This window comes from Lepisosteus platostomus, chromosome 2 (assembly GCF_059453375.1).
Source record: "Lepisosteus platostomus isolate fLepPlt1 chromosome 2, fLepPlt1.hap1, whole genome shotgun sequence".
In the NCBI taxonomy this organism is placed as follows: Eukaryota; Metazoa; Chordata; class Actinopteri; order Semionotiformes; family Lepisosteidae; genus Lepisosteus; species Lepisosteus platostomus.
In genome coordinates, this window is record NC_142612.1 from 16,252,699 (window position 1) to 16,479,646 (window position 226,948).

At 40.7% G+C, this 226,948-nt stretch overlaps 3 protein-coding genes across 8 annotated transcripts in view; 2 read left to right on the forward strand and 1 right to left on the reverse strand.

Moving 5' to 3' along the window:
* Window positions 1–16,115, forward strand: part of LOC148676034 (gap junction alpha-5 protein-like) — a 19,004-nt gene extending 2,889 nt beyond the window's left edge. For 2 of the 5 annotated variants that reach the window (XM_088600757.1, XM_088600740.1), the window contains exons 2-3: window positions 5,843–5,925; window positions 10,706–16,115. In XM_088600757.1, the coding sequence (XP_088456883.1) occupies window positions 10,734–11,807 (1,074 nt within the window). In that variant the 5' untranslated portion in view covers window positions 5,843–5,925; window positions 10,706–10,733 and the 3' untranslated portion in view covers window positions 11,808–16,115. Of the gene's footprint in view, window positions 1–5,795; window positions 5,926–10,705 lie in introns of all 5 variants that reach the window. The other 3 variants (XM_088600728.1, XM_088600724.1, XM_088600748.1) reach the window with 2 other exon arrangements.
* Window positions 16,116–20,224: 4,109 nt separating this feature from the next.
* On the forward strand, window positions 20,225–39,419 carry acp6 (acid phosphatase 6, lysophosphatidic). The gene is made up of 10 exons (XM_088600837.1): window positions 20,225–21,125; window positions 22,700–22,828; window positions 26,062–26,192; window positions 27,371–27,450; window positions 30,856–30,943; window positions 33,080–33,212; window positions 34,125–34,225; window positions 35,352–35,447; window positions 36,919–37,084; window positions 37,726–39,419. Exons 1-10 carry the CDS (start codon window positions 20,931–20,933, stop codon window positions 37,855–37,857), a joined length of 1,251 nt encoding a protein of 416 aa, XP_088456963.1. The 5' UTR covers window positions 20,225–20,930; the 3' UTR covers window positions 37,858–39,419.
* A 10,984-nt stretch (window positions 39,420–50,403) lies between these two features.
* Window positions 50,404–221,795, reverse strand: bcl9 (BCL9 transcription coactivator). 2 transcript variants are annotated; one of them, XM_088600780.1, is made up of 11 exons: window positions 221,549–221,795; window positions 115,515–115,710; window positions 94,641–94,721; window positions 75,202–75,497; window positions 67,681–68,015; window positions 62,930–63,040; window positions 62,220–62,406; window positions 58,401–58,500; window positions 55,669–58,003; window positions 53,443–53,724; window positions 50,404–52,840 (listed from the first exon to the last, which is right to left on the reverse strand). In XM_088600780.1, the coding sequence occupies exons 4-11, from the start codon at window positions 75,441–75,443 to the stop codon at window positions 51,690–51,692; spliced, it is 4,743 nt and encodes a 1,580-aa protein (XP_088456906.1). In that variant the 5' UTR covers window positions 75,444–75,497; window positions 94,641–94,721; window positions 115,515–115,710; window positions 221,549–221,795; the 3' UTR covers window positions 50,404–51,689. The 2 variants fall into 2 exon arrangements, with proteins under 2 accessions (XP_088456906.1, XP_088456898.1); XM_088600772.1 differs by lacking the exon at window positions 221,549–221,795 and adding an exon at window positions 126,207–127,464.
* Window positions 221,796–226,948: the final 5,153 nt, after the last annotated feature.

Here is a 226,948-nt window from a genome sequence, read left to right on the forward strand (position 1 = left end):
GAAAAAATGAGTCAACTTTCTAAATATTTACAGTGGGACCTGTTAAAAGCTTCACAGGGAAGTAGTTAAGGTGCTGTCATAGATTTGGCAGAGCTGGAGCACAGAGGATACATATACAGTACAAGGTTTTCTGAGAAAACCCAGCAAAGGGCTGACACAGTGGGTTCTCCAGGTCCAGCCCTGAGTTTTAGCCATTCCAAACGTTTGGGACCAGTCATGACCCAGGAAATTGAACAGCTACAGCACTTGCCCACTCACTGCAGTCCCCTGCCATGCGCCTGACTGCTTCAGATCTTTCTGTGAATACACTGTGGCATACCGCATGTGTCACTTCTCCTTGCCAGTATTTGCCCTCCGTCACTGAATGTTCACAATCAGGACAATGAAGTATGATGATGTACTATTGCCAATTTAGGTAAATATTTTACAATTTACAGTTAACTTTACCGAAAAATGCACATACAAATATTTTATGAATCAAATTGGGCATTTGTGCTGAATTCTAACTCTCTGGAGTGTGAGAATGTTTACCATTTTTTAGGTTTCAGAAGAGAGAAATGCATAATTAGTTTTTTTTAATAGTGTTGATCTGTAGCCACTGAATCAAAGTGCTGACCGTACATTTGTAGCACGAAGAGAGCTGAAGTGAACCCTCAGAGTAAAGCTACTTTTAAACGCACAGAATTATCTTTTAGTTCAGGATTCTGTGCTGAGTCTGAATTTCTAAATCAATCATGCCCCCTGCTGATGCTTCCACTTATGCAGGCTGAGAAGACAGAGGTTCGGTAAAATAATTTTGGGTTGAGGGAAATTCAGGCATATTTTTGGAAATATACTAAAATAGCTTGCCTGACAAGTGGATCTCTGATCTGGATTTGTGACTTCTGATTTTTATCAATCCAGTCCCCTTTGTAACACCTCTGTAGTGCAGAGATACTGTATTTGGATTCATCTAAAAGCAGCCCAGATACAATACTTAAAGTTGTCAAACAAAATATTTTGTTCCACCCTCCTCAAAGTATTTTAAGAATACATTCTTCTTGGAACAAATGAATGAAGAGACAAAATCTGCGTTGCTAGCATTTGTTCTTATGACTAGTGAAATAGGCTGACACTTGTTTCCAAAATGACTTTAATTTGCACCTATTCTCACAGAAGGGCATTGTACAACAGCAGTGTTAGTGTAACATCTTGTAAATATAGAACAGTAGTATTCTACACTGGATATGAAACCACATTTACTTCCTTGTGCTGTTTCGAGAGTAGCCTTCCATTCTCCTTGGTAGTGTTTTACATCTTAAAAAAACTCCCTTTTTAAATAATTTTACAAAAAAAAACTTTCTTTATATCAGGAATACGTGAAATTATATGTTCTTAAACATTTTCTGCATCGTATTGCAGTCATGACCAAAGTACAGTATTTACCAAACTGCACATTGTCTCTCTATATATGCAGTATATAACTTTAGTTTCCATCCAAAATTGTTGACATTTGTCTTTGCCAATACCATACAAAACAACAAAAAACACACTCAAGATAAAATAAATACACATTAAAAACAAACAATGGTTTCCTCTAGTGGAAAGGCAGTCCATTTCAGTGAGAAGTTTGTTTCAAACCCTTTTTTGTTAATTCAAAACAAGCTTCTCAAAAAATATTGCTTCAAGCTTTATTATTTCAAGTAATGGGCCTTGAACTGAAACTTAGTTTCAAAATTTAAAAATGGCTCAGCTAGCCAAGCAACTGCTTCAGGGACAGGTCTCGTCATCTGGATATTGTGGGTATGAGTGAGTCTGGATTTGGGATTTCCTAAATGAGCCCCGGAAGGATTGGGTGGACTGGAGCTGGCAAGGATATCCTCAGCTAGCTGTGCCACAGAGATCCCTGCGTTGGCCAGAGACCTGGAATCTTGATATGTTGCCACTGGCTGTTGAATCTCCACTCCCTTGACTCTACAGTAATGTGTGTGGAAGTACTGTATCCTCACATGTCTCAGTGCAGCCCTAATTTGTGTAAGGGGGTGGGTCTTTATGTAAACTGAGTATGTAAGGACACATTCACAGTCTCTCTCAATTCACAATCCAATCTTAAAAGTCTAAAAATCTTTATCTACTATGATTGTTGCATAAAATTATATCACAAGAAGACAAATAAGATAAGGGGTGAATAAGATATCTGTGTATGATGGCCCACCAAGGTATTATTTACCCTTGACACAAAGTTACTTGCATTAATGGTCTTAGTATGACGTAAAACAATGTATTAGATAGCACTATACCTCTAATGCTGTTAGATCTTATTGTCCATTTAGCACTTAAAATATTCTGTAGCATTTTGTTGAAACGGTACTATAACAAATAAAGACGTGACGATTGATTGATTGATTGGATAATAACTTATTATAATATAAAATCGCTTGAGCTATATTATTTTGATGTAACTTAATACCAGGTTTCAAACAACTTAATTTGAATTACTTTGTAAACATGCGCAAACACCAAGAAACTTATAATATTAATCTCTTTTAGTAATTATTAGATCCCCCCTCTCTCCTTGTGGGGATGTGAGTTAACAAACACTGACTCAAAACTAAGCAACATAAGCAACATAAAAAATCATTTATGTTTAAAAAAAGTCGAGGAAGGTCTTTAATCAGATCCAAAGCATGAATAGAACTAATCGTTTAGCTTAATCTTTTTTAGTTACATCTTTTTTCTAAAATGCATGGTTGGTGTAAGCGTGTCACGGTCTCTATCTCCCCCACAGTCTCCCACCATGCTCCAGTCTTTCTCTTCTGACTTATCTCAGCTATTATCCCTGAACAAACAATTAAAGGAGATCTGATTGAAATCTGTTCTATTCAGCATTCAGTCAGGTGCATTGTATTGGAAGTCTGAATTATTGCTCATTGACTTTTCCTGTCCTTTTACATTTTGTAGAACTGGGCCCTCTTATGAGGGCGATTTCCTTTTTGGAGCTTGGTCACTAGGAAATCATATTGTTTAAAATTGCTTCCTTCAGAAAAAAAAAGAAAGACGCCAAATAAACCTTTCAGCTTTGAACAGATGGATATTTTCCTGTTCCCCTATAAAAAAACATAGGGTTCTGTTCCCACACTAGGCAACTGTCCATGCTAAGACAGACAGAAGGCAGCGTTTAGGTGATCTGCTAGGACTGATAATATGAGATATTCCAGAGAAAATAAGTTTACAAGCATAGGAATTTATTACAGTACAGTATATCCATTAAGTCCAAATAAAAAGTAAGAAGGGTGTAAAGGTGTACTAGTCCTATCAGAAAGTAATAGAAATGAATGTTTGAAAATCAAAGCCAACATATACCTGATGTGATATTTTTTGCCGCACTTACTGTATACAGGGAAATGTTACCAAAAATGACTCAACACTCCACTCCTCTTTCTGTAGTTCTGATCCTGTGAAGAATTTTGGTTTTATTTTTTGAGCTCCCATAGTAACATAACAGTTCTAGAGCCCTTTGTTTCCAAAGCTGGGGTCTTTGCTTTTCCATGCAGTATCTCAGGTGTGCTAAACACTTACACAATGGAAAGAAGAGAAAGCGGGAAGATGAATATTTTCCTAAGGCATCCTGAGCAGGTTCATGAAGTTGTAGTGACTTGAGTTTGTGTTGTTCCAATAAAAACGCAAAACTATAAATTAAGACCAAACAGAGACAGCTCTACCAGAAGTTCCAAGATAAGCCATATTTCAACAAGCTGTAACAAAATAATTTAAAGTTAATAATAAAGTTGCAAATGAAAGGAAGTCTTTTGGACCAGCTTGCTTGTTTGGTTGCTAGTAGCTCAAATGCCCTAACAGTTCCATCTGTGCCTGACCTGAAGGTAGTCAGATTCAAGCACTTGTCCTGGCACAGTCCTCTGGGTAGATAACTGGGTTGATATGGTCACCTGGGATTTAGAATACCAGAATCTAGTCTCCATGGTCTTAATCACAGGCTAGCTGAATTTCATTTTCTGTCTGAGGCATTGTCATAGAGCAACCCCATCTGGAGTGTGTAACATGAGCTAGGCCACCAGAGGATGGCATAAAGAAAATGAATCATATAAATGTCCATGAGGTTATTAGGAGATTTGTGTCACCTGTTTGGAAGCCAATGTCCCTGCATGAAGGTTCAGAAAGTAGATGGATGTTCTCTGCTCAGGGTTGGACTTGACACTTGTGACAGTGAGACACTCAGTCTCATGGTGTGACACCTTGTTGGTAAAGAAAGAGTAAGAACCTCAGTCTCACAGTGAGACGTCTTATTAGTAGAGGAAAAGTAATAAACAGACCTGCAGTGAGACATCTGGTTCATAGAGGAAGAGTAAGAAACTCAGTCTTGTGGTGAGACTTCTGGTTGTGAGTGGAAGGTTGAAGGTTTCAGGGAGTGTCGTCTAGGAGTATGGAGACACCTTTCCATTGACTGTAAAATTCCTATGTAGCTCCCATTTATAAGAAGGGTGATCAAACCGAACCAAAAAATACAAACAAATTAATCTTACTATGTAGTTCAGGTGGGTAGCTATGTCAGCATGCGTAGGCTGCAAAGGAACAAGTAATAGATTTATTCCATGCTAAAAACAGAGAGAAAAAAACACAACATTGTGATTTCTGTCTTCTCTTTTCAACATGGAATAAACGTATTACTTGAATCTTACTTTAATACATGTAAGGCAATGGAAATGATAATTAAAACTAAACTATGAGACTATAAGGAAAGAAGATTCTGGTTGATAGCTAGCATGGTTTCAGGACCAATGCTCTACCCAGTTTATATCATTCTAGATTCTGGAATAATTAGTAAACGAGTCAAATTTGCAGATGATACCAAAATAGAGATGGCAGACACTGTAGAAGATACAAACAAAATTAAATAATACTTAGGAATAATTAATAACTGGGCAAATATCTGATAGATTATAGTTATTGTAGACTATTGCAGAGTGTTAAGAGGAAGTAACAGAAACATTTTCCAAATATATTAGGTGGTAAACACTGAATGTTGAAATTTAAACAAATGTAAAGGAGATATCTATATTGAAACATTGTTTTCAAATTATTGTCAATATAGGGAAGTAATAAAAATGTAAAGCATGGAATTTAAATCAGGAAATGTTATGATAAAATTATGCAATGCACTAGTATGACTTGATTTGCATTGTTTTACAAAGTTTTGGTCACCACAAAGTACAAAATACAGTATATTCTTGCTCTGAAACCAGCACAGAGAAGAGGACTTAGATATATTCCCAGGTTAAAGAAATGCCCTACTTCAATAGGCTAAAACCACTGAAACTCTCAAACAAAATCTGCAAAGACGGGAAATGAAATGGTGATGTTACAAAGCCAAAGAATCGATTAAAAACAGGCTCAGAAAATGTATGCATGAAAAATAACTCTGTACTCAGGTCATATGTATAGGTGAACCCCTTTATTACTAACTCTAAGAGGAGCAGCCATGCCTCTCGAATACAAATGAAAGTCCAATTTAAGCTGTATCAAAGTTTAAGTTTGCAGTTCGTTTTTCAAAGACCTGTGGAAATGAAATAATGCATTCTAATTTGAAACCATCTGAGCCCAAAGCTTATTTGCTTGTTAAAGCTCTGAAATACATTTGATATGCATGTATGCAGCATACTATTAGCAAACACATTTAATTTTCAAAAGGAGGAACCTGAACTGATGGCAAAAGCTGCATAAACTGTATGTTGCCCCTCCCTCAATTTTAGTATAATTTTTTTCCCATGTGCTCTTACTCCCCTTTTAAAAAAATACAGTCTCCCATGGGAATAAGCTGGACTTTCCCATTATACATCCCTGTTAGAGAACAAGTTCAGAGAGCTTGGATATTGAATGCCACTATCTAATGATACATGGATTACAGGGCAATCGTGTCTATCGCATCTGGTAAGAAATACTTGTTTTATTCTTACTTTATTTGTGACTAAATTGATTAACTGCTAACTAATATGTGTAACAATCCCTTAAGCACAAGACTGAACAACTACACAGCTCAATGGATACTTTCAAAACCCTTTTCACAGTTTAACCACTTCGGTTTTAGATTGTATTTTACATACAGTACAAAATGCATTTTATCAACCTTTTCCTCTTGAGATATGTTTCTCCACTTAGTCCCCCTCAAGTCTTTGGTTCTTAGAATTGTTAACTTGGGGAGGCAGTCCAGAAAAAGTGTTTTGACAATAAAGACAGATGTCACATTTTTACACCTCTTAGGTCTTAAAGCCAGAATGAAATGCTAACAGTTCTGAAGAAAGAGAAGTATCCATGTGTGCATTTTTTGTTCTAGTCTGCAGTGTTGATTTCAAAGCCCTTGCTGGTACATTCAGTGATTCAAATGTCATTAACACAGTTTGCCACAATGTGGACACATTTGGGCATTATGTGACGTTTTAGGTTAGCATTATCTTTCTCTACTGTACATCCAAGTGTGCTCAAGGGCCACTGGACAATGTCAGAAATGTTCCAGTTCGCCATCTTCTTTAGCTGGTGTTAGGACAAGTCAGTCAGCCAAAAATGCTATACTTTATTTACTGAGAACTGCAAAGTTCAACAAATTGTACAATTAGTAAAATTGTGAATTGTAAAATTACCAAGAACAAACTTTTTGTTGTTTTGTTACTATTTGTTCATGTGTGTTTTTATTAGAACTAATTAATTAAATTCAATTTATTTTATATAGCACCTTTCGCAACAAGGTCGCCCCAAGGGGCTTAACAAAGCAAGTGACCATACAGTACATGTTGTGAATACAGAACAGAAAAGACCAGAAGACAACAGAGGAGAGGAATCAAAAACTCCTTAGTAAGGCGAAAAAAAACCTCTGGGGATCCAAGGTCAACCCCTTTGGGCATGCTAACATTATACAATTAAAAAAGGAATAAATGAATAAGGGTATTAATCCATGCATCATGTCTTCTGTATGTCAGTACTCCATGCAGATCTCTGTAGACCAGCAAAATCCTCCTAAACGATAGCTATATCCACGATGTCCCTCTTGGATCCACGGCAATGATGCAGCATCCAACTCAGATGGTGCCCAGCCCGGGCGCCATCTGGACATGTGGGGAGGAAAATAGGACAGTTTGGTCAGAACAGATGTATCTACCTGGTGTGCCAACACAGAGGCACACAATGACATGTACAGCAGCACCAGCAGCCATGGTTGCAGCAGGCTATGATGTAAGATGTGAGTAGGCTAAAGCTTTCAAGTAATAGGTCTTCAGTCTGGATTTGAATACTGAGATTGACTCAGCATCCCAAACATGGGGTGGGAGACTGTTCCATAAGCTAGGGGCCCTGTAACTTAAGGCTTTACTGCCAACTATTTTTTTACAGATCAGAAAAGGACATACCATGAAATACAAAAGGTATAGAGTTTGCCTTGAGAGAGATCACTGAGAAATGAGTTTTGAAAGCAAATCATGCTCGACATTCACAGTATTGTCAAACTTTTCCCTGAATCATGGATGCTTTTCAACACCTGAATTATTTTAATAAGGAAAAAACCTCTACTCAAAAAAAGCTGTTTTTGTCTTTGTTCAGAGAAAACTTAAATAATATGTCAAATGCAAAAAAGAATGTAAAAGTTCACATAAGAGAGAGAGGGCAAATTAAAGAACTATAAGAGATGATAAAGCATTTGCTCAAATTCCACAGATTTTGCACTAGTCTACTGTCTACTGTCTTACCTCTTTCCAGGCAACTAATTTCTGTGTAGAAATATAATCAAATAAGAGCTAAAGACATCTCTGTTCCTGTCCAAAATAGATTGTTTTATCGGAGGGTAGGCACATCAGAAAAGTTCATTGTGCCAGACTGGAGATCCTGGTTTTAGTTACTTCTCCTGACAGGATTTCACACAAATCGTAATTTGCAATAATATATATGCTTGTGAAGTCTTCCTCACCTAGGTTTATTTTAGATGAGTTACTTAAAAAAATAGAACACTGTCATCACAGGGACAACCAAAATCAAGAAGACTCTGAGAGATTAATTAAAATCCCATTAATTAATCTGAGTCTGAATCCCATTAAGGAATCTGAAAGTATTATCTAAAATGTTTCATGTAGCATTTGATATTTTTTAAATGTCATTTAATTTATACATTTTGCACATATTTTGCATTAATTAATTGATCATGCTAAATATTACGTTTTATTCTAAGTTTAAATAAATTAATTCACAAGGCTTTTTGCAGGATAGGTAATTTCTTATTAAATTGAATAGGACTTTTAGGTCTTTTTTTAGAAAATACTCTGAAACACCTTTATGCCGCAGCCAGTATAACATATTTCAGGAAAAATGAATTTCAGGAAAATTAGCATTTATCGTCTGCCCATTCTTTCATTGTATAATTGCAAAAAGATCAATTCAGAGTGAACAGTGCTGCACGTCGTTACAAAGCTGTCTGTGTGTGCTTCGCACGGTGTTCAAGTATATGTCACAACATCACACCTCATTCCTTCTCCTCAGTGTGAGCAGGAATCTTCTGATAAAACAAAAATATTTTTCAAAATGCACAAAACATAAGATAAAAAATGTCATCAACAATTTCATATATACGTATCTAAGATCATGTGGGAAGACAGAGCCTATCCCAGAAAGCAACAGAAGCAGGACAGGATACATCCTGGACAGGACACCAGTCCATCACAGGGCAGAAACACAGACATTCACACAATCATGCCCAAACACTGTGAGGAAACAATGTTAACCTCTGTACCAATGTGCTGTCCCATAGAAATCAATCAATATAGGGGGTTTTAAATGGGTTAAACCATACTCTCACAGCACCCACCAGCTGATGACTTATTCACACAGGCCTCTATATACAGTATAACAGGCAAAGAGTTTAAACAATAAGTTGGAGTTCTCAGACCCACAAATAACCCTTGTTGTGCTCCACCCAAATTTATAAAGATGTACAGTACTGCACTGTAAATAAATGTATATTGTTTTAAGATGGACATGTGATTCTTCCCAAGCCCCTCCTCTTCGCTGAGTGTGTTGTGGGAAAGCTGGCCATCAGAGGGCCCATGCTGTTGCTCTCTCAGGCTTTCACATAGCGAAATCGCTATTTATAAATCGCTATTTACATGCTGTCAAAATTCCTCTGTTGAGCTGCAGCTGAGCTTTTCCCACTCCCTGTGATGAGGAAGCTTTCCGGAAACATGTAAGAGATGTAGCAGCTGATATATAGAAAGAATTTACAGCGCTGCTTATTATTATTACACTCCATGATATATATAATAATAATAATGAACTGATAATGAACTGATAGCTTTCAAAGCAGTAGATTTTTGCCTTTGATTTCATTCAAGCAATCTGTTGTAGTTGCCATTAATGGGAATAAATGATATGGACAATTAGCTCCAAGGTGACTGTAATTGTTGAAAAGTAAGTGAAGAAAAACATAAGTAAAGTGTTACAAACAATAAATAGTGTTAGAAACCTAAGGAGACCATGTGACCCATCTTCACTGTCAGCACAGTAGATGATTATATTTTGAAGCTCCAGACAAGAAGCTGGTATTAAAAAGAAACATAAAGGGTGTGTCTGTCTAACCTGAGTTTTTTATAAATAGAATATTATAAAAAAGCTGTTGACGTTTTTTTTAACCTATTGTGTTCATGGGGTACGTGGGTTACTGACAAGTGGATGTGAATGATGTTCCCAGGTAAGGTCTTTGTTATAAAGCAGAACATCAAGCAGGTGATTCCCAGCAACTGTAATGCCTTACATTCAGAAGTAAGGCAAAGCTAGCTATGGTTTTGAGGACAGTCTACAGGGTCTCTTTTAAGAATAGAGAAATGTTCATTACTATCACTCTAGTTGTATTTTTGAGCTTGGGTCCTGAATTTTAACTAGAAAACAGGTACATTTTTCTGACATCAGTGACCTACAAGTATAGGCATTACTAGAAAGTTATACTAATAAAATGTCTAAATACTTTGCAATCTTTTTGTCACATCTGACTAAATACACTGAGTTATTTGTGCTGTGGTTGTCATGGATGGCGTTAGGAGCACCTGGTTGGACCCTATGTGGCGCTGAGACTGTAGGTAGCTTGTGATTGGTGTCCAAATCCCAAAGGCAAAAGGCAAAAGCCGTAGTCGAAGTAGAAGAGCAAGGTCGGGTATCACAAGAGTCAGCTCAAGAGTATCCAAATCCAAAACGAGAGGCGAGACGAAGTCGAAGCAGGTGGAAAACAAGGTCGGGGAGCCAGAAATCAGGTCGAGAGTAGTTTACGTGCACAAGAGAAAGCCAAGGGTTATTCTCACTAGTGAGTGGGGGACTGAGTGGAGTGAGAGGGTGTAAATAGGGAAGAGCGTGAGGGATGACAATTGATTAATTAGTGCATGGGTGTTGGCAGGGAGAGGTGCCCGTAGGAATATGGTTTGGTAGGCAAGGGTATGGAGAAAGTCAATACCATCTTATTTTCTGTACCCAAAGTAAGCTTACTGCTGGCGTACACGTGCACCCTGAAGAGTCTACAAAGCAGACTTTTGGTTTCAAGACATGAGGCAGCACTCTTTTCAGGTCTCGGCTATCAAGGCACTGTGCCTTAAGATCTATCCATAATGGAATGAAATATGAAATGAAGCCCCTCTGTCATGAGCAGAAAACATAACCATTCCCTCTCTCTCCTTACCACCTATGGCAGGTCCCATCTCAAGTAGGTGGAAGCAGTGATGGGCGATTGGAGTCTTCTGGGAAATATCCTTGAAGAAGTACAAGAACACTCGACATCAGTGGGAAAGGTTTGGCTCACTGTTCTCTTCATCTTCCGAATCTTGGTGCTGGGCACGGCAGCGGAGTCCTCGTGGGGAGATGAGCAATCCGACTTCGAGTGCGACACTCTGCAGCCTGGTTGCACCAATGTGTGTTATGACAAAGCTTTCCCCATCTCGCACATCCGCTACTGGGTGCTGCAGATTGTATTTGTTTCAACCCCCTCCCTCATCTACATGGGACACGCTTTGCACACCGTCCGGATGGAGGAGAAGAAGAGGCAGAGGGAGCAGGAGGACCAGGCCCCGAGCGGACAGAAGGACTACCTAGAAGAAAAGCTGGAGGTGTCCACCAGGGAGGAAGCGATGGGGAAGATCAAGCTGAAAGGGGCGTTGCTGAAGACGTACGTCTTCAGCATCCTCATCAGAACTGTCCTGGAAGTGTCCTTCATTGTGGGACAGTATCTCATATATGGTGTCCTCCTCAAGGCTCTCTACACCTGCGAAAACTGGCCTTGTCCCAACAAGGTCAACTGCTACATGTCGAGGCCGACGGAGAAGAACGTGTTTATTGTATTCATGCTGGCGGTGGCCGCGCTCTCGCTCTTACTCAGCTTGATAGAGCTCTACCACCTGGGCTGGAAGAAACTCAAGGCGATCATGAGAGCTTATGCAGCCTCCCACGCTCCTGTGCTGGACTCCAAGGAGACCGAACATCCAGCAAGGCCGTCCAGGGCTTGCACGCCCCCTCCAGATTTCAATCAGTGTGTCACGGCCCCCGAGACGGGGTGCAACCCCTTCAACAACAAGATGGCCAACCAGCAGAACTCCGTCAACCTGGCCACCGAGCGCCACCAGAGCCGGGACAACCTGGATGGTGAGGACTTCCTCCAGATGAGTTACATGCAGGGAAGTGACTCCTCCAACACGTCGGCCCCCCCTAACTTGCACAACGGCTTTTGTAAGGATAAGCGCAGGCTGAGCAAGAACAGTGGATCCAGCAACAAATTGAGAGTTGACGACTTAGCAGTTTAATACACAGTGCTGGGCTTTGCTGCTGTACAACACAAAGGCTGCGGAGAAGGGTTTTGCAGCACTGAAGTATTCTGGCTTAATGGGTGTTACTGGTTTAGGTTTACCCTTAATATGGAAGCTGTTGCTGATGCCTCAAAGTGTGAACTGTTCTGTACTGCTAAATACAGTACCATCCTGGTGGCATTTTTATACAGAAATAAATAATAATTAGTCCGTTACTGATTCTGAATTTGCAGAAGGTGTAGCTTGACTGCTGTTCACCAAACACTTGCTGGATAAAACCATGACAGGTTACAACAGAAATAAGGAATAATCGACCAGACATGGCTGCAGAGATGCAGAATGGAGTAGAATGGAACTTATCACATCACAAGCCCTTCAATGTCACTTTAATTCACTGTACAACTTAAGAAAAAACAAAAGATGAAGCCTGAATTTGTTTTTTATTGATTTCTGGGGAGCATCTAACTTAGGCACGTCTACATATATAGAGCCAAACAGAGATATTACATACCTGGGACAAAAATGTTTTATAACCCTCTGTATTTTATTTAACTAAATACTCCTTTTTAACACATTTCTTTTTATTTACTCCTTATTTACTTTAAAACATCAATTAAAAGAAAATAGCAGTTGCTATGTATTACATTCATTACATCTAATTGACCTTTTCTGCTTTTTAACCTCTGATGCTATGTGCTGATGTGATACAATCGACTTCAGTGTCTAGACAAGAGAAGCTTCTAGCAAATCAAGGGCAAAGCCAGAGAGATGAGATCATGTCTGCAATGCAGTCTTCTGTTTATGGTCAGGTGAGGCTTTGGAGTGGACAGGTGGTTGTTTCAGGTTGCTGGGAATTGTGGTTCTACAGAATGTGTGGAGTTAAAGGTATTCAGACCCAAATTACTACTTCCAAAAGTTACACATTCATCTGTACACAATACAAGCCACATTCTGGGTTTGCAGAGTCTGAATATACATTTACCCATAAAATAAGCAATGTTGCCTACTGCAATCCCAAATTACATCTGTTCTAGCTTCCATTTTTCATTATAGAAGTGATGTTATTGATTAAAAAGGCATATCTCTAAGTCTGCATTATTAAAATAAGATGCAACAATCCAATACATTTTAAAATGTCCCATCATAATCCTAAAGGATTCCAGTTAAACGAGCAAAATTTATTTAGCTTTGGAACTTCAAAAAACCTGTCAGAACTAAATTGACTAAAATATCCAATGATATTATCCAGACATATTCTATTCCTCCTTTATCATTAGAAACAGTGGATGCTTCTTTGCAGTATTTTGTAGCATTATTTTTACAGTAATAAGCAGTTGCTTATTACTCTCCTCACCTAAACAGTTCATTTATTTCCAATCAGTTTGAACAGTTGTAGCTGTCGTGGGTAAATGCTGATGACTTCCTTTCAAACCATCAAACCATCCACGATCAGAAAGCTACTGTACCTATTCCTGTTAAGGTTCTCAGCAACCTCCCAAAAGCTCATCCGAAAGGAGCAGAAGATGGGGCTACACAGACATGCGGACACTTCAGAGATACTGATTAACCTACAGTAGCTCGTAGGTCTCTGGAAGGTCAGAGGTAACTTGCACATGCCACGAAAGCCCATGAGATCAAGGAGAAAACATACAAACCACAAAGATGGTACATCAGTCTGGAACTGGACCAAGGAAACCAGCAGCATTCACTACCACACCAAGGTGCTATATTTTCAGTCTCTTTGTGAACTCTTTGGTCACAAACTGATGTGTAGGAAGGAATTACGGCTTTTGTGCTCAGTAAGCACTCAAAAGAACAGAAATTTCTTGTGTTCTGCTAAAATGTTTGTTAACGGGTTCACAGACAAGTGATCTCCACATTTGATCATTTACACAGTGGGTTTTCATCTATCCATTCTATAATATTTTCAAATGTTTGCTCTGGGTATTTTGGAAGATGGGTCCAAAAACCATAAAAAAGGTATTACCTATAACTGTCAAATGATTTGAAATCCATTGGCAAGGCATGATACAAATCCCAGAGAACAAAGGTAAAGACAAAGAAATGGCAGGATAAGCATAGAGAAACTATGAAAAGCTGTAGGCTTTTCAAAACTATGCAAAAAACATTTTTTCCTGCCACATTCTGGAGGTCTGCTTGTTAGGTTAAATGGTATTTCTAAATTGTCTTTCTTTGCTTGTGTGTGATGGACTGGTGTCTCGTCCAAGATGCTGTCCACGATATGTTTCTGGGTTACCATGAAATAATACATCTAAATTGATCTTATCAGGATGTTTTGCCTTTCAGAAAACAGTGGCAAGCTTTAGGAATTTTAATTTAAGTAAATAATTGTAATTATTTTAGGAACACGGCCATTTCATACCTTGTGACCTGTAGCAACTGTATTTTAAACCATCCAAAATAATGAGAATTGACATTTTCTATTGAAACCTGTATAACAGTATGAACTGTTACTGATAAAATGCCTCTTTATTTCATTCTTAATGTCTTTGTGATGAATTTGTACTGTGGTCATTCTAAGTGGAAAAACACAACGAGCAATGCACTTAATTAAAGGAAATCCACTCCATTCATTTATTCCTCCATCCAGTCATCCCAGCATTCACTTTAATCCACTTAGCTCGTCCTGGTGAGGACCATGGGGATGTTGCATGTGTGCTGAAAGTGACACGTACAGTAAGAGATTTCCTGTATGAAGTATTTGGCTGTATTTTATCAGGTAGACAGTAATAACCAGAGGGGATTAAGCAGTTAATTAAGGTGCATTCTGGTTCACCTTGATTGCATTAAGCACTAATGAATGAAGTTTCACTTGCAGCTTTCAGAAATGTTCTGTTGTGGTCCACTTTTGTTTTTATTACAGCACAGACTGAAGATGTTTTGTATAATTGTTATGATGTTTTTTAACTTTTTTAATGCTATACATACTGAATGTATGCAAGTCTTTTTATATTCAAGAACACTTTGCTTATTTATGTTTCGTCATGCAATACAAAACATGTTTTATGTGAAACATAAAAAGATATATTCCCAGTGTATTAGAAGCAAATGTTCCTTTTGAGCACGTTTTTATCATCTTCTGTGTTGTCTGATACATAAAAACATGCAGGCAGGTGTGTATTATTTTTTATTCTATTCCATATTGTTTGAATCTTGTTTTAGTTGTTATTCTTGTTTAAATTAGACCAGGAGTAAGCAATTTAAAATATACAAGGAAACTTTGCAAGAAAACTGAATTTTGCAAATTGGACACCAATTCCCTAAATCTAGAGTGACTGTAGAAATGACAAATACATGGCAATTATTTAGTAAAATCAATTTTTTGTTAATATTTATCATTTCAAATAAAATTTTAATTGAGCTTACTAGCTTTGGTACTCTAAAAACTTTCTGAACGTTTAAATTAGGCCTGCTTGTTCTTAAATGACACCATGAGAAAGTCTGCCTGGTCTTCTTCACGTTTAGCTGCTCATCATGCTGGATGATTTTAGCACGTTGCTAAAAATGACGACAAGTTTTCCTTTAGATTCCCTTCTCATGTTAAAACACAAATGAGCAGTTACCACTGAAGGAGAAACATAAAATCGCTATAAAAAAAAACATTTTTCACTGACCCTTATTATCACTAATTCTGGAACCTACTAAAGGTAATTTAAGCAAACGAGTCTTAGACGTCGGCTGATCTATGGCTAATCAGAGTCACGAACCCCCACAACATTTCTGCTTCTTTTTCTGGTGTTAAATGGGTAACACGGACAGCTTACTGTTGTCGCCTCTAGGTGGAGACATTTATCTTTGGCAAAAACTTACGTATTTTGGTCAATTTTTTTAATCAGAAACCTTAATTTAGAAAAAAAAGAATAAGAAAACGCTAAAAAAACAAGGAGTATCTTGTACATGCAGCAAATTATCTACGATACATTGGAGTGTATCATAATCACCAAACGTTATCTCTGTTTTAAAAACTTTTTAAAAGAGGATACATACAGTACGTGTAAATGTGAGGATCAGTCAGTATTGCACTGTTTTTTATCACCAATTGTGATTCATTCTTATGTAAAAAGTTCCTGTTTTTTGTTTTTACTTGGTTTGTAAGTCAGGTTTATAAGTCGTTAACATGAGAAACCTTTTTACAATACATTTGTTTAAAGATGTGTCTGAAGATTACGTTCAAAAACTTGCATTTTCTTCGAATATTTTGCTTTCTTTTGATGTGCTGTTTTTTTTCATTTGAAAATTGCCAAAAACTCAATGATATTCCAAATAAACCTGCGCACAAACTAAGCTTCTAGCCTCGATATTATTTCCTCTGCAACACTTGAAGCACTGCGAGAAGTGAAGCACCTAGAGATGACGAGGAGACGACCTAAAGACTTTAATACTTAGACAACACATGTGGCATTAAACGAACATTGTGTATGCTTCAGGGAGTGCAATATAGTTAGGACACCAGGATTCACACCCCTGCTCTCAATACGTGCAATAGGATCTGACAAATTAATCATTTATTTTATCTAATTTTAAAGTGCACCTCAATCGTGCTCGGACTGCAGGCAAATCTGTTAAAGGGGAAAGAGCGCCACCTAACGGCTGACTAACACCATGATAAGTAGCAAGCAACTTGATTCTCCTTACAGGTCGATCTCCATCGCAAACCTGACCAAACATAGCCTAGCTTCGCCTCTTGAGATCAGGCTACAGAGTAGCGAGGCTGCTGTAACCATTTGCTTTCACACTACACACAATCCACAAAACACGAAGAGTGGGCTCCAGTACGTAAAACGTTACTAGTGTTTACCTGAGTGTGGAAAGCAGTGGGTGAATATTTATACAGGGTTAGTCAAAATGTTGTCGACAAGTACAAACGCCACTTATTTTACTAAAGTTTTGTTTTCTCCTCCACAGATGGCGATGGATTGTAAGGTAACTGTTACCAACTTTGATATTTACTGTATGCTTCCGTTTGAAACCTTTTTTGTCACAGTAACCCATCTAATTAATTTGTAATCAACTGTCAAAGTTGTCGACAGCATTTTGACTAACCCTGTATTAGGACAGAGCTTGGTGTTTAGGAGGACAGAGCTTGGTGTTTAGGAGGACAGAAGAGGTTAGGAAGAGATACTGTTTATTGTAAATGTTACTTTATTTGAACTCTCCCGACACAGCATAGAACACAGAGGGGGAAAGCACTCACTCACTAATGAAACAAGGATAAGTGGGATAATAAAATTCATTCTCAAGACAAAAGATTGAATCAGATTACAACTCAGTTATTGCAGAAGCAAAATATAACTTTTTTCATTTGTATAATAAATTTTCTAATCTTTTTGGAAAACACGTCGTAACATATTAAATCAAAACATCCACAAGCTAAAGCAGTTAAAGGACTAAAATGCATGTGCAACAGAAGCAATGTGGCATATTCCAAAATTCCACATGTAAAAATGACATAGAGGAAAAAGCTTGTTTGTTTTGATCCAACATCCATTCAAATAGCGATCCATTCATATAGCTCTGGTTATATATCTATTCACAGAATCAAGTGGCCAAATAGAAGCTCATTAAGGCAGTGGTACCCAGGATCACAGGGCACAAGGGTGCCATGCTGGGCAAGGGGAGAACATCACAGGGCACAGGGGTGTCACGCTGGGCAAAGGGAGAACATCACAGGGCATACAAAGAGACCACACAGCTATGAGACAGCTGCACTAACTGCCACATTTGTCTCTTTCTTCTTTTTTGTAAAAAAGTGAAATAGAACGAGTAAAAGAAACATCTACGCCAAACATCAGAAGTCACAATTGTTTTTGTTCTTAAGATGTGTGCACGTTGGAAGGTGCTGCAGATTTTAGGATTACTGGATACAGTAGGGAGCTTACAGTGTGTGATGTCAGACATCCGTCTTGCCCTAATTACAGCCTGTATATGAAAATCACGCCATTATACATTTCAGTTGACAACAGCCTACAGCCCTCTACCATCATTCGCTTTATCAAGGGAGGTGCTGTGCATGGCATACTGATCCAAACACAATACCGGGAAACGTAATCAAGAAAGTGAATCCTCACAAACGTGCAGTTAAAAACAATACATTTCATTTCTTTGTTTCTTTAAATAATGTCACCACCATTTTAAGTTAGCATTGAAAAAAAATCCCATCTCATTCTTTTTCTAAGTGCTTACTCATGGTGGTAGCAAGGTGAACAGGGCAGGTCCGATGTGCCTTTCCCCAGCAACAGTCTGTGGGTGTTGGCCAGATTAGAGATATAATCCCTCCAGCATGTAGAACTGTATCTATGATAAGACATTTCCCATATCAATTTTTAAATATTTGTTACATTTACAAAAGAAGGCTTATGTACAACAACAACTAAAAAAACTTCTTATTACTTAAATTGAAAATGGATTTTTATCAGGACCTAAATACTCGAACACTATCTACATCTTCTATTCAAAAAGAACCTCTTTGCTCTTTTTTTTAAGTCTCTTTTCCTGGAGATTCCTGAGATTGGCTCTTCTGGATTTCTCTCTTACATTGAGATGTCTCAGCTCTGTGACTGCTAATTGTAATATGATGGCTGCTGAAGATATTTCTGTCTATAAATAGAGACCGAACAACTGAAAAATGTAGTGATTGACATGATTGCTTCCCTCAGACGAGGTCCTCTCTGTAAGCCTCAAGCCATAAAAAGCTCTCAAAATTCTATTAATAGCTTTGGTTGTCAAATATAGAAAAGAGTAGGACACAGGGCACGAGTTGGCAGCATTCACTGTTTACCAACTGTGACCTTCGGGTTCGACCTTGTACTCTCCAGGACGGAAATTCTCAGGGAGCACACATTCCGGTCAGAATTCGTGGGAACAGCAAAACGAGGAAGACTGATAGACTTTGATTTTTTATAAAGTAGCAAGGTCACCCACACAAAGTAATTCCTCAGGCAGAATAGGATTTTGAAGACGTTTAGGAAGGGCTTATAACAATAAAACAATCTTATAATTTAATCAGTCTGACAGAAGCAGTGCGAAGAGGGGGGCAGCTGGCCACAGGGACAGAAGGTTTTATGATAACTTTTTCAACTTGAACTTTCATTAGCTAGAACAGAGGAAATAACATTAGAGAGATCACAATTAAGAGGTTACAATCAATGCCTCTTGAAGGAAGGCAGGGTATCAGCTTCCACAACATGGCTGGATAGCTTGTTCCACACTCCCTCCTATTCTTAGTTTTAAAAAAAACTTCCCCTTAATTTCAGCTTGTGTCCCCTGGATGGTGTTTCACTGTACATCCTACAGATGCCCACTTTTTCAGTGCCTTCGAGGATTTTGAATTATTTTATCAGGTCCCCTTGTAGTCTCTCTGTTTAAGGTTAAAACAACCCCAGTATGTATCTGGTCACTGTTCTCTACATGGACTTGGTGGACTGAAGGGACTGCTCTCATTTGTTATTGTTTTTAGGAATTGGTTTGTTTACGTCATTGGTTCTATGGGGTTCTATGGAGCATATGTACAATATGCTCATTCCTGAGAGTGACATCTGTTGTCTTATTCATCCATGGCTGTTTGACCATGTTTGGAGAGCTATACTGGACCAGTGATAACTGGTGGTGGTTTTTGCTTGCATTCCAGTAACTGATTGATTGGAACCTACAAGCTGTCCAGCATATTGAGGTGACCTGAATTAAATAAGTCTCCTCAAATTTTTTTAGGGGTCAAGAATTCAAATGTGGTCAGAAAACGCACTGACGGGTTTGTACCCTGGTTACCTGGCCTTGTGGAAGGTTGGACTGCCTGATCTGTCACTGAGAAATTAGTTCTCCGTTTGTTGTTTTCTGTCATTGTCATGGATACAGACACTGTGACCAATGCTGTAGTTCCCTGGTTATACACAAGATCTTCTAATAGCCTGAAGCTAGTCTTGTTATGGGCTTCCGAGAGACTCAATGATAAACATTCTCACTTTCCCTAAAAGCTTCCTTTTGTTTCCAATCACAGCAGCCTTTCTCCTCCCAATGTTGTTACATTATCAACATTATCATCCCTACCATAAAATATCCCATTATCACAGCATAATTAGTATTTTAAGTATGACCAGTTCTAGTATTACTCCGGAAAATGTTAGGTTTTCACGCTTATCCAAAATATCCAAAAATCTTGTTTTTTTGGTTGTGTCTTTTATTGTTCTGCGTACCCGCATTAACCCACTAACCATTTTCAGGCTGTTTTCTCATTTTAAACATTAAAAGACTACATTTAGTGAACAGAGTCCATATATTTTGATCTGGTACAGTAGTTAAAAGCTTCAAAGTTTTTAAACTGCTGGGTTGTGTGCAAGAACCCAGTCCTATCAACACCTGGAGGGGCGGGGAGGGGGGGGCGGAGTTATGACACACAGGAAGTAGATTTGCCTCAAAGTGCATTGTGGGAATCTTAGTTTTTTTTGTCACGTTCGTCTTTTATTCCATTAAAAACTATTACGTAAGGACTACAAATCCCAAAACAAGATTAAAACTATATTTCTTACCGGTTTGGGTTTTTTTTTTTAGAAAGCTGAGTGTTGGGGAAGCGATTTCTACTTGCTTTTGAGGGCAGTATTTTTCCTAACAATCAGATGGCGGAACATTGCTGAAGCAATATGTGTAATAAGCATGCGTTAATGGATGTAACGACTCATTACGATAAGTCTAAGTGTAGCTAACTGTAAAAGTAACTGATATATTTTTTTAATTTAAATGTGTACTATTACTTTTTGCAATAAAGTATGATTCGTATTTACAGGGAATTGCATTATTCCAGGAAGGTAACGGTGGCTGTCGGTTTACTGTGTTTTTGGTATGCCAGTAGTCATGTATGACTATAATCGGATAATACTTTTAGGTTTTGAATTTTGCCGTTGACGGAGGCTGTTGCTGTTTCTTTTTAGCAATTAAACTGAGAATTCGACTGTAAATGCGGGGATTGATCGCTTCACATTTTAAAAAAGGTGTCATGATAGTTTAACTTAATTCAAGGTTTGTGTTCGAAGAGAGTTACTAAAGACCTAAAAGCAAGCCCCTGCCTATTTGGATAGTGGATTTATTTTCCCGTGCTTGTCGGGGACCATGAACGTTTGGGCGAGAGTGGGGATCGCGGGCGCTGTGACGGGCGCTGCGCTGTACTGGCACCAGAGCCGGGCCACCCCTGCTGCCGCTGCCCCGGAGACCCGCGACCCTGCTCAGTACGAGCTGAAGCTGGTTCAGGCCCTGTTCAGACACGGCGCCAGGACTCCGCTGAAGTCCATACCTGGAGTACCAGAGGTGAGAAACCAGAACCGCCTCCTGCGTTTAACACGCGTGCAACCCTGTGGCTCAGTTAGATTTGGGGGTCGTATCGAAAACAAGTCTGCTCACGTTAGTGTGTCTTAAGACGGCTTTTATATTTGAAAGAGCTTGTGGAAAATTATGTGTAAAAGTGATGTTGTCATTTAGGCTCTAGGTGTCCCTCTGTGTAGGCCAGGGTAGGTTGGGCAGCAGCAGTTTTTTTGTTACACTAGAATTGATCTTAACTGAGCTAATTATGTGGTGTAAAAGTCAAATATACAGTATTTATATGCTCAGGGAGGGACTGCTAGTATGCTGTATACGTCTTGTGGTCTGAGAAGCAGGAACAAACTCCCCAGCTATGTTGTGAAAACCTAAACGCACCAACCTTTATAAGCTAATACCTGAATTAAAAGACCAGATGTGTACTTCAAATATTTTCTTTCCACTTCCTTCAGTTAGACTGCATGTAGCCTACACCTGAGAGTTCAATCACTGAGAGAGGCTGGCTTCACTGAGTGAAGTTCTGCATTCCTATGCTTCATTACTCAATACTGGGCAGGGTCAGGCACTTTGGTCTCCTGGAAATGCCATCCTGCAGGTTTAACAGGTGACTTTTCAGTTGGCCTCCAATTTAGAACTGAAAACAGCAGGTGACATGATTTATTTACAAAACCGATAACTTCATTTAAATACATTGCACTTACGTAATGCATCTATGATCATGTTCGGTGCACGTGCTTAATTACGGAGGTGTATCTCGTGGCACAAGTCCCTTAGCCATTCTGACAGGTTCTTTCTACACTAAAGAAAAAGCAGTTCACTTCCCTAGTCTGTCTTTAGAGGACAGCAGAAAGTGGGCCAGGGCGGTAGTTTCAGCTTACCTGACACTATTGGTTTCTAGGACCTCTGTTGCTTGTAAATAGGTTCATGTGTGGTGTGTTAATTGATTAATTAGTTAATTGGTGAAGGGCTAAGAGCCACATGTTACCATGCAGTTCATTTAAACTAGTTTGGTGTATAAGGAGACTCAAAGGTGTAGTTGGTGTTGGGTTGATTGAGAGTGAGCTTTTGTTTTAGGTGTGTGAATGTTGTTTTTCATTTGTACGGTAAAAGTTCTTAGTACAATAATTTTTTCTGTCCATCGTGATTTCCATGTGCTCAGGCCTCATGAGCTTCCCCGTTGGGAGGTAGGCCTGTCACAATCAGTGTGCTGTGCTTCCTCAGAAGGCCACTGTGACTCAAGAGCAGATAAAACCACACAGCAGCTTGTGCTCTCTCCTCCACACAAGGCAAAACAAAAGTATTTTGAGGAACTCGCACTCTCGAATGTGGCATTAAAGGAGGAGGGAATCACAAAAGCTAGCTACATTTAGGCAGATCTGTTCATTTTTCAGTGTTTGTCATACAAATGTGGTGATAATTGATCTGGGTAGGGCTCAGAGTGTGTGTGTGGTATTGCTGTATTACGAATAGAGTACAACATTTATGAAACCGTTTAAAGTTTTTTGTTTATGCGTGACCTCACTGACGTTGAGCTCTAACGTCTGCCTCCCTTTGACGCTCCACAGGCAGAATGGCTCCCTGGCCTTCTGGCAGTGCCTCTGCACACACGCTTCGACTGCAGGGTCTGCGACCTCAGCGGCGGACCCACCCCTCCGTCTCCCGTGGAGGACAGCTACCGAGCGCGCACCCTCGCTGTAGGTTGGCATCTGTTTTGGTGGGGGGGGGAGGGTGTTTCAGGTTGCCACATTGCTATAACTGGGATGATTTCTAAAATAATGAAAATAGCTACTTGGGATAGAAAATGGACTGCACATCAGCAGGATAAAGTCCTACTGATCTTGCTCAGGGGGCCACTCTCTGGACCTGCGACCCCCAGAACCCGCTGAGCTCTCAGTTCTTAAGAGAGCTGTCACTGACTTATAATTTATAAGAGTTTTTTTAACTCCTTTTTTAATCCGTTTTCAGTTCCTTATTGTGCCAGGGGGTTGCGTTTCAGCTTGTAAATCAAGCCATGTGTTAGTTCAACTAAGGATTAAGTTGTTTTAAATGTCATTAATATCAGGGTTTAAAGCTTAAGGACCAAAGAGAAACAGGTTGTTGTTCTGTCAGATACGGTACATGTACCTGTGCAGCATACACAAGACATTTTCACAGTGGTTATCCATCTGGTGATTAAGGAGGGTCCGTAGTCCAGCACAGGACTGAAACAACACATGAAATTTCCACAGTGGAATTGCTTTCTTTTGCTCTTCGAGCCAGTAGCACAAACAGCCGGGTATCTGTGTGAACCAGCAGACGGACAGCCCTCACAGATATAACCTCAGATCCCTGAATATTCATCTGAATATTGAATAACTGTTATTTGTCAGTTTATCAGTTATTAATAAAGGATCTATAGATATTAGTTAATGCTTGGATTAGGGTTAGTGTATTAATTTAAGTAATTAGTAAGTTAGGTCCTACTTTATCTTTTATTAAAATCCCGCTAAACTACAGTTGATGATAACATGATCATGAGTAGAGTAGGTTTTAAACCGTTTTGTATGCAACCTAGCCTAATTTGTACACAAGGTTTTGGCACAGAAAGATTGCTTTGTTAATTGGTAGGGTCTTGTTTCTTGGATGATGTCTTAAATACCTTTTAATGAAATAACAAATATAGATTTATGGCCTTGATGAGACATTAACAGTGGAAACTTACAGTTTGGTTTGCCATGTAGTTGTAGTTCACATTTACTAAACATCCTTGTGGTTCTCTGAAGAGAGGTGTGCTACAGTGCATGAAAAGAGCTTGAATATAGCCTTGTGTACTCATGATGTGGATCACACAAGACATATTTTTACTGCTTTTCTTCAGAAAAGTAGAGCTAATAAATGAATATATCTACTGATTAAGTTGTGTGAGGTGGTGTCAGGACCACTTAGCTGAAAGAGTGTTCTTTCTTGTTATTTCTTTGGCTGTTAAACTGACAGTGAGACAATATCCTGTTCTTGCTTCCTTCCCAGTTTTAACTTAACTGCCCACCAATGTGTGTGGTCTAGTTTACTTCACAAAAATGAAATATTTTATTACATACCACAAGACTTTAGAAAGTTTCTTGCCATATTACAGTTAACTGCCATCTATATCTTTGGAACTGAAGTTGGACTGACAAGCACCCATCACATTTTTGCAATTCTGTAACCGGATATAGAATATATCATAGTTAGAAGATTATCAAAATTAAGCTTTGTTTTAAAATGATATTTCACAAGCAGCGTTGTAATAATAAGAGTTAAAGGGTAATGCAAATGAAAGTCTCTAAAGGTGAACTCAAGGTGTGAGCATTCTATTAAGAGGAAATAAAGAAGTGCCGGAAAATAACATATTTTGCTTAAGTGTGGTTGACAATCCTGTCATTTCATGTGTGTACTTTGATTTTGATTTTTGATGAAATAGTTGTACAGGTCTAATGTTTCTATATTTTACACAGGGGGTGCACAAACTAGACAAACACACACCCCAGTTATAGCAAGAACATTGCAATCAGCTGTTTCCAACAAGTAAAAGACATTGTAGTATAAAATCATTTACAACTGTTCAAACTGGGAACAGTTCTGGGTCTTTTAGCATTGCAATTTTGTGATTTTAATTAAATTAATCTCCTGTAAATTGACGCTTATGCAGCTTTTCAGTAGCATGCTGCAGGGCCCTATGTGGAAAATATAATGGAGAGCTGAAAGTTATTTTAGAAAGGGGATAGACTGTTAGCCCTTCGTTTGCTCCTCTATGGACAGCATGTTTGCTCCATTGTACTTTTTGGACAATCAGTCTGTATAAACCTATGCACATTTTGCACATATTTTATTGTTTTTACAGTGACTATGATCAGCACATTTTGCACACACCTATGTATTTATTTATTTGTATGTATTTTGTTATCTTTTGTTTTATAACTATTCTGATGTCTGTTTTGCTTGTCTTGGGCTGGACTGCTGTAACACATCAATTTCCCTACGGGATTAATAAAGTATTATCTATCTATCTAATGAATTAGAATGACCTTCCCATTCCAGTCAAAGCTTCCTTCAGAAGCGCAGAAAGACAGAGGAAAGTCTGTAGACTTCCCCTCCTCGAGGAATCCTTCAAGATGTTTGATTATGTAGTGATAAAGAGTAACTGCAGTCCCAATGTCTCAGAACGGTTATTCCATCTCGATAAGAAAATAAAGCAACTGATGGCATTGCAAACTTTTCCAGATTCAAATTAAGTGTAAAATCATGAACTTCGTGAAAGTACTGTATGGTTGCCATGTTGTCGCAGGCAGATAAGAAAGCACTTGTCAGAGAGCCACTGGTTAGAGGGAGAGCTTGTGCGAACTTTGGCGTGAAAGTGGCCCTTCCTGCTCGCTAGTTGCTGTAAGCAAATGGGAAACACGATCTCTTAAAAACATTAAGTGTGTTTGTGTATTTTAGTTGGTTGGCGAGTTTCTCTTTTCTTCGTAATATTTAAAAGTATCTAAAAACATATAATCTTGTAAGTTGGTTTTGTTAAAATATTTACTACTAATATAGTAGCAAAATGTCCTTGGTCTAAAGCGTATTTACTGTGTAATGAGGCCACTTTCACGTCATCAGAAGTTTTGTTGCCTTGCTCTGAATCACAGACAGTGACAGCAATTTGGCTCTACTCATATTGCTGAAACTTGGTCTCTTTTGTGATGTGAATTACAGGTTGTACACATTGCCATGTACTCGGTAGTTCCATTGTGGTTTGAAATCCACTCATCATTACCGATTCATTATAACACAGAAAAGTAAAACCAATGTTGCAGTTCCCCTTTAATATAAAGATTTTGTACGGGATTCTTAATTAGTATTGCAGATTTTTCCATTTCTGTATTAGATGTGATGATTACATTGTGCTCTTCCGTCTTTTGATCACCAGGGTGGGGTGTTTCCTGGGCAACTGACCACTCTGGGAATGCAGCAGCTATATGATCTGGGCAAACGGATGAGAGAAACATACATAGAGAAGCTACACTTTCTGTCACCAGCCTTCACCCCAGCAGAGGTCTAGTAAGTAGTGGGTAGGCATGGGTTCAGTGTTTACTGATAATGTGTCCAATTCACTGAAACATATAGAACAAAAACAAAAGATGGACTTGCAAAGTATTAATCAATATTGAGGTAATCTGGTATATGGTGAATAAACACAGAAAGATGATCATATGATCTTCATTGTTGCAGATTTTCTCTTAGAAAAGAGATTAAGAAGGACAAGTTAATAATCTATTAAACTTGGTATGGTTGGTCTTGCATAGATAGTCTAGTGCTAGAGTAAATGACTAACATTATTTCATCCATATTGGGAGAAAGAATTAAAGACACAGGCACCAGTTGTTCACTGCAGGTCAGTTTTGGGCAGTTCTAAAAACAAATGAATTGGAACAGAGCAATAGATCTGTAAAGCAGACTTGGGGAAGAGACTAGCAGTAACATTGAGAGTCTAAATGCTGTAGATGTTAAGAGAGATGCCACCACATTGAATAGATTTATCTGTTCCTCCTTGAGTTGCACATTTGTTTCAAATTTGAGGAACTGCACTTCATCCCTGACCCAGTATCTGGAAGAAGAAGGGGCAGCTTGCTTATAGTTGAACAGAATTTGTCGTCTGGCAAGATCCTAAAAGTGGGCAAGAGTCATCAAAAAGATGTGACGTAGCAAAAAAACATTCCTATTCAATCAGCTCACTTTGTTGTGGATGAAATTAGACACCACAGTTCCCACTATGTTCCCACATAAATCTGAATTTAAATTGAGGAACCCATGCCTTAAATTGTCAGCATAGCCTTGTTTTTTAAAATGTTGTCTTGGTCTTGGCTCCACAGAACCTTTGTACAAGTTCATAGTGAATTTATCCAGTGTTCCCACCCATTAAAACCCTGAACCTCTGTGTGTGGCACACGAGGTAGACTCAAGTCTTTTATCTGAACTGAACACAATGATCTCCAGTTTAACAACAATACAACTTGCCTGATTTTAATTGGCTTTCCACATCAAGTCAAATTAGACTGTTTACAACTCACTCTTGGTGCTACAGAAAGTGTCCCCTCAAATTCTATAAAAACAAACTTAAGGGTGATTTTTGACACTTTCCTACCTTTGAAGTCATATGTCTGCAAAATCTGCAGCGCATACTGTTTCTATCTAGGAAACAATATGCTGAGATCCTTGTTTTTGTTTTTGTCGTTTAGTGTGCGTTCAACCAACATCATACGAACAATTGAGTCTGCAAGATGTCTGTTGGCAGGATTGTTCCAACAGAAGCAAAGAGGTAAGCTACCTTGTGTGTTGACAAGCTTGAACCCATTGTTAGGCCATGTCCTAAAAGCTGCTCTTAGCCCTAAGCCCACAGCGCTTCTTCCAAGACTGCAATTCTGTGACATATAGCAGGTGTGAACTTAAGGTGCACAAGCATGTGAGGGTTCACCGTTATAAAAAGGGTCACTGTCAAAATGCTTTGTGTTGTCGCTGCTTTCGCCCTGCTTCTTTTCCAGGGGCTAAGTGCACGCTGGCAGAGAATTTTTAAAAGAATTTTTCATTCTCCGCTCGCAGTTTGATGAAATCAAAATGCCATCTTGTCTGTCCCTGCTCAAAAGTAGTGATATAATGTGTTCATTCACACTGAGCAGGCTCGTGTAAAAATGAGCGGAGTAAACTAAGGAAAACTTGGCAATGTCCTTTGTACTATTAAAGTCATTTCATCCCATCTGTCCCTGTACACAAATAACAGTACGGGGAGCATAATGTGTTCAATTAATTTAAAGTAGGATTGATTCAAAGTGGGCAAAGTAAACTAAGCTTAGCAATAGCTTTGTGCTATTCACAATAGCTCTGTGCTATTAAATACGTTCTTTCCAAAGGACACCGTAGTGAACGAATATTCATCAGCTGCAATGGGGTAATGACTTGTTGTCAACACTTCATACCTAGAATACCTAATGAATCAAAAGTAGCCTAATAAAATTTTGCTTGTAAATAAAATATTATGAGTTTTAAAACTGTAAAAAAGTTCATTTTTTAACACTAGAGTATTTGTTGCCATGGAGAAATTGCATTCTCCATGGCAACTTTACTTCGCTATGATAGGTTAGAACATGAAACATCACCATTTTGCATGAAATTTGGGGTAATTTCCTTGAAGTCTGCTCTGTTGCGGGCTGATGAGAAGAGACCATAAAGGGATCATTGGAGTCACTCGTGAGTACCCCTGTGAAACACAAATTTCACTCCAAGCCCTTTCAGACTGGAGTGGGATTGTGCATATGAAGGGCACGAGACAGCGAGTGTCGGTCCTGGGATATGTACTTAAGCTCTGAATTATAGTAGTGAATGCCTGGTCACAAAACCCCCTCCGAAGTTCCGGATATTATAGGAGGCATCTCGTCAGTGTAATTCCTTCCAGAGTAGGATTTACCAAATACTCCCCATCGGAGTGTGAATAAATGTGACCTTCATGTATTCTTAGTTTATGAAAAAGATGACTCTGTGCAATTCTATTTAGAGTATATTAAATTTAGACTTTTTTACAGCCAGATATACAGTGCCTTGCGAAAGTATTCGGCCCCCTTGAACTTTTCAACCTTTTGCCACATTTCAGGCTTCAAACATAAAGATATAAATTTTTTATTTTATGTGAAGAATCACCAACAAGTGGGACACAATTGTGAAGTGGAACGAAATCTATTGGATTTTTGAAGCTTTTTTAACTAATAAAAAAATGAAAAGTGGGGCGTGCAAAATTATTCGGCCCCCTTGCGTTAATACTTTGTAGAGCCACCTTTTGCTGCGATTTCAGCTGCAAGTCGCTTGGGGTATGTCTCTATCAGTTTTGCACATCGAGAGACTGAAATTCTTGCCCATTCTTCCTTGCAAAACAGCTCGAGCTCAGTGAGGTTGGATGGAGAGCGTTTGTGAACAGCAGTTTTCAGCTCTTTCCACAGATTCTCGATTGGATTCAGGTCTGGACTTTGACTTGGCCATTCAAACACCTGGATACGTTTATTTGTGAACCATTCCTTTGTAGATTTTGCTGTATGTTTGGGATCATTGTCTTGTTGGAAGATAAATCTCCGTCCCAGTTTCAGGTCTTTTGCAGACTCCAACAGGTTTTCATCCAGAATGGTCCTGTATTTGGCTGCATCCATCTTCCCCTCAATTTTAACCATCTTCCCTGTCCCTGCTGAAGAAAAGCAGGCCCAAACCATGATGCTGCCACCACCATGTTTGACAGTGGGGATGGTGTGTTGAGGGTGATGAGCTGTGTTGCTTTTACGCCAAACATATCGTTTTGCATTGTGGCCAAAAAGTTCGATTTTGGTTTCATCTGACCAGAGCACCTTCTTCCACATGTTTGGGGTGTCCTCCAGGTGGCTTGTGGCAAACTTTAGACGAGACTTTTTATGGATATCTTTGAGAAATGGCTTTCTTCTTGCCACTCTTCCATAAAGGCCAGATTTGTGCAGTGTAAGACTGATTGTTGTCCTATGGACAGACTCTCCCACCTCAGCTGTAGTTCTCTGCAGTTCATCCAGAGTGATCATGGGCCTCTTGGCTGCATCTCTGATCAGTCTTCTCCTTGTCTGAGCTGAAAGTTTAGAGGGACGGCCAGGTCTTGGTAGATTTGCAGTGGTCTGATACTCCTTCCATTTCAAGATGATCGCTTGCACAGTGCTCCTTGGGATGTTTGAAGCTTGGGAAATCTTTTTGTATCCAAATCCGGCTTTAAACTTCTCCACAACAGTATTACGGACCTGCCTGGTGTGTTCCTTGGTCTTCATGATGCTCTCTGCGCTTTCAACAGAACCTTGAGACTATCACAGAGCAGGTGCATTTATACAGAGACTTGATTACACACAGGTGGATTCTATTTATCACCATCAGTCATTTAGGACAACATTGGATCATTCAGAGATCCTCGCTGAACTTCTGGAGTGAGTTTGCTGCACTGAAAGTAAAGGGGCCGAATAATTTTGCACGCCCCACTTTTCATTTTTTTATTAGTTAAAAAAGTTTCAAAAATCCAATAGATTTCGTTCCACTTCACAATTGTGTCCCACTTGTTGGTGATTCTTCACATAAAATAAAAAATTTATATCTTTATGTTTGAAGCCTGAAATGTGGCAAAAGGTTGAAAAGTTCAAGGGGGCCGAATACTTTCGCAAGGCACTGTATTACACAGTCTGTAAATTATTGATATTTGATGTTTTATTCAAATGGGGGTATGAATAACTTGGAGGGCACTGTATAGAGGTTTAGCTCACTACCACTCTGAATTGTGTGTTTCAGTAACCAAAACTATGGACTTTGTTTATTTATTTATAGTTTTCTTGGTCTAAAACAATTGCACAATTTACAATTTCTTAGCTAGACATGATCCAGTCTATAAATCTGTTTGTTTTTTTCCTATTTCATCAAGGGTATGAAAAATCCAGAGGGTACTATATGTACTCTCCAGAAACTGATCACATTTCTTCCCAAAGGTTCCCCTTTCGGATGATGCAGCTAGTGAATAATGTACGGGCCATTGTACATAACATGGAAAACATACTGTTCCATCTCTTTTATTGGGTTTTGGGCCTATGATATACAGTATCACTTTTCTTAAGAGGTGCTGGCAAACCTATAAAGCTGTCCGTACAGGCAGTTTTGACTGACGCGCTGCAATGCCTTCACACAGGACCAGCCAATATCTTCACTTCTGAAGCAGAGGTCGAGATTTTGTATCCCAACATCCATGGATGCAAGCTGCTATATCTGCTGGGCAAGTATGTGGAACCATAAATTGTGATGATGCTTAGATTTGGTCAGTGTTCAGCGACTTCTGCCCAAGGGCTGCAGATTTGGTTTGGTCCTACTCTTTGCAGGTGTTTTTCTATAACCTTTTGGTTTGAAAGGGTTATCCGCTGTAGTTTGTTTTTAAAAAGGGACTGCTTTTTAAATTGTGCAAAGAAGTGTTAGTGATTTCCCAATCAAATGTGCTAGTCATTAGTTAAATAATAATCAAATAAGTTAAAATAGCTTCTCAGCATATGAGCTGATTGATGAAAAAGACTGGTTTTCTTATTATGTACTTGGCACTGACTAAACGTTTTTGGAACTTTGAACGCATATAACTGAATGATAAAAATGATTTTTTCAATATTCTTTCATTTTTTACAATTTATGTTTTTTTTTTCCTTGATCTATTGTATCTCATTTTAGTCTGGTGTTTTTGTGCTCATTTATTGGAGGAGAGAATAGAATGTTTAACATTTGCAATTTCAGTTCCACTAGCCCTATTTTTCCCCACAAATTCACCTGCCATCAGGGGCTTTTAGGAATGTAACCCTCGCAGTTGACAAGGGATTGTATGCAAAAACAATCACCTAATTTAAAAAAATATTAAGTGAGCTGGCGATTTGAAATGGAAACTCTTACTGAGGTATCTTCTAACTTTAATGGTTTTAAAAATTGAATACTTAGCCCACACAGCATTCTATTATTAAGAGTCTTATTTGACTGCTTGTTTTGATTTATACAGTATATGAAAAAACGGAATCATTTTGGATGTAGGAGTCATGGAATGTAAATGTAATTTAGATGTACATTTCTGCTTATTTCTAAGATTTTCATTTGTGATCAGGTTATGCATAAGAGGAACATAAACAGTAATTTGCCTCTACTTTGGCTTCATTGAGATTTCTGTTGTTTTTGTGTGCGTCTAATTGAGAGAGAGCAGAGCAGAGATGTTGAAGTATAAACATGAGGTGAATGCTTGCTTAGTTATAGGATGATTTGGACAGTCTTTCTGGTGCATTGCAGGAAGTAATACGACTCTTTTACAGCCCTACCTGGTGCTTTGCCAGACATGAAAAATCTGAAGAGTCACACTTGAAATCAACATAATCTGTCCAGCTCAGAAACTGAGATGATAACCCTGGCACAAAATGGAAGTTGAATAGGAATTCATGACAATAGAGATCAGTTAGAAATTTGAAACCTCCTCGTGTTCTTTAAAATTGCATGTGCTCCTGGGTGGCTTTATTTTTAAAAGGCATGATTTTTTCACTAAAAGAATCTTGTGATAAAGGCACTTATTATGCCTAACACAGTGATAATTCATCCCCTTTCCCCACTTAAAAACAGGTTTTTCCATTGAAATTTCCCTTCATGAATTTTAAAACAATTTCTGTATCTCAAACAACTGCAATCTGTCACTACATTTGTAGCTTCAGCCTTTTTACCAGTCACGTTCTTCAGCAGTGCAATTGTGAAATCTGCCTGTTTTCGTATGAAGTGGGGCTTAACTGTTTCCATATGGCTGCTCTTCAGGCAAGGTAGTTTCTGAAAGTGCCATTTCACTTACAATTACTGGCACTCAGCTCTAACATTTGTAGCAACAAAAGTTACTGAAAATAGAACTTCTTTGATGTAATTTGAATAGAATTAAGCCCTTCTTTACCTGTTGAGTGTTGAACAAGCTGAACAGCCATGTTGAAACCAATAACATGGCTTCTTTCAGGAAACAGCCAGACGAGATCCATGAATCAATTTCTATTTTCTATTTTTTTTAAAAAACTGATTATTCTAATTGATTTGATTGGATGAATGGTCCCTCATTCATAAATGCTCTAATTTAAAAAAGGGGAATCTCATAGTTCTTGGTGTTTTAAACAATCTATTAGAAAAAGATGCATTAGGTTGTTGGAAACCTGCCTAAAAAAGATATTATATTTTCAGGCTTGAATATGTTTTTCTAAAGACGAGCACAGCAAAGCAAAGGAAAAAAAGCTGTCCCAGGAGCAGAGGGTCAGCAATGAAGTTAATTCAGCTTAAATGTTTTATTCATTCATCTATGTGCGCTTATTTTATAAGACATGACGAAAATGCAGAAATGTTTGGTTTTTTTTGGGGCCATGTAGATCCAGATGGGAAGAGTCATTTCTCCTCCCCGAGATCGCTGCCGATTTGAAGAAGGTACAGAGCGCGCTGGGCATCGCGGGGCACAAGGGCGCGGATTTTGTCCTCATCCGGGATGACATGGTGGCTCGGGAGGTGAGAGGAATCCGAGGCCTTTTCTCCAGGGAGCTCTGAGTGGCAGTGGAGTGTGTTTCTCTTGTGCCACATCCAGAACCGAAACCTCTTTCAAAAAGCAGCAACACGCATTTCCAGTGCTCCCACAGGGATCTCAGAATCCTGGATAACTGGCAGACTTCATTTCCGGCTCCACAAACCGAACGGAAAATTATTTTCAAGTCTCGGGGAAAGTCCTCAAAAAAAGTCTCGGAGCATATTGAAGTTGGGGGATGATTACAATGGTTTGTGTATCACAGAAAACTGCTGAAATGACATTGAAAATGTTCCTTCAAATTCGACAGCTTTTGTGTTATATCCTTTTGATTGTAAAAGGCACAAAGTCCTTTTGTATCCTATCAGGACTGAATGTGAAATTACTCATCCTTATTACCATTTTGTAAGAAATGATGCAGTCTCTGGCATTTTTGGTTTTGTTTTAAAAACCAGAAATTCAGTGATGTTACTTGGTGTCTAATTTTGAAAGAGACAAGTAAATTTGGTTAAAGAACTTGCAAATAGTTTGTTAATTTTCTAACAGCCATAGTTTTCTTTTCTCTGAATTCAAGGAATTCCTTACCTAAGGAAGGTAAAATATCAGTAGTGTTGATATGTTTTTCATGACTGATGACCTCCAGAAATAAAAAGCCTTATTAAAGGAAAAGCATGTTAAACATTATGTCTTCATATTATTATAAAGAAAACATGACAGACTTCACACACAAGATATTACAAGATCTTTGAAGCTGAAAATGGCAAAACATTTCACAAAGGTTCCTTCTTTAGTTTTCTCTCTCTCCTACATTAGACATCCTGGAGCCTCTAGATGGTAATTGCATTGCTGAGACAGGACTGTACAGCCTGAGGTCACAGTGGCATGTGTGTTGCTTACAGACCCACGGTTTACCTGGTCCCGCAGAGCTGCAGAGCTGGAAGGACACTGTTGAACAGCGAGCTGTGGAAATGATTAATTTCGCTTACCAAGGAAGTGGAAGGTATGAAGGGCGGAAGGGAGTGTGTCAGGGGCAATGGGACCGACATGAGAAAGACTGGAAAAACAAACTGAAGGAACATTGTACATTTTTTGTTGATCAACTGCTACAGTATAAGCAATCACGAACCTCACACTGATAAAGTTGATCATTTTTTCTTTGTGTGTGCGTGTGGGGGGGGTGCTGACCAGGAAATGCTAGTTGACTAGTCTTAGTCAAGCCAGAAATTAAGAATATGTTTGACACAGGAGATCCCAGTTCTGATGTTGGGGTCCATCACCTTTTACTGGTTTCCTTAATTATCATGTCCTGCTAAAACACAACTACAGGCAGCAAAAACATAAACTAATAACACAAAATGGTAAACACTGAGCTAGAAGAGGTTACTTTTAGAAAAGGTTTAGGTGTTTATGGTGACAAATTTTTACACCTTCCAGACAATGTGAGGAAGCAATTTAGAAGACCAGCACAATGTTAGGATCCTGTACCTGAGTGAAGGGAGTGTAGCTACGTGAGCAGAACACTAGAGGGCAGCGTAGGGACAAATCAGTGACAGAGGGAAAGAGGGCTCATCTTCAACTGTCAATAAGATGATTTTGCACTTTAAGAGATGAGCAGATGCGATAAATGAACTGCTAACTACCAAGTAATCCAGATGGGCTGAATGGCCTAATCTCACTTGTAACATTTTTCTTATGGTCTTTTGTCCTTATGTCCTCTTGATATTTGTGTGGGCATTTACAATTGTTTGGGCTATTCTAAACAGCTGTGTTTGAAAATTGCACTGTGGTGGTATGTGTTTGATTTTTGTCTGGTACTGTCATTCTGTCCTGAAGTGCATTGCTTCATAGTGCACACAGTTTAAAATAAAAAGATTTGAAAAGGCTTTATGATTATTCTGTACTTTCAGTACACTTTCAAACTTTTTTTTCTGAAAAGTATGGTCATTGTTAATTTTCATTTGTATAGCAGACACCCTTATGCAGGATGACTTACAAAATAAGCAATAATACGTAAATGTGAGAAAAAAATGATCCAGTGGAAAAAAGATAATTTCATTACTCAGCTGCAAGAGAATGGAAAATGTATCTCTGGTGCTTTGGCTGAATTATTTTTATTGTCTTATTAGGGAAGTCCTTCAGGTGAGTGTTGGACCACTGCTTCACACTTTGGTGAATAATATCGAGGAAAAGCTTCGGGGAGAAGCGTCTTCAGGAGAATCCAGGTGGGTCTTCTCGCAGCTGAAATGTAGAGGGAGGCCTGTCTGCCAGCCTTGATGCGATCTGTGCCGTGTTTTGAGAATAAAATGATGCAGGGATGGCAGAGAGACGTGTGTAACACACACCCCTCGTATGACTGTGTGCTGCTCCAGAACAGACCCTGGTCCTGGAGAGCCCCAGTCCAGCAGGTTCTGTGAGCAGCCTTCAAATCCTCATTATCTAACGATCTAAACTATGATTAGATAGGCAGGCAGTGTTTTCAATTAGGTGATTTAGAGATATAATTTAGAGCGAAAATCGAACCATGCCTCAGCCCTTGCCTTAACTGAAACACTACTCGTTTAAACTAATTTAAATACCAGGTGATTTAGGGAGATCTGTAATGATCACTGGATTGAGACTCCCCAGGACCAGGGTTGATCCAGAGTGCACCAGAGCATTCAATCTGAACATCTTCAGTGGTACTGCTTCGTTAGTTGCTTTGTTTTTGTGTTCGCATTTAAAATAGTATGTGAAAAATAATCTCCCAGGCTTCCTTTGGAATAAGACTTTGTCGTTTCTTAAATTACGGTGGTCCGGTACTTTCAAAAGCAGCTTCATGAATTCACTTGAAACCTCTACGGCAGTTTGGGTCACACTGCACTTGGCAAATATTTGTAATTAATGAACCACTGGGACTGAAATTATTTAATGAATAACGTTGTTTCAAATCGCAGGTACTGACTATTTGGAGTGTGACTGGATTGCCTGTAGTGTAGTGTAGACAATCACGATGGTTTGGCTGAGTTGAGAAGCTCCATAATCCGTGTATCAGTCAGTTCTTCCGCATGGTATTTCTTTGTACTTTGGTTAAGAGAGTTGGGATGAGTTGTTATGGAATTGGCACACTCATGTACAAAATTCAGTGTCCAGTTCTCTGAGTGTGGCTTTTGATGTATATCTACTGTAAAAGGCTTCGTATCTTGAAGGGCACCCATTTTCTTTATTTCAGTACCAAGTGATTGATCGTTTTAAACTAATTTCAAAGAATATCTAAGAAAACTGCAAGATGGGCATATCCAGTGCAAATTTAAACTTGCAGGACTCGTTTGTATTTTATCAGGAGGTAAAGAGTCCTGCTGAAATACCTAAAGTCAGCATTACTTTCAGTAAAAGGTCTTGCATTGGACAGAAAAATGTCTCCACAAGTCAGGCATTAATGACACCTTTAAACTTTTCATGAAAGGTGTCATAACATACTATTTGAAATGAAACCTTTGGACTGCGTGACCTCTGTGTGTCTCTGCACAGCCAGCGCGCCTCAGGAGGGGCGTCTGTTCAGTGGGGTGTTGCTCATGGACGTGTCGCATAATGTTTGGAAAAAGTATCAGAGGTAAAGGAGCCAGATTTCAACTGGAGGTATCAAGCTGTCCTTTTTAAAGTTGTTTTTCATGACCTATAGCACTTTTCTATTTCTATTTTGTGTGTGTGTGTCAGGAAGATGTATCTGTATTCTGTCCATGATACAACTTTGATGCCTTGTCTGATCGCGTTGGGGATCTTCGACTGGAAGTGGCCACCTTACGGGGCGGATATTACTGTGGAGCTGTACGAACACCGGACCACAAAGGAGGACTTTGTCAAAGTGTCTTATATTGGCCAGGTAAGCAGGACCTTCAGATGGGTTTTTTTTCCCCCACCAACCCTTGGCCTCTGCCTTCTCCCACAGTCACAGGACTGACCTCGGCAGACAACACATATTGCAAAACCAACACAGAGGTAGAGTGATGTAAGGCCGTAAGTCAGCAGATTAGGTGGAAAAGCTAGAAAACTGATTCACCATTTGAATTTAGTTAGTTTGTGAAAACCCAGTGTAGAATTCACCCAGGGCATCTGGGTTTCTGACACTATTTTTCCAAAACGGTGCTCTCTAATGGATCTCTAATGATCACGTGGTCAGGACCTCATTTTAATGTCACTTGAGTTTTGAAGGATACGTTTCATTTTTACCCAGTTATAGTATTCAAATAATAAAGGCCTTTTACTTAATTCTAATTGGGTTTACAAAATGTTTCTACATGTTGGTAATCATTAGGTTTTAAACAGGATCCATTTTTTATCCATTATACTATTAAGGCTAAGTAATGTGTTTTTTCTAAAAAATGCTAAATAAGCACTTCTATATGTGAAAGTGTTCAGTACCACCAGGTAACTTCATACTAGTAGAGGACTTACAATATTACAATTTTCTTTCCTTAGCATGTGTTGTGTATTTAACCTTTGATTTTCATCTTTTTGTGTTAGGCACAGCTAATACGAGGCTGCAGTGACATCTATTGTCCATTGAAGGAGTTTAAGAAAGCACTTTCGTCCTACACCCTTGAACTTGTGGGCTACAGAGCACTCTGCAATAAGACTGAAAATGTTACAGAATAAAAGGGAATTTTTACTGCATTTGACACTTAGTTTTCCTGTTACACATATAAAGTTTACAGAATCAATGAAACTGTATTATATCTTGTATTCCTTTGAATAGAAGGTGTCAATTTAAATCTGTTGGAACCATCCTGAAGAACAAGGTGTTGTAGAGCTACATCAATCATGTCACTGGACTTTGAAATGCTTACTGTACAAATCCTTCAGAGGTTTAATTTTATATTATAATAATGTAACAAATGCTCTGTTCCCTTTAAGTTAAGATTTATGTCTATGTATAGGAAGTTCCCTTCCTCATCACCTTTGGGCTTTAACAGTTCTCTGCTGGACTATTTTCCACCTCGGCTGACATACGTTTCGAAATATGCACAATCTTTCCATGCTTCCTGCGGGTGCCTGTGATGTTTAGATTCAGGCTCCAGATGTCACAGCTCTACTGTGTACTCCTAGAAGGGCAGAAGGGGAAGCTGAGAACAGTACGTGTGCAGGGGGCAGATAGATGCCCTGAGCAATAGTGGCTGAAGATGTCTAGTCGACATTACAGTACATAAAACTTTCTGCAGCACCGCTGTGCAATTGGGTCTAGTTTAGAGAAGAGACATAGTTGATAGCTGTTTTTGTGTGCTACACATCTGTCTTTTACATAAGTATATTTTATAGAACAAAAAGGTTAATTCCCCTTGGAAAAATAGAAGAAACACAGTGTTTCAGTTGTTGGGCCTCCCAAAGAACCGTTTTTCTCCTGCGCTTTCTATAGAAGGATTTAAGTATAATGGTTTTTATTCTTATATTCCAGCCAGCTTTCTCTGTCTCTCACACTTGAAGAAGGCTCAACAGCTGAAATACTTTCTTCGTTTTCCTGTTTAGCATGGAATTAACCATAATTTGTTCCTTTGCAGACAATGCACACTAACCCAGTTCCCCACTCAAACCTCATATTTTATCATATTAGCATTTAGCATCAGGTGGATTACAAACCCACATCTTTATACAGACTGTTAAAAGGTATATATCCATAATGTGTTGCTTTGCGCACATCCCCTGAAATGACACAGGACTCTGGACTTGATTTGTGCAGACAGGCAGGGCATACTGCTTTTCATTGTTAACTTTTATCATGTTTTACTCAATGTGCTCTTCCAGGCAGAAAAATAATTTGTATTTTTCTAAAACATTTAACGATATAGTGGTTACCCAAGAGTGAAGAAAATCTGTTGAACACGTTTGGTAGCGTGTTCTCATGGCAGCACGGAGGTATTTCATCTCGCTCAGTCATCCAGGTTATAAAACCTTTATTTGTCCTCTCAGAGGGACCTGGGTGCTCTTACTGCTCAATACAAGAGGGATAAAGGGAAAAGCAATGACCTTTAATCTTACATTTGTGGCACGGCAACTGCAAGCTGAATAATTTAAGAGAAATCTTTTTCCAGAGTTTGAATCAGGTGGGAACATGTTACACAGATTCTGTGCGAGTCTTTTAGATGTGAACGTGAAAGATGTTAAGATACGGTGAATGGAGTGATATTTTTAAAATAAAAGGTTTTGAGTGTTTTGTTTCTGGACATGCCTGTCAGATGTGTCTGATTTCTAAACTGTCCAAAATTAGCTTACATCTATGTCCCTGTGCTGGTGGTTTCTGACAGTTGTTTAACACTGCCTTTGGTAGTGTTTTTTTTATTTTTGTAAGAAACCCACATTGACAGATTCAGATAGAAAGAAACTATATATAAAATATGAAAATTGTAATTATATTGTTTCAATTCAGATGGTGTCAGCAAAACAGAGCAGGAGAGAGCACCAATAATGAAAATAAATTGAAGCACTAGGTGTAAATTCAGGCATGTGAGCTCTTTATTATCTGGCAAGGCTTTGGAGAAAGAGTCATAACTGGGAAGCGAATGGTTCCAGGACTGATCCAAACAAGGTCCTCTCACCTGGCATGAACCATGAACCAGGAAATGAACTGTCTCTTGGTCTTCATTCCATTCCTTCTTCATTCTGTCTCTCTTCTACAGTAGTTTTTTTCTTTCTCCTCTATTCCTGGTTTTACTACGCTATGATCTAGGATTGATGAAGACTAATGATTTAGCAAGAACCTAAAAAAATTCCCTTTGATCCTCTGTTGCAGCCCAACTACGGTGAGGTAAACCTTTAATTCAGTTCAGTTTTCAGAACTGCAGATGTTTTTCTGAGTTGTGAACTTTCAAGGCGTGAATGGCAAATAATACGTTTTATGACCACTAACTTGTGTAACAGAACTGTATTGTGATTAGATTATTAATCTAAATTAAATGTGAGAGTGCCTGTATATGAAGGTGGAGCCATCTAGTGAGAATTACAGGACGCGCAAGACGGTGCTGAGTGCCTGATCTGTGGCTCAGCTGTGACATCTGGGGAGCTGTAGTACTGTCAAAGAACAGACCACAACTTCTCACAGGGCTACTGCAGAAAATATGCATCAGAAGCATGTGTGCTACTACTGGTCTTTCAGTAGCAACAAATAGATCCAAGGTACTATTTTCTCTTCATACAGTATAGATTGTGTTGTGTGTTTCATATCTTATAATGGAGGCAATTAAAAAAGCAAAAAAATCACTTTAACAATGTGAGTGAACTTCACAAAATGAAACAGGGATACTAGAAGGATGTCTGCTAAGGTAGGACTTCAGTGGGCAAACAGGATTTGAAGAGTACATAGCAGCACAGAATGCATTTCTCCTTGTAGATCAAAACAGTATTTTAAAGTAACTTAAAAGTGCAGAATAGTCCCACATGTAGTATATCACTTCATAGTGCACAGGCATCCTACTGTATTATATATTATCTAAACATTCCTTGTACAATAAACTTTTATATGAAGGTTATGAATACTGTCATTCCCTTATCTATAGCGTGTTAACCACAGAAAATAATATTCTTTAAAAAAGTACAGAATTTCTTTTACAAAATATCATAACCACTTGTTTAGTCTTCATGTTCCATCTTGGTGATTTTGACATTTCTTTTTAGTTCTGTCAGTTACATGTCTATGTGTTCTGAAAGCAATGTTTCCTTCCCTTTAAAAAGAGGTAAGTCTTTTAAAAAGCTACAGCTATTTCTGAAAGAAAAAGTGACATGCTGTATATTCTGGAGTAGTTGACAGTAGTTTATGCTGTTGAACCCTTTAGTGTTGAACTTCACCCAAATTATTCCAGCAAAATACTCAACTGTATAAACGGGTGCAGAGGTAACTTGCCTGGAATAAAGGCAGCAGTCAAATCGATAACCTGTGAAGGTTAACATTGAACCTGATAGTGTTTCCCATCCGATTCCTGAAGTGTGGTGGGAGCCGTGCACCACAGGGAGAGTGCTGGCTGTCTGGGCCTTCTCCCTGAGACACTGCTGGTCTGCTTGTCTGCGCTGGGGTTGCGTACAGAGCCACGGTCCTGCTCAGACTGCCGTTGCATGTGCTGCTGGCTGTTAAGAGGAAGTACTAGTCCATTGGTGTGCCATTTATCCCAGTTCTATATAACCTGTTAGAGTCATAGACCTGTGGTGGGATCATTTGTCTGGAGGGTTTCTCAGGGACCAGCTGAGCCCATGAAATGCTCACTGGGGTTCATGTGTGCTTTCTGTCTGGCTGTGACCTTTCAGCGACACCTCACCTCTATCTTGTCGGGGCAGATCACAAAAGGGATATGAGCTGAACAAAATACTGCTCTACAGCCCATACACCAACATCGACAGAGAACGTTTTATATAGCATAGACATAGTTAATTCTGGGTCTTTATCAAGTCCCCTCTCTTCAGTGCAGTCTAAGTATTCTGGGGTTCCACAAAAGACTGCACCAGAGTGACTCCCCTCCCAGTGTATTATATATTAGATCAGTGTTGGTGTACATATAGCCATTACACAAACCTCTTCATACACCAAATTATATCCAAACTGCATCGAACATAATTACACAATTTCATCATGAACGCCTGTCACTCTGTTTTCTGAGCTCTGGATTGTTAGTTAGCAGTTAAGCCTGCTGGGATCATGTGTCCTTCTGGAATGTGCTGAGTACATTTACTGCTGTTTTAACTTTCCTATACACTGGGCCAGATAGGAAAGTAGTAGGACTGCATAAATCCCCTCCCTTCCGTGTGACTACTTAAGTTATGTATCTAGGGAGTAATTGCCAGTTCATCTCTAATGGATTTACATTTCTAGTGCAGACTGATTGCTTACTGAACAGAATGGATATTTTATGTGCAGTGGGTTTGTTATGCAGTGTTATGCAGTGTTTTCTTCTTTTGCATGTTAAACATTGAAAAGTATTTGTGCTACAGTATGTATGTAATAAGCCAATTCACTCTTATTATCTATTGTAAACCAGGACTTGAGGAAGAATAGGTAAAAGTTTATTCCATGCTGAAAAGAGAAGAGAGAAAACGGTGTACCGGATACCCGAAGAAGGCTCCACAGCCAAAATGTTGCTTTTCCTTTCTTTTCTTTTCAGCATGGAATAAACCTTTACTTGTTCCTTTGCAGCCTAAACATGCTGACACAGCTACCTACTTGAACTACTTCTGTTAGAACAGGTGAAACAATTCTTAAGCCTTAACCGATTACACTCTCTCATGCAGTGTTTTACAGCATGGGAGAGATCAATTTTTCAGCTTTTTCCTTTTTTTATGCAGTAAGCATAACAATACTGTGGTTGCGTTCACTTCCCACCACAGTCCAATAAAACCAAATTTGGATTCATTTGATCTAACAGCCTTGAGACACATTCTGTCAGCAGGTGTCTGCTTCTGGAAGCAAAAGATCAAGGTGCTGTGTGCTGTTTTCACCACTAGATAGTGCTGTTCACCACAGTTTTCTCAGTGAGCCAAGTATAAAACGTTTGGAAAAGTTCTGGGCAGCAGATATTGAGAGTGTTATGGGGGCAACTAGTGAGGCTATTGCAGTAAAGAATACTATGGGATCAATATCTGATAATAAAAACTGACTAACCCTCCATGTGTTCTTGGTCAGGCTATAGGAGTCCATCATGTTGTTGAAATGTATGCTCTGGTGTCTTTAAGGAAACAGCTGGGTGAGCTTCTTTTATCAATTGTCTGCTAACCACCAAATGAGTTAAATGGATCAAATGCCCTTCTCTTGTTTGTAGCCCATCTTCTTAGGCATATGAAAGGTACGTCATGTAAGGTATGTAAGTCATCAATGAAGATCATAAGTTGTGTATGTATGCAAAGGAACATAATATCTGATGTATATCTAAAACGGTGAAAGTGGTACAGTAGGTCTTAGGAACAATGCTATATAAAGAATAAGTTGTATTCTTTGTGATGGAGCAGTATTGCCTGTAGAATTTCATAAAGCAGAACAGAGTTCAACATGTTGAGTAGGAGTAAAGACCACATCAGACCGCAGCATGCTACTTTTTGTCGATCCTGTTTTTGTTTCTGATGGCAGTGAAATAGCAGACGTAAAACATGCTGGTCAATGTGTGCACTGGGAGTTGGGCTGTGTCGAGCACACTGAGAACACCAGCAAACACTGCCGCCAGTGGTGGAATCCATCCGCATGGGTGGTGCCTATGAGTAAAAGTTTGAGAGCTCAGTGTTTTAAAACTGATCTTAGATGGTTCCAGGCGGACACAGCAGAGTGGAAAACCATTGTTTTGACTTTGGAAAATGAATGGTGCAGGAGGCATTATGGATGATCTTTCAAGGCAGACACTGCAGCACCGAGTGAAAAGTGTGAGTACGTACCTCAGTTCCAATTAAGTGGGAAAGTGTTTAAACAGGGAAAGACAGCCTAGTAGGCCCGAAATGCGTCAGAATGTGTTTGGTTCTTGTCAGGGCCACTGACAGGCTGTAAGAAATGAAGTGCTTTCCAGACTGTGATGACTGGTGGGTAATCTGTACAAGGTGGATTTAGGGATGAAACTGTGGCAGAATATAAAAACAACTTTCTGGTGTTTTCCAAACCGTATTAGACAGTTGTCCTAAATACCGAGAGATCATGAAGCAGGCAGTTAACGTTACTGCCTCACTACTCTTGGGTTTAAATATGCCCTGAAATGACGTCTGTGTGGAGTTTGCATGTTCTCCCTGGGACTGGATTTTTGCCAGATGCTTTCTGTGCTTTCTACCCACAGTCCAGAGATATGCTGGCTAAGAAGGAATTTAATTTATCAGGCTTCTGTTAACAAATGTGGTTTACATTTAAAGATGCATGTGTTCTTTCATACCTTGGCTGCAATTATGCTTTTTTTATTTTTATGAACAGAGGCCAAGTCTGGGTATTGTAAGAGTGAGAAACTGAGAATAAACTGGTTCAATTAATAGACTTTTTTATGGAGTCATGCAAAGTTATTGTGACTTTCCCTGTCATTTGAGTAATTAGGAATTTGCAAGTATTAAGGTTATTTAAGATGAGAAGGTGAATATACTTTAGTAGCGGGTTCTATTTGTTTAAACATGGAAGGAAGTGTAGATGAATGATTGTTCATTACTAACACACATGCATAGTAGCTGTGACGGAAAGTAAGTGACCTGAAACTGAAGAGCTGATAAATTGAAGGCAACGTGCACACATTCATACCCACTGGCTTGCATTGCCTGAAGTTAAAATATTGAAATGTAAAACATCTTGTTGCTCTGAGACGGCAAATTGCCTTGGAGGCAACACTTTTGCTTCATAGAGCTAGAGCCCAGGGTTCGATTCTGGTCTGTCTGTGTGGAGTTAGCATATCATCCTCATGTTCCTGTGTCCATCCATCACCCAAAGACATGGAGGCCTGGTTTGACTTTCGACTCAGAATTGCCCCTTTCTCTGGGGCAGTGACAGACTGCTGCCCCCTCCAGGACAACAGCAGTCTTGCACGCCTTGCCCCTCCTTAGCCTCCTGTTGATTGGAACGACTGTCATGTTCTTACAGCCATAAATCCATGGAGTTGGTCATGTCAATCAAAAACTGGGAGTCATGAGGAGGATTATCTGAAGTATCACAATATACACGGAGCAGCTAGTTTATTAGGTGCACCTGCCCTTCCTATGTAATTAACTGCTCGATCAGTTACAGCATCATCAATGCAATTTAAAGCAGGTAGGCAGGTACCTACAGATCACATGTGTGTGCAATTCAGATGGAGAACGGGCACTACAAAAGGATTTAAGCGAGTTTGAACGTGGCTCAGTATGGCAAGCAAACAAGCTAGCATGAATGTATTAGAAACACAAACCCTGCTGGAGTTTTCACACATGACAGTATAACTGATGTACTGAGAACGGGCCCCAACCCAGATAACATGTGCAGATTAACAGATGGGCTACAGTCAGTCAACTACCAAAAGCGTACAACAGTGGTGCTGGAAGAGGCACAACAGAACTTGTTGTACCTTGTCACGGTCTGGATATGGCAGCCGACAACCCAACCACATTCCACTCCTGTCAATGAAAAAGGAGAAGGTGTGCAGTGGACTAAGGAACACAAACACTGGACACTGGAGGAAAAAGACCTATGACTCCCAGTTCCTGCTGTTTCATGCTGATGAGAGAGTCAGGATATGTTGAAAACCACACGAGGCCATGGGTCCATCCTGCCCAATTCAGAATGTTCTGAACACCAAGAGGGGACCAACTCACTATTGGGTAGATATAGCAGCCACACTGTAGTATCCGAGTCAATTTTTCTCTTCCGGGTGGGATAAAACAAGTGGGGCAAGATTTCTTAATCCATGAAAAAAGCTATTTTAAATGCGCTATTTAAAATGTACACAACTTGTAAAATCTTGCTGAACTGCATAAAAAATATTTAAAAATGTTTAATGTATCAAGCAATTTTTGTTTTGTTTTTTAAACTGGTCACCTTTGAGATGGTGGGAGTGTAAAAAAACCTTCTACGTGATTAATTAGGACTAATTATTAATGAATGGTGAAAAGGGAGTTCTCATTGGGCACGTGGCGATTGTGAACAGAGCACAATATTTAGGTGGGATGAGCCATTCCGCCATCTTTTAAAACTTCAAGTTACGAAAATATTTTAAAGGTATTGAACGGAGGCCTTTTGGCATTAACTGAATAAATCGTTGTTCAATACAATTACCTTAAGAGCCAAATTGCTAGCTGCTTCTCTTAGGATCATCAGTAAAAATGTTCCTTTAGGTTACTGAGAGAGATGGATTGAACCTGACCGTGATTAAAAAAAACCCTCGGTTATGTCAAAGGACTTGATAATTGAAGAACAAATTACAAAGGGAATTAGAGGTATACAGTACAATGAAAGAAACCCAAGGCAGACCCCTCACATCCACAAGAATTTCTATTATTTAGAAGTTTATATTTCTAAATGCAAAATAAAACTTGTATTTGATCTATGCATTCTTGTTTTAATTATACCTGAGCTCTCGACGGATTATTGAATCCTTAATTCAACAGATCTTGAGAACAATCACATGCATGCAACTCATAGGCATTCCACACATCACGTTCAACATACTATTGATAAAGTAGGTAACCATCATCATTCCAACTGAAAGCAATAACACTCTCAAAAGCACGTTACTCACTCACGTAGGCCAGAAAAACAAGAGGCTGAATCCCAGCACCAGGATGCCCTGTGTGAGACACCAGGAGAGAAGAGCTCGGACGTTGGAAAGCGTGTTCTGTCCCCAGGAGGTGCCTCCTCTCGATGTAGTGCACGCACCCTGTCAGTATCACGTTGTCGTTTTTTGAGCTGACAACAGAAAAGTCGGCTCCACTGTTCATCTCTCTGTGCATATTGCCCATTCCGGTCTCACATGATAAAGCACAATTTATCACATGGAAAATCTTCCCCCATTTTGCAAATGCAGACGAACTGGGAAAACGAATTAATGCACAAACATTACTTACAGCTGCCGTTTGCAATCCTGCTGAAACACCTGCCCCTGTGGAATCACACAGATGTTTGACTCTTTGTCACCTCCCACCTTATGTTGAGATCAAAGGACACCTCTTTTCCCTCTGGTCCAAAATAGGCAAACCAAATACCAAATTACACCATTGGTAACACAGGATTCTGTGCTGTAAAAGGTGCCATTCTTTATATAAGACTGTAAACCAAGGATTGAGCCACTTGTGCAGTCAAGATCCTGAGGCTCTTCATAAAATTAGTAATGTTATAATACTACACCTTAACATCTACCTAGGCTGTGCACAAGTGTCCCACTATCCAGCAGATCCAGTGAGGAAACTGCTTCACCAAGTGAATAAATCAGGAAGTCTGGAAAAGTTAGATGATGTCAGGACACCGAGATTAAACACTGAACATCACAATATGCTTATGAGCAGTGACTTTGGATGTTTAATGACCAAACAAGGAAAATGTATCCAATGGATGACATCTCCCACAAATCAGTGCCTTCTATCACCATACTGAGGAGATGGTTAGAAAACGGTCATCTACAGGAAAGAGAGCAATCTATTGGTAATCCAACACTACTGCATGGTGCTATGTTAATCAAACCCTCTTCCTCAGGTTCATCCTGCAGACAATATTCAAACAGAACAACTCAGAGCCTCATTTTTTATTGAATCAATGGATTTCTGTTATGCATCCCTATACCACACTTGAGCCACACTGAACATTTGTGGGATGAGCTGGGTCTTGAGACCAGTGAAGAGGCACACGCTTGTCCAGACTAACAGTGTAATGGGACAGAAACCCAACAGAGAACATCTGCTATCTGGGAGAAAGCATGAGTCGCAGATGAACAGCTTGTACTGCTTCTACTGGTGACTTTCACAGTGCAACCCCTGCTGATAAACCCTCTTGTTGTCAAGTGTTGACCATTGTAATGCATTTCAGTATAGCTCAGCTGTTGTGATAAATGGCAGTGCACTGGCTTCAAAAACATTTTCCTAATAAGTTTTAACTGAATTTGGTACCGGTATACCAAGCTTTCCGTGATGCTTAGTACAGTTTGAACAGGCTGACAGATTTTAGAAGCACCATGTGGATCATAAGTCTTTAAACAATACCTCAAAACACAGCCAAGAAATCAGGAGGAAGTGCATGGCATTTACACCAAGTGATTGTTTGGAACATGAGGGTTTCCAGGACAGCCCTGAGTCATCCTCCTTGGATCTGGCCTCTTGCTTCAGTTTAAAGGTTGAAGCTGGAGCACACTTGGCCAATCCTCTGAAGATCTACTTCAGACACCAACAGAAAAATATCTTTCTGCTCTTTTGTTCAAGTGTCAAGGGCTGCATGTCCTCTTCCCTTAACTTTAAAAAGATCAAGAGTGAATGCTTACTTCTGTCCAGCCAAACTGTACCTATAAGACTTCTGCTTTAAACTGTAATTGTTTTACAAACCTACCCAGCATACACAGTAAGATTTTGTTGAGACATTTTCATTAGAGCTGCGATTCTCCGTTTTTGGTCTGAAATGCAAAAAGACATCCCAAGTTTATTTTCATGAAGTCAAGTGCCTTTCTACCAGTGCTTGCAGAAAGAATAACGGCATATACATATGTATATGTTTATAAATGTAAAATTAAAAAAATTCTGTTTGTGACCAAATGTATAATTTTTACAGATTTTAGCTCAATATCCCCAAATTTCTCTTTCTTACTGTGATGTAAGAACATGGTCGCAACTCTAATTGTATATCTAATCAAATAACTTAGAAACAATAGTTTAAGATTGTTTCTTTGTCCACTTAGCATCAATCCTTAAAAAATACAGATTCAAACTACCATCTTCATACAGGTATCTGCAAACAAAAAGATACAAATTTATAAACCCTTTACTTGTAACCCTGTACCCTTACTTTCGATAATCAGAAGCCAAATCAAATGGTGCTCAAAAAGGAAATTTCACATTGGATATTCAAAATCCCTAAAGATGTTGCCAAAAAATCTACAGGAACCTGCTGATACCAGTGGTAATGCGAGACCCATAACAGGAGGCTCTTCTGTACACAAAGGGATTTGTGGGGTCTGGAATATCCTACTCAGCCCTGTTGTTGAAACACATTCCCCAGCATCCACCAAGAAACAGCTGGGTGACATCTTGAGATCAACAAACGGGTTAACTAGAAGATGGGCTGAAGAGCATCCTCTTTCTTGAAACCTCTTCTATGTTTGTATGAGACTCTGGCTACATGATAATTAACACGTATGTATAAGAAACTGGCCCATTCAATCAGAAAAAAAAAAGAGAAGGGAGTCCGTAAAAAACAACAGTGGGGAGCTGCAGCAGCATGCAAGCAGCAAGCACAAGCTGGAGAGCAGAAACAAACATTTAGCCACTGAGTCACACAGCCATTTCTTTCTCTTGTTCAGCGTGGAATTAACCTGTACTTGTTGATTTCCAACCCGAAAGCATGACCGACGTTTGCACTTACTAAATCTGCAGGATGACAAGTGTGCAACAAGCAGGATTGCAATGAGATAGGTAATGCTAGTTTGCTGGGAGAAGGGTCAGTGAACATTGTAGCAGAACGCAATCAACAGTGAAGCACACAAAATGAGTTTGGCAAGAGCCTCTGCTTTTGGGTTCGGAAAATGTAATAAGAGAAGCATGTTAGCCAAGGAAAATATGAGCAGGCACCATCGTGCAATGCCCATCTGGAAATCTTTTCGATGGGAAAGATGAATTTTTCAACCCATCCCTGATATACCCCAATTATTTAGGTATGTTGCAGACAAACATCTAATAAATTATCATCACTCAACAACCCAAACTTCACCACAAAACATTCTGAACCCCACACTTACAAAGAGGTTTTTAGATATATACACACAGATTAATCAAGTCATATGAATCAATCAGAGCTGTGGCAACAACCATCACCTCTGAAAGCACAGTATTCACCTGCTTTAATCGTTCTGAACCCACTGATTTAAATCTTCAAACGGCAGCATGAAGATCATAAAACAAATTGCTTACCAAAAAGCTCCTACATTCCTCATGGCCTCTATCAAAATGGTGCTTTTGGACGTGGCTGTTTTCCAAGATGAGACACATTCTTCTTTTCCCTTGCAGTCAATGATTTAGGGAGAATCGGAGCTTAAAAGGGGGAAACTCACTTTTTCTACAGTGCCTTTCGGCACTAAGCTTGCCCAGCTTGGAGCTGTGTGTCCCCACAACCTCAGCCGTCATGCAGCTGAAGGGCACTCGCGGTCCAAGTGAACCGGCGCGGGCACCACTTGGGGTACCTGCATTCAAACCTGGGTTCGACAGAACTCGAACCCTGACAGAGAATTCCTGGGGCTTCCCGATGGAACAAACTTCGAAAGAAAGGACACATTAAGGTTTCTAGGGACAGGTACATGGGATTTTCAAAGAACACAGCCATATAAAGTGAACACTCGCACCCCCATTCGACAATTGAAACTAGTAATTTCCTTGTTAAAATTCACATCCTGCTATAAAGTGAAAAGGAGTGTTTTAAAAACAAGTGTGGTATAATTTGCTCTTAAACATTGCAGAATTGCAAATCATGGAGAGCAGAGATTGACATTCTCTTGGCCAGCAGATGGGGAACTAGAGTTGCCCGCAAGAACGACACAGGGCACTGGGCACTTTATACGAAACAATATATTTTATTTTTCTTCCAACACCACAGCCCTGGGAAGTGGTTCTGTACCAAATTCAATGGAGTTACACATAACAGTTTTACACTAGAGGGGGAGGGAGATAGAGACTTTTTTTGTCTTTTTTTTTTCTTTTTATAACAAAATTCAGGATACCCTCTTAAATCCATATCTACTCCCACAGCAAAATGTACTTGGGGGTAGCCTTGAGTAATGATACACAGCAAGTTAAAAAAAATATATAACAGTAATATTCCTGGGCCACAAAGTATAACAGTAAAGTCCGAACGCTCAGCCAACGAAGGACCGACTGCTTGAAACATGAGGCATGTTGTCCGATATCCCCTAACCCCCATCCCCCTCAGGACAAAAAAACAAAAATGGTATTCAAGAACCAGCAGACACACTGCGCATATCAGAAGATTGGATGATTTCTACGTACTCTGTCCATAGTGTTTTTTTTCTTGACAATAAAAAAAGAAAAGAAAAACACTTTATTATAGTTAATCCATGTTTGTGCTTATTTTTTTTATAATACTATTAATCTTTATGAGGTCATAGTTTGGTTTGTTATACACTGGAGTTTTTTAAAAAAAGAAATGGTTTTGCCCACCCCAAGGTAAACAGTACTGTGTGGTGACTGATGCAGCATGTCATTCAATAACTGCAGCCCTCTCCCCTCCCCCCAAACAATAAACAGAGATGGAAAAAGAAAAAAAAACTATAGAAGTCACTGCTAAAATCCCTTTTACAATACAAGTACAGTACACAAATACAAAGAATTTTATTTCCGGAGGGAAAAGATCCATGACGTAAACATACAGCGAAAACGGTGCAACTTGTGACGAAATGGCGATCCTTTGTAATTTTTTGTATTTTTTTTTTTTACTTATTGTTTAAAAAAGTACAGCTACAGACCTCTAAACCTGGAGCATTTAAGTAGCCTCCCGAGTCCAAAAAAAAATGGATTAAAAAAATTCTAGGAACTGTTGAGCTAATGATGTAAAACTTCACCGTAGATTAATCTCATACATTCTGGAGTTTTCAAAAAAAAAAAATTAAAAATAAAATGAGAAGAACCCTAGTTTTACCCTCTTCGTATTTGTTCTGCATGTCGCAGTGCAACTGCAACACCTAATCCCGTCGCTGTCTTGCTAAGGAGGGTTTTCCCATTTCACACTTACAGGTACTTATGTAAGTGATGCCCATTTCCTGTAGTCCCAACCTACAACACCTGTGCTTGCGTGTACAAGTCCTTTCTCTTTTTATAGCAGCTTAGAACATTAAATTCCCTGGGTTTCCAGGCCCAGGGTTGAATCCCATTCCCACATCTGCTGCCATGCCTCGGGGCCTCATCTGAGGCGGCATCATCATAGTTTGCTGTGGGCCACCCATACCGTGTAGTGACATCATCATGTTAGGAGACCCCACAGGTCCAGGGTGGTTGTAAAGAACCCCCGGCCCTCGCTCCTTGCCTGGCATCATTCCAGGACCACCCATCATGCCAGGCTGCCCAGGCATACCAGTTTGTGCTGGTGACATCATCCGGTGCTGAGGTCCCATCATGCCTTGAGGCATGAAGCCTGGTGGTCGCATGGGATTGTGCGCCGGATTGCCCATTGGCATGTCCTGAGGGCCCATGTGGCCAGGTCCAGGACCCCCCATACCCGGCATGGGAAGTCCCATCCTGGGGTTCGGCTCGCCCATCATGCCCTGCATCTGAGGGAAGCCTGGGACCGGGCCCGAGGGATGGGGCGGTTTGCTGCCGGGAGCTTCGCCTCGCGGGAAGTATTGCAGAGTCTGGCTGGGCTTCTCTGAGGGGATGATCCGCGATAAGTCAAATTCAGGAATCCCCGACGCACCTGGGCGGATGACCTCCTGCAGATCAGGGTCAGTGAACACGGAGGGCATATTGTTGAAAGATTCTTGGCCACCGGGCACGTTTGGTTTACAAATCCCTGGCTCTCCACCAGGGCCTTGGGGCATGTTGCCGAGGCGACCAAGGGGTCCCCCTTCCCCTGGAAAGCCCATTCCGTGAGGAAAACCTGCCTGAACCCCACTGGGCCCAGGGCCATTATGAGGGAAGGGGACTTGCTGTGGGGGAGATTGCACTGGAGGGAAACCCTGTTGCCTGTGAGGAAAGCCCATTCGACCTTGAGGTATCATCTGGGGATTGTTGAGCCCAGGATCTTGAGAACCAGGAGGCATCATCATTCCATGTGGCATCATGCCTGGACCCATGGGCCCCGAGTGCGGAGGAATATTGGGGCCCATGGGGTTCGGTGATGGCATCTGATTGGGGAGGCCGTGCGAGAGTGGCTGGGACCCCATAGTGTTCATCCCCATGGGGCTGAGAGAGGGCATGTGCCCTGAAGAGTTTGGAGCCATCATACGAGGGTGGTTTGAGTGGTGATTTACTCCCATACCTGCGAAAGAGCAAAAGCAACACTTACAAATTATGGATGTGATTATTGGCCTCGACAGGTTTATGAGACATTTCTAATCAGACCGTGGTAGTTCATATATGGCTTGGTTTTGACAGCTTTATCTCTACAGATATAAATACTCCAAAAGAACAACTGATTTGTGAAATTTAACCAGACTACCCTTTGCTTTAACTTGAGAAAACATGGCTCAATATTTATATACACAATCACAAAAGATGGCTTGCTGCAAGATACAATTTCAGAAAGAAAATTTAAGGAATGTCCACCTTTAGAAATTGGAACAAGTAAAGGTTTATCCCATGCTGAAAGGACATGCGTTTCCCTGTGGAGCCTTCTTCAGGTGCAGGTCTCTTTTCCTTTCCTTTCAGCATGGAATAAACCTTTACCTGTTCCTTTGTAGCCTACGCATGCTGACGCAGCTCCCTACTTGAACATCTTCAGAAATTGTTTTCTATTAAAAATATCCCTCTTGAATTACTTATTACTTAGACACAATAGAAATGCCTTCCTCCCGTCCACAGAAATCGCCCTCTGGTGCCTTGTGAAAAGCCCAGGGTCTTCGACTCGGCAGGAACACCCACCAGGCATGCTGTTCATGGAAGGAAGGTTGGGTGAACGGGCGGGCGGCGAGTCGTCGTCAGAGCTGGCGACCGTCTTGATGGCGTCGTGGTAGAGAGGGGTGGAGCTGGGCATGGCGAACTTGGACATGCGGGACATCATGATGGACAGAGGGTTCTGCGACAGGGTGGGCTCCGGTGGCATGGCGTAGGGGCTGCCGGAGGGAAGACTCCCAGGGAGATTCATGGATCCTGGCTGCCCGGCCGAGCTGCTAGAAGCAGGAACCGAGGGAGGGCCATTTCCACCTGAAACATGGAGCAACTGGTCAGGCCTCCTGAAGCTGGCTGTCAGACACAGTACACGTGACTTCGCTGGGCATTACCAGATCTACAGACTAGGGGTTGATGCAGCGTTTTCCACCAGCACAGTATTCATTTTATACAACCCTGACCCAACAAGGACCAGAGGATTCCACAGTGACCTGCTGGAATCCATCTAAACAAATTCCCAGACATCCAAGGAGGTTAAATGGGACATGAAGGTATCGCTCCCTGCACTGCAGAAAAAACCTTTCTTTATTATTCCTTGTGGTGCTGGATTCAAGTGAAGAACATCCTGTTCAATTTGGTTTTATCTTATTTTACAAGGACATAGCAACTCTTACTTCTTCAAGATAACAAAAATAATAAGGTACCAGGTTTAGCTAGAAGGGTCTAAACAGTATGTGAAAATGAAATGACAAGGTGCCTTTATTTAGAATGGGATAATAAGATACGAGATAGGAAAAGTTTTCAGAAACTTATACAATGTAAGTTAAAAAAAACATTCTTCAGCAGACAAGAGAGCCTTTGAGAAAAGCAGGATTATCAGCTGTGACATTACAGAGCATTTAATTAGAAGCTCCATCGTGCAAAAAAAAATTGTTTACGGTTCAGTATATGTCCTTATTGCAATATCCAGGGAACTCAGCTGCATATTAAAATAATTCATGCATATATAGCTGGCGTTAATTTTTATTTCAGATTGCATAAGAATATAATTTTGGAAAATTTCCATTTAAAAAAAATCTGAAATGCCTTTTCTCCAGCATTTACAACAAAAGGGTCTTGTCGTCCATTTGCATCAACAGGTGGAGCTATTTCCCCCAACAGATCTGAGAACATTCAATAAGTGAAGAATGAACAAAAGGCAAGAAAAATATTCCAGAATAAATTAACAAAATATTATGCAAATATTTAAATTAAAACTAAATTAAACAAAGATTGAGTACTACAGAGGATCAAACTGACATTTGCAGGTATATTTTTTTCCATGGACACCACAATCCCCCTTGTGACAGACATTTATAAGCAATTTATCTCAATTAAGACAATGCGAAACTCCAACTCACCCTCAACAGATATCAAGCAACACTGATTGAGATCAGTACCAAATATATTTGAAGTCACTGTTATGGTGTAGTATTTCAACAAGGTGCACTAAAAGATATTTATGTGCAGTACTGATTCAGTAACGTATTAAGTTTGATGTTTAATACAACTATAGCAAATGAATGCAGCTGTCTAGTCATTTACTTCAACACTTAACACATGACTGGAGCAGAAGCAGAAGGTGATGTGAGTCATCGGTGAATCCTGTACAACCATTAACCTTTCATCACTGTGCCTTTTCAGTTTGCTAACAAGCATGCACATATCTGACGCAAACGCATTAATTAAACTGTTGAGCCACAGAACTGAATTTGGGCAAAACGCGTATATTCAAAAGCACTTTTCTGGGTTCAATTCCCTGCCAGGCATTGTGCCGATGCAATTTTAAAACTGCAAGTTAACACATTTACTTGAAATATGCAATGAAGTGTTCCAACATATCTTGAAAATATCCAAAAATGTAAATGTAAAAATCTTAGATATGTAAAATATTGACAAAAATAACAAGCACCTATTGATTAACGTTTTAGAGTTTTCATAACCTTCCTCATTCTTGGCCATTTATTTGGAAGTCAGTAAGCCCCAGATCAAAGCCTCCATGTTTGCCCACACTGTTGGTTAAACTGTCTCCTTATTGCCTTTTGCAGGGTAGGGGGTGGTCTAGGTTATTCTGCTATGTCTCTATTTTCCAGCCTTCCCCTAATCACACAGTCTTGATCACTATCGACTTATGCCACCAATCCCAACAGTGCAACATACTCAGTGCTCTCCCAGCTACACAGGCATCCGCACCCAAGCACTCAGTCTCGCTGGCCTTACCTTGCTCCACGTTCCCCATCATATTCGGAGACGTCATGCTTAGCGAGGGCTTGTTAGTCTGTGGGATCCCTGGGCTCTGCATGGGTGGCTTGGGGGAGGATGTCCACCCTGGGGAAGGCGCCGGCAGGGAGGGAGACTTGAGGTGGACCGGAGAGGCGGCGGCAGAGCCCAGGATGGGAGGGGACTTGATGGAGGCAGCGGCCGCGGCCGCGGCAGCAGCCGCCGCGGCAGCAGCAGACTGGCCCGTGAGCATCCCCGCCAACTGGGACGGGGTCTGCGGCGACTTCAGGTTGGCGGAGGGGGAGCCCAGCATGGGCGACTGCACCTGCCTCAGCGTGGGAGACTTCAAGGGGTTGACGTTTGGCGAGTTGACTGGACCGGCGGAGACGCTCAGGTCTGAGGGTTTCCGTCCCAAGCTCCTCTGGTTGGCAGGGGGGCCTGAACCGATATTGCCAGAACTGGTGGGCTGGTTTAGAGGTAGTGGTGGCATGTGACTGAGCCTGGCATTGCCTCCTGCATTAGTCCTTTGTTCAGGCCCAAAAGGCTGCTCGCCCCGCGGCCCCCTCATGTTGCCTGGCCCTTGAGACATTCCTGGGAAATGACGATTGGGAGCCATGTTGAATTCCTGCGGTTGGGATTGGTCAGGAAACTGGTGTCCTTGAAGCATCTTTTGCTGGGGGCCAACATTGTCAGGTGGGCCCCCCCCGCCTTGTCGCATTTTCATCACTTCCTCAGGACTCATGTTCATTGGAGGTTCTCTCATCTTGGAAGCCATCATTTGAGGGTTTGAGCCCATGTTGACATTGAGGGTCATGTCTTTCATGTTCATGCCTCCAGGTCCCATACCAAACTCCATGTCCCTACCTGGACCTTTCATAAACTCTATTCTAGAGGGGCTCATAGGGCCATCTCCTGGCATCCTAGGGAACATAACCCCTCCTCCATTACTGCCTGGATCCATGGGTCTTTGGTTCCCCATCATCCTGTTTATGTCCATTGGTGGACCTCGCACATTGTCCATAACCATTCCTGGCGGCAAGCCTATCTGCTGCTTATCTGCCATCTGCTGTGAGAACATCCCTTCTTGCACTGCTTGGGGATTAGGGAATCTTTCCACTCGGCCTCCTGGACCTCCGAAAACCCCCTGCACTGGGGGAAACCCTCGACCATCCCCCATCTTGGGCATGTCATCTGGCCAGCTCATGCCAGGTCTTGGCATGGGATTGGGCCCACTATCCATGTCAGGATTCATCATTCCTGGAAAGCCTGGCATTCTTTGCATTGCGTGAGGAGGCATGCCTCTTGGTGGCATGCTCATCTGGTCACCAAAGGGCTCAGGCCCGCCAGGGCCCCAGACCTCCCCAGGGTTCATCTGGTAAGGAGGTGGGGGTCCCCTCATCATGCCACGGGGACCATGCTGATGGAGCATCATATCACCCATAGGCCTGTGTTGGACCTGCTCCTGCTTTCGTTTCTTCTCCTCATAAAATTCCTGTTGTAACTTCAGCCAGGCCATCTGCTCTGGTGTCATGTGATCTGAATGTTCGGAACCGGGGTGAGAGTTCATGGGTGGCCCAGGTGGTGGCCCTAGCTCATCAGGGGAGAAGGGCATATCCCTATGTCCAGGCTGAGCAAATGGAGGGCCTTCTGGCCTTGACCCAGGTGGCTTTCCAAGACTTTGAGATTGGGCCATCATAGCCTGGAGGGGTCCTTGATCAGATTTCTTGGTTCCTCCTTCCATCATGTTTGTGTTTGGAGGAGGAGCCCCACCATTGCCTTGCCCCAGGGCCGAAAGATCCTTCAAAGCAAAGTCTTTCTCATCGGGGAAGAGCATGCGCTGAATGTCCCGCAAGGTCTGCAAGGAACGTTCTCTGTGCTCAAGCTGCTCCTGGGAAAGGCCCTCTGGGTTATCCCCCATGCTCGAAATAATTTCATTGGCCAGCTGCTGGTGGTGCTGCTGCTGCTGCTGTTGTGGAGTCATCTTTGACTCCCCCTTGCTTTCTAGCGAGGAGAATACGGTCTGCGGCCCTGGAGTGCAGGATGCCTGGCTGGCAGGCGTGCTGCCAGGATTAGTACTGTCCTGGGGGGTGGTGTTTCTGGGGCTACTGCTTGGCAAGCTTTTATTGTCCATGCCCCCTGCAGTGTCCTGTGGCAAGTTCGCAGATTTAGGCCCCGGCTGCTGAGATTGGGGTGGCTGCTGGTTGGACTGTACTTTGGATGCCTGTTGGTGGTTTTGTTCTGGGGGGTGAGATGGTGGCTGCTGGGACTGCTGTGGTGGAGGTGCTTGTTGCTGGAGGGCCTTTGGTTCATTTCGAACAGGTCCCACTTGATTGTTCTGAAAGAAAGGCAGAAAATGAAATGGGTTTAAGGTCACACTACTGCACCCTTCTATTCTTCTTGAAATGCCAGACTAAAAGCAGGAAATCTGTTTGATACTCAGAACTGTTAAAAGAACTTTAGGTTTAAACTACCTTATGGATTCCCTCTCTGTACTTATAAACTCTCAGTATATATATATATCAAAATATGTGATGTCTTGTTAAATTATCTTCAACCTCAACAGTTAACAAGCACAGCCTTAATCATTATTGGTTCTAAAAAAGAGCTGGGATAATGCTACGCATTTACAAGCTCTTGTAACATTTAGCTTCATACTCATGGGACTGAGGGAATCTTTTTAGCAACTATATTTAGTTATACAAAGAGAGATCCTGCTTTCTACTGCAGCTTACCACAGGTTGGTGAGTCTTCTCAGTCTTGCTATTGGATATATTCTTCATGTGGTAGGCAACAATGGATTCCGCATGACCAGTCACAACAGCATCTGCAGCCCTAGAAGTGGAGCACACAATATGATTTAGTTCAGTCTCCCTCTGAATTCGTAAATTTCAAAACATTCAAAACATGATTGTTCCCACCACCACAAAAATAAAACATTTCCATGGCCCTATGAAAATGTTTCCGATTGATTTGAAAAGATACAAGCATTAGAACACTTTCAGTTGTCATATATGATGTGCATAATATTGGTTCTATCCCCCCCCCCTTGCCAACAGCATGGCTCTTGAGTAAAACAGGCTAAAGAGATATTTCTCAGCCACTTCTCAATCTTCTTGAACTGGAGCAACGGAGATGAAGAGATCACCAGACGTGGAATTGTTTTCAATAACTGACATGGATCACAAATGACCGGCAGTACAAGAAAGGTCATTAAGTCCTAATCACGTCAAACTTGGTACAGCAGACACATTGATCCACTAAAACATCTGCTCAGAACTTCAGTATGGAAATCTGATCTCAGTACTTCACATCTAAAGTTCAGAAATCCTTATTCATTATCGGAGCTTGAAGCAAAAAAAAAAGCATGTGCCAATATGAACTATAACATGGTTTACAGAAGTGATGGATACATCAGAATTCAGAGCGGTCACGTAACAATAAGCAATGGAGTAACAGAAACCAATGTCGTCCCTTTGCTTATATGACGGATTATCATGCCTATCAGTAGCTTGAGTACTGACAACAAGGCGAGGGAAGGGTATTTCTGAACATGCTTGTATTAATTTATGCTATAAAGTAACAAAGTAAATTAAGTAAAATGCAATTTACTTAGCGTACAACACGGCTAAATTATGGCTTGTATTTTTCTTTTCCAGCGACATCAGTATAGTGAAGAAACATTACAGTCTTCAAGTTTCAAGCAGCAATCAACTGATGCCTGCATGAACATTAGCTTTCACCCCCTTCCTACCCCATGCTGTAAAGCCAGAACACGAAGAAGAAAGTTTACAGACGTAAATGCTGCAGGAACAATAAGATAACCACCACATTTAGAAAGCCTGAAGACTTAGATGGTAACTACGGCCAGCCCTCCCTCCAGATGATAGCAGAAATGGTCGTTAGCAAGTATGTTCATCGCTTTCAAACGAGGACAAATAAATTGTAAAAATGTCTTCTGATCTTCCCTTACAGAGCGGCTCAGCACAGAGGAGAAGATCAAACCCAAGCCCATCAGCCACCTGATCATACGTAGAGTACATGTGATGATCATATGAACATCACACCGACATGACTGTTTCCTTGTGGCATACAAGTGGTGCATTTAATGAAAAGCATATAAAATGAAACTGCTTAGTCATGTGCACATTACAACAAATCTGAAAACGTTTCCAAAACATATTTCTGCTCATTTTCCAAGAAAATCTATCAGGTGAAAGATGTCACTGTAATTTCTATTGAAACAGAGAAAGCGATTCAGTATTAAAAGTCCAATAAAAGAAGGTAACTGTCAATCAGTGCTGGGGAAATATACAAAAAACTGATGAAGTTACGTTGCAAGTAGATCGACAGTATTTAATACCTTTGTAAAACCAAATAATTGCATCTCATCCACACATTCCTGAGAGACCGCTGGTTAAAATTCCACTATCGTTTCTTGTGCTGCTTTTTAAATTTATCATCTTGCATTTCACTTTGTTTACTAACTATATTAAGAAGACATGCTTGAAGCAGGCTCCCAGTAAATTAGATTTTAATCTCAGGGGATTGTTTTTCCTGTTTAGACAGTCAAACAAAAACAGCAACACCAGCACTGCTGTATCCCGGAGCCTGCTCTATCTTTTATACTCTGCACTTGGGACTGAGGAACCTCGACAACAAACACTGGAAGCTAATTTGTTCATCCAAGGGCAGAAACAGAATGCCCAAGTCACAGACGTATTAAGTGGGGGGGGGAAAAAGGCCAATCAGTTTCTAGAAATTCTTCTGACTACATCTACAACCGGGCTGACAACAGCTGCACAAAACAACTTACAGGAGCACTGAAAAAACTTGTGGGTTTGGCTAGATGGGGGTTGCTGTCATTATAGACTTTCTTACAGCTAAAATTAAGCACCTCACAAAGCAAGAAGAAAAAAAGACAAGGTAACTCATTCTGACGACTGGAATGTTTCTGAAGATTCATGCCCCAAAAATGTGCCTTTATCTAGAAATCCAAAGTAATTAAAAAAATCTTATTAGTTTTGGAAGAAGATACACCAGCAAGGAATTACGACTGTCAAGATTAATTCCATGCTGAAAAGTAGAAAAAAAATAGAACAAAACATTCTGACTGAGTACAGTTGTCCTTACTCTTGTAGGCCTGGTCTCTCTCATTCCCCTACTCATCTGAAGAGATTTCACAGCTTTTCAGTGGGGAATAGATCTCTACTTAACACTATCATTTACTCAGTATTGGGAGTCTGCTTTAAATATGTATTATTTAAAGAAAAACACACCATGCGTTTTAAAAGTTGGATAAAAAAAACTAGCTTGAAAAACTGTCAGTTCTATTAGCAATTAGTCTCCCAAATGACTGAAAAACTTAGTTTTTGTGCCTTTCATGGCTATTTTTTCCCTGGCAATATTTTTGACTAAAAATGAACAAAAACTACAGGCAGAGACATTGATGTAGCATGTGCAACTGCTGCTCAACACTCCCTTCAAGTATTTGCAGTTCAGGTTGTGTTGTACTAATAATGTAAATTAATGTTTTCACTGTTATCGTAAAAATGACACATGCAGTGCTATAAGACATGCTGTACTGTATAGCATTAATTGTGAGTTTACGATCTGAACAAAAACATCTATGTCACAAGACCACTCTATGTATAATTGAGCTTTGGTGTTTATACTTGTAAATCATGGAGTAGATTAGGGGATAAACAGCGCAAGACAACAAGTCGATTTGGTATTCAAAGGCCATGGACAATGCAAAGGAAATGATAAATTAAGATCTCACATGTGGTCTGAATGCCACTAACCCTCCATGAGAATTTGTAATCGTTTAGAACAATTCTTTGCTTAAATTTATAATCTTCTTTAAATGCATTTAATTAACTTTAAAATGTGCCCTGCAAGGCTACCTAATTACACTTCACTTTCTTCAGCAGACAAAAACACAGCTCATTCTTCATTATTAAAAGTCAGTCTACAATTATTCTTAGTGCCCCAGCTGACAGTTTGAACCTCATCAATTCTTGTCCGTTTTCACGGCAAAACACCATATTAGATTGTTGTGCTGTGTAGTCAAAATAACTTAATTTCACAGATTCACAATTAAATTCCAAAGTGTACCAAAGAGGTTACATTTTTTGACCATTCACAGGGGTGGAAGATTAAAAACACAGAAGAAAGAGAGAGGCAGATAGTAATTAAGATTACAAAACATTTGTAAGTTCTCACAAAATACTAATAAGTGACATGTAAGAAAAAAAGAAAATGGTGATTGACATTTGAGGACATTATTTTACTTCTTATTGCTTAAACTTTTACATAGCACATTTTCTATATTAAAAGTCAAAAACTATTTTGTAAATGTCCATTGCTTTAATTTGCACAATCTCTACCTTACAGGAAATTTGGAAAGGCTCTTTCTCAAAGAAAGAAAACAACCTCCAGACTCGGGAAGCAGGAAGCTCTAGGCCTCCTTTCCACACAAGAACAGTGGCCACACTGCTTTGATCATACACACAATGTCTCCTCATCATACAAACAGCTGTTAGATTTCTTACTTGTTGGCCATCTCTGTGGAAAAGACATAAACGACTTTTGATGGTGTCTTCTGGCTGCTGGCAGACTCGGAGACAGCATTCTGCCCCCCCACAGAATTGTGGGAAGGCGTGGAAGATCTGCTAATTCCAGCATTGGAAGAAGGGAGGGAATTTGAATCCTGGGGCTTCACATCACCGGAATTACAGTCTGGAAAAAAAGAGAAGGCATTGAAGCCATTTCAGGAATATTCAGAAGGCAAACCATGATTTAATAACCAAGGCTGACATCTCTAAGAGACAACCTATTCGCTTCCTTTTTGCCACAGCCTTTTCTGTATTATCAAGAATTTTATGCTGCAATAAAAGAAACTTGGCATTTAAGGAATGCTGTCAAAAAGAAAATCCTACATGTTTCAAAACTGACTGAACTCATTCTCTTTAACCTGTTTTGAGGTTTCTGCAAATGCACTACAGCAATGCAAAACCAAATGCAGTCTTAGCAGGTAAATTCTGTCACATTTTACAGATTGCAATCACAAGCACCATGATTTGACAAATTCTTGTACCGCCTAAACTGACGCCTATGGTTCTATTTTACATCTCCCAAACTCCACAGGCTGGAGGACTGCTGCCTGTGCACAGGTCTTGCCAGAGTACTTCAGCGATGGCCAGGACGAGTGTGTATCGCGCAGCGAAGGACACGGAGAGACTCCAGGTCCAGAGGCACTCACTGTAGAAGCCCTGCTCGTCCTCGTCAGTCTCGCCCCCCGAACACCAGTCGGTGCCGCTGTACGGCTGGCGTCGTTCTGCTACGCACATCCGCTTGGTCCGGCAGCCTGAATCTAGGGGGCGGGGGTGAAAACCAAGGAGGAAATGAACAAAAATCGTGCTTAGGACGAACCCAGCCAAGAAGCTCACCGGCGGCACGCACAGCAGCTTTCAACTGGGCAGGTAGCGGAGGATGCAAATCGCACAGGCCTGATCTGAATCGGATACAATCCTGAGAAGTTTTAATATATAACTCGAGATACTTATACAGTCTGAAATGGGTCAAGACAGACGGCCGCGCTCGCTCAGCTGTCAAGACGAGTGGCAGCGCGAGGTCTTGCCAAAGCCTTCTGTGGGAGGTAACTGGAGAGAGGTGCCCGCCCCCTCCTAGAGGGAAGGAGGACGTGCTGGAGCAAGAAGCCACACACATGGCATAAAAAGCTGGATGCCCAGTAACCACAGTGCAGGAGGATCAAACAGACCCTTCCGCCTCCCACTCAGCTGCAGCCATTTTCCAGCTGCCCCCCCACCCCAAACCCCACCCCCCACCCCCACCCGCTGGCTCCCGGCAGCATTTAATATGAAACAGCGCTACTGTGCTGGGAGCCCAGCATTTGAAGCACAGAGCTCCTGATCGGAATCAGATAAATAAATGAAAGGTTCTAATATATACATTAATTAAATGCAATCAATTTCGGGGCACTCTTCTGAAAGCATGCCAGGGAAAAAGAGAAATAACTGGATTAAGACTGCAAGAGGCAGGCTGGCCGCAGTAAGTGATAGGCGAGCTGGCATATGCAGTGAATTAGTGCATAGTTTGAGTGGAAAATGAAACCAGCGTGCAGTGAACCTTGAATACAATGGCCACCCCTGGGACTTGGCTGTACATGCAGAGAGGCTGTCAGTGGATTGTGAGGACTGAAAACACTTTCGAAGGAGAAGGCGAGACTCTGAGCAGCTAAGGTGGGGGGAAAAATGTGTGCTTTTTATCCAAATACGAAACAAGCAATAGTAAAGAAACGCATGCTGCAAACTGTTTACAGAGAAGTTTTCAAGCATTTTAATTTATTCTTTCATTCTATGTGCACTGCCTGAATGTTGAAATAAGCTCAACACTCATTTTACCTAGATCGCCCATGGCAAGCTAGACTCGGAGCCATTACAGACTCGATCACATACCATTCACCTGCAAGCGTCATGCTCTTGGCCCAGCAACCAGGTCGTTTTACTACTTCAAAGAGCGTTATGGTCTGGTGCTTCTCTTCAGTTCAATTCAAAATGGAAAGCACAGACTGTGGTTTGGCCGTCCATAAGTGCAGAGCTGTTTTGTGAGCTCTTCAGAGAGTGGGGCCAGAGATCTCTGGGCAAGTAAATACCGGTTAAAGTACACAGATCTGCTATACAAACATTCCACTTCCAACTGCGAATTGATATTCTCTGCTGTATTTTTCTCCTGTTCGTGTAACTTTGATTTCTAATACAGGAGAACCAGTGATTAGTCAACATACTCGTCACTTGTTTATGATAAAAGAGATAAAGTAACCACACCGAGACTTAATCGATCAGCTCCTGAAGAGATGGCAACTGTGAGTGCTAAAGGGTAAATTTAGGATTTTTAAACATTTTCCCCATTTACCAAGCAATGCCTGTAAAGACACAAACTGTTATACAACTATTTTAAAAGAAATCATATCAGCTTTGAGCACTGTATATACACCATTCTATAGCCTTATGTGCAGAAAATACACCACACACAAATACCATCGTATTTAGACAAAAGACACAAAAAATAGCCAAAGACACATTACAGCTCTTCAGGCCCTCTGCAAATCTATAAGGAAATACATTTTTAGGAATTAGTTCTGCTGCAGTGGTTTGGTAGACACGAAAGTTTGATTTCCTTTCCCTGTCACCAATATTGACAAGACAATGTCTCTGTTGAGGAACAACAACATCAGGGATGTGACCTTAAGAAATACCCAGTGATGCCTGGAGGAAATGGGCTGCCAGCCTCCTGAGATTTATCAAAAAAAGGCCCTCCCTCCTCTGCGCTGTGCGGTTAACCACACCATACAATTAAAACTCCTTGTGGTAATTAAAGAACCCTTGCCACAGAGCCGAGCGGTTTTCAATTTCCCCACTTCCAAACGATCTCCTGAAAACAATCACATTAAGCCAGCTTCAGTTCAGAGCCCTCCAACCCCCTACCCCTCTCGGCACACAGGTGCAGGGGTTCAGGTTGGTTTGCCTGGCACACCAATGCAACAACTGCCGCAGCTAATTGAGGGATTGGCTTTGTGCTGCCAGTCCTTGAAACACTGTAGCTGTGTTTAGGAGCGAGATCAGAAGGGAACAGGAGCTCCTGGTTTGTCTGTTAACTTCACACACCTTTCTAGGTCCCTGTCCGGCTTCAATCAGAAGCCAAAAGGCTGTCCTCCGCACTCCTCTGCCATTTTGAGTGTTAAACATGGTGCAGTTGGAGAGCTAGCTTGGTGGAATTTTTCAGGGAGATGAAAACTCACAGGCTGAAAGAAGGTGGTAAGACTAAAATAAAAGAGAACTAACCAGTCATTTCTAATAAGACAGGGAAGTGAAATCTTTACTCGAGCACATATCTCTTGCCCATGTGTAAGAGATGGACTTCCACGATTTAAAGGTCTCCTCTGGCCCCATACGTTTTAAATCTCTCTCTCAGCTGAGCTCCATCAGAGGCAAAAATTCTGACGCTCTGCCATCCAGTCCACCTATCCCAACTGCCTTCCAACAGCACTACAGAGGAAGAGCAAAAGTTGAACTTCCGAGCCTTCTCAGAAAACCGTTCATTTTCATTTATTGCTGTTTACACATTGGCTTGGTAAATTATTTGGGAAACCAAATAAAAAACCGTCTTCTCTTTTCACTCTGGGGATTAGGAACTGTGATGCCTAGTTCCTAATCAGTAATGCAGCCATGTACTGTGAACATCGCACAACAGCATACTGTACGATCCGACTGTGTGTGACACTTACAATTTCACTCTGGTCATGCCGATACTCGCATGACACCCCGTTCTGCATATCCCCCCCACCCCAAGAACTCCACTGAAAAGACAAAACAATCTGTAACTCTTTAAAGTTCATGAGAAAATAGCCTGTGCTTCAGTACAAACACAAACCAGCATCGTGGAAACGTAATAATGGAACAGAATCATTTCTCTTTCGGGAACGGCTCTTCCTAATAGAATAATTTTAAATGAAGCACATAAGGTTCCATTCATAACAGTGATACTCTCCTTGAAAGTATCAGGGTTCAAATATTTACCTGTAAGGCAAGGCCTCCATATATTTGAGCATTTGAAAACAGTGGGGACATTTAATGCATCACCTCACTTACAGTCGAGTTGGCAGGTTTCATATGCCAACGCCTGGCGAAATGATTGTTGGTAGTCTCAACAGGAATAATTTGTACTTTAGAACTGCTTATATTGGATATTTTAGATCTCTTTAATCCACAGGTATCTGCAAGATAATTCATAGTTTAAACCATCAAGCCAATTTACTGCATCACATTCCATTTCAGAATTAATTAATTACAAAGGAACCACTAAACTCCTCTAGCAATGCGTGTACTGTGACGCGGCACTGTTAACAACCTGCCTTGATATCAACAATTCCACAAGAATGATCTGACAATGCCCCCACCCCATGAAGGGATTCCTCACAGAAGTCAATAATCCTTCCGGGTCACAGAGCCCACAACACCATCACACTGAATCTAACCCTCTTTGATCAATTATAGACACACAGCTAAAACGCATATTTTGCGCAGTATATAAATTACAGTCAGTTGTGTATTTATTAAACATTCCTTTAAAGGCTCCTAATTTGATTTTGCTAACTAGCACAAGACCCACTTACATACTTTCAGTAATTATCCTCAAGAGCAGATATTACATTCATCTAAAGCAATACTCCCCGTTCAATACTCCCTGTTTACCAAAGAGCACAACAAGGCTTACTCAACTGAGTAGCCAACTGAGACAAAGGTGCTTCTCTTGCATTTAAGTTAAAGGGGACAGGATACACACTTGTGCAATTACACAACAACAAGCCTGATGAAGGCACTCCCCTGACAGCCCTCAAGTATAGCGTGGCAAATCGAAAACAAGCCACTCAAGGCAAAACCAATGCAACTTCAAACTGCGACAAGGTCAGACATTTTGGTTTTATTTCACGCCATTTTTTTGTGCTCCCACAGGACACATAGGAACTTCCACAGAAAAAAACAAAAAGGCAAAAACGTTAGTCGCTTGAACTGCAGCCCTTGCAGATTTGGAATTAAGAATATATGAAAGGTTCAGGATGAGAGCAGATTATCAGGCAATCTCGCTGTTTCTGGAAAGACGGCATGAGGCTAGATAGGTTCGTACCATACTCCCGCGGCCCTTTGCATAAAGCGGTGCTTTCTGTCCTCTGGTACAGAAGAAAACCACACTTTCTATCCTATTCTAGAGATGACCGTCATCACGCTTGAATATAAACACACCTGTGCTGCGAGTACTACATAACCAGTCACAACAAGGAAAAGCTTAACTGTCAAAACTATAAAAAACGTCCTTTCTGCGATGGAATTTAAATCGGTAAGAACCATGTTACCTAAACTGGAGAATTTCAACGTTAATTAGCTATTTAAGGTGCAAAAGAGCAAATAGAGGAAATGGGCAGGCTCGGCTTACCTTTCTGCTCAGACTCGTTGTTTGGCGTACCAGTGTCCCGTTGCTCAAAGGAGTCAACCGAAGTGCTTCTCTCCCTCTTCGCTTTACCCTTCGCCCCATTGCCTGTGTTCAGGCCCTGTCCATTTTTAAGTCCCAGACTGCCCGCTGTTCCTTGCGGCCCCTTGGGAGCATGGCCCCCACTCAGTGTCTTGGGGTCACAGGGGGAAGGCTGCGACTGGCCACCCGTTCCACCTTGCTTTCCCTGATTGGGCAATTTGGAGTCCATCTGGGCAGCACTGGAAGGAGACATCACAGGGGGTGACCGCACCATTGCCTCCTGTTTAGATTTTGGACTGCTGCAAATGGGGGGAAAAAAAAACAGCAAGTTAAAAAATGATACATGAAAAGCACAGGGTCTTTAGTTTTCAAAGCAGTGTTTTTCTCTGCTTTCAAGGAAATATCAATACGACTGGTCAGCCTGGTTGATGCAGAGCTGGTTCCCCCCCCCACAGACTTCTAAATAGACAAGAGACAGCAAAGGCCCAAGGCTGCCTGCCTGCCTGCTAATGTCTGGTGATTCAAACTGGAAGCACAAGCTGCTCTAGGCCATGAAGTCACATCTGATCCTTTACTGTGCACAACCCAGACGGCCCTCCTCTACCAGCTAGCCAGCTCTGTACAGGAGGGATGATAGACCGCAGTCCAGCCGTCACCGCAGCCAGCTGCTACAAAACACACACTATTACAGGACACTCACCTCCTCGAGCTCAGCGCAAGAATACAGGCTCTCTCAGTTCCAGTGCTTCTGCCTTGCCCTGAACAAATGAGTTTTCTGTGGCAGCTCTTGAGTTCAGTAACGGGGATAATTGCCTTAAAGGGACTAAATGGACACCTCATTTCCAGCACAAGTTCAGTCTGTTGGACACCTAATTATTTCAAACTCAACTAGCAATAAAAAAAAAGAAATCATGGCAATCTTGCTTAGTTTCTGGGTACTTGGCAGAGCAGTGAACAGTCAGCGGCCCGATCGTCTGTCAAGAGATGAATGAAGTTTTGCTCCCATCAGCAATTAGCCTCTAAATCAAAGAATCCCATAGAATCCCCATCTGAGAGGAGGCTGGGAGGATCTGGATACAGTGTCAAAAAGCACTGCAACGTGCGCGCTTTGGCGTAACAGATTCATCAAAACACCCCAATGTGGATGCACGACCGTTATTTTTCTTCGAAATGAAATCTGATTCACGTACGCTTCCAATCTTCGGAACCCCTCAGTGCCCTCACATCGCGACACTTAATATTTCTCGATTCCGACACAGTTGATGTCCCTCCTTCTCTGCATGGAGAGTGAGAACAGACAGACAGGCCCATGCACGGAGGCCGGTTATCCCCCCGACACACTGTGAGCTCCACTGTGCCGGACAGGAGAAGAGCAGTGCCTCAGTGGTATCACTGCTAACATTCTCCCTGGAGGACCAACAACATATCCAACCCTGAGCCGGACCCCAATAACTGTGACCACTGCTGCTCTGGGGACCCTGTACCCCATTTCAGGCTGGATTAGCTGACTTGCCAGGCCCAGAATACTTAAATGGTCATCATATCTGCAGGGAAGAGGGAGCTCGGATAAAATTTCCTGACGGGGGAGGAGAATCAGAAGCAGAGAATAACCAGGGACTTATATGTTTAAAAATAAAAGCGGACGCACCATCTAAGTGCTCACAAAAATCTGCAAGGAGAATGATATCGTCGACACTTTCTCCCAAAACAAAGATTATTCGCTTTTAATCCATTTTGTTTTTGCATTTCGAAAAAGCTGTGTAGCCGCAGCTTGTTCATCACAATGTTTAAAGTTTGCATCCCACTTCTCAAATTACACCGCAAAACAATGATGTACTCACGAAAGACATGCATTAAAAATTACACTGAGGACAACTTGATATCTATAAACCTGCATGCAAGCCATCAAAAATAATGAGTGAAGACTTAAAAATGTTATGCCTCTTTAAAAAGCACGGAATCAAAAAACACCAATTTCTTATGCCGATGTACTATCTGCAAATATGTTCTGAAGGGACAAAGGATAAACATAAAGAGCCTGCAGCTCGTACATGTAATCAAGTGAAAGGAGCCCTTGCAACTGTTTGTAATCTCAGGCACTGCTGCAGAATATCCCATAAATGTCCAACTGGGTTGAGATCTGGTGACTGAGAAGGCCATGACATACTGCACGAATAACATCTGTGTCATGCTCATCTCATCACTGGGCTATCACACGTGCTCTGTGGATGGGAGGGGGATTGTCTACCTGGAAGACACCCCTCCTGAAAGGAAAGACCTGCCGCAACGTAGGGTGAATATGGACATGATTACTCTCTACCATTAAGTAGACATTAGCATTGACTCTGCCTTCCAAGGGGATTGCCTACACAGAAACCATGTCAGCAAATGCACCCTATATCATTACAGAACCACTGGAACCCTTCCCTGTTGGAATCAAGCACTAAGACTACAGAGGTCTTCAGACTGGTGCCCCACATGGACTTGTCCGTTAGTAGAGGACATGGGGAAGGATGATTTGACCGTATCTCACTTGTCCAAAGCTCGGTCCACTGCCCGTGCTCTTTGCACCACTGGACTCACAGATGTGCACTGCCAGGTGTGATGAGTGGTTTGGTCTGTGCAAGCTGGCATCCCGGCTCAGCAGGGTGTTTTTGATTCACCTCGAATAACCGCACAGATGTGAATAGCCTAGAGTACGCGCTTCCTCCAAACATTACTCATTTCTGCTGATCTCGTCCAACGACTGGGTGACCCCTTGCCTCGGATGTCCTCGCTGCCATGAAACATCAGCAGGTGTCTAGGTCACTGAATCACCTGCTAAACACACCCCAGCAATCACCCCTCTTTCAGAGTCACTGAGGAGTCACTCTTGCAGTCATCATAGACAATCAGGCCTGTCCATGTTTATTTATGGCCCTAGGCATGCTAGGATGTCATTTGCATAATTAACTCATGAACCACACCTATGAGGAAGCCCTTGCTTTTAATATACTTGCTATCTCTCATTTACCCAGTTGGTTTCATTTTTGCCCACTGTGTATGGAGCCCGATCTTACCCACACCACAGCAAGCACTGAAAATGCTTAACTGGGATACAGAAGTATGTTTACAACCCTAACTTTACACCAAAGTCCTTTCATAAAGGAACACTTACAATAGTTAAAAGGTGACAAAAGTGACATTTCCACAGCAATATACGGCATACTACAAAACCACTGGTAACTGTACTGTTATCAGTTGTAAATTAATATAGTTTAACATAATTTCCAATGCTCCTGTCTTGTATTCTTTTTTCTGTATGTGCTGTTGGAATTTACCACTTTTACAAACAGTTAAACTGACAACAATATTATCAGGTTTCATATAAGCTTTTTTATGAATGTTTTAATAAAATTTATATATATCACATTAAGACAAACAAGAAAAGATAGGCTTTGTGTATACTGAAGAGTTAGTCGGCACAAATCAATAAAATAACCTTATTTTTAAGTGAAGATTTTAAAGTCAGGAGGGTTCTTTTTGCATATAATGTATTCACATTTCATGCTATTTGAGGACAAAATATGTCTTCTGTTCACAAGTAGACAATCCACATTTTAACATGAACAGGAAATCTTTTTTACCCCCAAATGAAAAATAACCCCACAGGGTTTTGTTGTGTTTTTCTTTTTCTACTATTACGAATGTCTACGCTAACATTTAATTTGGAACTTCTTTTCTGCTGACTGCAAGCTCTTGGTGAAGTGAGCACCCTTCCACAATGTGCAGATGCTGGGGCTCACTTCTCTCATCCTTGGCACCACTTTCTGTAAAACCAGGGGACACAGCCACAAACCCACTACAAAACCTGCGAGCTCCTCACCCCAAAGCAAAACAGCTTAAAATACTGGGTGGCGCCGTGGAGCAGGAATCAGGGCTCTGGGGCAGCTATCCTGTAACCGGCAGGTTGCGGGTTCCAATCCCAGGTAAACCCCCCGATTTAGGTACTTTACTCAGATTGCTCCTGTAAAATAGCCAGCAAATGAAAGCTGAGGAAAAATGAAAGTTGCTTTGGGTAAAAGTGTCAGATTTTTAGACTAAGTAGGAGCAAAACGCACCCTGTAGCAACATTAACTCATTTTGTGTGAAGATAAAATCAGCAAAAAGACTCCATCTTCAGCATTTTCTTTTTTTATGCTTTGTTGACATAGCAAGAGTTAATCTATAACCCAGATTAAGTCCTGTACAAACAGGCCTTGCAGTTAGACTACATCTATTTCATCAAAGTAGCCCAGTGCTACCAAGCCCTCCTGTCTCTGGAAATGCAACTCAGTTTCTATAGACACTCAACAAACATCCAGAAAAGGGTAAAAAAGTGTGTGGAGGGGGTGGGGGGCACATCTGTCATCACAGGGAAACAAAATGGACACAAAGCCTACATTCTCGTGATCTAAAGAAACTAGAAAGCACCCTAACATTTCTGATGTATTTTCTGCAGCTTGGAAGCGTCTCATTGGATATGGGCAAGAGAAAGGTTCTGAAGGTATAAAGCACATTGCCCCAGTGAGTTTCTGTAATTATTGGCGGAATCTTATTACTGAAGAGGCAATGTGACTAATTTCCCATGATTAATGAACATGCAGATCTATTACAAATGGGAAAAAGATATTTCTGAAATGCATTCATTTAAATTTGGAGGGAAAAAAAAGATTTCAAGTCTTTTAAGTAGATAAATTGGAATTATTCTTCACTGAAATGCTGACTGGGATTTCGACGTGAATGTTGATAGTGATCAACTTTGTGACATGCCACTCTGAGTTTGCTGTAGAGATGGATCTTTTCCATCTAAATTAGCTTCTCCATAATCAAGCACTTTGAAGTCAATGGTGGCTGTTCAGCCAATGTGTTGAATTGAAGTGTATGTTCAACTCTTACAGGCAACAGACTTACATTCTGACAAGCCTTCACTGTTTACCATTCGATACCGCCACCAGAACCAGGAATTAATAGTCCTGATGAAACAAAAACTCTCTGTTGCATACTAGCAGGCTTGAGACAGCATGGAGGAAGGCGGGATGTTAAAAAGAGGCTTTATTGCTTTAAAGAGTGCTGATTCCAGTCCTAACAACATTGAACAGGCAGAGCAAAATCCCAAAGAATCTCAAAGACTGCAGTTATGCACCTTGGTGTTGTATCCAAGGGGGAAATTCATTTTTGCAATACCCTCATGGATATTTACATAAACTCACATGGCAAGATAAACCTACATGAGGACCCAAGAGGTATCAAAACTGTTTTTCTGCAAGATCCAAAACAGGGTATATTATTCTTTAAGGTGGCGATTAACTGGCCTGTAGTAATTCTCATTCTATATCAAAAACCTTCAAAGCAAATTGACAGCTTTTGGTCAATATGACCTAGTTCAGAACACTACACCAAGGATTTGCTAGGTGAATACTATCCAGACATCTCTCTTGAAACATTTTTTTTTCCTTCTTAGAAAAACCTTTTTTGCCTACATACATTCCTTACACCAAGTAGTAATTTGCAGAACTGACAAATCGCTCATGGTGGCTTAGTGAACTGCAGTTATTTTAAGTTTTTTTTTTCCTTTTCATCACAGTTATGGGCAGCACCATGCTGCGGTGGTCAGCACTGCTGCCTCGGTTTAATTCCTGGGCAGCTATCTCGGTGGAATTGGTTTCCTCCAGTGCTCCCGTTTCCTCCCACAGTCCTAAAACATTCGGGTAAGTTAATTGGCTCCTGGGGAAAACTAGCCTTAGCGTTTGCCCTGTGACGGACTGGTGTCCTGTCCAGGGTGTATTCTACCTTGCGCCCACTGATTGCCAGGACAGGGTACGGCTCCCCTGCAACCTTCTACTGGATAAAGTGGTTAGAAACTGTAAGTATTGAAGCTCATAGCACTGTTAACAGTATCAGCTTTTCAATGCAAAATTCTGAAAGGCAGAGCTGACAAGTCACGTAAAAACACAGTAACAGACATAATAAGTGGGTTAACCAGTAGAACAGCTCACTTCAGCGTAGGCTGAGATTTACAATCATGGGTTCAAGCTTGGGTCACGTCACTACTTGACTGTGACTGAGTGTGTGGGATTATCTGGCCACGTCCTGGGGCCATGTGGTGATGTTGGTAATGGACACTTCTCTCCTCCAATCGGCACTGAGCCTCTGGTACGGGGCTGTGCTGGCTGCGATGTATAATGATAAATATAAATGTAAAATGATAAATAATGATTGGCTCAAAGGCAGGAAAGAGGGAGGAGTCTGTTACTTCATCATTCTCCCATGTGTGCAGACACTTGAGTTGTAACTGAGCCAAGACATGGAACAACAACTGGCTGTTCCAAATTAGGTGGTTATAACAAAAATAACTGGTGATTCTAAACACAGATACACAGACGAATAGATAAGCTCTGATGGATATTCAACAGGGGTGTTGGAGATGCATTTCTCCAACAGGCACGTGTTTGCACCCATATTGTACTGTAAATGGTCAACAACAGGTGAGCATCAAGGCATTCAAGGCAACTGATGCACAAACTACAGTTTTTACATCTCAATTTTAAAAAATGTTAATAGACTTCAAACCTACACATCTGTTATTATACAACAGCAGAGTTTGCTGGCAATGTATTATCAGTTAATTTCTATAATATGCAAAGCCACTATCTCAGACATGATGATAACCTGAAGGTGAAGGTATTAGGGAACTTTGACAAATGTTACATGACTAGATTTTGCCAAGAGGCAAGACAAGATAAACTGACCGTTTCAATCCAAGTTTGAACTAAACAGTCTACAGAATAGTCTACAGTCTTTCAGAATTAATCAAGGGATGGAAAACAAAAGCACTGAAAGTAATTTTGTTAGTTTCAACCAGGAACCTGTCCAAGATTATGTAAAATGCTCGCCATTGTTCATCACTGTTAACTACCATATAAGAAAATCAAAATAGGTCTGATATTTCCATGAAATAAAAATGAAATATATCTTTATTTAGTATAATACATAATGGACTATCATGAAATCAAAGTTGATTCATTTCAGCTCAATAGCACAATGGGCAACGCAAAATATCTTCAGGAAAGTGGTGTCATTTTAGATTCTCTTGTATATACTGTATGCATCGCACCATTTTAAAAACTCAGTGCGAAACGTGAAGACAAGAAAAGCTTTGCATTAGCCTGAAATCAGCCACGCTCAGGGGTCCCAGCTACTTCTTGAGCCGCCCTATTTAACTGCTGCTTGTGCAAACGCGTCATGTTGTTGGACGGGACCTTTCACGGTGCTGAGGAAGCCAAAACCATCAGGACCAGGGAAAAAGATGACTTTTTCCAGGAAAATGTCAACTTTTGCATCTGTGATCAGACTGCAAGTGACGATAAGAGAGCTCAGAGCCACCTCCAAGTGGGGGGTTTTGGTAACCCGTGAACCGGCTCGGCACTGCTGTCGCTCTGAAACGGAAACCCGGACTTCGCCTACCTTTGAGTGTTTGCCGATGGGGAGTTCCTCACTTTGGGGTTACTGGAATGCATTGACGGAGATCCCAGGGAGGCAGAGGGGTGACTCAAGTGCTGGTGGGGGCTGGCGTGGGCCTTCTGCACGGCGCGGGGGTTCCTGTGGGCGGCGCTGCGGCTCTCGCGGCTGTCCTTGGCCTCGTCTCGCTCCTTCTTCACTCGCTCTTTCTTGCTGAAATGTGCTCTCTCTTCTTGCACTTCCAGCATTCTTTGCGTGTGTGCCTGGTCTCTCCCCAGGAGCCCTCACATCCCTCGGGCACACTAGAAACAGCCAAATTAAATAACATTAACAGCACAACATGAAAGCAGCCAATGTTAAACACTTACGCACGTACAGAATGCTCATTGGGCCCTCTAGCTCAGCGAAGCAGTCACAAGACAGGTTTGCTCCTCAGAGCATTCCTCCTGAACATGGAAGTCAGCGACGGCTGCTCCCACTGCCAGGCCATCTTTGCTCAACATGCTTGGGGCCAGTCATGCGGCCCTGTCCCATCTCGCAAATCCATCACAAACAGCCCTGGCTAATTCTGCTCAACAATGCCAACTGGTGTTTGGCATATGGAAGACAAACAGGCCACAGCTGGTGCTGGACGTTCCAACCCCACATTATCTCGGGAAACAACAACAACAACAACAACAAAATAAAGCTGCACTGTCTGTGTGCATCACAATCAAGAAAATATGTAGGACGGGTTCCAAACTGCCCCAATACCGCAATGAGTCAAAATGACTCCAAAAAAGGACAGAGAAAACTTACGTGCCATGGAAGCATCTGACACAATGAAATCAGACAAATGTTCACAACTGAAGCAAGGGCCAAGGTATAAACACTTTTTGTCAATGTTTTTTTTTTTTTTTACTGTGGAACTATTCCAAAGACTGGCAGGAGAATTTCACCAAGAATAAACAGGGAAAAGCCACTGCTTTGCATTGGGTTCCATGTCAGGTTTTCTGTGCCACTGGGCCTTAGACCTTAACCACTGACAGAACTGGTCTTGCTTGCTACGGTATTTTGAATTAATTTGCACAGGCGTATGTTTAAGTGAAAATATTTCACATCTGAGTATTTCATAATACTATAATATTCAACACTAAAAAACTCAAACTTTCTTGTAGCCATCTGTAATCAATCTTTTGTGTTAGATTTTGTAATACCTCGTTCCTTTTATGCATTTGCCTTTTAAGATTGAAAAATAGCACTTGTTCAGATGCAAAGGTATTTCGAAACATCACTCGTCCTCATATTAATTAGATGCATTTAAAAGAACTAAATTGTATTAACACATCTGAAGGAGACTGGAAATCTTTTAGGCTTTTCTCAAAGTGCACGACCTGAATAGGCATTACACACCTGTTTGCATTACAGAGTACAACTGCATACGGTTTATTCATGCAGTGCATGTTTTTTTCACTGAAATGAGTTTTTGTTATACCAAAAAAGATATTACAAAGATTGAAAAGTAAAGAGTGCAGTGATATACTTGAAGTGATATGAACTCCAAATTATTCCTGAGGTCTCTGAAAGAGCTAGGTTTTCACAAAGCTGGGTGAAAGCTCTGTGCACCCATATTTATTTTATAAATACAACTTTTGGTATACCTCAGCAAAATTCTTGTTTGAGGTGGGGGGGGGGGGGGGACTCTTTTGCTTTTAATTATTTTTAAAGCACAGGTAATCTTTTCCTTTTTTCTCAAATTGTGATCCAAATCCCTGTTTTGAGAACATGTACAACAGTCCTGCAGAACAATGTCTTTTTTTATGCACACACGAAATTTCAGAAAAATCAAGCGAGAAATCAAAATCATTGTTTTGATAATGATTAGCTGGGCTGAGCAACCAAAGTGTCTCGTTTTATGCTTAGAGTCCCCACACGTGACAGCGGCCTTCGTCTAAGACTGGGCAGGCGGGAAGACGTGAGGGTCGAGTTCATGTTTTCAGGTTTGACTGGGAAGAAAAACCAGTCAGAATGTTTGAGAGTGGGTGACAACAAGCTCTGTGTTTAACCATCACCGATGCCTGCTGGAATAAGGCGTCTATGCTTTGACTATGAAAGCATGCGTGTGGGGTGGGGGTTGGGGGACATGTGCCGTAGAGGTTTATATTTAATGCTGCTGTAGGGCCACAATCCACCAGACTGTACAGGCCATCCTTGAATCATCCATTTCTAAACATATGGAACAACTTCGTTTTGACTGCTTAAGCAGGCAAATTGTACAATTAAGTCATTTAGAAATCATTTGAAATAAAAATACCAACACCCTGTAGCTCTCAAGCACAACTCTTGGTCATTTTGGACTTAATTGGACCCATTAACTTATGAAATTGGCCTACAGCATAGCTAGGTGGTTTGTTCCAGGTACGCACGACTTGGCTGTGAACCGGAGCCCCTTCTTTACACACCACCACCACCTGTACTTCTAACTGCCTTTTGGATAGCGAGGCCTTAAGGAAGTAAAGACTACAAAATGAGAGGACAGCAGCCGGACCACGGAGCTTGTGTGTTTTCTAGCACAGATCTCATCCAGCCGATTGCTGCAGTCAAAAAAATGCCACAAATTCCTGGTTTCACTGCCAAGCATGGTGTACTCCACCACGCTGACTTCCACAGCTTAGAGTTTCAATACTTTGGCACAGAATCACTCTTGGTGAAAAGTAGATGTGCGTTTCCATTATAAAGGGGTTTAAAAAAAAATAAAACACCCAAATGACAAATGTTTGCATGTTTTATAATGTTGAGAAAAATCCTATGATCCTATGATCATGAATCATGTCTACACAGTTCAAGTAATGCAAAGACTGCAAGACAGAGATGGCCTGTTACTGCACATCGGAATGAAGTTTCTTAGTTTTAGTCACAAGGAACATTTGTTCAAAAACCAGATGATTCTACGGTTCATGTATTTTCCATGTTAATTGTGTATTCATTTAGTTGTATTAATTTTGAAAGTATTTTTAAATTGCAACAGCTGTGCCTAAGGAAAAAAATGTTTATGTCATAAGGGAGCTGCACTAAAACCACATGTTCGTTTTCCTCCAGTACAGCCACTGCTTTCCCATGCTCTGTAAGGCCCTTGCAGAGCCCGTTACTGCTGTCCCCCTTGTTCCTCATGTTAACATATTGCCAAGGTATGGGAACATGGTGACGGACTCTGGCTGTCCAAGAAGAAGCTTCATTCTGTTTCCCTAGGCTGAAGGGCGGCTAGAATTAGGCAACTTTTACAGGTGTCCAGTCATCAGCGGAAAAATAAGACACAAACCAGTGATCCCAGAAGCCCATGACTCACTGCTTAGAAAGAATACTGCTGACAATTATCTTTGTCCTTTCAACCAGAAAATTTCACTTCCAGCATCAATTGTATGATCCTTAGTATCTGAGCAAAAGTAGGCAGGATTCATCAAAACTCACGAGAAAATAACATTTGCCTGTTATATTTTAGACCTAAAAAATGAACAGATGTACTCAATCTGGTTATGAAAAATTAAAATGCAATTGTCATGGTGCTTCACAAACAGGAAACTTCGTCCACACGTTTCGAAATGTTATAGAATAGTCAATACCCCCTACCATTCCCTACACTTTGTTTTGTTTTTGTCCAACACTGCACTTACAGGAAAGTATGTTTTGCTAGTCTCATCTTGCAATACCTCTTCCTTCTTTAGTCCTTTACTCCTGCCCATTTCCCTCGGTCCCCAACCAAACAGTGAAAGGTTGTAAATCCCGTGTTACTTTATCGCTTTATCATGTACTTTGTTCTTATTCGCTGCCGGATTGTTGCCAGTGAATCTAAAAACAAGAAGTCAGACTTTTGCAGAGGACGTTTCTGGCGGGGCAGAAAGGTTTCTGTCCTTGTACGCATCTCGCAGAGTCTCAGGTGGGAGCCTTTACATACGTTAAGCGCCTCTCTTTCTGAAAACGGGAAGGTGGGCAAACTTGTTTTCCGTGGAGGCAGAGGGTTCATTCCAGCACCGCCAAAATCGCGGGCCGTTAAATTAGTATTCTTCTCCAGGCTGCGGCACTGAGGCCGGAACGCAAGCTGGAGGGAGGATTTCAAGGGATCAGAAGTGTGGTGGCTTTGTTTCCTGCTCCCGAGTTTAATGGACATCTCCAGGTCCGCTAAGAGGGCAGCGGCAGGACTGCTGCAGCCCCCGATCCCGCGACCAGGACGGGTGGCTGGGCAGCAGTGAGCAGCTCGAGCCCCCCTCCCCCGCCCCTCGGTCACATCCCCCCCCCCCGTTTTCGGCACCTGCCCCGTGGGCTGCAGCGCCTGTGCATTCCTTTGTTCTCGGGGGTGCTTTGCTGCGGCGGTCAGGTCAAGCCCCCGCGTGTATCAGTCCCGGCCGGCTAATTGGTCGTGAAGGCGGCTGACAATGTCGCCATCAAGAAGCGCTCAAAGCAACAGCCTGGCAAGACACCATCGAGCCTGTGTGACAATACAGGGCTTATTTACGTCTCGTTATCAACTTGCAGCCTTTCTTCCGCCCGCCTGGACCCCCCCCCCCCTGCAGAAACACCCCTGCTGTCAGCGAGATCCGCTAACATTGGCAATAACGAGAGCGTGGCTGCGCGCTCTGTTGCAGGATGCGCAAATTCGCCAGCAATCTAAACATTATTCGTTCTTATGAGAAACCAGATCCTGCATCTCACAAATAAACACGGTTACAGCAGGGGCTCAAAGTCAGTCAGATGTCGCCATCGGGAACAGCCCTTTTCAATCCATCATCTACAACCGGTTCTCGGCAACGTAGGAATGTAACAACCAATTTTAACCAACTCCTCACATATACCAAAGATGTCAATACATTGGCTGTCACGGGGTGAATATCGGGGGGGTTTATGTTGGGTTGTCCATGTCACCTGAGCATTTAGATTTGAAATGCGCGCAACACATACCAATAAAACACTGGCTTCAGCCCCAGTGGATCCTGGGTATATACACTGCTCAGTCACCCGTGGCAACCAGCCATGTTACACTGGTTTGCAGGAGTAGCCCAAGTGCTCACGGGGCCGGGCTGAAACATCCCGTTAACGGCCTGCATTAGGACACCCCCTGAAGCCTGCCAAGTGGTACTACAAGAATAATAATAATAATAATAATAATAATAATAATAATAATAATAATAATTGCTTACACTTATATAGCGCTTTTCTGGACACTCCACTCAAAGCGCTTTACAGGTAATGGGGACTCCTCTCCACCACCACCGATGTGCAGCCCCACCTGGATTATGCAGCGGCAGCCATAGTGCGCCAGAACGCTCACCACACATCAGCTATCAGTGGGGAGGAGAGCAGAGTAATGAAGCCAATTCATAGAGGGGGGTTATTAGGAGGCCATGATTGGTGAGGGCCAATTGGAAATTTGGCCAGGGTTTCACCCCTACTCTTTTCAAGAAACAGCCTGGGATTTTTAATGACCACAGAGAGTCAGGACCTCAGTTTACGTCTCATCCGAAGGACGGCGCCTGTTTGCAGTATAGTGTCCCCGTCACTATACTGGGGCATTAGGACCCACATGGACCGCAGGGTGAGCGCTCCCTGCTGCCCCCACTAACACCTCTTCCAGCAGCAACCTTAGTTTTTCCCAGGAGGTCTCCCATCCAGGTACTGACCAGGCTCACGCCTGCTTAGCTTCAGTGGGTTGCCAGTTGTGAGTTGCAGGGTGATATGGCTGCTGAAGCCAGATAAACATGGACACATACAGCTTTCACCTTTTATACGGCTTCTGCTGGTTTGTTTTTTTTACACCACTTCACGTGCGGCACTTGGCCAACCCGGTTTCGGTTCCCTGAGAGCCCGTGAGCGACGCCAAGCCGTCTTTCTGAGCCGGTATCAGCGTATCAAGACGCAGACACCCAATGTGACAGACCAACACCAATACCGGCGTATCACATTCTTCTGAAACTAAAAACAGAACATTTCATAGCTACAGTGAAATAAAACACCCAAATTGATTTAAATGACTTGCATATAACATGCTTATCCAATGAAAAAAATAGCATAAAAAAAAGTTTTAGTCCCGGTTTCTTTCAGCTTCTGCGCCAAGTCCTGCCAGCACATGTTGTGTACTGGTAATAGGAGCTGCCAGTCAGAATACAGAGAGGCTGATTTTCCGGGATCATCCTCCTGAAACCTTGTGGTTGTCCTTGGCGACAGAAGACAAACTTTTCCTCGGCCCTGATGTGTAATGTATCAACACCGGAAGAGTTGTGGCTTCGGGTTCTGACGTACGTGCACACCAGCTTTTATGAAAAGAGAAAAAACCTGCTTCGCTGAAATTCCCTTCCTCCTTGATGTATGCGCATGACCTTGCCAAACACAAACGCTCATGTTCGTCTTATGGGATCCATAAGCCACATTTTTCAGAAACTGTACAACTGATTTTGCTCCGTGTTAAACGAGGGCAAAACCTGATTAACCGGGACAAACTTCACAACCGTTTTAGAGCCAGCCACGAAATGTGTAGGACTGCTGTTTAGATCAGCTCACTGTTATCAGCCACTGGTTGGTATGAAAGCCAGTCAACATCCTTCACAAAAAAATTAAGGGAAAAATTAAAACTCGTTAGTGGCATTTCTGAGTGGTAAAGCAGAGTTTCAAAGAGACCACTACACTAGATTTCAAATCACAAACTGCAAAAGACAGTTATCATATATTGCTGTATACAGGTCTTTATGTACTTAATCAACTTTTCCTATTTGACATCTTTCGAATGAATCATCCTCTACTAATCAGTAGTAGTGTTCAGGGACAGTGCTGCCAACATAAACCAGATAATATGTTAATTTTGCAAAACACCAAACTCATTTTCACATTTATCAAGATAATGTGCCACCAACCAGTGCTTCACTGCATGGTCCAAGTCACTCCTGAAGATGATCAAAAACTTCTCATTCTTATTGCAACAAAGTCTTAGCGCAAACATGATTCAATGTTTCAGAATGACTATTCTTGACTGATAGTAAGTAAGTTTATTATGGGCAGCTGGTTAAAGAATGAGAGTGACAAAGAAGATGGAATGACTGTCACCTCACTGACAACCTCTAGAAATGGAAGCCAAAGCTCAGAGAATCAGACTACGTTAGCATAACAAAGACACCAACTTTCCAAACCCTCTTATCAAATGTAGACAGTCTTGCGTTACTCAGCAGTTTAGAGAGACCAGAGGCCTCAGTAATATCTCTGAATTTACACAACTGAGTTCGACTAGGTCCGAAATAGACCTATTACATGACTTTAAGATGCACAACACAAAAAATCCTGCTGCAACACTCACTTTCTCTATCAAGCCTTCCCTGTCCAAAGAACCTGCTTTCCTGTAGAGTATCTTCAATCGACAGTCAAAATGTAAAAATACTCAAAAGTTTTTATTGCAAACAATTGTATGAACAGGCAGGAGAATGATCCTGACAACACCGGATGTTGTGAAACCAAAACCTAGTCCAATAAAAGCAATTCAAAGCTCGCCACCAACATGAGCAAGTCTTCATGAAATCTATATGAGAATTACAGTTGCAACTTAGCTGAGAAATTCACATGAATGCTTGATGACTTCTGAATCTCGACTGCTACATAAAGCATCGAACTTAACTGCAGAATCATGAACACTTACATTCAAGAATAATTGTTAATTTTCTAGTGTAAAGTACAAGTTAAGTTCAATAGGTAAAATACAACCAAAGAACAGTTTCAACCTTCATCAGCTGAAATGTTGTAACCATTCCCTTTCCCAGTTTGCAAACCAAGTAAGATTCTGCCGTTTGGTTCACATTAAATTTCCTGGTTTTCCCCACCAGCACAAAACAGAAAGCCAGCAGGATCCGTGGGATCTTAAAGGCGAAATAAAGGCACCTTACCTCACAGCCGAGAGTGGAAGGGTGCAATCGCTATGGCAACAGCAGCAGTGCCTGCTTTCAAATGACTAGCATCCAGCAGCCCACAGCAGAGCGCTGAGGCTCACAGGAATCTTTCTGATTGAAAGATCCTGCATCTAAAAATCCTGTTCCGATCCGAAAAAAAAGCGCCAGCTAATTCCAATAACACAAGGGGAAAAAAACGGCATTTTGTGTCAATGGTTGTGGTAATTAAAACAAAGCACGCCTTTCCACTTCCAAATAAATCTCTCAACAGGTGACTGGCTGAAAATCCAACACCGCCGACAGATTAAGCGACGGCTGCAAGGCTGTGGCTGGAAATTATTCCTCTCCTTTATTCAGAAAAATAAAAACACTCACCTGCGTTCCGACAGGCTTTCGAAAAACAGTAGGGCACCTGTATGTCACCTCAGAACGAGTTCACAGTGTGGCTGCAACCCTTCCTCTGAATCACACAGCTTTGAAAAAGTGCCCTGGGAATTGATTAAGCTTCAAGGGGATAACATTGCCAAGTACAGCCTGATTAGATGGATAAAACCACCGCATGTCTTGCTTTGGACTTATGATGTGGAAATAAGTTGCGCACAGAGGTGAACATCCTCTGTTCATCTGTCAAATGTTTATTATGTCCTTAAGTCATGGAAGGGAAATGCACTCACACAAGAGAGCCCCCACAGCCCAAAATACCTCAGTCAAATTACCCGGCTAGGAGTGTCCTATAATGAGAGGTTAAAAGAAATTAACCTTTTAGTCTTGAACAACGGACTTTATTCAAGCAAGAACACAAGAACAGTGAGAAACAAGAGGAAATCCTTCAGCCCATCTAACCAATTTGGTAGTTAGTAGCTAATTGATCAAATTATCTCATCCAGCTATTCCTTGAAGGAAGCCAGGATATCGGTTTCAACAACATGGCTGGGTAGCTTGTTCCAGACCACTCCAACCCTTTGTGTGGCACCCCTAATTTGACTTTATCAAAATCCCCCTGAATGTCTTAATACACCACATTATATCATATGTGTATATCCATTACTGGTGTTACCTGTTCACAGAATTCAAACTTGTAAGGCAAGAACAAACTTTTCTAAATCCATAATAAATCTTATTTCCACACTACAGACCCTCTATTTTAATTCTAATAAATATCATAACCTTAAATGCAATAGAGGTCTAATTTACTGGTCAAACTCTAAACACACCATATTGTATACTCTTGTGTCCATTACTATTGCTGCTTGTTCAAAGACCTTTCACAAGCTTATTTAGAAAGACATTCAAAAATAAATATTCATAACATTTCAAAATCCTTAAGGGGACCAACTGTCAACCCAGTGGACTTGAGCAGAATCCACAGTGAAACAAACTATCTGGTTTTGAAAGTGAGAAGTTTTTTTACACAGGGCTTAAGTGGTCTGAAACAAGCTGTCCAGCAGTGTTGCTGAAACTAATATCTTTGCTTCTTTCAAGAAATGGTCGTAATTCCCAGATCAATTAGCTCACTAATTGCTTAGCTATTTTTACAGGGTGCCATTGTTGAATCAAATACATTGAATTAATGAAATGATTTAATTTAATTGTGTTATGTGTAAAACATGCTGTAGACTTCCTGTGATTCCATATACAAAACATTTTCAGATCTGAGAATTAAAAAAAGCAGAGTACAAAAAGATGATGAGTAGTTTTATCATGAATCAAAAGTTAAATCCTAAAAATCCAAAAAATCCCACATTTTGAATCTATGTTGCTGGGGGGGGTTGTATAAGGCTAACACATACTTTGTTCTAATAAAACGTATGATGCATTTCTATTGCATACAGTGGAACTGTTCAAGAGTCTGCTTGCCACGTGCACGAAGAACAGCTAAATCACAGCAGGGAAAAATATTCAGACAAAAACGTCCCTCAGAAAGAATAATTCTCAAATCACAGGCATCAGCCATTGAAGGAAACAGTACAGCTAAAAGGGTGAAAGCTTAATTTGGAGTGATGTTGTCAGTGTAGTAGTTCCAGGATCTGAACTAGGATCGCTGCTGTTCCTGAAATACATCAATGATTTAGATTGCACTATAGTTCATTAACTGGTCAAGTTTGCAGCTGATATAGAAACAGAAGAAAAATGGTTAGGATGGTTCAAATTGAATCAAGGGATGTTATGTTAAAATTGGACTAACGGTATACTAATAGTAATCATTTAGAAGACTGGGAACCAATCTGGACTCCGCATTCCAGAAAAGATCATGCACTGGAATCAGTCTAGAGAAGAACAACCAGACACATTCAGGCGCTTAAGGGAAAATCCTCCAAAGACAGACTGGAGGAAATGGACCTGATACACGTATTCAAAATCCTCAAGGGTACTGGCAAAGTCAACCCACTGGACTTTTTTTAGAAGAATCAGCGAAACAGAATCCAGAGGCCACAGGCAGAAACTGCCTGGCAGGGCATGGCAACCGAGAACAGGAAGCACTTCTTTTACCCCAAGGGGTGTGAGAGTGTTGAACAATCCGCCCTACCATGTTGTTCGAGTGGAAACCCTGCCTTCTTTCAAGAACCAGCTGGATGAGCTCTTCACCCCAGTGAGCTACTTTGCCTACCAAACAGACTGGAGGGGCCAAACTGCCTCCGCACCTTTGTAACCATTCTTATATTAAAAAATAATGGTTCATATAATATGCAGGAGGTAGCTGAAGAGCATGATGTGAAGGGGTCAGTGCCGTGAACAAACAAAGCCCTGATGATACAGTAAATAGAAAAAAGTCCTAAAGGCTCAGAGGGTTATTTCTGTCGAAAAAGCCTTCCAGAATTCAGGCGCTGTTTCTGCACGATTAATTTCAAACTTTTATTTTGACATTGTCATCTAGTCGCAGAGTGGTGTGGAGACCACGGTCTACAGTCCATATAAAAGTCACATGGCCCCAGCCACAGGGCGATTCGAAGGTATCGACAAATTTAAAACCTCTCCTCCCAATGGGGTCTGGAACCCCTAACATCCAAATTTCTCTTCTTTGAAAAGGCAATGCAGACATTTAATTTTTCTTTTACAGCCTGTTCGAATATGTGCATGGATACACATATACATGTATACATGTACATTGAGAGACATAAAATATGAAACAAATGCTTGTTCCGATACTCATTTGTATGTACAATGGCTCTCCATTGTATATTACATACTGTACATGCTACATTCGTTGCAACAGCTGCCTTCAAAATAAGAGCTAAAGAAAAAACATTTTATCATCGTAAAATGTATCTGAAAAACTGCTATACGCGATTTATGCTGTTTGCATAGAATCATACATTTAAGATTCATTAGTAATGACTAGATTACGACAGGTCAAGGATAGTTCTATGCCGCTACAGAACCAGCCACAGCTCTGGAGATAAACAGCTACACCCCCTCCTCGGTCTCAGACTTCCAGTTTGTAGCCAGTAGCTAAAAAAAGGCCTGATTATTTACTAGGAGTATTATGCAAATCCTATTTTGAAGCGAAGCCACTACTGATCACTGAGAAACTCGCTCTCTCTCTCGCTCTCTCTCTCTGACTGCCTGCAGGGACAAAGGCTCACACACCACACGCAATCCAGCACAAATCACAGGATTAGAATGCCTGCCTTGCATCGCAGTCCGCCCGCAGAAACTCTGTGGAGAAATGGCGAGCAAACAACCAGCCGGCTTGGCTCCGTTATCTTGCACGCGCTCTTCGAATTCGCTTTTAACAGTCCGCATTAAACGGCGCACAATAAAAGCTACCGACCATTTCTTACTGGCCTGCCATGGGCAGAAGAAAACATACATTCCTAGTATTTTTGCTAAGTACCATACAGCCTTAGTAGCACAACCAGTTTAGTAAAGCAAACCTTTTTTTTATCAGCATTAAATAGCACTGTTGAGGATAGCACTCTTTATACCAGCAGTCCACGAACCCAGCTGAACAAAGAAATGGGCTTGTGCTTTTCTAACTAATCTTAACAGCACACTGTAGTTTGACGGTCCTTGGCAGGAAGGTGAGAGATACTGACATAAAATACTACTGGATTTTTTTCTGAAAGAGTTAAGTAGAGATGTCGGACATCCAAGCTTCCAAGTCATGGCACCCAAGTAAAGGGAGTCTGACTTTCGATGAAAAACAAATAGCAGATATAATCCCTTTTCAGGGAGATCCAGATGGATTGGCCCTACACGTAGCAGCCACAGCGATAAATAATGGCATATAAAGGACTGCTGATATGTATTTTATCCCTACAGCCATCCAAAAGGATATGCCTGCAATTAAACTGGTTTCTGAAACACCCACATCTCCTGGCAGCACCATGTGGAAGACAGGACTCTTGCCAAGCCTGGTGGCCAGTTCTAGTTTCTTCCTGCTCTGCGAAAGGTCCAAAATCAAAGTCACTTCCAAAAGATGCATGAATGTCCAGGGGCTGATAGTTTAAAGTTAAATAAGCCTGTACACACACCAGCCTTAGGCATTCCTCAAATCATGCGATCAAAAAGGCAGTGCCAACCCCCCGGTGGGCTGTCTATGAACATTACTGGGGGCTTAGGGTGCCCTGCAGCCCGACTCTGACAGAGTAAGGAACGAAGCTGAAGCCACTATCGCTCGCTGACAGACCAGCTCCTGCGTTCTGCTCGCAGCTGCAAAGGACTGACAATAACGAGAAAGATTTACCAGACTTCCAGATAAAATAATTTGCATTCTTCCGGTGCTACCAGAACACTGTCAACCACTGAAATACTGCTTAGACAACACCCCTGACTTCAAAACACAGAATTAGAAATATCTGAGGGAAAAAAGGTAAATTATGTTCAAGACCGTTCGAAATGAACCGTTTAATTGCTCACAAATAGTATACGCTAATAAAATCCAATCGCAAAATAAGTTATATCAGTCTTCCACAATCAGAAGTAACAATTGGTCTAGGTGATGCATTTCACAGGATGAGTTCAAACTGTATGGGAAATATTCCTGAAAGATACAGAATTAGGACAAAAACACAAGTGTCTCTGAAGGCAGACCTGGTTAAAACCAGACAGCGAACTATCAATGTCATTCAGGTGAAAATATGTTTCATTAACTACTGTAGAAGATCCATAACGTTTTATGAAGTAAGTCAATCTTCCCACCAGTTATCTATTCCACAAGACCCAGGTTTTGAGAGGAAATAATTGAGTGGGTTGACTGGACCATCACCTCTTTTTGCTCAAGTACAAACCCACGCATAATGAAGCAAAATGCAACCGAAAACTCCAAATTGGACTGGTCAAAACATGTTGGTCAGTGCTTGCAAGGCTCTTTACATTTTCAGCAGAGACATTTGAATCAACAACCTGAAATCAGTCCATTCAGAACTGAAAATACAAGCTATTCAAAATGCATATCGCAAACGTGCTTTGAGTCCCATCAAAATGAGAACTCAATTAGTTTTTGATAATTACTTTATACCAAGTTAATGGGAGTGGAAAATTATTTAGTGTGAGAAACATACAGAAGCATAGCCAAGACGGTCTAGAAAAGACCAGCCTGATTCCTTCTAATCACAACAAAAGTGATTCAGGGCATTTCATGTTGTAGATAATATTTTATGTAAAAGGGTAGAAATCCCATACTCAATTAATCATGTTATTTACATGGATATACACCTTTTTTCGGTAAGGCCTGCTTACAATATGAAAAGTGAGCAGCACGAGGAATGTCATGAACCCACCCTGGAAAGCAATGTGCTTACGTACTGCAGAACGACAGCCACAACTTCTCATCACCTCTCGCCAGGAATCTGAGCCTACTGGCCAGCATTCCAGGAGACACATGCAGCAGATTCAGTTGAATGTGCAGGATGTATCAGTAAATAAACTGCAGAGGAATCAAGAAAATCTTTCAAAGGGGATTCAGCGGGGTCCAGTTGATAAAAAGCCCTCACGGTCAGGTCTTCCAGTCCCACCTGACTCACCCCGACTGGACAGAAGACCAGGGCTGTCCTGACTGTTCCCAGTTTCTGCTCCAGCAAGCTGTGTCCCACAGTCGTCAACAGGTGGAAGCACACAACCCTTCAGCTACTTTAGTGCTGCATGCATTTTAATGGGCTGACCTCAAACCCAGGAGAAGACATTCTACATTAAGTTTCAGGACAACCTTCTGCACAAACCCATCTGTTGAACCTGCACCTCCAGATCCTATGATCCAGCCCTTGTTGATAGTGCTAACACAAGCAGCACAGATCTCAAACTTCTTGTTTAACTAGTCAACAAGTTACTAGTAACTAGCTTTCTCTTCTAAATTACTGTATTATTCTGCAAATGCCTGTAAGTGCTGTTATACTGTTTTGTAAACTAAACTGGCTTTTACAATGAATTAATGCACAGAATGTGGGTCATGCTGTAGAAACAAAATAACAGTGCATCATTTATTCCGTTTCCTGAAAGTGCAGGCATCTTGCTCCTCCTACGCAGTGATAGCTTTAAACTTAAGTGCATCATTCACATCAGTATTTATCAACAGGTTCGACTTGATTTGCAGTCAGTCAGCAATGATTAAGTGACCCGAGTCCACCAGTTCCTATGAGGGCAGCAATAGATCTAGGATCCCCAAAAACAGAGAAATGAATAAATTCAAGTGACATGCAAAAATTAAATGCCCCCTTTTATTCTCAGAAGTCTGTTTCATCAAATTGGGGGGGGGGGATTCTTTGCGTTTTTACTGCACTTTTAAACTCATTTAGAACTCAAATAACATGAGCAAAGACTTCACCACCCCCCAAAAAACCAGCAAGGTGGGAACTCGCCCAAACAAAGCAAAAACATTTTTCAACAAATACTGAATTCAGCGTTATTTTCCCCCTCATCAGGACCCTAGTAAGACAGGTTTTATGCCAGCAGATCTTTGGACTCAGAGGGCCAAGTGTGGTTTGTGTACTCTTTCACTCCAGATGTAGCAAGAGCCTGAGTCAATACTTCAGCATGGCTAGATTGTATGTACACTCCCACAGGCCTATTGTGGAAATTGCACAATTTTAAAGGGACAAAAACCAATAGAAAATGAAGGAAGCCAGACATTTCTCCAAACTGTAAAGTAAGCTGTTTTGGCAGAGGTGGAGTTCTCCCTTCCCTCTTTACTTTCTAACCTTCCATGTATGTGGGAAATACCCTGTGTGACCATCCACCTACTAACCTCTCTCTCTTTAGTTGTACCATGTAAAGCTTATGCTTAGCTTAACAGCATAAAAAATAGTTTTCAGGCAGTCCTGCTTCATTACATTATCTCTACCACCTCAGTTTCGAAAACTTGTGATACCTACAGAATATAGAAAGTGGTGTACTTTCCCCCCCATAATAACAAACATGTTTTAAAAACAAAATGTTTGACAGAATTAGCCAAACATCAGAAGTCTGGGTACTGATATGATTGCACCTTCAGCCAAAATCAATTGTATCATGCAAATATGATGTAACAGAAACAGGCCTAATGGAGTTGTTCCAAACAGACAGGAACAATGGAAGAGCTTGAGCACCACATATCAAAAATAGCACAACTCTAGTGTCTGCAAGTGGTTATGGGGAAACCAATTTAAAAAAGCACTCGAAGGGAATAGTGTTAAGTAGATGGTATAGATCACCAAATTCAGATCTTAATGCTAAATCAGGAATGCAGATGAAAAGGAAGATATATTTGGGAAAACTCTGCCACTAAAACAACAAGTGAGAACATTTTTTGACAAGAATGACATGGTTTGTCTGTGTAAGATTGTTTTCAATATCTATCAAGAGCATGTACCAGACAAAACAATGTAAAACCACACCTCCAACTACAATTGACTAAAATTATGTTTATGTGGGTGGCACTAAAGCGAATGTAGTTCAATGTCGGTCTAGTCTTTTCAAACAATCAATAAAGAGTGAGGAGAACAGAGTTGAGAGAACCATTACAACCAGAATCATATGGTACCCAGCCACACAGGTGGAGCCCAAAACAAAGCTCTATGATTTGATCCAGGAAAGCAGTGGAGGAACGGGACAGTTTAAATACGGAGATTCCATGCAAAATGGATGGCAAGATCTTATGAGCAGCATGCACCAGACATTACGAAAACCGAAAGAAATAGTAACATTGCAATGCAGGCTAAAATACTGAAAGTATCAAGACAGCAAAAGAAAATAAATGAAGAAGTTAAGTGCATCTCAAAAAAAGATGGAAATCTTTTAGATGGCTGGAAAATGGGTGATATATTCAATGAATATTTCACTAAGGTGTTTAGGAAGGAAGGAACAGACAACATGCCTCTGGCTGAAAAAAAGAGATGCATAGTAAATATTAGCACAGATAAGTTTTACCGGTATTAAAAGTACTTAATGTAAATCTCCAGGGCCTGATGGTATTCTACAAATGTACACTCCAAGAAGGAAGAGATACTACTCATAAGACATTGACACAACTTCCAACGATCACTCAAGAATGGGCAGTACACAGGGACTGGAGATCTGCTAACGTAGGGCCCTTCCATAAAAAGGGTGACAGAAAGGAAGCCAATAATGGGAGACTTCAGCTCAGGCTGGAGTGGTGAAACCAGTGGAACACCAGAGGGATCTCCATTTTCTATACTAACTCTTTCTGAGCTGTGTTCATGGTATCAAAAACAAACTGCCAACATAAAATGGAAAACACCAAGCTTGAAGAGGCTACTTGTGACGACGACTTGTGTGTTTATGTAGGTACCCAGTCCAATAATCAGAAATCCTCAAGGGCACTGACAAAGCCAATCCAGTGGATTTATTTATACCTGCAGTGAAACACCAGGACAAGTGGAAACAGCATTAGAACTGTGAACAGGGGAGGCACACGTATAACATGCACTGCTCCTGCACAAGAAGAAGCACGGCTTTGTGACTAATAGGGCTCCCTATGTGAACCTGAGGAGGAATTTTCCAGGCTCATGGGATTTCCGCACTCAGGACCTGGACTGACATTGTTCCATGGTGTTAACAGTCATCCCAGAGACAGGAGAAAGACACTGCAATGCTGAGCTACACTTTCAGTTGTCATACATGTATTTGACAGACAAACCTTCTTTTAGATTAATAGAAATTCATGTATATATATTAATTCCATACAGACCTATATGATCATTTCTTTTATTTAAATAGCAATTTTCAGCCCAAAGAACTTCAAAGCATTTTAAACAAACAAAAAAAAGAGACCCACTTCTGGAAGGAGATAAATGTGTGCTTGTATCTGTATTCACTCATCTACTTTAATATACATTGTTTTAAAGTAGTCTAACGTGTACATCTTTAAACTGGAGAATACTCAGTCTTGAATGACCATTATACTATGACAATGCAAGATGAGAAAGGTTTGCATTAACAATGAAAGCAGACAGTATCCAGGCAAGCATAAAGTGTTACTCTCAAGATAAATACAAGTTCTTTAAATCCTACGTGTACATTTAAACTCTTGTCCCGCATAATAATACAGACAGTAATTTGCATCAGCTAATTTCTCAAAAAGGACAGCAAAGCAAACCGTCTGAAATGGATAGGAGAGAGAAAAAACATCAACTCATAACAAAACAACCCATCACCAGCGAGCCAGGATGTACAAGGACTGTAATGGTGCTGAACAAACGGGTTACTAAACCAGTTATCACAAATCAGAGGGTTATACTAAACACACATTCCCAAAACCCTTACATTATATTCCAACATGAAATGATTCTCTGTAACATAACCTAGGACATAACAGCTGCTTCAAATGCAATAGTCCTCAGCTGAGGTCAAACTTTAAGGTGCTCCTGAATCACAGCCAGATCAAGATGAGTTCATCAGCAGGCATCTAGGTGGGACGAAAATCAAAAGGCCCAGACCTGAAGCTCTCCAGGAGAGGAGCAACAGCAACACACCCTCCACTAATACCCACAACCACGTTCTGCATCCCAGAAAACAAACACCCTAGCAATGGACTCCCAGCCACCACCACCTTCACGTCCGACTCCATTCCTTTCACATAAATGTGGCCAACAGCAAGCCTGAAGGGAAAAGGATCGCACTGAGAACAGAATTCAGAGTTCTCCTGAAGCACTCAGATGTGCTGTAATGACAGTTTATTCTTACATGCACAAAGACTGGTAACATCACAAACTGCGAGCATGAATTACACAGAAAGGCTTCCAAACGGAGTTTGCAAACCATGCCACTAAAATCACCCAGGCTTCTTTTAGTAAGAAAATGTGTTGGTTTTTTTGTCACGAGTCTTTGACATGCTGATCAAAGCCAAAGCACAGCATTCCATGGGACACGTCAGAAAACACTGAAGCTGACTCCTGACCCATGCATCTTGATTACTTTTTGCCGTTTCTAAATATGTAACTTGTTTTCTTATGCATCGATACCGCTTTGCATCAATTTTGCAAGGTACCTGGTTCATTTAGAAAGGAAGCTGTGATACTAAGTGCGGGTAGGTGAATCAAGACGATGCTATTTTAATTAACCCCCGGATATAAATCATTATTTGCTTTGGTGATATGATTATATCTATAGACAGCTAATCTACCTCTCAACAAAGAACTGTGCTTTCACTTTACATTTCAGACCCTTGGTTTCAAAATCCTTTCATGGGGAATTTTGATTCAAAATATATTTTTTTCCAAAAACCAGCCCTGGCGTTTTTTTTCCAGGACATTAATTTGATCGATTCATATACATCACACTACTATACATATAGACCTAGGTCTTGATTACAAGCCTACTGCTAAACACTATCTCAGAAGAGAGATTTATTCTGAACTTTTGAAATCACATGCATTCTCATAAATACTTCATATCTCTAATATCTTCTAATAAAGAATGAAAGAGTTTATTGTTGCAGATTTCTAAAACCGTACTGTCAGTGCATTTGCAGCTCAATAGACATTAGAGACACCAGAATTAGAACTTCATCCATAAACCATCTCAAGTATTCATGCAGCAAACCTCTTCAACATACAAGGGTTAAGCGTCAAGCAGCAATAAATGTAAACTTCACTGAGTATAGGCTACCAAATTGTCATTTTCTGCTAAATCTTATATAAGTGGCAGTGAAAAATAGAAACATTTTAATACAGTAATATCAAGTCTTTGGTTCCTTCTGACTTTGTACTCAAATATGAACACAATTCAATGAGGTAATAAGGGACTTAAATACCAAATGAAAAATAGCGTTCTTGCAGAAAAACTGTGTGACCTGTGAAAAAATGTCCCCTAATTGAATTTAATACCTGACTTGGGCCCTGCAGGTAGTATCCTGGTGTTAATAAACAGAGATTGAGGACTCTTATTGCAATGTAAATATTCACTTACTAAACCTGCTCTCTGAATTTGAGCAATTAATCTAATCACCAAAAAAGCTCAACAGAAACCACATCAATACATCGTAACTAATTCTGTCATCTCCCCCAGTAATGGCATGAAAACAAGTTCCAACCTAACATGGCTCCACCAGTCACAATTGTGGTGCCCACTGAAAGCAGGTCATCAAGTTTCTGCCACGTTCTGCACACTTACCATGTCCCGCTGCGTCACGATATAGCTGTTGCCATCCCTGCCTCTGCACTTCAACAGTACAACAGAATAAAATCCAAACACCTGTGGGGAAGAGAGAGACTTGTTTGACATACGGTAGGACAGCTGTACTACTGTTCGTGTGTATGTGCTAATAGTTTTAACAGTATGCCTTATCAATTAAAAACCCATCTTTGTTTTGTATAGGCTGAAAAGCTAGTACATTATTTCAGTTGTGTGGTATTGAAAACGTATTGTACGACTAAAGAGTTTAAGAGATCCGATTGCATTACAGTAAAAAAAATGTACCTGGAAAGACTGAATTCAAGGCAAGTGTGCCAAGGAGAGATATCTAAATATTATACAGATGTCCAAGGTTTTAAGAGCACTTATTAATTCACTCCATCTTCTTTGAATGTAACATTTCATTAGTTTGAAAAATATTTAAAACAGACCTCAAAAGACACATTCTAAACTGCACAGTTAAACCAATTTTATGAAGTTGCAGACCGTAACTTGGAAACACTGAAAATGATTTCTTCAGCAAGAGAAGTGAACTACACAACACACCTCTGGTTCTGAATGACAGGGGGGCTGCGTCCTGTACTCTGTACTAGCAAACGGCTCTCACCACAGTAAACTAGAAGGGAGAATCACAACTAAGTGAACCATGACAACAGCCAGCATGTCTTAATGTACTCTCACTCCCTGGAGGTCCACTGCATTGTCAGTAATGGAGGAAAGGCACCTTGACCTGCACCGGGTGACATGTCACCATTCTGAGAATGATTTGATGTTCACTGTGCAACAGTTGTGGTTTCTTGATTTAGTTTTTCATGTCATTCAGGATCAAGGAACACAAGATCTCAGTAAAGGCAGAAAAACCATGACCTTTCTCGGAACCCTAGAAGCACAGTAGGAGATTCCCTTCAGGAGTGGAAAGGGAATGCAATGTTGAATGCGTGAGTTGTAGAAAGGAGGTGTGACAGTTTGTGATGAGATGCATTAATATATAAGCCAGGGTTATTCAACTTGTGGTCTTTCCAATGTAGTCCATTTCAAGCCCAGTCCAATTACACTACAGCTAGACCACTATCAACATAACTGCTGGCGAGCAGGACCAGCAAAACAGTTAAGGCTCTAGTTTTATCAAAGTTTCCAATGTCCTAGGTAGGAAATCACCAAGCCTCAAAGACCAGATTCCTGCAGGTTCTACACAAGAGGTCACTAATTATGGACCTGGGGAGCCCCCGTTCAGCAGGTGTAGAAGACAAAGATTTAGACACGAGATCAATTAGAACTTCTCAGACCTATGACCAATTAAACAGCCAAAGTGCTAAATTTAGAGACATGACAAAAATCAGTATGCCCATTCAGCCTTCAAAGATAACAAGCTATCCTCGACTGAGCAATTGCTAGCTTAACTAATCAATAACTTCCAAGTCTTCTTGGCGTTTAAAAGAAAGTTATTGAGGGTGATCTACAAGATTAACTGGACTGAGGATTTCAAGGATCAGCACTCGTGACCCATTTTAAACTAAACTATTCACAATTAAAATGTGATTAAGACTTTCGAACAGCATATGACTTGGATTCTTATCTAAATAATTTGCCTAATTAACCAATTAAAGATCTGGGTTGGAAAGATAACTGGAGAGCCCTGCAGGGTCTAGCTTTTTAAGTTGCTCATTCCAGCTATGTGCATCATGCTACACAGCCTAATCAGATCAGGTGTAATTTCTCAGTAGTGACACAAACTGGTTTATAGTCTTAATGGATGGAAAATTCCCCTCCTGCACTCAATTTTCTGCATTACTTAGATTCTACTTGGAGCAAATACTGGATATCCATAGTCATAATGTGTCCTAATAGAAGAACTAAGATCTTCTAAGAATCTAGTAGAGTACTTTAAGATGACAATCAAGAAAAATGTTAATATGATCCACAGCATTGGGTAAACATCAGCAATACACCAGGAGGCAGAGTTCATTATGTTTGGTGTAGATTTAAACCTCAGCAAAATATAGCAGAAAAGCGATCATTCCTCAGAAAAAAAAGATAAAGAGGGAAATACTATAGGTTTTGGCACCAGTAAAATGAGAGAATTTGTGCATCATTTTCAGTACTGTTCACAACTGGGGTTCTGAACCAACCCCCCTCACTGACAGAAAACCCACAAAGCTACCATTAAGATGCTGACTGGTGCTTTCTGGTTTTGCTTACTGCCTAACGAAGCTCTGAATGCCCACCTGGATAAGAAACGGAGACATACAACACCTACAGAAAATATTCACCTCCCCCTTGAACAACGGCAAAATTCGTGATACAACCAGAATTGATTTTTTTGCCTTGATTCACACAAGATATGCAACAACTTAAAAGGGGTAAAAATATATTTTTTAATATTATGAAAAACAGAAATATCTTTTTTATTGAAGTAGTCATCCCTCTGTGTCAGTACTTTGTAGAAGACCCTTTTGCAGTAATTACAGCTATGAGCCTTCTTGAGTATGCCTGGAGCACCTATGCACATCTGCATTTGGTGAACCATGACACTCTTCCTTGCTGAATGGCTCATGTCAAGTTGGATGGGGAGCATCAGTGAACCACAATCTTCTTGTTCTTCCACAGATTCGCAATGGGATTCAAGTCTGAGCTTTGGCTCATACGTCTTCTTGTCCTGAGGCCACTCCAGTGTGGCTTTGGCTGTATGCTTGAGTTTATTGTCCTTTTCATACACAAATATTTCTTAATTTAAATTTCACTTTAACATTATGAAGTAAGGTTTGTAGATCAGTGATGAAAAAATCGCATTCAAAAGTATTTTGATTTTGAGTTTGCAACGTTAATCGACGAGCATTAAAGGGAGATGAACACTTTCTGAAGGCACTCCAACTGCCCACGTATTGTAGCAGTCTAATCTGGGCACTCTTGGATCCAGATATAAGGGATGATATTCCAGATCCACAGAGACTGAAGTTTGCTGTGCATTGTTCACAGCACTGCACCAGTCATGTCTTTGCCAATGTCATTTCATGATGTGGAAAAAACCCTACATTTTCCACTTTGATCTGACTGGATCTCCTAGTTGCAGATTTGAATGAAAATGAGCACTCAAGTTTAGGCCCGGTTTTGGTCAGGTTAACTCCCAGAATATACCACATCACAAGAAAGCCACTGCCTGGGTATAACGCTTGATTTAGGAAAATGTCTTGTGTATGAAAATGCACAAGGAAAAAATATCAATAATTGATACTCAAACTACTATTTTCAGTTAATGACGAAAACTAAAATTCAGATGTTAAAGTCTCTAAGCACAGGTTTAACAAAATAGTGGAAAAAGATTAGCGTCACCCTTTTCCTACATTGAATACTTGCATGAGCTGCTATTTATGATTTGCTGCTTCATATTACTGTTCCTTTTGTACACACCAAATCTAGTAAGACCTGGTGAAGAAGAAAGAAGACTGAGATTGAGGAATCACACAAAAACCAATCTACCTAATTCACACATTGAAACCAGGAATGTGAATACTGTATATATATTGAATCATATCAATATATATAGATCCTGTGTTTAAATGTTTTTCACAATATGGCATGAAGATCTCCTTTATAAGAGCACAGAAATGAAGCCTTCCCAGCAACCTGTACCAAAAATTCATGACAGTATCCATAGTGCTTTAAAATGCTTTCTATTTCGACCCAAACTACTGTAAAGGTAATTTATACCTTTTAGGAAATGGTATGAAATAAAGGAGATCCACAATCATTCCAAGATTGGTGCAAACACCATAGTGAATGGCCTTAAAACATGAACAGATGAAGAGATTGCATATATTTCAACATTTTTTAATCTTTCAAGAGTCCTGGTGCAGGGGCTGACCCAATGGGCACAGGGCCAGTCCACCGGAGGGCACAGCTGTGGACGCACACTCGTACGACACGCTCTAGAGAAGCCACTTAACCAGGGCGGCAAGTCTTAGGACCGCAAAAGAAAACATGCGAATCCGGATTCGGACCCAGGAACCTTCATCTGTGAAGCAGCAGCTCTGCCTGCTATGCCACCCTTGAATCGTATGAATATAAAACATTTCAATACACCTTTGGAACGACCTTTTATGCAGCTACTGTGCTCAACAGTTGGGTATCGGGCTTACCTCTGCAAATAGTTTACAGCACACAGGCTCGACAGCCCACTTCAAGACCCATTCCCTGAGCGTCAGGAAGCCAGAGCACCACCGCAGGAATGAACGGACAATAAGCAGATGGCTTTAAGATCAGCACATTAGCACAATTTGTTTCAAGACGACCTTTAAGCGTGCACAGTAAAGCACCCGACGCGTAATATTCCCCCGTCAGAAAAGGAAGCAGCATCTGCCAAACCTGCTCCAAATGAGAACAGGAGCTGGCAAAGTCTGTGGTTAAAAGCCAACCTCTCTGTGAGACTTGCAGCACATAATCCAGCACTCTCGCTCCATAATAACACCTGGGCTGGGAGCCACAGCCTGAAACTCCCGGCCCCACGGGACACGATCTGAAGGCACAACCTCTCAGGTAGGAAGAGAAGGACAGGACTCGGGGACAGGTATTCTGCTGCGCCCTTGTTCTGCAATCTTCTTATGTTCTTGCACAAGAGAGGAGACCATCAGGCCCATCTAGCCCATTTGGTTATTTGTAAATTGATCTAAGGATCTCATTCCTGCCGTTTCTTGAAAGAAACCAGGGTACTGGCTTCAAGAAGACCGTTCTCCTGTAGCTTGCCTCCACAGTCCCACAGTACTCCATGCTACTGACACCCAGCCACCACAGCTAACCTAAGGAGGCATGCTTGTTGTCTGTTTTAACACTGAGGGCCCAAACCAGCACAGTTACATTCCTTACGCATGTTAGCAAAGAGGGGAAGCATCGAGTAGACTAATTTTTAATAATAAGAGGAAACTGTGCCTGTCTAATTGGCTGTGTTCATAACTGGCCTGCTTCCATACCACCCGTAATGTTTTCAACATTAAACCAATCACCACGAAACCTACTTACAATTATTTGTGCTTTCAAAAACAACCAGCTGGCAAGACAGTTGTCTCTTCCTAACTATTGACACATTTAAGAAATAAACTATTACTCCACAGCCTCATTCATTCTCTTATTGCCATGCTCTACACTCAACATTGGGTGCAAACAAAGATGTTAGATTAAACTGTACATTTTAGAATATTTTTAGATTTACATTTACTTACTATAATTGATTACTTTTCTGGCTTGCGCTGTTGGACACACACTTTCCCTTTCATTGTAGGTAATCAGGAATAAAGGTCATTGTGGAATAAAGAACATTTTGACAGTGCTTGAATGCTACAAATTCTGTTTAAGGATTTCTATAAGAGACTCTGCTTCTACTATTCTGCTTTATCCACTATTTGTCTCTCATTCAGTATTTTGACTGCTGATATTACTGACGGGTTTCAACTGAGCAAGAATTACCTCAGCTCACTGCCACTGCTAAAAGGAGATTGCAGGTTGTGGACAACAGAAGATGGAGAAGAAAAACTTCACAGTTCTTGTTTCCACACCCGCAAATGTTATCTGGCTTTCATTTCTCCCCAAACCAAAGAAACTTACATTTGCATCCATTTATACAACTGGGCATTTTACTGGAGTTATTCAGGCTGAATGAAGCACCTCACTGAAGTGGACAACAGCAGACCCAAGGATTTCAACCCATAACCTTCCAGTTCCATTTCCACACATTTCCCTGTGCCACACTCACTCCCTCCTTTCCAGTGCTTTCTGTGAATCTAAGTCCATTCTGCTGCCAAAATCTGTGTATCTCAACACCCAGACAATATCAGAAATCTGTGCTTACAGACACATAAGTAATGTAAAATTCTCCATGGAATTAAAAAAAAACTTTAAAAATTGGCCACAAAACCAGCAGTTCTATCTATATTACTTATTTTTAAATGGCACAGCACATAAAAACAACATTTTAGCAATTACTGCATGCTAAAATGCTAGCAATTATTCCATTGAAGTGCTTACTTGTCCCTCATTAAATTTCAACCTGCCATACAGCAAGCTTCTTGATAACAGAACATGGATGATATCTAGGTGGCAGTGTTACTTCCTTTTAGTCTGATATCATCAGGTCTCAGAAGCTATGTCTGGTTCTGGTCAGTACTGAGATGGGTGAGGCACTCTTCCCTCTGCAACAAAACTTTCAAACAGGTAGCTGGGGACATTCTTCTGTTTGAGATGCCTTCCTGTGGGTGAGACATGAAAACCTAAGTCCTGACAACGTGGCTATTGAAATCTCATGCCATTCTTTGAAAGAGCTGGGGTTTTAACCCCAGGGTCCTCAGTTAATTTAAATCTGGGTTTGTATAATCTGGCCTCCCTAAACTCATCCGCTAAACTCAACAAGTGAAGAAACTCCTGACTTAACATGATCCGCTGTGTACTGGGGCTGCTGTCACTCAGGTAGGTTCATGTTTATATATAAAGCTATATACGGTGCCTTGAAAAAGTATTCAGCCCCCCCCAGCACATTTTTTACATTTTGTTTCTGCAGATTCTGAATCTGAAATAGATTGAAGCAAGATTTTTTGACACGGATCCACAAAGTATTGAGTGCCATGTCAAAACAAATGTTCCAAAACATTTGCACAACTTACTAAAAATAAAAAATAGAAATGATTAAGTTTGAAAAGTATTCATACCCCTTGCAATTTCAAGCTCAAATCTGAACAGGTGCAATAAATTACCTTAAAAGTCACAACAATTTGTTGATCGACTCCATCTGCGTAAGAAATTGGTGGATCACCTGTTGTCAATTCGTTTGGAAACATAAATATCCCTCTCTCTGTGAGGTCCTAAAACACGGTAGGGACTTGCCAAAAAAAAAGACTCAAATGAACACAAAAGAGCTTTCCAAACAAGTCAGAGATGTGATTACAGAGAGACACAAATCTGGGGAAGGGTACAAGCTATTGCCCAGGCACTGAACATCTCTCAGAGCTCAGTGCAGTCCACCGTACAGACGAGGGAGAGGTGTGACTCTACAGCCACACTGCCTGGATCAGGCCTCCCCCTAATCTGAATTGCAGGACAAGAAGGGCACTTATTCGCGAAGCTGCTGCAGGGCCAACTCTGACACTGAACGAGCTACGGAATTCAGCGGCTGTGATGGAAGATAACGTACACGATCAACACTCGGTAAAGCAGTCCACAAAAATGGCCTTAATGGGAAGGTTGCAAGGGAGAAGCCCTGGCCGAAAAAACAAACACACCCTTGCCCATAAAGGGTTTGTAAAACAACATCTAGAAGACACAGCAGAGATGTGGCAGAAAGTCTTGTGGTCTGATGAGACTAAAGTGGACCTTTGTGGCCTGAATGCTAAGTGGTATGTATGGTGCAAATCAAACACTGCACCGCACCCAGGTAACACCATCCCCCCCTGTGAAGTATGGCAGTGGTAACATCACGTTATGGGGATGCTTTTCAGTGGCTGGGACTGGCAAACTTGTCAGGATCGAAAGGAAGATGAAGGGTGCAACATTACAGGTACTTCCCGGACAAAAACCTGCTACCCTCTGTCAAAAAGCCGGAACTGGGGAGGAAGTTTGTCTTTCGATGGGACAACGATCCAAAGCACACTGCAAGAGCAACAGCGGAGTAGCTTAAAATGAAAAAAATAGATATCCTTGAGTAGCCTGACCTTACTCCCATTGAAAATCTTACAAACTTACTCTCCCGTTGCTGCTCCCCAACTAACCTGACCCAGCTTGAGCAATTTTGCAAGGAGGAATGGGCAGATGTTGCTCCATCTTGGTGTGCAAAGTTAATAAAGACTTATCCAAAAAGACTACTGGCTGTAACAGCTGCCAGAGGTGGTTCAACTAAGTTGAGACCAAGAGGGATGAATGTGAATTAAATTATATCTCAGTTTACTTTTATTTTTAATACATTTATGGTTTACTATTATCTTTATTGAGGGGGGACTTGCGAAGATGAATGTGTGACTCACAAATACAAATTCTCATACTAAAAAACTACAATTCCAGGCTGTGAGTTTCTTAAGTATGAAAAAGGAGCTGGGAGCTGAATATGTTTTCAAGACACTGTATACTGGGGTCTTTGAGATAAAATGTGATATATAAATGTAAGTCAAGACTATTATTTGTTCATGTTACTTTTTGCTATTTAATTTAATATTACATATTTACAAGGTTTAGAAAACAAGGTAGAATGAGAAAAATCATTTCTTTGCAAACCACAATGTAGCCACTCTGATATTTCACTACAGAAAACCCTCACAACTCACTCTGTACCACAAAACCTCACCAGAACCAGCTCTGAAACCACTTTGCCACACCAAGGGGGATGTCACCCCTCCTTCAACTCTGAAAAGACGTATCTGCAGTCAACCCAATACACACCAGAGTTTCAGACCTGAGACTGCAAACAGTATTTGAAGTCAATCTCTGAAAACTATCACCACTCAAAGCTCCACTGCAAAGGCAGAGCCAACCAGCCCCAGTACTGCCGATGTGAAATTCAGACTTTAATTCAAGAGTGACTAAAAATGTTAATAAGGAGTTCCCATCTTCTAGGTGCTTCAATAGTACTGTAGATGAACAGAAGCTCTTTATCACTGATGTCCATCATTCCTGACAAAGCATCTCAGTATATTGATGCTGTTCACAAGTTCCTCAGCTTCTCAGTAATTGTGGGGGAAAAGCAAACAGTCACTACAGCACACCACACTCATATTATTTCCACATAAAGTCTTGCTTCCTTTAAACTTTCTAAGGCCCCGTCATTAAGCAGAGCCATGAGGGAGCAGTTACACTGAACGAATCCCACCAAGCTCTATTTGAAAGATAAGAGCACTCGTGGGCACAGACCCTTTGCAACATGATGTCAAGTGTTAATTGTATATAAAACCACAGGCAGATTTCAGCTTGTGCTTCAGCGTCGTCTTTGACGGACACTTCCTCCAGCATCTTTCAGCGGTCTAGGCCTCTGCTCTGGGGCTTTTCTGTCTGCTTGGAAATCGGGGAGAGGAAGACAGTGTCTGAAGTCTACTCGCTCGTGCCTCTCTCCCCCCCAATAGAAAAACTCGACTGACATTCATGCTGCACAAAGAAGAAATCCACATCTAATTACCTTCACTAAAAAAAAAAAGACTGCACAGCACAAAAGGCACAACAGAGTTTTCAGTGTTTCTCCATGGTTGATGAACTTCAATGAACAAAAGTTAATAATTGCTCGTCTCCATCTTAGTTACATGAACACATGTAGCAGTATCTCAAACAGCAGCGAAGCAACTGAACTTGGAGGCAAAGAAGGTTCATAGCTGTACAAACCAGCTTAATACGGCCCACCAGCCATTCGGCTGTCCATTTTCTACCCACTTTATCCAATACGGGGTCGCAGGGATGTGACAGGGCCCATCCCAGCAAGGAATGGACACAAGGCTGCTTGCACCCTGGATGGAATGGCTGTCTATTTCTTATTAACTTCAAAGTAACCCCTTCAGTGTATCCTGGCTTCCTATACAGGTTAGCTGGGAAGCCAGGACATATCCCAGCAAGCAACAGGTACACGGCCGAATACACCCTAGACGGGATGTCAATCCATCGCAAATACAAACAAGCACACACTCACACACTTTCCCAGAAGCCAATTAACCTGCCAGTATGTCTTAGGACTGTGGGAGGAAACCAGGGCAGACGGAGGAAACCCATGTAAACACAGGGAGAACATACTAACTACCTGCAGCTCCCCAGGAACTGAACCCAGTGCCAAGGCACTGCGCCACTGTTCCTCCCACCTACTAGCTAGCAATATCAAAACAGTATGACCTCATTATCTAGATTCACTGGCTATTGAGTTTGTGATTAGGTCTAGAAATAGGTTATGATTAGATCAAGAAGCAGCCATTAATGTTTACTCCAGTCACAAGGTTTACGTTATACCACACGAACTGCAACTGACAAACAGATGCTGGGCATTACCGATTTCCATGCTTAATGAGAAATGAATGATCTGAACTCTGACCCCAAAGCATCTGATCTACTTTAATCCATTGTCTCCCTGGAAACACATTTTAGAAAAACTTTCCATTACTGCTGCAGTAATGGATTATTACAAACACTGGGCTACAAAAATAATTGTGCCCAACACCACAAACACAATCTAAAACTGCACTCCAAAATCTGTGCAGTTCATTATGTTTTCCTCTTAAAAACACTCCAAAGATGAAATGAACAATATTTCCCCTTGAAATTATCTAGAGTGAACACATACTCACAATGACGATGCCATTACAGTGAAAAGGCAGCAGAACCATCTGGTAATCCTGCTATGTTTTATCCCTATCAATGGCATCCCTCATATTCAAATTTAAGTAGAGTTTGCCAGAGTCTCAAATAAAACTTTTATTACCTGTTGAATAGAAACATCCCTAGAAGGAGAAAACGTCTACAGTTAGCAATATTCAGTTTTTATGGACCTACTAAACTTTGGTTCAAACGTGCTGAAGGTTCTGCTTCATGAGAATGTACAAGTAAAAAGGAAATACAACCTACGACATTTTGAGAGACCAAAAAAGCACTCCAAAAGGTTTTAATCCCAATTCTTCACTCACTATTTTAAGGTTAGCATTAGAAACCCTACGTATAATCAGGCTGAAGGCAACGGGTATGCTTCTTGTGAAGAGAAGGGAAACGACATGGATCAGTTCATCATGAGACACCACAGCTGCCATAGTCCAGCAAGCATGGACAACCAGGATGAACCCACCCTTACCAGCACAGGAACATCAGCTACAGCAACTTCGGGCCCCTAACCTAGCAGGTACTCCAGGGCTCAAACACCTGTGGAGGACAGTCAAAACCTGTAAATATCTGCACTTTCTTATTGAACTGCCCTTTATTTTGCAGGGCGTGAATTAAGAAAAAAATCTCTTTCAGCGAAATTCGAGGGGGCAAATATGCATCAGACAATATTTTCTATCTAACACAATCAGTTTAACTCTGTGTAAGAAGAAAAGAGTTCACAGGCTACCGCTGCTCAGTCTTTCATATAAACCAAGAAGTCCTATTGCAAGTTTGAATACCTTTCAAGACTTTATATCAGCCAAGAAACTGCCCAATCACCTTAGACTACAAAGCTCTATTTGCCCCTTAGTTCTTTACAATATGGCTTTTCCCGAACACCTAAAAATAGCACTAGCAGAAAACACGAGCTAGGCTATATCCTGTCCTTGGATTACCCCAGATTGCCAGTATACTTAAAATTCCATTAGAATGACACACCATTAAATCTTCCTGTTAATATTCTGGCACATGTGATCACTGGCTTGGCATGGCCACTGGCACAGAAAGAACATGGCGTGCTGTTAAGCTGGCAAGCTTTTATTGGCCTGGCACTATCCTGGCACTTTGAAAGCTGGCATGGTGTTATGTTGGCTTTGCGTTTAAAACTGGCATTGGGTTACATTATCTTGGCAATGTACAGACCGCTTACAAAAATGCCTTGTTAGCGAAAAAATGGCCCTTTTGAACAAAGGACTGTTGAGCATCCCAGCCATCATTCCTGTATTGTATAGGACCAGGTAGATCTGTCAAAGCATTGAATGGTTATTAGTGGCACTTTCTGTTTCTAATATAGTTGCATTTTCCACCAAACTCTTAACATTTTATCCATGCTACTTTTTGCATCCAAAATTGAATCGGATATTAATGGACAACAAAAAGCTTTACACAATTAGCCGAGATAATACAAAACTCCGGGATTTCAACACGAGCGGCATCTGAGGACCCAAATCTCTACAAAGGATTTGTAAACGGTGGTCTGCGTGACGTGACGGATGCAGATGAAACAATCAAACATCAATCCTTAGGCTGCACACTTCTTTTCCTGAAAAAGACTCTGCATGTAAACCCTAAAGAACTGCAACCCATGATTAACAGTGCCTAGATGCCTTGGACTTAATTCAGCACGTTGCCACAGAATACAAAGCACATCCTCATGTGCAAAATTAAACCTGTTATTCTTTCTTGCCAATCTCTAATCGTGAAGAAATCTACCTATGAACGTTATTTAGATTCAGTCAAAGTCACCCCATTAGAGCTCAAGGGTTACAAATGCACTGCATGCTTGTTTGCAGGCTTCTTCTTACAGCCTCTGCCTGCACTAGAAGATCGGAATGTTTCAATGGAATTCTCGCAGAATGCACAAGTGCCCACCTGGAGAACGGCAGATGTCAGCATAGGCAAAATGCCTCACCCATTCTTCCCTTTTCACACACATTCACCACGGTACTCAAAAGTAGTGCTGGACAAATAGTCAAACTTTTTTTTAAAGGGAATTCAATAAGATGACCATGTCACAAATGACCATCGCAAGAGGTTACTGTTACCACCTTTGCTAGACTGCTGTGCAACTTCTGCAAACTGCTGCATATGTGAAACCAAGAGGTACCATGTTAATATAGAGAAGAAATAACACTGAAATCAAACATATCAAAATATTAGCGGTCGATCGCAGAAGACTGTTTCTTTTGCTGGAGTCACTTGCTTTACTTTCCAGCATCTTTCCTACCAGCAATGTAGGCTTGCCACCTGGCAGCATTCTGGCAGGCCTGGCCTCTTTTTGTGCTCCTGCTGTGTTCCAGTCCATATTTTTATACGTACTGGAGCCCAGGTTCAGATTTCTCTGATACTGTGCAGAAACAGGGCACATCCAGGTGGGGGCTGCACATTGATGGTGGTGGAGGGGAGCCCCCATTACCTGTAAAGCGCTTTGAGTGGAGTGTCCAGAAAAGCGCTATATAAGTGTAAGCAATTAATAATAATAATAATAATAATAATAATAATTATATCTACTGAAAGGCCAACAGGAAATTAATTCCCCGTCAAACTCGTGTGACTTTAAAAGGTGAAGGTTTGTTTTTCCCCCCTCTCTGCAAAATCATATAGATAGTATATAAACCTGGCCTAAACACAGAAGGAAGTTTACAACAGAAAATGGTATTTATACAATCCTCAACAGGTATGGTGCCTTTTGCAGAATAAAACTAACAACCTGAAAATAATGGCAGCGCCAGGGGAGAACATGCGCGGACAGTAGCAGAAATGTCGTTACATTAGAATTCCGTGCACAGTCCTGGTCTATGATGGCTCTCTTCAGATCTGGCCAGGGTGCAGGAGCCACTGCACCAGCTCGAGCCCGTCACGAACATTTGTGCATTACGTCTCCACCCAGTACGTGGGCGAGAGGGCATTGATAAGGCCAGCTCCAAATAACCTCATCAGGGCACAGGAAAAGATACTGTTGAGCGGGCTGCACAAGCTTAGATGCTTTGGCTGACTGGCGAAACGTTGTCATTTCCCTAGGCTGCCAGCGATGTTCTGAAGGACAGTCATCTTCTCCTACACAACTCAATTTCATCAACTTCAACTTGGGCACAGATGGGTGTGAATAGTTCGTAGTCAGCACCATAGCATGAGCAGCCATTAGGTCTTATGAGAAAAGGACGTTGTGTTTGCTCATGGTCCTTTATGGTCACAAACCTTTCTTTTGCAGAACCACTTATTACCCTCAGATTGCTTTACAGTATCTCCCACATTTGCACGGTGGTAACTGTTTAACCAAAAGAACAGTGCAAACAAGGAAAGGGGTATCCAGACAAGGATCATGGGAGAACACTGCTCACCAATTAAGAAGAGCTGAAGGGCACCCTGCAGCATGTAAGATGGGACCCAGTCCACACATTCATGTCACATACAAAAGTAGCAACAGAAGACAAAGGGTAAATCCCAGCCTTCAGCCCAAACTAATCAAAGGTGCAGAAAGTCTTGCTTTTCTTCTTTCTAGTGTGGGAATGTTATCAGGCCCAGTTTGAATCTTATCCCATTTTGAGGGGCTCGAGTTTCCTGTGCTGACAGTCAGGGATCTGGAAGAATTGCAGAACCCATGTCCCTCCAGCACAATCTTGTAGTTCGCTCACTTTGAAGCTGGACAGTTGACAGATGAGCTCTCACTTCTCAAAAGCTCACTTTTTCCTCTGTGCTGCACAAGATAAGGGACCCCCACCACTGAATGCACCAAACTCAGAGACAGAATTTCTCTGGGTTTGGGTAAGGTGAGCAACCCATTCAAACAAACAACTAATGTCCGTGCACTAGTGACATGCTGTCACACGTTAACCCCCCCCCGACACAGCACAGGTCTCTTAATGACCTGATTAGAATCCATTATTCACTTAACTGAGCTGAATTACAACCGTTGCCATGTCTTAACTCATTGAAGATTTTAGAGTACCTATAAACCCCGTGGACAGCCGCCCTCCTGGGACAGGAAAGAATATCACTGGTATAGCAATTACAATCATTTTTTTGTTAAGAAATTGCTTTCATACGGCTATTGAACAATCAGCAATCAGAACCTTAAAATGAGAACAAATCTGTTAATTTTTAAACAAACCGAACAGCTCAGTTAGACAGCATTATGCTCCTCTGATGAGCTTAAAAGGCATTTTCTGCTCACTAAGAGCAACAGCACCACTTATACCCCTGCACCTAAGGGGCTGACAAGCAATTAATGCCAAACAATTAAAAAAAAAATGTAATTTCACAAGTTAATGGGCAAATTTCTTTAACTACAGGCACATGGCTTAAAAGCAGCTTGTTATATCTAAGCATAATTATACTCTCAACCTTTTCATAGAGACGCATGGCTAGGTAAGAAATGTGCAAGCAGTTCATACACCTATGAATAACCAGCAGGATAAAAAAGGGCCTGCTTCAACACTACTCAGACACACAGCACTGGCTGCCGGGGTATCGGAGTAATAGAGGGAACAAGCAGAAACTGGCGGTTGATGGGCGAGGGGGGTGCAGGGACTAGAAAGCTGGAATAAATCTGGAATCCAGATGTTTCCTATGTTTTTGACATCCCAGTAAACACGGTTGCTTTTTCTTCGCGAGCTGCAAATACGCTGCCATAATAAGCAATTATTTCTGTTAGCTCCATGTGGTTTTCCCTGTTCTTCTTCTGTTGGACTGAGCTTGCAAGCACGCAAGGTCCTGCCACACTAGGTATGCAGTCGCATCAATCAGGTATTTTAACATCTCTGTTCCTTTCCACCTTTTTATCTTTTGACTCTCGAACCCGGGTCCCTTGTCCTGTAGCAAATTTAGTGCACACCTGTCCCAAGACGGATCAGGTTCACTCACACTTCAAAGTCTGGCCCGGGTTCTCAACACCAGGGAAGCAGATAGGAGCTAATTATAGCTGCTGAAAAGCAGGTTACACAGGGTCAGTAGAAAAGGGTATTATATGAACACCCAGACAGCCTGATCACTCCATACGAACAGATCTGACACAACGTGCCGATTAGAAATTAAACTTTTTGGTGCAGCCTCTCTCCATAGACAGAGGGTTACCTGTCTGATTGACATTCAGCCTCTGAGGAGTTATCCGAGAGATGATGCGTCACATCCCAAACGCAAACAAGCCACTTGTGACAACCGGGATGGGGAAGGTTTCTTCAGAAGATAACTGTCTGAGCTCCTGTATTTAATATCCAGGATCAGACTCAAATCCAGGATTAAAGTGGTGTTGGTTGGCCAGTAGATGACTCTTCCCTCTGGACCAAATTTCCCATCAGAACGCAGAGTTTGCAAAAGAGAAGCAGTCATATAGTCTGCCTCTTGATGCAGTGTAGTTAATTGATCCATGGATCTCACCCTGTCATTTCTTGATAGAAATAATGGTATCGGTTTCAACATTGTGCCTGAGTAGTGCAAAACTGTTACCCTCTTTTATTGACAATTTCTATATTTGCCGGTAATGCATATTATCTTTTTTGTAGATTACAAATACCTCTGCCACAGACAGGCAGCCATCTAGCTTTAAACCAGGGGTCTTGGTCTGTTCATTCCTGCAACATATACAGATCACTGTGTCTTGCTAGCCACTTGCAATTTAAATGCACATTTTCTGGATTAATGTGTGTTCTTTTTCATTTGAATGCTATTTTAGATATCTAATCATCTAGGTGACCCCAGAAAGGTATTTTCTGTTCAGATGAAGCAAAGCCTGAGTATTCCTATGACACGTTAACCTGCACACTACCAATTTAGAAAGTATGGGGAAAAATCCATTATAATTTAAGGCTCTTTTACAATTGTGGAGCCTGAAGATGTTAAATAAACGTATCACTTACTGTACTACTACAACAAATTCACAAAATTATTAACAGGAAAAATATTTCTCCCTGTTAATTCTGACTGCTTTCCAAAATGCAAAAATAAGAAAACAAACCAAAAGTTAATAATGTGCTGTCCAATGAAAACCAGAAATAGTTGAAAAAGCAGGAAGTATACTCTATACTCGATTACAACATTTTAATCTATCAACATTTCAGCAAAAAAAAAAATATTTCATCAGGAGCTACACGTTTAACTTAAGTCTCATGTCACCTAACAATAATTAGCTGTTAACGCAGCACATTAAATTAAGATAATTTTCCAATTAAACAATCATATCGTGAATTATTCAATTAACCATATACCACACAATCAATTAAGACATACACACAAATCATTAATCTAAAAAGACATGTCTTTTTATACACTAATGTAGACTATATACTAGTGGGCCTTTTATGCAAACTAATCCATCCATTTATCTACCACTTCAATGAATTCTGGCTTCCAACACAGAGTAGCAGGGAAGTAGAGCCTATCGCAGCAAGCACTGGGTACAAGGCTGGATACACCCTAGACGGGATGCCAATCCGTCACAAATACCAACACCTAGATACAAACAAGCCCGCACTCACACCAGGGCCAATCTTCCCAGAAGCCAATTTACCTGCCAGTATGTCTTTGGACTGTGGGACAGATAGCAGGTAGCAGCACAAGAACTGAACCCAGGGCCCCAGCTCTGCGAAGCGGCAACCCAACCCACATACAAGTGAACTAATAATGTTTGCAACAATTATTCAAATACAATAACTACCTAAACAACAACAGCCTAAATATGTTCCAGTAGGTAGCTGCATCAGCATGCGTAGGCTGCAAAGCCACAAGTAAAGGTTTATTCCATGCTGGAAAGAAAGGAAGAGAAACACAACGTTTCTTCTTTGAAGAAGACCCGAAGAAGGCTCCATAGCCGAAACGTTGCGTTTCTCTTCCTCTCTTTTCAGCATGGAATAAACCTTTACTTGTTCCTTTTATCGCCTAAAAATTGAGTTTAATAAAATGTAAAGCTTCTGATTAGTTTTCCAACACAGTCATGAATGTTGCACTTGCAGTTTGCCTGTCAGCCTGCCAGCTCCTTTTGGAAAGCGTATTTAAGACTGGACACAAACATCAGACAGGAGGAGAATCACCCAATAGGAAGAGAGGGAACCTCTGTATGCAAAATCCTGAGGATTCTATAAAAGGTTTCTAAGAAATCCGAACACTGTAGACAGGTCTGAGAGCAAGCAGATGGTAAACAGATTTTTTACATGTTCTATGTGATACTGTTTAGCCTGTACTAAAATAATTTGTTAAATCGGACAGACATCAGGGTTACATTGTCTTAGTTGGAACATGCATGGAAAGAGATCAATACTAATGAAAGCTAATGTAGCCATTTTTGATAACCAAGGTGATAATACTGAAAATAAATCTCTGACACAAGCCTGTCCCAGACTCCCACAGCTCCAAACCAAAGCCCCGTTATATTAACTAAACAATCAGAAGTGCGATCCTTCACATGAGACACTGAATTGATGTCCTGACAATTTGATCAATAAACACCTCATGGGACTGTTGGTTTCAGTAGGTGTGTTAAGTTTCCCCAAAATAAGATCAGTGAAACTTTTCTCCATCTGATCTGTTGTGCAGTGGGGAGGGTAAAAGTGGTTCTTCTTCTAAATACAAAGTGTTTCAGGACACTTTGGGGAAAAAAAAGGACTGCGATTTAAAAAATCCTTAATTACCTGAGACACAGACATTTCCTGTGGTTGCTTCCCTTAAAATAAACTCGGGGCTTGTTCTTCTTTGAGCAAAAACTTGTGTTGTGCAGACATTCTCCCAGCAGTCTGTTGTGAATCAAATGTAACTGCTAAGAGCTTACTGATTTTAGATCTAGAGGCGAAATGTCATCTTAGAAAAGTTTAATTTGACTTAACTAACCTTTTTAGTGCCACATATTTGATATTTCCTATTTATATCGTCAGAAAGCCCTCTCATTGTGGCACGTCTGATTAATGTTAAGATATATCTTAAGAGTAGTGGTTAAAAACCCTGGTCCAGAGCATTCACTTTCTCTTTTGGTTTCTAATTTGAGTTTGTGCCAAGTTCTTAACCACAGCCTAATTGATTTCTATTTTCTATATGAAGCATGTTTTCAGATTTCCTTTTAGCTCTTAAAAGGGCAAATGGGATTCTTAAGGGGTATCAACCCTGGACCATTTTCCGAGTTTCAGAACTGCATATAGACATGACAGCTTAAATACAGCCAACAGATCCTCTGCAGAAAGAAGAACTCACTGTGGAAGTGAGTATTGCTACCTCCTCCTGCGTATGTTCATGATCACCTAACAACGGCTACTGCACCAGAAATAAGGCTGAGCATGTTCAAGAGAGACTGCTCACAGTCTGCATGTGGTAGAAGCTGGAAACGGTACCGTTTAAGTACGGGTACTTTTTAAACTAGAGACAAGTGAACCAAAAGCCTAAACAAGCAAGCAGATCAACTAAAGGGATCCCTTAGCCCCAGCAATTTAGAGTTGAAATGGAATGAAAACCAGCAGACACAGGAGTACCAGGAACTGGGACTGGAAACCAATGTTGTACAAAACTACATTACATGGTACTCAACACTGAAATTCTCCAACTATACTCTTAATATTCACTGGGATGAGGCAGAACCACCAGGGCAAATGTCTGTACCATTATGGTTTATACAGAGTACTACATTGTCTTCTGAAATGTGTGCACTAAGCCCTATTTTATTAAATCGAATGCCAATTCTGATAAATATAGGATCTTCATATCTTCTCTTCAAGGAGAACAGAACTAGGCCTAGGACCATAAAACTATGAAGATGGATCTAACAATGCATTATTCACAACCCCAGGATCACAACTTCTATAAATCACTACTCATTTTGGCAGAGTCCGTTAGGAGATAAAACATCAAGACTACAAGTACGGTGAGAACGTAACACCAGCTTCCGCTGAAACACTTCACATTTCCACAGTTACAGCCCTACCCCAGCCTGTCAGTTCAATCACAGCTTTTCTACCTCAAGACCAAAGACCCGCCACAGCGAGGGGGGGATACAGCTACTCGTAAAGGACATACAGCACTACATGGCAGAGCACAAGAGCAAACAACATTCTTGTTCTTTTCCTTACTGAAAAGAGCATACAAAACACAAAACAGCACTTTTTTTATTTCGAACCCACAGGGCAAAAACACTGTAGGCTTCCCCCCCCCCCGCCCCACAAGTCTGATTTCCTCCGAGACTAACAAGGGCACACCAGCTCTGGCCATTCCACAGGAGGCCTGCTGTCTCGAGACAAGCGCAGACAGGCCTGCCGTTGACACAAACTGCAGCCTTTCCCAGCCACGGTCACCTTCGCCCCCTCCCGAGACCAGACTGCGTCGTGGGAAGCCCGCACAAAGAAAACACACACACACACACACACACACACACACACACACACACACACACACACACACACACACACACACACACACACACACACACACACACTGTCCCGGGACCCTTTCTACATCGAGCTGCACATCAGGCAGGCCCGGAGTCACGGAGGCGCGCTTCGGCATACTTCAGACAGAAATGAAGAGAAGGACGACAGCACAGGGCTGATTACAGGTTTACTCGGTGATTTGCTGCTTTTTCTTTGCTGGCCTCGTCAGCCGCGCGAGCAGCAACTGTGTTATTCCTCACTGTAAATCTGCCCAGGCCTTCTAATAAACGGAGTGCCCAGAAATATATGGGATCAGCGGCCCAGCAGACCCCAGCCTTCTGTCGACCTGCAGGACTCGTGCTCTGTAAACTGCCCTGCCACACTCTCCCCTGCTGACAAGATCTGTCGAGGGGAGGAGAAAGACAGCGTTCGCTCGCAGCTCCTGCCAAGGGAGTGGAAGAGTGCTACCGCAGGACAAATACCTTCTCTTACAAGAATCACTAAAACCGAGACTCTGGAGCGAAATTAAGAAACTCTGGTGCCTTTTATCATCCAGACACGGTACATTTACTCCCCGTTTTTCTCACTAGCTGACATCATTAGCATGTGGGTTAATCCCAACCCCCTGCTCAGCAAATTAGTTGCCTGACCAGAATGAAAACAACATCCAGATATTTAAAGTTATTTTGACCAGACATCAGGGCAAAAAATTGACTGAAAAAGCTGATTCTTTGGCTCCCCCCCCAGCCAGAAGAAACCTTCCGATCTTCATGGATGATTGATAAGATAGAACTAAACATGATGACAAACTTTTCCCCTCACTAAAATAAAAAGACATGCAACTACAAATATTCAGCTTTGTGAAGGACAGATCCCTGTGCTGCTGTGTACTATCCAATTGTTTTAACTCACATCTACACTAACACCATATTCTCTTCGGTGGTCTCATCCAGATCCACATTTATGTTACGACAGAAACTGAGAACTATTAACCGAGTTGTCTGCACTACTCATTTTTCTACCACAGCTTTTGGACCCAACATCATCTAAGAAAGTGCTCACTGGTCATCCAAGTACTGCAACCATGAACTTCTCTTACCGATGTGCAAACGTCTAAATGACGTGGAAGAGGGAAGTGCTGTCAGAAAGCAGTTACCTTGAAACGCCCCCAGATCTCAAAGGCAGTGGCTGTTCCTCATTGGGAGCGCCTGCTCATAGGTTCCCTGAGCCACAAGCTCTGTCTCCCCACAAACACAAAGCAAAGGTACGTGCTGCACTGTGTCAGATCCAAATGTCGCAAGTGATCCAAATCCAGATTCTTCAGCGCCGGATCACACAATCCATTCACAAACCTGGAAGAGAAAAAAAAGGCATCATGAGAAGAAAGCGGACGGTACTTTGCACTGCCAAAGAAACATTACATTTTAGTCCCAACGAGGTGCCAAAAGGACAGTGGCTCTTGCCTTTCTGCAGCAAAGAAAAGGTGCAACAAAGTGTTCCTGTGTACTCGCTCTTAAAAACGTGACCAAAGAGTACGAGAACACAGCGTCAATGAGATTTAATTAAAAGCTCTTTTTTAAATCCCATCATGGAACAGTTCTTTCAAACAGGGGCTATACAGACAGTTTTGACAATGAAACCAGTCACAACTATGACTAACATTTCCATCTTACTTTTCTACCTCTTGAACAAACAACACAAATGTTTAAAAGCTACCTTTCACATTTTCTGCCTCTCTCGAGATCTCACTGCCAGTACTCACTCTACAGTCCACATTGAATCATTCCTTTATAGCAGCAATGCACATGATAACATCCCAGCAAATTCCATTCTTACTTGTTGCTATCTATGTGATTCTCTATGGTCTGGCACTGACCAACATCTCACTAACTTTTTCTGTGTAACTGAACAATTTCAGAAAATGTACTTCCCAAAAATCCCCAACTAACCTGACTGCCAGGAAGCACAAAAGGAACACAAACCAGTCCAACAAAATCAAAGTATCCCATTCATTTCACTTCCATTCATTCACATCTGAGACATCCAATATGCCAAAACTGTTGGTCAGCATTTCAGACAGCCTGAATAGGTACTCTAGCATCATGCAGTCCTGCAGTCTTGAATTATAAAGGATGCACAGCAGAAATTACATAAGCCAACAATCAACCACAAGACCATGAAATGAGTATAGCAGCTCATTTTCTTTGATTAACATAGGCTTATGATCAGAACCTGTTGGTCCTCATACGAATCACCCATTAAGCGATTACAGCCCAAAACAAAAAAACACTACCACCATGCGTATGACAAGCAGTCATATGAATTATTTCAATTTTTTAAAGATTTTTTTTACCTCAGGTAACACGCAAAACTTTTCCTCACATGTAAATAACCCTTATCCTAGCATAAAAAGAAAGACCTGATCCTGACGATAATACGCCAAGACCAGATAAACAGTCTTCACCTTGAAACTTCACGAAAATGAAATAGACAAGCCCTCTAGCGCAGCACCTCTGCGTTCTTCGTGCCTTAACTGAGCCATGGGAGGGTGCAGTAACTGTCCCGAGTTCACTGGCTTGCTGCTTGCACTTCAGACTCCACAGACATCTGCTTCACTCATGGGGAAACAGGCCTCTTGTCTACTTTCTGGCGAGCAACGCTGCCCAGCGAGAGCTCTGGTGTATGGGGGACACAAAGAAGAGGGCAGACTTGCTGGAACTGCCAGGCCACCCCCTCATAAGTGGGCAGGCGTCTCAGGGCGGAAGAGGCCGATCAGCTCCTGCGAATGCTTCAGACTGCCTGCTACCAACCCCCTGCTGACCGTTCATCTGACTAGCACCTTCAACCTCTCCCTGTGAACTGGCTTCTGACACCAGAGAGGGGAAATGTTGAAGGAATACCAAGGAAAGAAGCATTTTAGCCAGGTGCCTGAAACAGATGCTACCAAAAACTGTTGACAGAACTAAACCAAGCTGTGACAGATACAGGATATTCCTGATTCAAGTCAATTCCAATGCTAATAATTCTAATATTTCAGTTCTTTGTCCCCTCCCCCAGTCGTCATTACACTCACAACTCTGGAAGAGCCAAATGACTCCGCGCAACTTCCACTTTGGGACAAAACGCGTGTTTGCAGGGGCATTCGGAAACATTCCGTTCCAGAACAGCGTGCTTACACGTGCCAAGAAGCTGCAGGAAATGTTTCTGAAAATCCGTGGGAAGGGGTACACGCAGATAGGGAGGGTGGTGGGTGTGGTATGGTGGGACATTTGTGGGCAGGCCAGTCTAGTCCAACACCATTTAAAAGGAATATTTTTTCGGCACAAGTGCAGAATCCATCCATCAGAAAGCTGCCGATTCCTGGTTAGGGTCACAGCAACCCAAAGTGCATCTTGGAAGCATGGGGCACAAGGCGAAACTACTCCCTGGATGGGACACCAGTCCATCATAGTGCACAGACAAGGACAGCTGACAAATTCAGACAAATCAACCCGACCACCATATCAGGCAGTCAGACACCTGAGGATCCAGAGTAAACCCACAGGGACAAAGAGGAAACATGCAAACTCCACGCAGAAGGCACCCCACATTTGAATGGAACCCAGGACCCAACTGTGTGATAGCAGGGCCTCGGCCCCACAAAATACTTAAAAGGAGTGACATTAAACGTCACTTCATTTCGATTTCAATTTCTAGTTTTTGAAATTCCATGTAATGTTCACCAATGAATTTTATATTTGCATTACACTAAATATAAGTAGAAATTACACTATTATAATACTAGCCTCTATATTCACCGGATTTGCAAAATTAAGCTTTTATGTGACATGATACTAATGCTAAAATTAAAACAAGTCTCAGAAACATCAGCACAAGTTTTAAAGCACTATAGAAGAATACTTCAATTTGTTTCCACATACACAAACACAAAACCCGCACTCAAGTCACCATTTCAATACAATCACTAATGATAAATGCCATTGTTGTAACCTCTGAGCTTCAGAGAAATAATTTTGTTCTCCTACATCTTAGACAACAAAAACAAACATTTCAGATAATACCAAACATAACTTCCTAGGTAGAAAATTACAGAAGCATCTTGGTAAACAGTAGTCTATGTGTAACCAGATGAAGGTCTGCCATGTTTTATGTGAATGCATTCATCTCTATACCATCAAAGAATAGTCACAGGACATCCTTGGGCCTGCACTCTGGAGAAGCATGCATTTAAGAGTGATGGGAGTCTGGAACAAGCTGTCCAGCCATGTTGAAGTTGATACCCTGGTGTCTTTCGGGAAACAGCTGGATGAGTTCCTTGGAGCAATGAGCTAGACAGGCCCAACTGTTTCTTCTCATTTGCGATCTCTTATGCTCTGTATACCACGGCCACCAGCAATTTCAATTATTTCTGAGGCTTTTTCTAAAAAATCCGCCATGAGCACAAACTCCAGTCAGCCGACTCAGTGAAGGATTAACAGCTGGTGCACAATGACACCCGAGAATATTCTGAAAAAAGATACCCGACAGCATTTAAACTACCAAAATGTGCCGGAACGCACATCCAGAACATTCATTGATTAGTATGAAATGCAAATAAAAGACAAATGACGTGCGCACACATACCCTCTGAAACATCCTCCACTGACAAGCCCAGGCACAGATCTTGGGATGGGGAGAGCAGACTTATTTAATGGGCAAGACCACGAGCTCTCAAGGACCCTAGATGTGATAGAAGGAGCTGTCGCACAGAGGCAAAAATCACCCCCCCCACCCCTGGGAGAACAAGCAGAGTTTGGTACATGACACTGCCCAGAATTCGAGCCAGTGACATCTAGTCTGTGCACACCCTGCTCTCCAGGCAAAGCCTCTGACATGACCTGCCACAGAGAAGCCTGCTAGTCCATTGCTTAACAATGAAAGCACACACTGATCAATGCAGCATATATTAACCTACTTCACTGTAGCAACTCCCCTAATGAGTGTAAACGTCTGTTTTTTTGAGGTATCAAGTCATTTAGTTAACAAAATACAAAATTCCACAATCTAGTGTGACCAAGGCAGTAGGGAAATTAAAACCATCTTAAACAAAAGCCACCGGTAATCTTTCAGGCGTATAAGAACTGACAAACTCTCTGGCAGAGCATTTCAACACAGCAGATGCCTGGCTGCAGCCGGTTTTTCATCACAGCACTGTATAAACACTCAATTTGTCTTCCCAATTTCAAGGACTGCCTAGTAGTATATCAATGGACACTTTTTATTGTACCTGCTGAAATGTTACAGCAAAAACAAACTTATACCTTTACAGAAAACAAGGAGACTGTCCTTGTTTCATAGAGGTTAGGTTCATAGAGGCAATACCAGTCCTGCTATCCAGTGTTAAAACACATACTGGACTTATGAAACAAGCTTAAGAATTACAACAAACAAATTGTCCACAGTACTTCGCCACCACTAAAGTGTTCTGGAAGAATGGAAAAAACTGCTGCACGAGAACAAATTTCAATTCTGTGCTTCAGTCTTATTGGGATTTGTTCAGGAATCCATAAAAAAAAAACTCACATTCTGTACTCCCCGAGGCCAGACAACACTCTCTTCACTGGTCACCGTGACCTATGCCCCAATACCAGCAGGTACTGCCAAGGAAGATAACTGGCAGAAAGGTACGACATTATCGAATATCAAACGACGATTCCCGAGAAGGTTAATGTTACACCAGGAATTGGAAAAACCGAAAGACGTGGCAGGAGTACTGACTAGACCAGGGGGTACAACCCCAATTAGTGCTGGCCTCACTGCGATCGCTGCCTCCACAGCCTTGGATTTTGCTTGTGGGATGAATACTGATGTGACACACCCTCAGTCACAGCCAATGGCCACAGGATGCTGCACTCACTTTTTGGCTGACTAACACTATTTACTTTAGCTATAATACTCTGTCACAGATAGCGTTAAACATCTATGTAATATACAATAAAACAATGAACGCCCATATTTTACTATTGACTCTTGTTGGAAAGAACAGTTAAGAAAAAATTCAGATATCTATAAACAGTCAGTCAAAACCTCAAGGTGCTGCACAGTTACACCGCAAAGGTTTCTTTTTATTAGGGTACAGCAGGTTTTTGTAAACCAGCAGCATGAACCAAACAGAACTGTCAGGAAGACAAGAAAGAACAATACACTATAGGTATAGATACCGATATATGACCAATGTTGTTCTGCACCTTAAGCAAAGCGTCCAAAGGATATGCACAGCAGCTCCGGCACAAATATGCGCAAAAAGTATGTGTACACATTTAGGGGACAATTCACTGCAATGGTTTTACATTCAGAACTTATTACTAGTTAGCACCACAGATATAATCCCCTCTAAGTAATCAGCGGTAAGCATTGGTGCCCCATAGCACTGTGGCCCCAAGTTCAATCCTGCACCGGGGGTGCTATATGTGTGGAGTTTGTATGTGAAGTGAAGTGATCTACCAATTTCTTCTCTATAATGTTTGCTGCTGTCAGGGATCACTCAAAATTTGGAGCCTGATGGCATTTCCTCCATGTCCCTGCATGTGGAAGCAAGACAGACAGTTCTGAGCTGACGCATGACAACACAAACTGGAGATTTCAAACTGCATAGTTATATGACAAAAAAACTGGCTTCTCTCGGAGCCCTGTCTGCTCAACACACTCGAATCCAGGCGATGCAGGAAGAAGTGAGAACAGCAGACGCCTGCCACAAAGAGGAGTATCTGAAACAAACTACCAAGACATCGTTAAAGCCGATGCTCCGGAATCCTATCAGAAAATGGCCCGTCCAGAATCTGGGATTAGCTGGAAGCTGGTAGCCAAACCTTCCAGGGAAGAATGGCCTCCTCCTGTCTGCACCATTCCCTGCGTGGGTTTGTTCTTCCAAAGTGAAGGCCACAGAGGTGGCCAATTCTGGTCGTGAAGAGCCACAGTCCTGTAGGACTTACAGGTCACCATCAACGCATGAATCTGGACCTGGAACATGTCAGTAATTTAGGACATTACAGGGTTCTGTTAAGTCAGAAATGGTTAACTGGTCCTTGAGAGCTACTGGATTTGGAGATCTTCATTTTAGTACACTCTAAACTAAGTACTTGACCAAATTTGTCCAATGCACAAAACCGATCTTTCCAACCTGATGATTTAAGGGTGGCCCAATGAATCCTGCTAAAATGCGACACTCCAAGACCAGGGCTGGTCACCCTCATATAGAGAACTCAAAACAAGAAATTTCACCAGCAACAGCGGCACTAACTACTGTATATCACATGGCAGACAGACCACCCTGCACTCTGACACTTAGTTGGCACTTTGGTCCTTAGTTTCATAGTGCTAGTTTTTGGTCCTGGTAATAGTGCGGGGATCACCATACTATTTTAAATGAAGATAATATGCCAGCACAGGGCTGCCCACGTCTGGACATCAAGGACCAGAATAATTAAATTCTGAAAACTGAAAACTGCTGTTCAGAACCAAAGGAGACATGGAAAACCCAGTGGATTAAAAAAAAGTGCTAAAATCCCCTCTCTAGTTTTTGGGAACTATGTAAAGGAGGAACGCACTGAACATCCCATCAGCTGTAAGGCATGTGTCCATTGTTTTATGTCAAGTTCTAGTCCTTCTTTCACATTTAAGGACTCTGCAGAAGTGGAAAATCAGCCCTGAAAAAACAGCTGAAAAAGAGGAGTACTAGTCAGCTATAGAGTGAAAATCAAATTCTCGTTCAGTAACACTCTTAATTCAGTGACAAAATTAAGTTTTTCCAAATAAACATTTTGCCACAAGCACACTTTTCCAGATCCAGAGGGGGATAACTTGCAGCTCTGCAAGAGCATCCCCACACTGGGAACTGCCAAACATCCAGGACATTCCGAACACTCTGAACAAACCAGGTGCAAAATATTCAAAGAAGGACCAGGTCTGAGCAAATATTACAATACAGACATTTGTCCACAATTAAAACAGCAATGTCAACTGAAAAAAATGCTAAACATTAAATATGAAAAGCCAATCCTGTTCCTGAAGTCGAAAACCAGCAGTCACTTAGGACTACTTAATCATGTGTTTATGAAGATTATATTCTGACTTGAGCCTGCCTAGTTTCTTTATGTTCCTTGTTGTCTCTATTTATTTTACCAGGCTTGTGTGATTTTTTTAAAAAATTATGATTTAAGTCACCGTGGTGAGAGACTTGCAAAAGAGAAACCATGTAAATATTCATAAAAGAAATGTAAAGATGTAGTTGGTTTAGCCAGTCGTCTGCTCAATAAATCACGAGTGTGGCTCCGCTTACAAAATATCCACAAGGAGTTTGTATTTTCATTATGAAAGACCCTGACATTACTGGTTGAAATAACCAGCTGAAGAAGAAGAAAAGCTCAGAAAGTTTTCATTTAAGGGCAATTCATAAACCTTTCTGGGCAATTGCTGGTCACCACTCATATAGGATTATCCAATACTGTAACGTTTTAGGGACAAGAAAAATGACTTTTAAAAAAACTTCTGTCACGTTTAACCCATCCTCCCAGAGGTCTTGTCATGAGCAACTATGGTGTACGTTACAGGATGAGCTGGGCTTTCTGCTATGAGCTGACTGAGAGACACGTCAGGGTTTAATTCAAATTACTAAGCAACAGAGGGAACCCCAACAGCACAGCCCCTGGGCCTGTCTGATCAATACACGGTCCAAACTGGGCCCCGTCTGCCACCACTTCACAGAGATCACGACAGTCCTGGTGCCACACGCCAGAGCATGTAAACATGTTACACAGCCCCTGTAAGAGCTGAAATTTACATTTCAGTTGTTTTCTGCTATCCATCAACATTTGAGCTACTCCTAAAAATACAGAATATCTATGACTTAAAAAATGCACTTTGTAGGAAGTACTGAGGATTTTGGGGGTTCAAATTGTTTTTATAGTGATATCTGAGCTTCCACCGGCAAGGTGAGGGTACCCTACTGCAGGGGTGCACTTTGGCACACATCAGCTAAGCTTGGATAGCACAAATGTTTTAGGCTTAAGCCATGGAGATGTTTTTATATATAATGACAGCTGTTGAAACAATAGCAGGGCAAGAGCACTCTGAGCAATGGAATGAGATTTTTCCTCTTGAATTTGATATGTAATTCACCGAACGGTGATTTTTTAAGCAGTTTGGGGAACCTCAAGCTTTTATAGTGTTAACATCACTCCTTGTTGGGAGCCAGCATTACTTGCTGCAAAAGCACAGGATGACTCATGGGCATTTGCAGTATTAAAAGTATGTATTTCAGTCTGCAGGCACGTACTTGCTCCTGTGCAGGAGTGAGACTACTCAAGAAAATAAGGAAGCCTTCAGATGTGGAGCAGGCCAGTCCATTGCAGATTGCATGAGCTGCTCATACATATTTTCCCCTGCAAAACGTAATGAAACATAGCAACAAGTCTGAACTGTCCAGCATTCGTTCTTTGCTTAACTGTGAGCACCATGAGAGTTCCAACTGCTCATGAAAACTAAGAGGGATGAAATTTCCCTACATTGCCACGACTTCATAAAGTACTTTACATGGTGCTAATCATCATCAAGGCCTTCACATGAGTATCCGAGAGGCATGACACCATTTTTTAAAATAGAGTCATTGCATTCGACCAAGCCTTAGTGACCCACAGCAAAGAACTACAATCACCCAAAATATGGCAAATGACATACTACCCCAATCGGATGAAGAAGAAATTATAGGGGCCCGCAAGCCACTACACCTCCCTAACAGGCTTCTAGAAACATTTGCAGCTATTCTCAAAGCAGGCCTGCAGCATTTCAACATCATTGGATATCGTACTGAAAATCAGAAGGCCAATAGGTCAAACCCAGGCAGACCCTCCTATCTGATATTTTGGCAGGGGGTTAGAGGTTCTTCTTCATTGTATCTCCACAGAGCCATTAAGCAAGTGAAAAGTAATTTTTACACACGTTATATAAATTCCAAAGGAAAGAATTCAGGAACACGAATTTTAGTAATATCAGATACATCCCTTTGTGCCTGGGAATATCCTACTCTGACAGGCTAAAGACCAGAATTTAAAGACTCAGAAAAGTGCAAGGCTGCAAAGGGAGCCAGGTTCAAGTATTCAAAACCCTCAAGGGCAGTGACAACGATAACTCAATGAACTTTTTCCAAAATCAGCAGGTTCAGCGAAACACAAACCAAGAGGAAAGTCCTGGACAATTATGTTCAAAGAGAGAACAGGAGGCACTAGCACAAAGGGTTATGGGAGTCTGGAACAAGCTGCCCAGCCATGTCGCTGTGGCTGATACCCTGGCTTCTTTCAGGAAACGACCGCAGGAGATCCTTGGATCCATTAGCTACTAAACCTCCCCCCCGTTTGTATACCTTAGTAACATATGGCACACGGGGAGTATAACTTTATCCAGCACATTATTTCAACTTCATAAGCTTAAAATCGATCAAATTCATTTTTAAATTTAAATGTATGATTAATACAGTGGGAACATGGATGTATCTTTGTCTTGGGATGAAATTACTAGCTAACTCTAATACAAGCACAGCACAGCGCTTGTGAGTCTAAATCATAGTTTTATGGAAAACGCGCTGCTAATTGAAACTGGATTGGTAATCTGTCACACAATCGAAACGTCCACTAATTACAGGAATACACTGGAGAGTGCTAAAGCAATGGTAAAGAAGCAGACGCCGTTGTTATACAATCATTGAAAACAAGGAAAAACAAAGGAAATAACTAAAAACCTGAACCGTACAAATTGAACCGCGCTAAACTCTCAAGAGCATTTGCCTTTTTTACTAACAATAATGCTGCCTTATTTAATTATTCCTTTAGACCAGATAAGGTCCGAAATATCGGCAGAACACTGCTGTCATCTGTGGTGACCGACTCCGCACCCCTCAAGATCACCACGCCAATATCTATTGAGCCTCAAGGCAAATTATTCACTCCTACTAGCAAATATCTGCTTCCAAGAATCTCTTCAGACCGGTTCCTAGTTGTCCTAAACGGCCTTTATAAAACATCACATTAGAGAATCCAAAGACACCTTTTACCCCCAACCCAGAGGGGCAATTCTCTCAGAGCTCCTTCGGGGCTGGAAATGTGCTCACCGGGGACTCTGCGACATTCCTGGTGTGCAACACTTCTAATATCGTTTTAAACACGGGGCAGAAACGGTCCTTCACTGAACTGCAACAATATAACCGAAGCCAGACCCTCTTCCGACAGCGAGCGGCCCACGGAGAGTCTGAGTGCCCCTCAGAACAGAACAAAAGCGACTCAACGAAGTTGTCGAAACCCACAGGATTTGTCGGTTTTCAGCCGCAGTCAGTCGGCAGGCATTGATTTTTACCCACGTGCACAAACATTGCTCAATATCTATTTACACCCCGAGGTAAGGGGGGGCGAAAAAAATAAAATACAATTATTCCGAGCTTAAAAATTAAAGAGATTTGCGTAAAGCATGCAGTGGCAATTTACGTACATCTCCCACGTTAGAAATTACCAGCCGGAGTGCTGGTGCGAGTACGGGGGTTCTTTTTCTGATAAATTTGCATTAAATACGTTTTTCCCCTCCTAATCTAACCCGATGGTAATGTTATCAAACTTCAGCTGACGTCCGAGGATTACATTTTAAACAAAAAATAAGATTTAGAGCGACAAAGCACACACTTCGGCGTCTAAAATAAAACAATCCACAGTTGGTAAAAAAAAGAACAAGGCCAAACGTGTTTACAATCCAGCTAGCATGAAGGAAAAGGTCCTAAAATCGGATGCAGGCGCTGTGCGTTTTCGGTACAACTCGAAGACGGACTTACCCAGTATTTAACATATAAAGAGCGCATTCCATAATAATGAGGTACATCCATTCCACTGAGATTTCACGCAAAGATCAGTTCTGGGATCCCCCGATTCCCATCCTTTTTCCTTTTCGGAGGCATTAATCCACAGACAGAAAGCTTTCCCCAATTATAATCCTCGAGGTAAGTAAAAATCTTGAAGAAAGGTTTCGGGTTCTTTGTCCTCCAACCAAAAAAAGCAATATCCCAAAAAAAGCCCCCCCACAAATCACGGCGTCTCACTGGGTAACGCCACACGAGAGGGGGAAAAGTTTCTCCAAGAAAGTTTCAAACTTGTGCAACTTTTTTTTTCAAAGGAGTTGTTCCTGTTTCGCCGAAGACTGGGGGGAGGGGAGCTCCACCGAGCCTCGCCGTCCTAGCATTTAAAGACAAAAGTTTCTTTTCAGGGGGACTTCGCTGCTCAGCAGACCCGCCAGGGGAAATTGCAGCCAAGAAACCCCCTCCCCTCCCCGAATTAAGAGGCCAAAACGTTTTTTTTCTCCTCGCCTGTCACACGAGTGAAAGTATGTCAGTGACACGCCTTGATTGCACGGTTTTACAACCTTTACATTGAACTGAAGTGCACTTCAACGTTGTGGTTTGCGTTTCACAAAACCTTCTATGTTTATTTCAAATATCGGGGGTGGGTAGGAGGGGGGGGTCCACTCACGTCATGTATAGATTTGCTGTGACTGTTTTCAGCCAACGCTCTGCAAAAAAACCTGCGCTAAAATTAGTAAAGTAGCTTCGCGTTTTTTTTCTGAGAAATGTTTGCGTCAAAACCCGTAAATTATGATAGTTGGGTTTTTTTTCCAAATGCGTGTGCACACACAAAGAAAATTCTGTGCTAACGTCGTCTCCAAGCTTCTCTGGTACATCCAAGATCAGCAGGTTATAGATACGCCTTAAATATCAAATGCATTGGAGTCTCTTGGAATTCTTACCAGTGTGTGTTCCTTCAAAGCAAATTACCTGTTCTTTAGTTTGTATCTCCTACATACCGTGTAACCGCACTTACTGCAGCCCCTTTACTACTGGGAGGAAAAAAAGAAAGTGGCGAGAGGCTTCATGGAGAAGGAATCGAATACCCAGCTAGAAGGGTTCAGAGGCGCCCTAAAAAAACACCGTTCCGGCCCCCGTTTCCATTTTTTTCAACAAGGTACCTCCCAAGACCAGGTCGCCAAACGCATGTTCGCAGCTGCCACTTCAGCACCGTCGACACGAACAGGCGTTAATGGCCAGTGAGGTAGCTTTTGCAGGAATACACCGCCCTCGTCTCCCCTGCGTGGTCCTGGCGGATGGTTCAGTCTGAATTCTAAGTAGCAATTCTAGGTCAGGTCTGTGTGCCATTGAATATATAAAAGGTTTGGAATCAATGCGAGAGTGTAGCCGAGTCGAGCAGGCGGGGTACTTTGCTCTCCAGCTGGAAGAAAAGGTTGCTTAGTATATATAACCATATATGCAGCCCCCCCCCCCACTAGTTTCGGATAATAAAGCATCCGCACATTTCAGGAACCATAAATACATTTGCATGGTATTTTCACTCGGTAGATGCTCAGCAAGCGGAAAGCAATTCTTTAACTGAAATATTTCGAAGGGGGGTGGGGATTGGGACGTCAAAGCAGCTCAATTCCCGACTTAATTGCATAGTGGAGGAATTCTAACGACTTTTGAAGCTGTAGATTGAGAAAAGACGTGCTGGCCTTATAGGTCTAGCCCTGAATTGTCTTCATGGACACATTCACGATTCTGCATGCAACTGCAAAATTGAAAATGTTTCACGTGTTAAAGGCTAGTGTTCTGATGTTACGATTCAAGAAATACGAGAACAGCAAGGCCCATGTTTTTCACATAGTCACGTTCCTCAAAATCAAAGTTTTTCAAAGCGAATTGCTGTCCTAGAATGTGTCCAGAGCAGAGAAACAAGATTATTTGCGGGAATTAAAGGAATTTCTTGGCAGGTTAAAAACACTTAAATGTATTCTTAAACAGAGAAGACTAGGAGGGGACTCGTTGAAGTTTTCAAAATCCTCATTTGACAACCCAGTGGACTATATCAAGTATAAACTACAGCAAACATTGTTTAAAACTGAGAACAGCAGACGCCACCTTTCACAAAGGGTTGTCTGACACAAAACAGCATTCAATCGAAGCTGATAAACAGTCTTATATCAAGAACAGGCTGAAAGCAAAATAACTTTGAAACAATATCAGTTTCTTAGCTAGAATATGGATGTTAAGATTTCCAGTGAATTTTAATTTAAAACAGTGAATATGTATGTCTGCAACATTGAAATGTATGGAGTTTTGTAAGAAAACGTGTGTATATACGTTATTTTGCCAAACCTGCATTGCAAAAAAAAAATGCTAACACGTATGGACAAGAATGTGCATGCAATTACAGGGTTCATCTCTTACAAACAACTGTTGTAGAGATAAGCTGCAGTGGTATTCATTGACAGAAATAAAAAAAATAGCTACACGACTGCTATCCATATACATCTTTGTGGAATTTATTGCCAAGCTCATATTACACAGTGGCAGCAATTTTGGATAATGGCTGTGAAGTCATTTTTTGTACTGGAAGTAAAGAAAGATCAGTACTTAGACATACGCATAAACATGTACAAACAGACCCCAGTGATCATGTAAAATATTGTAAAGGAGGAAAGATGAATTGTTCAGGAGCACAAGAAGAATATCTAGGCTAATAGCCAAGGACAGAATTTGACAGAACCTGATTGAGCTTCTTGGAGACTAATTTTCAAATGTCCTGTCAGTGACGTTCTAGGCTCCTACACTTGCGTGCAAACACAGTCATATTTCCAGACCGATGATGAAATGTGGCTTCAAACGTCAACGTGGCAGTAATGGAAACCACACAACCAAATTAGCAGCAGAAACATCCAAAGCAGAAAAGTGCTATAGTAGTGACCACAGTCAATTAATTGGGATCCAACTGAACAATTAGGTGTCAAGGAAGCTGTGGGATCAATGCATTCTCAGTTGCTAGCATTTGGTCAAAACTGCAGTCAACCTGTTACAAAAAACAACATTTGTGCACTCAAAACAATATTTCTCCATAATCCAGGGCACACTAAACTCTTGATTGGAGTGGATAGTTTTGTACAGACATGTTTAGATGATCAGATTTTTCTTAAAATATTATACGGAATCAAAAAATTGACCTGCCGTTTGGAATGGCATTCTCATATATAGTAACTAGTCTGTGTAGCTTTCTTTTAATGAAAAGTGCACATTCAAGTTCTTGCTTTCCATTCTGTGGTATTTTCAGTCATTAGTGCTAATTAAGCAACTTCAGTGTTAGCCAAATAACACCACCGAGAAGCATCAATAAAGAAACTGTGTAAATGGTCAAAAAAAATACATGTATTTTCTCAAAATCTTCCAGATCAGCATTAGTAAAATGTATTTGTTACTGTAAAAAAACAAGAAAAATGAGATTTGAGATTTGCAATAAAATAAAGAGTTGAAGGGTTAAGCATATAAGAGCTGAGTGACTATAAAGCTTTTACTTGTGACCGAAGCACAGACAGCTGTCAAGCTGTCTTGGTCACAGTGTCAATAATGACTTTTTCATGCTGACGGACTACTTTTCAGAATGTAGCTGGGACAGGTTTTGTCATATAGTCGATTCCAATTCAGTCTGACCTGCACCACCTAGAAAGCACAGAAGCACTTAAACTTGTATTTAGAAGTGCCGGAGAGGTCTCTGGAAATTAGCTTTTTCTAGTCGGGTGTGTGAGAAAACAAAAATAGCACCCCCTTAGGAAATATGGGGTCTAGCATTTGCAGCACGTTTTCTGTGGTGCTGGGTTCTCCACAGTAGCTTCCTTTTCAGAAGAATACATTAAAATAAGGTTCTGTATATGAAATTCCAAGGTCTTAGGCCTGTATTAACTTTTAAATATGAATTGAGTGGAAGAGAAAGTGTTTATCAGTTACTACAGGCCTTGTCAATTATGCCTCATCTGTGTTGTTCCAATCCTATTATACAATCCCTGCATGATGTGCCATGTCTCCTGTCTAGAATTTCATTTGCCAGGCTAAATGTCCCAGTTCAGCTGGCTGTCAGGAACTGTGGAGTAGAAACCTTGTCCTTTGATAAGAATTGAGAACGTTATAAAGCACAGAACATGAACACTTCCTGTATTTTAAGTTTAGGGCCTCGGGTTTGAAGTTAACGTTCATGATCGCTTCCTTGCTTCCATTAAACTTTTGCTGCTTTTCTCAAAAAGCCTGTCGCAGACATGTTTTTTTTACGGAGTCATCAAGTGGAAAAAGATGGCGTCACTCTCGTCTTGTGGGGGGGATACAGCTCCAGCTAAAGACATAGTCACAGGCACCACAGACACTCAAGGATGATCTCCTTTTCCTGAAGAGCAAGTAAGCACTGACCGTCCGAACAGCACCGATGAAAAAGTGCCTATCTGCATTTCACATTACCAAGCAAAAATGATTTAAAGATACCCTTACTAGCATAAAAGGTAATGCTGGATGGAAGACAGTCTGAGCTGGGAATCCAATCCTAGCAGACAGTGTGAAAGACAAGCATGTTTGTCCATCACCAAGAAGCCCAAGTAGTCTTGTTTAAAGACACACATATTTCTATCATGTTTCTATTCTATTCTATTTCTATTCACTGTCACCCACCATCACACCCACCCACTACGGTGCACACCTATGCAGACTTGCATAATGCACAAATATTCTGCACTCCTGTATCACAAGAAAAGACAAAAAGGTCAATGGGTGCAATATCACTACTAAGAGTAGTGCTCTTTCCAAAGAAGCTGTTCCTGACCTTCCTGAGAAATGTCTTTGGCACCTAGCTAGAGTAGGGGTTTGATTGCATTAGGCTACCAAAATAAACTAGCAAATATGGAGAGATTAGCAAGGAAGCTGATCCCAGGACACATATTCAAGTTAAATGCCAGAACATTTAGTGCAAGAGAAAGGAGGCATTTCTTTACATGAGGATTTGTGTATTAGGAGCAAACTAATCAAAGAACTATCAAGAAAAAGCTTGATGAGGTCTTTGGATCAATGAGCTACTACCAGCCAGATGAGCAAGATACACTTAAAGGCTTTTTATCATTCATCAGATCTGATCAATGGTCTGATTGTTCTAGGTTCTGGAACATCAGCAACATTACTCCTGTTGTGCAATGTTAGTAAATGGGATGCACAGGGATTTATAAAATAAGGGATTTTATGTTACAGTTGTACAATGCACTTGTAAGACATCATTTAGAGTGCTGTGTGTAATTTTGGTTACCACATTACAAAAAAGATATTCCTTCTCTGGAATCACTACAGAGCAATCAGATACATTCCATTACTTGAAGGAATGTCCTAGACTGACAGGCTTAAGGAAGTAAATCTTTTTTAGCCTGAAACAGAGAAGACCATGAGGGGAATCAATTCAAGTTTTCAGAATCCTCAAAGACACTGACAAAGTCATCCCAGAGGACCTCTTCAGAATGAACATTGAAACTCAAACCACGAGACACAAAGAGGAAACTTTACAAAGTGGAGTCTTTACTTTAAGAGTCGTAAGGGACTGGAACGCACTACCCAGATAAGTCAAAGGTGATACCCTAAAGTTTTTCAAGAGGGCATCAGATAAATGAGCTCCTAAAAAGGCAACAAATGAGCTACATAATCCAGGGCTTCCTTTCATCTGCAAGCTTTCTTATGTTCAGATTACTCACCTGGTGTGTCCTGTGATTCCTGCAGTCAAGGGGTTCTGTGTGAGAGATACTGTACAGCCGTTTCTCAAGCAGGTGAAGAATGTGCATTGTAGAAGGTCACCAACATCAAAAACACTGTAGTGGGCACAGACTTGCAGAGGTGGACTGAGCCTGTATTCTGCAGTCATGTGTGCAGTAATGAGACAAGCAGTAGACACACCACAGCAAGCACAGCTATAGAAACCTTCATCACCTTGGGCATTTTTTTCCAGAAACAATGTGGTCTTGCCTCACCTTATCCAATCAATGCATGCTTTACCTGTCAGCTGTATAGCACTAGATTTGTCTTTTTATCTACAGATGTCAAGCACCTCCTGGCTAGTGTGATCATCTACTGCTGTCTTGCATGTCTGAATGGATTCCAGCTATCTGATGAAGCTCACACTATAGTTCTCTCTTTCTAGCAATTATAGCGAAATTACTGCAGAAAACCCCAATTTGCACTGAGCTGTATTTTCATTGGAAAAATTGAAAAAGCAAAAGCTTAGATAAGCTTAGAAACTGTGATAGCGCTAACATGAATGTTAGGTTGTGCACTGAGCACAAAGCCATTTGGTGGCCTACAAAGTAGGGGATGTACTGTATAGCTTGAAATAATGCTGCAGGGAATTCCAGAGGGTATTTGAGTTAGTGTAACACCTGGCTGTCACCCAGGAACTTTTAGAGGTACAGAGAAGTAATGCTGCATGGTCAAAATATCTCGAAAGACACTCTTGTAAAGGAAATCTAAGTAAACTCAATGTCAGCTGGCACTTCCCGCTTCATTTAAACAGACCTCCATTGGCCAAACTCCTAATAAAATGATCACACTACGTTTAAACCTCATGCAAGAAAATAAAGTGCCAATTAAATGCCTGGGGATGATAGTTTTATGAGTCCTTGTTGTTTTAGACTTTTTTTTTGCTTTCTGAAACATTAGGGGATATTCTGTCTGTTTTTCCAAACAGCTGTGGCATATTTAGAACTTCTATGAATTATGGATCCGTATCTTTTCCTCTACTCCAACAAGATAAGGATTGCAAGAGATTTAAAGCTAGCAGGACAAGAAAACACCCAACACAGAGCTGTCTGCTTCCAACAAGATATATCCTTGTAATCTCAGCACTTCAGCCTAGTCTGAATGGTTCCTTCACCCCAGCCCCCTCCAACCACCCTTTAATATAAGTAGAGCACCACAAGGTAAATAAATCAATAAAGAGTAACCAGTCTGCCTATAGTCTTCCCCGGCTCTGCTTAAAGAACACAGTTTGACGCACAGAGGGAGAATGCTGTCACAAATGCTTTATTGAAAATACATCATCGCCACTCAGCTCTGAATCACAGTCAATAGCATCTTGATACTCTCCATTGTGACTGCAACTCGTGGCAGCAACATGCATATTTATGCTGTGTAAATTTGATCGTGCAGGGTATTGCTTAAGCACGGCACACTCCCCAGTCTCAGATTTTTTCTTTAAAAAAAAGGCTCTATAAAATATTTAATAACGGCGTTCTCAAATTGCTTAGAAGAACGCTCAGCATTTAAACACTATTTGATTTAGGTTTTAATGAACTTGCTCTCTGGGCCTCTCGATCTCTGGGGGCCTGTGCCCAAATCAGTAAAGAAACCCCCCTGCCCCCATCAATATCAAGCTAAATTTCAGAATCACCACACAGGGCTGCAGTCTTGCAGACGAGTATCGTCCCCCTTTGTCATAAAATATGAGACGCTTATTGCTTTAGTTTTAGAGAGGAACAAAACAAAAGAAAAACACTGGCTTTGTGTAGATTTATAACTGCACAAAACGTCTAAAAGTAGTCCTGCATTTCGGAGTGAAGGCAACAATGCAAGAGAAACTTTTACTGTGTCAACACAATTAGCTATTAAAAGACTAGATAATCCCTAAAACATCTATGTTTTCTTGTTTGTTTGTGGCGCTCTGAAATGGCAATTAAATGTTAATCTAATGAGAGGAAAGTGTTGATATCACTGCAAATTGCAGCTTCCTCAGCCTTTGTTATGGCTTCCTGTGAGGGATGAAAACAAATAAACACCTAAACACACAAACAAATGCAGTGGAAGCTCTCTGAACAACGAGCGCTTCAGGATAACATCTTTTAGAAGCCATTGAGCAAGGCAGAAAGGAGCAGTTGTGTAAAGAATGATGCCTTGCGATTTGTTATTTTTAACAACAGTTCCATCCCTTTATACACGCTGCTAAGGTACCCAAGAGAAAAGAAGGCAGTGTCGGTAATTACTCAGGTTCTTCTGGAACAGCTTGAATAGCTCAGCTAACCCACACCATCGTTAAGAAGGGAGACAGGAAGAGCAACATGGGAAGATTAAGCACAGTAGAACACTAGCCCAGGGGCTCTCTAGGCCTTCTGGTTGGAAGCTCCCATTTCAAGTGATAGGTCTTCTTAGAGACCCAGAATTTACACCAGGTGATGCCCAAATCAGAGTGAGACCATCACAAATGTTCTTCTTAAATATGGAAGCCCAAGTCAAGATGTGCTTAATAAACAGAATATTTCAGTGAGTGGGGTATGAGGTGTGTCCTTGGCAGTGCATGCCTAAAATGTGTTTCTGCTTTCCAAGGGACCCCCCTGCTCTGTCGTTAAGGAACCCCATGGGTCTCTAGACCGCCTACTTTGACATCCATTTCTGCAGCACATCAGATTGCAAGGCAATTCAACATTTGGGGATGTCCTTAAATTGCTTAGTTTCAACTTGGGTGTTCTGTGCAAAGCTCTTAAATTTTGGCATGAAAAAAAAAGTAATACGGATTTTTAGTTTCTTTCTAAAGGAAAATAAACTAAAAAGACGGGGCTGCTGTATTTCATCTTGTTGTTCCCTAACCTGAATATGGAACGTGTTTGTTAAACACAAGGGATTACACAATTTGTTTGCTTTCTAATCCTTTGTATCAGCCCACACTCCTACTATATACCCATGTGAGTACTATGAATGAGATTCAAAAAAACAATCTAAGTACATACTCAGCTACTCCAAACAATTCCCTTAGATGTTTCAATGTTCTTGTTTTACCATTTTACACACATTCAATTCTGCTCCCAGTTCCTCTGATAAAAAAAACAACATAGTTTTTCTTCTTGTCCTACCAAGCAGTGAAACAAACCAAAGACTCGTGCTGTTAAATAATGTCTTTTTGTTGTTGTGCTACACTTCTCTGGAGAATTTGTATGTAACCTTCCGTATTTCCGACTAGGCAGGAGAAGTGCAATATTTATCCTGCCAATATATATAAATGAATGAAATGTGAAAAGAAGCCAATTGTCCAGTTTTCCCTGCTGTATTTCCACACCAGTAGTCTAAATATCAGCCTTCTGCATGACCATGCACATTAAGCCTAAGACTGGACAGAAATCCCAGATGCCAGATGTAGCTTCTGTTTGTGTACCACACACACATATGACACTTGCTTTCCCAAAACCAGGCTTCAAGGCTAATTCTTGACCTTAGGTGTTTTGTTTTCCAAACAAGAATGTTCAAATATTCAGACTTAAGAAGCAATGTCTGTAACTTTAATGTAAAAGAGCTGCCTATCTATCCAACCATTTTTGTAACTGCTTTATCCCCTTCAGGGTCTTAGGATCCAGATCCTATCCCAGGAAGCAACAGGTGCAAAGCAGGGTACACCCTGGTTGAGATGCCAGTCCATCGAAGGGCTAACACACACAGACACAAGCACAGATACAATTTTCTAGAAGCCAATTAAGCTATCTGTGTGTCTTTGGACTGTTTGAGGAAACCGAAGCACCCAGAGGAAACCCACAGGTAGAACATACAAACTCCACAGAGACACAGTGTCTCAGATCCAAAATTGAACCTAGGGCCCCAGTGCTGCAAGGCAGCATTGCAAACCACTGCACCACCAGAGTCTTGTCCTGGCCAGATTTTGAATATACGATAAACCTGTGCTCCCCCACAAAAATCATGACAATTGCTGTGCAAAGTATGGTTTAAATTCAGATAGATAAATAAGATGAGAGCGTGTTATATCATAGTTTAACACATGCAGTAAAGGGTGGCGTGGCATTGAGGATTGCTGTCTCTACACATAAGGCTCCCAGTCGAGAATTGAACTCAGCTGTGAGCCTTGCAATCCTAGGGTGACTCCTACCTTGTCTGCCAGGTGAAAATCTAGAGTGACACCTGCCCACTATAACAACAACAACAACAACAATTGCTTACACTTATATAGCGCTATTCTGGACACTCTACTAAAAGCTCTTTACAGGTAATGGGGACTCCCCTCCACCACCACCAATGTGTAGCCCCACCTGGATGATGTGACGGCAGCCATAGTGCACCAGTACGCTCATCACACATCAGCTATCAGTGGGGAGGAGAACAGAGTGATGAAGCCAGTTTATAGATGGGGATTATTAGGAGGCCATGATTGGTAAAGGCCAATGGGAAATTTGGCCAGGACACCGGGGTAACACCCCTACTCTTTCCAAGAAACGCCCTGGGATTTTTAATGACCACAGTCATTACCGAGTCAGGACCTCGTTTTTAAGTGTCATCCGAAGGATGGCACCTTTTTACAGTGTAGTGTCCCTCTCACTATACTAGGACATTAGGACCCACAAAGACCGCAGGGTGAGCGCCCCCTGCTGGCCCCGCTAACACCTCTTCAAGCAGCAAACATAGTTTCTCCCAGGAGGTCTCCCATCCAGGTACTGACCAGGCTCACACCGGTTTAGCTTCAGTGGGTTGCCAGTTCTGAGTTGCAGGGTGATCTGCCATATCTGTCAGATAAGACTCTAGAGTGACGTCTGTCCACTGTCTGCCAGGTGAAGCTATAGCTCATCACAACCTTGTATTTGACAACACCATTTGCACAACTGCACACTGAAACATATATGCGCATACAGTCACATACATATACATACATAAGGTCCATATCTATCACATTATTTTCACCTCACTCAGATTGCTCTTGGCCCTGCAATGACTTAGCTGTCATACATGAGAGATCAGCATACCGTCATGAAGAAACAGCAGCAACCGCGAGAACAATAGCAGAGGAGACACAGAACACGGCTCAGCTCACAAGTTGGTATGTAGACAGAATCTGCCTGGCAACTCCTTCCTGCAAGCTGAACAACAGCTCGAGACAACTCCCAGTAACAAGAAAAGGGGGGTTAAATATAAGAGGCACAAGAAAAAAACGATAAAAAATGGAAAAATAAAATCCAGCAAGACAGCACGTGGTGTGCCGGGTACAGAAGGCCCTGTCAGGAAAGGCTACCATTGCAAAGGAATAATGTTCTAAGGTCAAAAGAGAGGAAATTATCTTTTATGATGCAGCAGGCACTCAGTAGAGATAGTAAGTGCTACCTCCGCAAGCTAAACAGAAAACCCTGTGTTTCCCTGAGCAAATTCAATATTTGCACTGGGTTTTATCCATCTTCTCTTCTTCCCACCATTTCCATAGCAGCCTGTTAAATGAAGGTTAAAATATATGTTTCTGAAACCTCCTGCAGCACAGCACTGGTGCACAGAACCCTGCCTGATTTTAATGGGCTCCGTCTACTTGACTTTGTAGGCTAAAACATTTTACTTTGGAAATTCTGTACTAAAATGTTAACAAGTGAGGAATAAAAAAAACTGTGGGTTCTATGTTTAAAAACAGTCTTTTCACCTGAAGTACAGACTTGCTCGCTGAAGACCTGTTGCTGCCCTTGTGGCAGCAATTATTTTGTAAATAATCCGTAAAATGTGTGGTCATCTACGAAACATCTACAAAAAAACCGAAAGGACAATGTTTGTTGGGCGTTTGTAACCATACAAATAGCAGAAACAGCTACTCTCATTTCCCCCCTGTTTACACGGTAACAAAGAATGGAATTTTGTTTGAAGAAATTCCATCGTGATATCATGGTGCATTACCACCTTTCCCATGAGACTATTTAGAATATTAGACATTTATAAGCAAAAAACCTTTAAAGTCTTTAATTAAAATTAGTCACAGTTCTATAGTTAGGTTATATCAATTTAGAATCATTAGAGGTCTAATTACCACAGAATATGGCACAATTCAGTAGTCTCGTTAGAGGAACTTTCCTGAGTTAAAACTAAGAAGATGGTCAAACCTTATCTCATTCAAGAAACAACTGCCCCACTTCTTGGTGACTTGCTTGTGCGTTTCATTCTCACACCCCTCCATTCACCCCGTCTTTGCCCCTGAACCCCGGCTTCATGACGAAGGGACTTCTGATAGCCCCATCCATGCAGATGAGCTGCTGTTCCCCTCAGCCAGGAGAGCTACACCAAAAAAGCTCACTGTTGTAATCATGCCTCTTCTCCGCCTTAATTAGGTTTGACCAGACTGCTGAAAAACCAGGCTGTCAGGTGAGGTGATTTTATGAGCTAAGAATAGAAAGCTCCCTGGCTGTATCCACCGATCCTACCCCCTTCTAGCTGAAAACAGCTTCTCAGCTCTTAACGTCTCCGAGCTTGACCCAAGCTTCAAACCCAAGGCTAGCGCATCCACCAGCTGATGTCTAAAATAACTTCTGTATTTCTTTTCGTTCTCCTGCCACTGTTCGCAAAGCGCGGCTGCATCATTAGGCAACATCCTGGGCAACATCGTCTTTGTAATTTCAGGCGCTCAAAAAACAATTGACTCTTTGTTGTTTGTGACGTAGGATGAGCTGTCTGAACTTGGACATGTGTTTCAAATTAATATAAGGATAACTGGTTTAGGAAACTGTGTTTGAATAAAGAACAACAACTACTGCGGCTTTAGCTTCTTTAATAACCAACAGGGACAGATATTTCAGTAACGATACAGGCAATGGTGATGTAAAAAGTATATTAGAAAGGCTAAGAGAGGTGAAGGCACTACAACAACAACAAAAAACAAATGAAAAAGTTCCAAATGATAAAGTGAAAAGTATCTTTAACAATTATGGGAAAGTGTTACAGATACTAGAACTTAAGTTGAACCTGCATATTATTCTACATATTGTACATACATTATGCTTTATTGCAATTGAAGGGATTGTAAATAATGATGGATTCTCCAAACGTTAGGAATGGAGCTGAAGTGGTTAAGTAAATAATCTACTCTGAGATCACACTATCCCTTACTCCTGGGTGTCCTTGGGGCAGAAAAAAACAAGCAGACGCTCTTACATAGAAATGTAAGGGAGACTGTAAGAGCCATGGATACTACTGGAGTTTATAAGTCAATTAACTGGCACCAGAGACAGTTTTAGGAAAAGAAGGAATCTAAGGGATGAGACAGAAAACGTAAGGAATAATAGGAAGGGGTTAGGCTTGTCTTCTGTGGAATGTTGTGGAACATTCTTCATATTTGTCTCTGCAAAATGCATCTCAGCATGTTGTAGTTTGTGCCAGGTGAATAAATCTCAGAATACTAGCAAGAGGATCATTGCAGGAATAGCCAACTGGACAACAGGCAAAGACTCAAACAGCCTGGGAAAGAGCAGAGGCATTGTACAGATATGGCATAACTATCATTTTGGACAAAGATTTCATATTCAGGAAATAACTAAGAAGCAGTCACAACCTGACGTGACCTTTGCATCAGTACCAATCAGGTTGGGAATCGGGTGGAATTTTACATCATGCACCTTTCACACTGCAGTGTTTATGAAGCAGTTAAATTCCGAATGTTTAATAATGCAGGCAATATATTGTTGACCCAACAAATTATTATTCAGTGCATAGAGTTTCATCAGATCGCTTGATGGTAGAATTTAAAAAAGAAGCAGCTTCAAATTGAATTTGACTTTTGTTCTAGATCTTCACACGTAAGATGCCTTCATTCACACACGCATAGGTCTCGTTGGAGGCTAACGAGTTCATCATTTTGTGACACACTGTCTAGGTAGATCTTAGAGCTACCCTTTTTTTTACGAAAAAACAATTATTATTACGTACATCTCAGTTTGCAGATCTCCTTTGCCACTATTTTAAGTGTAATGCTGGATGACAAGAACCCCAACTTGCTATTCCCAACCCAAACAAGCAAACCAAGCTGTCCAGAAGTGTCTAGGAATGTCTTAAGGAAGTACAGAGAACCTGTTTCCACAGTTCGTTTCTCTCCAGCAGTGCCCGAGGCTGTGACAATCACGCCAGGACCTGGATGCAGAGTGAGGGCACAGATGACGCATTAAACAGTCCTACACACATCACAAGACAGCCTCCGAGAGGCGATTGGAGAGAGAGAGATTCATCTGCACAGCATTCATCTGGCAGGAACTAAAGCATCGCAGTGCAAACAAAGTGATGGGAGAAAAATGCAAATTATTGCTGCAAAAAAATGGCGATGGGCTTAAACTAAGCTCTTAAGGTTCCGTGGTAAATTCCCAACCTCTCTTTCCTTTCAATAAAATCACCTTACCTTAAGCTTAGAAATAACTGGAATTTGCTCTATCGAGTATTTGTTAATCAAATTATCATGGCTTTGATCACATGAGTTTGGAGGGTGAAGATAATTGGTCTTGTGAAAATACATTAGCTCTGTGGACTGCCTGTGCGGACTTCTGGCTCAACGTTTCCCATTAAGAGACTCGTTTAGCACTAGGTGGAATAAAAAAAAGTCATTTTCCTTTAGACATGTTTCAGAAAATTTGCAGCTGTCTTTGCAAAAATAGCAGAGATGCTGTTGAATAATTTACCTGTTAGGGAGTATAATTCACTGAGACAAATTTGCAGAGAACAGACAAACACAGCCCGTCTGCACTCAGTGGAGTCCTGACCTGGTCGACTGGCCAAGGAGTGTGTCTCCCTACTGCAGACTATGCCAGCTATGATTAGGGTTGTATTGCATGCAGAGACAAAGCAGTGGAACTACGGTAGAAAGTAGTGGAAACTACTTTCCACAAAGTACATCTGGTATCTGTAAAAAAAAGATAAAGTAGAATAAGCTTTTCAAAGTTTTCTGTCGAAGTTGACTGTTCATGCAGCATGTTAAAAATGGACAGGGAGTTTCTCATTAGCATACACATTCAAATTCCAAATAAAACCATTCAGGGGTACAGGAAATATAGCCTGAGTAATCATCAAAGTCCTGTATGGCTCTATAGAAAAGACTGTGAAGGTCTTGGTATGATATTCATGACCATAGGAAGTGTCGATTGGTTCTGTGTGCTTTCATTGCTGTTTACCTCATGCAGGTGATTTACTTAATATGTGAAGCCACTCTTGTGTAAGAGTGGAGCTGGGAACAAACAGACACTGAAATTGGACATAATACACGTTTGATTGAAAGAAAAGGGGAGGACTAAACATCTTCACCTTAAATGTGGAACAGCAACTGTGAATATAATGCTCATTAGGCATGTATGCAAAGACAATGAAAGCAATTAACTTGCAGTAGAAATTGTAGGCTTTTACCCCAAGAGATAATTAAAGAAACCGATAATTATGTTGTTTTTTGAAATTTCATATTCTGTGTGAGAAACCCCTCTGTTTAAAGAACTGCACAACAATGAACACATTCAGCACATATTTGGTGATCTGCTTTGTTGGGTTTAGAAGGACGTTTTTGATCTATTAATGTACTTATGATGTTATGCTATTTGTAAAATTGATAATTATCTTTTGCTTTGTACGTACATAATTGGCATCACATTGAAGGAAAACCTGACTGTTATAAATAAGCCACTTACTGACAGTTGTAACAATGAGTCATGAACTAAAACCAGATGAAGATTTATTTTCACTTTTAAAGCCTTACAAAAGAATTTTTAACCTTAACTAGCCTGAAGTCACAAATTATTTGGAAACCAAATTATATTGTATTTAGATGTCTGAATCATAACTTGGATAAATCCCTTTAAATCTATATGGGTCAGATTTGTACAAAATATTCAAAGGCCAAAGTGTTAGGTGTACGTGAGAGACAAATGAATACTGATATTAATTATAATACTGTCCTGTGTAAGGAAATCACATATTTCTCTGTAAAGGAAGAAGTGGTTGTTATGGGGGATTTTAACTCTCCTCGCATAGACTGGGGAAGACCAATAGGAATGTCAGCAACAGAAACTGAAATAGACATGGCTAATAACTGATTCTTAGTTTCCCAGAACACCTGCAACAGGGAACGTCTGTATTGGTCTCATCATTTCAAAGATTGAAAATTAAGGGAGGAAAACAGAGGTGAGAAAAGCATTAGGGAAATTTAGTCATAACATGTTACGCTTTGAAGTAGGCTGTGAAACTGTATGAGCACAGTCAAAAACAAAAGTCTTCTATTTCAAGAAAGCAGACTATGAAGGAGTGAGAGAGTTTAAAGTAAATAGAAAGAGACGGGACATATTGGAATCTGCAGAGAATGGATGGAAAGACTTTATTAAGATATTAAAATCAGGGACATAGTGGCCCAAATAGTTAAAATATTTAAGATCCAGTTAAATAAAAGGAGTACAATGAACTGCAAGCGCAAGTAGAAAAATGAAATTAGAAAGGCCAAGGGAGAGATAGAAAGAAATATTGCAATGGAGGCAAATATAAATTATATATTATATATACTTTGATATATATATAAAATAATATTTATCACTCTGCATTTACTTGGCATTAAAACAGTAAATGAACAGGATGTAGTCATTTGTATTTATAATTAGTATTAAATTTAATAAAAGGATTATTTAAAATCACTCTCTAAAAACTCAGTTCAATTAAATACAAGGTTATGGAAACAATAATAAGAACTAAACAAAATGATCACATACAGTATATGGACAAAAGACCCAAATGATTGTCAAAATGGATTTAGAAAAGGCAGCACTTGCTTGACTTGCTAGGTTGGCTTCATGAAACAAGTATACAACATGGTGTATTTAGATTTTCGGATGTATGTTTATAAAGATCCTGCTAAAAGATTAATTCTCCAATTAAGGCAGGTAAATGTATGTCTTTGAATTAAGAACTGATTACTCAAACGGCGTCCACAGATAAGGGGTGAATTCATGGAGGAACACAGGGATCTGTATTAGGCCCTTTCATAATTTCTACCAATTTATTCCCAGTTTTGACCAATGATGTAGATTCTGGTATAGGAACAAGTTTATTCCATGCTGGAAAAAAGAAGAAAGAAAACTTTCTTCTTCTTTTTTTTAGCATGGAATAAACCTATTACTTGTTCCTTTGCAGCCTACGCATGCTGACGCAGCTCCCCACCTGATTCTGGTATAGTTAGTGAATGTATTAGGACTTTTGATCATTTCTACCAATTTCTTCAATATTGAAACACAAACAAGAAGACACAAATGGAAATCATGGAGAAGTTCATTTAAAACAGAGAACAGAGAAAAAAAAGCCATGTTGTTGTAGTTGATGTTTTCCTTGAAACCACTGGATGTGATCCCTGGGTGTATGTGCTAAATGCTAAAAATGCAAATGAGTCAGATGGGCTGAATGACCCTCTCCTATTTGTAAACATTCTTATGCTGCTATACTCTCACGCCCACCGAAGTCTTCAGACATCTCATCTGCACAATGCCCCCACTTGGCCTATAATGTATTAATTACAGCAAAAACTAATTTGTGTCCCAGCTAAGACCTAAGTTTCTTAATTGAACCCATGAGTGAATTAATATGATTGCTTAATTTCCAGTCTTGCCCATTTCTTTAAGGTGTTACTAATTTAAGACCTATTTTACACCTAGAAACCTAGCCCTTGATTACCAGACTGTGGTCTCCTGTCGTAAAGGACTGGAAAAGGCTTTTTTAACAGGCCCCCGGGGCTTAACTCTGAACCCAGAGCCCTGGAGCAAAGCAATTGTTCTCGTTCCTTTTGTTCGGTCACGTATAACGGGTTATCTTGTTAGCGGAGTTCTTGTTTCTTTACCTTTACCTAGTTTCAGGTCTACACCTGTGATTTGAGTCCTTTCTCTCTGACTCAACAAGTTTCCTCCAGTCTCCTTGTCTCTGCCTGCATTCTCACGTGAACCACTAGACCAACTGAAGGAAATGGCCTTCTTCAAGGGCTTTTACTCCACAGTTTTCAATCTTAGGAATGGTGATACAGGTATATGCATTGAAACCCCTATGGTCTAGATCTTTTCATATTTGCTGAAACTCAAACTTGTTTGTGTTGGTGGGGAAGAACACTAGCAGAACTATACATGTGTGTTATTTGTATCGGAATATTCCAGCAATGTATTATTTTAATAGCATGCTTTTCTTCACCTGTAGCTGTTTCTTAAAATACATAATCTCACTATGCCTCACAACCAGTTTTTGCTAAGTAGACAGTAACCAGCGTTGATGTGGCTGTTTCTAATTAACTGTGTTAAAAACTCTTGGGTTTGTTTATTTGTGGCTAGCTTATTGCCCAGAGAAAACCACTTTCTTAAAAGAAGATTTTCTGAATTTTGTGGTGATTTTCCATGGTAGGAAGTTAGGAAGTTAATTTTTTTCCCAAGACTTGATGAAGGCAATATCAAATTGAAAATCAAAAGCAAGGGAAAGCATGACCAAAAAAAATAAACAGTGGAAAATGTTTTAATGATGCATCTGGGCAGATGTCACTTTTAACCCTTCCTATTTTGATGCTTTTTGATAACTCTAAAATTAGTTTTCTGCAGGATTTCTGTCATTCCCTAACTTTTTTGCAAGCTGTTTTCTTATGGGGAAAAGATCACGTTCATTTAGCACGAAGGTGAAAGTTTCCTGCATGCACATTGTCCTAGTAAAATTAGATTATCCCCAGATTCAGCTTTGGCTGGCTTGTGCCTGTTAGTTTTCAGTATCATTGATACTCAATAAGCGAGATAAATACTGTTAGCTTTGTCACGATTACAGCTGTTTGAGAAGATTACAACTACAGTATTTCCTTATAAATTGTAATTGCAACTAGGAGGAGAAAAAAGGCTTTAAAGACTCTTTATTGTCCAATCTGAGTGCAATGAATGTAAATAAATGTGACTGGAAGTACGATGGGAGAGACCCCGATATGGAAAAGCTCGGATATGAAGACCTTTGTTTTGTTATAGGTAAGCAGATACAGTCAACGCCTGACAGTATTTACTAAACAAAACCCTACTGCTCATGGGACGTCGCTGAAAAACCCAGTCCACAATGGCCTAATCACAGCCTGAGACCACCCATTGCCAGGAATAGAGAACAAGTCCCCCAAGTGACTGCCATAAGCTCTTATTGTAGGCAGAAAAGTTTGATTTTCAACATGCTCCAATGGCAAATGAAAGACTCTGTTCCAAAAGCAACAGGTGCCTTTCAGCCCAACTCCCCAGCAACTGGAGAGCGTTTGAGCTTGCAGTTGTAGGCTGTGTGGCTTTTGGGAAGCATGTGTGTTTTCAAGGCTTGCTCTGCAACCAGAGGAACATGTGTAAAAAAAAAATTAGAATTCTGCGGCGAAAATATTTTTCCCGCACTTTGAAGTTGGATGAGACCACCAGATCAATTAGCTACTAACACCGAAACGAGCAAGACAACTGCATGGCCTCTTCTCATCTGTGACCTCGTATGGTGTTAAGTTGTAAGGGTAAATTTATTCAAATAAATTATTCTAAAATAGTTTTGTTTCCAATGGTATATGCCTATTTAGAACGTTCTTAAAACATCATCTAATATTTTCGTTTCTCACAGATTAAAAGGTATATTTGAAAGAATAATCCTATCATGCATATTTTATTATTTCTATGAAGAGTGCTGGATACCTGTGATATTCTGTCAATACCTTCAGGATTTCTTGCTCACTGTGAACACGTACCCTTAATATAAATAACTACGTTCTGAGCTGTTCAAAGCTGCTCCTTAGTTTTACAGCAGCTCATTAGAAAGTGAGATGTGAGTTCAGTCGATTAGCCTCAGTTTCCTTAGACCCTCATCAAGCTGTTCCTTCTAAAGAATGCTGCAAAATCGACACCCGTGGCACAGTGTGGATATGTTCCCCATACACCAACAACTCTTTATTTAGACACACAAATCCTATTCTCTGTACAGACTTCAGTTGTACAGTTCTTATCATGAATGCTTTGGTTCATGCATTGACATTGGAATAATTGTTTTGGTTGGTTTAGTCAATATCTGTCAGTGCGTTGATCTCTGTTCAGACTTTGATCTGTTGTGCATTTCTCTTATGTCTTTTTTAACCAAACCCTTTTCTATATGTTTGGGAATTGTGTGTGTTTTAGTCTTGGAAATCCTTAGCGCACAGAAACTTTGTCGTGTTTTAACACTGGGAAACTTCAATGGTCAATGATACCCTCTGGAGTCAGGCGTGGTTTCTGTGTGGGAGCTTGTAGTCTCTATTATTTGTGGGCTGCAGCTGCACACACACCTCTGTTCATTTGTGAGCTGCCTGTCTCAGTCTGGCCCAGGGCTCAGCCAAACCGGACCTCTGATATGTGCAAAACTGCAGGGTGGCTTTGAGAGGAACTCTGCGCTGCCAAGCTGAAATCACTGTGCTCCTTTCACTTGCAAGGAACCGAGCTGAAATCATTGCGCTCCTTTCACTTGCAAGGAACCGAGCTGAAATCACTGTGCTCCTTTCACTTGCAAGGAACCGAGCTGAAATCACTGTGCTCCTTTCACTTGCAAGGAATCGAGCGGAAATCACTGTGCTCCTTTCACTTGCAAGGAACCGAGCTGAAATCACTGTGCTCCTTTCACTTGCAAGTAATCGAGCGGAAATCACTGTGCTCCTTTGACTTGCAAGGAACCGAGCGGAAATAACTGTGCTCCTTTCACTTTCAAGGAACCGAGCTGAAATCACTGTGCTCCTTTCACTTGCAAGGAATCGAGCTGAAATCACTGTGCTCCTTTCACCTACAAGACATCAAGCTGAAATCACTGTGCTCCTTTCACCTACAAGACATCAAGCTGAAATCACTGTACTTCTTTGACTGGCAGGGAATCAAGGTGAATTAGCATGAAAAGGAGAGCGTTAACTTGGAAAAATCAGCACTGCCCTAAATTTCTCGTTTCAAAAAGAAGCGCCAGCTCACACATCTCGCGGAGCTCCAAAAGTGGCCTCCAGCCTGCTTATTTTATATTTTAATTGGCCCGGTTGGCAATGACACATGATCCAGAAAAAAATTATTTATATACCGCCTGCTCTGCCAAGTCGAAACACCAACTGTCGACCTTTGGTGACATGTATGGCCATCTGCAGCGCTCGATCCCCACGGGGTCAGCAGTGCAGCCGGTGAGGACGACGCGGGCTGACAGGCAGCTGCTTCTCTCTCACCTCTCCCAGCTGCTGCCGCTGCCGGGGCCGGTAGCAGTCCGGGAGGAAAAACAGGCGGATTCGTGGAACAGAACTGAGGGCCGAACTACGGAACTAAGGAAAACACACTTCAAATTTCCACCTATATGTTTTTTTTTTTCCTCGGGATTCCACACATGTTAAACGGCCGTGCAGGAAAGGTAGTGCTGCACAGAGGCTGAACGCCAGATGTACCAGCTGCCATGGCTTCGCCTCCCTTAAATCCTGCTGTGACATAGCAGCGAATCCACGGAGGTGACAGTATAAGCCTTTCTCTGAGCAGCAGCTCAGCTGAGACCCCAATCCTTTACAAAAATTACGCCTGTGATTTAAAACACCTTCATCAATATTCAGCGAAGAAATGCTGCCCAGATTAGTGTGTGTGTGTGCGCGCGCGCACGCGCTTGTGTATGTGACTGCGTGTTGTCTAGTGTGTCTTCCACCCTGAGCTAAGTGTATCTGGGAGGATGGGGAGGGTTACCCATTTTCCAGAGTGAGGCATGCAAATCTCTTTTCAAAGAGCAGACCCCGCTAATCGCTAGAAATGGCTACAGGGGCTGCCAGGCTCAAATGATAGGAAGAGGACACGCACAGGGGTGGGAGTTAAACAGAACCTGTTTCGCTACGGTCAGAAAATGGCAGCGCTGAAGCTGAAGGGTCTGCTGTTATTGTTCACGCGTAAATAAGGAAACTGCATCTTCCACATTCATTTTCCTAAGATGAAATGCAAAACCTATTTTAAAACTGTAGTCTGATCCTGGAGTACCGTTGAGTCTTCTGGTTTTTGTTCCACCAGAAGTCTTTAGGATTTATTCTGATTGAACCTTAAATTAAGCTATTTCTTTTAATTGTTGCAGCTCTAGAACAGGAATAGGACTGAGCATGAACTCCGTGCCAGATGCTGGATTTCAGAACCACTTCTACTGTATTTTTTTTTTGTTTAAATAACCAGGTGGCATTTTACCCATGAATTCATACATCACTCAGAATGCTTATAATGTGACTGACTGCCACAGTGTCATTCACACCTGTTTCTATACAGCTTTAATTGATGGCCAATTAGGAGTTGTTCAGAAAGCTGTGGCAGAGCAACAATTTGAAAACATGTTGAAACAGATCTGTTTTGGAAATATTACCCAGGAAAAAAAGACTATAACTGAAACTAAGGCCTGAGTGCACAAAAAAGTAAAAATCAAGCGATTAATTTAATTAATTTTACCTAATTAAGAGCTTAACTGGAGCAATAATCAGAAGAGAAAAGGAAACTATGAGAAGGAATGGAAAACCCTGAAAAAAGGAGAAGGTTAGAAAAGATGTAACTGTTTTTTTCCCATATAAATATACAGCCGGTTGTCCTATGAAACAGACTACTATGGGCATTATCTACTAGAAAACATCTCACCAGGCTGCTCAAAAGCATAAGACACAGATTTTGGGGGAGAAGATGAATCCCAGCTTAAAAGTGTTGCCAACTAAGAGTTCAATCACACACTGAACTCAAAACTATACTGTAGACAATACAAGGGTTGTAATGAAACTTAACCCGAGGCTTTTAACTTGTCAGCAGGGTGACAGCTGAAATGTTGTTTTCTGTCTGATTTGCTCTCCATTCACACCACACTGTGTGTAACCATCTGCTTTCTTGCCTCCAGTACCTGGCAGTCAGGTGAAAAGATTCAACAGAGTTACTCGTTCTTTCTTTTACTGGCTAGACGCAAAAACACTTTTTCAGAAATTGGAAATATGATAAGAATTGGAAGAAATTCGTTTTATTTATTATTACTATTAAACTTATCAGTCAAAAATAACTTTTTTTACTTTTTCATTCCTCTTTTGTGTCTAATGGCATGGTCTAATGGCTGTGTTTTCTGATCACTGCCAGCAGGTTTGTGTTTTTTTGTTTGGTGATTATAATCATTCTCTTCAGCCAGAACAGTCCAGCTCTGCCTGCAAAGTGTGATAAGTGAGTTAACAATTACATCCAGCTCAGCCTCCCTGAAAGCAGAGTATATGATTTCTTGATATGATAATAAACAGCTTCATAGATAAAGACGGAAAACATCTTAGCATCTTGCACATCAGCCACAATTAGAGCTACCTTCAAAATGTGGATGGATTTACAGATCTATAGACCTAGAACTTCAATATCTCATTTTACTTTCTGCAACTTTTGTCAGTGTCAGTTTAGCTTCATATAATTTCGATACCACATTGCATTTACAATTGTGCATAGATATGAAGTACATATATACTATTTCGGAGGGGGCAATTAAAATAGGAAAAGACATTGTCATGTGATGTATTGATTATATAAGATTTTGATAACAGTCAAGCCTGAGGGGTAATGAAAATTCACAAAGAACTGGATAGGAAAAGACAAGAATTTTAAGAAAGCTGGGACTGCACCAGGCCAGGCCGGTAGTGCGGTGGTTAGCACTGGGCCCTTGGGGTGCTGTCTGTGTGGAGTTTGTACGTTCTCCCCATGTTCCTGTTGGTTTTCTCCAGGTACTCCACTTTCCTCACATGGTCCATAAACATACTGGTAGGCTTCTGGGAAATCTGGCCTGGTCTGGGTGTGTGAGTGTTTGTGTCTTTGTGTGCCCTGTGATGGACATGTCATCCAGGGTGTATCCTGCCTTATGCCTGTTGCTTGCTGGGATAGACTCTGTCTTACCCCAACCTCCTCCCCCCCCGCCACACACTCACAGCCCTGTATTGGACAAAGTCATTAGAAAATAGATGGATGGCTGTAATTAGGCAAAACTGCAAATGTGAAGATGGGAATTGACCAGAGCCATTTCAAGATTGTGCCTTTTTAGCTGCCTTGTATAACTTATAAACACAGGGAGGGAGGATTACTCAGGGCTGATCACTGGCGGACAGAATTCGAACAAATTTGTTTCGTGCTGACGACACAGTTTTAAGAGCTGATTTAGAGATGATGTTGCAAGACGTCTCAGACAAAGTTGTGAAAGCAAGAAGAAGGGTGTCAGCCACAGAAAAAGAGAATACATTTGAATTACAAAGAAGATCATTCACTGTCACGTCAAAGTGTATAAGCAACAAGTAAGGCTGGCATCGTCATGACAAGCATCTTCCTACAGGTGTGCTGGACAATCACACCTCAGTGAAGACATATGGTCAAGAGCAGGCTGCAAGAGGAAGACAGTTGTGTTATTCTGACACTTTACGATGAAAGCTGAAACCCCGGTTGTAGCTGGAAAGATGAAGAAACCATTTGAGAAGGAGGCTGACTTCTACAGTCATCTAAAAGGGTGAATGTACCTAGTCCAGAGATTCTTGTATGCCGCAAAGAGAGAGGGTCTCTAGAGGACTGCAGTCTCCAGCACCCTGTTTTGGATATCATAGCGAGAAATGTGCATGTGTGTCTGAATGTTTAGAACATCTTCAATGAGCAAAAATGGAAGTTTCCCACAATCAAAGATTTTAATATGCCTAAGTGCTGAATATATGAACATAAGACATTTTTAGAAATCAGAGGACACAAATTAGATGGCCCATCTAGCCCCTTTGGTAGTTAGCAATTAATTGATTGAAGGAACTCAATCAAGATGTTTCATGAAAGAAGCCAGGATATCGGCTATGTAATTTTAATTGATGGGTTATATGAAACCGGGTCCTCCTGTTCATTGTTTTAAGAGCACAGAAGCTCCCAATTGTACTATATGTATGGTACTGAATACTGTTACTGTTAGGTAGTTTGTAGCTAATTGATCCCGGGATCTTATCCTGCAGTTTCCTAAGAGAGGCCAGTTTAACCAGTGACCGGGTAGCTTATTCCTAATTCCCACAAGCCTCTGTCTGTTTTCAGAATTAAACACTTCCACATAGTTAAATTACTTAATATTTTCACACAACAGCAATTGAACAGAACAAATCTGAATGCTGACTGCTACTCACATTGCGTGGGTGACATTTTGAAAAACATCTCAATTCAGATTGAATTAATAATTCAGTCTAAGTATATGATCATCTCAGAACAGAATACATAGGGTTTAGTGTCTGAGAATCACAAATCAAAGTAAATGTGTATATATTTTAAAAATATATATGAACTTTAATATGCAGTAATGGAGACAAGTGTGCAAATTTAAAATCCTGATCAGTTTCAGTTGCTGCTGTCTCCTGCTAGTATCCTTCAGAACTAGGGCAGAATATGATTTAAAGATAAAAGTAACCTTGATTAAAGCTATTTAAAGCATTTAAAATAACAACTTACCCTCCTGCTGAGAAACAGATCGCTGGGGGGACCCACACAACTAGCTGTGCAGACATTCAGCTCACAAGCTGATTTTCAATTTCTGCCACAGGCGACCATAAATGTCTTTTAATTAAACAGCAAAAGTAAAGTAAGTAGCCTGAAAGTCAAATTGTTTCTGCTGATTAACCTTCTAAGGCCTCACAGGAACACCTACATCTCTGAACCCCTGATAGGACCCAAAAAGAGCAACAGCACTGCTGTACACATAGGCCTGTTTTCTGATGCGATTGTTTCCTTCTGCTATCGCCTTGCTGTTTCACGGCACACTCTTCCTGCAGCACAGGCATGCTGCAGATTTTCTACATAAAAGGATCATGTATATGGGTTTCATTTCAGCGCTGAATAGTATTTGTGGAGACGTCATCTAACATAGATGGATTTAACAACAGCAGCATAGTATATTTGTATTTTTAGTTTAAGTGTGGCTTGCTCCTGTTTTAAATTTGATATCATCCCTCCCACCTCCTCCTCCTTTCTGAAAGGCGATGTGCAGGGAAACGCGACTGGTTTGAATGATCCCCGCTGTGAAATGTCGCCAGAACGCTGACAACTGTTTCAGATTTGTCTTTTTACCATGGAGCCACCTCTGGTGAAACAGCAGCAGGACATATGAGTGTTTTCTGAGCCCTGTAGGAGACAGGTCACACTGAGGAAGGTCCAGCCGGTCTCCCCGAATCGCTGGTCCTTCTTAACAACATTGTTACCTCACACTGATTACATTCAACTGAGACTAAACAGAATGGCCTCCATACTATCAGAACCATTGAGGGACTCTGGGGTCAGGAGTCCAGAGATCATTGTTTAAACCTGGGCTATATTATTATCTGACAGTGTTTCAGAGTTCCTGAGCCATTGGGACAGTGAACAAGAACTACTGTAGCTGAGACTAGTGAGTACAGTGGGATTTGTGCAAGTTCTATTCAGTTCTTCTGTCTCAGTACAGCACAGGGTTGGTGTGGTAAGCAAGCTGGCAGGCAGACTCCAGTTTTAGAGATTGGGTAAACAACTCTGTAAGACAGGTGATTTCAGGATTTGAAGAAAAAGTGATAAAGACAAGTGAACCTGTACCTACTGCCATGAAAGTGTGTGCTCTTGCATCTAGAAAACAGACTGGTGCGATTTAACTGCTGTTACTGTCCAGAAGAGCCACCAAGAAAAAAAAAAGATATTTCTATCAGGATGAATTTTAAGTACTGAAGCTGGTGTAACATCAGGGACACATACTGTAAGTCTAAACTGCTCCAGGCTCTCCCAAAACTTGCAAAATCTGGCTGAAACTGACAGCCAGAAGTTGAAAGTGACTCATACTGTCCATCGTGTTTGTGATTCCATGTTCAAAATAACTCAAAGAAAAAAACACTGTTTCAAACAGTCTGCAAGGGTGCTCAACAGCAGTGTCAGTGTTCTGAAAATTCTGCCTAAGACCTCAAGAGAAATCAGATTGCTTACCAATGAGACCTGAGCTGAGTTTTTATTAGCAGAGAGCACTAGAGACTCATTCCTAGCTAATACATTTGTTCTTAACACAACTGATTTTATTTAACTGTGTTAAAGCCAGAATTGATTTTCAGTTATTATATTCGTAATTGGAGAGCAACTAATAAAGTGTTTTATTCATAATGCCATTAGCTTTATTTATGAAAGATATAATGCATGCATTGCAAATGATGTTGTAATGGGCCCTGATTAATAATTGAAAAGGTGTGGCTCACGCACACAGTGTGTCCGGCCTAATCCTTATAGCTCATACAGTTGAACCCCTCCCCTCCTACTAGTCCTGGCATTGCCACACAGCTGGAATGGTGCAACACTGGGAGGAGTGTGTTGAAGTACATAATATTATCTTCAGTATAATAGAAAAATTTATTCCAATAAAACTGCCAGACCTGTGCTTAAATACAAATGGCTGATGTAAATTTTAAAATGACAGGCTCCTACTGTAAAGGGATTTGGAAATCTTGTTCTCTTAAGTGGCTGTAAGTAAAAAAAGTAGTTTTCAATTTATTTCTCATTCAGTAGTATACCTTGAACTGGTTAAGCCACATTGATTATAACTGAGCTGAACCTTCTTAGTCTTGTTCAAGAACAATACAAGGGGATCGAATCAAGTTCTCAAAATAGTCAATGGCACTGACAAAGTGAACACTGATATTTTCAGAATCAACAGTCTAAGGGGACACAAGGAAACAATGTTGAAGAGCATAAAAATAGAACAGGAAGCACTTCTTTACACAAAGAGTTGTGGGAGTCTGAAACAAGCTTTCCAGCCTGGAATAACTTTCTCATGTTCTTCCTCTGTATGTATGGGAGCCCAGTTGGTTACTCACGGCATGAAAATACCTGACAACAGTGTGTACCAGTAATCGAAAACAAAGCCCACTCCTTAGAAAACATAAGCGCAAAAAACATAACATTCTGTTTGGCCATCTTTCACTCGAGCACAAGCCAGTCTGCGCTGGATCATTTCCAATTAAATGGAAAGAGGAGAAAGAAATGCACAGCTCAGAATTGTTAAAAGTGGCACTGGTTTAGCCCCCTTCCAAGAAGTATCTGCATGTCAAAGCCAAACTTGTTAAATCTTGAAAAAAAAATCCTTGGATGTTTTGTGACACTGGGATTTTGTAAGTGTAATTAGGAAATCAATATCTTTCTCTGGCCTACTTCAGCCTGTTAGAGAGCCATTGACTAAGAGCAAAACACGCCCGACTGGGGCTCTTGAAATTTCCTATGATGTCTTTAGCCATTAGACTTCGTTTGCGTTCTGCTCCCAGCATTCTCACGGTGAAGCCAACCATCTGTCACAAAGAGGCTCAGCTGCCAAGTCTGGTGCAAATTTCTTCCTGAAGCTCCATGTTGTAAGACAATGGTGACACTGAAAATGGGAAATTACCTCACCAATGCTTAAGGGATGTAAAGAAGTTACTTTCCTCTCAAATGAACCAGTAAGAAACTTCATTCAACCTCAAAAAAGCATTCTTTCCCTATGTAGAAATCACATCCAAGGAACTTAAGATCTTTAAAACCTATTAGTTTGAAGGGAGAGAGATAAATTAAGACCCCACAAAGTCTAGAAATGATCTGCATTACAAATTTAATTTGTGTATCAAATAAACCAGCCATTTTCTTATCGTTCCATCCAGTCTAGTATCCAGTACAGCAGAGGAGCTGAAGCCTATCCAGGCAAGCAACAGGTACAAGGCAGGACACACCCTGGTTGCAACGCCAGTCCATCGCAGGGCACATACAGATCTAAACACAGAGACACACACTCACACCACGGCAGTTTTCCCAAAAGCCAATTAACCTACCAGTATGTCCTTGGACTGTGGGAGGAAACTGCAGCGTCCAGAGAAACGATGCAAACATGGGGAGAACATACAAACTCCACACAGATAGCACCTAAAGGAACTGAACCCAGAGCCCCAGTGGTGCTAGGCTAGGCATTGCAAACCTTTGCATCACCCTGCTGCCCCCTGAAAGAAATAATCCGAGGCTGAAACATCCACTTGAACGATCAGGAATTTTAAAAGATGATCACAAACAGCTATGACTATACAGCAATGTAGTAATTCCCTTATGATAGTTTATCATGGACAATGTGTGCAGTAGTCTGGCTCCTGTAACATCCAGTACTAATCTCTTTTACCTTGTGTTTTTTAATTTAGGCTTACCATGTTAAAAGATGTTTTACTTCACTTAACTGTGATGATTCAATGAGTGGACGACTGTGAATGCTAACGTATGAATATTAATGACCTCAATGGTGGTATTATAAGGGTTTACAGAGGTAAACAGCAGTGATAAGGAAATAAGAAATGCAGAGCACAGATACAAATGCAGCTTAAACAATTGTAAAATCCAATGAAAAACCAGCATTAAAGGGTGACATGAAGTGTTTTAAGAGCTTAATCCAACCACATGCATCCATAGAGTTGTCACCAAGTGTTTGAGAGACACGATTGGATGAAATGCCCACATGCTTCTCAGCTTTAAGGATTAGAACGGTTTGGCTCCTGACTGAATCAATGTACTGTCAACCTACATGACGTCTGTGCTGTTTAGATGCTCTAAGCATTGGGAGAGATGCTTTCACTTTTGCTGCTCCAAGACTGTGGAACAATTTCCTAACTTATATTCCATCTGCAGGGGCAGTGTGGTGGCTTTGTGGCTAAGGATCTGCGCCTGTGGCTGGAAGGTTGCCGGTTTGTATCAAGGCCCTTAACCCCAACTGCTCTGGGGGTGCCATATAAATGGCTGACCCTGCGCTCTGACCCCAAGCTTCTCTCCCTGTCTGTGTGTCTCGTGAAAGACAAATTCATGTATTGTATTCAATAATATAAGAAATTGTATATGGCCCATAAAGTGATCATATCTTATCTCGCAAATCAAATCCTGTTTTAAAACGGACCTCTGTCTAATTTCTGTAATAATGTTACTGTAGAAATATCTATTGCCTTGTTTTGTTGTAAAGTGCTTTGAGATGATGTGTTGTGAAAATGCTATAATACTACTACTACTAATAATCTTTACAACATTGTAATAATGAAACAAAAAACTCCTCCCTGACACATAATGGATGTTTTCACTTGAGGTCAACACTGTGCTCCACATTTGTGTTCCCTCATTCAAATTCAATACAAACAAACATTTCTAGCAAACAGTGAGTGATTTCATCTGCAAGACCTTAGTAGCAGAAACAACATCCACTGTGAAGCCACTAACACTGCTATTGTGTAGCAGGGAGCAGAAGATGGCAGTAAATTTTATTTGGACTTACAGTGAGCGGCTGACCTTGTTTACTCTCCAAGTGGGAGGTCAGCAAATAAGTGGTTTAGTTCTGGCAAATGAGGTCATTGTCTTGCTTTCCAATGCAGGAAGGTTAAATGAGTGTCAGTAATTACCACTGCAGTGCTATAGGGCTGGGGTGAAAGGTTAATTCTCTTGTTGCTTCCTTCAGCCTTGAGTAACTAAGTAATATGCTCTCTTGTGCTATCCAAAGCAATGAACCTTAGAAAATCACATCTCTGGCCATTAATGCAAAGCAGGAACTAGAGGAAACAGGTAGGAATAATGAAGATGAGCTACTTCCTCCACCTAGTTTGGAGGTATATGCTGTTTCCCTTTTCAAAGCTGTTAAACGTAATATTGTCATAATCACACTCCCTTATTAGTAGAACACTTCACATTCTCACACAATAGTATAGCTCACACAATAACCACACAAACAATTACTTACATTAACACACTCAGCAATCATTTCTCCACTTCTTATCATTCCCCTGCAATTAAACACGTAATAATGAGGTTCGATAGACACACTTCAGTTTCAAGCACAAGGTGAAATATAGGTGCCCCTAACTTGAAATTGGTCACTGCTAATGTGATATTGATAGCTTTCACCACAACACAAGTATATAGCCACAAATTGAAATGAACAAAAAGGGACGTTATTGGGCGAATGCTCGACACAGGACTTTAACAAGTCCTGCCAGTGATTTCATAATAGAAACCTTTATTAAATCCCTGGAATTAACTTCTCATGGATGTTGAGGCAAAATCACATTGCTACACCTGGTGACGTCCATGACCTCCTCTCTGTCCCTTGGGAAGTGAAGAATAACAGGTTTTAGAGTGACACACCTTCTCTGATGCTGGAACACTTTCTTTTTGATGCAATACAAGTAGTTTCACTGCACACTAAAGCAAAGTGGAGTGTTATCTAGGTGAAACCAATGACACTCTGGATTTGCAGATATATAATATGAAATTGAGTTAACACTGCACATTAATCCCTTCCAGTGCTGCATTTGTTCCAGAGTTCCATTTGTTCCAAAAGACTGCTTCCCAATTTCCAAATGTCCACCTTAGGACTTCAGAAACCCCCTTTCTGCTTTAAACTTTTTACTTGGTTACTGCAGAGGAGTTTTCCTCAAACACCATTATGTTGCTCCTCATGTGTGCAGATACACCAGAGCAGCATGCTTATCTGGTTCTAAAAATAAAGAGGCAGTAACCAGCAATAGCGAGCTGAGGTTGAAACCCGAGATTACAGACTGCCATTTCGATGCCAATCGCGGGGATAGCGCTTCTGCTTTGTGACAGAACCTCTCCAGGACGTGTCTTCTGCACGTCTAAGCTGAAGTCGTTCAGCCAGAGCAAATGAAAATTATTCGAATTCTTAAAAAAAGATCTTCGGTGACATACAAGCATGTCTTAGGCCCTTCCTGGGCCTGGAGGCAAATAGGAGCGGTGCTGCCGGTGTCTTAACCCTGTCTGCTTGAGTGCATAAATCAGACTGCAGAGAGACAGCCACAGCCACCCCATCTCATGTTAAGCGCTGCCATTCAGCTGAGGCTAAAGGCCACTGTCACCACCTTGCTGTCCTAGCAACTGTTGTCGAGGCCTTTCTTGGGTTGTGGCTCTTTGGGCAAGAGACCTGGCTTGTCTTCCAGCACAGAGGCTGCGTGTTTACTTACAGAGCTGCACCGCCTCCCCATGGGACCCATTCTACATTCTTTCACTGGCCTCCCTGCATTCTTTCACTGGCGGAGCTGGCTACACTCGGTTACTTAATCCACCAAGCAGCCAAAATGGAGCTATTGATTTGTAACTAAAGAAAGAACTGTGCGTTTAAGGCTATATTTAATGTACTCCGTGGTGCTGGGTGCCCTTTGGCCCAGATACAGGCACAAGTCTTTGTCCTGACAGAGAGATTTTTTTCTCCTCAGACTCGCACGCCCTGCCCCCACACACGCGCGCGCGCACACACACACACTCCTTTCCAGAAACAGACAGAGAGCTGAAGGCAGTCTCTAGCCTCTCTGCTATCTTAATCCACAGGAGCCCAAATTAACCGATACCTAGCAGTAGAAAAAGTACTAGCAAAGAAATAGATATCAAAGTTTGAGGACACTCATTCAAAACGGGAATTTCCCAATGCAGTGAATGCAAAGCAATAAAGCTTAGTATCAAGAACCTCAAATTATTTATAAAAAGGTGTAAGCATACCTATACATTACCCTTCATTATTCATTGCTAGCAAAAACAGAGGTGTGTGTGTGTCTTTTCATATTCCTTACTGTTGCATCACACACAAAATAAAGGATTTGACAAAGGGCCTGCAATTTAAAATCATTTGGATGTAATCATATTAAAAGATTATTCATTTTCTCCCTGTCACACAAGTCAGAAAAAAAGGATTGGCTTTTGAACCACCCAAAGCTATCCAACTAAAGCTATTTCCAGCTCACTATATAAACCATGTTTTTCTTAAACAATTTTAATTTACAATTACAACTTTTTTTTAAATCTTAGGACACACCTAGTCTGTGATTTCTGTCTCCGTGATGACTCCTGCTTCATGGGCAGTGGGTGGACGAATGAAGAGACATGCTGGAGGCTCCAGCACCAAATGCAGGAGAGGTGCATCCCTTTGAGATGTCACGTTGTTTCTGCAGAAGCCTGGGGTCACGGTTTCACTGGGAGCTGAGAGGCCTGCTTGAGTAATACCATCCCTACCTCTGGCACCACTGAGCCAGTTGTGCACCAACCTCTTGTACAATCTTGGTTACAGGCAGTCAGTGACACCTGTGCTCAATCAATCAATCGATCGATCGACTGATCAATCAGTCAATCAATCAATCAATCAATTGGGCATGCAATGTCTATATCATAGAGCACTACCTGTGCTTGGAGTTGACCAGCTGAGCCACCTGGGAGCCCAAAGCCCAAATTTCCATATGGAAATACACAAACCTGACCGTAAAAGAAAATGAAACTATTCAAGACAAAGCATTGAGCCTTTGTCACAGCAGCGTGGAGCAGAGGCCAGAGACTTGGACTTATATTTGGAAGGTTGTGGGTTTAAATGTGAGACACTGCTGAACTGCCCTTGACCAAGATACTTCACCCACCCGAATCCTTCCAGTTAAATACCAATCTGTACGAAAAGGTGCAAAGTTAAGGCATTTTGGGTAACAAGTACATGAGCCACCCACCCAGTACAAGCTGGTTTTGCATGCTGTCTGATGCAGAATGCACTGCAAGTACAACTCTTGCTCTTGTGTCAAAAAGTGCATGTTACTGCCAATTATTCTTGCATGAGACTACTAGTTAACTCTCAGGATGCTGGACTGTGAGTGGATGTCATGCTTACTGGAGAAGAAAAGGAAAACCAGAGCCGAGCTCTTGCTGCTGCAGTGAGCAGCACATACCAAACTGTCCCTCAACAGACCACCCCACTCCCAGCACACGGGAGCTGAAAACCCTTGCCGCCTGCCGTGAACGTGACTTTTTGACTTTGAATCCTGCTCCAAAACGTATTCATATTGGCAGCAGAACCAGAGAAAAGCTACCGGAAGATAAACAGCTTTTCAAATCTATACTAAACATACCATTTCCAAAGTTCAAAATATAGCGCTTCCTTAATCAAACACATTTTTTCCTTGTCCTTGAAATGGGATACCTTATCTTGGCCTTTTGTGAGCCATTTTGTTTAATTTCCTTTGGCACATCTTCCGATTTATTTTCTGTTTCGTGTTATATGTATAGGATAACCCTGCCCTGCCTTGCCCAGAACCTAGACCAATGTCTCACAGTAAAATGGGTGTGTAGAAACCCTGCAGCAAATGGTCCCTGATTTTTGTTTTACAAAGCCCTGTGCAAAAAATACAATATTAAAAAGACCAAATAAAATCATATATAACACTGAGGACTGTGCGCTCTGTCTGCTACTCTTTGAAAGGAAACATGTGAGATTTCTAGCCAGTCAATGCAGCAAATATGGTTTCTGCCAAGAGTGCTGAGTACCCAAGGTGAAGAAATGAAACAGGCATGGTGCTGGATGTTTCAGGGCTTCACCAATGGGATCTGGAGATTGATTTCACTCCCTTGATTCTCAGGAGATCCCGTCACTAATGAGCAAGCAAGTCACCATTTAAACAGACACGACAGAGACCTGGAGGACAGTACAGTATAAGTCATCGCTGCTCGAACTAGCCCCTTTATCACAAATGGAAAATGTAGATGACTTCCTGAACTTCTCGTTAAACTGAATGTATAAAGATTCCAGATGCTGTGGGTCATAACGCCTGACACCCTGTGACATTAAGTCTGGAATGTTGGACGCAATGTTGCAGACCCAGAAAAACACTGAAGATCCAAAAACTCACCTACCTACTGTAAATACTGAACACCCTTCATGTGCCATTGCCTGGGTCCATGTGATCTGTGAAAGTCTTTCAGATAACCCCAATGACAGGACAGCAGGATCCAAGCCCTTGATGTTGCAAAGATTGTCTGTGGTTTACCATCATCCATGAACCACAAACTTATTGTCTGGAGGGGTCAGTCACTGAGCCCTGGGACCCCCAGAGGTTTCTTTTCTCCCACTGGAAGTTTGTGATTTCCTCTCCTCTGTGTCCACATGGTATACTGTCGCTGTATAATATTGTCAAGTACAGTATATGTCTGTAAAACACACTGGGGTCAGCTGCTGCAAAGGATACCATAGCACATAAAGATTGATGGATGGATCGATGGATGGATTGACTGATTGATTGAGCAGCATAATGGATGTAACAGGAGAAATCTGTTCCTGTTCCTAATATTCATACTAACGAACAGCACTGCATTGTTCAATAGCACAAACGATTCAGGCATACATTGGAAACAATGAGATCCTAGTCCTCTAAACTGGTTAAAGTTTAATCTGAGGAAGGTGTACTTAGGCAAATAGCTGGCTGTGTACAGGCAAATGTTGAAACACTATTAACAGTATTAACCCCTGTTGGAGAAGATTGGGAATACAAGCATAGCAGAAATTACTGCCATATAAAATATACACGGCACCTATTTCAAGCCAATGTGTTTATATTAGGGGAGTCAGTGGTATTACTGAATACCAGGCAGGTCATTTTATAGTGCTCAGGTCATCCATCACTCTATCAACACTGCTGGAGCTAAGAATTACTTGACTGCTGCTATGCAGGCAAGTGTTGCAGTTAAACTTCACTCTCTGGACTCCATACTTGATATCTGTCAATTCAGTTAATGTTGAAGCCATTGTCCCTTATTTAAGTTAGTCTGCTAACAACAAAAGCGATATTTGTCCTTGAGCAACTTAAATTTCCGTTCTTGTCTGGCATTGTCTGGTTAGTTTTATTTTTTTTAAAAACAAGGTGTATTGCAGTACAGATGCTGAGGACCACATGTGTCACGACGAACCTCAAGCTAAATTATAACAAATACCAACTGAAGTGACTGAAGAGGTAATAGAAAGAGATAAACGACAAGAGAACTAGAAACAAAACACAACCTGAAACAACTCAATTATATAAACAGCGGGGAATTCAGCTTCAGATTGTTCAGGTGTTAAAATGACAGGTTTACAAATAAACTTTGATTTCCATCATTTGGCAAACACAAAATATTCACTTTGCTGTCCGTCTCAGAAGATTTTTCACAATGGGCAGGAAATGGAAATATAAGGAAACACTAAGGAATGAATTACTGAACAAATATAAGAAAACATGCGGACCTTTCCTGTAAAGGACGTGCTCTTTTATGGCCAATTACTTCTGTGACACGATAACGATAACCTTTTGATTCCTGTTTTGCTTTTTAAAAATTATTTTACCAGGATTTATGACAAGATTTGTGTTTTTTCTTTGTAAACCTATTAAAACAAGCTCCCAGAATGCCCCCAGAGTATGTAATGGGTTAACACTGCCGCGGTAGTTACACCAAGTAGTTAAAGTCTTCGGGAGAAGGAGTTAAGAACATTAATCAGTTCAAATCGAGTGATGCTGCATTTGAGCCACGATTTCCGCGTCGGGTCTTCTTAATTACAGGCTACCGCTTGAACTCTCCTCAAAGCTGAAGCCGAGCAGCGTCCTGTTTGTTCCTCTGACAATTACGACACAACATGGAATTTGGTGTTTCAGACATCCGAACTGCCGGTGGGTGGGGTTTGGAAATAACAGAGCAGGCCGCTTACCAACCTACTATTACAATGCAGCAGGTCATTCTCAAGCAATCACCCACTGTGTGGGGACCGTGCGAGACTGCGTGTGTGTGTGTCTGTCTTGTCTGCGTGCGGTTATTGTGGATCTGTGACAGCTCCTCAGGCATTTCCACACAACCCAGTACTTTTACAGCATAGATTTTTTTTCTTCTTCCACGCTCAGTTACTGAAAACACAACGAGAAAGCAGTCACGTTTGGTAGCTTTGAAGGTGGGTTAGCTAGTAAAGAACAGCAATTTGAAAAATAAACTGATATATGTCTGTGTTTGTGATTGCACGATCTTGCGAATTGCTCGCTGTGTATACATAATTTGTTTTTCCTAACAAAGAAATATCACCGCACACATAGGCAAATATACTGGATTCCTGCTATCGGGGACTGTTGGAAGAACATCCGATCAGATTCCTTCCAGTTTCCAGCAGTAATGTCTTTCAACAGGAGAAATATATATATTTTTAAAGCAGTCACGGGAAAATCTAGATTCGTGAAGTTTCCTGCAGGATAACCATAACAATAAATCCAGTAAATCCTGCAAGATTCATGAAGGCTTGTCTTAGAACGGCAACGTTAGAAATCGTTTTGCACCGTTCATACATTGATGACTAGCGAAAAGGAGTAAAACGACAATTACCACAGTTGTTTTCCTCATGATTTACGGCTCACCTTTTATTATTCCGATACCAGAGATGGAGTATAAAGTCTCTTACAGATGGAAAGGGCAGAGTGACATGCATATCGTCTGCTGCACGGTTACCCTCTGCCTTTTTGTGAGAGCTGCTTGTTTCAAACGCAACTACTCTGAAGACAAAGAGTCTCTCACACACAGCAGTCTAGAAACTTCGTGCCATCGCTGTCCTCTCACTCCTCCCTGCAGTCAACTGCATGTTTCAACTCCACTAACAGGCCTCTGGGACACTGTCATGTTAGACATGTTTAGGAGAAAAAAACAACAACTCTGGTCTCTACGGAGAAGGCTCTTTAAAAAGGACAGAAGCTCACACCATTAAAGTCTTATTTATGAGTCTCTTCGAACCTTGTTTTGGTTTGCACCACAAGTATAAAATGCAGATTAAGCTACAAGGTGGAGATTCTTGGAAAAAGTGATCTGACTGCATACTGTGGCATTACTCTTTCTAAGGCTCGTTGCCAAAGAGGTTGTGTAATGAATGTATAATGAATGTATTTCATAGCTCACATCATAGTGCTTTTATGAAAACAAAAATACATGTTAACTAACTCTTGCTTTAGTCCTTGGGGCTGTTACAGTTGCCCTGCCTTACTTGGTACGCTGGTGTCTAGAGCCGTGTTGGAGTGGGTAACAGATGGGCCAGGAATGTCAGAGGTCATGGCGTGGTTCTGGGCAGATTGCTGTAGCATGCAGCGTACATCTGGACCTGAACAGTATGTGCAATGCAGGGAAGAACGGGGCAATATCTGCTGAAAACCGAAAAGGTTCCAAGTTCCTCAATACCGTAATGTTAGATTAAATTGAAATTTTAAGGCCATTAATTGTTTAAACGTTTTCACCAAAAACCATTTAGCCTGATGTGCCATTGCATAAACTCACACTCACTGGAGTCAGTTGCTCATTCCTTAATACCACACCTGAATTTATAGGCATTGTAACCTTTCTGTCAGTTTCCATTTAATAACCATCAATACCGTGCTGCCGAGCGTGACTCCAAATGCGAAAGCTGCAATACTAAAATTAGGCTTATGTATCAAAATTATGCTAACGTTACTGTGGATAACATTTACCACTTCCCAAATTGTTATGCTGTATTAATGTCATTAGTATAGCTATGAGTATTTCCTTTTAAAAGCCGGTCAGCAATGTGGCCGAAAGTTTCTGAAGAAACAAACACCCTCTGTGCCCTGCTGGCTGCTCCATGTGGAATCGCTCGTCTACCCATACAGATGATAATCATTACAGCAATAGGCCACATGTCCTCACACCGAGACACTTTCAGTGCTTTGCGTTGCTGTGCTGTGCAGTGCTGTATTACTTTCACAGCTTTGCTACACTTACCCTGCTCTCTGCTCTCCCGTTCCTTTAACAGAGTGCATTATTAAGTAGCTGGAAAGGCCACTTGGGGAAGTGGCTGTGTTTTTGAGACAGCAGCGCATGGATTTCATATCGCAATATCTCTGCATTAGATCTGGGTGGATAGCTCCCCACGGGGCCATGAGCAGCATGGCTATATATTTTACTCTGGTTAACTTGGGGAGCGCCGGGAGGAAGAAACAGCTTCGCCGCAGCCGTTCCTGATAACATTATCCAAGGGGTCCACTCTCCACGGCCCTTCGTCCGCCACCTTACAACGAGCAGCGCCCCTTTCTGATTAACGCCACACTTTCGCGACAACAAGGCACGGAACAAGGAGGCGACTGGGTGGTGTCTAGAAAGAGAACAGTCCGAGCTTCCTTAGCGAGACCCCCCCCCCCCCCCAGCCTGGGCACACGCATCGCCCTGTGTTCAGAGGTCCTCACCCACATTTTGGAGGGTGATAAATTAGAAGATGCGCTTAGCAGAAATGTAGCCATGCACAGGGAGTGTACCTAAGATCGCAAACGAGCTCAGATGATGTATTCAGTGCGAAGTAGCACCCATTCATCCCTACTTCAAGTGTCTGGCTGGTAAAGATGGTGTTGTGTTACAATCCCTTTCTGTTTTAAGAATGGAATCCACGTTAATTATGATTTTTTTTATTCCACTCACCCACACAGGGTAGTACAGATGGACAATTGAGTAATTCAGGTACTTAGACCACACTTATGTTTCCTAAGCTTCGGCAAACCGATTCGTAGTAACCAATTAATATTGTAGTTATAGAGCAGCTCTGCTCTCTACTACCCGGTACCATTGTAAACCTGAAATGACCCTCTGCTGTTCCACAGTGGAGTGTGTAGTAGCATATGGACCGTGGCTGTGGCTCCTGGTGGGTAGGCAAAGATGAGGCTCAGCCTCCCCATGTCCCCAGGCTTTGTCAGGGAGCGGATTTCCTGCCACACAAGTACCTGGTCTGAATTAACTGGCGTGCGTGTGTTTACAGTCTCGGCTACATTCAAATCAGAAGCAAGTGATTTACCCATGAGCGCAGTTCTGTGGGATGGAGGGTTTGTTTTGGAAACCTGGGAAATAGAATTTGGAGCTGTGGGAGTTGCAAACTTTTAGTCCCTCCCACCCCTACCTTTGGGAACGTGACACCAGTGCCAAGAATCCTGGCACACAGCTTTCCAAACATGGCTGAAGAACTGTTCTCACCTACGTTTTGATTCCTGTTGAACTTTGTCCAGCACAATCACATCTGGTTATGGGTGAATATGTGCAAAAAACATCATCTAGAAACAAATGAGACAATAAAGAAAGGAAGGCCATGTTTCAGCAGTAATGAGCTGCTCTCACTTAAAATGGCAAAACTTTGGGAAATTAGGACTGATTTGATTAGAATCAGAAATACCAGTTTTTAAATTTAGGGCTCATACTCTCCCAATCAAAGGACTGGACCATCAAAACATTTAAGATAAAATAAACAGGAACTCATACTCAAGGTTAATAATTCAAGGAAACTACCAATAAGAAAATATTGAAATCCCATGTGTAATGAGGTCACAAATATGAAAAGCATATTCTCATATGCACTTAACAACCCTAACCAGGAAACAGCAAAACTATTTTGCTGTTCTCCTAAACTAAGCTTTAATATGACTTCCAAGAGTGCTTTCCAGGAAGTGCTGGAAAACAACATGCAAGAATGTGTAGGATATGCACAACATTCATCTGTGCTGCTGGATCTTTTAATCAATCGGCCTTGAGCTTGGCAGAATTAAATGGAAAAATGGATATCTCGTAAATGTGAATTTTGTATATTACTGGCATTTCTACTAAGATTTTTTATTAACTGTCCTGCATTTATTCTTCCCATGAAAAGTGATTAGGATGATGTTATGGTTACGGTCCACAGAAAATTGTGGAAGCGATTCCAGTCAAATCTCCAGGTGGCTGCACTGCTGCACCATGGGAAGTGCGATTAGGAGGAGAGTTGGTGGAGGCTATGTGGTTCCTTGAAGCTGACTTGCATAATCATGCTGATGGGCCCATGTGGCTAGATTTCAGAAACGCTGTCTAGAATATTAATGCACACAGCTCCTAAGTTATGTATGCAAAAATAATTCAGTTCCAAATGTTAGAACTCTTCTCAGATTTGAACCAGCACTCTTTCGTTTCTTGAGAAAGACAAAGAAAAACAAATGCCATTGAACGTCTTAATGGTGGACACCTTTTCAAAATGTGGCACCCCTTCCTTGTTCTTTGTGGCTTTTGGGAGCTGACCAGCACAGCAGCCAATTTTGTTTTTGCTGACAAGAGTTTCTACACAACCACTATGTTTTTCACTGTCAGCCTACTGCTATCTGTGGATTGTCACAGCCTTTCCCACACATAAAGAGGCACATGCAGAAACCTGACCTGTTGCAGTACAGAGCCCAGAAACACCAAGGCCTAAAATAAGCTGTAAACGAAATCATTTTGTAATTCAAGGTTCCCATGAGCTATTTCAAACAGGTTTCTCAAACCCCTTTGCATGTTTTAAGTCTATTCCTCAATTCTGCCTCAGAGTTCTGGGCTTGTGACTGGAAAGTTCGTGGGTGGAAGTTCCAGGTGCAATGTTGCTGTTGTACCCAGATTACTGCAGTAAAATGCCCTGTATTATAAATGCTTGGGTAAAAACTCCAGACAAATAAATTAGTAAAACAATTCGTATTATAACTCTTTTCTCTGGGTCTCACTGTGTGCAACACCCGTGGTGTGCATGAACGAGTTCACATGCTGTTGACCATAATGATATTTTCTAATCCTTCAGTGAGGGAGGAAATTTTAAGCCTCAAAAACCATACTATAAGGGTGGAATGACCACGCCCACAAAAGCTAGATGGCACGTGTGAGTTTATTCCTCCAGACCTTGCTAAAGGTCCTGAAAGCACTGCCTCACTGCCTGCCTTGTTATGTGTGATGGCTTTCAGGGAAATATTTGAGGTGAAGGCAGAGCAAAGCTAACAGCTCTGAATGTCGCTAGTGATCAATGGTCACTGGTCAAAGGTCAACATCAGCTTTTCAATAGAGGTTGTCAGCTGCACAATAAAGAAACAGTAAAATTCAGTAAAGCATAAGAAGGAAAATGCTATTGGGGCAGTATGACAGCACAACATGAAAGCTAAAAGCACAACAAAACACTCACAATTAAAAAGAAAATAATTTCAAATGATCATGTTTCCTTCTACCTCAGTACAGAGTCTGCCAGTCTGATCACATTTCCACAGGAGCAGGGAAAGGCACAAATAAACAAAAAAACTTAATGTAATTATCACTCATTAAGGCAATTAACATATTCCTCACACATCTACTTAATCAAAGAAACAAAATAGAGCTATGAACCTCTACCAATTACACAATTACATAAACCATTTTTTTATTCCTAAAGCAGAGTAGTATACTTTATCCTAATTACCTGTTGTCTCAGGAATATGTTTTATGCATTGCATGAGTTGTCACATTGTGTCTTTAATTACAGCATTATGTGACAATGATTGCTGTTAATACAATATTCAATGTCAAAATACAGCAACTGCAACAACACCATTTCTTCTGTTTTGCTTCTAACACTATGGAATTATATATGTGGTATTTGGATATGGAAATGACTCCTAGGGTGCCCTTTCCAGTGTTTTATACCTTCTTTTATATACAATTGAGTATGGGTTTTTTTGGTCATGCGGACACAAAAATAGGTCAAACAGCTTCCACAATACACCCACATGACTTTCCTACTGAGCCCCAGCAAGCATTTTCCCTGGTTGCCTGAAGCAAACAATACTATAATAATATTTCGAGGGCAGCGCCGTGCTCCCAAGTTACCATAGGAACAGCGGGAGACAGGTTTACGTCTTCAACGGGTTCCTCAGTTCGGCTTGGATTCAAATTCAGTTACAAAAGCACAGGAAATCGGCTTTGCTGCCCGCAGAAAAGGGCTCTGGCGCTCCGCAGTTGCGTTCCCGTGCGCTAGTGCGCAAGTCTTTTCACTGCACCCTAATACCCATCCACGGCGGAGCCTATGAAAGAAGACCATTTTACTCGTACGTAATCATTAGGAACTGACTCAGCCCAGTCTCCCTTGCGATTTAGTTTATTCATTGATCCAGACATTAACAACGTTCTCTTTGATGTTTCTACTGTAGTGTGTTATGTATTTTGTACACGGGGGCGCAAATGAAGTCACCTGAGCCACGTAATGCGAAAATTGACCATCATTTTTCCGACACCACAGTGTCACTTTGTCTTAAACCGTGGCGTCCTGAATGTTACGGGGTCAAACTAGGAAACCTGTGCTTGTGTAAGCCTTAACAGCACCAAAACAGCAAGCAGCATCAGAACTTTGCAGAAGTCTTCTTCAAATTAAAATTCTTCACAGCTGAAAGCAGAAAGATACCTAATCCATTTTAAGAGAAACACTGGTATCACTAACAGACCGTCTCTATCTGTTCCTCTACTGTTGATTGCGTTGTAACTGCTCATTTTCAAGAGGAGTAGGCTGAAATAATTCATAAAGAGAATTCTGACGGTACCATCTAGACAACAGAGGCTGCCATTCAGTGATTTCTGCCGCCCCCTGTTAGTATTCGCTGATTAAAGAAAGTTTTAATTTGATTTTCACGGCAGGCGGCGTTTAATCGAGCAGTTTAAGTAAAGCTGCATCAGCCTTGGGGCCCTCGGCAATTTCCTCCAGCCTCGCATAAGCCCCAAAAGATGGTTGTGCGGGCTGGGCCCTAATCCCAAACATTAAGTAATTGCTTTCTTCTTTTTTTAACCAGAGACAACTGGAGCACGAGGTCTATATATAGGAAGCAAATGCTTCCTGTGCTCGTATTACTGACATGTTGCGATAATTGTGTTTAATTACACTCCGCGCTAATTTGGTTAAATTATCTCCATCTCTCTTCTTTCTTGAACAGCGCGCAGTCATAAAGCAGCCTCGACGGCGTGCCTAATGCTCCGGCATTTTTCTATCTTTTTTTTTTTATTTCAAACCGATTTACCAGGATAAGCATCTTGAGACGAGCGGTTTTCAGGGGAGAGAATCTGGATGTCAAGCTTTGGCAGACAGCACGCAGGCACCAGCCACAGAATACTAACCACGCACATTAACATGCGGCATTTCTAAGAGCTCGGGAGAAGGCTAAACCTTGTTCACCTGATTTGCTCTCTCTTGTAGCGCAAATTATGTCTCTTTGAATACAGTGGTTAACTGGACCTGCGCCACACTAAATGAATAACATGTGGAACTTCAAACAGGCTGAAAATGGATAACTTTTTCTTGAATTGTCGTTTTTATCCTTGGTAAATGTTCTCACTAATAGCTGTATAAATGAATAAGAGAGGTGTGGGAAAAGAAAGAAGTACGCTACTAAATGAAAACGTAGCTATTTCACCGGATGTACCGGAAAAATATAAAGCGATAAATAAGGCAGATCTGTATATCTTTTGAATTCTATTTTATTTCATGCAGGATGGAAAAGAATTCTGACTAAAATACTCTGCCAATGCAACCCGACACCTGTCGTTTTTCAAAACGTATAATCCAGTTGAATATGTTGAAATATTTTGTATAAAAGAAAGTCAGCTTTAACTACAGCACAGCAGGGTGCAAGAGCCTGAATACCGCGGCCTGATATTTTCAGCAGGATGAGTGTGAACATATAAAAAAGTTTTAGGCACCTTTGTTAGCCCTTGTTATGCATGCTTGTTTTTTGTTTATTTAATGGGAAGGCATTAAAGGTCTTTACAGTGGCAAAATAAACTTGAGATGGGAAAACAATGTTATGACATGTATGCCCGTTATGATATGGTTATTGGAAGATATTGTTCAAATATTACTCACAATAATGGCCTTTTAACATATTTTAAAATGTTTGAAGAGCACTTTAGATTTGTTCTGGTGATTTTTTTATTTCAATGTGGATAGCTGTGCTCGTACCTTAAATTCTTGGATTTTTTAGATGTTTGTAGATGCAACCACAGTTACATGTGATCCTGTAGGGGTTTATAATGATATGTAACGACAGTATAACAATCTGCAGAGGTGCCAGTACTTCCTGATGGTCAGTGAGAGTACCGTTCTGATCCAACACCATTGATTTTTGCCACCTTTGCAGATTCCATTCTTTCCAAAGAGCACCTCTGACCTGTACTAAGACATCACAGGAGATGTGTGCATGATATGAACCTAAGTGAGCTCTGGTTTCTTTTTCAGATTCCAGACTATTTCAGTTTGACAGTAGTAACAAGTATTGCCTTGATCTTTCAAACTGAGATCCAATTTTCAGAAAGTGAATTCCACCTTTAACAGTGTTTTGAAGCCTTATGAAATTCCTTTTCATATTGTGAACCTAGTTTTCAATTCCACACTTTGTGCCATGATGAAATTGATAGGGATTTATATCCCCTACTGACCCTGCAACTTTTTGAATGCAATATAATATGACTAAACATAATGAAGTTTGTTGCAAAATTCTACATGATGCATATATTGCAGAGAGTACATCTACATGGCAGCATTTCAGAGTCAATTTTGTCTGAGCCAGATCTGCTCTCTAGACACTCCTGCCTCCAAGGCAGTTTTGCCTAAAAGGAAAAATTCAGTGGTTACAGGCCAGTGCAGAAGAAAGACAAGGCACATGGGCAAATTTTGCGTCTGAGACATATTTACCCTAAAGGCAGATAGTCTGGGTGGACCTGCGCTTCACGCAGAAACTGAATACTAACCCAAGGTGAGATGTGCTGGAATCCTTCAATTTGTTTAGCATCCCATTTAATAAATGCAAGCTTCTTGTTATTACTAAAGTATTATTTTGCATCACATAAGAGCCAAATGTTTCTGTTTTTCTGCAAAGTAACACTTTTAAAAACTTAGTTTAGAAAAGGATATTTCATATTATAACCCCTATCATACCTCAAAAACATGGTCCCTACTGAAATCCCAGCTGGGATGATATAGAGAAGAAAGGGGAAATGCTGTTCTCCTCTATTAACAGGAAAGGTCTAATTTACTGAGCAACCTATCCCATGGAATCCAACTAATGTAGTGCTCATCCATAATAAGGTGAGAAAACCAACCCAGGTAATTAGAGACAATCCATCCATCCATTTTTTAACTGCTTTATCCAATACAGGGTCTCAGGGGGGCTGGGGCCTAAGCAAGGGGTACAAGCCACAATACACCCTTGATGAGGGAGTCAGTCCATTACACAAAAACACAGACATGTACACACACACATCTACAGCCCATCTTTTCAGCAGCCAATTAACCTGCCAGTATGTCTTTGGACTGTGGGAGACATATGGAGCACCGAGAGGAGACCTATGCAAACAGTGAGAGAACCTATGAACTCCACACATAGCAGCCCAGGTCCTGAGTTGAACCCAGGGCCCCAGTGCTGCGAGGTCACCATGCCACCCACTGTTTTTGACTAATACATCTCAATTCTATTACATTTCAAGTCATGAAAACCATAATTATAATTCATCTAGAGAATCAGTGTTATGGCAATAAGATATTAAGGGACAATCAACATAGACCTAGAAAAGGTAACTAACCTGTAAGTGTTCTTTAAAAAGCAAAAACAGTAATAGGTACAAATAACACATTATATAGTGTATTTAAATTCTCAGAAGGCTTTTCCAAATGTTCTTCAGAAAAGAATCATTCTTAATTTAAAATCTAACTGGTGGCCCAGTAAGAGGTGATTCATAATCCTAATCACTAATCTTAATGTTACCATCTCTACCTTGACCTATATGAGAACAGAGCAAATGCCATTAAACGTTGAAAAAACAAATAAGGTAACAAATATAGAACTGGTTAATGCATAGAAATAGTACAGATCAGGGGTGTGCGCTCAAATTAGAGTGATGTAGTTACAGGAGTACCTCAGAGATCTGTACTAAGACAAGTGATCTTCCTGATGTATATCAATGATCTAGATTCTGGGTTAGCTAGTAAACTAGTCATGTTTGCAGGATTTTAATTCTCCAAGACTGTCCAAACCCATGGCAAATAATATTAAATGTAGATGATTGCAGAGTATTACATGCTGGTAGCAAAACCACAACTAAAGTTTATATTGTAGTACAGGTGTTGACACATGATATAAATCTTCTGGGCAATGTGGGAACAAAGAGGCAAAGAGAATGTTAGGATATATAGCCAAACATGCAGAATTTAAATCAAGGAATGTTATGTTACAATGAACAAGTGAGATGTCATTAAGAATATTTTGGTCACCACATTATATAAAAAGATACTGTTGCCTCTATCCTGGAATCAGTCCAAAGAAAAGAGAACAGATACACTCCCAGGCTAAGGGGAAAATCCCACACTGACAGACTACAAAGAGCTTAAACTCTTCAGTCTTGAACAGAGAAGAGTATGGGGGAACCCGATTCAAGTTTTCAAACTCCTCAAAGGCCTCGACAGTCGATACAGTGGAATTCTTCAGAGTTAACAGTAAAATAGAAATTAGAGGACACAAATAGAAACTATGGTGAACAATATTCAAAACTAAGAACAGGATACACTAAGGGTTGTACGAGTGAGGAATACGAGAGCTGAAGGAAGCTGAAACCCTGTCTTCTTTCAAGAAAATGACTACAACTCCGGTGGAGACTGTCAGATCTGGCTAGCAACCAAATAAGCTAGATGCCTTGAATGGCCCCCTTTCATTTATAGCCTTCCTCACATTCTTAAGCAAAAAAACATCATTGTGCCATTTTATTCCAAATTCACTCAACACCGCTTTAGAATATGACTGTGTTTAAAAAACATTTTTTTTCTTGAATCAGACACGCTTTGTGTCTCTCAAGTTTCACAGTCTGGCCATCCGCCATTTTGGAATGTGAATCCCATGCTTCGGGAAGAATACAGTACTCATTTCAGTGCTCAGTTAAAAAAAACAAGGCATGATTGTTCATAATCTTAATCACTAAACTTCACAATATCATCTCTGCCTTAACCTATATGAGAACAGAACAAATGCCACGGAACTCAGAGAAACAAATAAGACTCTCATAGCAGAAAGTTTGATCAATCTCAGGTTTTACAAAGTGCCTTAAGAGCAAGTACCAGCTTTTAGGCACTGTATTTCAAGTCTGTTACTTTGCTTTGACTAAATAGTCGTAGACATGTCGCATTTGAACAATATTAAATATTTTTGCTTTGTGGCCTGATTTGTTCATTTTTTTTCACTGCAGCCTACAGCTTGTTAAACCAGAAATGGATCCAGTCGCTTTGCATATTAACTGTTTCCCTGAAACCCCAAGCAGCACTAGACTAGAATAATACCACAAGACAGAGGCATTAAGAATTGTGAGGTTACTTATAAAAGTGGTGCTTGTGGGCTAGTGGCCTAGTGGGCAGTCTTTTCTTGCTGCCTTTTCCTGCACTGGGACATGAGCTACCTTTTGACGTCCAGATGCCTTCTGCTCACCTATCTGCTGAAACCACCATAGACGTCAGCTAAGAATGTGCCAGCCCAATAAAACCTTTACAGTCCAGCCCAACACATGTCATGTAATGTTACATTGTGGACCAAAGTGGTAAAAGCTGGACAAAGAACAGTAAGACAATGTGAGATCCCAGCCAGATGTTGACCATAGTAAAGAAGATGGGAACAGATAGCAAGGAATTCACATGATGCCAATATAGTGTGAAGACATGATGAGTAAATCATGGCACGATCGGTATGCCTTTACTGAATGAGATTGAAGTCATGGTGCTTAATACCCATGTACAGTCAATGTGTAACACTGATCAGCTGTACATTACTCCTGAGAATGGTCACATCTTGTGAACATCTGAAAAACAAAATATTGATTTGTTCGGAAGCTTCAGTTCAGGTCCGGTTTTACTTTTAAACAAAAGCTAAACAGCCACATTTCACTACTGTAAAAAACAAACAATATAAATAAAAAACACAAATATTTACAATAATAAAAGTAAAGATTTTTTTTCTTGCAATAATGTCTCTGCAGGATAATTAATTTTACACTGTATGATACAGTGACTGGCTTTGTTGATCACTGACAGGAACAGTGAATAATGTATCCATAATGCACATTTGCTTAAAGCACCCATTATCCCAGAAAAGGGTCAGTGCTGAACTTATACTTTACACGTCTTCAAGTCAGACAATTTAAGTGCTGTTTAAATTCAAATCCATCCTCTCTCAAAATGTGCAGATGAAACAAGACCCACATGGATGAAACAAGACTCACAACCTTAACCTTGTAACCTACATCCATCCATTTTCCAACCGCTTCTTCCAAATCAGGGCCACGCAGCAGCCCAAGCCTCTCCCAGCGAGGAATGTGCACAAGGCAGGGTTCACCCTGGATGGGATGCCAGTCCATTGCAGGGCAGACACACAGATACCAACACGGATATGAACACACTCACACCTGGGGGCCAGAAACCAATTAACCTCCTAGCATGGCTTTGGACTGTGAGAAGAAACCCTCGCGAACAAGGTGAGTTCAGAAAAACTCCACACAGACAGCACCCCAAGTCCAGAACCGAACTTAGGGCCACAGTACTGCGAGGCAGTGATGTTGACTTCTGTGACACTGTACCACCCCCTGTAAGTTACATGTCTGACCCAGCCGAGGGACACTGTGAAATAGAATGGCACTTTACAGCAATAAACCTTCAATAAGTGAAGGGAATATCTGTGTCACACGTTTCACCATTACTGCTCTCTGCTCAGTAATAGTAAAGCAGGATGATGATAATAATAATAATAATAATAATAATAATAATAATAATAATAAAAATAATAATAATAATAATTCATTTCACTTAAATAGCATTTTTCTGGACACTTCACTCCACCACCAATGTCTAGCCCCACCTGGATGATGCGACAGCAGCCATAGTGTGCCAGTACTCTCACCACACACCAGCTATCAGTGGGGAGAACAGAGTGATGAAGCCAGTTCATAGATGGGGATTATTAGGAGGCCATGATTGGTAAAGGCCAATGGGAAATGTGGCCAGGACACCTGGGTAACACCCCTGCTCTTTTCAAGAAATGCCCTAGGGGTTAATGACCACAGAGAGTCAGGACTTTGGTTTTACGTGTCATCTGAAGGACGGTGCCTTTTTACAGGATAGTGTCCCTGTCACTATACTGGGGCATTTGGACCCACACAGACCGCAGGGTGAGCGCCCCCTGCTGGCCCCTCTAATACCTCTTCTAACTAAGAAAAACCTTAGTTTTTCCAGGTACTGGCCAAGTTTACACCTGCTGAGCTTCAGTGGGTTGCCCGTTGTGAGTTACAGTGTGATACAGCTGCTGGCCATATCACCCTGCTTGGAGTTATTGGCATTTTTTTTTAAGAGTTGCTTTCTACGTAAAGACTGTTTACATTATTATTCTCATCATACACTAAACCAGTTAGAGCAGTAACTGCAGTACTCCTGTGTCTTGTGATCTTAACAGTATATAGTGTTTGCAAAGTCCATTTCTCCATTCGTGACAGTTTCCAGGATATTGATTTGAATCTGCAGCTGTGAGAAAATCAATGCAGCTTACATAAGGCTTGAACCGAGTTAACGCAGATGGGTGTTTGGAAGTGAACACTATTTAGCACACTAGTCCCTTGTTCAGGCAGGGCAGAAATCACTGGAAGTGTAGTATGTCCAATTGGAAAACAGCCTTGGAAGTCTCACATAATTCGGGTCATAATTCATAATTCAGAATTCATAATACTTTTTCTGTATCAGTTTCCTGTAGGTAGCCATGGGCAGTTTCTGCTTGAGGTCAGATGGATGGTACAAAGAAAGCTGCCACTGGAGAGGTAGATTTGCATACCCTCCCCCAACACAGAATAGAACTGAACCGATGCTAGGATTTCCAATTAAAACCTCATGACAGATCTGCTAAAGAGCTGGAAGTTCAAATGCTTTTGTACTTGTTTCTAGAAAGCCAGAACTAACTCACAAGCTTTAAAAAATACATTGATTCATTGAAGCTAAAAGGCTCCTTTATTTTTTATAATTTTATGTGCCTGGATATCTTATTCCAAAAATAGATCTTAAAATCGCAAGTAGTTCCAATCTTATCCAATTAAAAGACAATGGTTAAACGAGAATGTGTGATGAAGCAAAGTGGCATTCTTACAGAAGACTCACTTTAATTAGAAAGCTTTTAGTCAGGCAGATTAAGCTGATTTACACACAGATGTTCTTATGAATCATATGGGAAATATGGATCAATAATAAACAATTATCCATTTTATTAAATATCCCATTCATCAACATCATCAGCTCCTTAAAATAGCAGGTTTAATTGCCACGTGAATGGTATCTCCTCTCCTAAATGGTTCTCCTTGTTCCATCAATGTTTTAGTGATTAATCTAGTCCAGTTGGTCCTTACAGAGAAACGGTGCAGTCTTAAAAATCCACTGCGTTAAATAAATCCCATGTGAATCCAAACCAAAAGTCTGGTTTTCTTTTTCAGAAAAAGTTTATGTCCCTAAAATTTCCATCGCCTCTCTACAAAAATTAGATTAGGCATGCCTATTTCCACTCTCCATCTACTCTGAGAGAGGCGGAGCAAAACCGTCGAAGATTGCCCACTAATATTCACTAGTACTAATCTAAAAGTAGTTTTTAGTGTTTGGAATTGAAACCCTTCAATTTTCAGGAGGTGTAATCCTGTTTGAGAGATATCGTTCTGGTCCAATTGCAACTCCATAGAAGAGAAAGTTTCTAACTGAAACGAATCAGTTCAGAAGCAGTTTTGAACCTGGGTACTTTTACTTTCTAAATTCAAGACCTTCTCCCGCTTAGATCCAACTCCAGAAATCTATAGGTCTGTTGGGTCTCTCCCCTCTACTTTTATGCTGTTAAATTTGGAGGCTGCACTTTTCAGATAGTCTCTTCTGTGTAATTTGTTGCCAGTGGACAGCAGAATCTTGCTCACTCTCCTTCAGTGTAGAACACCATTTAAACACTACTTTTCTATGAGGGGTTTTCTTATCTTTGAATTAAGGTTCGACTGACCTGACAATTTAAAGTAAAAACTGTATTTTAAAACTAGTATTTTTGTATTCTGTTTTTTTTTAATGTTGCCTGCATTTTTTATTATTGTGTTATAGTGGATGCACAGTGCAGATGAGTGGTGCTTTAAAAATATATTACATTTCTGATATGTGCTCATGCAAAATTGTTTCGATTGTATGTTTTTCTGTATTTGAAGTTGAATGGTTAACTGATGTGACACACCACACTGATATATGGTTTGCCAGTGGTGTGTATAGCATGGGTATACACCAATGTTGTTTCCTGTCCCTCAGCTGTGTGCTGTGTCTTTAGAACCCACTTGAGATGGAACTTTTCCTCAGCATTACACATGGAAAATGACATAAGAACAACACAGAGCACACACAACAGGTGTTACGTCACAATGCACCTGGAGCTTATTGTAGAAGCATTGCTCTCCTGTGATGTCAGGATCTGTATGGTTAGGGGGCAGGCCTTTTGACATAGTGGAATTGCTGCCTGCTACGCCTTTCCATTCTGGGTGGACAAACATGTGGCTGAGATGGAGGATTAAGGACAGACATCCAGCTACAAATGACATACCAAGATTAAATGTAACTCTAAAATCTTATGCTGTTTAAGACATATGCCAAAATGAAAACCAGACACCTGGCTACTTTGTACAGTGACATCCAGACTTCAGAAGGCACATAAAATTTTGTGTAGTCAGTACCAGTAGTCAGTACTACTGCAATCAGTACTGGGACACTTAAAGATTAGGTTGCTGAGAAGTGGTTTTAGTGGTTCAGTGTATGGCACTCATGCCTACTAGACCAAAGCAACCAAACCATCCTGCCCCAGTCCACAGTTAAGCATGAGATCTTGCCCACAATATAAGCATGAAAGATGTCATGGAACTTTTTAAATGGGTTGAGGTTTCAAACCCAGAAGGTATAGCCATATGTAAGACATGATGTAAAAATGTGGCCACATCTTCAGGAAATAAAAAAGCACTGGTACATATGACAGCAAACCTACTTCAGAGTTCAGGTTAGATAAAATAACAATATACAAATCATAAAAGCTTCCTTTTATGTATAGGATTGGGTTTTTCATGTTTAATTTTTATTTTATCATTGTAGTTAAAGAAACAATTGCTTAAGAAAAGACTTAAGTATTAGCTTAGATGTGTACAAAGCAAAACAAACACAGACGGCTACAAACAGATACCCAAATTAATTGTTTGAAAATGCCTGCCTCAGACAACCTGGAGCCGACCTGTCACCCTGACTCAAAGCTCATCACTGCAATGAGGTGTGCTCTTTGTGCCATGCTTCCTTAAATTTCAGCCTCTCGTACAGTTAGCAGTGGCCTCAACAACTAAACTGCCACTGCTGCTCCAGTGCAAGCACTGCACCTCCACTCCAAAAGGGGCCTTAACTCCTGCCCCCATAGTTATTGATGTTTCAGCTGAGTCATTTATCATTTTCATCTTGCAGGGCTCTTTGTCTTTATTTTCGTACCTCACATTCCGTTTCCCTTCGGTTCTTGCCACCATTGGCCCAGGCTAAACACGAATATTAAGCTCTGGTGCACTGACAGGGCAAGTGGCTGCTCGCTAACTGATCTACCACCTCCAGTGATACAGTGTAAGTCGCTGGCTCCTGTTCCTACATTGGAGCATCACCACTAAAACAGTCCTTGTGGCTGAAAACACATTCCAGGGCTTAAGGGAACATCCCACCCGGACAAGCCAGGATCAAAAGAACTGATCCTTTTTAAACCTGAACAGAGAAGACTACAAGGGGACCTGATCAAAGTACTCAAAATCCTCAAGGGCACTGACAGAGCCAACCCAATAGACGTCTTCAGGGTGAACAGTGAAACACAAACCAGAAACTACATGGGAAGGCATTGAAAACTGAAAACAGGAAGAATTTTCAAAAACAAAGGCTGCAACAAGCTGCTCTGCCATGTTGTTGAAGCTGAAACTCTAGCTTCTTTCAAGGCTGGATGAGATCTTTGCATCAATTAGCTACTTACTACCAAATGGACCAGAGGGGCCAAATGCCCTTCCCCCTTTTGTAACTTTTCCTATAGACTTTTCTAACTCATATTTTGACTTTATAAGACCCAGATGTTTTGCCCAAGATCTAAAAAGAGAGAGACTTGTAATGTAGTGGATCATCTTACATTCTGTTAATATCATCTTTGCCGAAACAAATCCTTCTGACACTCTGTGTCCTGAGTCAAATGCTTAGATTTATTATCACCTTTATCACCTTTATGCTTGCCAAAACAGAGCTGGAACAGGCTCATTCATCTTCTTCATCATCGTTGTTATCATCATTATTCAATACCTTAAAAGCAACATCTTGTCTAAACAGTCTGAAAGAAGCCACCAGCGACACAGATGCGAATTGTCTGCATTCCTCTTCCATAAAATGCAACATGCGGACTTATGAAACCTTCTCAGCACTTGACACAAGGTTAACACTCATTTCTAACCATGTTTAACAATTTTAAGAGCTGCAAACATTTTAAAATACTAATCTAATCAAACAAATAGCTCAATTAGAGAGTTCAATTAGTCTAAGTAATTAAATGCTCAGTTGGAACAAACACCAGGGGACACAGGGCATCCCTGGGACGAGGGTCAGGATACACTGTTTTACACTTTCAGTCTGGAAGGCAGGGCAGAGATTTCCTTGACATGTTTATGAGTTACTGACTGGTGAAATCCAGGTTTTCTGCTGGGAAGGAGACGGATTTCTTCTCCACATATCCTGTGCCTTTGTCACATCCACCAGAGCACAAGGCTTCCAGATGTACCTGTTGTTGTTGCTTCATACAAGACTGACATTTCTTCTAATTTTGGTCGTTTAAACAATTGTTATTATGCAAACAGAAATAATTCATCCCGGATCTACTCATCCTGAATTTGCCTTGAGTGTCTTCTTCCCTGAATTTGAATTAAACAGTATGCTCTCTCTGCAGTCTGGAATTTAAAAATATATTTTTCTGAGTGTCAGTGCATTTGTAGCACTCTGGAATACAGGGGAGTAGAATACAAGGGAATTATCTCAAGACTTCAATTAATTCATCTTAGCAGGTGGCATAATGATACAGAAAAAGCCTCATGGAGCAACACAAAGGCCCAGTAGGAACAGTTCTGCCATCTGGGGAATTACTGCAGAGCTGTTGCTTTGTGGGTCGTGATAACAATTCACAGAAATTAAAAAAAAACTATATTTAGGATTAAACGTTTTCAAAGGCCGCTGAAGAGAGGCAAAAGCAGAAACGTATACAGAATAAAATCTTCAGGAAAAAAAACGTTCAGCTAATGTGGCATGTAACATTAGCGGGTTGAGCATCGGAGGCTGAAAAGGCTTCAGTTTAATTATTTATCTATGACTGCTGTTGGTTTTAAAAAAGGAAAGTGACGTGTATCCAGCTCGCTGTGATCCATTGTGCTGACAGTCCAATATTCCAGCTCTGGTGGATTTTACCTGCAGAGGAAAGGGTATTGATTGGTCTGCCATCTCAAGTATTTGAAGCTTTTAAAATGCTTTATCTTGCTTTATTTGGTACTTCTGCACATCTCCTTCTGACTTGAAGGTGGGGGGAAGGGATCTGCGAAAGTGCTTGTAGAAGCAGGATGAACTTGTATCACTGTTCAAATGTCAATGAATATGCCTGGTGCATTTTCCAGTTGTTAAAAAAAATTAATGTCCACCAATGAGAACATTCTTCAAATTCACATTGCCATTTTTTTGAAGGCCTTCCCTACCCTGGAGCGTCCATAACATGAGGAATCTGTGAATGCCACATTGTCCTTTCTGTTTGGAAAAATAAAAAAAACACTTTCCAAACGCTTAGCACCAACAATATCACTCTGTGCGAGGTAAGTGAATAAACGTATTTAAGCAGGCAGCAGGAAACTGTAACCGTAGCAACATGTTTGCTGCAAATATGAGGAGAAGTTCAGCGAATATGAGGGAGGTGACAAATACTTCCAGCCTGCTCTCAGATGGAGTTCCCAACAAAATCCAAGTATCCTATATACCTCACACAGGTCAAGTTTACTTTAACTGTGATCACTTGTCCTACCACAAATATTAACTTTTGTTATTGGACATCATCTGGCTCACTCTGGACTAACAAAACTAACTAATCCACCACAAAATATTAAGATTAGATTGATGCCAGATCTTTTCACACTAATCATCCATGTGTGTCCATTAAATGCCACCATACTAAATATTCTAGACTCACTTGAAAGCTTGAATTGGTTTATAACACTACAAGAACATAGAGGCTTGTCAGACCTCAAATAGGCATTAAAGATTTGTTCTCTGCAACAGCGTTCTCTCATTCATTCAAACAACTTGTCATATATGGATAACCAATGAAGATGTGGCCTCACTAAGAAAATATTTCAGTACAAAAAAGCTTGCCTAAATTGCTACCCCCCCAAAAAACAAACGATTAAACTCAAACTTCAATAATAATGCATTACAAACCTTATAAAAACTTGCCAGAAATGTTAATCCTTTACTAGAAGGAGGAAACTAAAGTGTACTGCACTTCACATCTCATTTCCACAATAAATTTAATTCAGACAAAAAAAATGAACAATTAAAAACAGACTGCAGCAAATTACAGGAAGGTTTGAAAGGCAACTTTAGTTCATGCAATACTAAATATAATAAAGGGAAGCAATTTTCTCATTGTATTTTTAACAGGAATACATGAGACAGAACCTTACAGCCTGGTCTCCAGAGCAGATAAACGCGGTTCTTAGGTAACGACATGCATCCTCTCTAAATGCCTCTAGTGGAGACCCCTGGACCTGCAACCTCTTCTACTTGCCAATACCATGCATGCAGAAAGAAGCCAAAAATGTGGCAGTTATTTTGAAACTTCTTCCCTCCCTTCCTGGAGGGTATCCACCTTTCCAATTTACCGCATTAAAAGCAAATGTCACTCGGGCTAATTGCTTTTGTCAGAAGCCTTTTCGTCACAAGGCCCAAATCATTACAACAATAATTACATCTTCCAACTAGGCCTATGGACATAAACTTTGTTTTCGTTCTCAGAATAAGCAATGCTGTTTGTACATGTCTCGAGTTGCTTAAAGGAGATGAGGCAATTCAACCCTTCCAGCCAGTTTGGTAGTTACTAGCTAATTCATCCAAGGATCTCATTAACCATTTCTTGAAGAAAGCCAGGGTGTCATGGCTAGGTAGCTTGTTCTATATTTCCACAGCCTTTTGGATGAGGAAGTGCGCCCTGTTCTTGGTTTTAAATGCACATCGTCATAGCTTCCACTTGTGTCCTGTGGTTCATGTTTCTCATGTTTCAGTGCTCACTCTAAATATCTTCTGGGTTGACTTTGTCAGTCTCTTTGAGGCTTTTGAGTGTTTGTTTCTGGTTACCTTGTAGCCTTCTCTGTTCAAGACTAGAGAGATTCAGTTCCACAGCCCGTCAGAGTAGGACCTTTCTTTACATCCTAGAACCTAGCTTTGTTGCTGTTCTCTGAACTGATTCCAGAGCACAAATAGCTTATCAATAACATGGCGACCAAAATAAAAAAATATTCCAATTGAGACTTTAATAGTGTGTTATACAATGTTAACATAAATCCCCTTGATTTAAAGGCTTTAAACTTTATATCCTTGATTAACCTTTTTAATTGCTTTCCTGCATTGTATAGACTCTAGAAGATGTAAATAATGTGTAAACATAAACACATCAGTCTTTTTTATATAAGTAACCTCTTCTAGCTCAGTGTTTTCCATTCTGTATGTACTGTATAGCTTTTTACTACCTTCATGTAACACCCTGCACTTGTAGGTTACATATCATCTGCCATGTGTCTACCAAGTCTTGAATGTTATCTAAACCATTTTCAGTTTCATTTCTTCTTCTACAGTGCTTGTTAATTCTCCTAATTTCAGTAACACTACTGTATTCTCTTCCCTTTTGGTGATGTTTATTTGTCATTGTGTTGTGTTTGACTGTGCCTTAAAACAAACTTCCCCTAGGGGACAATAAAGCTTGAATTGAATAATTTGGTAACATCTTAACTGATTCATTAACTATAGCAGAATCTTGATCATTGATGTAAATTAAGAGTTGTAGTCCTAGTACAGATCCCTGCAGTACTCCACACATAATATCACTCCAGTTTCGGAATGCAGTTCTTTTGTGTACTCTCAGTTTTCTACTTAATTACCAATTCTTGGTCCCAACGTACACATTTCTCTGAATGTCTTCTGCCTGCAAGTTGAGAATTAATCTTTTATCAGACTCCTGAAAATCTAAATACACTACAAGAACTATGGAAATCTAAGTATTTATTATAATCTCTAGGATGGCCTACAGAGCCCCTGCTTCATGGCTCTTGTGCTTCTTTCCCAGAACAATGAACAACAATTGCATAGAGACTGATTAGACAGGACGTAGGGCACAAAAGTGCTACGTTCACCTGGCTGCAAGAGGTCAAATCAGAGTGATGGTTATTTTTTTGCTTCATGGTTTTAGTGTTATTGAGCAATAAAATTAGATTTAAATAAGAGAAAAAACATAGTCACATTAAACATTGAGATAACTATAAAATGCTGTGCTTTGTGTTAAGCTTCACACAAATTCACAACTCACCAATTCCTTACTGCCTTGTGGATGTCTTCTTTAGGTTGTGCTGAGTTTACTGTCTGTTTTTTTTTCAGAGCATTGTCACAGATTATTGGAAAGTTTGAACTGATAAACTCGTCTCATTGCTAAAATACGAGGTTCAGATAAGTATTGAACTCTGTCAGCAACAGCTTCAGGTTACATGAGCTCCTTCTAAATTTTCAATTTTTCTCAAATAGAAGAAATGTCTGACTATTCATTGCCTGTTAGGTATAATGGGGCCTTCTGCATGTGAAATACATTTCTATCTCCTGAGAACGTCACTTGAGCAATCTCTCATTACACTGCAGTAAGAATGATAAAACATAATCTGTTTACAAAAACTGAAAATAATGTAGGTGGATCACTTGTTCTGCATTTTACTTTAAATGTGCTTGTGAAAACTGGCACAACCCTGAAAGCCCTGATTGTTTTATCGTTCAGAACATTTTGTCAATGATACATTATTTTTGACTATAGAAAAATGAAAACCCATCACACTGCATCAGTAAGACGCTGATGATGTTTGGGTAGGAATTACTGTATGTTCATCAGCCTCGCCCCCGCTGGAAAGCAGCAGCGTGAGCTAACATTTGTCACAGTAGGCAGCCACGCATCCTTTCACCTTTCACTGCGTGCCAGTTTCCATGGAAATGCGTTCCAACAGGAAACCTGCATCACCTGCAGGCAATTTACATCCATGCCTGTATCAGGTGGTGTGGGATATTTAAGGACTGCTCTTACATTGCTCTGCGCTCTGTTATAGGGTCAGTGTTTGGACCCTGAGCTTCTCAAGCCTCGAGCTTATTCCTTTGCTGTGCTTGGTTTTGTTTCCTGACCCCTGCTTGCGTTCATGGCCTTGTTTCTGGATTATCCTTAGCTTCTTACAAACTGCTACAAGAAACCGACTTGGAAATGCCTTGTGCCTGTCTTGTGCTTCAGGGCCTGACCCTCACTTTACTGACCCTGACCTCTCTCATGGATTCCCCTTAGACTTTAGTTTGTGCCTCATTTACCGACTTTGACCCCCACCTGCTTGGCAGCGAACCTGAACTGCGTTCCTGCCAGTGACAGCACCAAGCCGCCTTTATGTAGCTTTCTACAGTTTCTTAAGTCTTTCAGTTTCCCTGGTTCTCTCAGCTGTTTTGTCCAGTGTGTGGATTTATTCTATGAAAACAGACTGCTGCTGATGCTCCTGCAAGCTGGGGATGTTACAATGTAGACATGTAGCTCATTAAAATCTTTTACATGTACCCATAAAGGAAATAAGTATCTGTTCAGACATTGAAATGACAATGAAAGACTAGACGCTTCAAGTGTGGATTAAAACGTTTTATGAAGTTTTGGGGTTTAAGCTCCAGGTGTTCTGATTTCGAAAGTCGTTCCACAATTCTGATAAGAATTTCTCATGTTAGCCCTTTGCTGTTCATGCATATAGTGTAGAAATCACTTTACAATGTGGCATTAGGTTTAGCTAACACATTGTTTTGTGATTATTAAAACACAGCACATAACTAGTTCAGTAATTAAATAGATTTATATAGTGTCTTTCATCATAAAGCATCCCAAAGAACTTTGCACACATAGTAGAAGACCCATTCACATATGAAATACTGAAATACAGCACCCTCCTGGGTGACATGTGACCACACTCTACAATAGCAGGCCCAGTAGTCAGTTTCTAATGTTTCAGCTATGTGACAACTGAATTATTAACTGCAAGTTATAAATGTAATAAAGGGATATATTAAGACCATCACTGATTCTAAGCGAGGTTAAAAAGTGAACACCTCTCTGATATATTCTAACAACAGTTTTTCATATAGTGGGAATATAATACAGAAAGCTTTGAACACTGTTATTAATTCTAAATTGATCATCCTACCCAAGATTATCTCATTTGTACATAATTCTAATGTTGAAATATATTTGACCATATGTTTGAGTGTTAAAAATGAAGTGCTTGGCACTACGTGTTGTTTTTGACATTTTTCAATATGCATTTCTTTTTAATAGGCCTTTGAAATGGGTTTGACAAACTTTGCCTAGGAGTGCCAACCTACAAAAACCTGGCCTTTCCTCCTTTTTGGGTTAAAATAGGGTGGTTGTGGTCTCTGACAAAACACTGCCTTTCTAAACACATCATACAGAAACCACAGGAAGTTGTGGTTCAAGAGTGAGGCTTAATAATCCCCTGGTTTACCATTCTTAAGCCACGGCAAACAATGGCGTGACCGTGCTATGTTTAAATTTGAAGTGCGACATAGATTTGCTTCTGATTCATCAAGTTAAATGCTGTTTATGCCATTAAGCCTTTGTCCAACTACCAGCAGTTAGTGTGCACAATTGATCTTACGGTTGTCGCATTTTCTGTAAATGTACATGTTGCGCAACACATTACAGAGCTCCATACCACAAGGATTTTCAGTGAAAGGATCACGCAGCAGCAGTAAACGTGAAGGAAGAGGCAGAATTCACTGCAGCACTGAGAGCTTCTAAGGTCACTGGTTAATGTCATCAGACGTGCATTCAGCAACAGGCTGCAGGAATTTTTTTAAAATATAAATTACACTTATCTCCTCAATCTCACTTCTTACGGCATAGCTGCTCTGATGTCAATGTCATTTTGTAGAGAAGCAGTACACGCTAGACCTCAGGCGTGATGTTTTGCCAATATTTATTGTTAAATTATATACACTCTGCTGGTTACACTCTGTGGGATGCACAAACATTCCCCTTAAAAACAGAGCTTTTACTGGATTCTGGGACTGAGGAGGAGAAATGCAGTTCCCATTTGTTAGTAAGTGAGTCTTCAGACATTTCCCTGTGTTATACTGCTATATTCAATATGAGAAAATCCCAGATCTCCAAGGTGCTTGTGTGTTTTAGCCAGCAGAAGCTTTTTGGAGAAACCTTCTGTTTGAGTTACCTGGAAGTGCTCAGTCAGTTTTAGATTTTATTATTTTTACTGTGGGGTATCTAGACGAATTGAAGCCTATGTTAAGTTTTATATTTCCAATTGTATTTGTTTATTTTAATTTTGCATTTATACTCCGGTTTGTACTTAACAGTGATACTGTTGTGAATGTGAATCTTAAGTCAAATCAAACCAACTATATTGTGTGAAATATACTGAACAGCACATGTAGAAAAGATACCAATTAAATCCGCAGAAGTTTTGAATGTCTTTAATTCTTTTTGTCAAACGGAGAACTTGCACATGAGTTCAGTAAGAGAATGACTTCATACTGCAATTTCTAAAATGGAAACATTAACGCAAACTGTGTCTTGTGCTGGAGGAAAGTAGCATTTATTTCATCCGAAGAGGACAGAGTAATATTTTTAAAGTGCTTTAAATGCACATCCCTTTAAAATATGAAAATGTCAAGTCATAACCTTTCCAGCAGTATAATAAACTTCCTTTTAACTCCACTTTCAAATGTTAATTAAATACCTTGATTATATACTGATTCCAGCTGGATGCCTATGTGTAAGGTTATTTTTTTTCACACCCAATTCAGGCAGGAGGGCAAACACAGAAACAGATTTCAGAGCAAGACATAGCCACATTCAGGTAACAGTGGTTCTTCCGGGACATTGGCATTGCTAGAAAATAGTATAATATAGTATAAAAGTACAATATGTCCATACTGAACTGAGCAAACTACTTCCACTAGGAGAAAATGTGTAGCACCCTGTTATAAGTAAAACTGAAGGAAATTAAGTCTAGGAACAACATCTCAATCTCTTTGAAAAGAGAGAGAATATTGGTGGAAAGGATGACTGAATTCTCCAACAAATTCATCATGTGCAAATAAACATATTGGGGCCTTGTCCTTTTGGATTGCTTGTGGTTTGGCAGAATGCAAGTGAACCTCACAAGTCAAAAGGAAATCAATTTTAGAGACAAACAGGCTGACTTTCTGTTCTTTCGCCTCCAGTCCTAGATCCACTCTCTGATCTTCTACAGTTTTAAAGGTTTGAATGAACAAATTTAGGACAACACAATATTTGTATGGAAAAATTATATATGATACAAGTATACCATGAATAATAATAACAACTTTTTTATACATAGTCATCTCCAGGAAGTTTACAATGTAATAATGAAGTGAAAGAGACAGGTATATAAGTAAATGAAACTGAATGAAAAGTAAGTTTAAAGACAGGATTATTAAGTGCTGACTGACTTGCAAGATCGAATCTGGGCTGGAAGATCAGTCTGCATTCCTGGAGCATCACTACAGAAAGCAGGGCCTCTGGTGCTCAGAGCCTCGTACTGGGAACTGAATGAAGGCCAGCAAGTTAACAGCTCGCTGATGTAGTCAGTTAAACAAAATGTTCCATCCCTTCAAGCTGAGCAGCGGTATTTTGGTTTTAATTCTGAAATCCACAGGAAGCCAGTGCAGGGAAGCTGAAACAGGTGATGTATGCTCGTGCATTTGTGTTTTAGTTGAAGACTGGGTTCTGAACATGCTGCACTCTACTAAGGTAATTGGCTGCACCAGAAAGCACCACACTACAATATTCCGACAAAGATCTTTCAACATGGTTCTGGGAAATTATCCGGAGTTTGGTTGCAGCTTTCATTGTGGAAAGAGACATCAAGTTAATCTTAACTTGCAATAGGATGTGGTTTATAGGAAACCAGGCTGATAAGTCTATTTATAGAAGAAGCATGATGGCAGAAGTAACCGTTGAGCCAGTAAGGTGGTTTATGATAAACTGTCACTGTCTCCTAAAGACAAAGATTTGTACACAGGTTGCCTTGACTTCCAGTGCCTTCCAATTTCCATGCACTACCATTACACTAGAAAGGCTTCAGGCCCTGAACTGACAGATCGTCCTTCTGTGTATTGTTGGAGATCGCTATCACCAAAAGAGCAAACTACAAGTCACCACCACTGGCCAGGGAGATGTTTGGGGCTGCCTGTTGCAACACAGCAAGAGTTGGGTGTGTTTCTCAGGGATGCAAACAGGATATTGAACCATTATTTGGCCAATTGTAACTCCAAAGGCAGAAGCATGGCACAGGCCCACCACAATGTGGGTACTTGATATTGATAAAGTGAAATCTACATGAGTCGTTTAGCAAAGCCCACTGCTATCAGTACTACTAGACAGGCTGGTCTGCTAGACTACTATGGATCAGTGAAGTGGTGGGGTACGTGGTGATGGTTGTTAACAGCTGCAGCCTGTGATATATATTGCATAAGCCTATGTATTTTAAATGACATTTGTCACATATCCACATATGCTTTGTGACATATAAGTATTTCACATGTTCTTTAATTTCGCACAAAGACCCAATTCTTTAGTTGCATTGACAATGACAGTCACAAACAAAACCACGCTACTGGCAATACAAAAGAGCTGAAATAATAAATGCAGAAAGACTTTTCTGCCAAGCTTATCAAATTGTTTATATTTGGTTTTCCTAGTATAAGGAAAGCTGAAAACAAAATAAAGAGTTATCAGCCTGAAAGAAAACTGTTAAATATTAAAACTTTTAGTTCCATCAGTAGAAAATATATGCCAAAACCGATATTGGTATTGATAATGGCATTGGTTGAGGAATTCAAAAATTGCTTTCGAGGTGTTATAAATAATGCAAAGACTTCTGTAATTGTATCTCTTTTAACATGGTGTGATCACAGGATTCCGCTTTTCTGAGAAAATTACAAAAAAGGTATGGATTTGGAAACTCCACATACAGTATATTAAAACGTGGGGAGCCTCACTAGTGGAGATCTTGTTAATTTTCCAGCTTATCCAGCAATATAATAATAAGCATACTGTTGCCATATCCATAATAATTATTATCTATATCCATAATAATTATTATCTATGTATGATAATAAACACAGTAAGCATTCTCAAAACATAATGAAAAACAGAGGAATTATCTACTGTAGTTTCCTTTCTATACTTATTCTTATTTTTTTCATTTATAGTCTGGTAGCTGTGCTTTTGTTCTGCCATGAAACCTATGTTGAGCTGTGGATGGAGATTTACATTTAAAAGAGGTGGTTTAAGGATTCAGAACACAAACAAAATCAATCGGTAGTCAACCAACAGTGAAGTGTCAATAAAATAGCCTTCAAGCCTGTAATTTAGGCCCGGACCTACATATGGAGCATCCTCAAAAACTCCCAACAGTTTGTGAAAACTGCTACTAAATCCAGTTCTTACAGAATGGGTTGTAAACTCTCTCCAAGCTTTCATACCTGTAGTACTCTGGATATTAATCTCCTCTTAGTTACATCACTTCCTTTGTAGTAAGTCCAACAACAGTGTGTGTAGCTTTATTAAGATAACAGTGCTACACACCATCAAAGGTCAGGCAGTAAAATACTTATAACTATAATGGAGAAGTATGAGAATAAAAATGAAAGAGATAGAAGCAACGGTTCTAATGTAGTTGTACACACAGAGACATGACTAATGGAACGTTAGAGTAAAAACTAAATTAGACTATGATGGAATGAGACAAAACTCAAGAAGTAGAAAAATAAAAGGAATATGTAATAAGTAGAGAATGGATGGAAAAATGTAAATATTTGGCTTGAAGCTTGGTGCTTCATTCCATGAGTAAATAAATTAAAGTCAGGAAAACAGTGGCCCAGATAAAAATCACTCAAGACAAAATAAAGGAGAAAGAAAGCACTTCATAAAGCATGTAAAGAACAGGATACAGTTCAAAAAGAATATACTAAACAACAAACACAGGTAAAAAAGAATATAGGTCCAAAAGAGAGAGACAGAAAGAGATGTCACAGCAGAGCAAACAACAAATAATTGAAGTTTTTTTCATGTTACAATAGCAAATTAGCAGTAAAGAATAAAACATCTTAGAAATAAACAGTGGAACTTTTATTAGAGGCAGATGTGTTATACCTATCTAGAAGCACTTAAACAAATCTACAGGACTCAGATGTATTCTATCAATTGTACTTACAGAAACAGGATTTTTAGTCTATTAACAAAACTCTTTCACTAGCATTTTGTAGATAGAGGTAATCCTCATTAACTGGAAAATTGTTGATATACTGTAGTTCCAATCCATCAGAAGGATGTCAAATTTGTATAAGGCAATGATAGACAAATCATATAATGAAGGAAATGCATCTCCTTGGATTAAGAACTGTTTTATATACAGGCAACAGTGGATACAGACAAGGAGTGCATACTAAGATTGGGGTGATATAATTAGTGGAGTGCCACAAGGAACTGTACTAGGACCACTACTCATCCTAATTTATCAGTGGTAGAAATGACACTTGATTCTGGAGTTTTCAGCAACCTTGTCATTGTCACAGATGATATTATGCTAAGAGGATTAGCAAACATTGTAGATAGGTCCCTTCTCAGGCCATAAAGGCCCGTTTTCCTTGACCATTTGACACTGGAGGTGGAGGTGATGTGGTCAGCATCACACTCCGGCCAGCCTATTACCCCCGGAAGGATTAACCCCTGGTACTCATTTGGAAAACAGGCTGAATGGACCTGGGTGCCGTCTGGAAGGAATTAGAGCAAGCTACATCGCTTAAGCAAACATTGTAGAAGTTGAAAAAGAATTCTAAATGGCTTAGACCACGTTCAGGAATCGACAAATACAAAGCAGATGAAATTTAGGAAGACAAGTGCAGGGTGTTGTATACCGCCAGCAAAAACATAAACTAGAAATATAAAATGATTTTGTCTTTTACTGTCACTGCGGGGGAAGCAATTAAAAAAGCAAACATTGTTTGGACATATGGTTAAAAAAGAACAATTAAAATCATGGAAGCTACGTTAAAAGTCTACAATACAGTAGTAAGACCTCATTATGTTCTAATAAAATGTTTTTGGTTAAATTGTCTGTGTTAATGGCCTGTTTTTGTTAATGAATTGTATATCATTCTGAGATGGTGAAAAACTCACCTTCAGATAAGTATGTTCTATTTAGTTCAATAGCATCGTTATTACCATGAATACTTTTGCTAAAATAATTGAAATTGTAAGCCCACTAAAATAATTAAGACAGTGGCACCTATCTAATATCTGTTATAGAACATGCCCTGTAAATGTTGTACATTAAGCAATCCTGTCAGTTTGAAGCATAAGTGTTTCACTTATCTCTCCAAAAAAGTAGAAGGTAGTTCTTTATTCAAAGATACAAATCCTTTGGGTACACAGATCACTTCGACACAGAAATTCCTAAAAATCATATTGTTCAGGGTCAGGTCCTCATACAGATAACTGAAGATGTACATAGGATGACATTTGCTTTTCTTTTATCCAGGTTATCCAGGGATGCCTGATCGTTTCATGAAGGGATGATAAATATTACAGCTAAACAAAGTCTGCATTTGGGAAGGTAAATGGGTGGCTGCAGCATCTTTAGAACCAACCTGTTTTTGGACGCAAACTATCGAGGAGGAACCTTGATTTGTAGTGACCTTAACCATTTCAGATTTTTCAAGGCAGACTTGAATTAACGGCGTGAATGAGATAGGATTCATTCACCAGCCTTTGACAGCCTTGAACGCAAATGTGAATGTTTGATTTCAAGGGATGAAGCAAGTGATTTTGAGTCACATCTTGGCATCTAATGGGCACTGTTAAATTTGTCCATATATAAAAAGATATGAATCAACTAAGCGATTGTGCACGGGCCTGGACTCATTGGCAGTAAGTGCATTCTAACAATCACTTAGACAACCACCAGAACAACGTCTCATTGTTGTAATTAGCTGGAGTTGTTTCCACTCAACAGACAGAAGATTAAGAAAGAATCCAGACAGGCTCCTTCTTCCAGATGAAAATATACTTCTCTGAGGAATTTGGATAACAAAGGAGCACATTCCCGATGTGTACATTAAGCACTGATATGATTGGAGTAAATTGAGAACAATCAAACTGACATGTCTACTATAAAAAAGAAACCAGTTTTTGCTCTATTTATTCTGAAAACAAGCTGAGTTTTTTTCTCTAAGATTTCTGTTTCAGCCCCCCCCCCCCCCCCCCCAATCTCTACTCTTCTGCTCCCCCAACAGACACACAAAAAAAAACAATCTGGCTAAAGACAAATGTTTCATAGGGTCTTAAAAGGTAGCTGTGAGTGACAATTAGAGACCGTGTGCTTGAACTTCAGCTTAACAACCATGAAAACACAAACCGGGCGATGCAAGCACCTGCACCAAATACTCCAGTGGAGAGACGGGAGCGCACAGGCAGTTGTCGCTGGCACTAGAAGCACATGTGTCTCGGCCATTCTCTCAGGCTCAGCTGTGCGAGGGTGTCTTTGTCTGCTAGACTGCACACAACCAGGCATCGCTGCGGCGTACACTTCCCAGCAACAACAGCTGCTGTTCAAAACACACAGGTACCATCTAGAACTGCCCTGATACCAGAATGATTTGAGAGGAGCTCTACTAAGCACATCAGCTCCCCGGCTTTAGAATCTACTAAGCTTTTCTTAATGGCAAAGAAATGTACCACAATGCACCCTGCTGCATAGGAGTGCCTCCCGGCTAACAGAAATTAGAATAAAGGAGATGCCAGCCTTGGTTTCAGGTCTTTCTTCCATGAAAGTGGTTATGTTAAACATGCAAAAGTTAAAGTAATTATCATTTTAAGCCACATCTTTCTATGGTGTTTCAGGAGAAGGGACATCCTTTTGTTTAGCAAATCAGTCAATCATGCTTATTACATTATGCTGCATTATTTTGCTTTCCATTTGACTCTGCAGGGCTTCTTCACAATATACCTGATCCAAGCAAAATGCATATCCTCTCCACAGCATGCAAAGCTCAATATTTTTATTTTATTTTATGGATCTCTTAAGTAAGTCATTGAAGACATAAGTATATTTACAGTAATATACAGCACAACATAAATCATTTGCTGACAGCACAGCACAGCTTTGCACAAACACCACGATGGATAAAAATTGCACAGCACCATAGTGGTGTGCCTTCAGACATGAATGGAAAATAAATAATAAATTAAATATGATATATATTCATTTTTTGAAGTAACCAGACTGTTGTATTGCATGTTTGATGTCAACACATGTGACAGAGGCTGAGGTCTCTGACTGCACACGGGGAAATTGTTTTTCAAGTTAAATGGGCAAAAAAAACAAATACAGAGACCACCCGAATGGCTGAGCTTGAAGTCCGTGTGCCATCATCAATTCCTGCCGGGATAAGGCGATAATGTACTTTGAGGCAAACAATTAAAATGATTTTGTTGACAAATTTTAAAACTAGGCAGTGAATTAGCATCAACAAGCCTTCATCTCCAAATAAAGGTTGGCCTGCCTTGCATTATGATAAAATATTTTTTTAAATAAAAATGCAAAGGTATTTGCACAGCCCTGGAGTGTTTTCAAGAAGCTCTATGATGTAACATTAAAGCTGCAGTTTCTCAAGTTCTGCAGTTACTTTTAGCTCCTACAGATTCCCCTCCAGTTAATTCAGTTTTAACTGAATTAGTGTATATCCATTTTGAGGAATATAGCATTTTTTGCAAGATGTCTCTATCGACAAGGTTGAGTAAGGCAGTGTTCCTGAACCTTTTCCATCCCACGATACACTTACATAAATATAAATATTTTGTGGCACACCACCACCACATACACACACATGTCACAGACCCAAACAAATTATAATAATATTCTAAACAAAATCAACTCCACAATGATGTCATTGTGAGTGTGAGTGTTTGAAGATATCTCCTGCACTGTCACTGCCTGATCTGTTGCTGTCTATACACAACAAAACAATGACAAATGTCAGCACCTCTCGTCTTGAGCCCTGGACTATTTGTCTCAAGGGACTTACCTTCCAGATAAAGGTTACCAGTTGTGTTTCCCTAAAATTCTTTCTGCTCCAGCATTTCTCTCCAAATTGCATTTTTTCTAGTTCTCTGAGACAAAAAAAAGCTCTCTGTGAGGTCACTGTGTTATTTTATTATGACAACAAAGCCACTGTTCCTTTTCCAGCAGCTCTACAGGAGATGAGAGCAGTAAGAGATTCTGGAAACACTGTGCAAAACAGCTAAAATCACATTCTTAAATTAAAAAGCAATACTTAAAACAAATAAAAATAAGTTTCAGTATAATTCCAGAAATTGGGCTATCTCTGATAAAGTCTAGTAAATCTGTTTTTGTGCCAGCATTCTTAAAGGTATTAATGTGATTCCAATTTGTACAATTAACTTTTCCACGGTACCTGAGGCAGAAAGATTTACTCTCTGCCCTTAACAGGTGAGCTGCAGTCTGAGCGAACACTAGCTTTAAGGTTTGAAACATGGTCTGAATTTCTTTTGAAATGCTGGCTTCGCCCTTATCACGCTCACACACCCACGGATGTGTCTGTGTACATATTTGGTTTTGGCTGGCGAAAATAATTTAAAGGAATACAACACAAAGCCAACCAGCGGTTCATGCTGATTTGGTGCTTAAGAGTGGGAGAGGAATCTGAAAATCCATAATGGATTCCTTTGTAAGGGATTCTCCTTGAAGATACCAGCAAACACACAGGGTTACAAATTAAAGGTGAGAGAGACAACAGCAGACATGGGCAGAAACCAATGAGGTGAGTCACTGAGGTTCACAATCAGGTGTCAAGTAAATAGTTGTACCAGGCTGCCATATAATGCCCTTGATTCAGAATGGCTTGATGGAAGGAAAAAAAAAACATGGATTTAGCTTTCATTGCTTGTAGTCAAGTAGCAGTTACGACCGAGGATGCTCTTGAAAGCAATCTATAACCTCATCTGAACATGTGCCAAAAGTTTGTCAAATTCTAGAAAAGCCATATCAAAGATGCAGTTGGCCACACCACTGCATTTGGACTTGCTTTAGACGTATTTTCCCTGATCAAAGCTAATGGCTCAGCTTGCTAAGAAAGGAATTAAGACTGAGCTGACTATATTGACAGAGGGTCTTTCATTCAGCAGTCACCTGAGAGCTGCTACGAAGGACAACGTTACAAAGTATGCCAAATTTCTTTGCCCTGTCTAATCTTTTTCTTTCTTTTTAGTCCATAGATTTTCAAAAGCAGCTCTTGGTGCTTATCACCAACAATCCCTTTCACTTTGACAACAATACAAGAGGCCCTGCAGTGAAGAAGGGGCTCCTGACAATATGTAGAACCCCTTTACAGCTCTCATAAGGAAACTCAGCCTTGAAGCGATTGAACGAGGGAGACTGATATAACTTCACTCTCTTTAGCTACCCCTTTGAATCTAAGGGGTCCTTCACAGAGCGGAAGTACTTGCTACTGAAGAGCATGATAGAAGTTTTGAGTGGCCAGTCACTGGAGTAGCTTTGTGCCTTCCTTGAGCAGGCACAAAGCTAAGAACCTGCAGAATGTATAACTTCAGTACATTTTTTAACTGAAGAAAAAACTCTCTTATCAGAGCTCACATAGCATCAATGCCATCAATATGCTAGGATATGAGTGCTGATTTTTGTATAAAATCCCAACAGGAGGCAGTCATGGCATAGCAAATACCTTCTCTCCTGAGTGACTCTACCAGTGGTCAGCTTACATTTACAGTACATTGCAGTCACCATGGCTTTAAGTAATGGCTGGTTCTAAGTTCCCCTGAAATGCTCTGACAATGTGACCACTGTGGGACAGCTGTTTCCCTGTTTCACCATTGGCATATGATTTTAACCTGCATTGAGCCTTCAAAACTCAATGTTTGACTCTTTCAGAACTGGCACCTTCATTTGCTAATTTCAACATACCAAAGACTGTTAATCCCACTCCTAATTTTCTTTTAAATATAAAAGCATCTAGTTTGGCCAAACGAAGGGAAGAAGCTTATGTAGAGCTAATAGATTTCCAAATTACAACTAAGGGAGACATGGGAGAGTGTGCCTTTTGGGAAATACAAGGCGTCAAATCCTTAGCATCCACAAGAGGAAATGAGAAATCAGGAATTTAAAGAAACCAGTTGGAGCTATTTCTACAACTAATTCAAGACAGATCTCCCTATCTCAGGCTGTCCAGTGAGATGTACTCACAGGTATGAACAGGGTTAAAATAAGGTACACCAACTTTCATTCACTTCATTTCATTTACAAGCAATATCAGGTTCCTCTGGTTTTCACAAGTGTAAAGATCGCTATCTTTAGTCAATGTGGGTGCAGACAAGAGAAACGGAAGTGGAATTGTTGTCTCCCTTGTGTTCTGTGCAGAACATTTCACTACAGGAAATAGTTTGTTGCACTGGTGGTGGTTTAACAGAGAGCCTAAGAACCTGGGTGTCAACATGTGGTCTCCCGAAATGATGCTCAGTTCTTGTCTTAGCCACTCTGCCTTTAGAGGGTCTTTCTGAATAGATATGCAAAATTGTTAATATGGCTTTATGAAGCATACATTCATCACTGCAGGTAATACACCCTTAATTACATCTTTCAGACCTGAACTTATTACTGAGTTTCTTTAAGAACCTTCAAGATCAAGGTATGGACTATTTTCATGATGGATGTGAGATCTCAGCTTGGGACCTTGAAAATGCACAGGGACACCTCCTAAAACAATTACCATTGCTCTACTTATTTCTGTACAATTTTCTGCTCAATATTCTCAAACACTACACTTGCACTGAAATAAATTCTTGCAAATCCTCAATGATTTATGCCCAACACCAAGAGACATCATTCCTAATACAGTAACAACTTCTGCCTGTCACTATATGCCTGTACTTAATAGTACAACCCTTCATGACTATACAAACATCGTTAAAGACAAGGAAGTAGTTTTTAAAGTTAGACAATATCCTACCCAAATCCCATGGGCTGCTCATCATTCTGAGCTTGGGTTCATCTGAACTGAAGAAAGAAGGTGTAGAGTAAATAGACAAATTCTTCCTGAAAGAAATGAAAAATTAATGGATTTCTGATGGCTATAGCTGAAGTATGTATTGAGGGAGCCATTGAGAACAATCCCACCAGGAACTGAGATCTGAGTGAAATGGAAAAAGCTCACTCATCCATTTCTGCCCAATTAACTATTTTGAGCACATTTGACATAAAATCCTTGTTTAAAAAATTATTATTCCAGATCAGTGTTTACCTGAATATATACACAAAAACTGGATATACACTGAATACTAAAAAGATTATTTGTTTTTGCAACATTAACATTTAATTTAAAGCAGCAATGCCCCTGCCTAAAATGCTCTGGCTGTTAGGTAGCCATGATACCTGGCATTAAAAAACAATATGATTTCACATAGGTCACCCATATAGTTCTAAATAACTTTCCAGGTAGCCTTATGGTTGTGCAATTCATTGCACAAAGCACAAACAAGCTTAAAACATCTTGCACATCCATATCAGTGTTTCTACAGGCTGTGTTCACATACTGCATAGTAAGCAGGGCCACCTTGACTAAACCACCAGGCAGGAGCAGCTGTTGCGATCCATTTGAATGTTCAGTTTTTAATGCTGTTAATTAATATTGGACTCCATGGACGTGGACTGGACTTTGCTCCTGCATGCTGAGCTGGCTAGAATGCTGACAGCGAGAGAGGGAAAGCCATGAAGTCATAACTTTGGGCCAAATTGACAGCACATGTCAACAGCTGTGAGGTTTTAAAAGAGTGGGGCCTGTACTGGTGATGGAGAGGGAATCAAGTTCCAGCAAAGGGATTTTTAAAATCACTTTGAAGAGTTAAGAAAGGGTGTAGAGTAGGGGTGGCACAGTGGTACAGTTGTTAACACGATTGCCTTGCAGTACTGGGGCCCTGGACCAGGAGTGCTGTCGAAGTGGAGCTGGTCTGTTCCCCCTGTGATTGAAGACATACTGGTAAGTTAATTGGCGTCTTGGAAAATCCAAGGTGTGAGTGTGTTTTTGTGTTTGCCTGTGATAGACTGGCCTCCCATCACGATGGTGTATCCTGTCTTGTGCCCATGACTGCCAGGATAGACTCCCGCCCTCCCACGACTATGAATTGGATAAAGTGGATAGAAAAGGGATGGAGAGCTGTATTGGCATTGAAATTAAAACAAACAACCCAGAGCTTTTTAGTGGTACTTACAAATGGTCTTATTGAACTGAAGTTTTGGTGGGGCTCCCTGGCTGCCCCCAGAACTGTCTGCATCTTTTCCTTCACCCCAACTTCACTGTGGCAGCATTTCATCTGGCTCGTACCTCATAAATCATGGGGATACAGTTACCATTCAGCTCGGTCATTTCCTCCGCTAGGCGAGTTAAAGCCAATGTACTAAGCCCACTATCCCTTAATTGTCGTTGACACGTTTCATCATTATTAGAATGTGACCATACAACTGGAAAGAGGCCTGGCATTTCAGTGGCTAAAATATTTCTACAGTATTTATCCTCCCATGTATGACATAACTGACAGTCGTGGGACTCCATTCAGGCTCCAGTGCTATCCCTGAACTGCCGTCATGAGCAGTTATATGAAATATGGTCAGCTGTCTGGACAGATACTGTCTCCCTTGGAACTTGACAACATAGTTAGGGTCCGCTTGCTACGAGCTCCTTAGACCACCTTATTTTATAGAATACCACCAAATTGGTCTGCTACCAACATTCACTGCATACACTAGACTAAATAATGCATAATCACTACTTTAAAAACATTAACTGGAGATGAATAAAAAGGCAAGCAGAACAACTATATTGCATACACACTGCAAACTCTTTAAAGCCAGATAGACACTTTTCGAAGAAATGTTGATTCAAGACAATACAAATGCATTCTTACTGTATGTAGCACTCACCACAGGATTCCCCAGTGCTCTTACACAAATAAACACAGGACATGTGTAACTACAAATCCAGTTACAACTCATTTCAAAATATGTGTTTTCAGTTTGATTTTAAAAGAAAGTCTGTAATAAGAATAAAAAAGCTCCATGTCCAGCCGACTTAAAACAGTGCTTGGGTGCCACCAGTAAGTTCATGCTCTCAGATTTCAAACGACCTGGTGCAGTTGCATCAGGTAGCTGTGAAGGCTGGCAGATTCCCACCTTTGAAGGTGCTCATATTTTATGGTTGCTACCTTGACATCTAGATTGTCCAGACAACCACTACAGAGACCTCAGCACCAGAGTGGTGTCATCAAAGAAATGGGTCTGGATCAACAAGCTGGAGGCAGCAGCAGCTTCTGAACGAGTTGGAGCCTGTTGAGATTGGTGTTTGACATACAGAAAATAAGGAAATACAGTAATCAGGAGGGAAATCTAGAAAGGCATGCACCAGAATATCAATGTCCTTCTTTACCAGACAGATTTTGACTTTAATAATGTTGCTCAAGTGAAAACAACAGAAATATTTCTCATCAGAGACTTAAAATATAGACTAATGAAACCTAAGAATCTAGGATCTGAGTTCTTGAGGGCAGATACGTTAAATGTAATCCCAGTATAGTTCAATCTTAATCATCTGGATTTATATCTAATTAACACTATTTCTGTTTTAACTTCAACCAATTACAAGCCATTTATGACTGGACTTCAATTAAACAGTCTGTGCGGTCAGACACTGTCATGGAAATGACTCAGAGATCTGTACATTAGTAACATAGAAAAGAAAGCCTAGTTGATATCTCCAAGTAATACCATGTACACACTAAATAGGGCCCCAAGACTGAGCCATGGGGAACACCAGCCTGTACTTACAGCATTATCAACAGAGACATACAGAAGCCTTTTAAGAGAGGGTCAATGCGAAATTGATCTAAAGATCTAGGGTACCAAATATAGCAAAAAGACATAGCTAAATAAGAAAGGATAATATCCCTGAGTCTGTTGCTAGGAGATCACTGCAGACGCATAGCAAAGATCAAAATCTCAGTGCTGTGACCAGAACAAAATGCAGACTGAAATTGTCCAGCCCATTTCTAAAGAGACGGTTGTCAACTACCTTTTCAATTATTTTGACAAGGAGGAAAGGTTGGAAATAGGCTGAGAATTTCCCAACACTGATGGGGAGAGGTTGATTTTCTTCTGAAGAGTTCTTACTCCAGCCACTTTCAAACTTAAAAGGATCCACGTCTTGATGTTAAGGTCACATAGCATTCCCTCCTCACAGTAAATAAGAGAAGCTTGCTTAATCTCTGGAAGGTAAACCTTTTGCATATTTCAAGAAGAGTTTTAAATATTTAATGTCCTCACTCATTTTATTTCATTTAAGGTCACCCAATAAGATGGCAATTACAACTGGAAGGTCTCTGTCTTCATGACATATTAGAATATAAACAGCTTTATACAAGTTATAACCATGTCAGTTAGACAGAAGCCTGTCTGAAGAATTTTCATCTTGCACCCATTGTGACCTTCAGAATAACAACAGCTACAAAAGCAGCAAACTGAAGAGAATTTAGGTCTCAAAATTAGTTTTGGTGTTTATATAGGCTGCTCATGATATTTTTTACATCAACGGCCCTGTTTTTGATCATGGGCAAAACCAGAACTAGATTTTGTTGCCTAATATAACAAAATCACCTTTGATATTTTAAATGTTACAAACATAAATGAACAAAAGCACAGAATAAATGTTGGTTGAATCTTCTGTACTGCCTAAGATGAGACCAGTACTAGAAAACTATTTATAGTTGAATTAAAATAATCCAAACTAATTACAGCACTGTCAGCTGTGACAAGCAACACCACTAACCTTTTTGGTTCTCTAGTACCTAATCAATCCCCAGATATTATATTGTCATTTCTTCAGGGAGTCAAGAGAGACAGTTTAGCCTGAGTGGTTGATGGTCACCTCCTGACATCCTGAATTTATATGGTAAAAATGTGGTTTATTTTTTCTAGTCATAAATTTACCTGATCTTACGTTCCTAATTTCATTAACTGGTTGCCTCGAAGTACCCCCTTTGATTGCGTTTAAGGACATTGTGTGCTCGAATCAAATCCCCTCACAATCTACTCTGGTTAATACTAAAGTTGGAACTGTGTTAGTAAGACATCCATTTCAAACCATTCATTATTTGTTAGTCTATACGCTGCAAGAAAGACAGACAGAATGACTCCTCATTTAATTTAATTTATTCTAATGAAAGGGAGTGAGGATGGATCATTTCCATGTTACCAATCAGCCAATTCCTTACTAACATGTTTATGTCATACAATATTGGAGTTCTGCAGGTACTTGCATGTTCTTGTACAGGTACAGTAGGTGCTTGTGTTTATGAAATAATGATTTGTACTCCCTCACCTCAAATACACAGATGAGACAATACAAGTGTTGAAGGAGCACTGATGCATGGTTGCAGAGATGCCAGATCAGTTTCTGAGGATGCTGATCATGAAGATGAAATGTACTAGAACATTTGTAAATTGTGTTTCCCAGCACATATTGGTCAATCAGAAAAACGGGAAATTTATCTTGCAATAAAATCCAAAAAAGTAGTACTATACAATTATAGCCAAATGGGGAAATAACAGTAATTGCTCAGTCAAGCAACAGAATTTCAAATACATTGAGGGAAAGCACAACAAGTAGGCACACGACTGTGTGTCAGTTGGTTAATTGGTTTCTGAATGCTCACAGATTGTACACAAAAGTTACATTTAGTTAATTTAATAATAAAAAATAAAAACTACAGTCCTTGGAAACTAGTTCTGTTTTTATTGGAAATGCCTCTTAACACTGATATTTTTAGGACAGCAATCAGTTCCTTCATTGATCTCTTCCGCAGTTCGAAACCGCCTGTTGTGATTATATAGAAGGAGATGTATTTGTATTTGTCTACAAAATGCCAGGGGTTATCTTCGGGGAGCCATTTTATATGACCATTTACACAGAAAAATGCATTTTGTTAAGATAATGGTGAAAACACTGACTGTTGTCTTATTATCACTGAAAAACAACACAGTTTTCCTTTGGGAAACCAATTTTCATACAAAACAGACATAGAAATGTAGAAGTTTAAAAGTTCACCCAGAAATCTTGCTTACACTGTTTGAAGAATTCTTACAAAGACCTCTTGTAAGGCACTGGAGTGTTTTAGCAGCTGTTAAATACAGGTTTATACTTATTAGTGGTAAATAGAATGCACAATACACAAAAGATCATGTAGAAGAGGTCAGTCAAATACAGTTCTTTGCCCATTGACATACTTGTTGTGACCTTTTTTCTTCCACATCTTTTTAAAAAGTATTATCAAATCCAAAATGAGTTGATATACTATAATTACAAATCCTACTGCCACCTATGAGCCAGTAAATTCCCACACTATGCTTTATTGTTATAAGGTACCAATGTATTTTATTTAACAAGTGGCAAACTAAGTGCCTCACTGTACTCCAGTACATGCAGTAAAGACAAAACTAAATGAATAATCAAGGCATTTATTAGTGAGGCAAAAAAAAAAATCTGGGACTAGCATGGAGGGCTGGTAATGAGGGAAAAAATCTGGTATTGCTCTTCATTAAAATTAATAATATGAAAATAGTCCTCGGGGTTTATTAAGCCGATGCAGAGCTTTAAACAGTCTAGCATGATCTTCATCAATAAACACTTTGACACTGAACTGCTTCCAGTGTGGTGCTGTAGGAGAAAATCTTTGCTAGTGGAAAGTTCTCAATGATGACTGTACCATAAATGACTTGTCCAAAGACACGCTGGAGTTATTTATATTATTATTATTATTATTATTATTATTATTATTATTATTATTATTATTATTATTATTATACTCATATTTGAGTTAGTATTAAATAATCTCCATGAGAACTGAACACCTTCATTCATATTTAAAGCAAATGAGTGAATTATCCATAATCAGTATTTATATACGGATTGCTTACTCATGAGAGCACGTTTGATGCGATGTGATGTTTGGCTGTCTTTGAAATAATTTGGTTTGTATTCATATGTAAAGCATATTTTCTATTGCAAAGCAGCAGCCTAGTCCTCAGAAATAATGTTTTGTCCAAATACTAGTGTAAAATGAATCGGTAAGCTATACAAGCACTGAAAAACATTAGCCTAGCCATTCAAATTGAATTAGCTGCCTCATAAGTCTATTATCTTGAGTGTTTCCAAGTCACAGCATTAAGTACAAAACAATAAGTAGGTTTTGTACTTTAAATTTACTTGGACAGAGGGAGCTTGAATCAATCCTTAGCTTAAGCACTGGCCTGTACTGTTTTCTTCCAATTAAAAATGTTGGCAGTGTGTTTCAGGTAAGGGTTCAGCCCTCTGCTCTGAATTTAAGGCCATTCCCGTCGATTTATGAACTTCTCCGTTTTCACTGTGCTGGATCTTGAACAACAACCTTCTGTTTGGTTTTCTGCCTTTAAAGCACAAGGAGTTTCACATTTGAAATATCTCAGTACTGGAGCTCTGTAACTGCGACTGCACACAAATACTCTGTGAAGCCACAAATGAAAACATGCCTACAGATTACAGGAAGTGTTTTATTTGCACACCGTGAGCAGGATCAGAGAAGATGGAGAGGGTTGTACTATGTTTAAAATGAAAAGAAAAGAGTATAGTTTTGTTTTTAATTTCTCAACAGTATGCCTGTGCCTATGGCACAAATGCTCCTGCCTGGTCATCTGCAACCCATGTGATCAACAAGTTACATACTCTACCTTTGAGCTTGTTGTCTTGTTGTAGTTGCACTAGATTTTCTCTATGTCACGGCTGCTCAAGCCTCAGCTGTCGCAGTGCATTCGGTTCTATGCTATGCTGAAGGTACAGCTGGTCTTTCAGGGATTCCAGTCAGCTCTGCACGTCAGAGGTTAACAAGCTGAATAATGTCCTAGGAGAAGGCTGGACTGCTCTTAGTTGGCTTCATCCTCGCAATAATTGTGCTGGTGACCTCATCCCAGCAGCCTACAGTCAGCACATTTCAGAATCTAATATATACAACACAGCAGACTCACTGAGACTGTCTTCCACCAGCATTTGCTTTCCTGACAGAGATGAGTTGAAAAGAGACCTACCGCATCTATCAACTCCTGTGTGCTCTTTCTGCTAATATGAGATTACAGGGACGCACCAAAAGCAAAATGGCTCATTCTGATACTAAAGGAGTCATAATATGTGGCTACAGACCTCTGGAACTTTCATTTGGGCTGCATCTGTTACACTTTGGGAGAAAATCCGGGTTTACTCAAAGGTGCAAACAAAAGCCTAAGGAGATGCAACTGAATTCGGGAAGCACAACTGAATTGCTTTGATTGGTTATAAATTAAAAATATACGTCATAGAGATCCTTCGGTCACTCTGTGGACCACAAATACATTCTTCCGCTCAAAGGGAAGTCTAGCAGTGTCAGGAGCACAATATCACCAAATTATATATTTTTTTGCACAAGTAGTGGTTTTCACAAACAGAAACAGTGAGAGGCTCCATGGTAACAAAGATTTTCTCCCGGGCTTTGACTGTTTATCCACTTAGCAGAAAAATGATCGCTCACACATAGCCTGCGTTCCTCTGCTGCAGAGGAATTATGTGAGAGCATCAGTATGCAGACTACCACTGGAAGTAATAATGGCGTTCAATTTATGTAACAGATCACATATGAGGATGTGTAGGGGCTGCAGCACAGAAAGATCTGGCTGTAGATTTACTGTCCCACTTCCAAAGGTTTTTTTTATTACAATATGTTGACATTTTAAAAGTCTGCATTAAAGCATAGCCGTGCCTGCCAAAGCTAAATTGAATTACATGAGCCAGTCATCAAAATAGATGCTAGGTTTCAAATGCATTTTTTTTTTAGGAATGGACATTAGTTCTGTCCCTATCCTGTCACATGACATCTAATTTCATTTCTTCATTGAATTCCACCCATACTACTCCAGGCTCTCTCACGACGTCTTTTGGGCAGCATTGCATGACTGAGTTATTTTAGAAAAGGAAAATTGAATTTTAGCAAATTAAATGGATTTACCAAACATCGTCACAGGCTCTCTCAAGCTGAATGTTTTCTTGCGGCTCAATGGGGCCCTGTTTTTAAAACTCATTCTAAGGCAGTAAATGGGATTTTTAACCAAAGATACTCCTGCTTCCCCGGGCAGTGCAATTCAGGAAAACAGCCCTGTCTCCCAAAGTCGTTTCAAATCTCAACTAAAACCACAGCCAAGGCCAGAACAAAAACAATTCTTGTGTTCCCTTCTGTTGGATGCGAAGAAGGCACAGGGCATTCAGCGTAAAAGAATTTGACTGATCAGATGAAATAACCACCCATTCTAAAATTAGTCAACAGAGCCCAACATATGTCCAATCTCTGAAAAGTCTCACAAGTTTGCTTTACCCAGATTCGATCAGAACAGTGCTGGCAGGCAGTTCTGTCCACTGGTCGCCAGTGACGTTTCTCCACCCATAACCATGCGTTTGCTGGTTATAACACAGAACAGCCATGCACGGCACATGGAGCAGACCTGTAGAACTTCATCTCACTTTCCTTTCCCAGCTGAACCCTTTTTGGTTTAAAATTGGACAAGAGTGCCATCCTTTGCAGTTCCTCTCAACTGCAATGTTCCTGTTTTTCTTTTGGCCACATTTTGTCTTCTCCCTTCTGACAAATGCAAATGATAGCCTAGTATTAGAACACACTAGACCACCCAACAAGAGGAAAACTGGTTAACTTCCTGTTGCTCGGCTACATGAGCTCAAATAACGACATATTTCACTCACATGGTGCAAGAATAATGCCCAATCCAGCAGCAAGACTTTAATTGAAACAGGCCAGTCTTCCTTGATCCATTCCTTATATCTATGCTCTGCTAAAGAGCTCAGTTGTTGTGTAACCCGTGTATGTACTGCAATGAAAAAACCACAACAGTGTATCTAGGACCGAAAAAAAAGTGAAAGTGAAAAGTAAAAAAAAATTTAACTGAAAGCTGTAGGATTTGTATTTGAACAAAGCTTTTGCCTAAGCTTCACATAGAATTGTAGTGTTGGGTGTTGATATCACTGACAACATGTTAACAGGCAAGTTATGCTTTGGTTTCATTTTGGAAGTTTACCCCAGCCCTAGCAGCCGAGGAATTTGTGTTTGCATTTGACACTTTGCATAGACAGTTTGCCTTAGTGACCAAAATCATTAGACTGGGCGTCTCCACCCTGCTGCTGCAGAGCTCCAGTCTGGCAGGCAGTATAGGTAACCATTAAATCACCAGTTTGTAAAGGCTTGGGGGGAATGTACTGGTACAATCGATTGCAGGTAATTTGTTAAACGAATTAATTTACAGATCATTTGGAACAAATGTCTTCAGCTCTCGAGGACAAGAATTCCCTTAATTGAACACTTCTGCCTATGCGCATGGTGCTCACTCCTGACTCCAAGAATAGCCTTAGGTCTGCCAGTGTATGGCTAGCAGCTATCTGCTACATTCACAGTGTCTCAAGTTTTCCCTACAGGCATTCATGAGTCTCCCCAATTCAAGCCTCAGCTTGAATCGCTTCATGAACATTCACAAACACAAAACTTTTCTGAGTATAGTTCCCTCGCATCGTCAGAAACATACAGGCCTGGTTTCCATAACTGAATTGTACAATAGCATAAGTTGGTTCTCTACAGCACAGGTCTGTTATAATGGAGCTTTTATTTGTTAAAATACTTATGATAGGAAGGAAGGAAATTCAGTGACATGTTTCAGTTTTTGTTTCAGCTGGGCTTAGGAAAAAAGAGCCATGTGATGCTTTGACACTTCACATCTTAAAATAAACTGCTATCACATAGCAGTGGGCCTTACGGTTTTAAATCTACAGTGATAAACAACTTCCTTTAAGTATATCATGTGTTGCCTTCCAGCCAGTTTTAAAATTCTTAAAGTTGCTTTTCTGTATGACAGCTGGACATCAAATCACTTGACTTTGCTGTGGGTAATTGTTTTATGGAGTTCTACAGACAGATGCCTTCTTCGCTCATCGTACTTTGTGAGACAAACACCAGCTTTTAAGCTTCTTTTATAGAAACTGAAACCATTGTCAGGCAAAAGAAATTGAAAAAGTTATAGAGATGGATCTTTATTGGTCTTTGAGGTGCTTTCTTTGCTGCACAGTCCCTGTTCTTCATGAAACTGCTATGGAAAATGTGTCATGCCTTCTTTGTAGAGTGAAGTTCCACCCCTAAGAAGTTTTTCTTTGAAGTTGAGATTCAGGTGAAACTGCAGGGTGAGGAAAACTTTTGTGATTGAACTCTAGGGTTAGTGAACCGTCACAAACTCAGAAAAGAAATAAGTGAAGAAGCTGCATTTTTTGCCTGTCTGTAGCAATAGCATGCAAAATACTAATTACAGAAACTTTCTACAACTTCAGCACAGCAGCACAGCAGCACAGTCACCACACATTCATTTAAATTCCACATTCTATCTCCACATTGATTAATTATGATGATAAATGCATCTGAGTTTGAAACGTTTTACTGTGATGCCTGTGTTTTATGAACTTTGCCCAAATGGGGTTTGGAGAAGGGAGGGTAGATGCAAAGTTGTTTTTTTTTTATTTCAAAATATCATTAGTGCCATAAACAATGGGGTTGTTATTTCATCTTCAGCTCTTTGTTCTGAATGCTAATGTATTCAAGGTCATTTCTACAGACGTGTTCCAGAATTCTGAAGCCACGTCTTGTCACCTCACAATCTAAGGACCAAAAGCTGTCTGATCTTGTACAAGATTTTTATAAAGGAGGTATTACAGAAACTCTTCAAACTCACTAAAGAGCCAGACAATCATTTACTGGTTTTGGGCAACATACTGTACAGAAACTCAGTGCTGAAACCCTATAATTGTGCTGCATTTCAAGGTTTATATGTCTTCTGATTCCCTCCTACTTACAGCAGCAGGGTGACTATGAAACTGCGCATGTCTGGGCTATGAAGAGTAAAATTATAAAACACATGTGGGTGGTGTGCCTCTGGCTTTCTCTTCTCGGTGGCTCATCTCCCACTCAAGAGCTAACCATGTGGAAAACATAGAATAAACCACAGGAGACGTGGTATAATCTGACTAATGGCTGACCCCAATACATCACTCTCACAGTGCACCGGCATGTCTCACAGAGACCACCGTACATTGAATATGACTGGTAAACCACACCTCCCTTTTTTGTGGGAGGGCACCTTCCAGGTGGTCTGGAAACACCTTCAACACACCACAGCACATCCAGTACCAGCCATTTCCCTGGGCTTCGCTGGATACCTTCTGAATTAACCTGGACTGCAAGGTGAGAATGAATGAAGTAGGTATTTGGAGCTACAAACATTTTCTAAACCAAAGCGCTTATCACCTACTTGACATGAGGATTTCAAAAAATTGAAATCACCCGTGAGCAATCTGTTGCAAAAATAAAAATTGTCTAAGGTGTGGGAGCATAGAATAAGGGACATGGCTTCCACAAGGTTCTGTTCTTTGGTGGAAACAGGCCTATAACATTATATCTGTAACCCAGTGAATACAAGCGGCTGAAGTCTGGAACCTGTCTTTTCTGACCCCCACCAGATGTGAAATCAGGCTCAGCTCAGTAGTCCAGGCTTCTCTGCTTCAAGTTAGATTAGCCAGCTGTGACTGGCGTACAATTGGCAGGATCCCCTGGCTTCCCAGTGAAAATGCAGCTCCTTGGGCCTGCGAGGAACCAGAGACATTGCAGTACTGTTCAAGAGAAACACCCTGCTCTCCAATCAGCCCAGCTGGGGGCACCATGGGGCTGGGCTTGCAGATTGTCACAAGACAAATGGCTGTGACAGGTGGACAGGTCAGGCCAGGCCACCTCTTTCTCACTGTGCTAATAATAATAATAATAATTGCTTACACTTTTATAGTGCTTTTCTGGACACTCCACTCAAAGCTCTTTATAGGTAATGGGGACTCCCCTCCACCACCACCAATGTGCAGCCCCACCTGGGTGATACGACGGCAGCCATAGTGCGCCAGAACACTCACCACACATCAGCTATTAGTGGGGAGGAGAGCAGAGTAATGAAGCCAATTCATAGAGGGGGATTATTAGGAGGCCATGATTGGTAAGGGCCAATGGGAACTTTGACCAGGATGCTAGGGTAACACCCCTACAAGAAACGCCTTGGGATTTTTAATGACCACAGAGAGTCAGGACCTCGGTTTTACGTCTCATCCAAAGAGCAGCGCCTATTTACAGTATAGTTTCCCTGTCACTACAGTGAGCACCTCCTGCTGGCCCCACTAACACCTCTTCCAGCAGCAACCTTAGCTTTCCCAGGAGGTCTCCCAGCCAGGTACTGACTAGGCTCACACCTGCTGAGCTTCAGTGGGATGCCAGATGTCAGTTGCAGGGTGATATGGTGCTCTTTGTCTGGGCACCTGCACTGGTTTTAACCCAAAGGCTGCGGTGATTTGGTCATTCCAAATGGAGGGAGAGTAACATGGAATGTATCTGGTGATTCTGTTTTATCCCTCATCCAATCTCATTCCAAAATTCAGCATGGAGTCTGACTGGGACAGTGTCAGGCACGAAACAGTGTTGGAGCGGGAATTCTGTGTGCGACTATCCGGAAAAGTGGACGGCATATCGCACAGCATCTTTCTCGCACCCACAGTGCAATGAGAAAAATCCATTGCAGAGGACTTGGTAATCCAAGACTCCTGGGTTAAATCCATGGGATTTTTCTGTCCGGGGATGTCTGGATGCTGGAGTATTCCTGGCTAACCTGAGCACTACTAAACATCTTATATCAGAAACTGAAAAAGATGTTTGTGGATTCTGATTGTAAAAAGGGTAGAAATGTACTAAGTAATGTTATATATTATACAGCATATACTATAATTTTTATACTATGTAACGGTCAGAGGACTTAAGAAATCTACCAGTAATTATTTGCTCTTGTGTCAAGCTAAATGAAAGGAGGAGTGAAATATTAAGAGGAGTTTTAATATTTTAGCTTTCTTTTTCCTCTGGGCGTGGTTTGTTTCAGATTACCTGTCTGCATTCATTGTAAGGTGTAGAATTTGCACTTTTCTCGTGTTATTTTTGTAGAAATTCTACAATTGAAGTCGTGGTGTGTGTGCTTTTCTGCGTTGTTTCATCAAACCGGGTGAGTTAAGGTAACAGTAAAAATCATCATAGTTTTTCTGTGTGAAATTAGCTGAACTATCAATCTTGAAATAGTCCCTCGCTATTAAACTATATCCTTACCCTTAACCTTAATAATGAAATATTTACTTCAAGCTATGATGATATGGTACACTGCTCAGGAAAATGTGCAAATTAACTTAATTAACAGTAATTCTAGCTAGTTTTCAGCATGTAACAATTACCAACTGCAAACCTACAAAAAAATCTACAAATAAACTGAACTGAAAAGCAAGTATTTCTTCAGGGAAGTACAGAAGGATAAAGTTTTACATTACCTTACTTTTCCAGTTTGTAAAAAAGGAAAAATACATTTAGAACTGGGAAAATTTAGTATTTGTATATTGAATTGGTAAACAAAATTGACTTTTTTTCTACAATGGTAATTCTATTTACAGTGTAAAAATGCCCATTTATGAACAAAGCAATTTAGTATTGTTCACTTCTCAGTAAGAGGCTGTAACTGCATTCCTTTGTGGTGAAACAATCTCTACCTAGAAAGCCATTAGAATTCAGTTTTCAGACAAACTTGTAATTGGTTTTCAGGGGGTTAGTGCCAGATGGGTACATTATGTCAAATTTACAGCTACAGGGCCTAAAGCTTCATATAAAACCATTCAGCTCAGATTGTTTAACAGGCACCACAAAGGTGCATAGCTCAATAAGAGGGTGTTCAGTTTAAACATGGTATCTTGTGTACTTTACAAGACACCCAGAAGTGGGACTCTTTCATTCACCACTGAATTAGAGATTTCTCTTTGGCACAATATCACAGCATCATGTTGGATATCTTACTAGTCTTCCCCTTTTCTACACCTAATGACCCTTTAAAACCTCTGCACCAGGGACTTCTTCACTGAACCCAATGAAAACAGTCCTGCAGGGTGCAGAGAAAGTTGCAAAACACAGAGTGACCGAAGTGTCGCAGAAATTAAAGAACTACATAACAAAAGCAGAAGTCAAGACATGAGAACAGGAGTGATATGATTCTGTTAATAATCTGCCTGCTTCTGCTGTTACATGTTCCAGGGCAGTAGCTCCTTCTGAATTCCTATAATAAGCATGATAGCACTGGAGTGGAAATAGGTGTGCAGCTGACACTAGTGGGGGGTAAGAATGCACTGTTTGCACTATGTCCTGTCTTGGCTGTATTATAACGTCTATTGTCTGAACTTATTGTCCATGTCTGTTTGTCATTTGTGCCTATTTTTGTTTTTCTCTAATGTTACCGGGTACAGCTGAATGAGTAAGCATTCCAATACACTTGTTATATATGGCAAATAAATGCATCTTGAATCTAGAATAACAGTTTAACACCTCAAAACAGAGCTATAGCTATAGCTGTGTCCATTTTCCACATTTCTTGAAATTCAATTACACTGGAATTCTTTCTCATTCAACAATCTTGGATTTCACAAGAGAAATACAACATTCAGTGGTTTAACATATTTATTCCCTTAGTTCAGGATAATTTGCGATGTGGAAAACAGAGCCACTTAATAGTCATTTGTGGAGCTCTGCTGAAGTACAATGAGCAGACAAGAAAACAAACAACCCGCTGCACAGTTAATTAAAAGCAATCAATGGCACTTCTAACAGGTTTTCTTAGCGATCGGAAGCCAGCACTCTTCTCTGAAAGCGGCTTCTGTCTCAGGCAGGGGCAGTCAGAGTCACATGCACAGGCCCATGGACTGTAGAGGCACACAGGAGCATGGAGCCAAGTGGCAGAAAACAGCAACTGGATTAAGAGTGCTGAAGAAGTGTATCAGGCCCACCAGCACACAGAAGTCTGGAAAATCGATTTAGACTTTTTTTTACATATACACCGTACTCCTCAGTCAAAAGGGGCTAAAATGCACAACAAGTGGTCAGTTTCGTCAGCTAAATTGGAAATTCACAGCGTTTTACAGGGAAAAACATTCGAAAGTACACAGCTTACTTTTATTTTTACCTTTCTTTAAATACCTTCCTTAAAAAAAAAAGAAAAAATGACGATTCTTAACCTAAACCTTTTCCAGCAAGGATATCCCACAAATTATATATGATGACCCCACTTGTATATGTAGATGTATTACTGGATTCTTTTGATTAAATTAAAGTTTGATTCCAGCTAACCCATTATCTAAAGCTACAGCACTGATGTAACAAATGCTACATAATTTTTGCATTGTCCTCAAATAATTATTCTAGGGGGAAGTGCTACATTAAATTCAGGGGAGAATTGCTTTTGTAGCAAGGTGCTGAACCAGAGCAACAGGATAGGGTGAATTGGTGTTATCATGAAGACAGCATTAGCAGAGGAAGACAAGAGGATTTTTCAGGACGGCCACTGATTCGCAGATCCTTGAAGGGACGCCACCTCATGTCCATTCACTTTTAACCTCCTTTACAATTGCAATTAAGCTACAGTGTTAATAAACATTCATTAAAGTAGCTCAAACATTGAAAGGTTCAAAGCATTTGAGGGCTCCAGTCTATAAATCAAAGTCAGGTTTGACAAACGACAGCAGAAGCACACACCAGTGTGCATGAAATGATTACCACACACCACTAAAGCTGGGTTTACAGTCCAGCTTCATACTACGTCCCACAAGGTCTCCTGTGGCACTGAGTAACATTCTCATCATGGACACGTTTTCACCTCCACTTTGACAAAACACAGCAGTGAGCGAAGATAACACAAGCCAGTATCCTTCTAAGCAAGCCTGGAGTATTGATTTGCAAACAAATAGTGGATATATATTCCATTGCAAAGAGAACTACCCACATTTAGATCATCTGGAAAAAAAAAACGTGTAAATGCAGCTTGGGAGCAAAGAATTTTCAGATGAGTTTCATTAACTGAGGTTGTGGACACATAATTAATTGCGTGTAGCTAGTAGCTGACTTGCGAAAACTCATGCCCTGCTCTGCTCAGATCAATTTCACACTGGCCAAACAGTACTGATCCAGCTATGAATTCATGACAACATACTAAGAATACTATGGAATAACATGGTGTGTGATGGAGGTAACTAGCATTATGTTTATATGATAAGAACTAAGCGAACTATTGAACAAAATATTATCCTAATGTAAGACCCCTTACTGTAGACTAATTGCCTATAGCCTATTGGGTGCTGTACTACAGAATGCAACATAAACCCTTTGGTACAAATGCTGAAAAGAAGCACGTTAGGAACCACATTCATAAAACTTGCACCGCAATGCAAAGTTATCCTGTTTTTTTTTTCCTTAAAAGAAAGAAACACAAAGTATTTGGGATATTTTATAGCAACTCTATCTTATCAAGCACAATGGTCGAGAGTACAAAAGTTCTGCAGCATTCATTAAGTCCTCAGCTCCTGCTCATCTCGGAAGGAAGCGCGGGGCTTGGCAAAATGTATTTGTAAACCTCGGTCAAAGGCAAGTTCTTCCCGGTTTGTTTAATTAAAATGAAAGACATCTGAAGTATTTGACTAGATTGCATTTGATTGGCCATAAACAAATGGCAATGCCCCCACAATCCATTACAGGAGGACTGTTTGTCACAAAATATCAAAGGAAAAATAGAATCTTCCTGAGTTGCATAATGTACTTCAGTAGATAAGTACCATGACCCCTGGAAAAGAACAAGACGTGGAACATTAATCTGGAAAAAAACAGCATACTAATACATCACCTACCCTTTCTGTGACTTCATTATCTTTCTTTCTTCCTTTTATTTTTACTGTAGGAAGAGTAAGGTTTTCCATTTCACTAAAAATAATAAATCACAGGATCAGCCATAACAAACTTTTGAGTACAGTTCTGGAAAATCATTGCCAGGAAGTCTTCTGGGGAAGACTTTTAATGGTGCGCACAGCAGAAAGTTACCTTCAGAAACATCACTTCCTGGTGCATCACTCACATTCTTCCACATTTAACTGTATTTCTTTCAGAATTGAAGGACTGTTGCACACTTGTCTTTCTAATTACAATTTTGGATCAAATTGCCCCATTTTGGCCCCAGGTTGGGCTCAAGTTGGCTCCCCCCAGTATTCACCCATATTCACATTCACATTTGTTTTGTTCCACAAAACAAAACATATTTGTTATTTTGTTCTACAAAACAGGGCTCATTCTGAGGCCAAATGTAAAATAATAATTAAAAAAACACCATGACTGAAATGGATGACCTGTTGGTTCCTGTGAGGAAAAAATATAGTGTAATTTTTTCAGAAATCTAGACATAGCCAAGCTCACGAACAGCTTAAAAAGTTGTTATTTATGTTCTACAGTCTATACAGAGGACCACTATTACAAGGATGAAATAATTTGTGGAAAGCTATCAATCTTTTGCATCACAATTTCTCATGTAACTGCAGTATTACTTTATACAACCTCTTGGAAATACTTGACAAGGCCAATATTTTCTCACAACTCCAGGATAATCACATGAGTCCCATGTTAACCAGGATACTATGAGACAGGACATAATTTAATAAAATCCCATAAATCGAAATATGTTGAATGTAAATTTAGCATTACACTTTTACAAAGATAGGTGCTTGATACTCATAGTAATATATACTCATATAGTAATTACTAATGAATGTGTCTATCATTTTTATCTAATAAAACTTTAATTTTCTTCCATTTACACAGCTGAGTATTTATAGCAGAACAATTCAAGTACCTAACTCATGGACCAAGCAAACAATAAGGTGTCAAACCACATCTGGGCCACTGTTTGTTTTCAGAGTTGAGGACTAACAACTGGAAGATTGTGGGTTCAAAGCCCTAGTAAGAGCACTATCTCACTAGGGATTTGAACCCACAACCTTCCCGTTACTAGTTCAGAACCCTGGTCACTGCTCAGATGAATGGATATGAATAACATTTAACTGAATAACGGTGTTACTGACTTGGTCGAAACTCTTTTTCATTTGGTCATTTCTGGTCTGATTTTATAGTGATCAGTTTTACACATTGACTGAAGACAGACATTCATCAACATTTTTGGTCTCCACATGGGTGTAATGCTCACTTGAACATCTTTAAATTTAAATGGAGCTTGTAAATCCATTTATGGATCACCAAGACCCAAGGACAAACTCTAATCATGACAACTATATACACGTAGAGTAGGCAAATGTTTATTCTGCATATCCTGAATGTAAAGGATACTGCCATAATAGGATCCCTAAACATTTTTCTCCAGTTTCCTTTGCTAGTGATATGAATTAGCATTTTCTGTATAAAAATCTGCATCAGGCAAGAAGAACAGAAACAAGCAGCTGGATAAGAACAATTGTTTCTGCTTCATGCTGTGCTTGTCCCTATCTTGCTTCATTTTTTAAATGAACAGTCAAATGTATTGCACATTTATTCTTTCACAAAACTCCACCTAAAAATGAATATTTTAGGACTCTACATTTCCACAATAGTTCTTGGTCATAATTTTGTTTTGAATGTCGTGAGAATGTGGAGTGCATGCAACAGTACATATATGGACACAAGCTTCCAAATTTCCTAAATGCCTTTTCTCTCAACCATTCAATGAATTCATGAAACAGGTCTTTGAAGCTAATGTGCATCCAGAGGCTGCTGTTAGATGTGGTGTGGATCTTTGTTTGCCCCTGCAGGTGCCCCTGTTTTAATGTTTCTTGAGCTCTTTAATTTTGCATTACAAAATATGGAATTTGGACATGTGAAGGCCTCTGAAGTTTAACTTTCATGTTCTGTATTGATAGCATTCTTAAAGTGGGCATGGAACAAGACAAAATGGAAATTGACACACGTTTGCAAAAAATATTTGGGCTTTCATTTTTATTTTAATTAGTGTAGTCACTAACTTTGAAAGTCACCTATATTTTTTACAGTGTCGTGAATTTCTGTACAGAATCCCAGACATATTGAAATGTTCAGTCTTGTCAACCTGAACTTCTCTTGTTCAGTGTATTGTCAGCGAAGCATTTACAGATTAAGGGACACTTCACACAAACAGCTCCAAAACTGGCCCCTGCAAAATTGTTTTGTCATCTTTCGATTGCACAAATAAATTCCATGAACATGTAGTGGAAAGGAAAACTACTGTTGTCTCTGAGTCACAAAATGCAACTGGAAAAAAACATTTAGATAATGTAATTATACACTTTTTTATTGTTGATATGTTACCACAAATGTTAACATTGAACATGAAGGCGTCACTAATAGAAACTAAAGTTTGTTTGTGCAACAGGAAAAGTTCTAATTTCCTAAATACCTGAGACAGAGAGGTAAGATTTCAAAATCAGACTAAAAGAGTTGGACAAAAATTAAATTTTAACAGATGACTTGAAGACATTTTACAAATAAGTACTGTATAATTTATGATGATAAATACATTTTATATCCAGAAACCGCAGGCCTTTCTATGAAATATGGAAATCCACTTAGATAGCAACATTCTGCATTACAGGCAGGTAAAATCATTAAGAACCTGAACATGCACGTTCTCTGCATTGTGGTGCTTGTCACATGCACAAGAGAGAGGGGCAGGATTATTGGACACACACGTGACCATTGCAAGGATGATCAGAGAATGAAAGACATCTGACTCACTGCTGGGCTTTACTGTAGGACTCCAAGCAGAGGTCGGAGAGCTCTTTTTTCTCTGTTCATTGAGTGCCGACATATCCTCAGGCTGTGAATCCCAGGCACAGGGCGTAGGATGCAGGGAACACTGAAGAGCACAAGGAGGACACGGAGCGTGGTTCGTTCAGACAGCACCCCTGGGCCATCAACCATGAGGGCCAAGCACAGCATGCAGAAGCAGCAAGGTAGACAGCTGCATGGAAGGTGACCAGACATAGACTGCACTGCCACCGATACAGGGCACAGCTGAGACCAGCCTCATGTCTGCTGACCCAGAGCTTCTGAGGTATGCAGACAAATAAGAGATACAAGAAATAGGAGGGGGACTGTAGATGTAGGAAAAACAAAGCTATCTGTCAACATTGCAATAAGGGGGACCAGAATTTAATAATTTCCCTACCATTTCAGAACTAATTGGTTATGTCCAACAAAGGAGCAATTTTTTACAGGGACAACGTGGAGACCCATTTACACAGCAGGGCATGTACTGGGGCAATCCAAGAGACATACCTTGCACAGGGGCACCAAAGTAGTGTCAGCCCAGGGATTTCAACCCACAACCCTCTCGGTGAACCCTAACAGCTACTCCACAGTAGCCTAAAGGCAGCAAAGCAAAAAACGTAGCAGATACATTAACTCAATCGACAAAATCCAAACGGAGACTTGCTCATGAATATCTAGACAAAAATAAACCTGCACAACCCGATAATAATTTTTTATTTTTTTTAGAATTGCATTTTTATGGTGCTTTTCATATCCAGAGAGCTTATTATGAATTATTATTATAATAACATGTCCATCTTGGATGAAAGATAAACAATGAGATTCCTTTATTTCTGAGACTGCAAATGCCTATTGTATTTCTGTAGCAAAGGGTGTTTGTGTGGTTAAAAGGTGATTCAATATGTTGCGTTTATACACAACAGAGGTGACACCAGATTTTCTCTTGCATGCCTTTATTATTTTTAAATATTTCCATTTAACATTGATATATTAATATTACACTTTGTAATTAAGCATTTGCTGGAATTTAAAGTTCACAATTTACAGGTCTGTTCATATAAAAGTCCCATGATCCAATGAGCTTTAGCATAAGATGGAAGATAGCAGAGAGAAAGAGTCTTCCTTGTTTTTTGAGATCACAGTGCTCCTAAGAAGATCAGAGGTTTTTTGGTACGAGGTCAGTGGGTACAAAACTCTCCTTTTCCTGGATGTGATTTGAAGAGCCTTTGGCAGGTGATGGTTATATACATTTTCACAAGTTAAATGTGTCTGTGGAATACCAGAGACAATTTTGCCTGTCAATTCTGTCCATTTTTTTTCAAAGACTTCTTGAAATACTGAGCACAATTAAGAATGCAATTGCACTGTAAAAGTCATTGTTAATGTATTACTCTTAAAAAATGCATTTCGGCCTGTCAACCACTATATTGTAACTTGCCAGAGGCAATGCATCTTCTCTTTAGTAATGTTTTAGTTACCAGAAAATATCAAGCCTCAATCTACAATAAATCTCATCATGTAAAAAAAGGAAATTTACAGGTTAACTAATTTCAGCTTTATGAAGAAAAGATGAATTTATGTGAACACCAACGTTCATAAAAGTTTCAAGATTACTAAGGAAGTAAATCCGTTCTACAAAGGAAAAAAAGCATACACAATACATTTAATAATTATGCTGTTTCATTTTATGAATGCATTCTGAGCTTCAACAATGGTTAGAGTATCTCTCCAGAAAACACCTCACCAGAAACATACGAAAAGCAGAGAGAGGTTACAGCTTGGAAATTAGTCCAGTCATTGGAATGCCAAGCGATAATAATAATAATAATAAATGCTTACACTTATATAGCGCTTTTTCTGGACACTCCACTCAAAGCGCTTTACAGGTAATGGGGACTCCCCTCCACCACCACCAATGTGTAGCATCCACCTGGATGATGCGACGGCAGCCATAGTGCGCCAGAACGCTCACCACACATCAGCTATCAGTGGGGAGGAGAGCAGAGTAATGTAGCCAATTCATAGAGGGGGATTATTAGGAGGCCATGATTGGTAAGGGCCAATTGGAAATTTGACCAGGACACCGGGGTTACACCCCTACTCTTTTCGAGAAGCGCCCTGGGATTTTTAATGACCACAGAGAGTCAGGACCTCGGTTTTACGTCTCATCCGAAGGACGGCGCCTGTTTACAGTATTGTGTCCCCATCACTATACTGGGGCATTAGGACCCACATGGACCACAGGGTGAGCGCCCCCTGCTGGCCCCACTAACACCTCTTCCAGCAGCAACCTTAGTTTTTCCCAGGAGGTCTCCCATCCAGGTACTGACCAGGCTCACACCTGCTTAGCTTCAGTGGGTTGCCAGTTGTGAGTTGCAGGGTGATATGGCTGTGCACTAAAAAACAATGCACACAAAATTTGCGATATCCTGCTGAAAATTCTAGTTGAGTGTAACAGATATCGATACAAGCACTTTGCATTTTGCAATAGTAAGGCAAAGTGTGTAGTTTGGAAAACTCTCTTTTCTCAGAAGACACTGAAATAAGGCACAAATCAAAACCCTTGCTCTCGATCAGGTACGTGGCATTCCCCAACAGCTTGACAGCGGACAGCTTCAAATGTAATTTCGCAATTTAATTTTGCAAATTATAAAAGTCTAAAAATGACAGGAGGAATTTGATGCATTCAACTGGCACTGACAGTAAAGTGCTACAATTTTCATATGAAAGTGTAAACACTTTCAGCTTGGAAGCATGTCCAACATTAAATCTTTGATTTAGAAATACATGTATTTTTTCTGTTCTTAGCCCCCACACCCTGAAAACATACACAGAAAAAGCATCTCCCAGATACAAAGTCATTCTGATCTACAGTGGGCAGTGTGCATATCAGAACTGAATTGACTAGTATCACCACTACAAGCAAAAGTGATTCTGTCTGAATCTTCTCAAAAATTACATGTACTGTCCACTTAAATAAAAAGAGAAAGGATCTCTTTAAGTCCCCTCACTTGGGAGCTAAGTGGAGCAGACAGCCCTTGACATAACAGAGAAAAAAAAGGCATTCAAGAAACTCAGGAGCAGTAATCACTGCAGCTATCTTTGGCTGCTGTTTGTATGAAAAGAGCCCCAAATTTAAGAGACACACCAACAAGTCAACAATAAATCAAATACATTTCACAAATATTGCAAACATTATACGAGGGACCATTAGCTATAGTTCCTGTAGTTTCACATAAGCAAGAAATCTGGAAACCTCCCCCCTCCCTGCAAAAAAAAAAGAAAAAAGGAACATATGCATGGGGGCCAAGCAAAAGGAGGCCATCCCATTTTCAGACTGCAAGCAAGACTTTCCAATGACAGCCTCCAAACACCACCCACCCCCCCTGCCTCGACGCACACACCACCTACCCACCCCCCACACCCCCAGCCCAAAAAATCAGGGCTGAAATTCTGCCCGGAGATAGAATGATTACGACAAAGGAGAAAAAGGGAACTTGCTGGAGGCTCCAAATAACACCCACAGCATTAAGGCAGCCCAACTCCAGCGACATCTACCAACAAAAAAAACACAGCAATGAAGAATCACATACAGTCCTCTTACCTTTAAACTGCTGCTGGTTGCTGCTCCTCATACACACACACACACAAAGCTACAGGCTCGTTTTGTTTTTCATAATTTGTGGGTTTCTTTTTTTTTTCCTGTGCTGAGGGGTTAAAAAAAAAGTGCACACATCCACACAAAGACCTTTTTCCCTGCAATCCCTGGCCCCCTTAGCATCAAGACACTAGGACAACATCAAAGCAACTTGGGGGGAACACTTGAGGGGCCTATTGTCTGGTCTGGTCTGATCTGTTTTTCTTTTGCTTCCCCCCTCCCGGCTTGTCTGCACTTGGTACGGCCCAGGCATTCATGCCAAGTAGCTTTCACACATGGAAGGGAAGCTTGTCTCAAGCAATTGCTGACAAGCCACAAACAAGACAGCCTAACCCCCCCCCTCCCTCCTCCCCACACACACACACCATCACCGGCTCCCACCCACCCCTCCTTCACCCCCTCCCCTTCTCCCTCTCCCCTTCTCCTTCAGAATGTGAGGCTCCCTAACTCTTCTGACATGCAGGCAGTTCACTCCGGCCCACACAGCTCTCCCCTTACTGCCGAGAGCTAAGAGCTATACATAACACAGACTGGGGCTGGTGGTGGAGCGCTGATGAGGAAAGAAAGGAGCCAGAACCGCGAGCTTTCGGAAAAAAAAAAAGAAATAGCAGAGAGAGGAGAAGTGGGGGGTGGGGTGGGACCTGCATCTTCAGCCAGGCTTCTTAAGCAGGGTGGGCAGAGAGAGGAATGGTGGGAGGAAGAGAGGGAGGGAGAGAGGGGGTGGGGGTAGTGGTTAGGGAACAATAAAAACCAAAGATGTAGAAGTTCCTCTGCATGAATTACTTTAACCTCTCCATTGCCAAATTACTGTTTGGAACATTTTTTTCTTCAGGGAAGGGGGCTGTCTTTTGTGCCATAGTTTCAAACCTCTGGTGGTGGTTGTGGTGGTGGTGTTTGGGGGGAGACAAAACCCTTCAGAAAAGGAAGCTGGAGAACACGCTCCTTTGTGAGATGACTGCTGTCACATGTTAAATTCAAACAGCCTGCGTGTGTGTTGGCAAGCAGGGGGCAAGGAATTCCAGAACAGGAACTGTGAAACGCACCGCTACAAAAACACAAGCCTGATACTTGCGTCGGAAAGAAACGATAGGATTAGGGCCAGAACAGCCAAACTTACATGTGAGCACAAACAGCACACATGGGACGAGAAACAAAGCGTGTGCACCCCCAAACTCCCCCTTGTCAGGGAAGCTGGGGTGTCTTGAAAAGACAGTAAAATCTCTCGTCCTGTGGGTTGTGTTGCATGAAATCCTGATACAGTGCAGGACGTCTGCCACAGTGCCACTCACGGGCCACGGCCTGAGTCGAAGGTTAGTCCAAGTTTTTTTTTAAAGATCAAACACCTTTATGTCATTAGATAAGGTTGTTTTCTCTCGTTCGTCCGATACATTATTTTCAAGTCCAGGTTCAGACTACTTATTCATTCCAACAGGGATCTTGATTTAATTCACTTCCAGGTGACACGTTAAGAACAAGTCAATTTGCTTTTTAAAAAAAGGACAGTTTGCAGGTAGATAAAAAAAGGGGATAACTGAAACTGATAACTGAAATTATACAACCCTGCTGCATACACAAACGCCAGAAAAAACATCGGTGGCCTTTTTGTTCATAAAGAATCTTTTCCCTGTGTTCTTGTAGGTTTACTGTATGCCTTAATCTGACTTGTAATCTCACTCAGCAAACACTGTTTTACAGATATATGGAAGAGAACACCAATGGCTCCATTAATGCACCAGTCATGGAGTTCCCAGCAGGTTTAAAAATAGCTTGTGTTTAATTTCTTATCAAATGCTGAGGGTAAGTAGTTAACAACACACTAAAGAAGGATTTTGTAACCTAAGCATCAGAAATTTGTTAAATGAGCTGCTGGTGAAAACAAACCTGTAAGTTAAATGCCACTAAGTGACAGTACTTAAACATATCTGGCAAGCAGTGGCACTTTAGCATCTAAAACAATGTAATTAATTCTACAGATTTTTTAAAAAACTGCTAGTTTTTGAAATCATGGTAGAGATGAGATATAATGAGGATGCTAGCTGTTGGGTTTTCTTTAAAAAATTCACCCACACTGTTACCTGACCACAAGGAGTTTGAAGACGTGATACATAAAGTCTGCATGACTTTCTGAGCTGGACATCATATATGTAAACTTGGAATTTATTTGGCTGACACTAAGTTCAAAGCCTAACCACTCCTCTAACCTGCTGCTCACCTTTACCTTTTGTTGGAATGATAAAAACTAAACAAGCCTCTAATATTCTATGGTAATGTTTTCTATTTTTCCAGAACTTCTTAATATGTAAAGAAGAAAGGAGTGACAGAATGCCATTAGGACATTCTGCTATGACATGAATGACCTTAGGAGAGACAGAGTTATATTTTAAGTCATCTGGACTGCATTATTGTGCCAAAGACTTGAGCTTCCGTCAGAGATCCAACATGTTTTAGTGTGTCCCTCTTGCACTATTTAACAAAACACTCAAACGCAAACACCATTATTAATATTAACTGCTACAAAGCGTACACAGGTTGGGAGAGTTCCAGAACAACATTAACGAGACAGCCCACCGTGCTGTGCATTCTCCTCAGCTCAGACAATCATGTAATAAGTAATTTATTTTCTCCTGTTTTTCTCCCGAATAGACCATATCCTCCTGCTTCTCTGCTACGGTATTTCTAAATGACAGGTCATATAATTTGTAGAGAACCATACTGCTTCTACCTGTGAAACCAATCTACATGCTCACATTTCCCACCTTTACTGCAACATATATGTAAGCAAAGAAAGACTGAAGTTCGGTGCTGCTCTCTGGTCACATCAACCCGCCTCATCCTTTCTGCCACTGTCCAGCATTCACTGTCAGACTGTGAAATCACAACAAACAGACTTCTGATCCAACAATATCCCTTTTTTTCACCTGGCACCCTGTATGGGGGTTTTGCCTTTGCTCTGTCAGTCACGCCAGCCTCACCTGATCTTCCTGACACTGATTCATAACATGCTTATTTTCAGCTGTGGGCAAACTGCCCACACCATAGCACGTGAATGACATGAGGCAATTTGCCCACAATGGAAAATTGGACCCCAGGTCTTGTGCCTACTGTGACATCCCTAAAGGCCCAAGAAGCCAAGAATGGCAGTGTGCAGAAGCTGATTGTCAGACCAGTGGCCAAAACATGGTGTTGCCTTGCATGACAATAGATGTATGAATTATGGATTAAGACAAGAGTATGCGAACAAGCTGCTGTTCAGAAGCAAAAATCAATACAAAGAAAGGCTGAGTTTATTGAAAGACATTTGCACAAAAACACAGCAAAGGCTCAATTGTTTACATTCCTTGCATACAAGGCAAAACAAAACATGTATATTCCTATTAAAAATTAACTACCTGTGATGACGCACTGTTTAAAATTAAAAGTAACCAATACTTCAAGCATACGACTGACGATTCCCAAACAATCATCCTGTGGCAGGAAACCTTTAGTTGTCCGGGAAATCTACAAGTATATATACAGGAGAATGAAAGATATAGCAGTCAACACAACGACAAAAAATATTAAAATTAGTGTAGAATGTTTTTGTGAGGAAAGCAGTGTGCACCTTTTGTTATGTGAAAAGGTGTGGCAACACTTTGTTCAGTAGCATACATTATGTAAGACATCTTCATTTAAGGTGTGTTCTGCGTGCCTTAGGTCAAATCTGTCATAGAGATCTGCTTATTCTTGCTCACAGAATTGAAACTATGTACAGTACTGTATATGTGGAACTTCAACAGACAAACCCACATCATGTTAATTGGAATTATTTTGTCCATCAGCACAGATCTACCACAGAGACAGTCAATCATGAATTATCTGCCATTGTACTGTAAATCTTTGCTCCAGCTAATCTCTTACTATTATTCTCCAAGTCATCAGCAGCAGGTGGGTTAATTAAGCAACTAAGGATCAATTCAGTACTTATTGGATCATTCCAAATCCATAAAATGGCATGAAATGAAGTTGCCACGGCACATCACCCCTGTTTAGAAGCTATAGTTTAGCAGACCCACTGCAAATCTGACACAGACCATTAACTTTCCTGCAATGCCAGGATACACATGGGCATTTACCTTGGTGCTTTCATAATCCAGTCAGCAATCATGTCAGCCAACAGCTATATCACCCTGCAACTCACAACTGGCAACCCACTAAAGCTAAGCAGATGTGAGCCTGGCCAATACCTCGATGGGAGACCTCCTGGGAAAGCTAAGGTTGCTGCTAGAAGGGGTGTTAGTGGGACCAGTAGGGAGTGCTCGCCTTGTGGTATAGAGGACACTATACCGTAAAATAAGTGCCGTCCTTTGCATGAGGTATAAAACTGAAGTTACTCTCGTGACTTCACCAAATTTTCCCCTGCCTTTATCGGTCTTGGCCTCACAATAATTCCCATCTAGAAATTGGCTTCATTACTGTATTCTCCTCCCTACTTATACTGTAAGTGCATACTAGCACAGTTTAGCTGGTGTTGCATCACCAAGGTGGGGCTACACATTGGTGGTGGAAGGGAGTCCCCATTAGCTATAAAGCTCTATGATGGGACAGTCCAGAAAAGCTCTGTATACTGTTAGTGTAAGGAACTGTAGTTATATTTATAAGATGAGATGTACAGTAAGTATTTGTTATAAAAGATGTGCCAAACACTGATGTGAGAGGTCAGGATTAGACCAATAATCCAAAATACCATCCAAAATTCTTAAAAAAAAACAGAAATTGCTTCCAATTAAAGATGCTTAAAAACAACAAACAAAATGTTCAGACAAAATATTTAAGACCACAAGGAAACAAAACCAGAAATCCAAAGGCACACAAACTCCCCCTTCGACATATCAATTACAGGAAGCGCCTGGGTCAGCATGTCACAATACCGTTGTGTGCCGCTATAAGCATTCCAGTCAATAGTTTAGGATGCAGTTCATTTGCTTTGTTTACTTTTCTCAAGGATGACCAGAATCAAAATCAAAATGACCAGAATCAGAAAGACAGTTTATGAAATTGACAGATTAAGAAACTCTTCTTTATTGATACGTAAATGCTTAAAAAGCCAAGTAAAGAAGAGTACATTGATCATGTTGAAAACAAAACGCTGGTTTGACGCTGATTACGGTACTAGATCTGAGCAACTGGAATACGCCCACATATTCAGATAAGAGAAAAGATCATATTCTCTGAGATAAAACGACCGAATATAGCTAGGATTTCCACATGTTGATTATCTGAAAACCACGAAGACTGTTTTTAATGGCAGGTCGAGATGTAAAGTTAACTGATCGACCGCGCTTCTTTATAAACTCCGCCTTTTTTGAT

What these genes read in the sequence shown, in the direction of transcription:
- acp6 (XM_088600837.1), top strand. Translation starts at nt 20,931, where the DNA reads ATGAACGTTTGGGCGAGAGTGGGGATCGCGGGCGCTGTGACGGGCGCT. An exon ending in ACCGAGCGCGCACCCTCGCT is followed by an intron (nt 22,829 to 26,061) that starts GTAGGTTGGCAT and finishes TTTGATCACCAG; the next exon opens with GGTGGGGTGTTTCCTGGGCA. An exon ending in GCTTACCAAGGAAGTGGAAG is followed by an intron (nt 34,226 to 35,351) that starts GTATGAAGGGCG and finishes TTGTCTTATTAG; the next exon opens with GGAAGTCCTTCAGGTGAGTG.
- bcl9 (XM_088600780.1), bottom strand. Translation starts at nt 75,443, where the DNA reads ATGCTGGAAGTGCAAGAAGAGAGAGCACATTTCAGCAAGAAAGAGCGA. An exon ending in TCCACAGAGATGGCCAACAA is followed by an intron (nt 58,501 to 62,219) that starts GTAAGAAATCTA and finishes CTCCACTTCTAG; the next exon opens with GGCTGCAGATGCTGTTGTGA. An exon ending in AGAAGACTCACCAACCTGTG is followed by an intron (nt 58,004 to 58,400) that starts GTAAGCTGCAGT and finishes CCTTTCTTTCAG; the next exon opens with AACAATCAAGTGGGACCTGT.